The 288,358-nt window shown below is 33.7% G+C and overlaps 20 protein-coding genes across 27 annotated transcripts in view; 10 read left to right on the forward strand and 10 right to left on the reverse strand.

Moving 5' to 3' along the window:
• Nucleotides 1-4,074: 4,074 nt before the first annotated feature.
• LOC129798154 (uncharacterized) lies at nt 4,075-4,674 on the reverse strand. Its single transcript, XM_055841154.1, has 3 exons — nt 4,551-4,674; nt 4,372-4,481; nt 4,075-4,310 (listed from the first exon to the last, which is right to left on the reverse strand). The coding sequence occupies exons 1-3, from the start codon at nt 4,581-4,583 to the stop codon at nt 4,139-4,141; spliced, it is 315 nt and encodes a 104-aa protein (XP_055697129.1). The 5' UTR covers nt 4,584-4,674; the 3' UTR covers nt 4,075-4,138.
• A 3,415-nt stretch (nt 4,675-8,089) lies between these two features.
• On the forward strand, nt 8,090-15,205 carry LOC129798155 (protein FAM161A). The gene is made up of 4 exons (XM_055841155.1): nt 8,090-8,378; nt 8,464-9,521; nt 14,538-14,767; nt 14,831-15,205. Exons 1-4 carry the CDS (start codon nt 8,144-8,146, stop codon nt 15,150-15,152), a joined length of 1,845 nt encoding a protein of 614 aa, XP_055697130.1. The 5' UTR covers nt 8,090-8,143; the 3' UTR covers nt 15,153-15,205.
• On the reverse strand, nt 15,191-20,795 carry LOC129798158 (transmembrane protein 192). The gene is made up of 4 exons (XM_055841160.1): nt 20,615-20,795; nt 20,384-20,483; nt 20,189-20,321; nt 15,191-15,777 (listed from the first exon to the last, which is right to left on the reverse strand). The coding sequence occupies exons 2-4, from the start codon at nt 20,458-20,460 to the stop codon at nt 15,274-15,276; spliced, it is 714 nt and encodes a 237-aa protein (XP_055697135.1). The 5' UTR covers nt 20,461-20,483; nt 20,615-20,795; the 3' UTR covers nt 15,191-15,273.
• An 11-nt stretch (nt 20,796-20,806) lies between these two features.
• Nucleotides 20,807-21,628, forward strand: LOC129798159 (ADP-ribosylation factor-like protein 2). Its single transcript, XM_055841161.1, has 2 exons — nt 20,807-20,970; nt 21,042-21,628. The coding sequence occupies exons 1-2, from the start codon at nt 20,906-20,908 to the stop codon at nt 21,529-21,531; spliced, it is 555 nt and encodes a 184-aa protein (XP_055697136.1). The 5' UTR covers nt 20,807-20,905; the 3' UTR covers nt 21,532-21,628.
• Nucleotides 21,555-46,058, reverse strand: LOC129798157 (serine protease grass-like). Its single transcript, XM_055841159.1, has 4 exons — nt 45,560-46,058; nt 45,187-45,347; nt 28,290-29,069; nt 21,555-21,866 (listed from the first exon to the last, which is right to left on the reverse strand). The coding sequence occupies exons 1-4, from the start codon at nt 45,618-45,620 to the stop codon at nt 21,705-21,707; spliced, it is 1,164 nt and encodes a 387-aa protein (XP_055697134.1). The 5' UTR covers nt 45,621-46,058; the 3' UTR covers nt 21,555-21,704.
• Nucleotides 46,059-47,588: 1,530 nt separating this feature from the next.
• LOC129798156 (equilibrative nucleoside transporter 1) lies at nt 47,589-90,280 on the reverse strand. Of its 2 annotated transcripts, none has more exons than XM_055841158.1 (10): nt 83,454-83,590; nt 79,517-79,711; nt 71,219-71,329; nt 70,934-71,064; nt 68,035-68,174; nt 64,074-64,219; nt 63,761-63,993; nt 63,387-63,689; nt 54,368-54,543; nt 47,589-54,288 (listed from the first exon to the last, which is right to left on the reverse strand). In XM_055841158.1, the coding sequence occupies exons 2-10, from the start codon at nt 79,593-79,595 to the stop codon at nt 54,135-54,137; spliced, it is 1,473 nt and encodes a 490-aa protein (XP_055697133.1). In that variant the 5' UTR covers nt 79,596-79,711; nt 83,454-83,590; the 3' UTR covers nt 47,589-54,134. The 2 variants fall into 2 exon arrangements, with proteins under 2 accessions (XP_055697133.1, XP_055697132.1); XM_055841157.1 differs by lacking the exon at nt 83,454-83,590 and adding an exon at nt 89,731-90,280 and having other exon boundaries at nt 53,392-54,288.
• Nucleotides 90,281-90,417: 137 nt separating this feature from the next.
• Nucleotides 90,418-91,532, forward strand: LOC129798160 (THO complex subunit 3). The gene is made up of 2 exons (XM_055841162.1): nt 90,418-90,643; nt 90,706-91,532. The coding sequence occupies exons 1-2, from the start codon at nt 90,464-90,466 to the stop codon at nt 91,483-91,485; spliced, it is 960 nt and encodes a 319-aa protein (XP_055697137.1). The 5' UTR covers nt 90,418-90,463; the 3' UTR covers nt 91,486-91,532.
• A 4,964-nt stretch (nt 91,533-96,496) lies between these two features.
• LOC129798161 (NADPH-dependent diflavin oxidoreductase 1) lies at nt 96,497-105,642 on the reverse strand. The gene is made up of 4 exons (XM_055841163.1): nt 105,206-105,642; nt 104,658-105,140; nt 97,059-97,776; nt 96,497-96,998 (listed from the first exon to the last, which is right to left on the reverse strand). Exons 1-4 carry the CDS (start codon nt 105,582-105,584, stop codon nt 96,800-96,802), a joined length of 1,779 nt encoding a protein of 592 aa, XP_055697138.1. The 5' UTR covers nt 105,585-105,642; the 3' UTR covers nt 96,497-96,799.
• LOC129798162 (U3 small nucleolar ribonucleoprotein protein IMP4) lies at nt 103,532-104,586 on the reverse strand. Its single transcript, XM_055841165.1, has one exon. The coding sequence runs from the start codon at nt 104,523-104,525 to the stop codon at nt 103,572-103,574; it is 954 nt and encodes a 317-aa protein (XP_055697140.1). The 5' UTR covers nt 104,526-104,586; the 3' UTR covers nt 103,532-103,571.
• Nucleotides 105,643-109,497: 3,855 nt separating the features above from the next.
• LOC129798163 (nucleolysin TIAR-like) lies at nt 109,498-137,609 on the reverse strand. 2 transcript variants are annotated; one of them, XM_055841166.1, is made up of 3 exons: nt 136,145-137,609; nt 124,941-125,028; nt 109,498-116,051 (listed from the first exon to the last, which is right to left on the reverse strand). In XM_055841166.1, exons 1-3 carry the CDS (start codon nt 137,087-137,089, stop codon nt 115,903-115,905), a joined length of 1,182 nt encoding a protein of 393 aa, XP_055697141.1. In that variant the 5' UTR covers nt 137,090-137,609; the 3' UTR covers nt 109,498-115,902. The 2 variants fall into 2 exon arrangements, with proteins under 2 accessions (XP_055697141.1, XP_055697142.1); XM_055841167.1 differs by having other exon boundaries at nt 109,498-116,039; nt 136,145-137,593.
• Nucleotides 137,610-141,433: 3,824 nt separating this feature from the next.
• Nucleotides 141,434-149,246, forward strand: LOC129798164 (DNA polymerase iota). Of its 3 annotated transcripts, none has more exons than XM_055841170.1 (4): nt 141,434-141,629; nt 141,771-143,428; nt 147,953-148,110; nt 148,718-149,246. In XM_055841170.1, the coding sequence occupies exons 1-3, from the start codon at nt 141,608-141,610 to the stop codon at nt 148,097-148,099; spliced, it is 1,827 nt and encodes a 608-aa protein (XP_055697145.1). In that variant the 5' UTR covers nt 141,434-141,607; the 3' UTR covers nt 148,100-148,110; nt 148,718-149,246. The 3 variants fall into 3 exon arrangements, with proteins under 3 accessions (XP_055697145.1, XP_055697144.1, XP_055697143.1); XM_055841169.1 differs by having other exon boundaries at nt 141,451-141,629; nt 141,768-143,428; XM_055841168.1 differs by having other exon boundaries at nt 141,451-141,629; nt 141,768-143,428; nt 147,953-149,246.
• LOC129798167 (WD repeat-containing protein 37) lies at nt 148,179-155,763 on the reverse strand. Its single transcript, XM_055841173.1, has 3 exons — nt 155,414-155,763; nt 154,235-155,343; nt 148,179-148,887 (listed from the first exon to the last, which is right to left on the reverse strand). Exons 1-3 carry the CDS (start codon nt 155,586-155,588, stop codon nt 148,756-148,758), a joined length of 1,416 nt encoding a protein of 471 aa, XP_055697148.1. The 5' UTR covers nt 155,589-155,763; the 3' UTR covers nt 148,179-148,755.
• A 58-nt stretch (nt 155,764-155,821) lies between these two features.
• LOC129798165 (transcriptional adapter 2B) lies at nt 155,822-161,759 on the forward strand. Of its 2 annotated transcripts, none has more exons than XM_055841172.1 (5): nt 155,822-155,901; nt 155,981-156,078; nt 158,551-159,417; nt 160,905-161,033; nt 161,114-161,759. In XM_055841172.1, exons 1-5 carry the CDS (start codon nt 155,895-155,897, stop codon nt 161,222-161,224), a joined length of 1,212 nt encoding a protein of 403 aa, XP_055697147.1. In that variant the 5' UTR covers nt 155,822-155,894; the 3' UTR covers nt 161,225-161,759. The 2 variants fall into 2 exon arrangements, with proteins under 2 accessions (XP_055697147.1, XP_055697146.1); XM_055841171.1 differs by having other exon boundaries at nt 155,868-155,901; nt 160,969-161,033.
• A 2,610-nt stretch (nt 161,760-164,369) lies between these two features.
• Nucleotides 164,370-165,080, forward strand: LOC129798168 (vesicle transport through interaction with t-SNAREs homolog 1B). The gene is made up of 2 exons (XM_055841174.1): nt 164,370-164,593; nt 164,658-165,080. The coding sequence occupies exons 1-2, from the start codon at nt 164,462-164,464 to the stop codon at nt 164,859-164,861; spliced, it is 336 nt and encodes a 111-aa protein (XP_055697149.1). The 5' UTR covers nt 164,370-164,461; the 3' UTR covers nt 164,862-165,080.
• Nucleotides 165,081-165,143: 63 nt separating this feature from the next.
• Nucleotides 165,144-176,440, forward strand: LOC129798169 (protein suppressor of hairy wing). The gene is made up of 6 exons (XM_055841175.1): nt 165,144-165,211; nt 165,624-166,200; nt 170,589-171,146; nt 171,215-171,411; nt 175,029-175,153; nt 175,261-176,440. Exons 2-6 carry the CDS (start codon nt 165,646-165,648, stop codon nt 176,085-176,087), a joined length of 2,262 nt encoding a protein of 753 aa, XP_055697150.1. The 5' UTR covers nt 165,144-165,211; nt 165,624-165,645; the 3' UTR covers nt 176,088-176,440.
• Nucleotides 176,441-182,637: 6,197 nt separating this feature from the next.
• LOC129798170 (TRAF3-interacting protein 1) lies at nt 182,638-186,113 on the forward strand. The gene is made up of 3 exons (XM_055841177.1): nt 182,638-182,972; nt 183,192-183,309; nt 183,389-186,113. Exons 1-3 carry the CDS (start codon nt 182,841-182,843, stop codon nt 185,047-185,049), a joined length of 1,911 nt encoding a protein of 636 aa, XP_055697152.1. The 5' UTR covers nt 182,638-182,840; the 3' UTR covers nt 185,050-186,113.
• Nucleotides 186,114-191,826: 5,713 nt separating this feature from the next.
• On the reverse strand, nt 191,827-202,404 carry LOC129798171 (lysM and putative peptidoglycan-binding domain-containing protein 2). The gene is made up of 4 exons (XM_055841178.1): nt 202,237-202,404; nt 197,959-198,150; nt 197,572-197,891; nt 191,827-192,956 (listed from the first exon to the last, which is right to left on the reverse strand). The coding sequence occupies exons 1-4, from the start codon at nt 202,288-202,290 to the stop codon at nt 192,734-192,736; spliced, it is 789 nt and encodes a 262-aa protein (XP_055697153.1). The 5' UTR covers nt 202,291-202,404; the 3' UTR covers nt 191,827-192,733.
• Nucleotides 202,405-202,677: 273 nt separating this feature from the next.
• Nucleotides 202,678-204,468, forward strand: LOC129798172 (transcription initiation factor IIA subunit 2). 2 transcript variants are annotated; one of them, XM_055841179.1, is made up of 3 exons: nt 202,678-203,600; nt 203,820-204,054; nt 204,130-204,468. In XM_055841179.1, the coding sequence occupies exons 1-3, from the start codon at nt 203,529-203,531 to the stop codon at nt 204,165-204,167; spliced, it is 345 nt and encodes a 114-aa protein (XP_055697154.1). In that variant the 5' UTR covers nt 202,678-203,528; the 3' UTR covers nt 204,168-204,468. The 2 variants fall into 2 exon arrangements, with proteins under 2 accessions (XP_055697154.1, XP_055697155.1); XM_055841180.1 differs by having other exon boundaries at nt 202,725-203,164.
• Nucleotides 204,469-217,839: 13,371 nt separating this feature from the next.
• The window catches only part of LOC129798174 (uncharacterized), a 237,517-nt gene continuing 166,998 nt past the window's right edge, over nt 217,840-288,358 (forward strand). Inside the window, exons 1-4 of one of the 2 annotated variants that reach the window (XM_055841183.1) lie at nt 217,840-218,057; nt 232,444-234,053; nt 274,893-275,107; nt 278,600-278,735. In XM_055841183.1, coding sequence (XP_055697158.1) covers nt 233,969-234,053; nt 274,893-275,107; nt 278,600-278,735 — 436 coding nt within the window. In that variant the 5' untranslated portion in view covers nt 217,840-218,057; nt 232,444-233,968. Of the gene's footprint in view, nt 218,096-232,443; nt 234,054-274,892; nt 275,108-278,599; nt 278,736-288,358 lie in introns of both variants that reach the window. The other variant, XM_055841182.1, reaches the window with a different exon arrangement.
• LOC129798173 (nose resistant to fluoxetine protein 6-like) overlaps nt 278,416-288,358 on the reverse strand; it is a 25,942-nt gene continuing 15,999 nt past the window's right edge. Inside the window, exons 2-8 of the mRNA XM_055841181.1 lie at nt 283,538-283,958; nt 282,912-283,478; nt 282,786-282,846; nt 279,741-279,811; nt 279,569-279,664; nt 279,059-279,503; nt 278,416-278,986 (exon numbers count right to left, since the gene is read on the reverse strand). Of these exons, the coding sequence (XP_055697156.1) occupies nt 278,810-278,986; nt 279,059-279,503; nt 279,569-279,664; nt 279,741-279,811; nt 282,786-282,846; nt 282,912-283,478; nt 283,538-283,958 (1,838 nt within the window). The 3' untranslated portion in view covers nt 278,416-278,809. The remainder of the gene's footprint in view (nt 278,987-279,058; nt 279,504-279,568; nt 279,665-279,740; nt 279,812-282,785; nt 282,847-282,911; nt 283,479-283,537; nt 283,959-288,358) is intronic.

Raw genomic sequence — 288,358 nt, forward strand, 5'->3', positions numbered from 1 at the left:
TGGCTGAAGTATATCCTGTTCGAATTTCGAAGTTCTCAAGTGTCAAAATGAGTTTTGGTTTCCACTTTGTTATGAGAAAAAAAAACATAAAGCAACGTCACGCTTCTTGTTCCTGTCCCATTATTTAATCACTCTATAATCACTGAATAAATCTTTTGCAGCATTTTAGTAAAATATTTCACAAATATTCCCCACCTTGTGCGAAAAGTTTGTATGAAATTTCGAAACTGAGTTTGAATTCTATCGAACATCAACGACAATTTTTAAATGACTTTCTTATTCTTAGTAAAATTTGTCTATCAATTTATGAAAATTTCAATTTCAATCTGTCAAACTTCTGGCACACCTTTTAGATCAAGATAATTTCATGTAATCAAAATTCACAACCTTTTCTCAAACGTTTTTCATATATCGATCCCATTCCTTCGAACTCTTCTTCTTATTTTGAACATTACATAAAATTAAATTTAATAAATCGAATTTTGAGTACAAGAGTGAGTTGGTTACTTGCAAAACGTTTAAGAATGTAACTGTGTTATCACACTTGCACATTAAAATTTTAATATGATTCACATTAATTGTCGCTGGTGAGAGTCCAAATGTGTAATTTGTGTGTTTGAATCATTTTATATTCAAAATTTGATCTATTTGTTGATAGGTAGACTTGGCCCGCAAAATTTGATATAAATTGATTTATAGCATTAATGCGAAAAATTAATGCGATTTTCTCTTTAATTTTTTAATGTGAAAAATATTTATGCTTTAGGTAAATTTAAACTTATTTTTGCAGGCCAAGTCCACTTCTTTATCAATAAATAGAAAAACCCCAAATATTAAGTAACTCAAAGACACAAATAACATATTTGGACGCTCACAAGCGACAATTAATGTGAATCACATTAAAATTTTAATGTGCAAGTGTGATAACGCCGTAAGGGAAGTTCATTTTGATTTCATGAAATATTCCTGATCTAAGTGATACGGAATACATACATTATCATATGTGTTTATTTAAAAATATGTTGCTTTAGAAAAATTATGCATTGTAAAAACAAGTAATTAAAAGTTTTATTTAATCAGCGAAAGATTCAAATTTAAGCAATATTCAAAATAGAGTATTAAAAGCAAGGAAATTAATTATCACGCAAGTTTTGGCAAAAGGAAAAATGGTTTTCATCTGATTTTAATTAGAAAATTTGACTCATTTTTTTTTGTCATTTTTATACTGAGCAGAATTTAATATTTGGCTGACCAATTTTTTTTGCTGATCAAATTTTATACCTAGCTGACCAAATTCAATTTTTTACTGCTAATTTCATTTCTTTGTCGAAAAAATCCAAAATAAGAATTTGTATTAAAGTTAACTTAACAAGTTGCATGCAACTAGTTGCTATTTCACATTGCTAAGGTACTTATACCATCAGCATAAGGTTATCTTGCCACCTTTCAGAGAAAGAGCCCTTGGCCTTTACCCACATTGCACCTGTTTGTGCTGCGCTAGCACAGGAAGATAGCACAATCGTTAAATCGATGGGCAAGAAAGAAGGATCACGGCATTGCTTTTGTTTATAAGCATGTCAGAAGAGTAGTTGAAAAATACACACGAGACACACGAACAGCCTTGAATTGAGAATCCTTCCCCATCTCACATGAATATTGATTGACCCCGGAAAATGTGACGTGTACTTAGCGGAAAGGACGAAAAGCCAAACTGCATCAACAGTCTTGGCGGGAAAATGACTGAAACACAAATCATGTTGCACTTGAAACATAATTTATTGTGATGAATTTGTGATAATAATTCCAATAGAAATTGCGTAATAAAATATTATATAAAATGGGGAAATTAGGACAGTGCTGCACACTTTTGAAGGAAGAGGATTTTCTTGAATATTCCAAGAAGATCAGGAGTTTTAGGAAAATGTTGCTTAGCTCATATTACAGCCTTGAGTAAGGCTACACGTGAACGCAAATAAGGATGTTGTGTACAGAATTTGTAAAAACTCATACTTAAATTACATTTCCTCATTATTTTGTATCGATTTCCTCCTCATTCTAGTTTTCATGTCTATTCTGATTCTGATTATTTTCTTTTTTTATAAATTGTTGTATATAGTCATAGTCCCTTTAATGTAAAATTGTTTGCTTGGAGAATTAATAAAAGTTTTATTATTATTATTATTATTATAAGGTTTATAAAAGAACAAAAAAATGCTTGTCAAGTGATCAAATACGAAGAATGTTTGTGAGAAAAGTACTGGATTATTGCATAATCCAATTGACTCTCACTCAATCGGCTCTTTTTCAATCGGGCGACCAATTTTGTTGACAATTTTCACGTTTAATTATGAAGCTAATTCGCTCAAATTCGCTGTAGTTCTTCCTATTTTATCGTGATTCTTTATAATTAAGTGCTTTTCGTGGAATTTACAAAGATTTTGACGCTCAATTCTATCGCTAAATCGGATGACATTTCGCCCCATATTCCCGATTGAAAGAGAGCCTACTGTATACTTGACATTAGAGAGATATAAGAGACCAGGGGGGTGACATTAGCTCTGAACAATGCGACCAGTTTTAGTGTAAATTTTTTCCCGTTTTCGTACAAATTTCACGAGATATCTCCGAAACTATACAGGTTGCCAATTTGGGATTTTCGGTTGCATATTCTACATTAAATTGACTTTTATTTTGTATTTGTATTATTTGCTAATTCATTCTGCAGTGACAGAAAACAGCTAATAAATTCCAAAAGTTTTTTCGGCACGCTAGAAACATATGGGAAACATAGGAAACATCATACGCCTGTAAGAGACTATAATCTTCCCAGTACAAGTAAAAATTTAAACATGAATGGTGGAGGTAAGCTACGTGATACTCTCCTTGACGGCCTGTGTGAAAAAGTCCCACGAACTTATGCAATCATCCAATACAAATATTTATACGAACTTTTTAATATGTAATACGGTTTACAAATCGTCGGTTGCCTCCGCAACTGTGCTAACTGCATCTGCTTTGTGTCTGCATTCATTGCAAACGCCGCGCAGCGATGCGTTGCTTACAACGAATGCTGACACAAAGCAAATGCAGTTAGCACAGTTGCTGAGGCAACCGACGAAATATTTCGTAAGCCTCCAGAAGGAGTTTACAAACATTTACAAATAATTTGAAGAAATATTAGCTGATATTCTTTGCGATCTAAATCTAAAGCCTACAATCTTTCCGTACAGAAGTAGATCTTGAAAAATTCGAAAATCTTTTTGAAGATCCAAAAAAAAGACTTTCTTACTTCTTAATACTTTCGCAAGGTGGCGGAAGTTACATTCTGTTCGAATCTCGAAGTGCTCAAGTGTCAAAATGTGACGGTCTTCACATTGTTGTGCGGAAAAAAACTGAACAACGACGTTTACTGTTCTCGCTCCAGTATTTAATCACTCCATAATCACTGAGTAACTCTTTTGCGAGCTTTTTAGTGTGATATTTGATAAATTTTCCCCAACTTGTTCGAAAATTTAGTATGAAAATTCGAAATTGAATTTGAATTCTTCGAACTTAAACGACTTTTTGTGCAAATAGAGTTCCATTTACCTTTCATCCAAGACACCATTGGAGAATAAAAATCTACTTGTGATCGGGCTCAATAGGTTCCTGCATCCGAAAATCTATAAATTTTTTAATACAAAAACAATAAAAAATTAGCGGGAATCACTACAATTTCCAAGAGAAAAACTCTTCAAATGTTATAAATGCTTCTAGAATAATTATTCGTTTTTTTACACGTTTCAGAAATTAAATAATATGTATTTCTATAACTTTCCGTAAATCACATTACTACAAATCAAAGAGTTTAAATGCAATTTTTAAATATTCATATAGAAGCCAATCAACAAAATGTAAAATCAGCAATCCGTCGTTGTTAATTTATGTTTATGACCCATTTATTGAAAAACCTCTAGGCTAATTCAAATGATTTTAATTACAGCATGTAAATATTTACAGCACGTAATAAATCATTTGTGGCAGGGTGTCTTGGCTAAGCTGATGGAGGGAATAGAAAAAACCTTACAATGTGTAAACTGTTGGTAGGTTTTTATTGTATTGTCATCAAAAAATATAAAAAATTGTCCAAAAATGCAAATTATTCGACTTTCTTATGATCAAAGACGCGTTTTTCCGGCTTATCCCATGGTCTGTCGATCAATTTGAAGGAATACTTGGCAATCTGGCTGCTGTCATCCTCAAATTCCGCCGTAATGTGGTAAAGAATACCAGCAACGACTTGCTTTGTGCAATGAACAATTTTCTTGAGCCTAGAAAATGGGATATTGAGTGGAAAATTTTTCATTGATGACTCATGGACAAATATCTTACTTCAAATTCCCTCCAACAAGACTGTTAATATTCTCTCTTTCTTCCTCAATCAAGGCCAAGAATTGAGAATTGGACTCATGCTGAAACTGCTGATGTCCTCCAGGGACTCCCTTTTAGAAAATTCACAATAATTCAATTAGAAAAGATTGTCAATAATTGCATAATAAAAAATAACTCACTATATTGCCTGGCTGTGGATTTTCTTGTGCCATATCTGAGATTCAAAACTTTTAAGACTGAGAAAAATTATCACAAAGCCAACACTGAATCACTTTGTTGTTTTCCTTCTTCACTGCAGTTTTGCTGTCATGCCATCAACTAATTTACACTTACATGATTTATTTATACAATTTATTACCGTATAATAATATTTTTTTTCGAGTAATTTAATCCGTTTTTCTATAAATTTTTCACTTGGAAACCCGAGGCAAATACTCACGCACATTTCGCTTTTCAATTTTTTTTCCTAAAATTTAAACATAAAATTCGACAACCAAGAACTAGAAAAATAAGAAATTTCTGCCTTTCCTTTTCCTTACCAGTGTTCCACAATAATTCTAAGTCTTATATTAAATCATTTTCCTTCATTTGTGATTTTTCAACCAATTTCCATGCGACGAAACCTACTAAATCTTGATTTTTGAAGTAAAAGCTATTCAAATGCCGTACTTTCATTTTACTCCCAATTTGATATTCCACGCCCATTTTCTGATTTTACTCGATCCTTATATCCTGCTTGTTCTTTTCTTTTTTCATTGAATAACATGGTCGATTGATGAAAAGTTTATGGTGAAAAGATATACTATAAATCTTTGTGAAAAATTTATAAAAAATAATTCGGAGCACAAGGAACTTAAATAATGCAATTGTGATGTAGAAATAAAAATTCAGTACCGTATTTTTCTTGGAAAAAATGATATTTCCAGAAGGAGTAGTGAAAAATTTCCATTTAGAACAGGTTTCAAATTTGCTTAATTTATTCTGAATAAAATTGTGAAAAGTATTTTTAACCCAATACAGCAAATTATTTTTCAGGACATGTCTGAAAATTTATTAAATTCTATATGCACTATTGAAACATTTAGTGTAAAAGTTTAGTGAGAAAAATTATAGAAAAAAATGCTTTTCAACATTTTTCTTTTTACAGATAAGTTCCCTGTAATCCGTAGATATTATTTATATTTTTAGCTTTTTCCGAATGTACTCATACCTCTTTACCATAAATTTTAAATATTTTCTGTATACACTGACACGATTTTCCATAAAATTTGACGACTGACGACGCAAATTCATTCTAATAGTATCTCTGGACAATTTCCCACCTTTTAACTTTTTTGTAATTTGCCATTTCAACCTAAATTATGAATTATAAAAAACAAATTATTTCTTGTTATTTATAATCATTCTTAGAATAGAATAGAATATTTATTTGGTTAATGCCCCGGTTGAATGCAACAAGTTGGGACTATACAATATTATACATTTTAATATAAAAGACAGATATGTTTACAACAAAAAGTATACAATCAGATGCTTAACAAGACGAAAAAAAAATGGAAGTGCTACAGAGTTGTGATAAAAATTAATTAAATATTTAAATTTTAATATCATTAATTTAGCGTTTGATTGGCAGATGATATCATTAAGTGTTGAATAAAGTTTCTTTCATCTATTTGTGGATTTATTGCTACGAATTCATTGAATGCTTTAATGGAAGAGTACGTCAATCCACGGGTGCCAAATTTTGTCGTATTAGGTTTAGCGTATTCTAATAGATATTGACGCCTAGTTTTCTGCAATGTGGATTTGTTTTTTAATTTGAAATTAGAGTGGGTTAGGCTATGGTATATTTTAAATATGTGAAGAACTTTTTGGAACTTGATTGAGATTGTAATTTTCGTAACTTTGCTATTATAAATTTCTTTTGTGCTGCATCTAGAATGAAGTCCAAGAATAACCCTCAAGAACCTGTTCTGGGCTACTTGAACCTTTTTCAGGAGGTCTTTCCTTGCTGCTCCCCACACCAGCGCTGCATAACTCATCACTGACTCGAACAGTCCATGGTACACCAAGATCCGGACCCCTACAGGCGAACCACGTCCCCCATCGCGACGCATAACCCCTGTAAGGGCCGAAAGACGCGCCAAGAGCATCTCAATGTGAGGCTCAAAACTCAAGCTGTGGTCAATAATGACGCCCAGATATTTAAATTGAAAAACCCTTTCCAGCGTCGAGTTATTCATTGCCAGGTCACACCCGTCACCAGTCCCGCCGAAAATCATGAATTTCGTTTTTTCAGCGTTCACAGTGACCTTGCTTTGGTTGGCCCAATCATCAATTCTCTGAAGATCCCTTTGAGCAGCGTCTCTGAGAAGCAGTAGATCATTTCCAGAGTATATAAGGCATAGGTCATCAGCGTACATAAACAAATGCCCCTCGAGCCCGATCACTTCTATGTCATTGATAAAAAGGACAGAGGACGGGTCCCAGGCGGCTGCCCTGGGGGACTCCTGCCTCACAGTCAACCACGTCTGACTGAATTCCATTGTGAGTAACCATCTTATATCTTATACACATATATTTACCATTGACAACTTTAAAAATGCATAAATCCACCATTTGCCTCTCAAATGACATAAACTCAAAATGTAACCGGTTTACATTAAGTTGGTTGCATGTTTTGACTATTTTAAATTAGTTTTTTAAATGACGCAACACACTTTTGATTTTTCAAAAATGACCAACTTTTGGAAAACAATTATTTTTGATATGAAATAAAATTAATTTTTTTTTGAAAAATATAAATAATATCTACGGATTACAGGGAACTCATCTGCAAAAAGAAAAATTTTGAGAAGTATTTTTTTCTGTCATTTTTTTTTTACTTGATTTCTCAAACATGCATTAGGCAACAAACTATTGACACCCACTGTATATGCATTTTCGTATAATAGCCTACTTTTACTCTGAGTGACGTAAATCACCAAAAATGGGAAAAATCTAGTTAAATTTTATTACGCGTAGAATAGAACCTTCACTGCCATGCAAGCCGATTCCATCTAGCATGATAGTTTTCCTACTTTAAATGGTTTCTCTGAATATTCAAACTTCTCTTAATGTAACGAACATCAACATGCTTTTCACTATGATCCTTAAAAAATATAAAAATTACATCACGATATTTTTGTTTATCCTCGGAATATTTTCTAAAATATTTAACAAATAGTTATAGTATTTTTACTGTTTAGGGTATTCATTGTTTATTTTACTATACAAATGCGTTTTTGGTCAAATTTAAAAGCAAATCTTGATTCAAAAAATACGTTGCAATTTATTAAAAAATATGCATTGAAGGCACTGTATGCCGTCAATGCATATTTAACACTCAATTGAGAGTCCTGCAAAATGCCCATTTCCCCGCCAACCAGCCAAATCGAACAATGAAGTGGCAGTGAGATGAAATCGATCGAAAAACCACAAAAATTAATGAGTTGGGAAATTGGTTTGGGAGCGTGAAATCGACACCCTCCTCTATTGTTCTGCATAAATTGAAAAATACTTTCATAGCCAGCAACACGTTCCCATGCACAAAATCCCTGCCATTGGCGCCAAAAATAGGGATGGGGGTGGCAAACAAAGACTTGTGGTCTCTCCCGAGGCGATGTTTGGCTTTTCTTATCACCATGACGATGTCTTAGCAACTGCCAATAAACGCACAAATATTTTTCACATCGATGTGAGAAAATCCAGAGCTTTTTCTATATCGTGACAAATGGCTCACAAGTGTTCAGTGTACAAAAATTCCTGTATTCGTCCACCAGTTAATCCGACCAATCGAAGACCTACGCCACACTATGAGAGATCCTCAAGTGCCGAAATGGCCAGGGAAGGTCACAAAGATGAGATTTCTGGTAGGGGAGGAAGTGAAAAAATTGCTCTATGCGAGGAGATTATCAAGGAAAACAGTGCCTTTCAGTCCCTCATGGATTTCTACTCAAACATTCCAGGTGAGGTAGATTTCTTTTTAGCCAAAAATTCCAGGAGATCGTCAAGGATTTTCTGTGCTTAACTTGATCCTTAAATATTTATCAGACTACCGGGATATGAATCACCTGTCCGAGGAGGAATTCTATCGTCAACTCGAACGGCTAAAGATTCGTCAGGACGAACTTAGGAAAACCTGCGGTGTAGATGTGAGATGCTCAGCAAGAGATTCTCCAGCACAAGGAACATGTCTTCCGGATAAAACTCCCAAAACCAACGATCATCCAGATGAAAATTTCGAACCCAATCCCAGGGACTGCGACAATGACTCCCTCTACTCATCCACACAACGCCTCTCCAGTCACAATCCCAGCAAAAAATCAGGGAAATCCGTGAGGATCAACAGTGGCCTGAGTACCCTCAGATCCGACACCACTCACCTGTCTGAGGAAGAAAAAAGTGGCCGAAGATCGAAGATGAGAAGCAAATCTGCCAGTCCCTTCCGCAGCCAAGTCACAGTACCCCGACCCTTTCGAATGACCCAACGGGAGGAAGAAGAGAGAATGCTGGAGGATCTCATGATGTCCACCAAATGCTTCACTCCCAATGAAGAGCGAAAACCCAATCCTACACCTACATTCAAAGCTAATCCTGTTCCCCTTACATCCAGAATTCCCCTCTATAACTCCATCCGGGCTGACCAGGAACACAAGAGTCAGCTGGCCAAGCTCAATTCTTCCATCGAGCTGCAGTCTCAGATGAAACCCTTTCACTTCAGCGAAAAAGAAGATCGACCACGGAGTCGATGCTTGAGCCGAAGTGTCTCCTCCACAAATCTCACAACTCCTGACACATCAAAGTCCTCATCGAAGCACTTTCGCGCCAAACCCTGTCCCAAGAATCTCTTCAGTAACTACTTCTACAACAAAATGTGGGAGGATGAGTACTTCAGGAATCTCAACAAGAAGATCAGAGCTGAAGAGCTACTGAAGATGGCTTCACTGCCACCTTCAATGGCACGGAGGGAATCAAAGACAAGGGGCGATACCCAGAGAAATGGACACACAAGAAGAAGTCGAAGGCGAACTAAGAAAAAAGGCGCCAAGAGAGAAATGCACCAACCAATCTGTGATGATCGGAAAGATTCCAAAGGAAATCCAGGAAAAGTGAGTTACTTTTTGAGCTGTAGGGGAAAGTGTCCATGCTTTACACGGTTCCAAGCTTCATAATGACTAATTTTTTCCTATGTTACTGAATAAATGTGACTCTGCAATATATTTTAAAAACAGGAGACTCTCCCCCAGTTTTTGAATTTTGAGTGCGATGAGTCACATTTATTGAGAAACATAGGAAAAATTCAGGCATTATGAAGCTTGGGACAGTGTAAAGCATGGGCACTTTCCCCTAATTTTTTTTAGAATGTATAGTACTGAATCGTGGAATGATAACTGTCTAATTGTCCCATCGCTAGTGTCGAGTGTTGATTATGGGCGATCGAGATGATAACTTGCATTTTTTGTCGCTAGTGTCGATAATTATCGCCATTAATTTATCGACAGCTCTGAAGCTGTCGATTTGTACCCTCAAAGTGAAATTTATTGAAAGTTTAAGGTTTTTTTCGGCAGTAAAAATCTTTTTTACACTCTTTTAATTTATCTTTATGAAATGTTAATAATGATAATATAAAATATAAATAGTATTTATTCTGTGCCCATCGTAAAACACGGTGTAACATGGAAATAATATTGGCCAAATCGGATGCGAAATATTTAATACTATTAATTATATTCAATTACAAAAATATCTTTACACTACACGGACCGGGAAATGCTTATGAGTGGAAACAGCTACTAAAAGTGATTGAAGTTGCATCCTTTGACACTACTGTCCAGAAAGTAGATTAGGAGTTTTTTCATGGATTCCTTGTGGTGAAATTGAACGCCACAAACAGGAGATCAAAAGCTAAAAAGTTATCGAAGGTGACCACAGTTTTGTCTGCTTCCTTCGAATCTTCTGCTCTTCTTTGTGAACTGTAAAACACCAGAGGCTAACAGGAATTTAGTAGTCCTCGTCCAAAATGAAAGTTGTAGTCCCTCAGTATATTACAATTTTCTTAAAAACGTTTCTCCGGGGTCATCTTTTTTTAATTAAAATCACTAAAATCATTGGAAAAACTTTGTTTGCAAATCAAAATAAGCAACTAGTGAGGTTATATTGCACTGTCCCAAAGTGTCACAATAACGAGTCGACAATACGAGAAGAGCCGACACTCATTTCATCTCATCATTTGGATTTAACGATACTAGAGATTCGATAGTATCGAGTCGATACTAGCGAGAGCTAAAGTTATCATTTCACCCCTGATGATCCTGATTACAGTATACTCTGGCTCAATCGGCTCTTTTTCAATCGGGCGAGAAATTTTGTTGACAATTTTCACGTTTAATTATGAAGTAAATTTGCTCAAATTCTCTGTAAGTTCCTCTTATTTTATTTATTTTTTATTTATTTACTTCCCAAATGTGTGCCAAAGTTGCGTCTGCCGCCGACTTACCATTACCGGCCTCCCCAGGTAAACGGCAGAAACCCTGGTTCACTGACCGTTTAAGCCAACTCATACAATCGAGTTAAGCTGAAAAAGTCAGCTCAATAAATTACAGATTAATTGTTCACAAGACTTAGTTTAATTGGACACATTAGGCATGGTAAGGAAAGTGGGGAAGGAGCAAAGCACAAGGTATGGGATTAAGTGACAACGGACTTCATAGAAGTACGTGTTGTTGCCACTGAATTCAGTTACACAGTAAAAAATCGTGTAAAAAAATAACGTGTAATTTCCGAATTACCACTAAAAAAATACTGTCAACACTTAAAAACTTGAAACACCATTTAAAAAAAATATATGAGATAACCTCTTCTTCCGAGCAAGATCAAACATAACCTCAAATCACAGAATAACGTCTTTACAAAAAAGGAAAATAAGATCCATTGAATAGTTTCCTCAAGATAATTATCTTCTAAATTTTTATCGTACTTTAACAAAATCGAACATTTAAATATAATTTTATATTCAAAACTTCATGAAACTCAGAAATATGCAAAAATATAACCTCCAAAATCCTTTCTGTTTTTGGTTAGAATCAAATACAGTTTCAAATGGAAGAAAATCTTTGAAGTCGTTATTGCTGTAAGAATAATGCAAATAATTTTATATATTTAATAATTCTTATTTGAAAAAATAAGAATTTTGAGAATTTTCGTTATGATAATCATTATTCGGAAATATTTTAGGTTAACCACATAACCACAAATTACATACAGTAGACTCTCTCAAGTTCGGGAATATGGTACCAAAATGTCACCCGAATTAGAGAGAAATTCGGGCGACAAACTTTTTGAAATGCAACGATTTTTTATTCATCTGCATACACATATTGAGTTTACATACTATAAATTTCATGAAAATCCCTTAATAATGCAAAATCACATCAAAACTAAGACAAACCATGCCAAATTTGAGCATATTTGCTTCATTTTATAAACATAATCAAACTTTAAAAATGACAACAAACTTTCTTCAAATGTAACTGCTGCCCGAATTAAAAAGTAGCCCGATCTTAAAAGAGCCGAATTAGCGAGAGTCTACTGTAATAAGTTTTTCTTCATTAAATAAAAGAATTCAGCTAATATATTTAAGTTTAATTACCATAAAAATCAATTTTGCAAACCATTTATAGCAAAATTTGAATTTTTGACCGATTTTAACGATTTTGTGGTAATATAGAATTGTTTTTTCATGTCCTGAAATAACTTTAGTTCCTTTAGTTAATGTGAAAAGTCCGTTACGGTCTCGCTATTGCGCTAAAATCTTAAGATGCATAGGTTTTGTCATTGCGACTTCAGCGCCACAAGTGCTTTTTTTTATGAACCTTTCATATTCTAGAACAGACCTGTGCTCGATAAAAGTCCTGTAATATCGGAAATTTTGAGATAGAGACACAAATAACTCACTTGACAAATGTCTGGCGGCGCTGCGGTTACAAAAATCTCTAAAGTGCCTAAAGTGCCACAAAATATTTTCTTCTCTAATTTATACTTATTAGCAGGTCGTGTCCCTTCTTATAATACGTACTTTTACACTAACGGCCAAAACATTAAATACACCCTTCGTAAGCTTAAATACACGTGATTTGTACCGGGAAAACGCTGTAATATTCAGTTCTATTGACTGAAATATTTTCATATATAAACCTAAGAACAGTTTTAAACAAGATTTGAGAAAATATATGAGCTACAAAATTTATAATTTGAGGATCAGTCAAAAATTAGCTTTTTGGAAAAAAATACAAAAGTAGCCTCACATTCTAAAACTGATCTAATCTTTTAATAATCATTTAATATAAGCTAAATACTATTAGTAAATATTATTAAGAGTCAGAAAAACTGAAAATAATACCGAGGGAATATTTTTGGTACGAATTGTGGTCGGTTTCCGGTGTGATGTGTTCTGAAAGGGGTTTCTTCTTTGAATATTGAAATTTTCAGCCCAAATTCTACTTTTTCATATATTTTTTATTATTTTTCAAATTACTATTTATTATTGTTGCAATTTCATTTCTTTTACTTCATTATTTTATTTTAAAAAACATGAATAAAATCATCAAATTCAGTTTTCCTCGAAGAATTTTTCTTTAGCTTTGATAAGCGCCTCACAAATTCGGGACATCCTGTTGATCAATTTCTACAAAATGTCTGAAGGAACTTTGCCCACACATCCTGAATTGTTTCCACCAATATTGTAATTCTCTTCAGAAAAAATATAAACTTAATGTGTTAAATCTTCTGTCAAAGTTAAAGCGTCTGGAAATGGTTTTAAATTAAGACATTTACCCTAAAGCCAATTTATCTTCTAAATTTTTATCATATTTTAACAAAATTGAGAATTTATACATAATTTTAGTCTCAAAACTACATGAAACGCGGAAATCTGAAAAATACAACCTACAAAACCCTTTTTTTGTTAGAATGTAATATAGATTCTAATACAAGAAAACCTTTAAAGTCGTTCTTTCTGTAATAATTTAAATAATTTTATTTATTTTTAAAATTTCTATATTAAAAAAAAAAACAAGAATTTTGAGAACTTTCGCTATGGTAATCATTATTCGATAATATTTTTGGTTAACCACATAACCACAAATTACATAATTACTTCTTTATTAAATAAAAGAATTCAGCTATATATTTAAGTTTAATTACCATAAAAATCAGTTTTGCAAACCATTTATAGCAAAATTTGAATTTTCCGACCGATTTTAATGATTTTGAGGAAATATAGAATTGTTTTTCATGTCCTGAAATAACTTTAGTTCTTATAGTTAATGTGAAAAGTCCGTTACGGTCTCGCTAACGCGCTAAAATCCTAAGATGCATAGGTTTTGTCATTGCGACTTCAGCGCCACAAGTGCTTTTTTAATGAACTTTCCATATTCTAGAACAGACCTGCACTCGTTAAAAGTCCTGTAATATCGGAAATTTTGAGATAGAGACACAAATAATTCACTTTGACAAATGTCTGGCGGCGCTGCGGTTACAAAAAAATCTGTAAAGTGCCACAAAATATTTTCTTCTCTAATTTATACTTATTAGCAGGTCGTGTCCCTTATTATAATATGTACTTTTGCATTCCTTATTAACCAAAATAGTGTTGTACAAAAGGATTTTTCTCAAACTTATCCTGAATTTTGGGACAGCTCAAAAGAATATGAGTCTTCCAGCTCAAAATTTCTTCCCAATGTTTTCGTTGTAATATCGATAATTATTCACAATTAACCCGAATAGCTGTATTCAACTAAATTATTAAAAGCACTTTCTTGTGAAAATGACTTAACTCTAAGAAATTAAACAATTTTCACATTAAAAAACCTCTCATAGAAAACTATACGTTAATTTTCGCGGCACTTCGAAGAATCTCAACAGACACTACCAAATTCACTTCGGCTTTTATTTTAGCTCAGGTCTGTTCTAGAAAGTTTCAAAGTATAAGATTATCAGATTACTTTACCGATTATTGCAAAATAAGATCGCTCAAAAAACTCAATTTTGATCATTTAGGCTATTTTGAGGACTATTTTCACGAATTCTTCAATCTTTAATATGGTTTTTTTTTTAATTTATTTCAGTGCACATCTCATTCTGGGAATAGTTCAAATAGCTCCTCATCGTTCAGCTCCCCAATGCCAATTTACCCCATAAATCGTCCTAATTTGGCAGCTACGCTGCGATTCCAGCATTCTCAGAAGAAGCTACGAGAACTCGCCAAACCCTCCAGTCCACCTGAACACCTATCCCGGCAGCGTCACGTGGACTGGGGCATTCGGAAAAATCCTGCCTGGAAAGCCATCTACTACGAGTAAGTTGGTAAAGTATAATTTTATTGTTCGTGCAGAAAATTGAGAAGTATTCTCCTTTGCAGTGGAACAAATCTCGAGGACATTGCTGTACGAGTGGCCACGAGAAGAGCTGAGCAGAAACTTTTGGTGGAAGATCACAAGATCAGCATGGAACTGATGAAGCAGCGAGTTCGTGCTGCTCCGCTCTTGCTCGAAGGTGCTACCTATTGGGGCCCTAAAGTCGGACAACTCTCCCATACGTGTGCTAGCAAAGTAGACCCTGGAATGCGAAGGAGTCGCCGGCCACACTCCACAGGACCTCAATCGCGCAATCCCAGCAAAATGAGCTACTACTCCGACACGAGGAAACCATCCAGAAAGTGTCCTCATGAGGACTTGCTGTAGTATAAATTCAAGGGGGGCTTTCTTAGGCAATAAAAGACTTTTTTTTTGGTCAATAGGAATCTTATTATACTGGTGATTAATATACAAAGTATAAGAAAGATGATGATGGTATGGAAGTGATTTAAGATGGTGGAAGTGTGATAGTCCTCACTTCAGAGTTCATCTGCATGAGGCGCTGATTGAGCCGGAGATTGTGATCTTGCAGGAAGGAGATGAGATCAGCCTGCTTTTCCAGCAATTCCGCCACATCGGCATTTCGTTGTGTCAGCCCCACAGAGCTGCCACTCTCGAAAGAGCCCCTCATGGCGTCCGGAAGTGGTCTGGCCCTATTGAACCGAACCACCCGGGCAATGTAGAATCCATGGATAACAGCCAAGATGCCTGTTTCCAGTGCTGAGAAAGCACTGATGTAGACAATTGGCGAGAAAAAGCTCTGAATGCAATGCTCGCCAAAGTCTTCACCATAATAGTGCTGCATCAGCGTCTGGATGGTCATAATGGCCGTATTCCAGAGAGAGACCAAGTAGAAAGGCACAGACTTATGGACAGCTGTGGCTCGATGGAAATCATGAAAACCATTCATTCGCAGCTTATCGTGGTGATACTTTATCACATGATCAAATAGCTGGAAAAAATGGCGTAAGTTAACTCATGGAAAACCTCCAAGGAAGGTTTTCACGGGAAAACTGAACCGAAAAGGAAACGACGAAGAAAGCTACCGACCGTGCGCTAAAATCTCAAAAACGCCAAAACCGAAAAGAACGCACAAAAGCGATCAAAATTATCCTTTTCAGAAAAAAAAATCAACAATCAACTTTATTTTAACGTAGGAATAGATGAGGCTACTTTAAACTATGGGGCTACATTGATACAGTGGCGTATCTAGACACTTATGCGGGGGGTGCTGTTGTACGCGAAGGCACCCTTACCACAGTAAAAATTGTTCGAGCGAGGTGGAGGGCTGGAAGCGTCACCAAAAAACACATATTTAACTCTTTCTGGACCGCAGCATATGCTGCAAGCCAATTTCACCATTTTTTAATCAAAAATATCTAAGCTCAGGAATTAATTGAGGTCCTACAAGAAATATCTTACATTTGGATATCCTTATAGTTTGTAATCATCTACAAGAATAGGATTTTTATCAATTCTGAATAATTAAAAAACAGAGAATATTCATATGCTGCTTTGGGTACTCAGAGTCTTAATATCAATTCCGTATATACACATTTTTTTTCCTTTTTGCCAAAAAAAAAAATCCTGGCCCAGATAAAGGATATCAAAGATGGCGTCCCGTGCTTTATAACTTGTAAGTTTTAATGAAAAATTTAAAGTGCTCTATCTCGGGAACGGGTTCAGAGTTTTTTCTTACTCTGTTTTTAATTGAAAGGTAATTTTGTTATGTTTAAAACTATTTACTCAACTCTGGATTATATGTTCAAGTCTTTTTTTTTGTAATAGTCTTAACATTTTGTTTTGAAAAAATATGAAAATGGTTTTTCAGAAAAACCCCATTCTTAAAAAAAAATATTTTTTTTACTATTTATTAGTAACATTGAGTACCATATTCCTTGAAAAATTTAACTTTTAATTTTGAGTTTAACAGGTTTAATTGTAAAAATTCAGTGAAATTTTAATTATTTTTAATAAAAGTTAAACAGAAAAGTGGAAATTCTCCTTTTCAAGGAATGTAGTACTCAATGTTGATCAACAGTAAAAAATCAAAATTTTGAAGAATGGTATTTTTAATAAAATTATTTCGAAAACATGCACAGCTTAAGCATGAAATGGTTAAGATTGTACTGAAAACATGCACAGCGGTTAGACTTCTTAAAACAGATGGTGCTCATCAAAACCGGTACAGCCGCGCACAGCTCAAAAATAAAATGGTTAAAATTGAGCATAAGTCCTGCATAGCTCAAACAAAATTGAATCTAAATTTTTAACAGTTTTCTTAATCTTAATCGTTTTATGTTTAAGAGCTGTGCGAGTTTTCAGCACAATATAAGCCATTTTATGCTTGAGCTATGCAGGTTTTATGCACAATATCTGAGAAGTACGAGTTTTATAAACAATCTGAACCATCATATACTTGAGCTATGCGTATTTAAGTATTTTTTTTTTATTTTGACTCGAAATTTTGAAAGAATATAAGAACAAAATGCGTCTCAGGGGCCAAGAGGAGCGCCAAGAAAGCTCTGCAACAAATTAGGCGCCCCCAAAAAGCACCTGAAGGAATTTAAAGTGTCCCTCTTTATTTCAACACGAAATCTTGCAAAAATATAAGGGCCAAATGCTTTTTTAGAGCTTTATGGACGCCAAGAAAGCCTTTAGAACAATTGTACGGGGTAGAAAGTCAGGGAATGAAAAAAGCTTTTTCTTCAACGCGAAATTTTGATAGATAAGGACAAAATGCATTTTAGGAGCAAGAGGAGCGCCATAGAAAGTCTCGTGAAGAAATTAAAAGTTTTTTTTTATTTATTTCAACACGAAATTTTGAAGAATTATAAGGACAAAATGCATTTTAAGAACTAGAAAGGCGCCCCAGAAAGTCTCTGAGAAAATTAAAATTGTTAACGCAAATTTTGGTAGATTATAAGGACAAAAGGCATTGTAAGAACTAGAGGGGCACTCCAGAAAGACTCGGAGTCTTTATTAAAATCTTTTTTACTTCAATATTTAACGACAAATTACAGCAAATACCGAGAATATTTTGGACTATTTTGTGTTGCAATGCACTACAAAGCTTGGCTATATGCAATTATTCTACAAATGCCACAAATTTTTGGTGTATAAAATCAGGGAAGTACGTATCAACCCTGAGAGTTAGAGCATTAACCCAAAATATAATGATTTTTTGAAAATTATTCGTTGCTTTTAACTAAGTTTTTTGCAAAATGTCTTACATTAATTACCAGGGACAAATGTTGTAAAAGATAATTCGTTAAAGGCGAGGACCCGGTCAAAATTCCGTAAGCCAAAATCCTAAACGTCAAAATCCTGAAATGGTTAAGATCCTGAACATCCATATGCCGAATGGATCGAAATCCCGAAAAGCCAAGATTCTGAACGCCAAAATTCCGAATGAACCGAAATCCCGAAAACCAAAATCCCGACAGCCAAAATTACGAAAAACCAAAATAGCGAAAAGTCAAGATTCTGAACGCCAAAATCCCGAATGGACCGAAATCCCGAATGGACCGAAATCCCGAAAGCCAAATTACGACAAGCCAAAATACCGAAAACTAGAATCCTGACTGCCAAAATCTAGAAAGCAAAAAACCCGAATGGATCAAAATCCCGAATGAATCAAAGTTCGGAAAAGCCAAAATCCCGAAAAGGCGAAAATCCTGAAAAGCTAAAATCCCGAATGAGCCAAAATTGCGAATGAGTCGAAATCTTGAATGGGTCAAATTCCCGAAAAGCCAAAATCCCGAATGGGTCAAAATTCCAAAAGCCAAAATCTCTAATGAGTCAAAGTCCAGAAAAGCTAAAACCCCAATGAGGTCAAAATCACGACTGCCAAAATAGCGAATGAGTCGAAATCTTAAATGGACCAAAGTCCGGAATGCCAAAATCCCGATAGGGCCAAACCCTCGCAAAGGCCAAAATTCTAAAAATCAAAAATCCTGAAAGTCAAAATCCCGAATGGTTCAAAGTGACGAGCTCCAAAATTCCGAAAAGGCCAAATTCCGAATAGACAAAAATTCCGAAAAGCCTAAAATCTTAAAAATCCAAAATCCAGAAAAGCCAAAATCGTGAATTCGAAGTGTCAAGATTTGGCTATTCGGGATTTGGGCCGGCACCGATTGGTAATGTATTGTGAATATATATTTTGCAAATATTCTTTCAACGTATCTCAACAACATTTGACGATGCGAATATTGACTTTGTGAATATCGTATGTAACATTTAATATTTTGTACTCTGCGGATTTCGTCTAATTGCGAATATTATAAATTTGGGAATATCACCATCTGCAAGTATTGCGAATATCAAGAATATTTTGGAATTACTTTGTGAATTACATTGAAATATTCAACGAATGCCGCAAATATTTGAAATTTGGTATGAACTGGGAAAATATAGCTAATATCATTAATATTTTGCGAATATCTTTGGTATATTTCGTCAAATTCGCGAATATTACGAATATTTTGTGAATACATGACGCCATATTGGAATATTGCAAGTATCCCAAGAGGTAACTCATTCCCATTTTTTTTCTGACAAGGGTTTCTGATTTCTCGGGTTTCGCGATGCAGAAATTGGGTTTCTCGGGTTTCGCGATGCAGAAATTGAGTTTCTCGGGTTTCTCGATGCAGAAATTGGGTTTCTCGGGTTTCGCGATGCAGAAATTGGATTTCTCGGGTTTCGCGATGCAGAAATTGGGTTTCTCGGGTTTCGCGATGCAATTTTTGGGTTTCTCGGGTTTCGCGATGCAATTTTTGGGTTTCTCGGGTTTCGCGATGTAAAAAGTGGGTTTCTCGGATTTTGCGATGCAATTCTTGGGTTTCTAGGGTTTCGCGAAGCGTTTCTCGGACAATTGACGAGGGTTTTTCAATATGATTTACCCCTTGAAGTATCCATATCCATAATACAGAATATTTTTGAATATCGCAAAGATTTGCCAAATATTCGAAAGACTTTGTGAGTATATTAAATATTTTGTAAATCAAAATAAGTTGTAATTGAAATGATCGTAAATACAAAGGGTAAAAAGGAAATGCAGATAGCACAGTTGTTGATCCAACCAAAGATATGTCTATCCCGAATCCCGATATCTGTTCTTATTATTTTGCGAATATTCAGCAAATATTCAGTGAATATTAGGAATACTCGGCGAAGAATTAGAGAATATTTTTCAATATTTTACAAATATCACTAATTTAGGGAAATCCCTTAAGCTTAAATATTCAAATTAAATAATGGTGTGTCTAATATCCCTGTTCTCCCCTACGCTCTTTTCTACGGACTTTAGGAATCAGGTCTAAGGACGTCTTAAAGGGAGTTGGGTCAGGAGTAAATTCACTTACCAAAGTCACAACCCAGAATATTGCTCTTAAGTACAGCATCAAAAAGTAGGCTTCGCATCGTTTGTTCTCCGGGAAGACAATAGCCATGCCCACCCCGATGAAGGAGATCATCGTGGACACGAGCAAATGGAAGCTAGAAATGCATAAAAGGTCAGAAAATCCCGGAAAAACAGAACAAAAGGCCTGGAAACTAACCTAAAAACCGGGATGGTTTTCAATGGCCTGAAATTATCATTGCCATTCTCTTCCCCCAACACAGGTTCCAAATCCATTGCTTCTGTTTTTGTCTTTGTCTCTGAAATTGGAGAAAAAAGTTAATTTTAAGATAGGAAAATCCCCAACTAATCCACTTTTCTCTTGACCCATCAGTCATCACTTTTTTCGCAGGGAGGAGTCTCTGGGTTTCTGCCTCCGGAAAACACTCACCAAGTTATTGACAGCGACAGACTTGTAGATTTTCTCGAAATGTAAACTTAAACCAGCCAAAATATGGTTTTTGTGTTGTTTTTGCGATGCGACGGAGAAAATTATGAATCACTTTGCAAATTGAAAATAAAATTCCACTGACGGGGAACGCCGGGGGGCGAGTCAAAACAATGGAAACTGGCTTGCTAGTCTTTCCAATTTCTGGAAAGTTTGTTTTGACAGCTTTCCAGTGGCTGTCTTTGTAGGCAGATGCATAGTTTTTCTTGAAAATCAGGGTGTTTTTCTGAGAAAATGGGCTTTCTGACTGTTTTGAAGAAGATGAGGCAGAAGGAGAAAGAGATGAGGATACTTCTGCTGTAAGTATTTTGCCGAAATAGCCAAGACAGTTGAAAACATAACCTAACTTTTACTTCCCGGACGTCCACAGAGGGCTCGATAATGCTGGAAAAACCACAATTCTGAAGAGATTCAACGGAGAACCCATTGATACGATATCCCCAACTCTGGGATTCAACATAAAGACACTAGAGCACAATGGATACACCCTAAATATGTGGGATGTAGGTGGGCAGAAATCCCTACGATCCTACTGGAGGAACTACTTCGAGTGCACAGACGGGCTGGTTTGGGTGGTTGACAGTGCTGACAGGATGCGCCTGGAGACCTGCCGGGAGGAACTCAACATCCTCCTAACCGAAGAAAGACTCGCAGGAGCCACTCTTCTAGTCCTAGCCAACAAACAAGATCTTCCCGGAGCTCTGACGGCGCACGAGATCAAAGAGACCCTGCAGCTGGACAATATCGTGACCCATCACTGGAGTGTGGTGGGAGTGAGTGCTGTGACAGGTGACAAACTCCTAGGGGCGATTGATTGGCTAATCAGCGACATCGCCAAGCGGATATTCACTCTGGAGTAGACTCATTTGCAATGCAAAATATCTTTTATTTATACATATTTTTTATTAAAAAAAAATCTAATACATCCATTAAAAAAATGCATAAATGCGCAAAAATGTTTGATTTTCGCAATGTCACTAAGAGTAATATCACAAGAGGTAGTTCTGTGAAGGATGAAGAAACTGGCAGGGATTTAGGGACGCATCGTGTCCAGGATCCATTTCATATAGTTACCTACGCGGACGTAGACGGCGGGGGTGCCATTGGAGACGCCGCAGGAATTGACTCCGGCCGACACAATTCCGAACTGGACGTAGCGCTGACCACGGATGTTTCCTGGATAGACAAGGGGGCCCTGGAAGGCAAGAAATAGATAGATTAACTCTTTCGTCTCTTTTGGGACTAGAGTACCCAAAGAAGCATATGATTATTCTATGAAAAACAATGTTTTTTTAATTATTCAGAATTGATAAAAATCCAATTTTTGTGGATGATTACAAACTATAAGGATGTCCAAATGTAAGATATTTTTTGTAGGACTTCAATTAATTCCTGAGCTTAGGGGAAACTGGGGCACCACCAAACACGGGGTAGCACCAAACACTAATTTTTATTTCTAAACTACTTGGACTATCTCGAACATTCCTTCAGTGGACCAGCATCCCTATAGTGCCTATAAATTCCTATCGGTCTTATCCTCTGATATCCAATATCCGATTAAAAAATCGCAGTGTTTGGTGGTACCCCGTGTTTGGTGGTGCCCCAGTTTCCCCTAGATATTTTTGATTAAAAATTGTGAAATTGGCTTGCAGCATATGCTGCGGTCCGGAAAGAGTTAAAAGGCCGAGGAAAAGATGCGCTTTATTTTTTAAAAGATCTCAATAAAAAGGTATCAAAGGTCTTAAAAAATAGTTTTTGCTAAGTAATTTTGCTGCAATTAAAGACAACTGGAACGTGTCCCGGCTTAATGGAAAAGGTGTAGTGTACGAGATAATTGGTATTATTCAAAGCTTAAATTCAGATTAATAAAAAAAATCGCCAGTGAATACACTGCAAAAAGGTTTTGCTCGGTTACGAATTTAATTTCTAGCATAGGGTAAGTGTGCCAAATTTCGGCATAGTTGCATGTAAGCACCGAAGTCCTAAGTTTGAAATGCAATATTTTTAATTCATATTGATATTTTTTGTTACTTCCTTTTCGGGAGGGTTGTGTGGAACCTTCAAGACTAGTTTATCATTTTTGTTTTCTTTAAATCACTTCCTAAAATATTGAAAAATTAATAAAAATATGGACATTGCTTTGGGTAGTATTTCGGCCACTTTGTGTGAAATTTCGGCCACCTTGTTTGTGACCACCTTTTGTGAAGCAATGGATAGAAAATTTCAAAAGGTCATACAGAACGAGTTTAATATTTAATTCAATACGTTTATATGACCCACAAGCCCTGAGATCTTCCGTGTAATTTGTCCTGAAGACCTGAAGAGTAGCATCTCAAATTTACGCGCAGATTCCCGTAGCAATTTGCACTTCCTGAACTCTTCCAAGGCCTTTTCCACATCATCTTTTTCATAGAAGCGATGGTTTTTTTCTCTGGACATTGTAGAATTCAGAAATTGAAAAAGGAAACATAAAATGAATAAGAAATTTAGGAAAGCAAAAGATGTGGCCGAAATAGGCAACACTACCTCACTGTAGAGACGCTCACAAAGTATATACTTTTTTACGCGAAATACAGGATCCAGCTGGGAAATTTCACCCGAAATTTAAAGATTGATTCACTATTAACATAAACAGAAACAATCTTTAATGAAAACTAATCAATTTTCATGAAAAACACCGAAGGAAAACCTTCTGCACTTCACCACAAATCGCAAGACTGCTAGAGACACAATCGATCTGTCACATTTTTTGTAAGACTCTTTCCACACTGAGTTTTTACAACACAATTTAAATTCAAATTATACCTATAATTTAACTGTCTTTGTGTTAATACATCCTAAAATGAATAAATATTTGAAAGCAAAATGAATTCATTGACTATTCGAAGATTACATACATAATTTTAATTAATTTATTTGCTTTGCCGAAATTATACTCAAAGTGGCCGAAATTAGAAGCTGGCCGAAATTTGGCACACTTACCCTATATTCAATTAGGGGATAAATATTCGCAATTCTGCAATAAATCTAGTTTAACCCTTTAACGACGAGACAGTTTTCGCGGACCATAAATCAGCGATAAAAATAAAACTGATAAAAAAAATTAATAAAAGGTCTTACATCGAACCTTAGAAAATTCATCAGAATCTGATTCGTTGTATTTTTTACCTCTATGACCGATAGGGACAAAAATAGCCCAAAAATTTAAGTAATTTTTCTGACAATACCAATGAATAATATTCTTCACTTTTTATTGCCAAAAGGGTTTTGCTTAAAAAAATTTTAAGTATAAAAAAAAAATAAAATCAATTATGAATTTGAGATTTTAAAAATTCGTCATTTTTTAGCTTAAAAATTTACTATATGGCAAATAACTGGAGACTTTCAAAAAATATCCAAGATTTCTTCAACCTTCTACCTTGCAATTACGTACAAACATAAGGAAAAAATAATTTCAGGTAGTCAGGAAAAATTATTTTCTTTATGGGACACCGGTGTTCCAATCGTCCTTAAAGGGTTAAAGAATAATTTTCATTTTTTTTATTGTTAACCAACGAGAGTAGGGAAGACTGAGGCAGAATTATTCAGCAAATAAAATTTTTCTTTGCCTATAATTTGTGAAAAACACGTTTGAATTAGATTGATAAATATTTAGTTTGCTCAATAATTCTTTTTACTTAAAAAAAAAAGGTTTTGTCAAATAAAGGGCTGACGTCAATAAAGGGATCAGCGACAAAGTGATTCTCACGAATTAAAAACACAAACGTATTTGAATTGGAAAGAAATTAATTAGGTAGTGATATTTTTAATAAAAAGAATTATTTTTAATGTAATTCCTTGTGGAAAAATGCATTAGATTTTTTTTTCAGTTAAAACTTTTTTCGGGCGCGTCGCTGTGATTAACGACAAATAACCAAGACAGCAACCTTATTTCGGCTCAGTCGCTGTGATCAGTGACAGAATTTTTCGGAAGTCGCTCAGATTGACGGAAAAATGATTTTTTTATGAAATAAAAATACTACCTGAAATAAAAATGCTACTTGAACTGTAAAGAAATTAATAGAATTGATATTTTTAATCAAAAGAATTTATATAAATGTAATTTCGTGTAGAAAAATGTATTAGAAATGAATATTTTCGGGTGAGTCGCTGAGATCAACGTCTGAAAGTTTTTGAGTGTCGCTGAGATTAACGGAAGTAGGTAGTGATATTTTTAATCAAAAGAATTATTTCTAATGTAATTCCTTGTGGAAAAATGTATTAGAATATTTTTTTTTCAGTTAAAAATTTTTTCGAGCGGGTCGCTGTGATTAACGACAGATAGCCAAGACAGCAACCTGTTTTCGGTCAGTCGCTGTGATCAGCGACAGAATTTTTCGGAAGTCGCTGGGATTAACGGAAAAATGATTTTTTATGAAATAAAAATGCTAGCGCACTTGAACTGTAAAGAAATTAATAGAAAAGTGATATTTTTAATCAAAAGAATTTATATAAATAGAATTTCGTGTAGAAAAATGTATTGGAAATGAATATTTTCGGGTGAGTCGCATGAGATCAACGCCTGAAAGTTATTGAGTGTCGCTGAGATTAACGGAAAAGTGAATTTTCATTAAATAAAAACGCAAATGCATTTGAATTGGAAAGCAATTAAATTAGATAAGTGATATTTTTATTCAAAGTAATTTTAAGGTAATTTTGTATAGAAGATCGCATTAGAATAATTTTTTCAGATGATATAATTTTTTTTCGGGTGTCGCTGTGAGCACAGATAGTGATTTCTAAACAAATAAAGTGAAAAAGAGATTGAATCAAAAGAAAATTAAAAAAAAAAAAACAAATAATAAAAAATATACTTATCAATAAATTTAGTTTCTTTGCGATTGGGGTTCTTTTGTATGAAAAAATAATGGACCAGACAAGACACCCACCATTTTTGGGTCATGTGTATTTTGGGCTAGCCAAGACACAAAGCATTTTTCGGCTTATAGCCTTTTGGGTGAGTCAAGGCACAAACCTTTTTTCGGGTGAATTTCGGCTAACCTCGACTGCGTAATCCACATTGTTTCAACGTTACCAGGCTAAAGTTCAAACGGTCAGAAATATTGGTTTCTGGTCTTCTGTGACTCCCTATAAAAAAACTTTTTTTATAGAAGATTTTCCTCAACAACCCCAACAATATATTACCAATCGGTGCCGGCCCAAATCCCGAATAGCAAAATCTTAACACTTCTAAGAATTCACGATTTTGGCTTTTCTGGATTTTAGATTTTGAATTTTTAGGATTTTAGGCTTTTCGGGATTTTTGTCTATTCGAAATTTGGCCTTTTCGGAATTTTTGTCTATTCGAAATTTGGCCTTTTCGGAATTTTGGAGCTCGTGACTTTGAACCATTCGGGATTTTGACGTTCAGGATTTTTTATTCTTAGAATTTTGGCCTTTGCGAGGGTTTGGCCCTATCGGGATTTTGGCATTCCGGACTCAATTTGGCCTCCGGCATTTTGGCCCATTCAAGATTTCGATTTATTCGCTATTTTGGCAATCGGGATTTTGACCTCATTAGGATTTTAGCTTTTCGGGACTTTGATTCAGGATTTTGGCTCTTTCGGGATTTTGGAGATAAGGAGTTTCACCCATTCGGGATTTTGGCTTTTAGGGAATTTCGCCTTTTCGAGATTTTGGCTTTTCCGAACTTTGATTCATTCGGGATTTTGACCTATTTAAAATTTCGACCCAATCGGGATTTTGATCCATTCGGGTTTTTGGCTTTCTAGATTTCGGCATTCAGGATTATAGTTTTCGGTATTTTGGCTTTTCGTAATTTTGGCCCAAGGGGATGGCAAGTTCCGGAATTTACAATGATTTTGATGCCCAAATCTCTCAATAATTTGGATGACATTTTGCCCCATATGCCCGATTGAGAGAGAGTCTACTGTATTTCTAAACCAATTCGATCATATTCGGATTTTTTGGAAAGGACTTAAAATTTCCCATCTGACTGTATCGATTATGAATCAGTAAAGCATTCATAATTGATTAATCTTTCACAAATTAATATATCTTTTTTTTATTTTCTTGTTGTTTTTTTTTTCAAAGCATTCTAAAATGCACTCTTCCAATTTCCTGGCTTCTGAATGGGTAGCAAATACGGTAAACACAAAAAATTTTGAGAAGAACTAATTCACGGAGAGCTCTATCTAGTAAATCCAAAAATATCTTCCAAAATATATCCTCAAAAAAAAAAAAATTCAAATTTGAAAAAGATAACATAGAGGAGGCATTTAAAAACCAATTTAGAGTTTCATTATTATTATTTTTTTTAATATTCATTTCCAAATTTCAATTTTAATTTTCGATATATTTTAAAGTGCGTCTTTTCAAGCATTGGTAATTCAAAATGATTAAAACCGAATTAATTAACTGAGAAAATGAGATTTAAATTTATTGTTTTTATGATCATAGCGATTTCGACTAAAGCGCCTCTAGCGGAAGTCGGACAAACTTTGAATATTCTGAAGAATTGTTTGAAATTAAATTGCGACCCAAATTATACTCAATTAAGTTCAGAATATAAAAATTAGTTGATTATCTCTTGAAATATTATGATATTTATTTATTTTATTCGATTTCTTTTAGTTTTAGCTTTCGTGTTTTTAAAATAGGTTTAATACAATATTGTCTCTAAAATGAGCTACATTGTCATCTTATCCCTTCACTGAGAAAATAAGAGGGTGCGATTAACTTTTTTTCCTCATAACTTTAACACTTTTTGGATATAAAAATATATCAACATTTTTTAATGTTAATTTTACACCCTTTTAAGTGTAAAATTAATCCATAATACACCTAAAAGGCATAATATTTACACCGATTTCGGATCAATAATGCAGGGAAAAATTAACATTTCCGGAATGTTATTATAACTTTTTCGGATTTCTCTGTCAGTGTTCAAAATTAGAATTAACTAAACTAGATCAAAGAACCTTAGATTTTTCATACTTCAAATCCAAATATTAAAATTTACTGTTATTCATTGCATTTAAATTGAGTAGATTATCGACCTGAAACATGTATTTATACAAAAAATCCCCACGGAAGACAAAAGAAAAACTATGAAGCTTCTCGGTAGTATCATGTATTCCAGTGAGCACCATTCACTGTGATATTTTCTGAATAAATCACCTTATTTGCATAAAATTGATTGCTGTTTTCTTATTTTTATACAAAATCGGAATATTTTATAAAAGATGCGTATGCAAAAAGGGGAACAACCGGCAAAATATCACGGCGACTCGGCGACCAATTTTGTGGTTTGCATGACTCAGACTTGGCAAAAAATGTCTCCGAAATTGTGGAAAAATTCTAACAATTTCCCGAAAAACAGGCAATTAAATCATTTTAAAGTCTTATTAATGTCTTTCCGGAACACAGTAATTTGCCTCTTGATCTTATCTCAATAAACACTGATGGAACTCATTGAGCCAATCACTGGAGATTCCACGGAATTTAGAAGGAGTGGAAGGTTTTCTATACAATAATTCATTCTGAAGAATACATTCAAAGTTCTGAAATCCACCCACATGGGAGAGGTTTTCTTGGAAAAATCTCTGAATCAACTCACCCCGGAATCTCCCTTGCATGTGTCCACGTTGTTCTCTCCGCCGGCACAGAATTGATTGGGCGTCCACTTGAGACTGAGATAAACTCTCTGGCACCGGGAATTGTCCACCACGGGCAAGCTGACCTTCAGAAGATCATTGGATGTCGTCATGTTCTCCGTGGTGCCCCATCCCGTGGCCACGAGACGTCGCAGTTGCATTCTCTGAAGCTGCTGCGTGTACGGAAGACAAACTGGCTTGATGTTGTCCCTGTTGGTATCTGCTCGATCCCTCAGCCTAATCAGTCCAATGTCATTTGCGAATTTGGGCGTATTGTACTTTGGATGTGGCAATAGAAGATCTTTCAGGATCTCCTGAGTCGGTGGGGAGCAGATTGTTTCATCCCCGATTGTCTGACAGTCTTCATCGTAGCGCACATCGTATTCGCCCAGAACCACTGAATACACGTCAATCCCACTCCTCAGACGAGCGATACAGTGAGCAGCAGTGAGGACGTAGCGATCAGTGATCAGGGAACCTCCACATCTGAAGGAAAACCCATCAGAGTCTCTGTATCTGAGCAGAGCCATCCAGGGATACTCAAAGAGAGCAGTCTTCTCACCATAAGCTACTTTGTCGCCCAAAATTGGGCCACAAATTGTGCTGGGCAAGAGTGAGAGATTGGGATGGTTAGAGACATCCGTGGGTCCTGTCGGGACCTCATCGGATACTTCATTTGTAGTTGATCCTACTGAGGAAATTGGAGTAGAACCTGAAGATGGTCGGCGACAACAAACTGCGGCCTGAAAAGGCAACAGCCCAAGAAACAATTTTTTCTTAATATAGTCTTGTAGAATTCCCCAAGTAAGGCATTATAGAACAAAAATCTTTTTATTTGCTTATAAAGTTCTTGGTTCCTTCACTGAGATTACTATAAGTGGCGCACTCTTAAGGATCTTAAGAGCTTCTACAGGAATTTCAACAGAAATTTCTCACTTTAAGTCTTTTAAAAGTGCACTAAAAGGACTAAAAGACTTGTCTAATACTTGGTTTTATAAGGCAGCTATTTTGCTTCTTGGGAGATAATCTATTTTCTGGCCAATAACTTTCCAACTTAGGGCAAAATCACATTGACAGTAAAATGCTCGCCTCAGCCGCACCGTATTTCGTTGATTTACGCATTTTCATTGCTATTCTTACGCAAATTTTCAATTACGGTATTACCTTATGTCATACTCGGTGGCACTAGGTGAAAATAGTATAAAAAATTGAATAAATAAAACGAAAATGTGATAAACGGTAAGCAAAAAAAAAATATAGGATTTTTTTGCTAAAGTTTTTCGTACAGTTTTTTTGCTCACCGTTTATCGTATTTTCGTTTTATTTCTTCAATTTTCTTATATTATTTTCACCTAGTGCCACCGATTATGAGATAATGTAACACGGTAATTGAGAATTTGCGTAAAAATTACAATGAAAATGCGTAAATTAACGAAATACGGTGAGGGCTTTGACGGTGACGGTAAGCATTTTACTGTCCATATGTTTCTGATCTTAATCTGATACACAAATCATCTAAAAACCATCTTAAAGTCTGGAAAACTGAGTAAGGAAAAGTGGGGTACCTTTGGAATTTGGATTTTTCTCCTATTTTTAAATAAAATTGAGCCTTATCGTGATATGATTTAGCTGCACAAACTAAAAGATTGAGACTTGACTGACCGTTTTGTTTTATCATTAATATAGCAATATTTACTTTGCACTGTAATATACTCCTAATATGAATATTTAACTCAAGTCAAGACTCAAGTAGCGTTTTAAAAGCTCATTTACGCGTTTGCTGATTTTATTTATTTTTTTTTTTTAAGAAATAGAAATTAAGAATTCATCCTCATATGGTCTTATTTCTCCTAGATATACACTTCCCCATTGTTATCGCTTAATTCGATTAGAACTGAATTATTGTATTTTTTAAGATGTATAATAAGTTGATGAGACTAAGAACAAGGCAATTCTTTGACCTACCAGGTCCTTTACAATTAAGAAAGTTCATTAAACATTAAAAATAACAAATAAAAAGTAAAGACAAAAATTAATAGTTGCTTTTTTGATAAATTGTAGAAAAATCGTTGTTCTGTCAACGGTCAATGTGTCTTATTTCTCACTAAATAAAGTTGCAGAATTATTGATTAAAAACAACTATTTGTCAAGAACCCATTTTTGAACCAAATAATCTTAATTTCATTTACTTTTTTACTTGAAATTTTTAATAATTACTCTTTATTAAGATTCAACCGTTTTCCGGGTCAATGTTTTCTTGATAACTTAGAGGTCAAAAATTAACTAAGGTCAATAAAATTGTGATTAATAAAGTTCCTAGAATTGCAATGTTATACAGAAATAATTCAATAAAAAATACACAAAGAAATCTTTATTTTTTAATAGTACCAAATTTCTTTAATGTAAAAATCAATGATGATTCACGCTGCACGTTCTTAGACTCTGAACACGTCATCGAATGCTCCAGATCGCGCACGAGACTAACATTACATCTTCGCCTAAACAAAAGTTTACACTATCGACATTTAATCTTGTTGAAGTAACATTTATTCAGAGAAATAAAATCACGTGAATGAAAATTTAAAAAGAAATACCACACGCTTATCATTTAGCTACGTCATGAATACATTATTTATCGAAATGTTTTGGAGTTGTATACAATAAACGTATTTGGAAACAGGTATTATTGGACGCAATATCGTCTTAAAGCCATTCACCAAATTTATAAGATAAAATAAGAAAGTTTTGACCACATCGAATGTGTCAAGAGTGCAAGAAAAACGTGATAAAAAAATATTTGTCGTCATCATTGACCGCACAAAGTCTTTTTTTGGCATCACGTGCTACCAGAGACAGAAGATATTCCTGGCCCCTGGCATTTACCAAATGTTGTGCTTGATGGATGAAAATGTGGATCTACGCATCAATTACATTTGTGCTAATTGGATATCTTTTCTTAGAAATGAGAACAATGATAAAAGGCCAAAAAAACTGATGCTAATTTAAATAGAGTTATGCTTTTTGGGTACTTGATTGTTTTTTTTTTATCAATTTTGTAATATGAAAGACAAACAAATGGATGATCAAGCACTTACTCACGAAACCATAACTTGGACAAAAAATATCAAGCAATTTGTAATGAATGTAACCGCAATAAATAGCAATATTACAATTCATTTATAATACTTATACTTTTAAAACATTATTTTTTCGATAAGGGAAGACTTTCAGTCTTCGCACACACTCTGGTTTCGAACACTTCATGTTTTTTTCCCATAGGGTAAGATGGGGTAATTTGGAATGATATCTAATTTGGAACTTTGAGATTTGATAACAGTTTTAGATAGCAAAAGGAAAAAAAAACAACGAAGAAATCCTCTCGATTGTAAAGTCTTGTACTTCTTCGTGGTTTTCTTTATCTTTTTGGCCATTTGAAACAGTGAGGAAATCCTAAAATTCCAAAATAGACATGATTCCGAATTACCCCAACTTACCCTAATCCCTTACTGCATCAACCTAATTGCCATAGATAGGTCAAATTCAGTAAAGAAACATAGGAAAAACATATAAAGGTTTTAGAAGCCAAAATGTGTGCGAAGCCTGAAAAATCGTCGAAGTTTCAGCAGTTAGGGGAATGTAGGCATGGTTCGCACAGAGTGAACCTTCAAACGATGCGAATTTTTTCTTTGTTTGCAAAGAGCTGACCTACCATTTCTCATCTCATTTCATGAGCTTAATAATGATCTATCTTATGGCTAAGAAATGACGAACTAGCTCTTTGCAACCAAAGAGAAAATTTGCGTTGTTTGAAGGTTCACTCTGTTCGAACCATGCCAACATTCTCCTACAAATTTTGACCAAAAAATTGCACCTAGCTTTGTAATTAACTATTTTATCACATTGAATATTTCAATTCTGTTGTTTTCTCTGATTGGCTAGGCTAGACTTTTATATGCTTCGTTTCAAATGAGATAATGCTATGGCAATAAAAAATTTAATGGTCAATTAATATTCAATATCAATTAAATATTGATTAATTAACCAATAATTTATTTTTATTGCATTGAAAATATTTGTAAATAGAAATTAAATATTAAGAGAGCGGTAACATATTTAGCACAGGCATGTACTAAAAAGAAGTTAAATAAAAGTCTAATTTTCCATTAAATAGTGAACCAACAAAAAACTAATAAATATGAATTAGGAACAGGAGGTACTCATTAAAATTACACATTTAATGTCAAAAACGGTAACTTGAAAAAAAAAATAATTTATCACATGGTACTTTGCAAGTAAAGTTTTGTACTAAATATTTAAGATGATCAGAAAATTTAGTATTAGTCGAACATCTAAAAAATGAAGATGAATGATATGGTTTAAAATTTGTTACTGAATTGTTATTTAGCTTTTTTTTGGTTATAAATTTAGAAAAAATATCAGCGATGAAATATATATTTAGCACACGCATGTATTAAATCAATTTGTGATATAATTAGTTATATTAATGCAATTGAAGCGTCTTGCCTAGAGGAAATTGCCTTAATGATCACGGTAATCCCTACAAGTAATTATACACAAATCATTTGTTTCTCTCACTATTTTATTAACACATGCATGTGCTAAATTCATTTTCATTCCCTTTCCTTATTTATTTATTTATTTTAATGAAAGAATTTCAAAGAAAGTTAGACCTTTAGTACAAATCAAGTGAGATGTTTGAAATAACTTATTTTTATAACGATTTCATTTAGTACATCCATGTGCTAAATCGAGATCTCATCCAAAAAAAAAATTATACTTCATGTTTTAGAACAAGTAAATTGAAATTTAAACTATCTAAAACTAATCAAAAATTAAAAAGGGAAATTATTGTATAATATTTTTGGTTATTTTGTTTAATTATTTTTATAAAGCCTTGCTGCCTTGAAAATTCAAAAAAGGTCTTTAGATCATTTCAAATCCTGCCTTTCCCGTTTTTATGATAAATTTCTAGTGTTCTTTAATTCTACACAATTGTTTTCTTCACAGAAATGAATAAAAGTGATAAAAGTCATTGATTAAATTGATGCTGTTTAACAACATTCTTCGGATATTTTACAGAAGTCATTCAGCAAGTGATATTATCCAGAGAAAGATAAAAAAAAATATGTACATAAAACAGAAGAGTCATTACTATAGAAAATTTATGTCCTAGTTTTTTTTTTTGTAGACACTTTGGGGCTTAGTAAATAAAATAATTACTTTTTTCTGAATGTTCCTTCAAAACTCAACCCAAAATACACGAATTACTTCTTTAATTACATATTGTGAACACACTTAAGCCAAACAAACAGTCTTGAATTTCAATATTGACTATCTCATTCAGAAGCAAATAAAGCAAATAAAATAATTTGAAGAGTTCTTCAAACAGAAGCATCTCTTCAAATTAATAATGTCAATGGAAGTTCAGTTTGTTGCAAAAATAAATGCATAACTGAGGGAACAAAAGTTCATTAACTTTTCTCAGTCCTTTTGACCACGATAAACTTTCTTATTCGCATTCTTGCTATTTATAGAATATGGGAAATTTTCCAGCTTCCAGATTAGAGGCAGAAGTTGGTTTTTCCCACATGAAACAGGAAAAACTCTTTTAAAACTGTCTTAAATCTTTGTGGCACTACAAAAAAAACTCATAGTTCATTTTCTTGGAAGTCAATGGAAAGAATAAATATTGTCAAGTGCCGATGAAAAAAATGCCACTTCAATGGATTTTATTAAATATCGAGAGAGGAGATGGAAAAAACTGTAATCGCGATGTGAGAAATGTGGCCAACCTTGAGCCATCTTCACTTTACGCATTTTTAACTGCGAGGGATTCTCTCATAATCAGGGCCCATTTATAGCTATGTAATACAATTTTGAACTTGGAATACAACGTAGAAATTGTATTACATCGTAGAAGTTGGAATACATCGTAGAAATTGTATTACATATTTGAAGTTGGAATATCATCATCATCATCAATCATCATCATCATTTCAACCACTTATCACTATTGGGGGGCGGGGAAGTTGGAATCCAACGTAGAAATTGTAATACAATTTTGAAGTTGGAATACAACGTAGAAATTGTATTACAATTTTGAACTTGGAATACAACGTAGAAATTGTATTACATCGTAGAAGTTGGAATACAACTTTCAAAATATCATGTCAGTGGATTTCCTATCTCCTCTCTAGGAAATCCCAGATCCTCTGGGATTTTCTTGCATATTATGCCCAAGACTCTTCAGATACCTTCCGTGGTCAGAGGATTTCTGGAGCTTCCTCCAAGAAATCCCAGATCTATTGGGATTTTCTTGCATATTATGCCCAAGACTCTTCAGATACCTTCCGTGGTCAGAGGATTTCTGGAGCTTCCTCCAAGAAATCCCAGATCTTTTGGGATTTTCTTGCATATTATGCCCAAGACTCTTCAGATACCTTCCGTGGTCAGAGAATTTCTGGAGCTTCCTCCAAGAAATCCTAGATCTTTTGGGATTTTCTTGCATATTATGCCCAAGACTCTTCAGATACCTTCCGTGGTCAGAGGATTTCTGGAGCTTCCTCCAAGAAATCCTAGATCTTTTGGGATTTTCTTGCATATTATGCCCAAGACTCTTCAGATACCTTCCGTGGTCAGAGGATTTCTGGAGCTTCCTCCAAGAAATCCTAAATCTTTTGGGATTTTCTTGCATATTATGCCCAAGACTCTTCAGATACCTTCCGTGGTCAGAGGATTTCTGGAGCTTCCTCCAAGAAATCCTAGATCTTTTGGGATTTTCTTGCATATTATGCCCAAGACTCTTCAGATACCTTCCGTGGTCAGAGAATTTCTGGAGCTTCCTCCAAGAAATCCCAGATCTTTTGGGATTTTCTTGCATATTATGCCCAAGACTCTTCAGATACCTTCCGTGGTCAGAGGATTTCTGGAGCTTCCTCCAAGAAATCCTAGATCTTTTGGGATTTTCTTGCATATTATGCCCAAGACTCTTCAGATACCTTCCGTGGTCAGAGGATTTCTGGAGCTTCCTCCAAGAAATCCTAGATCTTTTGGGATTTTCTTGCATATTATGCCCAAGACTCTTCAGATACCTTCCGTGGTCAGAGGATTTCTGGAGCTTCCTCCAAGAAATCCTAGATCTTTTGGGATTTTCTTGCATATTATGCCCAAGACTATTCAGATACCTTCCGTGGTCAGAGGATTTCTGGAGCTTCCTCCAAGAAATCCTAGATCTTTTGGGATTTTCTTGCATATTATGCCCAAGACTCTTCAGATACCTTCCGTGGTCAGAGAATTTTTGGAGCTTCCTCCAAGAAATCCCAGATCTTTTGGGATTTTCTTGCATATTATGCCCAAGACTCTTCAGATACCTTCCGTGGTCAGAGGATTTCTGGAGCTTCCTCCAAGAAATCCTAGATCTTTTGGGATTTTCTTGCATATTATGCCCAAGACTCTTCAGATACCTTCCGTGGTCAGAGGATTTCTGGAGCTTCCTCCAAGAAATCCCAGATCTTTTGGGATTTTCTTGCATATTATGCCCAAGACTCTTCAGATACCTTCCGTGGTCAGAGGATTTCTGGAGCTTCCTCCAAGAAATCCTAGATCTTTTGGGATTTTCTTGCATATTATGCCCAAGACTCTTCAGATACCTTCCGTGGTCAGAGGATTTCTGGAGCTTCCTCCAAGAAATCCTAGATCTTTTGGGATTTTCTTGCATATTATGCCCAAGACTCTTCAGATACCTTCCGTGGTCAGAGGATTTCTGGAGCCTCCTCCAAGAAATCCTAGATCTTTTGGGATTTTCTTGCATATTATGCCCAAGACTCTTCAGATACCTTCCGTGGTCAGAGGATTTCTGGAGCTTCCTCCAAGAAATCCCAGATCTTTTGGGATTTTCTTGCATATTATGCCCAAGACTCTTCAGATACCTTCCGTGGTCAGAGGATTTCTGGAGCTTCCTCCAAGAAATCCCAGATCTTTTGGGATTTTCTTGCATATTATGCCCAAGACTCTTCAGATACCTTCCGTGGTCAGAGGATTTCTGGAGCTTTCTCCAGGAAATCCCAGATCTTTTGGGATTTTCTTGCATATTATGCCCAAAACTCTTCAGATACCTTCCGTAGTCAGAGGATTCCTGGAGCTTCCTCCAGGAAATCCCAGATCTTTTGGGATTTTCTTGCATATTATGCCCAAGACTCTTCAGATACCTTCTGTGGTCAGAGGATTCCTGGAGCTTCCTCCAGGAAATACCAGATCTTTTCGGATTTTCTTGCATAGTATGACCAAGACTCTTCAGATACCTTCTGTGGTCAGAGGATTCCTGGAGATTTCTCCAGTAAATCCCAGTCTTCCGTGATTTTCTTGCATATTATGCCCGAGACTCTTCAGATCCCTTCTGTGGTCAGAGGATTTCTGGAGTTTCCTCCAGCAAATCCCAGATCTTCTGGGATTTTCTTGCATATTATGCCCAAGACTCTTCAGATACCTTCCGTGGTCAGAGGATTCCTGGAGCTTCCTACAGAAATCCCAGATATTTTGGGATTGCTTTTCTCTTCCAATTTTACTCATTTCCAAGTGAAATTTTGCACATCTCAAGCTTGAAGGAGGCTCTAAACAGATGTGAAGTTTGAGGTCCCTATCTCTCATAGTTTCCGAGATAATCGACTTTAAAGATTTTCTGACACTTGTATGCATTTCTCGCCCAATTTTCCTCATTTCCAAGTGAAATTTTGCACATCTCAAGCTTGAAGGAGGCTCTAAACAGATGTAAAGTTTAAGGTCCCTATCTCTCATAGTTTCCGAGATAATCGACTTTAAAGATTTTCTGACACTTGTATGCATTTCGCGCCCAATTTTCCTCATTTCCAAGTGAAATTTTGCACATCTCAAGCTTGAAGGAGGCTCTAAACAGATGTAAAGTTTGAGGTCCCTATCTCTCATAGTTTCCGAGATAATCGACTTTATCGACTTTAAAGATTTTTAAGTGAAATTTCACTTGAAAATTAAGAAAATTGGACGAGAAATGCATAAAAGTGTCTGAAAATCTTTAAAGTCGATTATCTCGGAAACTATGAGAGATAGAGGCCTCAAACTTTACATCTGTTTAGAGCCTCTTTCAAGCTTGAGATGTGCAAAATTTCACTTGAAAATGAAGAAAATTGGACGAGAAATGCATAAAAGTGTCTGAAAATCTTTAAAGTCGATTATCTCGGAAACTATGAGAGATAGAGGACCTTAAACTTTACATCCATTTAGAGCCTCTTTCAAGCTTGATATGTGCAAAATTTCACTTGAAAATTAAGAAAATTGGACGAGAAATGCATAAAAGTGTCTGAAAATCTTTAAAGTCGATTATCTCGGAAACTATGAGAGATAGGGCCTCAAACTTTACATCCATTTAGAGCCTCTTTCAGGCTTGATATGTGCAAAATTTCACTTGGAAAATGAGGAAAATTGGACGAGAAATGCATAAAAGTGTCTGAAAATCTTTAAAGTCGATTATCTCGGAAACTATGAGAGATAGAGGATCTCAAACTTTACATCCATTTAGAGCCTCTTTCAAGCTTGAGATGTGCAAAATTTCACTTGGAAATGAGGAAAATTGGGCGAGAAATGCATGCAAGTGTCTGGAAATCTTTAAAGTCGATTATCTCGGAAACTATGAGAGATAGGGACCTCAAACTTTACATCTATTTAGAGCCTCTTTCAAGCTTGAGATGTGCAAAATTTCACTTGGAAATGAGGAAAATTGGGCGAGAAATGCATACAAGTGTCAGAAAATCTTTAAAATTCATTATCTCGGAAACTATGAGAGATATGGACCTCAAACTTTGCATATGTTTAGAGCCTCCTTCAAGCTTGAGATGTGCAAAATTTCACTTGGAAATGAGGAAAATTGGAAGAGAAATGCATACAAGTGTCAGAAAATCTTTAAAGTCGATTATCTCGGAAACTATGAGAGATAGGGACCTTAAACTTTACATCTGTTTAGAGCCTCCTTCAAGCTTGAGATGTGCAAAATTTCACTTGGAAATGAGGAAAATTGGGCGACAAATGCATACAAGTGTCAGAAAATCTTTAAAGTCGATTATCTCGGAAACTATGAGAGATAGGGACCTCAAACTTTACATCTATTTAGAGCCTCCTTCAAGCTTGAGATGTGCAAAATTTCTCTTGGAAATGAGGAAAATTGGAAGAGAAATGCATACAAGTGTCAGAAAATCTTTAAAGTCGATTATCTCGGAAACTATGAGAGATAGGGACCTCAAACTTTACATCTATTTAGAGCCTCCTTCAAGCTTGAGATGTGCAAAATTTCACTTAGAAATGAGGAAAATTGGAAGAGAAATGCATACAAGTGTCAGAAAATCTTTAAAGTCGATTATCTCGGAAACTATGAGAGATAGGGATCTCAAACTTTACATCTGTTTAGAGCCTCCTTCAAGCTTGAGATGTGCAAAATTTCACTTGGAAATGAGGAAAATTGGGCGAGAAATGCATACAAGTGTCAGAAAATCTTTAAAATTCATTATCTCGGAAACTATGAGAGATATGGACCTCAAACTTTGCATATGTTTAGAGCCTCCTTCAAGCTTGAGATGTGCAAAATTTCACTTGGAAATGAGGAAAATTGGAAGAGAAATGCATAAAATAAATGCATCTGGGAAAGAAGATCTGGGATTTCCTGGAGGAAGCTCCAGGAATCCTCTGACCACAGAAGGTATCTGAAGAGTCTTGGGCATAATATGCAAGAAAACCCAAAAGATCTGGTATTTCCTAGAGGAAGCTCCAGGAATCCTCTGACCACAGAAGGTATCTGAAGAGTCTTGGGCATAATATGCAAGAAAATCCCAAAAGATCTGGGATTTCCTGGAGGAAGCTCCAGGAATCCTCTGACCACAGAAGGTATCTGAAGAGTCTTGGGCATGATATGCAAGAAAATCCCAAAAGATCTGGGATTTCCTGGAGGAAGCTCCAGGAATCCTCTGACTACGGAAGGTATCTGAAGAATCTTGGGCATAATATGCAAGAAAATCCCAAAAGATCTGGGATTTCCTGGAGGATGCTCCAGGAATCCTCTGACCACAGAAGGTATCTGAAGAGTCTTGGGCATAATATGCAAGAAAACCCAAAAGATCTGGGATTTCCTGGAGGAAGCTCCAGGAATCCTCTGACCACGGAAGGTATCTGAAGAGTCTTGGGCATGATATGCAAGAAAATCCCAAAAGATCTGGGATTTCCTGGAGGAAGCTCCAGGAATCCTCTGACCAAGGAAGGTATCTGAAGAATCTTGGGCATAATATGCAAGAAAATCCCAAAAGGTCTGGGATTTCCTGGAGGATGCTCCAGGAATCCTCTGACCACGGAAGGTATCTGCAGAGTCTCGGGCATAATATGCAAGAAAATCCCAAAAGATCTGGGATTTCCTGGAGGAAGATCCAGGAATCCTCTGACCACAGAAGGTATCTGAAGAGTCTTGGGCATAATATGCAAGAAAATCCCAAAAGATCTGGTATTTCCTGGAGGAAGCTCCAGGAATCCTCTGACCACAGAAGGTCTCTGAAGAGTCTTGAGCATAATATGCAAGAAAATCCCAAAAGATCTGGGATTTCCTGGAGAAAGCTCCAGGAATCCTCTGACCACGGAAGGTATCTGAAGAGTCTTGGGCATAATATGCAAGAAAATCGCAAAAGATCTGGGATTTCTTGGAGGAAGCTCCAGAAATCCTCTGACCACGGAAGGTATCTGAAGAGTCTTGGGCATAATATGCAAGAAAATCCCAAAAGATCTAGGATTTCCTGGAGAAAGCTCCAGGAATCCTCTGACCACAGAAGGTATCTGAAGAGTCTTGGGCATAATATGCAAGAAAATCCGAAAAGATCTGGGATTTCTTGGAGAAAGCTCCAGAAATCCTCTGACCACGGAAGGTATCTGAAGAGTCTTGGGGATAATATGCAAGAAAATCCCAAAAGATCTGGGATTTCCTGGAGAAAGCTCCAGGAATCCTCTGACCACAGAAGGTATCTGAAGAGTCTTGGGCATAATATGCAAGAAAATCCCAAAAGATCTGGGATTTCCTGGAGAAAGCTCCAGGAATCCTCTGACCACAGAAGGTATCTGAAGAGTCTTGGGCATAATATGCAAGAAAATCCCAAAAGATCTGGGATTTCTTGGAGGAAGCTCCAGAAATCCTCTGACCACGGAAGGTATCTGAAGAGTCTTGGGCATAATATGCAAGAAAATCCCAAAAGATCTGGGATTTCCTGGAGAAAGCTACAGGAATTCTCTGACCACAGAAGGTATCTGAAGAGTCTTGGGCATAATATGCAAGAAAATCCCAAAAGATCTGGGATTTCTTGGAGGAAGCTCCAGGAATCCTCTGACCACAGAAGGTATCTGAAGAGTCTTGGGCATAATATGCAAGAAAATCCCAAAAGATCTGGGATTTCCTGGAGGATGCTCCAGAAATCCTCTGACCACAGAAGGTATCTGAAGAGTCTTGGGCATAATATGCAAGAAAATCCCAAAAGATCTGGGATTTCTTGGAGGAAGCTCCAGAAATCCTCTGACCACGGAAGGTATCTGAAGAGTCTTGGGCATAATATGCAAGAAAATCCCAAAAGATCTAGGATTTCTTGGAGGATGCTCCAGAAATCCTCTGACCACGGAAGGTATCTGAAGAGTCTTGGGCATAATATGCAAGAAAATCCCAAAAGATCTGGGATTTCTTGGAGGAAGCTCCAGAAATCCTCTGACCACGGAAGGTATCTGAAGAGTCTTGGGCATAATATGCAAGAAAATCCCAAAAGATCTGGGATTTCTTGGAGAAAGCTCCAGGAATCCTCTGACCACGGAAGGTATCTGAAGAGTCTTGGGCATAATATGCAAGAAAATCCCAAAAGATCTAGGATTTCTTGGAGGAAGCTCCAGAAATTCTCTGACCACGGAAGGTATCTGAAGAGTCTTGGGCATAATATGCAAGAAAATCCCAAAAGATCTGGGATTTCTTGGAGGAAGCTCCAGAAATCCTCTGACCACGGAAGGTATCTGAAGAGTCTTGGGCATAATATGCAAGAAAATCCCAGAGGATCTGGGATTTCCTAGAGAGGAGATAGGGAATCCACTGACATGATATTTTGAAAGTTGTATTCCGACTTCTACGATGTAATACAATTTCTACGTTGTATTCCAAGTTCAAAATTGTAATACAATTTCTACGTTGTATTCCAACTTCAAAATTGTATTACAATTTCTACGTTGGATTCCAACTTCCCCGCCCCCCAATAGTGATAAGTGGTTGAAATGATGATGATGATTGATGATGATGATGATATTCCAACTTCAAATATGTAATACAATTTCTACGATGTATTCCAACTTCTACGATGTAATACAATTTCTACGTTGTATTCCAAGTTCAAAATTGTAATACAATTTCTACGTTGTATTCCAACTTCAAAATTGTATTACAATTTCTACGTTGGATTCCAACTTCCCCGCCCCCCCAATAGTGATAAGTGGTTGAAATGATGATGATGATTGATGATGATGATGATATTCCAACTTCAAAGATGTAATACAATTTCTACGATGTATTCCAACTTCTACGATGTAATACAATTTCTACGTTGTATTCCAAGTTCAAAATTGTATTACATAGCTATAAATGGGTACTCACAGCTACAGTGATGCTGCGATATACAGCTGATCATATTCGATCCAGCTTATGTTTACAGGGGAAGTTGTGTTGAACCGGCCGAGATCGGTATAGTCAACCGTATAATATTTAAAAAATAGTAGACTTCCAACTTTCTTTTAAAGAATTTTTGATAAGTTCCAAACCTTTTTGAGAACGTTCCAAAACGGTCATACTTCAAAATCGAACGAGCCATATTCGAACTACGATATTATAAACTTTACTTTTTAGATGGTAAAGCTATATCCTAGATAGGCTTACAAAGAGGTACCCTTTATACTTTTTAATTCCCATATACATTTTACAAGTTTTTTGGGCGAGCATTTTGTCCACACAGAAAAAAAAAACTATTTTGTAAAAATGTTCGTAAATGTTTGTGAATTCCTATGGGGGGAGTTACAAAATGCTCGTGAATCGTATAACCCACAAACAAGTTCGTAAATGTTTGTACTTTTGTCACAAACATTGTTAGTAACATGATGACTTGACGAACATTTTTGTACTTTTACAAACATTTGTTCGTAAATGTTCGTAAACACACAAAAAATGTTCGTAAAATTTCGTCATTTGTTCGTAAATTTTTGTGTGTTTGGCAAAAATTTACGAACAAATACGAACAAATGACGACATTTTACGAACATTTTTTTGTGTGTTTACTAACATTTACGAACAAATGTTTGTAGAAGTACAAAGAATGTTCGTCAAAGATCATTTTACGAACAATGTTTGTGAAAAAAATACAAACTTTTACGAACTTGTTTGTGGGTTATACAATTCACGAGCATTTCGTAACTCCTCTATAGGATTTCACAAACATTCACGAACAAATGACAAAATTTTCGCTTTATTTGGAGCAAAATTAACTAAATAATGAAACTGTGGTATACAAAATTAATAAATATAATAATTTAGTACTGTATTTATCATGAAAACAGTGACGTTTCCATTTGGAGTAGCGAAAAATTTCCATTTAGAGCAGGTTTTGAATTAGCTTAATTTACGCTATCACCAGTAATTCCTTAAGTTCGCTTCGGATTAGGGAATAAACGAAATTTTAGTAGCAAATTCGATTTCGAGTTGGTGGAGTTTCTTTGTAAGTGTAAAAAGCACTGGCTTTGTAACGTAAAGTTCGTAAAGTTCCTAGACTCAATTCTAACTTGAAATCCAAGTGTGGAAAAAATGTGAACAATTCAGGATATAATGTCCTTAAGGCGAGCTTCGTGTTTTAAGTTCAATCCAAAATTAAAAATCTCGGTGTTTCTAGCCAGATAAACTTTCAATATTGTATCCTGTTTTCTTGATTGGGTCTTGGTCAGTCTTTTATTTAGGATTAGATTGGAATTTTATCTGATTCTGAGAAAACAGTTAAGTACTCTATTTTGTTCATCAAATGAACATTCTGTCCTGAAGAAATAAAGTTAAATAGTTCACTGCTTACTGAGTAACACAACTGAATAAATCATATCACTATCCATTAGTAGGCCGATTCTGTAATCGTATGATATTATCATATGACAAATTTAAATTTTCTTATATCGTAAATTTAAAAATGCCATTCATATTAATTACTCAGAACTTTATAAAGCTTCTTGTAATGGCCATTCGGTGCTCACTGGCCTACAATGTTCTTCTGCTCTCGAATTTACTACGCAAATTTGACGGGATCGGGAATCTTTGTTTTTTTCCATTTTGTTTCTTACACTTTTGTTTTCCCCAGTTTGTCTTTGGAATCTTTGCCTTAGGTAATTTTTGTTTTTTGGAAACTTTGACTTTGGAAATCTTGTCTTTCATACATTTTGTACAAGTATCGAAAATTTTGTCTGTCATACAGAAAATTTCCCTTTGCCCTAAAGGACGAAACCAAAAACTTTCCAAAACACAGGAAATTTCCCTTTGTCCCAAATGACGAAACCAAAAACTACCCAAAAGATAATTTCCCTTTGCCCCAAAGGACGAAAATAAAAACTTCCCAAAACACTGTTGTAATTTCATTATTTAGTAAAATGTACTTGTTTAAAATATATGAAAGACAAGATTTCCAAAGATAAAGTTTCCAAAAAACAAAGATTACCGAAGACAAAGATTCCAAGGACAAACTGGAAAAAACAAAAGTGTAAAAAACAAAATAGAAAAAACAAAGATTCCGCAAACTAATTTTGACATATGACGTTGTCATATTATTACAGAATATTCTGTTCATATGGGGATCGATGACAGTTTTTCAGACTGGATGAAATTCTTCAAAGAAATAAAATTAAGAGAGAGGGTTCGTGGTGCAATCGGTAAGAGCGTGCGGCTCTTGAACGGTGTGATCATCGGCTCGACTGTCACTGTTGTGAGTTCGAGTCTCGCCCGGTGCAAACGATTTGAGTAATTCTATCAACGATGAACTAGCGCAATTGACTTTAGAGGGATGTCTCCGGTGATTGCCAGTGAAAATGTGAGTCACCCTAAGATGAAAACACTTTTTTGCAGGGGTCCATCAAGGCTAATAAAAAGTGAAGCTATTTTTCACTTTTCCTTGTAAAAATTTTGCAGATATTGCACCGCGACTTAAACAAATTTGCTCGTAGTTTTTGTATTATTTCGGCGAGCATTATGAAATATGTATTTTTAGATAGATTTTAGTGCACGATTTCGAAATATATCAGTCTGATAAGTCAATTCTCTTTAGGAAAAAACTTGCCAATAGTCTTCAGTGCCACTATGCAAAAACGTATGGAAAAATGAAATGTTGAGAGGCCCCTGCTTTTTTGGTTTTGCCCAGAGCTTTCGATCCTGATGGGGATCTTCTTCAGTGGCTGGAAAGCTCTGGGCAAAACCAAAAAATTGTTTTCATCTTAGGGTGACTAACATTTCACTGGCAATTACCGGAGACATCCCTCTAAAGATTTAAGTCATTTTTCACGAAACACTGTAAACCGAATAATACATTTGTAAACTAAACAATGTACAAAATGGCAGAAATAGTCCAGTACATCAAAATAAATATAAATAAGATAAAAATAGTAAATTAAGAAGAGGTTTTCAAATTCAAGAATCACAGCTCTCACAAGCTAACCCAAGCCTATCACTGATTTTATTATCTCCGGCCTCTTCGGTCGTCTGGGTAGGATTGTAATGAATTGTAATGACAGACTTACCTCGCCACTGGGATGGAAACACTGGAGTCTCTGAAGGTAGCTCACGATATTTGGTGGCAGCGGTCTTGGAGCGTTATTGAAGATTCCCAAAATTGCTGGACACTGCTTAACAGGTGTACAAGTGGCTTGAAACCCTTCTGGCGTGGTGCAAATTACACTTTCTACAATTTAGGAAGAAGACAATACCAAAAAATAATCCTCTTGAATAGAAGACACACTCCAAAATATTAGAAATCGTAAAATTTGGATGGAAAAAAAAGTGCGAGAGACACAATATGAAACCAGTTTGGACTTCTTCACAAATTAAGTTGAACCAGTCTCCCTCAGGGAGGACGAGAAAAAAAAGTATTAACACTTAATAAATCACACTTACGGGAGTGACTTTGGTGAATAGTGGCAGAGATAAAAGCGAGAACAGTGAATTTTAGCAACATTTTCGCGCACTTTTCTTTCAAGAAATAATAACTTTAAAAAAAAATTGCGATTGAATCTCACGACGATTGCGAGTCTACTGACAACTTCGGACGCTGGACAACGAAATGATTCAATCCCGAAGAGACGGGCTTACTTTTAAGCTCGTTGGCAGTCTCGGTGGGGATTAGCCGACTGTCCACAGTTTGAGAGAGACAAACAGAGTGTTGCTGACTGATCCAAACCTGGAAGAGAGATGCTACTGGAAAGAGATTAATAGACATCTCACCATCGTGCGTGGGTAATTCCCAGATTCGCGAAAGAATCAGCCGTTGGAGTGCATCAACAATTCTTCATTTTTTGCTCCTGTGCATATCTTTAACTCTCTCCAGGGGAAATTCCCGTTCAGAACTCTCGACACAGACTTTTTTTTCACATTTCAGCAAACACTTCCACACCTCTTTTTCTTGTACATTTAATCGAGGAAAACACACAAAAAGTTTAATAACAAAAACACACCTTCACTTACACTTGCAGTTTATCAATTAACCCAGGAGATTCCCAATCGATCAAAATGATCATAAAAAGATTCCTTCTTAATTTTTCTTCATTTATTTCTTCTTCTCTTCATCATGATCTCCAGTAATAAATTATGCGCCTTTTTAGTGGACTTTCTTCATCATATTTTTCTCAAAAATATTTTTTGAAAAAAAAATTGTATCATTAAAAATCAATTGTAGTCTCTTATGGTAATAAAAACCAATAAGTATTCCAAAGAGAGATCATCTATCATCTAAAAATGAAATTAAAAACATTCAACTAATTCTACACGTTAACTTATTGATTTCCCGCCAATTAATCTCCTAATGGGCCACGCACAATTGCTTTTATTTTGAAAAAATGCATTTGAAAGTTACTGTGAGAGCGAGATGGCTATTGATTGTGATGGCAACCGGAATCGCACAGTGGGGTCACGGGTTTGAATCCCACTCAAATCACATTTTTTTTTTCTATTTTTTCCGAAATATTCGGAAATATTTTTTTCAGTTTACGAGGAAGTCAATAGAATTGATACTTTTTTACTAAAAAAAAACATGACAGAAAAAACAAGTTTTCCTCAAAGTCTTCAGGAAAATCTCACCAATCGATAAGACCACCGGTAGTGCAGTGCGCAAACGAATGGACTCGCACTGTAAAATCACGGGTTTGAATCCCACTCGAGGCACATTTTTTCTATTTTTTCCGAAATATTCGAAATACACTTTTTTCAGTTTAATAGGAAATCAATAGAATTGATACTTTTTTTTATAAAACAAAAACATGACAGAAAAAAACACGTTTTCCTCAAAGTCTTCAGGTAAATCTGACTAATCGATAAGACCACCGGTAGTGCAGTGCGCAAACGAATGGACTCGCACTGCAAAATCACGGGTTTGAATCCCACTCGAGTCACATTTTTTCTATTTTTTTTTTCGAAATATTCGGAATACACTTTTTTCAGTTTAAGCGGAAATCAATAGAATTGATACTTTTTATAAAAAAAAAACATGACAGAAAAACATGTTTTCCTCAAAGTCTTCAGGAAAATCTCACTAATCGATAAGACCACCGGTAGTGCAGTGCGCAAACGAATGGACTCGCACTGTAAAATCACAGGTTTGAATCCCACTCGAGTCACATTTTTTCTCTTTTTTTTTGTAGAAATGTTCGGAATACACCTTTTTCAGTTTAAGAGGAAATCAATTGAATTGATAATTTTTTTATAAAAAAAAACATGACAGAAAAAACACGTTTTCCTCAAAGTCTTCAGGAAAATCTCACTAATCGATAAGACCATCGGTAGTGCAGTGCGCAAACGAATGGACTCGCACTGTAAAATCACGGGTTTGAATCCCACTCAAATCACATTTTTTCAATTTTTTTTTTCGAAATATTCGGAATACACTTTTTTCAGTTTAAGCGGAAATCAATAGAATTGATACTTTTTTATAAAAAAAAACATGACAGAAAAAACATGTTTTCCTCAAAGTCTTCAGGAAAATCTCACTAATCGATAAGACCACCGGTAGTGCAGTGCGCAAACGAATGGACTCGCACTGTAAAATCACGGGTTTGAATCCCACTCGAGTCACATTTTTTCTCTTTTTTTCACTTTTAATTTAATTTATTTTAATAAAAGTCAATATTGTAGTACCGAAAAATTTCTCCATCCGCTTTCCTCAGGCTTTGATTGCCTTGAGTTAGTGTAAAAAAAACAAAACACTAAATAATGATGCGAAATGGTTTGATCGTGCATCACTGATGATAACCTCCGCTCATCTTAATCGCTGCCCAAGCATCATTTATAGTGAGTTAACGAGATCTTATTTATCATAAATTATTATTCAATTTATCATAAATTGTTCTTCACGTGGTTATTTATGCCGGTTCAAATCTCGGTAGTTGCCAATAAGTTTTTTTTTACATTTTCATTAAAGGGGCACTCAATGGATAAAGTGGTAGAGCACTTGCTCTATGATGCAAGTGTCCCGAGTTCGAATCCTCATTAGGTCATCGGAAATTTTTCTGCCGTTAAAGGTGTTCGAATTGCAGTGAGCTTCACTGCACTTGATTTTAAGCGGCATGGACTTAATAATCCCGTATAAAAAAAATAATAATAAGGTATGTTCCGAACTCCCCTTGGGGAAAGGCCTAGTTTGGCCTAGGTCCTCTATCGAATGTTGTGTCAGCATTATTATTATTATTATAGTAATACTTTTATTAAAGCCGCAATGTTGTAACGTTAGAAATATTTTCCTTTTAGTCCTTATTACCCATTTTAGCTTATATTTGGCACACTTACGTATACATGGTGACAATTCAATTTTCAATAAAAATTGAACATTGACGTAGAAAGCGAAAAACATGAAAATAGACACAATATTGTTCGGAAAGCTCAAAGACAAAACGATTATAGATAGTAATTTTAGGTATTCCAGAGATTATTAGAACGAATCAAATTATCATAGTCAAGAACTTTATATTATGAACACTAGTTTCTTCCCAAAGGTTAACCCCATGTAGATATTTTAATTGCTATTATAAATATCTCTAGAAGCGGTGCCGATTCCTCGTAAGATCGTTCCTAGTGGTCGATAACGACTTAGGATTAGTGAATATTATGCAGATCATGTCGGATCGCAGTAAGGATAAGACGTGTTAGGAGAAACGCTAAAGGTTCTAGTCAACCAAAGCTCTTATTCTAACTAAATATTCTAGAAGGAAATTTCGCATATACGCAAAAGTATTCGAATACCAAATTACTAATAAATTGGCGGACTGCAAAATATAAGGCAGTATGTGCACTTTTTGGGCTTGTATCAGACAGTGAATTTTATCTCAGCCGAAGTATATCTCTTAATGGTAAAACTCGTTTTGCACCAACCTAATTTGTTTTAGATAATTTATTGAAAGCAATATTTGCGTAAAAAATTCTCTTGACTATCTTCAAAGAAAAAAAAATCTTTAAAAAAAACGGATTTTATCGGTCTTGAACCCTAGTCCTTTCAGTCTAAAAACAAGCACTTTTCGTTTTCTCGTACAAACCCATAGGAAACACAGTTTAAGCCAAATAAAATATCCTTAAAATTACTCATATTTCATGGCTTATTCAGGTGGAAATTTCGTTACGATACGCCAATATCCCTTATTATTTCTTTATGTTTTTTAAATTAAAAGTTGAAAGTCTTAAAACCGCAAAATTCTTTACCGATTTTGACGAGATTTCCTGAGTTTTGCAGAGTATTGGACTTTCTAATTAAAACATTATACATTTCATCCTGATAAATCAATCAATTTTAGAATGTTTCAAGAATTCTGCAAAATTTTCTTTGCTATTGCATTGGATAAATGTGCTCTATCTCTTTCTCTCATTAACTGTGCATTTAACTGAATGAGATCGATTCCTGTGCCATACATTTTTTTAAAAATATTTTTTGCAATCATAAAGCAAGTTTTCAAATTTTCTTTTCACTCTCTCTAAACCCTAAATTTCATGTTTGAAAAACAAAAGCAATTGTGCGATGGGCTTAATTTAATTTTTAACATTTTTCCTCTCTACTGCATTTTATTTTATCTACGAAAAATCGCCAAAAAATGTTGTAAGCAACTTTCAATGTTCCAAAAAATGCCTCCTTTGCCGAACATCTCAAATCTCCATCTCATTAAGCATAGAAAAATTTTGATGTGAGTATAAAATTAACCGCCTCATCATCTGCCCATTTCTCATCCAATTACTAGTACAAATATTATTGTTATACAATTATTGTCGTTATACGAATTTTATGCAATCTTTCCATTCTCTGCACATCTTTTTTTTTCTTTTCATTCTATTCTATGTCAAATGCCATTTTGAAAATTTTTATTTTTAAAAATCGGTAGAAAAAGTTCAATTCTCAGCAGTACAAAGGGAGAGGTATTCATTGATATTCCCGGAATTACACTTTGGAATAATATGTTGAGGTTTTTAAAATCTACTTTTTCTGGTATCAAAAAAAAATAAGAAAGGTAAAAACTTGTAAGAAGCTTTGAGATGTGTGAAAAATCTTTTACTATTTTTAATATTAGTTTTTTTTGTACGTGTTATTCATTTCAAATTGAAATGACACGCTTGAATAACAAGGTAATATTTTTGCTTTTTTTATTCATAAGAAGAAATTTACTTTTTCTCTGATATTATTGAAAGCAGTTTGAAGAAGTCTTCAGTTTATTCACAGTTACAGTGGCTGACAGAAATGTAGAAACAATTGCTATTGTTTTGTAACCTTGTTTCGGAACGGAAAAAAAATTTCCGCCACATTTCCCTTTTTGAAATTTATTTGTTTTATAATATTATCAATTAAATTGTAAAACTTCACTTATGACAAGAAGTTATATGACCATTTAAGAATTTTCCACAAAGTAAAACCTGAAAAAAATAACTGCAATATTTAAGCCACGCCCCTATAAGAAAACGATATTTAGTCAATAATTGAATACTGTAAAAATATAATTTTCAGAGTAATTGCATTGCAAACTAATGTTAAATCAATTAAGCAACAGAATAAAGAGGTATAAATTTTCCAGTTCGCTTTCACAAAAAAAAACAGAAACAAAGGATATTAAATTCCGAGATTAGATTATTCCCATTTAAGGTTCCCAAAATTCCTGATTTTTTTTTTAATAGCATCGGGAACTAGGAATCCTGGAATTCTGATTGTTTTAGAATCCCAGTTTTCGAGTTGTTTAGGATATTTAAAATCCCACAACTATTAAAGTCCCAGGATTTTCAGAGGATTCTGGAAATTTTCAAGTTTCGGGGTTTTCTGAATTCCGAGATGTTCAGGATCCTAGAATATTCAGTATCCCAGAATTTTTGGGGTCCTGGGATATTCGAGATCCCAGCATTTTCAGGATTTCGGAATTTTCAGGGTTCTAAAAATATCTGAGTTTCGGGATTTTAAGAATTCCGAGATGTTCAGGATCCTGGGATATTTGGTATCCTAGAATTTTCGGGGTCCTGGAATATTCAAGATCCCAGAATTTTTAGGGCCTCGGAATTTTCAGGGTTCTAGGAATTTCTGAGTTTCGGGATTTTGTGAATGCCGAGTTGTTCAGGATCCTGAATTATTCGATATCCCAGGATTTTCGGGATCTTCTGATATTCGAGATCCCAGCATTTTCAGGATTTCGGAATTTTTAGGGCTCTAGGAATTTCTGAGTTTCGGGATTTTAAGAGATGTTCAGGATCCTGGGATATTTGGTATCCTAGAATTTTCGGGGTCCTGGAATATTCAAGATCCAAGAATTTTTAGGGCCTCGGAATTTTCAGGGTTCTAGGAATTTCTGAGTTTCGGGATTTTGTGAATGCCGAGTTGTTCAGGATCCTGAATTATTCGATATCCCAGGATTTTCGGGATCTTCTGATATTCGAGATCCCAGCATTTTCAGGATTTCGGAATTTTTAGGGCTCTAGGAATTTCTGAGTTTCGGGATTTTAAGAATTCCGAGATGTTCGGGATCCTGGGATATTCGGTATCCCAGGATTTTTGGGATCCTGGGATATTCCAGATGCCAGAATTTTTAGGGCCTCGGAATTTTCAGGGCTCTAAGAATATCTGAGTCTCAAGATTTTGTAAATGCCAAGATGTTCAGGATCCTGAATTATTCGGCATCCCAGTATTTTCGGGATCTTCTGATATTCTAGATCCCAGAATTTTTAGGGTCTCGAAATTTTCAGGGCTCTGTTAATTTCCTAGTTTCAGTATTTTTGGAATTCTGGTATTTTTAAGGTCCGGAGATATTACGGATCCCGGGATTTCAGGATCTAATTTTATTCAAAGCAAATTTAAAAAAAAAATACACAATTGATCCCATCTATTATAAGTTTTGTTGAATGTTTTTCTTTTTTCGGACAAAATTTTGATTTTTTATTAAGCAAAGATTCCTACTTCCATTCTATTTTCATATTTCCGCAGACTGATTGCCATTTTTCACAATATCTTTTTTTTCTAACAAGGAACTCTTCGACTTTTCAATTAGAAAAAAAGAACTGAAACCTTAGACTGGTCTGGACTTAGAAAAGTCCTCAAAAGTAAAAGCCCAGCGTTTAAGCCTGTATTTGAGCATTGCAATTCATTTTTACGAACAAAGTTTCAGATATTTTTGAAATTTATGCCTCAATGAATTTCTTTGTAAGAATTTTGAAAATATACGTCACTTCAAGAAGGAAATGGCGGAGGCTTGACTTAAAGCGCTCTACTGCAAGATCCTTTGATTCAGTCATCTTGTCCTGGGTCTGCCCAGGGGTCCACGTTCTTCCACAATGACTTGCATAGCTTTTCATGGGAATCTTTCGCGTGGTTGGGTTGGAGTACTCATGAGTATGTTCGATGCATCGAACGCGTCCCATATGGCAGATAGGGAAATGCTGAAATTGGTTCTAAAGCTGGCTAGTTTTTTTTTTTTTTTTTTTTTAGAAAGATCTACAGGTACGTATCGACATTCTTGCGACTACAAGTCTTTAGTGTAAACTGAACCACGACCCCAATACCCGTATCTCCCAGGCCTTTCACATAAAAAGAGGCTCGAATGACAGATGGATTGTACCGGAAACGACCCATGCGAGATGGAATGATGTGACGGAAGAGGGCTCTTAAATATTAGATTTAAAGATAAAAGGATTTACGCATCTTTCTTTCCTATATTTCTTTAATAAAGGTTTCGAAGGCTTGTTTCTTGCTTCCTCATTGTCTTTAAGACAATAAAGGAGATAAACAAGATTGATACAGCTTTTCTAAGGCTCAACAAATGTGTTGAAGAAGTGGATCGTTTTTTGTGGGCGTGGGCATTCTTTTAATAATGAATTGATCGTATCTTCACTGAGACAAAAAAGAGGGTGCAATTAACTTTTTCTCCTCATAACTTTAACACTTTTTAGGTGTAAAAATATATCAACATTTTTTAATGTTAATTTTACAGCAGGAAATAGACGGAGACACTGAACCTTTCTTGATTTTCACAATTTTCTTCTACAGAAAAGAATAATCTTGCTTAAAAGGCATATGTCCTTACAATTTCTCTAGAAGAACGGCCTCAAATTGAAATTATTTTAATATTGAGACCTTAAACAAAAATTTTAGAAAAAGAGCACTACTTTTTATAGAACTCCTAATTCTGCACTAGAAGCTATAAAAAATATTTTTTAAGCATTCGCTCGCAAGAAAAAATGTAGCATTTGTCTCTAAATTTTTGCCTGCCACTGTACCTGCTCTATTATTTATATTAATATAATTAAAGACTGTTTTATTATTTTATGTACAAAATGTTGATAAATATGATTGTATAGTTTGCATAATAGACTCCATATTGTAGTATTTATGTAGCAACTATTGTTTATTAAATATTGGTCAAATTATTTATCTTATCAACTTTATCTTTTGAGTTATTACTATGTGAAAATTGTACTGATTTTCGAGCCTTTGTTTTTGCATTATGTTTATAAAAAAAAGAAATAAAAGATAAAAGGTAAATAAAAGAATAAAACAAAAATTTAATTCACAAATTAAAAAATAACATGATTAAAAACTTTTAAAGACGAATATTCTAAAATATTTAAAAATAAAACCAAAATAAAATGATTTTTTATAAAATTTGCGCGGTTTTATACAATATACATTTTATCTATCTAAAATTCTGTATTAGATATCTTTTTTTCTTGAGTTTGTAGTGAGAAAAATCTGTTTAAAAAACTTTCATCAACTTTGCCTATAGCAAATGACCTCTTTAGTATTTAAATTAATAATAACCTTTTAGTTAAAGGTTACTCAACAATTTCTTTTTTTTTTTCAATTTCCTGCTTTAATTCTTGAATAATTTATGTTTAAAAGTCTATTTGAGATTGTAGCGCAAATGGGATAATTCCTGGCATTAATTTTGCTTAAATATGATTTTTGTTCTCTTATAAAAAATGATGAAGATAAAATTTTCATGTTCAACTTACAGTAATTTAGCCTGGAAAATTACCATGTGATTCTCTCAACCAGTATAGGAAATACCATTGAAAAGAGAATCCCCGAGAAAATTCCTGTTATCAGCATTGCAGCGGCAAACATACCAGCTGTTACCGCATATCTTGGCTCAACGTATTTTGATGTGTACATCATCGCCAGGGAACTTAAATATTACCAGCACAAAAATATGATTAATATTATTAAAAGGAAATTGAGGTCAAGACATTTGAGATTTCTTTTACCTCAAGTATCCAGAACTGAAAGACATTACAATGGCAATAGCCCAATAAGCCCAGTCATTTGTAATGTAAACAGGCAAGATTCGCTCAATACCAAGAGGCTTATAGTTGCAGAAGAGGAACAGAGGCAGGAAGGCAGCTCGCAAAATCACTGGGAACCACAGATACTTGGGACTTGGCTGAAAATTTTATGTTATCAGTATGCTTCAATTCCTTAAAGGATATTTCTAATTCGATTTTAAGATAATAAGAAAAACCCAAGAAGTAGCTATAAAACCGATAAGAAATGCGCAAAAAAACCGATAACTTACTCATTCAGAGTTCAGTATTTCAGTCCGTAAACAGACAAATTTCTTTGATATAACAGATACAACAATTGCATATTGGTTGATTACATTTGTTCTTATGAATCTACTAAAATTGATATTTCCTCGTTATCTCTTGAAAAACTCAAAAAAATCAAATAATAAAGCAATAAAAGTAAGCAGCCTTGATGAAACTTGAGTTTTTCTCACTTTTTTCTAGATCATGTTTTATTGGTTTGGTCACTTGATTTTTTTAATTCACTTCAGTTTTCTCAAAGCACAATTGATTTCTGATAAACCATTTTATTAACTATTGAAATTTTATTTAAACAAGCAGAACATTTTGGAGGTATACCCTATCTCGGGAATTCACAAATTCTTGGTCAAAGTTCAATAAAATGAATTTAAAATGAATTTGTATACTTGATAACTGCCCGAGGTGAGAAGTCGAAAGACAGCTCCCCTGACCGAGAAGCACAACTTGCTTCCCTAGACGATCTCTCTGCTCGACGAGGTTTAACGAGAAAGCCAGAGGCCACCTTTCCGAACTACGAAATCAGAGAGATAACGAGTTTTGCACCTTGATTCCAACAAATTCGCCCGTAATTCTTGTTGCAGTTCTAATGCAGAATTTCGAAATAAATATCAAAATGATAAGTCAATTCTCTTTGTGGAAGAACTTGTCATTAGGTTTATTTTAACTCTGTAAAAGGGGTGTCAAAGCGTCCCAGGCTTTGCGAAATGCTCGAACTTGAGATTTGGTTTTCAAACGATTTGAACCGATTCATCACTCAAAAGATTCCCAGTATTGTTTTAAAAGTAAAAGAAATTGATTTTCAGATAAAAATTAGTTATCAGCTATGAATCGGTTCATTATACCGATTCAAACCCGATTGGAACCGGTTCAATTTTGTCGGAAATTCCAAGACCTTTCCAACAAGCACAAACACGATACCATTCTGTTGAAAAATGCGCTCTCTAGTGTCTTTTAAACTTTTGACCTTGAAAAATCGTTATTAGAAATGATTCAACCTCTGATAAAAAACGCTCGTAAAAGTTTTGTAAAATCTCGTTGCCCCATATAGAAAAGTAACGAGATGTTTGGCTACCCCTGTCGCCATAGGGATTTTTGTAAAATCTTTTCATTTTCAACAAGATATCTTGTTGATACAGGATATTGCACATTTTTTACTAATAATATACAAAATCTTGTAAAAGTTTTGTCAGTATTCTTTTTTTTATTCACCAAAAATCACGATTTCGTAGTCGGAAATGGTCTCTAAAGTCCTATTTAACCATTTCCTGCAGACAGCATACCCGCGTATAATTGCTAACAAAAAGCATGAAAATCGTGATTATTATATCCACGAAATTGATAAACAATTTCACAGAAAATATTCCAAGATCATTTTGAGAGAAAGGGATAAAAATGAAAGAGAAAACGATATATTTTGCAACGCCATCTATTGAAAAATTCCCATGAAAACCAGATTTTGTGTAAACTTTTACAAGAATTTTGTTAATTAATTTTGGTGGGTTCGGTTTTAACAAGAAATCTTGTTGAAAATGAAAAGATTTTACGAGAATCCCTATGGCGACAGGGGTAGCCAAACATCTTGTTACTATTCCATATAAATTGACTTTTTTTACAAATTTTTTACGAGATTATTTACGAGATATTTTTTTCAGAGACGGTATTTTCGTCTAAGGACGAAATGTCCGCCTGGATAATCCCTTAAAAAAATCGCACGACGCGTTTTTGAGCAATCCGAAAAAATATGGTTTTGGAGGGGAAGGGGAGGTGTGGGGGGAAAATGAGAGGTATGTTAACGATCCTTGGGTCGACTTATGTGGGGGCCCCTTAGGTCCTAAGTTGCTATCTCTAACCGTTTGGCCTCTAGAGCTCAGTCGGGCTCAGGGCGACTGTCAGACAGACAGACGGACAAACAGCGTGGCGCGAAAAAACTCGAAACTTCAGATTTCCAAAATTCTACCGAAATACGACCCTTTGGAGTGCAAGAAGTCGAAATATACATATAACTCAAAATCGAGGGATTATATATTCTGCTCTCCTAAAGAGATTCCAAAGTGCCCGTAAATTTTCTCATTTCCATCCATCTTGCAATCCATGGAGTACGAGGCCACTGTACTGTGAAACACCTCAAGAATACACAGATGGATTAACTTCCGGCAATTTCTGGAGGAAAATCACAGGAAATGTTCCTTCAAAGGCTGGGTTGGATTCCACCAGGAACGACATCTCCAGAAAACACTATTCCCTTGCATATTTAGAAGATTTTCTTCAGAAATTCACTAAATACTATCCCAAGGAACTTCACCAAACGCTTTTCTCACTTTTTCCAGTAGTGAAACAACAAATTTTCGTGAAAAACAGTCAGAAGAGCAAGAGAGTTGGAAATGATGGCAATCTGTCAAAAATTTTTTGATGGAAAATAAAAAAAAACCCAGTGTGGAGGCATTTTTTTCAAAAATTCCTTCAAAAATGTGAATTTTCCTTTAAAAAATTTTTGAAATAATTCTTGATGAAATCAGCTCCAATGTGAAGACACCTTTAGATGTTAGTGCTTAAAAGTATACTTTCGCATCATTTACCGTTCACCGGTTCTCAACCGATTAAAACCGATTTGTAAATCACCCAAAAGATCCCTTACTTACTTACTTTTAAAAATAAACTTAAAAGTATCAAAATCGATTTTTGGACAAAAATTACTTATCGGTTCAAAACCGATTTATTACCGGTTTACAACTGATTTGAACGGATTTATAAATCACTTAAAACATTTCCCAAAATAGATAGATAGATAGATTGTATAGGGAGCATGGTACGATCTGTGGGCTGCAGACACCTAGGCTCTATTTGAGCCCCTTATGTCTACCCAACAAACCTTACTCCAATTCTTTTAAAACGTGGCTGAACTGCAGAATATCCTGAGCTGTCGCTCTTTTGATATCCTCCAGTGTCAGCACTTCTTTCTTAAAGATCTGAATTCTCTGGCTTGAAATGCCTTGTCAATTTTTTCGTCCAAATGTTTATTCCAAATAAGCTTCTTGTCAAGGATCAAGCCTAAATATTTGACTTCATCCTTAAGATCATTGCCCAAAATAACTTAGGATTAAAATTATTGAATTTCGAATAAAACTTAGTTATCGGTACTGAACCGGTTCATTACCGGTTCTAAACCGATTGAAATCGGTTCAGTTTTATCGGAGATTCCAAGACCTTTCCAACGCGCCCAAACATGACCCCATTCGCCAGATAAATGCGCTCTCTAGAGTAGAGCCCTGCGAACGGCTGCGCGCATGTAATGCGCGCAGCGCGCAAGCTGATTTTTCACGCCGCAGCAGCACAATTTTTTTGTGCGCGCAGAATGCGCGCAGCAGCGAAAGTTTTCATGCGCGCAGCATTTAACTTTTATCATTATTTATATTTTTTACATTCTTTTTTCTTGAGGAAAAAGTCTCTCATTTGGAATCACTTTTGTTATTTTCATATTATATTCAGAGTTATACGTGAAATTACAAATATATTACTATAATTCAAATTTGAGTAATGCTATGACTAAAATTGGACGCAAATAGTGGAAAGTGATCATACTATGGAATGAAGTCTTAGATTTGCAATCCTTTCATGATTTACACACAAATCAAAGCTATTTTCTACTACAGCAAAAAATGTCTTGCTTATTAGGTTCATAAACCTACCACAAGCAATTCTTGGAAAACCTTAGATTTTCCTCAGGAGGATAATAAAAATTCCGTGACGATTTTTATAACATAATGGTTGGGTGAGGTCCCAAACTTATTCATACCACAATTTAAGTGAATTGAAACGGTACTCAAGAAACAACTGGTTTGCGGAATCTTCGTTTTTTTCCTTTTTCTTTTTACGCTTTTGTATTTCCCAGTTTCTCTTTTAAATCTTTGTCTTGGGTAATTTTTGTTTTTTGGAAATCTTGTCTTTCATATATTTTAAACAAGCATATTTTATTAAATTAAATAATGAAATCACATTGTTTTTTTTTAAGATTTTAGTTTTGTACTTCAGGGCAACGGGAAATTTACTGTTTTGGGAAATTATCAGTATCATCTATCGGGGTAAAAGGAAATTTTCTGTGTTTTGGGAAGTTTTTAGTTACGTCCTTTGGGGCAAAGGGAAATTTTCTGTGTTCTGGGATTTTTTTTAGTTTCGTCCTTTGGGGTAAAGGGAAATTCTTTGTGTTTTGCGAAGTTTTTAATTTCGTCCTTTGGGGCAAAGGGAAATTTTCTGAGAAAGTGGAAATTTTTGGAAAGTTATAAAATATACTTGTGCAAAATGTATGACAAACAAAATTTCCGATAATTGTGGAAAATATATGAAAAACAAGATTTCCAAAGACAAAGTTTCCAAAAAAAAGCAAAGATTACCAAAGACAAAGATTCCAAAGACAAACTGCGAAAAACAAAAATGTAAAAAACAAAATAGAAAAAAACAAAGATTCCGCAAACCGACTTCTTCTTTGCAAATTGTATTGTGGAAAACACGGACGATATTTTATACATGAATAACGCAAAATCTCGTTTAATAATTCTTGAACTGTACGTTAGTTATTATCATTATTAATGAGGAAAAATGGATGAGAAATGCATAAAAGTGTCTGAAAATCTTTAAAGTCGATTATCTCGGAAACTATGAGAGATAGAGGCCTCAAACTTTGCATTCGTTTAGAACCTTGTTTAGGCTTGAGATATTCCAAATTTCAATTGAAAATGGGGTAATTGAATGAGAAACGATCAAAAATGTCTGAAAAGCTTTGAAGTTGATTATCGCGGAAACGAGATCAGGAATCTTTGTTTTTTTCTATTTTGTTTTTTACACATCAGAGTTTGTCTTTGAAATCTTTGCATTCGGTATATTTTGTTTTTTTTTGGAAACTTTGTCTTTGGAAATCTTGTCTTTCATACATTTTATTTTGTACAAGTATCGGAAATTTTGTCTGTCATACATTTTGCACAAGTATATTTTATAACTTCCCAAAAATTTCTTTTTTCTCAGAATACTTACCTTTGCCCCAACGGACGATACTGATAACTTCCCAAAACGCATTTCCCTTTGCCGCAAAGAACAAAACTAAAAACTTCCCAAAACAGAAAATTTCACTTTGCCCCAAAGGACGAAAAAAAACTTCAAAAATCGTTGTAATTTAATTATTTTATTCAATAAAATATAGTAGTGTAAAATGTATGAAAGACAATATTTCCAAAGACAAAGTTTCCAAAAAACAAAGATTACCGAAAACTGATTCCAAAGACAAATTCTAAAAAAAAAACAAAATGGAATAAAAAAAAACAAAGATTCCGCAAACTCTTGGAAACTATCAGAGATAGAGGCGTCATGCTTTACACCCTATTAAAGTCTTCTTTAGGCTCAAGATGTGCGAAATTTCACTTGAAAATTAAGAAAATTACTGCTCATTTTTAATTTTTTACTGACAACTTTTTATTTTTTATTGTCCATTTTTTATTTTTTCTGCCCACATTTTATTTTTTACTGCTCATTTTGAATTTTTGCTGAACAATATTTTTACTATTTTCAATTTTTTGTTGACCACTTCTTGTTTTTTATTGAACTTTTCACTGACCATTTTATTTTCTCAGAGAATTCAGAAAGTTTTTCGTTCAACAAATTCACGTATTTCCTAAATTTTACTTCATATCTACAAAATTAATAAAAATAAAATCCTTAAAATAGACGAACTTTATGTATGAAAATAGCAACAATTTTTTAAATGAATTTTATACATAGTTTAGAGAATATAATTGAAAATCAATACATTATCGTTGTGATAATTATTATAGCCTGTTTCTTAACAATTCCTCTTGTATTACAAAATAATAGCAGTACGACCATTAATGTGTAAGGTTCCCGTCTTAAATATTTATTGTTTTTCCTCAGTATTTGTGAGATATTTTAATTTTATAGATTGATGATTTTGGTATATATTTTTGTGGATGTTTTTGGTTTTTAAAGGATTTTCAACACAGGATACTGGTCAAAATAGGCCTAAAGACCTAAAATCTTGGTAAGGGGGGAAACAAAAAAAAAACAAAAACAAAATAATAGGTGAGATTGTTAAGAATCTCACCTAATATAATCATTGTAATATATTTTGAAAAAAGTTGATTAATATAGTCATTACCACAATATAAAGAAAATTTTCTTAGATTCGTTTATATTTATTAAACAACTTATTAAAAAATCACACTTTAATAAAATTTATTGAGAGAATGACGTTTTTGAGAAGTACTTTAGACCTTGAAAAATACAATCAAGGAATGTGTCAAGATATTGGCATGTTATACACGAAATAACGGAGTAATAATTTTAATAGGCCTATTTTGCATCGTACCACATTGCTACAAGTTTTAAGACTTGAATAATTTGCAGTAGTTTTCGAAAAAATAAAAAATAAAAAAGATTTTAGTTTACACCGTTTCTTCATAGTGATTCTTTTCCAAACGTACGACATTTTTGGAACAGGAATTTTTCTCAAACTTACGATTTTTTTTTTTGGAACAGGGGGAGTATGAAATTAACATCGCTGTATTATTATAAAAGAAAGGGATACCATGAAATGAATAGTAATAACTACAGGGTAATGTCAGATAGAAATCCAGCTTATGCCGAGAGACGACTCAGTGGGAAACTGGTGGGAATGTAGTCTAATCAATATTTTGATTATAATTACGTTAAGTTGTCTCTCGGCTTAACCCGTAGGAATGTCCAGCACATAAGACAGAACGATGAATATTTTATTAAATTTTGGTAAGTAAGTATAAAATTTTAACCGTAAAAAACAAATAAAAAATAACGCCAATTTTAATCTTTAGAAGAAATTAAATCATTATGAGAATTTTAGTATAAAGAATATAACTGAATTTTATTGTTTCAACAATTACCTTATATTGTAATTGATTAAAATGAGACTCATTTTTAAAACATTCAAGTTTAGTACGACTTCAATAGAGTCAACATATTTGTGTTTTATATAGCTGCTTAAGTTATTAATTGTTGTAATTACTATTTCACTAGTAATAAATTGTCTCTAATTCTTACCAAACAAAAGTACTTTAAAAGTTTTATATTAAACCTGGAATTTTATATATTTCTTCATGGTGTTTAAAATTTTGATCAAACTTTTTTTTATTGAATGAAATGTAAAGACCTGGGCTAATATTTTTGACTTAAGTATGAAACAAAAATCAAAATTCAAAAGTTTTTTATATTATTTATTATATTGTTAATATGTCACATCTATTGTGTGAAGAATGTCTAACATGCAAAGAAATTACATACGTTTTTCAGTGAACCGGGAACTAGAGTTTCATTGCCTGGTATTATCTTTTCAATCTCTAGAAAACAATATTTTCATTAAAAAACAGCTTGCGTGTAAAAAAAAATATTGCGCGCAAAAAAAATCTTGCGCGCAAAAACTGAATTTTGCGCGCAAAAGTTGAAAAATTTTTTTGCGCGCTTACGCGCGCAAATTGCCTTCCCCCTCTCCGCGCACGCAGCAAGAACTTTCCGTGCGCAGGGCTCTACTCTAGAGCCTTTTTGGCCTTTGACCTTGAAAAACCGTTATTAGTAATGATTCAGCGGGAGTTTCACACATGATCAATTTGCCGCCTGGGTGATCTCTAAAATATATCCAAAAATGAAAAAAAACCGCACTACGCATTTTCCAACAATGGGTCGACTTATAGAGAGGGCCTCCCTTAGATCCCAAGTCACTATCTCTAACCGTTTGGCCTCTAGAGCTGGCGATAGCCAGACGGACAGACGGACAAACCGTGACGACATTTCTCAGAAATCGTCTGAAACGTGAAGATTTGCTGAGAAAAATGGTCTCCTAGGTATGAATTCTGAGATGCGTGAGTTTTTCACGTGAGAAACTCACGGCTTTTAGATTGTTTTCTGTAAGCGTTTCGTGAAGCTTTCACAAAGTGTCACGTGAAACACTTACAGCATCTAAGAATTCACATGAAAGCTTTTATGAAAGCTTGACAAAATGTTTACTGAAGGTGATTTTAGAGCTGTGAATTTCTCACGTGAAAAACTCAACATCTCTCTCCGTGGAGTTCGAGCAGTAAAAACAATCAATTTAATTGATTCTCCAGGTCCCAGTAATGGATTTCATTGTTCTTTCAGTACACAGGAAAAATATTTTGTAAAATTGTTCGTAAATATTTGTGAATTCCCACTGGGGACTTATAAATGTTCATGAATCATATAATCCACCAACAAGTTTGTAAAAGTTTGTACTTTTCCACAAACTTTGTTCGTAATAATGATCACTTGACGAGCATTTTTTTTATATTTTTTCAAACATTTGTTTGTAATTATTCGTAAACACATAAAATATGTTCGTAAAATTTTGTTAATTGTTCGTAAAGTTTTGTCAAACAAACAAAAATGTGGAAGAACGAAAAATGCTCAAAAAAATCAAACTTTTCTTTGATCAAAACTACAATTTGAAATCAAGTGATTAAGAACGAATAAAAGTGAATATTACAGAACTTTTGCATAAACTCCCTTAATCAATTTTTTTGTGACATTCCTGCAAATCAAATGAACGAGTTCATGAGACGTCATTTTACGAATCCCATCTGAATGAGTAAAAAAAAGGCCTTGGAGTTATCAAAAAAAAAGCAAAACTCACCCAATTAATCCATGAGGTTATCAGACTTCCCAGCATGGCGCAGAGATTGAATGTGAGAAAGCATGTTACGCTCACAAAGTATTTGTTGGGAATGATAAAATCATCTCCGACCATCTTGATGTCCGAATGGACAGCCGGAAAGACAGCCAGTGTAACGAAAAAGACGAAAAAGACATTGAAGAGCTGCGGAAAGCATTGTCGGAAGATTCTAAAATACGGTGGCCTGGCATTGACATCAACCCCAGAAGACTTGCTCTTCTCAACTTCCTTTTCTTTAATCATCTCATGGTATCTGTAGAATTTCTGCAAGAAATTCACATTTGTATCATCAAATTTCACGCTGGTAAAATTTCTCTCTGTCCCGGGTGACTTACATTCAGTGGCAGTGCAAAATACGTGTCGAAACATATCAAAAGGATAAACATTGCAGCAATGAAGTAGTAAATGGCTGCTGTTCGAACTGATGATGCAAAATTTTCACTCAATATTGATATAATAGCGGTAAATGTACCACTGATATTTGATCCAAGAACAACAGCTCCAGTGTATTTAATGGGAAGTTTAGCAGCAATACCATAAATGGTATTTTGATAGACACCACCAGCCACTGCAGAATAAATTTAATTTTAATCAAATGGAGAAACTTTAGGAAAGGAAAACACTTTTCTTTTTTTTTGGAACACTAACTATTGAGAATAACAACAGACACCATTGTAATCCAGAAGAAGGCACCAGGCCATGCTGAAGAGTCTATCATGGCAAGAGCAACAGTAAGAACAAAAATGATCACCTCAATGAAGAGACTCCAAACAATTCGACTTGTTAAGTTACCCCTAAAAAAAGTATCAATAAAAATTTTATATCATTTCTCTGTTGAATTATTTTGCTTGAGATTGTCAATCAACATCAGAGAAAAACATCATTTGGAAATTGATAGTGTTTTTAATAGCTAAAACTGATGATAACACAATTTAGTTTAAGGCAACATTTCAATCAAACTGAAAGCAAATATTATCAAATAATTTACAGAAGTTAGCAAAGCAGCGTTGTCTAATATTTAACTGTAATTAAACCGTTTTGAATCAACAAATACCATTTTTCTTATGATTCTGTCTCTTACTTAATGTTTCATGGAAAAGATCAATACATTAGTGCCATTGATTCATATAGTTTTACGATAAATAGATCCTATCAGATTTTTTATTGAATTTTTCCTATCTAGGGATTGATTTTATACCATTTTGGTGTTGATTTCAACCCATTTGACAATTGATTCTAACGCATTTTGTAGTTATCTTAACCCCGTTTTTCGTTTCACTTTGTCACAATTCAGTATTGATTCAAAACCATTTCGAATTGGATTTTACCTCATTTTAAGATCAATTCTATTATCTTTATTGTAGTGTGCTAAAAAACACCCACAGCTTAAGCCAAAAAACGGTTTAACGTAATTATAATCAAAATAATAAAATACATTCCCACCAATTTCCTACTAAACCGTCTCTCGGTTTCAGCCGTAAGTATGTCTAGGGCATAATTTAGTTAACCCAATTTTGGTATTGACTTTACCCTTTTTCGTGACTGATTTAACCCCACTTCACTATAGATTCTATCCCATTCAACCAAAGAAATTCCGGACCAAAGGAAAACGGTCAAATCCGGTCCCGGAATCGCCACGAACGGGACCTATGTCAATGTATAGATATTGATGTAGGTAACAACTTTTGTTCTGGGACCATCTAAATTATGGAAGAAAAATTCTAGAGTATAAAAACTATTTCTTAGAAGGAAGAATGGTCAAAAGTATATATGGGCACCGGTTCATCTTTATCCAGAAATGAGAGTAGGTGCAGGATGATAAATGCCGGGAGTCCTTGTAAAAAAGCCTCTATCTTTCCGATATATCACTATTTTGACAACAAATTACACAAGACCTGCTAAAGCGATCTTGATGAAATTCGGTATAGGGTCAGTGTATTACTTAAACTTTTTATCCATGCATACCACTCCCTTCCTTCACCCTCCATTCTGATAGCCCCCATACAAAATGAGGCCATTTTATCTTACGACTCCTTTCTGAGAAGAGGTATTTTCAACAATCTTCACGAAGAACTTTGTGATCGAGCTTGATTGAATGAATAAAAATGAGTAAGTAATATGGTTAACAATCATTTTCCAGATTTTTTATATTTCATTTTTCGCCTCATTAAAATCTGTTGGTACGTGAAAGATAGAAACATATCCTCATATAAACTAATTGGCATTAGTGGCGATTTTTTTTGACATTGAAATCAGGGTTTTGAAGTTGCTTCTCGATTTATTGTCTACAGAAGTTGTACTAATATGTAATTCAGTGGATTAATAACAATTTGTGCGAAGGAATTCTTTCTATATTGGGAGATTGGGACTATCAGACAGGTGGGTGTTGGGGTGGTATGCTAGTTAAAGAGTCTTCCTTAAGCTTTCTTCCCATGTCGAATTTCAGCTTTTTACTTCCTTTCAGAAAGGAATTATAAAGTAAAATGCTCTCATTTTGTATGGGGGCTACCAAAAGGGATGATGGAAGAAGGTTTCGGTATGTATGGTTAAAAATTTTTCTTTAAGCCTTGTTCGCATGCCGTATTTCAGCATTGCACCTCTTCTCAGAAAGAAGTCGTAAGATAAAATGGCCTTATTTTGTATGGGGGCTACAAGAATAGAGGGTCGGGGGAGGGGGCGGTATGCATGGATAAAAAGTTTAAGTAATGCACTAACCCTATACCGAATTTCATAAAGATCGCTTTAGTCGTTCATTAGTAATTCTTTGTGAAAACAGCGATATTTCGGAAGAATAAACGCTTTTTTACAAGGACTCCCAGCGTTTATCGTCCTGGGTTCCGGCAATTTTTTAATCTTATATCAGTAAACCTACAAAATGCGCCTACTCTCGTTTGTGGCGATTCCGGGACCAGCGCCCATATAGTTTTGACGGTTTTGACCATTCTCCTTTTTACCCTATAATCTTTAGTGGCTCTAGCTCTTTTTCTAAGGAAAATATTTTAATGAAGTACACAAATTGTTCCACGCAATCCTTTCGTGAATTTAAAGGATATTTAAGAATTTATAAAGAAAACTGGAAAATCTTTGGGAAAATGAAAAGATAAGGAAATTGTTTGTTCTAGGATAATGAGACCTCCTTTACAGATTATTCTTATTCATATTTGACCTCTTTATTTTACTTGTTAACTTAAGTATAGTTCCCTTCAATCGTGTCATCAACATTCTTGTTGATTACACACGTGGTTATTTTTGCTGATTCAAATTTCGGTAGTTGCCAATATATTTTTTTAACATTTTCATTAAAGAAGCACTCAGTGGTTCAAGTGGTAGAACACTCGCTCTAATTATCCTTTTGACAAACTTTTCTTGTTAAAGTGAGATTTTTCTTAACATAGTTCAGCCTCTTGAAAAATTCAAAAACCTCTCCAACGAATCCAAACTTGTGTCAAATTGATTTATAAATAAGCCCTGCGGAGCAGTTTTACTTTTAACCTTGGAAAACTCGTGAAAAATAACGTTGAAACATTAAGAATTTAAATTTATAAATGCGGGACCCAAATAACTTAAATTAAATTAACTTTGGATGGATTGAGTAGGGCTCGAGATTTCACAATGCGTTATTTAATCAATAGTACCACTTATCAACGTTCAAATACAATATTCATATTGTCAGATGGATCCCTTAATTATGGGGGCATAATTAATATACCATACCAATATCATTCAAGAATACGCTTCCTAAAATTATGCTGAATTCTGGGATAGAAGTAACAGCGAAATGTTATAAGGGTGAAAACCTCCAATTCAAGAAAATTTTTCTATCTTCATTATCTTGAAAAATATCTAAAATTTGATATGTTCGATATGTCACATTTTTCTTAAATTTCCCATACTCCTAATATTTTTCTTAATTAACTACGGGTTAAACCCTAAAAAACCAGAAGTCTGTTTGAAAATTTTCTCTATTGGAAACTTTATTGTCGCGAGAATCATTCTGGTCCGAATTCTTAAATAAGTTTACTGTTGGAAAATCCGGTTTTAAGCATTCCTCAAAATCTTTTTTATCAGAACGCTTTGGGAAATTCCCTAAACTAAATGATAAAAAAAATTTCCTTCTATAAGATATTGACCTCATAACCATAAATAAGAAGTTTGGGTCACCTTTCTCTCAGATTTTTCAATTAAAATAATATATTCTTATTCTTGTTGTCAAGACCCCATTTTACAGCCTAAATTTTTGGGTTTTTGCCATTCTGAGAAAAAAAAAACCCAGTTGTGACATCAAAACCGCAATGATTATACATCAATTGAGAGCACTTTAGGCTATCCCCAACTTATGACTTGAAGAAAAAATCACAGTCAATGAAAATACTATACTTTATTTAATTGCCAAGCATTGTTACCTCAGAAATGTATTTAATATTGTTCATATCGCGTGTTGTGCAAACTCTGTGTTTTGAATGTAACCTATTAAGAATTTATGGGACAACATTTACTCTAGCAGCATCTTGTTTCATCAGCAAACAATACATTAGAACATTAGATAAATACAGGAAGATATATTGTCAACTTGAGAATGAAGTAAATAGATTAAATCTAAATAACTCACCCAACTCTGATGAAGATATTAATCCAGTTGAATAGTAAATTAGGAATTTGAGCTGCAAATCCCAAATATGCTAAGAAATTTGAAGCATAATCTGACTGAATTCCCGTATATTCTTCTGACATTTTATAAGACACAAAATACTGGAAAAAAGTTTAATTGAAAATTAATATAATTAGGTATTTTGTTGAAAATGCAACATGTTTGTGTTGCTGCTGTAACTTTAGATGAGCATAGTTTTTCTTTTAAATAATATCATACTTTGCAGGAACTGTTTAACTTCGTTGTTGTATCAGCAATTGTTGTAACTGCTTTAAGAAATACCCGTGGATTTTTTTTTTAAATTATCGAATTAAAATCCATTTTAATAGAATTTTCTTGCATGAAATCGCATCTAGGTAATCAATGAAGTAACTTGCAGTTACAAGAGATGGCATTCTTAGTTCAACTTCCAAAAGATTTTAGGCCACGCCTCTCTCAAAAAAAAAACGGACACATAAAATTTAAATTTCTGCAATGCGTTGTTTTACCACGCTCTTAGATAGCCAAGATATTAGTAAGAAAGGAATCAAATGAGAAAATATATTAGCTAGTATTTTAAGCATTTTAAAAGAGTATTTTTGAGGAATTATCCCCCAAAGAAAAGCATTTCAAATGAAGACTTTTCTCGGAAAATCCCAAAAATCCAATTTTAATCCAGTCTTAAAAATTTTAGTTTACATAGAAAAAAATCGTTAAATTGCTATTAAGGGTTTCTGAATTCCTTCTAAGGACTCACGAAACGCTCGTAAATTGTACAACTGACAAAATAAGTTAGTAAAAGTTTGTACTGTTTCACAAACTTTGTTCGTGGCAGCGAACATGACTTGTTGAGCGTTTTAGTTGTTTTACAAACGTTTTTTTGTACATTTTTGTTTGTCTGGCAAAAGTTTTATTAACAAATAACAAAATTTTACTAACATTTTTTGTGTTTACAAATATTTACGAACAAATGTTTGTAAAATTACTAGAAATGCTCATCAAGTGATCATGTTACGAACAATGTTTATGAAAAGGGGTGGCAAAGCGTCCCAGGCTTTGCGAAATGCTCGAACTCGTGACTTAGATGCTATACTTCAAAAGTACTTTCGCATCATTTACCGTTTACCGGTTCTCAACTGATTTGAACCGATACATAAATATCTCAAAAGATCCCCCAAAATAGTTTTAAAAGTAATAGGATTGATTTTCACATAAAAATTTTTTATCGGTTATAAACCGATTCATTACCGATTCAAAACCGATTAGAACCGGTTCAGTTTTATACGAAATTCCAAGACCTTTCCAGAGACCCCAAACACGAACCCATTTGCTTGATAAATGCCCTCTCTAGTGTCTTTTAAACCTTTAACCTTGAAAAACCGTTATTAGGAATGATTCAACGGTATTTTCGTCTATGGACGAAATGCTCGGCTGCGTAATCTCTAAAACATATCTAAAAATGAAAAAAATCGCACAACGCGTTTTCGAGCAATACCAAAAAAAACATAGTTTTAGAGAGGTAGGGGAGGGGTGGAGGGAAAATGAGGGGCATGTTAACGATCCTTGGGTCGACTTATGGGGGGGTTTCCCGAAGGTCCCAAGTCTCTATCTCTAACCGTTTGGCCTCTAGAGCTGGCGACAGCCGGCCGGACAGACGAACAAACAACGTGACGACATTTCTCAGAAATCGTCTGAAACGTGAAGATTTGTTGAGAAAAATGGTCTCCGGGGTGTGGAAATTTGGAGGGGAGGGGGTGAAAAAATTGAGGGATTATAATACTGCTCTCTCCGTAGAGTTCGAGCAGTAAAAAAGTAAAAACTTTTACGAACTTGTTGGTCGATTATATGATTTACGAACATTTTGTAAGTCCCAAGTAAGAATTCACAAACATTTACGAACAATTTTACGAAATATTTTTTATCTGTATTAAATATTAAATGAATAATAAAATCCTTTACCATGACCTTTTGGCAAGAAATCCACTTAAGAACTGCTTTTGAGAAAATTCTGTTATTTGTCGTATTTTTGCTCCGATAGGTAAAGATACAAAAACGTTCTTATGAATATTCGAGTGGTAACTAACGTTATGTAGAATTTTAAAGACTTAGGGAGATCACCTCCTTCCGGGTGCGTCAGTGGTGTTACTCTTTTCAGGGACATGAAAAACAAATTTGAATCAATCCCAGAGTGGGATAGAATCAATATTAAAGTGGGATAGAATTAATCCCAGATTGGGATAGAATCAATCCCAGAGTGGGATAGAATCAATCCCAGAGTGGGATAGAATCAATACCAAAATGGGATAGAATCAATACCAAAATAGAATAGAATCAATACCAGAATGGGATAGAATTAATACTGTTTCCTAATAAATAATGACTTTCAAAAATCAATGCTGCAATGGGATTAAATTAATCCCACGAATTCTAAAATTCAATCTCAAATTGAGATAGAAACAATACCATTTCCTCCTCAAAAAATTAATTTCATAAATTTAATACCAATATGTCCTAAAAGTAATCCCAATATTTCTTAACTTTGTTCTAGAAATTAAAATCAATCCCAATATGCACCTATTTTCAAGAAAATTTGGGATAATTTTGGTATTGAAATGGTGGGATTAAAATCAATACCATGGGTATTGCATCTGGATACTTGAAAAACTTTCTCTGTGCATTTAAATTTATGAAAGAAGCTTCTGTATTTTTGAAATGTTTTCTTATTGAACACAGTTAATTCAAAAAATTCAACTTTTGTTGGCTATTATAATCTTTGAAAGGGGGCGTGACCTATATATTTAATAGAGCCCAATATTATCTCCCTGCAAAATATGAGATTTGTAAAAAAAAAAAACATATGCTTATCGTAGTGCTAATTTACCGATTTGGCAGTGATAAACATATTCCAAGGCATTAAGGTACCAATACCATGAAGCACGAGTGTTAGAAATACTAAATAACATCTGTCTCTTGGTGGATTAATCTCCATTGTGGCTCGTTCCATTGTCATTCCTGTTTTTATAGAGTAAATAAATCAAATTGATTCTGTTTAGATTCTCGAGCGTCACCCATATATTTCATCATCATCAACACTTTTCTAAATTGATTTTACTATTCACTACGAGACAAACAATGAACATAAATCAAATTTTTCCCACATCCTCACCTTTAAAATTTAATTCATCGTTTGGCAAATTACTCTCCTCCCAGGCCGGTGTTAAACGGACTGGCTCATTATGCGTGATGAATGGTGTTCTCTCAACTTCCGAATTGCCATCTAAAAATATTTCACGCAAAGAAATAAAATAGACAAGTGATCAGAATACCAGTATCCCAAATGTTTCGCATTAAACACATGATCAACTATTTAATTTTCAAGACAAATAAATTTGATCAGAGTGAAATATGGGAAGAAAAAAATGGCTTTTTTTCTCTTCATAAAATCAACGCACTTGAGATGGAAGAAAACATAAAAGACGCAGACAGAGAGACATCAATAGAAAAAAAAAAGATGTTTACAAAATAATTAAACATTCTTCGACGATCTCTCGTGAAAGTGTTATTAATAGAATCCACTATAATGAATTTTTATGGCTGCTTTTTTTTACAGATTCCTCCTCCGCAGCATCACTTTCTTCAACCCTCTTCGAAAGTACACAAAATTAACAACTTTTCTTCTGTAAATTCTTCACTCTCATTTCGTCAACTTCCTCAAAATTTACCATCAATTTTTAATCACTCTCTTCTAAACAATTCACCGTTGACGAAAGTACAACTTTAACTTTTATCTTTGGATATGTTTTTCTCCACTCAACTCAAACATTCCTCTCGAAGAGGCGTCTAAAGAGTGAGAAAAAAAATTGTTAATAGTTCAACAGCGTTCATCTGAGAAATTTCCAAGGAAGAAAATCACGCCTCAACACTGTAAATATTATATATATATTGAGTCTTATAAAAAATTCATTTAAGAAATACTCGCTTCAGTAATTATTCATAGATATAATTGTATATAAGAAGCTAAAATTAGTCATACAGTATATTTCATGTTATAGATAAAATTACTATAGTCAAACAGAGATAACTCAATAATTAAAAGAAGAATCTCGCGATGCTCGAACTCATTCATATATACGACTTTGGGTTCTCATGATGCCATTGGTTTTGCATATGGATTGATATAAACCGATTTACAACTATTAATAAAAAAAAATCAACGCTTTATCAAATTAACGTAAATTTAATTACAGATTCTGAACTCAATTATAACCGATTGAAAACGATTCAAAATTATTGAGAAATCGGAAACCTTCCAAATCAAGACAAACTTGGCCAAAATCGGTAAATAAATAAACCCCGTAGAAGGGTTTTAACCCAGACCTTGAGAAATTCTTAATAACAAATTTATAAGGATCGTTGAAATACAAGGACGTAATATTACTTGTAGAACTCATTTATTTGTGAAATATCGATTTCTAAAATCCTGAATTTGAACTGTAACCCCTGTAACCTGTAACACCTTTCAGCCGTTTGGTCCTAAATTCACGTATAATATAATTAAGAACACGGAATTGCATTTTTTTATTACCAAATTTTGCCTTAGAAAGATTATATTTTTTTTTTCAATAAAATCCTCTTCTGGAAAAAACGTATTCTCCTAAGATTCCGGTCTAAAACCCGAAAGTAAAAAGTTAGAATTGATTAAAATACCAGAGAATCAAATTAAGAATGGATTTAAAATCCTGAAAAGCTAAAATCCCGAATGCGTCAAAAGCCTGAAGAAAATTCCAAATGGATCAAAATCCCGAATGGGTCGAAATTCCGAAGAGTTAAAATACCAAATAACTGAAACCCGAATATGAATAATGAAAATAAACTCCCGAATGAAATAAATCTCAAATGAGTCAAAATCCCGAAAAGACAATCCCCGAATGGATCAAAATCCCAAAGAAACAAAATCCCAAATGGATCAAAATCCAGAAGAACCGAGATTTCAAATATGTTGATATCCCGAAAAAACCGAAATTCAGAACGAACTCTTGAAGATCTAAAATCGAAAATTCCGAATGGGCCAAATTCAGAAAAACCAAAATTCCGAATGGGTCAAAAGCCTAAAGAACCAAAATCCCGAATGGATCAAACTCCTGACTGGGTTGAAATTTCAAACACTCAAAATCCAGACTGGGTCAAAATTCTAAGAACCGAAATCCCGAATGAATATTAACCAATTTAATCCTGATTGGGTCGATCGATTTTAATCCCGAATGAGTTGAAATCCCGAAGAGAAAATATCTCAAATGGATCCAAACTCCAAGGAATCAAAATCCCGAACACGTTAAAAGCCAGAAGAACCAAAAATCCCGAATGGGTTGAAAATCCAAAATCCAGAAGAACAGTATAATCCCGAATTAGTTGAAATTCTGAATGGTTCAAAATTCCGAAAACCCGTATCGATCAAAAATCTGAAGACGCAAAATCAAGAATATAGGGGAATGTAGGCAGCCTTCGCACATTTTTTCGTGCTTCATATTCAGGACTTTTTTCTGACTAAACTATAAAATGGGCAGTGAATTGCACTACACCAAAAAGTTCTCTGATCTTTTAAGTTTCTATACATGACAAATTCACTATCATAGAATTGTTGGTTTTTCTTGGACAGGAAAATGAAAAAAAAATATGACGATTTTTGCGATTCTTGTCCCCGGGGGCAGCGTTCACACGATGGGGGGTTTGGGTTCGTCATTGCTTTTTTACTCGAAATAAATTTTATACACAATTAAAAATTATTTTCCGATTGTTATACTGTACTCCCGTGAACCCGTGGAAGCTATCACTGCACTAAAAGAAGATCCTTAAAACACATTTTTTCACATTTTCTGTAGCACTGTTTTTTCTTCCGAATGAATATCGCAAAATCGACTATGAACATGTTCACGCTGTTCACACTGTCAATAACCGTCGTCTCATGGAGATGGGAAGGATACTATACGCCTGTCGAAGAGGAAATGACCACGAATGTCTCACTGTGGCTTATGAAGCTTTAGTGAGGTTATGATTTTCCAGCTGGAGTTGTTTGATGGATATGCGAACTCTCACACATTTAGTGTTTGAAACCACACACAGTGTAGTACTTGCGAATTTTCCGCTACCGTGAAAATAATTTCCCTCCGATGCAAAAAATTATTACGTAAATATCATCTCAAGTATACTCTTCATCCACTGTGTAAGTGATTTTTTTTTTTTAGAAATGAGTTTAACTATGGGAAATCAAATGGGATGTGCGTCATCAAAATTACCCATTTTGGGACAATTTTGTATTTGTGATCCTAGCACATAGAAAAGAAGGGCTCGGCTGCCTATTTTTACAATGAAGATAAGGCTCATAAATACTTAACTTATGGCTAAGAAATGCGGAATCAACTCTTTGGAAATAAAGAGAAAATTCGCATCGTTCGAAAGCTCACACGTACAAAGCCTGCCTACTAATATAAATAAAGATTATTTTAACTCTTTCGGATTTTCTTTTTATTTTGACCCTTTGAGACTTCCATCCATTCTGGATTTTTACCCTTTTGTGAGTTTTTAGCTATTCAGGATTTCGACTCATTTCAACTTTGAATGTTTCGAGATTTTGGCTTTCCGAATTTTGATTGCCGCCGATTTTCCTAAGTAAAAATATAAGGAAGAGGTAAAAATAATATCTTATCAGCGTTATAATACTCAGTTTACGTTCGTCGATGTTATTATAAGTCACAAGGTGTCCATGTCCAGGCTGAAATGAAAACCTTCTGAAAAATATATTTCTTTGCTTTTGAGCATGTCCTTAAAATCACCCGGATGACCTCTTTCAATACTATAACTCAAGATTAGGAAATATATATCATACTGAATCAAAGGAATATCTTTGTAAGCGAATTGAACTGATTTCAAGTTCATCAAATAAAAAAGTCTATTGTTCAGTACAATTTGTAAAGGCTCTTTAAGTATTTTTCTATATTTGACCTTCAAAATTCCAAGAAGGAATAATTCAAGGGCATTAAAATCTATGGACAAATTTTCGACTAAATATACAGCAAAATACATTCAAAAATGATTGATAGTCCTTAAAATAAACCCAATATAGGTTTCCAAAGCTGAGGATGGAATTCACAAAAAAATTGAAGGTCAAGTAAATGATTTCAAAGTTTACTTATGAGGAATCCTCCTCCAGATAAGCTAAAAACGCTATCTTTAACGTTTTGGCCTTTAGGTCTAGTAACGAACTAATAGATAAACAACAACATGACATCTTTATCAGAAAATTATGTCACATTCTGACCACAAGAGAGTAGAAAGTCCATATGTAGTAGGTGTCAGAAAATCATGGGGTTATAAATTGCCCTTTCTCGATAATGATTCATTGTGTTTACAGAATCTTGTTACAAAGTAATAGGCGATTATTCAGTTTAACAGTACATAAATTGCACCATTATAAAACGATAATTGAATATGCATGTCATTAATTCTATAAATATTTCTACTAGGCCATCATTCGCAATTTACTCCAATGAAATGTTAACGAGTTTACTCTTAATTTTATTTTACTAATTAATATGGTGATTATAGTAAATGACTCTATAATATTGAACAATACTATAAAAAGTTATTACAATCTTGTTAATATACATTACAAACTTTTGTTAGTACATTTTTTAATCTTTTTAATTAAAAAAATTACTTTTATCAATCCTATGAGAGATGTTATTTTATATCCTAAAATTTGAATCTTCGTTAGAACTAGACTTACTTTATTAGAATTACAAAAATATGTTTAATTACTAAAGGAAAGTTATTTCCTATCCATTTCTATAATAAAACAAAATCTCTTATTAACCATTTATCAAACGGAATAATTCTTTAATAGAAAAATGCAAATGCATTTAACGTTCTTGGAAATCCAGAATCAATAGCTTCCCAAAAATTACTAACATTTTCTTTAGTGCATTATAATACTGAAATAAAAATTTATTTACAATTTCAGTCCTGTATGGAATGCAACGAAGAATTGAGTTATAAAGAAAATTTTATTGATTTAGTTGTAGCTTAGTTGTGAATATAGGACATTGAACATCTGGCGCATATTATCACAACAATCTTCAATGATAAATTGCTCGAGTTTTCAAAATATTCTTGTTTTACAAATTACTTTTGATTTCTTTCAAAGTAATAGCTAGACAGCACGTGATATAGAAAAAATAAGATAGGGGAGGACGGGGCATTTGGTCATTTTGAAGTAAGATATGTTAATCAGTTTTAAAGAAACATTCTAAAATTTTGCGACAAAAATAAAGATGTGTTCTTGATATTTTACAAGCTCAAACGGTAAGGTCAAAAACCCTTTCAACCTTACCGTATTTTTCCTTAAAAACCACTTATAAAAAATTAAAATTCTAATATACAAAATATTGTAAGTAAAAATAATATTTTAAGGTCGATATAAAAATATAAAAACTTTTTAAAATATTACAAAAACTTATTAGCAAAAAAAGTCATTCACCGATTGAAACGAATTAAAACTTATTTTCTTGTAAATTAAAGCTTTAAGTTGAACTTAAATGTTTTTTGAAAAAAAAAAGTTCTATTTCACAGCATTTTAAAATCAAATTCTTGCCTTTAAAACTGCATTAAAAAATTTTAAAAACCACTAAAAATGTTCCAGTTCGAGGATTATCGCTGTAGGGGAATTCTGTATTAGTATGACAATGTCATATGACATATTTTTCGTGATAAACCAGACAACGTGAAAGCCCAGTCAGAATCGAATGGTCATTGCAAGAAGCTCTATGAAGCTCTTAGTAATTGATATGAATCGAATTTTCGATTAGTTCTTCCGAATTTACCACATGTAAACTTTTAAATTTGTCATATGACATTGTCATACTTTACAGAATTCCCCTACAGGTTTTTCGTGGTTAAAAAAATTGGGCAATTTATCTTTAGATATTTTTCATACAAAAATTACGAACTGTAGACGTCCGCCAATTGAAAAGTGTTGTGTCATTAGTTTGTCATTTTGTAATATTTTTTTTCGAAAAAAATTATTTAAGCACTTTAAATATATATAAACATAGACTAAAAACTCAAAAGAGTTCAGTCGTTTCCTGTACTTAAAAAACGCGAGAAACAGTTAATGTGTTGGCTTCTGGCTTCTAATTCAGGCTAACCCCATAAAGTAAAACACCGCAAAATGTGTATTAGAGGAGAGCCGGTATGTTTAAGGCACTTTTTATGATTTGACTTTAAGTCACTATTTCCAAAACTCAGAAAATTATCTTGAAATTTGGTATAGCGCTTAGTATACTTGCTATAGATTTTATTTTTTATAAAGTATAGATTTTATTAAAATAACTCAATAATTAGTGTCATTTTATATTTATTTAAGGAGCTACGTGGATCTCACAGACTAAAATATATTTCCTTGACATCTTTTTTCGATAAAATGCAAATTATTTAATTCCAACTTTTAAGCATATATAAAAGCACATTTTAACTATTTTCTGAAATTTTCATTTCCCCTTTTCATAATTTTAAAAATTCAGCCGTTTGGACCGGAATTTTGGAGACGGTTTTTTGAAAAAAAAAAAAACTTTTTGGTGGACAAGATTTCTCAGTGTATTCATCTGACAAAAAAAAACTAAATATTACCTGTTAGATGAAGAGTTAAACACGTATTTGACATGGTAGAATTTCTTTTTACCTCGATCACAACTTATTTTACAAGACAAAACACGGTGCAAAAAACGCTAAAAATTGCATTTTATTTATAGAATTATGCCAAAAGTTCTGTTAAATTTTTTTTTGACGTCAGAATATACTCTGAAAAATCTTGTCTACGGATAAGTAGGATAAAGTGGTACGAGTTGGACAGGGCTTTTTTCTTGATAAATTTAGTACTTAATTTTTATTTGCATATTTTTAATGCTTTAGTTTTATAATTTGAATCCTAGTGCTTAAAAACAAATTTTGTGGTGTATTTATCAAGAAAAAACCCATGTCCAATTTGTAACTTCGAATTGTATAACTTGTAACACTATGTCCAACTTATATCACTTTCCAAAAATCAGGTTCCAAAGGCTGAATTTTTAAGATTTTGAAAAGAAAATTCCAAAAAATATAGCTAAAATGTTGTACTTTTATATGCCTAAAAAAACTGAACTAAAATAAAATATTATTATTTTGAAAAAAATTGAGAAAATATAGTGTTTTCCAGTCTTTTATTAAACTATTTAACAACCTTTCGGAATACTTTCTCAAAATAGAAAAAAAAGTATTCCACTTGCCCCGTTCTCCTCTATAATTCATTTCACATTTGCAGAATTTTTCTCAGAAAAACAAAGCCCAAAAATTAAATCGTTTCTTCAATCCAGAAAACAACGATAATGGATATTTGAGATAAATTTAGACACAGTATACATGGTTAGTAATTTCGGCCGGAGGCAAACTAAAATATGATTCTCTCTCTCTCGGTTCAATAACAATCCTCAGCATCATATACATATTTACAGATTCACGAGCATGTTCCTGTTTACAACTCAATCTCACGTATTAGTAAATCACAATTTGATACATTTGATTCAATTTTTCCTCGCACAACTTCCAAGTAAAAATGTTCATTACTTAAAACACAAAATTTTCCAGGAAAAAAGATGAAATAAAAAAATCAGCAATAGATTTAGAGGAGAATATCAACTAATCTACAAATTACTCTATAAATGAATTAATAAAAAAGAAATCTAGATGATAAACTAAAATATAATAAAAAACACTTGATGGACATTTAAAAATGTTTTAAGAATAATTTTTCCTTACTTAATTCGCGCACAATAAAATATCCAATTTCCCTGACGGTATGGTCTGCAATCAAAGAAAGACGAATAGAAAAAAGGGAAGAACGTATACCAATAATGAACAATTTATTGATGAGTGTGAACTTTTTTCTTTCACAAAATTTCACTGACTAATTCCTAGTGAAGAAATTTCATGAAAATAACCACTGACTTTTCCCTCTCATTTTGAGCTCAATATCATTTGCTTTTCACATTCTTTTTTTTTCTTCTTCAATATTCAGCACTTTTTCGGTCCTTCTTCAGTTCTTGGGCAAACATTTCTTTTAGAATGTTTGTAAGCAGCAAATGCGCTGATACAAAAATTCTTTTTCTTTTTTTTTTGCAAAGCCCAGAAGTCTCTCTTTTTTTTCCTCAGTGGTCGCCTTTTAAGCTTCTTTGGTAATTTTTTCTACTATCACCAAAGCAAAACATACATATTTTTGTCGATAGAGCTCACTTCAATTTCACTAATGCACCTTCTGCTTACAAAGTCTTTTCATCCCAAAAAAAAAAACTGGGACTTATCAGAAATATTATAGCAAGGGAGAGGATGTTTGAAAAGATATAACACAGAAGAAATAAAATGCAATTTTTCTACTCACTTGGAACAATTGTTGCGCCTCCATTTGTTCTCTGTCCCGCCAACAGAGATTGTTCCTCCTTCCGTGACATTTTCTGCATTTTAATAGATTTTTCCCCCCTTATTTGTAAAATTTCTTCTTTTTACTGCTTTTAACACAACCAACTCTCAGCTGAATATTCAGACTTTTCATACAATGTTGCTAACTTTTTACTTTCTGAAACATACAAAAAAAAACGAAAAACATATATTTTATATTGCATTAGAACAAGTTTAACTAAAAGAAATGACAAAAAAAGTGATAGGCACAAATATAGAGGAAACCAGAGTAGATTAGTCAACAATTGAAATTTCCTTTGTACACGGTAAAAACTTTTGGACACTGACCCAAAATATTGGAACAAGTTATCCTTGGAACAATTTTTTTTTGGAATCGATTTGCACCTAGAAAAGATATTTTTTGTTCCAAAGTTTTCTTTATAGGGTAAATGTCCTAATTAAAAACCATTTCCAGACACTTTAACTTTGACAGAAGATTTAACACATTAAGTTCATATTTTTTCGCAAGAGAATTACATAAATTTGCTCCTTGACTCTTTTAGAATGTTACAGTTTAGTGAAAATTCTTTAAATATAATTTGAAAACTTCTTAAATACAAGAAAAATACGCGAGCGTAAAATGCTTCTAATGGAAACATATTAATCCAAATGGAGACAAGGGAAAGTTTCTAATTGGAGACAAACAGTGTATAAGTGATACGGCGACGAAAGGCTTCCAAAACCTTGTTGAGTTGCTCTTGAGTGCAGGATTTGTTCTTATTCTTGGTCTTTTCTCTTTTCCCATCTAAAACAATAACAAAATCTCTCCAAAAAAATCATATTTCCAGGGTTTCCTATTAAAGCATTTATAGGCACTTCAGAAAAAACACTTTTTGTTCACGAAATAGGTAATTATTTCATTTGAAAACTTCACGTACCGTTAACAATAAAGATTAGCATTTAACTAAAATTAGCCAGGAATATGACATAAATATTAAACAAAACGAATAAACAACAGTCACCTCATTGTGTTTTTCATTGGAAAACATGGTCGATCGATGAAAAATTCGAGGGTGAAAAGGTATATTTTTAATTTTTCTCCGAAATTTATAAATTAAAATTTGTGAATATGAATGAATTTTCGCTTTATTTGGAGCAAAATTAACTAAATAATGAAACTGTGGTATGGAAAATATATAAATATAATAATTTAGTACTGTATTTATCGTGAAAACAATGATGTTTCCATTTGGAGTAGCGAAAAATTTCCATTTGGAGCAGGTTTTGAATTAGCTTAATTTACACAAATTTTGTTATGAAATGCAGTTACAATTTTGTTAGAGTTTTCTTTTGAAACCGTTTTGATACAGTGGAATATCTGCAAATTTGAGTTGATTTCGTTTTATACAAATTTGTTCCTGAAATTTGGAACAGAATTTGTTGCACTCGGCTCTTTTGTTCCCATTGTCAGGAACAAATTGGTACATATTTTTTTATAACTATATTATTCCTACATCTGGAACATATTTGTTCCAGATATATAAATATATATAATATATATAATTGGTGAAAGGTCGTGTAGCAAGTCAAGCAGAACATGTGGCCTCTAATAGCTCAGTTGGTAGAGCACTCGTCTAGTTAACGAGAGGTCTCCAGTTCGATTCTGGGTGGAGGCAGGAATTTTTCCTATCTCCACAAAGAAAAAATTGGATGATTTTGAGTGTAATTTGTTCTGATTGACGATTTCTCTGTACACAAATACAATTAACATTAAACTAAAGTTCGTAAAATTCTCACTATAAAAAATCGTTCTAGGACATCAATAAAAGAGATGGCAATGCGTCTGAGACATTGCGAGCTGCTCGAACTTCCGAGAAGGAGCTCTACTTTATATTCCTTTTCGCAAATCTTTCTGGTGCATATAAAATTATTGTCGAATTAAATTTGTCTATAAATCACCACAAAACCATCTTGAGGATAAAAATTGTTCAAGAGGGTTTCAAAAAATCATGAACATTTTAATTAATTAATTGACCAAATTTGGTGAAAATTAGACCCTCTATGTTAATTAAATTTTGACCTTGAATAATCCAAGATAACGATTTTTCTGGCGATGGGAGTCGACATGTTCAGCTAGACTACCTCCTAAGTATATCCAAAAATATGAATGAAATATCCAGGACCACTTTTGAGAAAAACCAAAAAAAAACATGCTTTTGGACGGGATAGAAAGGGTGGGGAATAATTTGGGAAAGTTAGTTCGCTAGAGAACATTGACTTGTGGGAGGGGGTCATCGAAGACCGAAAGTCAATATCTCTTACCCTTTGGCAGCGAGAATGGTTAGAAATTGAAAAAAAAAATGGATTCTGGAAACTGCTCTCTCGTGGAGTTCGAGCAGTTAAAAAGCTATTCAGCAGAAGCATGAGAACGTTTTTGTACCCCTTTATCTAAATTCGTGGAAAGCGGCGAAAAATAGAACAAAAAACAAAATTTCCTAAAAAAAAAACAGTTGTCGATATCTTTTTGCTAAATGTCCTAATCAGAATTTTATTGATTTTTAAAAAAGATCAAGTTCATATAGAAATTGAATTCTTTTTCAAATTTTCGAGAAAACTCGATGCGTTCTTTGTGTTCGAAAAACGATTTCTTTTGGGGATAATCCTCCAATGTGGTCCCCTTCTTACTAAAATCTTGGCTACGTCCTTGACACTGATTAGACGCAGAGGTGTGCAAGAAACCGTTGAAACCGAATTAACGTCAAATGAAACATGTACGTCAATGGTCAAAACGCTACTATAACAAACTTAGTTTGACGTTAATTCGGTTTCAACGGTTTCTTGCACACCTCTGGATTAGAGCCTCATATAAATCCTGAATCTATGTAACCGCAATCTATATATGCAATACTGAATATTTGTTCTTGGTATCCGAGCTCCCCCCCCCCCCTTAACCATTTGCTAACTGAGCCTTTCGCCGTGTCTCCACTACTTCTTGTGGCCTTTTGCTGCTGTCTAGGCGAATTCTCTAACCACTGAGCTATGAGGGCACCGGCTCTAATTGCTTTTGCCACTGATCTTAACCAATTGCTATGTGCACTTCAATTCGAAATGAGTTATTTTCGTATATGGACGAAATGTCTACCTAGGCATCATCTAACATATTTCCAACGTGGTTTTGAAGGGGAGCTGGGATTGCTGCTCTAGTTAGTCGCAGCAACGGCCGCACAGACGGACAGACAGCACAACGTCAAAAAAATCGAAGCTGCAGATTTACAAAACTCTAAATACGACCTCTTAGGAGGTAGGGAGTCGAAATATTTGTAGTTCAAACATCTTTTTGACATTTCAGAAAAAGTAATAAATGAAATCTAGATCTAGTCATCTCGCTCTCTTTTACACAGGCTTCAGACGTCAGGCTTAGCCATGTTGCTTAACTTCTTTAAACTCCTATCAATCAGAATTTTTTGGAATTTTTTGATTTAGGATTGGATATTAAGGAAAGGATATTATCAATGTAAATTGCTTGTTGTTAAGGATTTCGAGAGCTAGACCTCTAGTCTGAAGATCGCTTTAGACAGTTTTTGAAACATGTTTACAAAACAAAAGTTATCTTGCGCTAGGCAAAAGCATTACGACTTCGCTCAAATTTTACAAATGTAATTTAATTTAATTTAACACACAATGAATCTTTGAAAACATATTTCTGTTATTAATATTAACACTATTGAAGTTCCAATACACCTAAATTACTGCAGATTTAATATTTATATGACTGTAGTCTCATTCTATCACTTCACAGTCTATCGAGAACTTTGTGTAAAATACTTTAAAAATTAAAGTTCATTTTTTGACAAACGCTACTTCGAGAAAATATATATAAGACACTCTGCTATAATTACATAAAATTGCTTTTAACTCACAAGAAATGCACGATAGAAGAAATTAACATTTGTCTTTTAATTGAATAAAATTAGAGGAAAAATCCATTGTCTTTCTGTAGGCGGGAAAAGCTCTCTTGTAGTATATGTCAGTTTCAGTGGCACAGAGAGACTATTGCAAATTGCGATTTGAACAACATGCCCAAGTCCCTCTCAATAAGTATAACTTCAATGATAATATATATAGAGAGATTCTCTCATACTTTGACACAAATAACTCCAGAGGGTGAATTATTGAACGCGCACACATAAACTTCTCAAAAGTTTAACAAGATACAACCTTATATCACACTCTTAAATCTCTTCGTAACTTTACTTGAAATTATTTGACAAATATTATTTTATTGAATGTTAAAGTGTCGAGAAAATCTTTTGATACCCGCCAAGAAAAAAATCTCTGATTTGATAGCACTTTGCAAAGTAATTGGTCTAGCAATTGATAGTCGGGAACTTTAATCAGTTCACAACCAATAATTCAATTGATCGCATTGAGCATTGAGACACGATGTCATCAAAATGATTTAAACAGAAGAAAGAGCACTGTCCTAGCAATTTGCATAAATGTGTTCCAATTAATTTGCATTTTGTCTTCACGCCACACTGTCTGATGTGCAGATATTTTTGTTTGTGCCTTCTTTGGAGCTCGGAGCTCACTTCTGTTCCCACCCATTGTTCCATCGTCCCACAGAATACATCATACAGACTACAGACCATTTTCTTCATTGACAAAGGCACCAGACTTCATGCAATCTTGTTGGAAAATTTGGAATATTTCCGGCAAATTAAACATTCTCGGAAATCTCAGCTTTATCACTTCTTTTTTTTTTACTTTTTAAATGTGCAAAATTATCAAGAATTCTGTAAAATGTGCTTCTGAATCCGGCTGTTGAAAAGTTGTGTTACGAATGCTATCAAGAAGGGTGTGATTTATTGGAATATTTAGATAAGATTTTAGATTAAGTATATACCGTACATGAGACTTGTTATGAGTATTCCCACACTATACAATTGCTGTGCAATAATTTAGCTTAAAAACACGTGAAAAGAATCTAACCTAAATATATAGACCATACATTTCAATACAAAATTTGAAAAAGTCTCAATTCTTTTTATGAATTCTTTTAAACTTCATACAATTTTTTGTCAAGCCACAAAACTCAAAAATAATACGAAACCATTCCATCGCCGTTTTAGCATTGATACTATCCCCAGGCATTTAACGCATTATACATTTATTTGTTTAATTTGGAATTAAGTTTTATATTTTAAATATTATAGTTTAATGCAAAACTTTAACTTATCAATACAATGCTATCTCTCTATATGCACAGTTTGGGTACTTTTTTTGACAGTTCTCTCTCTGAATATGCACCACTTTTTTCGAAATTCCCAACGGTTTTTTTTTCTTCCTTTTAATAAATTATCATTTTTTTATTGTTTTAGAATTCCCCGTGTTATTTTAAATATAATATAAGACAGAAAAAATAAAATTAAGAAAATTAAAAACAAGAAAAATTAGTTACCAAGAAAATAATTTTCTGTATTACTTTGTCAAAATGTAAACAAATTGATTGTGAATGCAACCGACACAAAAGCTGTGCATATAGAGAGTGTGCATATAAGAGAGACAGCACTGTATTGCATATTAGGTGAGATTTTTAATAATCTCACCTACTATAACACTATGCAACACGATTTTTGGCACACGGATCTCACATGGTACGTTTGGCAGAGTTGAGTCCCCTGATCAAGAATCTGTTCTTGATTTTTCTCCTATTACTGCACAATTTTCTTTAATTGTTTTTTTTTTGTTTTTGCTGTTTTGTCACATATTATCAATTATTCCTGCGGTTCTAGTGTATAGAACTTAATAAATGGACATTCGTTGGAAAGGTAAGTAGTTGTGCTTCAACTTGAAAATTATGTGATATTTTTTCAAAAAATCCTTGGGGGCGGAAAAACAAAATCAAACTAAAATTTCCCAAAAATTACCTAAGAAAGCAACTTTTGAAAAATCATATAAACTCAACTAAACTAAATATTAATGTACTCTCTTTAGCACACAATAGATTTCACATTGGGCTATATTTTCGCCATAGAAGACATTCAGCTCCGATACCTCTAAATGCCTTATTTTTTAATTTTTACCAGAAAATTTTCCAGAAGAAATGCTCCTTTTTTTGACCAGATTGTTACCAAGTAGGGGAAGGAGAGGTGGGCCGTCTTTGGAATGTATGGATGAAATTTAGAATTTAGAAAACTCTCGTTAAATGTTACAACTATTTGAACATAGAATTATCATCCGATTTAATCAAAGGTCCGATTAATCAAAAAATCCATTTTCGAATCTTCGATGTCGAATATCTCGGAACTTCCATTTTCAATTTTGATGAAATTTTAGTATGTTATAGCTGAGGTCAAAAGATTTCCAACGATGGGTCGCACTTTGCCCTAGCTCTACCCTGACCCGAGCTATAAAGGAAAATAACCTGACCGGACCATATCTTCAGTGTTTATGAAACGATTTCGATGAAATTTTATTACTTTGTATCTGAGATAGAGACTGTTCTGACGATAGGTCGCAACCGTCCCTACCCCACCCCACTCTACCCTGACTCTTACTATATCGAAATTGATCGGACTCTATCTCTAATGTTTATTAACCGATTTCAATGAACTTTTTCTTCTTTTGTTGGCCTTCCTCGCTCAGAATATTTTAACCATTTAACAGTGTTTTCTTTAATATCCAAAAAAAGTAGTTAAATAATTTGTCTACGGTAATTAATGGTCTACTGAACTGAAAAAAACCATCCATTCTTCATTATCTCTTTCTGTTTGGGCGCCAGGTGAAAAAAGGTAAAGAACGCCTCCAGGCGGTCATATCGGTTCTTAAGGCATAAAAGACTGAATTTTTTTTATTGAAAAATAGTGAACAAATAATAAAATCAAATGAATTTTAAACGTTTTTTATGGATGAATGTTCTATGATTCTCTAAGAAATGATAATTTTTAGGAAAAAAACGTTTATAATTTTTATAATTAGACATTAATGAAGCTCAATGAGTTTCAATGAGACTGATTTTATTTCACGATCTTTCACGATCTATCACGAACCAGCTCATCTTCTGGTTTTATTTCACGATCTGTGACATTAAAGGACGAATTAGGGAATTAATCATCACTGTTGAAGTCTGCTTCTTTATCAATTTCGCTTAATTCGCAGAAATCGACCATTTTACTCATTCTGAACAGTCTTCGTGTAATCTGAATTGTTTTCCATGATTAATATCTTGCAAAATAATAATATATTTTACTAGAACAACCAAAAAAATTAAATAAAAAAATAGATAATTTTTGAAAATTGTACCCTTGAACGGATAAGACCGCCCACAGGCGATCTTCCTTTTTTTCTTCTTAAACTCATACTTTTAGTTTTTTCACACTTATGAATTGAAATATACAAACTAGAAGAACATATCTTTCAGGAAATAAGATTCTTACTACAGTTGGATTACTTTAAAACAATCTTTTTTGCATTTGAAAACGAAAAATGTCGCGAACGACATTTTGTTGTTTTATCTCTGACCTGTCACACAAAACTGAAGATGGTAAGCAGACGAAAGGTCAAAATGAGTTCAGCTTCAGAAAATAAGTTAGTAAGACTATAACTGAGGACACTGTATATATTTCAACTTCAAATAAGTAATATTACCGCAGTAAATACGATCTATAGAATGACCGCCTGGAGGCGGTCTTACACATGAGAGGGTTAATATCCTTGAAACATAGAAAAATGATATTTGCTCTTGTATACCATAGATTTAAAAATTTTGTTCGAGAGGAGACATACACAGCGTTTCACCTCGAAAAAATGTTAAACAAATTCAATTTCATCATAAAAAATGATTCTTTTATGATTAACTTCATTCCAGACATGGTATTTATTGGAAAATTTTAACCTCTTTTCGTTTTTCCAAGTATAACCCTGTTGTTCAAAATCTATTTCTAACTTAGTCAGGACTCATCTGAGAAACTTTTTAACCAAAACTTTCCTATAGAATACCTTAGGATGACGTGCTAGATTGATTTCGACACATTGAACTATTTGAAAATCCTGAATTGTTGTTGTTTTCTTAATACTATTGGCCCGTGGAACCAATGACCACCAAAATTCCGAGTCTTATGTTTACGTAAACACCATATTGTGTTATGGATTTTTGATTTTCGTAATTTAATGTAGTCAGCTATGATATTTACAATCATTCCATGTGCTTTCGTAGCTTCAAAAACCTAATAGAGCCTCTAACAAGAAATTTCTATATTTGCTCCATTTTCTCATAGTTTTCTTTATCCAAAATTTGAAAATTAATTGTCAAGACACTAAATAATTATTGACATTACACTAAATTTTGTTATTTTTTAAATAATTGATATAAATTTGAGTTTATTACAGTGGTTCTATTTTATTGTCCGAACACATTATCACTATTCACGTCAGGAGCGTGACATTAGCTCTAAAAAATGCGACCAGTTTTAGTGTAAATTATTTCCCGTTTTCGCACAAATTTCACGAGATATCTCCGAAACTATGTAGGTTGCCAATTTAGGGTTTTTGGTTGCCTATTCTATATTAAATTGGCATTTATTTTGTATTTGTATTATTTGCTAATTCATTCTACACTGACAGAAATCAGCTAATAAACTCAAGTTTTTTTCAGCACGCTAGAAACATATGGCAAACATAGGAAAAGTCAAGCCCCTGATTCACGTACTATATGTCAAAATAGGGATCTCTAATGGCCAAAACAACACTTATTCGACGTATGGATATCACTTGAACATTTCTACATCAAAATTATTTCAACGCATTGTGTTCTTGACAAATTCTTCCATCGGAAATTATTTCTTTATTCTCTTCAAGTATAACCGTATCAAACTATTAGAATTGGCGATCGGCACTGATTTAAGGTCTGAAACAAAAAATGGGGGTCAGCCATGAGAGCTTCTAAACCTAACCTTAAATTTTACCTGAGCCTTGAAATCTTGCCCTCTTAAAATCTTCCCCAATTCTGGCTTTCTTTCCTTGTTTATCCTATAAATAGAATCCTTTTAAGTCCTCTAATTCTGTCTTTCTTTAGTTTCCTACTTACAGGTATTTTCTAACTTTTAGTTCAAAATCTTCCTCGTAGACGTCCTTCAGAAATTCTGTCATAAATCCTATAAATAAATCTTCTGTGACACGTCTAGCCAAATTTTCTCTTGGTTTTTTACTTACAAAGCTTATAAATTTCCAGCAAATTATCAGTTCTATAATTTTTCGTCCGTCATGATCGAATTCCCACCAAAAACTAGCATCTCTACGTTTTCACCTACATGGAAATACTAAAACTACAAAATGGCTGCCCACTTACAATTCTATCAATTTGAATTTGAATCTGCAACACATTTGGAATAAAAAATTACAAAAGAGAGGTTATTAGAGGTGGTCCTATTATTTTGCCCACCACTGTAGGTATGTTTGGAATTCATGACATTAAATTTTAAATTTGTCACATGACATTATCGTACTATTACAGAACTCGTGAACTAAGTAGGGCATTTGATTTTGTAGGGGTCTCTCAAGACTCCAAGCCTCTATTTACAATCACGTAGGCTATAATAGCGTCTGTCCTGAATATCTATAGAATTCTGGGCACTTTTTTGAGCATGCTGTGAGGGTGGTTTAGTTGTGAACAACATAACGATGAAAATCCATTAGATATTTTCCCATTTTTGCCCCCCTTCACCCAGCTTATTTAAACAGCTGTCTCCACCATATTTCCCCATACTTCCTTAAGATAAGCTTAGCCTGGGAATATTGATAGTAATTCAGTTGGAAAAAATCCATAATTGCGTGATTGAAATTACAATTATGTGAATGACGAAAGAAATGCACAATGGCAAAGTGAAAAGGTCAATGATTGTTGACAATAACTCTACTCTCTTTCACATTTTATTGCACCGGTTCCATGAATGAAATATCTCCGGGGAGGGAGAAATCGAGTGTCCCGGAACTAGGAAAAATTGTGAGAAAAAATATTCGTGCAATGTTTTGAGGTTAGAAGCCTTTTTGATGGTTTTTTTAGGTTTTCCGGCAAATATCTTCACAATATTAGTTTGGAATAATTCAGTAGTGTTGTAGATATGAACACTGGGGGATTTTTCTTGTAATTTTGTGGTATTTTGGGGGTAAAATAATATTTTTCCATGGATTTCTCACCTCTGAACGAGTGACGTCGGGAAAATCTTCTTCGCACTGATAAAATTAATTGTACAGCAACCACGTTTTCTTGCCAATACTGAAGCACATGTTTCAATTTCACTAATTCAGAAGCTATTTTGGATCACGCAATGAACTCTTCATTTGCTCCCCGGACGTCTCTTTTCGCAACTTTTCAATTTACCATATTCTTACACAGGAAAAACCGCAGAACACATTTTTCACTTTTATCTTTCTACACAAATTCGTCGATCTACATACAAACAAGATAAACAGTAGTAACCTTGATACAATCGTGCCTTACAAAACTCATCAATTGAATTACTGTTTACAATATCTTATCAATTAAATTAATAAATAAATGCTGCATTTTGTAAACGAACTGGGTAGACATGTTTAGTTGATGACTCTGTCACAATTCACAGATATTGTATTTTTGGAGGGAAATCCATATAGACAATTTCTAACAAAATAAATATTTTCAAAATGCCAAATGCAGGAAATACCATTATCAAGTGTATCTGTATCATCTGTATCAAATATTGTCCTAGTTTTCTAATAAAAAATGCCAAAAACGTGAGGAAAACTTCAGCGGTTAACTTAAAAATCACAGAATTCTGTGATAACAAAATATATTCTAAGTCCACTTCCACTGGAATAATTTTGCAAATTTTCCGCAAGGGGCGCTGTAAGTCAAATTGGAAGGGAGCCGGTTTGTTTACATTTTGGCACAATGGTGACCAGCAAACTTGAGGAATTGCAAGATTTCTTCAAGAATCACAACAAAGTCCGGGAGCAGAAGGCTCATACGTCTAAAGTACATTCCGTGGGATGGAACTGCGATGGGAGGAAACTTGCTTCGGGGTCCTTTGACAAAACCGTGGCTATTTTTTCCCTCGACAGGGAACGTTTGGTAAGATTACCAATAGAAAAACCTTAATATCCTTATTTTAATCCCAGTAATTTGTCTTTCAGAGCAAGGATATCACCTATCGTGGCCACACGGGATCTGTGGACCAGCTCTGTTGGCATGCAGCCCTGCCGGATCTCCTCAGTACGGCAAGTGGTGATAAAACTGTCCGGATCTGGGATGTCCGTGCCGGAAAATGCGCAACTATCGTCAATACGAAGGGAGAGAATATCAATATAACCTGGTCACCAGATGGGAACACAATTGCAGTTGGGAATAAGGAGGACTTGGTGACTTTTATCGATACACGAACCCACAAAATCCGCGCAGAGGAGCAATTTGGTTTTGAGGTCAATGAAATCGCGTGGAACAATCGCAGTGATTTGTTCTTCCTGACAAATGGTCAGGGATGTGTTCACATACTAAATTACCCAAATCTCGAGGTCAAGGACATCCTAAAAGCTCACCCTGGGACGTGTATTTGCATTGAATTTGATCCCACGGGGAAGTATTTTGCAACGGGAAGTGCAGATGCTCTCGTGTCTCTCTGGGATGCCGAGGAGCTTTCCTGCATCCGTGTCTTCTCCCGGCTGGACTGGCCCGTCCGGACAATCTCTTTCAGTCACGATGGGCGACTCCTGGCGTCAGCTAGCGAGGATCTTCTAATAGACATCGGCGATACGGAAACTGGAGAGAAAGTTGCTGATATTTCTGTCGATGCAGCCACATTTACAGTAGCCTGGCATCCCAAACAGTACCTCCTGGCCTTTGCCTGTGACGACAAGGACTCCTGCGATCGCAGAAGAGATGCCGGAAGCCTCAAAGTCTGGGGATTCACTGATTAAAATGTTCTTTATTTCTCATTTAAATAAATTCGCTAAGCCCACTTAGAGATCAACGCCAGTCGAATTTTCCCAGGCGGCTTGGAGCGAGCCGCCGAGCTTTTTCTTAGCCGCAGCAGCCGAAAATATTTAAAACGCGCAGCGAGCCGTCGCAGGCAGCAATTTTTTCGCGCGTCGCGGCTTATTTTGTTCAGATTTATAATTCGTCAGTTAAATCAGCATTTATCGTAACTTCATTTTTGCGATTTTAAGATATATACATATTTGGAATCAGCGGTATTTTGTTTATTAAACGCACTTGTGAAAAAGAAACTTTTATAAGCCCAATAAAAATTATTTTAAATAAAAATTATCGTAAGTGCCCTTAATTAAGAAAAATTTATCAGAATTTGTCGTAACTTCCATTTTTGGAGAAGTTACGACAAATTTCCATACAAAATTTTCAATAATCAGCATTTCCCGTAACTTTTTTTTGCTCACTTGCGTGGCTTGTAATTTGCAACAGAATTGTAATATTTCTCAATAAAACGTTTATAAACTCTTCCAAATATCGAAAGACAGTGCGAATAGTGTAACATGAAATCATTTTAATTCAATATTTGCGAGAAAAAAGTGAGAAAAAATCCCTGCCCATCTGTCATTAATTCAAAACAAAACAAGCGACACGGCGCGCAAAATTTATTAAACAAAACTTATGAAATAAAAGCTTTTAGGGACAGGGATAACAGTATTATTGACTAATTTAGTCAAATAAAGGCGCTTATTATCACTAGAATAATTCAAATTGATATAATGCATTTTAGAAAATTGTCGTAACTTCCAGAATCTCCATACATTGGAAGTTACGGCTTTATAAACGGTGGAAGTTACGACAAAATATTATTGTTATTCTTCTAACATATTTCTCAATATTGCAGCTTTTAAATAATTTTATAAAGATTTTCTCGAGTTAACTTACAGTTTATTAGTGCCACTTTTATTATTTTGACTCAAAAGTATCGCATTCGGGGCTCATTTTTGAGAAAAATAATATTGAACTGAAAATTTCGTCTCCTGAAAAGTTGTCAAAAGGAAGTTACGACAAATGCTGATTTAACTGACGAATTATCGAAACGCAAAATTAGCTAGTGTGAATTTCTGTAGTAAGTAACTAATCAGATATCTTTTCTGGAACATTTATGTGTTCTGTTGACTTCAAATTTAGCTTCTTTGTCTCTATTTTGCTACTAATATAGGGAAAAGTACTCTCTTTTCGAACGTTCATGCCTTCGAATAATGTTAATTTTCTTTTATTTTCCTGAAAGAGTTACACAGATTTCTAACATAATTATCAGTAATTGGTAATAAGCTAACTAATATTATTCGAAGGCGTGAACGTTCGTTGTACTTTTTGCTATAACACAACGGTAATTGTTAATTATGAACATTCAGAATGTAATTTGTAATAAGTATCAAGTGATGACTGAATTACCGCAAAATCTTAACTTTTTAATACTTAAAAAATGTGGGCTTATTAATTTAAGAAACAAAAAGTGACATTTAAAATTCCCAGTAATGCATGGTTTTTACGACATGTTATTTGCCAATATACTTATTTTTTTGTAAAATTATTCCACTATTTTACTAAATTTAAACCTTTTTAGTACAGATTTAAGATTTTAGAATTAGAAATTTCTTACATTAGTAAAAACAGATAAATTTGCTCATCCGCAAAAAAGAAATCCTTTTTTGAATTAAAGTTTCTCTTTGTGTAGTAGGGTAGAAAAACGTAATTTGGAACATGATCCAAATGGAAATTCTTCACAACTTCATATAAAAATATAGAATTTTTCAATAATAAACACAGTACTAAATTTTCATTTACAATAATCTCTGTTGCAATCTTATTATCGGATTCTTCGTGCTCCAGATAAATCTAAATTCCATTCACATTAAAAAGTTTTAATGCAGGGGCATCTCGACATTAATTTTTCCATACGTTTTTGTATAAAGGCACTGAAATCTACAGAGAATTTACTTATCAATGTGATATATTTCGAAATTGTGCGTATAAAGCTATTTAAAAATACATATTTCATAATATTCACCGAAAAAAATACAAGAATTACGAGCAAATTTGTTTCAGATGCGATGCAATATGCAGTGAGTGTCAATAGTTTGTTGCCTAATGCATGTTTGAGAAAACAAGTGAAAAAACTGATAGAAAAAAAAATACTTTTTTAAATTTTCCTTTTTCAGATGAGTTCCCTGTAATCCGTAGATATTATTTATATTTTTCAAAAAAAATAATTAATTTTATTTCATATCAAAAATAATTGTTTTCCAAAAGTTGGTCATTTTTGAAAAATCAAAAGTTTGTTGCCTCATTTAAAAAAACTAATTTAAAATGGTCAAAACATGCAACCAACTTAATGTAAACCAGTTACATTTTGAGTTTATGTCATTTGAGAGGCAAATAGTGGATTTGTACATTTTTAAGGTTGTCAATGGCAAATATATGTGTATAACGGCGTTATCACACTTGCACATTAAAATTTTAATGTGATTCACATTAATTGTCGCTTGTGAGCGTCCAAATATCTTATTTGTGTCTTTGAGTCACTTAATATTTGGGGTTTTTCTATTTATTGATAAAGAAGTGGACTTGGCCTGCAAAAATAAGTTTAAATTTACCTAAAACATAAATATTTTTCACATTAAAAAATTAAAGAGAAAATCGCATTAATTTTTTGCATTAATGCTATAAATCAATTTATTTCAAATTTTGCGGGTCAAGTCTACCTTTTTATCAACAAATAGATCAAATTTGAATATAAAATGATTCAAACACACAAATTACACATTTGGACTATCACCAGCGACAATTAATGTGAATCATATTAAAATTTTAATGTGGCAAGTGTGATAACACAGTAAGAGTGATGATAAATAACAAGAAATAATCTGTTTTTTGATAATTCATAATTTAGTTGAAAATGGCAAATTACAAAAAGTTAAAAAGTTGGAAATTGTCCAGAAATACTATTAGAATGAATCTACGTCGTTAGTCGTCAAATTTTATGTTCCCATTTTTAGGTAAGGTTCTGAATTGGTTTATTTTAGGGTAGAGTAAGTACTTTTCGCCACCTTAAGGTTTGACACCCTTATAATTCTTACACTTTTTGTCGAAATAAAATGAAATTTTGTGTACAAGTGCTTTGAAGCATTGTCTATCTACTGAACCAGGAGACTTTCCGGGAACTTTTGAGTATCTGGTTGAAAAAGTACATTTCCTGCAACAATGCACGTTTCAGTACTTTTCGCCACCTTGTAAACACTTTTTCGCCACTGTGTAAGCACTTTTTCGCCACTTGTTTTCAATTGATTTTTAAGAAACAACAGCATTCGAAAACCCCCAAAAGTACAAGGCACAGTACTTTTCTTATTTAACACCGATATTATACAATTATTAAAGTATTTCGAATGATTTTTTGCACATTTTTTATTTGCGACAAAAATCAATTGAAAATTACGCCTGTTTCAACTAAATTCCGCGAGGAGCGCCACTTGTAAAATGCTTGGAAAAATGAGTGGCGAAAAGTACTTACACAACTGAAAAAAGTAAGCCCTATTTCACCACATCCGTATTTCTTTATTTTTTTGGAAAACATTATTAAAAAGTGATATTAGAACAAAGCTCAATTAATACAGGATTGACTTTCAGTGGAAAAATATCGAATACTGTACTGCAAAAACATAAAATATTGCAAGACAATTTGTCTGAGCGTTGACAAGTTTATTAAGAACTCCATATTTTTTTGGTGACTGTTCACCTTGTCGACAATTTCTTTAATTAACTTGCAAATAATCTAGTCGGTGGAGCATCTGATATGGTTTTCTGATTCATTTGGCTAGAGGTCACGAAATAACACTCATTTCGTAGTTCCACGAACTCATAATTTCTTTAAAAAGCGATTTTAATTTAGGTGGCGAAAAAGGGCTTACTGGCGAAAAAGTACTGACTCTACCCTACCCTGTCATGATTCTTTTGCATAATAAGTCTGCTTTTACTATTAAAATCTGATATTCTGACCAACCGTTACTACAAAAATACTAACCACAAATTATGAGGGATTTTAAGAATGAGTAAACTTGTTTTTAGATTGACTCTGAGAAGCTTATAAAAATCAAATTGAAAACTTCTAAAATCAAGCGTATTTGTAATTAGTGGTCACATCCCAGTGTTTTCTAATTGATTCAAGAGAACCTCTAAAACCAATCATAGAATTTCCAAAGTTAGGTGAAGTGCTTCTACAATCAACTCAGATGGTTTCTATAGTATTGATCTTACAAAAGTTCTGAAGTAAATCCTAAATATATTAAATATTAAGGCTAGTGCTCTAATAATTTACATTATGAGGAGATAAAATCAAATATTAATTACTAAAAATTGTCACTAAGTATTTCTATCTTCAGATTTTCAATAAATCTACCACCATATTCTATTGAAATTAATTCGATCCTATTTAGAAGACATTTTGGGTAGATCAAATCCTAAATATTTAATGATTCAAATTTGCAAATTACCCCTTAGTATATTTTATTAGTGATCATAAATGTTAATCGCATTAAAATTCTAAAGTAGAGGAATAGCTCGAAATTGTAAAATATGTATTTTCTGTAAAATTATATCAATTAAACATTTTGTCAAGAGAAAAATGTATAATAAGTTACCCATCTCAACAATATTTTCCCCAGTACATTTGAGAATCGATATAAAATGGCTCAAAAATCATATTTTCGAAAGTTGTAAAGCAGTAAATTTTCTATGCTAAGTGTAAAATTAAATGTCAGTTTTGATAAGTTTTGTCCATTGTTTACTGATTACAAATATTTTGGAGTAAGTAAAAATGAATTTTTTGTTCTCTTCTAAAATAATTTCAGTTTTGTTTCAACTTGCCCCTTTTTGAGAAATTTTCGGCATTCTGTCATTCAGATAAAATTATTTTCCTTATCACATGCCAATGAAATTCACATTTTACTTTATTGTGCGTTTTTTTTATTATTAATAGGCAAATGTTATGCTTAATTCTGAAATTGATAGCTTTTCCTTTAAAAGTTTTTATTGGAACTAAACGTTTTCCATGAATATTTTTGTAATTCTAGCAAAAAATATTCTAATTTTGAGGACAATCGGTGTATAATAGTGGTTGTAATCGAAAGATATGAAAAAAAAACGCCGGCGCGCCTGGCTGAGCCGCAGCCGACATCCTCGGCTGGTGCGCCGGCGCGCAGCGAGCCGCAGCCGCCGAAAAATTTTCGGCGTCGATCTCTGCGACTATGACCAAGTCTCTTCTTGATACCGTCCATTTGAGAGCATTTCCTGCACATTCTCCTGCCCAATCACCTCACCCAAAGCTTCCTTGACAGCTTGAGGCATGTTCTTGGAACTTCCAGCCACGAAAAAGTATCCTCCCTGGTCGTTTAAGCAACTCCGGAGAAGTTCTCCATTCTCCCTGATCCTCTGCTGAACATATCTGCAAGAAAACCTTCATAAATCCTGAAAATATCTCCCCCCTTTCACCCAAACAACTCACATTTTCTCTTCCTGATCCCTGGAAAAAGCCGTAATGACTTTTAGCAGCCCCTTCCCTTCCATTCTCTTCAATTCTTCCTCGCAGTGAAAATCTCCCTGACGATTCCGACATCCAAAGAACAAGACATTCCTCCCACATCTCCCATCCACAAACTTAGCCTCCTTCTGCAGCAAAACACTCCGGAAGGGAGCCAATCCCGTTCCTGGACCCACCATCACCAAAGGCTTTGCAGGGTCTCCCGGTATTTTCAAGGTTCCCTTCTTCAGCCATCCAACTATTTTCGCTCCCACTGGCAAATTCTTCAGCCACGTGGAGCACAATCCCTGCCTGGGAGTGGACAAAATACTTCGGTATTCCACCACAGCCACCAGAATCTGAAGTTTCCCAACTTCCGGACACGAAGCTATTGAGAATGATCGAGGTTTTATTGGCTGAAAGACTTCCATGAGGATTTCCAGGGTTAATCTCGACGTGGCATGGGGGAAGTCTCTTAAAACCTCGACAATTGTCCTCCGTGGACGATTAGCATAGGCACAGAGATCCTCCTGACCAATTGGCAATGAGAACTCTAAGAGTTTTTCACGTTCAAGCTCATTGAGGCAGTTTCTGGCCAGAAGAGCAAAGGCACGTGGTCGTGGAATGGCATTCAAGTCCCAATACTGTGTAGCCAGAGATCTCAGTGAGATTGGGGCTTTCAGGAAGTCAGGAACTGGCATTTCTGAAAAGTATCCATTGAATTTTTGTTTGAAGAAATCCCAGGAGTTTGTATTTTATTTGTTCGATTTGTGAAAATTCCTGGTTAAAGTTTATTTGCTGATGCAGGGATAAGCCCGATAAGCTTCTTTCTCAACTGGATTCCAAGATCATGTACATGTTCAGGAAATTACACATAGAACTCCCAAACATTACATCCCTGATCACGAGTTTATGTCATTCAACTTTCAATAAATCTCCCGTGGCACCAGAACCAAAGAAGAACGACCCAATGCAGATGGAAGAAATAGAAGGACCTCTAACTCCTAAAAAATGTGGTGATTGTTTTTGGGAGAGTTTAGAAATGCTGAAGAAAGTCCTATCCAATGAAGATGTTATCTTTTTCCTCATGATTGGCACATTCATCTTTTCAATCGCCCTCTGGACAGTCGCAAAATGGTCAATAACTCGCCAGGAAAAGGCTCAAAAACAGAAAAGAATGAAGAGATTACAGGATCGACTTCGAAGGACCAAAAATCTATCTTCAATTTTGCAAGATTTGAGTTCAGGAGAAGAGATTGTGGCTAAAGAAAACAAAGAGGAAGATTGCGATGAGGAAGTTCAAGAAGTAGGACACTTTGAGGTTATGGGAGATCATCCTGATCCTGTGCCATCCCGAGAAAATATCCCAGAATTTTCCGATTCTGCTCGGACTTATACCCCTTCCACCTTAACCCCTCGAAGCGAAATAGAGCCTACGACTAATCCCATAACTCCTCCTGCAGAAATTTCCACTCCCAGTCCTTTCACTCCGAACGAAGTTCAGACTGTTAGAAAGAAATCTCCAGCACCGGAAGTTCCATCATCCCCAAAAGTACCCAAGACAACCGAAGACACCGAGAGATCCTCTGTGAAGAGCAGAATTTCCAAGTACAGCAAACTTCGAGTGGATCCTCTAGAATTCCGCTATAAACGAATGAAAAAGTCCCCACAGGATCTCAACGTAGCCTTTGGATCTCGACTGGCAACACCTAGAATAGGCAACTTCCCCTGCGACACCTTCCCCAAATCCCTTAGCAATCAAGTTTCCCCGACTCTCTCAATGTCAAGAAGTTCATTGGTACGTTCCCAAACCAATTTGTCTTTTGTATTGAAAGGAAATCCTCCTGAAAGCATCCCAAGGAAGATCCCAAAAGGACCAGAACCGCAAACAAAAAGTCCAGAAATTTTAAGTACAAGTTCATCAGAAGCTTCAAATAGCATCAAATCCTAAGTTTAAATTATTCATTTGCTGAGAAAAAAAGCTATTTTAATGGAATATTTTGAGAATTAAAACTCTTGTATTGAATATCATTATTCCGTGTTTTAAATTGTTGTTAAATTTAGTGTTTAATTCTTTCGCGTCCATAGGGTCATATATGACCCGGGGAAAAAAGTTTCTTTTTGGCTATTTACATTAACCCTCTAACGGTGTTTTCTTTAATATGCGAAAAAAAAAGTTCTAAAACAATGTTTTCTAGGATAATTATGATCCAATAAAGTCGAAAAAACCATCCATTCTTCATTATCTATTTTAGTTTAGGCGCTACGTGAGAAAATATAAATTTTTTTTGAAACTCTTTTTGCTTCTAAAATTCACATTTTTAGTTTTTTCAAATTTTTTAAATAAAATATACAAAGTAGAATGACATATCTTTCAATAAAAAATAAATTTATTTTAGTCAGATAACTTTAAATCGGTATTTTTATGGAAATTGGAAATGAGTTTCTTTGCACAAATATTTTTTGTTGCTTTTTCTCTGACCTGTCACACAAAACTGGGAATAGCAACCAAACTAAGGGTCAAAATGAATTCAAACTTTCAAGAGATGTTTATATATAAGACTATTACCGAGGACACTATAGCACTTTTAAATAAATAAAACCTTTATTGTCGCTGTAAATGTGATTTTTGTGAAGACCGCCTGGAGGCGGTCTTACCCGTTAGAGGGTTAATTGAAATCTAACTGGAGTCTTGAGAAAATGAGCCAAGAATCTTACATCCTTCTTTTATGATGTCGTGCACGAACAGATAGATTTCAATTAACGTAAATACCCAAAAAAACTTTTTTCCCCGAGTCATGACATTACCCTATGGACGCGAAAGAGTTAAGAAGGGTACTTCTATATTAAAAGTTTGCTGAACTTGAGAAGTTCGTAAAACTACCTCTAGAGGCACTTATATGGGCTTCAGACCCAGGGCCGGATTTAGAAATCTGGAGGCCCAATGCCCATTTGTGGGGGCCCCAAAAATTTTACGTTTTCCAACAGTGCGACAGCTTTAAAATTTTATACAATATAATGCTTTTCAATCCTACAGGTAAATTTGAACAACTTTAAGTTTACCTAAAAGCTGAGACTTTAATTTTACTACTCGAACTACAGGATGGCTGAAAAAAATGCAACAAGTTTCGAGCGCATAGCTGTCAAACCGCTGGTGACAGCGGTTTCATATTTTGTATAGTGATAGTTCATTTATATTGACCAAAAGCCTACAAAAGCATTTTCGATAATATTTTGTAAAAGTTTTTTTAAACCGTAATGGAGCTTAAGCATGACAATTTAATGTCGCGGTATATTTTTCAGGATCGTTAGGGCTCTTCAAAACCTGAATGTAATTAAACTTTTCGTTTTTCGAAAACATAACTTGGTACAGGGGTACTAGTAGCATTTTAAAATGCTTTGGTGGAGGTCTAAAAAAAATGCTTCATCGCTATTCATTGTCCCTAAAGTGAAGTAACAAATTGAACGAAATTTGCGTCACATCGGCAAGCAAATGCTCTCTGAGACGTATTATTTTAAAAAAGCTAAACATAAAAAAAGAAAATAATATAGCTCTTTAGTCTGTTGCATTTTATTTTCAGCCACCCTGTATACCAAGAAAACAGTAGAATTCCTAGATTTTTTGCCTATAAATTAGAGATAATAAATTAGGATAATAAAATAATAAATTAGATTATGAGCCGTTACCCTAAGTGCTCTAACCGCTAATAGCAATTTAATTTAGAGTTTTTCTGTCAATAATTTTTATTTTCTCACGATTATAACTATGGTACACTTCTTAAATGTGGAGACCCCTAAAATGTGGAGGCCCGGTGCCGTGGCCTCAGGGAACCCGCCTAAATCCGACACTGTTCAGACCTAAGACCGTCTTCAGACTAGAGGTTTAGCCCAGTTCCCGAGGGTCTCAAAACTTTAACCAAACGTGGAATTTCTCAAAATTTCTTCACATTTTTAATACAATTTCCACCAAGAAGAGCCAGAAAAGCACATTTGGAAATGTTTAAGACATTAAAGAATTTTTGAACCGATGTGGAAATGGATTATTGGCGAATTTTAAATAAAAAACAAAACGTATGCGAAGGGAGCTTTAAAGAAGAATTAAAGCTATCTTCTCACTCTTTTCCTTAACCCTTTAGGGACGAGAGGATATCCGCTGAACGAAATTCAATGAAATCAAGTTTCTTTTAATATTTTGGCTTAAATAAGCAATTCGTGGTTAGAAAAAAATTTTTCAGTACCTAGGAGGAGTCTTGGAAAACTATGGAACATATATGTTCCAATCGTTCATAAAGGTAAAAAACACACCAAATTTTCCGGGTGGTTAAATTATTCTTTTGCTTTATTATTTTTGTGAGGTAAACGGAATAAACAATTTATTGAAAATGTTATCGATTGTGAAAATGAGCATTACTGTACAAGTTCAAAAATCAGGCGATGAAACGCTGAATTCCAAAGGAAAAAAATATATAATATATATCGTAGGGTAGAGTCAGACCATTTTGGCCATGTAAGCACTTTTGGCCACCTAAAGTAAAATCACATTGTAAGGCAATTATGAGTTTATTTAGAACAGGAAAATGGGTCTTATTTCGTGATATCTAATCTAACGAATCAGAAAACCATATTTGATTTTGTATCGACTTGATTAATTCTAAGTTATTGAAAGAAATTCTCGACAATGTAAACAATCACTAAAAAAACATGAGAGTCTTAAGAAACTTGTTAATGTTAAGAGAAATTGTTTTGCATTATTTCACATATTTGATGAAAATATTTTATGTTATTCAGTGATAGTCTATTTCTTAATTAACTAAATTTTATTGTGATATCATCCTTAATAAGATTTTCTAACAAATTAAATGAAAATAAGATGTGGCTAAAAGAGCTTACTTTTTTCGGCTGTTTAAGTACTTTTGGCCATTCATTTTCCCATACATTTTACACGTGGTGCACCTCGCGGATTTCAGTAAAAACAATCTGACTTTTTGACTGATTTTTACATCAAATAGAAAATGTGCAAAAAGACGTTTAAAATACTCTAATTAATCACATAAAATTGGTGTTAAATAAGAATAGGACTTGTGCTGTGTATTTGTGAAAGTTTTCGAAAGCTATTTCTTCTGTTATTTTATTAAAATTCTATTGGAAACAAGTGGCCAAAAGTGCTTACACAATGGCCAAAAGTGCATACAAAGTGGCCGAAAGTACTGAAACATGCATAGTTGCATAAAATGCATTTTTCACTAAAATATCCAAAAAAATTGGAAATTCGCTTGGATTATTAGGAAGAAACGGCTTTAAGGTATCTTTGTACAAAATTTCATTTTATTTAAATAAAGATTATAAAAATTACAAGCACATGAAACCTTAAAATGGCCAAAAGTACTTACTCCACCCTTATCACACAAGTTTTCACAAATAATTGAATATTTTATGCACAAATAACCAAAACAAAGAGATATTCCAACCTCAAACCTTGAAAAATCCAACAGAGACGGATTCGGTGTTTTTTACCTCTATGGACGATTGGAACATATATGTCCCATGAAATTCAAGAAGCTTTCCTGAAAATACCAATTCATGATAATTTTCACTCTGAATAAAAATATTATGTGCAGTTATTGTAGTTTATAGATCTGAAAGGGTTTTGCTTAAAAAAATTGTAAATATAAAAAAATCTAAAATTCATTAACCAATTCGAGAACTTAAAATTCCACATATTTGTGCTTAAATATTTAATATATACCTAATAGCTAGAGATTTGCAAAAAATATACTAGATTCCTACATCCTTCTACTTTATGATTATGTATAAATATTAGAAATAAATATCCGTAAATTGTCAGGAAAAATAATTTCTTCTGTGGGACACCGGTGTTCCAATCGTCTTTAAAGGGTTAAAAAAAAAACAAAATTTATCAACTATCTGAACTACTTAAAATCATCAAAATCGGTTTAAAAGGGTTTATGACGATTTTTTAAGTAAACTAAAAAATCTTTTTAATATAAATTTTCTAGAACACCTTTAGAATATTGTTAGAACGTTTCTAGAAACGTAATCTGAGGCAATAATATTATCGTTAAGAGTTATAAAATAAGCAAAAATTTAATCTTATTTTAGTAAATCGTAGGAATCATACGAAAAATGTGCTATAAAAAAATGGATATACCGAAACTTTTGTAGAATTGCGAAAACTCATTTACGAAAAACAAAAAGTGTACTAAGAATAATGTACGATCTCGATTTCAATCATTTCTGAGTTTTCTGAGTTTTCTGAGAATGAAGCGGGAAAAAATAACCATTTTTACCCGTGTTTCTAGAAACAGGAACTCCATGTCACTTTTTCTCTAAATGAATGACCTCTCGGCATGACCAATTTAAAACACGCACGGAGATAAAAAAAACAGTGAATCTCCAAGTAGAAATCTCGTACTGTTCAGTTTAAATCGACAAAATAATTTTATTTTTCAATTGAAATTTTTATTTTTGATAAATTTTTCAGGAATTTGAATTAAGAATATCATCGTCGTCCTGCTCCCATCCGTCGTCATCTGAGAGAAATCTCCTCTTGGCCGTAGTGTTCATGTATCTATGCAGTGTCCATTCGGTTTCTGTGGCATCCAGCTCATCCAGAGTTCCCAGCTGAATCCGATAGAGACTCAGCTGAAACCTAGGACCACATTCCGTCAGCTCAACCTTCCCATTCACCCTCTGGAACGTATGATGCCGGAAACAGATGAAGTCATCGTGATTGGCAAAAGTCATGATCCTCCTGGAGTCTTCCTTTGGCACCGGGAACAGATATTTCAAGATAGACATTGTCCGGATTCCCAGAGGAGTCTTGAAGTTATGGAAAATCAACTGAGGCTTCTGTTCACTCATTGGCCCAATATCTGGGATGTCATGCCTCATCACCACTCCTGAGATGTTGAAGAAGGCCGTGGGACCATGTGGGAGATGGCACACGACCAAATTGTCCGGAACTCCCCTTGTCTCGTGCACCACAATGAAATCTGTGACATCATTGGCCCGGCAAGCATGTACCATTTGCTTAACCTCGTAATTCCCTCGATTCATCCGCTGGGCATTTGGGAAGAGCAACCGAAGTTCCTTGACAAACATCTTGAGCCTCACAGAGGGATCCCTTGAAGTTGTGATCATGATTTTGGGATCTTCGCAGCCAGCATAGCGATATTCATCATCTTGGGAATTTGCCGTATTGGCTCCACCACTCACCCCACCAATTTCTGCTGCAGCAGATGGTCCAGAATCGTTCCACTTGAGTTTTTCCTGGAGCGACAGAGCTTCCCTTCGAAGGTCTCCGTGAATTGGGATGTTTTCCTCGAGACTACGCTTTATTCGGTCTTTTTTCTCCTGCAGCGCTTTATGTTTCCCCTCCACGGACTTCCTGTACAGGTATTCACGTCGCAATCTGGCCTGTCTTCTCAGCATTTTGCTGATAATCCTCTTCACAAAATCACTTTGTTTATTTTCACAATCCACAAAAACACGTGCAAAAATTGACACTTTGAGCTAGCAAAAAAATCCGCGAGATGGCGTTTTAGTATGAAAATTTGAATTTACCTGAATCTATTTCCCGGATTTCAACCACAGTCTCCGGATGAAGAGGCACATTGTGCTCGTGGAGAAGGTTGAAAAGTTCCACCACGCGATCCTCAGCATTGCAAGGACGCAGAACTAGAACATCTCCAGGTTGCCAGATGATTGCATTGGTCATTTTGAAGCTAATGAGGCGAACATCTTGAAAATGAAGCTCATGAGTTGTTCTCCTGTTCTCTTCAAGAGTTAGCCTCACGGCAGGATTCTGGGAGTTCAGGAGCGCATAGCTAGTCGCGTAGATGTTTTCTGTCTCCCTACGCACACTAGAATTATTTTCCTTATCCTCATCGATAGCTTGCACGTCCCAACGGAACTGCCGGGGACTTTCTTCAAGAGCACTTTGGGCATTGGGAAGTGGATGAAGCTGAAGAATCTTCTCCCACAATTGCTCCAGCCAAGGCAGGTATGTGGCACTTGGTCCTAAATCATGTTGATCATCACAGAGTCCTGCGACAAACAAAATTATGTCCCTAAACCCCCTGAAAATTGCCCAAAATCTCTATTCTTCTCACCTGCTCCCATAAGAGCAATTCCACCGAGTTGCAGCAATCTTTTGTGGAGTTTTTTGGCCACAAAATTGTACTTCAAGTAGCCAGAATCACCAAATCCCAGTACGGCAAACTTAAGATTTTGCAGGGAGTCACAGGGAAGTTTCTTCCGGAGCAGAAACTTCCAGAAATTCCGCATATTCTCAGGCTCATCGCCCTGTCCGGTGGTTGCACAAACAAACACAACAAGTTCCTCATCCACCAAGTTTCTCACGTCATACGAGTCCATGGGAAGCACTGGTCCGGAGAAATAGAATCTCTTGGACTCCCGCCATACCTGCTCGGCAAAATCCTGAGCAGTTCCTGTCTCACTTCCGTACAAAATCAACAATTTTCGGGACATTGGATTCACTTTCACAGCTCACTTTTGCGTAAATCTAACCTCACTTTATTCTTCTTCTTATTCGTCAAAGATTCGTATTTCAGGTGTTGAAATCCTTTTATCTACGGGCCATTTTTTTGGCGCGAAAATATTTCCAAGTTTTTTTTCTAAAAAAAATAGTTCTAAAATGTTGTAGCTCCAAAACCAAGTACAGTACTCCACTTTTACTTTTTATGACTCACACTATTTGTTGCTTCGGTTGCTTCTTGGCTATTTTATGATTTTTTCAGAAATTAGAGCAGCTGAGCTAAAAGAAAAGCCGAAGAGAATTGATGGTGGTGCCTGCTGGCATTCTTCGAAATGCCGCGAAAATTCACGTAGAGAAAATCAGTTTTTTTTTAATGTGAAAATTGTTTAATTCAGAGTTAAGTCATTTTCACAAGAAAATCCTTTTAATAATTTAGTTGAATACAGTTATTTGGGTTAATTGTGAATAATTGTCGATATTACAACAAAAACACTGGGATGAAATTTTGAGCTGTAAGACTCATATTCTTTTGAACTGTCCCAAAATTCAGGATAAGTTTGAGAAAAACCCTTTTGTACAACACTATTTTGGTTAATAAGGAATACAAAAGTTCGTATTACAAGAAGGGACACGACCTCCTAATAAGCATAAAATAAAGAAGAAAATATTTTGTCGTATTTCAGAGATTTTTTGCAACTGCAGCACCGCCAGACGTTTGTCAAGTGAGTTATTTGTGTTTCTATCTCTCTCTCACAGTTGACTTGCGCGCGATTTAAGAACTTTCCATTTGTAGTGATATTTGCATTTAATTTCTTTATATTTCTGCAAGATTCAAGTAAAAGGATGTGTAGTGAACAGCTATCTGTCTTCCGACAAAGATATCAAGAAGACAATTCTATATGAGTTTTTATTTCTGTTATGCCTTTTTGGCGCAAAAATATTTATTATGGCACCGTGAATGAGCGGGATTAGTGTTACCAGTATGACTGTAATTTCCGTAATTTCCATTAAAATTATCAACATAAAATTTCCGATATTACACGACTTTTAACGAGCACAGGTCTGAATTAGAGGTTAGAGTGCCCCTATTTGGGATTTAGACGAATTTTTCATGTTCTGTAAAGTTGTAAGACAGAGGCGTGCAAGAACCGTTGAAACCGAATAAAAATCAAATGAAACATATACGTTAATGGTTAAAACAAAACGCTACCAGAACAAACTTATTTTGACGTTAATACGGATTGTAAGATTTAAAGAAAACCCAGAAAACCTCTTTATTTCGCATTAAAAGATTATTTGTAAATAATTTAATCCTTTTATTCATAGATACACTTCCAGAAATAAAATTCTAACCTTTTATAATTAAACGAATTAAACTTTTTTATTATTAGGAATCGTTCTCTTTTGAAAATTTCGGTTTTATAAAAAAAAAAGATCGCGACATGAATAAATTTGCTGATTTTGAAAAAAAAATTATAAAAAATAATAATAACCAATATTTGATTGATGAAGTCTTAATTACCCATTTTTCAAGAAAGACTTTTAGAAATTGGTCACAATTTACAAACGCAATCTCAAATACTAATTTCATAAATTAATATTATAAGCAGTTTACTTTTAAATAAAACTTCCAAATTGAGTAACTATTTTTTTCTATTTCTCAAATTTTGGAGTAACAAAATAAAATTAATAGAAAATTGGATCTTCAAATTCACTTAACTTAAAACATGATACCTGCCTCTCGTTTATGTTTGGAATTAAAGAGATTTTATAGGTCTTATGATCAGAATTTTAAGAAATTGAAATCAGGAATATAATTCTATTATGTAATCCAAATTGGGTAATTCGAAAAGTTTTAGATATTTGCATTAAGCCTAACCTTAAAATCAGGGGCATTATTTATTTATTTTTTTAATAACCATGCTTTTGAGCTAGTGCTCTTGAAAGCAGAAGAAAAGGGATACATTTATTAAGATATGTAAATGTATAAAGATTTGTCATTAAGCAATTCTTGCATCCACCGCCGTCTTAGCGTTGGTAACCAACCTCCAGAGCCAAACGATGGAAATGCTCTTTCTCAGGTTGTTATAAGTCATCTGCATCATTTGAAAAAAAAAAAATAATGGAGTCATAAGAAGAAAAACCAATTAATGAATTCTTTATAATTTTTTAGTGAACCAAATCCTAACCTAAAAAATCACGGCTATTTATTGTTTAATGAGCTGCTGTTTTGTCAAATTAATATGAGAATTAAAAACCTCATCCTAATCCTTTTATTTGGCTATTAAGTCAATACGAAAAAGAATTTAAGGTTCTATTAAGTCTAACCATAAAAATTGAGCACAAGCTTTTTGAGTAAGCACAATATATAGAATTCTCAAAATTTTCAGAAATTGAACTTATACTTGAACTTATACTTTAAGTACGAAAAGGTCAAAAATCGAGGGTTAGAATTTTTTTTTTTTACTTTTTAGAACAAAATACAGCTTAAGGCCGTAGGAAAAAATTTCATTTTTGGGTCACGGATGATCCAATCGTCCTTAATGGGATAAGCCACACACAACATCAAATTGCAAAAGAACCCGTTTAGAAATTGATAGAACAAGGTCTACCCAAAAAATGTCGCGTAAAATTATTATTTTTTCGATGTTAGGCACGTAACCTGCATTCGAGAATAATTGATTTAGCAAATATGAATATAAAGATCTATTTAAAAGATTTCTCTGTAAATTAAAGTTATTTTAGAAATTGAATCATATACAGAACAAGAGAAATTTCTGAAATTAGGATAAACCATTTAGAAAATTAGATCCATTGTTAAAAAATTTTCTTTTTCCAGGATCCATCTTACATAACCTCAAATTACAAATTAATTCGATTAGAAGATGAGAAAACTGAGAAAATAAGGTTTACTTAGGAAATTTTCTTTATCAAGGTTATGTCGTATGCACCCTCAACTCAAATAATAGAAGAATTTGTTTAGTAAATTAATAGAATAAGGTCTACATAATAAATTTCATGTAAAATAAATTTATTTTCAAGGTTAGATCATACATAACCTCAAATACAAGAATAATACTTTTAGGAAATAGGTGTGATTATGAATAAATCACACTTAATAACGTCCATTTTAGTAAATTCCACCTGAAATTACAGAATAATCCGTTTAGAAAATAAAAAAATACAGTAGATTCTCACTCAATTGGCTCTTTTTCAATTGGGCTACTGTCTTATTCGGATGGCTGGTGCATTTTAAAAAGTTTGTTCATAATTTTTGCGTTTGGTCAAATTTGGCTATTAAAGCAAATATTTTAAAATTTGCTATGATTTTATTTATTATATTTTTTATCGATATTCTTTATCACTGAGGTTTTATGTGGGATTTTTAATGAATTATGAGAATTATGATGTAAATTTTTTATAGGTTATGTTGTTCACGTCAGAAATTCTCGATAAATCGGATGACATTTTTTGCCCCAAATGCTCAATTGGGAGAGAGGGTAGTGTCTACTGAATGCAGACGGTGGCTCATATCTCAAAACTGACGATGAGGATGGTGTTCGTGGATATAGAGGTTAGTTGGTGTTTGATCGAGCAAGTGGAAGCATGGTGCTCCGATTACGGGACCCTTGGGAATGAATAATCAAATATTTCAGAGCTCTTAACAAGAAAAAATACCCACCTCAAAAATTTCACGTATTATGCGATCCTTTTTCAAGGTTAGGTCATACATAACCTCAAATTGCGGAATAATTCGTTAAAAAGATGAGCATATGTGGTTCATTGGGTTTATTTAGAAAATTACGCGTCAAATTGAACATGAAGTTCTTTTACGACATTCTCTTTGAGGTTAGGCCATACCTAACCTCAAATAACCACAATTATCAACCTTATTGAAACAACATCTTTTTGGGCTTTTCCAAATTTTTATTTTATTTCTTTCTTATATCAATGTGCTCTTATTACATTTCATATTTGTATCCTATCTAAAATGTAACTATCATTAATATTCTTACAGTTACTTTTTCATCATCAACTTACTTGCTACAATTCCATCTTCCTTTCAGCACATCTTCACCAAACCTCCTTAGAATCCATATTTATTTCAAAATTCAACTTCCCCAAGCCAATATTTCTCTCTTTATCCATTCTCAATTCATTTCTCAAATATTGTTTTCCTCACGTCCGTCGGGCATTTTATTCATTCATAATTAATTAAAGTTGTATATTGTTTATTATATAAAACATACTTCGACTTACTAAACCACTTCTTCCAAGGTTCTTTTTTTTTAATCTTCTTCCTATATTCATTTGCAAAAAAGATGAGGCAATTGAATATTATTGGTTTTTCTTTCGATCTTTCTATAAAATAAATATTTTTTTCTTCTTTTTTTTATTACTTTCCGTTGATCGACATTCAGTGTTTTCAAGATGATTTTTTTTTAAAAATGTTGTCGAATTGATAGATGCTAAGGACACGTTTTTTTAGGAGTTTCAGAGATTATTTTATCGCGATTAAATGATTTATAGAAAATTAAATATTTTTTTAAAGTGATCAATCCCAAAAGATTTTTTCAATTTTTTTCAAAAAACGTATTTTGAACAAATATTTCTCGTTGTCTGCAGTTGATATGCTATTGGAATGTGACTTAATTTTTTTCTCTATTTTGTTATTAAATCGAATTTATTTTGTGTCCTTTCAACCGATCATCTGAAAGAAAAAAATCACCAAATTCCAAGTTAAAAAAAAAATGACGATAAAGGATCTACCATTTCGTGACTATCAACGGGATCAAAAGCATATATCGTATAAAAATATATCTTCACCCTCAACATATTTTTTTTCTGCAGTCGATTAATTGTTTTCTGCACTAAAATCATGTTTTTCTTCCTTCTTCATCTCGTTAATTAATAAATTATGCAGCGCTTTTTTTAGTGATAATATTCCTCTTCTATCTTTCTCTAATTTCAGCCCACAATTCACTCTCTTCAATAGAATTATTTTTTTCATTTTACTTTATTTTTTTTTTATATTTTGTTTCCCACAACAATCACCCCTAAATATTTTCTTCTGCGGTATTTTTTTTACACAATATCCTCTTGTTTTATTCTCTGTATTTACATAATTCAGTGTTTTTTTGGAAACAGTTAATGATTTTCTTTTTCATAAAATGGAGAATATTTTTTTTGCTTTGATTTGCTTGATTTCACGATTTTTTTTGTCTTCATAATTAATTCCTTTATTTGCTTTCTTCTCTCAACTCTCTATCCTTTTCAATATTTACAAAGATTTTCAGACACTATAAATATTTTTGTCTGATTGATTATATATTTTTTCTCCTTCACTCTTAAACTTAAAATCCATTTTCAATCTTATACGCTTCTTTTTTATTGATTTCCAATCATTTATCTCTTTGAGGGGGAAATTACTAATCAATGAATTTTCAGGTCTTTCATTTTCACTTAAATTTTTCTCTTAATTCAATTGAGATAGAATTATTGTGGAAACACAGCAACATAGAACTTTTTTTTGTGAAAAAAAGAAACTTCCTGCAAACATTGTGGTGGAATTTTCTAAAATCGAGAAGAGCTCTACATTGAGGTTATGTTGAATGTGACATAACCTGCAAGTTTGTGCCATTAAAACTAGAAGTAAACTTATTCCAGTGAAGATTCCCTGCAAATTATTGCTTCAGCCCAAGATCAGTTTTTTTTTGGTTATGTTTCATCTCATAGATAACCACAATTCCAAGGATTTTATTCATGCAAAAACCTATCCCAATTTGCCATAAACCACTCGGGATTATTTATTAATTTCCGTGGCAGCAAACTTGGAGAAAAGAATCCGTTCGGAAAGGATATTAACAATTCTACCAACCAAGAGTGGCCACATTTTTTAGGTTATGAGAGACTAGTATCTTTTAGATTGTTTTCAATTTTGTATTACTGCAATTCATAGTAGAAGGAATCAATTTTCAATTCAAGCAGGATAAATTTTCCTTGGACGTAAGATATTTTGGTTACCATAACCTCAAATACGATGAGAAAATTATTTAAATATACAAGAGATTGTATAGCTAAAAGAAGCGTAAATTCGCAACATAACCTCTTGTACATATTTCTCAACATATTTGAGGCTATGTTATCTTGTATCTTCAAACAGGATCAATTTTCCTTGGACGTAAGATACTTTGGTTACCATAACCTCAAATATGTTGAGGAATTATTTAAATATACAAGAGATTGTATAGCTAAAAGAAGCGTAAGTTCGCAACATAACCTCTCGTACATATTTCTCAACATTTGAGGCTATGTTATCTTGTATCTTTTAGTTTATTTTCAATTTTCCTTTTCCGTTAATAATTATGGCTAACACAGCCTCAAATATGTTGTGGCGTTATTTTACACGGTAAATGTTGCAAAGTCAATTTTACTTTTACAACATAACCTTCCATAGAACTAACTCTCTCAACTTATTTGAGGCTACGGTGGCTCGTAACTCCTAGGTTATTTGTAATTGCCCTTTTCCGGATTATTGTGGCAAACATAACCTTAGATATGTTGTGGAATTTTATATACACGAGAAATGTTGTAAAATAAGATTTATCTTAGCAACATCACCTTTCGTATATTTAATAAAGTTTCTAAACTTATTTGATGTTACCGTAGCTCTTATCTTCTAGTTTGTTTTCATTTTTCATTTTCCGTAAATAATTGTGACAAACATAACCTCAAAAACACCCAACGAAATTCAATTAAGACGGTAGCGTGAAGTGGATAAAATAAGTGATGTATATCTCCGTTCAGCTAAGAATTTCTTTTTGTATAAGAACAATTTCTATTAGGTAGACCTATTTAAAACAGAAATATTCTAGGCTGATCGGATATACATTACATACATTTCTTGCTACTTCTAGTTTATTTTCAAATTTTTAAAAGTCTTTTTTTTAATAAATATAACCTCAATTAGATGAAGAAGTAACCTAAGACGAGAGGTTACAACTTTTTATAAAACACTTTTAAGCAGATAATTGTTAAATTTGAAGAGTGAAATTAAATTTAGAAGCAAAAATATCACTTTTGACCTGAAAATAAGGTAAAAATCGATGTGATATTTTCAAAAATCCGTATTTTTTTGCTTAATATAAAGCTCAAATTTAGGTAGATCTTAAAATATTTTTCCTGAAATCTCCAAAATATTCGAAATCTTCTAATGAAGAAAACTCCAAAAATATGAGGTGACATTTCAAAGTGAGGTTAAGCTGAAAGTCACTTAACCTAAATGAACAATTTAATAAAAGCTCGGACCCTTAGGATTCCCTATTTTACAGCCACTGAAAGAAATCCGAAAAAGTTAAAATAACATTCCGGAAATGTTTTATTTTACCCTGCAGTATTGATCTGAAATCAGAGTAAATATTATGCTTTTAAGGTGTATTAGGGGTTAAAGCTACCCTTTTCCATGTTCATTTTACCCTTAAAAAGTTGTAAAATTAACATTAAAAAATTTTGATATATTTTTACACCAAAAAAGTGTTAAAGTTATGAGGAAAAAAAGTTAATCGCACCCTCGTTTTTTTCTTAGTGTCCAAATTTCAGCATTTGGAAATATAATACAACTATTTAATATATTTCGATGAACATTTCAAAACTCTTTTGGCTGCCAAAATCTATTTTTCTAGGTTATGCTTATTTGTGCTGTTTACTTTTCCCATAACCACAAAATGGTGCAAAAATTCCAGGATTTTTAATATGCAAAATCTCCCACAGAAACATACGAAATCATTTTATAAAGTTTTTTTTAGAATTGTGTTTAGTATGATGCAAAGACTGCATTTTTTAGGTTATGTAATTTCTATACCAATTTATACAAAATAATTTTGTTCTCTATTTTTTAATATTCACAAAAAAATCTATGATAATGAGCCTGATCTATTTATTAACCTAAGAAGTTTCTTAATAATATGTAAGGTTATGCGAAACATAACCATAAAAAAGGTTATGCTTATCGAAAGCATCTCACTCGAAATTTCTGAGAATAGAAGAAATTATTTTTACTAATTTGTTCGTTTCAGAGACTAAGTAAGGTAATCATGAACTCAATAATCATGAAGATATTAGATCCTCTCCATTCTAACCTTACTAAATTTTAAAATATTTTGGATGAATCAGAGAATGACAAGTATTCAGTCACATTCTCTAAATTCCCCGAATAATAAGAAAGTTTTAAAAGTTCCAGATTATCTAATTTAATTCAAATCCCTCAATTATGAATAGAATTTTTAATTTTTAGTTCTTAAATTAGTTCCCAACTGTTCTAAATTACTGATGCAATCGATTGAATTTTTAATTGTCAAATTTATTAGGAAATCTAAGTTGATTTGGAGTGTGGCTCATAGAAAAACGTGACTAATTTTACAATTCAATTTGAAACAGTTGGAAACTGTTTTGGGAATTACACTGGGCTCTTCGATATTTGGGGGATTACGACCGAAAATGTCAGATAGAAACCCATGCGAGGAGGATTTTTTGGCTTTTTTGACAGCTATCACTCGAATATCGGGGAACTCAGCGTACTTTGAGTTCTCAAATTAGTTCCCAACTGTTCTAAATTACTGATGCAGGCGATCGAATTTTTAACTGTCAAATTTATTAGGAAATCTATTAATAGACTTGGTGTGTATTTCATGGAAAGAGGTGCCTAATTTCACAATTCAATTTGGAACAGTTGGAAACTGTTTTAGAAATTACACTGAGCTCTGCGATACTTGGGAGATTGGGTGTATTGTCAAATACTCGTGTATTTGACAGCTGTCAGTCGAATATCTCAGAGCATTGCATGAAATGTAAAAATGCTATCCAATTAACAAAATAGTCAAAATTTAATTGCATTCAGAAAATTTCGCGGTTTTTTATACTCAAAAGCCCGAAAGCATTTTTTGAGGTTAGGATCAACATAACCTCACTTTCCTTTTTTTTTAAGCTAAATAACGAATTACGCCCAATATGTCAGCTTTCTAGCAACTGCCTCATAGTAAACTTTTCTCTGACTGTATTCTATGTCACTATGTTTCCATCATTTACTTGTTAAATACCTTCCAAACTCAATTTTCCTCCAAAATTTGTCCCAAAAAACAAATTATTTTCACACAAAACCACAAAAAAATTGAGTTAATTTAAAAATGTTTAAACTAGGAAAAAAAATTGGGAAATAAATAAAATATTAGCATTGCTGTATTGCCAAAAGGTTTATCATAAATTTTTCTCTGAAATTTCTAAAATAGGAAAAGTTTATTACGCTCGGATTTTTCTTTTTTGCAAAAATAAAAATGCTTGAATATTTTAGCAAAAAAAAAACACACATCCGTTAAATAAAAAATAAAAAGTTCTGACGCGAGAAAAAAAGTGTTTCGAGTGTAATTTTTCTATTTTTAATATATTTCTCCGCTATCTTTAGTTTATTTTTCCTTTTCTTTTTAACATATATCACACATTTCTCAATACCCATTCTCTTTAAAAATCAATGCGCATTTTCCCCCCATGATATTTAGATTTTCTCTTCACACTTTTCTTACCTTTTTTTTTAATTAATTCTTTTGCTTTTTTTGTTAATCCTACGTCTCTCACGTTGAATGTTTGTTTTTTATTTCAATTTTCATTCTATATGCAAAATTATTATTTTTTTCTTTTTATTTTTTAGTTGATTAAATCCAATGTTCCTTATAACATTACAAATGGGAATATTTTCAGTTTTTTTACATACACATTTTGTCCAGTTACGCGCGATTTTTTTTTTTGTAGTTTTTTTTCACCCACAATGGATATTTTCAATAGAACAGCAAAATAAAATTTACTATTTTTTTTAAAAAGAATTTCTGTTTTAGAAATCCTTTTTGCGAGACAAGAAAAAAATGTTGCCTCACCACAAACAACCTGGGAAGAGCATTTTTTTTGACTGAAAAAAATTTTTAGTCATGATTTTTAAAAATAAAAAAAATAAAGGAAATTTTCTTTAAATTTTTTAAAAAAAAAAAATCTGAAATAGAAAAGGATTTTTTGTAATCAAAATGTGTCTTTTTCATTTGGGATATTTCGGCAAAATTCATTAAAAAAAGATACTTTTCATGAGAAAATACTTTTTTTTTCTTCTTCAAAAAGTATAAGTAGCAATAATTGTACAAGTTTTTTTGTTTTTTTAATATCTTTTGCTTTTTGATAGCTTTTGTGGACAGAGTGAGAGCCCTAAAATGAAAATTTCTATCTCTTAATCCTCTTGGTTGTTTGTGCTGTATCCTCAGTGTTGAGTTCGTCTCATTGTGTCTGATACTGTGGCATCGCCGTATACATGATTTGAGGCTGATTGGCAGCGGCCCCATTGGTGGCCGTCACACTCTGTACCGTGGGGACTCCCATATACATCGTATTGGCCGGCTGGACCATGCGATATGCTGAAAACATATCTGCAAGTGTTAGCACATTTTTAACCATGCATCCACAATTATTTTCTTCTTTATATTTTCTTTTCTACAAAAAATCATATTGCTACTTCTTTTATTTTCTTCATCACTCCTCCCCATCTCAACACTTCAGACTCTTCAAATCTTCATCTTTTGCTCTTCTTCTTCTTCCTACATCTACAGAGCACTTTAGCACAAGAAGTCAAATCCGGTTGATTCTCAAACCTCTCCCCAATGTAGGTCACAAGGTCGCAAACATATCTTCTTTTATTTTATTTTATTCTTTTTTTTATTTAAAATACATTTACTCCAAATTCAACAAATACGTATACACATATTCCTTCTATCGCATTCTCTTTTACAACTATTTGCTCTACAACTTTATTAGTATTTTATTTGGTCAATAAAATACTAATTCACTTTTATTTGCATGTGATTTGAACAGAAGGGAGTTATACAGACAGAAAACCAACTTTGTCGCACAGTCCACACTAAAGTCAGCAGATTCCCTGTTCGGACTTCAAATAACAACAACAAAAAACTAATAGAGCGAAATTCGATCGTCCAGACTCTTTGATAGTTATATACTTTCTTGTAGATTAATTAAACCCGCGAGTAAGTATTTTATGCTTCATTGGCGTTATTTCAAGCGGCAAATATTCTTTGAAGATGCTTTTGTTTTAGTAACTGGAGATTTTTTTTTCGATCTTCAGTGGCTTCAGTAGCGTCTTAAGGATGTTCTTTTTTTGCTTATTCATTTGCGTCATTCAACGTGATCTTTAAATTTCAATTATACCGTCGTTGGTAAGTTCCATTGAATCTTCCTAATTCAAGAAATTATTTTCGAAATTCTCAAGTCGAATATCTTGGAAATCTGGATCACGAATAGAAGGAGGTAGGGCTAAATATATTGAAAACGCAATTTTTCGCATACTTCTAGGATAGCTGGGCTTTGACGTAGGAGTTAATGGAATACTTTCACGCATGCATTACTTTCAAAAACAAAAATTTTCAGTATGAAACATAATTATTTAGGAATTGTCCTGTATATTTTCAGTTAATCAATCCTCAAGGGAAACTAAAGCTGTCTTCAGACTAGAGGTTTAGCCTAGTTCTCGAAGGCCTCAAAATAATAAATAGCAATCAATTTTGTTTGTTTTTACAGAATCTAATAGGTCATTTGTCCCTAATAATCCAATTCTAAGTTAACTTTTTTCATAAAAACTTGATTAATAATAAATTAGAGAACTTAAGCCATATGACTAAGTCTGAGGTCTGAAGCCCGTATAACGGAACATAGTTGTTTTGAATAAAATTCATATTCGTTTGGCAAATGCCTCCTGAAAGAAAGTTCAGCTTCGTGATACTGCTCCAACCTCTCTTACCGCAGATGAGGGTAACTTGGCCTCCGAAGGTGAATTTGCCCCTGCTGCTTGTATTTAATTCTAGCACTGAAGGATGGTCTTCATCGATTCGATTTTCCACATCCGATCATTGAAGACCATTCCTAAGAAGTGCTAGAATTAGAGAAAAACTTACGAACGGAAGGGGTCAATGTCACTCTCGGAAGCCAAAGCTACCCATATCTAAAGTACCGTCGTTGCAGGTGACTTTCCGCTTGTAGGGTGTCTTTACAATCTGCTGTCTGTATTCTAGGACTTATTGATGATCTTCGCCGATCCGGTCTACCATGGCAAAGTATATAGGCATATCTCATCTACTAAGAAACGTACAAGGATCCGCAAAAAAGATACTTGAATGACGTTTCTATATCTGGCATTTTGAATAACTTTCAAAACCAAAAATTCGGTCGATTGAGCTAAAATTTTAGTATGTTGTAGATGATACCAAGACCTTTTCAAAATATATTTATAATCCGACCTAGGCCAAGGGATTGTCTGGAAACAGAGACTCCAAGTTCTAAATTTTGACACTCTTATGAATACAGAACTACGGGGCGCTTCCCTTAAGGCATCTACAGACTAGGAGAAATTTCTTTAAAAAATGCACTTTTAAAGATAATTTTCCTTATCCTTGTAGACAGACGCGTCAGAATTTTTTAAAAAAGGCAATTTTTTACGAAAATTGCTTCTAGTGTGTAGACACCATTATTCAAGCCATCACAATAAAGACAGCGCTATTGTTAGGTGATAGGACTAATAAACAAAAAAAAAACAAAAAAATTTATGTTTTTGCTTATGACATCATATTATTTGAGGATCTGAAAAACAGTTGTTGCAAGGATTAAAAAATAAAATAATAAATATATGATTTTTCCGTTTATATATTTTTAATTATGTAAAAGTAAATAAATATATAAAATAAAAGCCTCAAAAAGTTTAGCGCTTACTGAAACATTTCGTTTAGGTCTTAAATATTCAAGATTAAAAGTATGGATATTTCAAAATTTTAAACTTTAACTCTCTGTATCTAGGTAAATACTTGATGTATATTGGAACATAAATACGATCTGAAAAGGCCTTGACATCAGCTACAACATACTAAAATTTCAGCCCAATGAGACCAGTTTTAGGTTTTGACAGTTATTCTCTCTCTCTCTCTCTTGTTTTACGTTTTGGCTGTCAGACTCAATCAGGTCCATATAGCCATTTCGCTCACTCTTATTTACATATGAGTTCCATCTGTTTCTTTTTTTTCCCATATGTTTATTCCGCTCATCTCTCCCTATCATTGTTCTTTTTTTGCTCCCTTATCTGTTATCATACTTCCTTCTTGATATTTTTGCGTTCAGTTTGTAGCTTTTAAGGACGGTGAAAAACTGTTTTCCAATTATTCACCGGACGCGCTTCGATCAAGGATCGAACCGAGGGCCTCTGCGTCACAAAGCCAACACTTTGCCCATTGAGCTACCGAGGCCCCTTGACAGTTATTCAAAATCGCGGACAGAAACGTCAAATCAAGATGGTGACCACGTCACCCGTAGTTCCAGAGTTTGGTCACCAACGCTAAGGCGGTAGTGGACACAATATAAAGAAAAGAAATTTCCGTTTTTAGGAATTATTGCGCTTTTAAAAGATTTGTCGATGAATAAAATATTTTTCCATCTCTCTTTATGCGAAAAAATAGCATTTTCAATATAATGCCAGGCCAATGTAGCCCCACATCCCCCCAACCGCCCGAAATTCATTTTAAACCTAAAGGAAGAGTTTCAAAAGTTTTAAATTAAAGTTTTGGTAAGTTTTCATCAAGAAGTCGTTCGAACTTTAAATTGATTTGTTTCGCGTTGTACGAAATTTCAAATTTTAACCTATATCCGAAAACCGATGATTACGATATTTGCCCAAAATTAATTTTATTGGACGTCAAAATACAACCGACGACACGATGCAAATTAAAAGTATCGTAAAATGGTAAAGCTTTTTAGAAGTTTAGTAAATTTGCAACTTAGTACACGAAAACTTTGAATTGCAAAAAGACTAAGAAACGATTTTCGAAATTCCTCAGACGAATATATTCGATAGTAATCACAAATATAATAGCCATGCGTAAATCGTTTCACTGACCGTCCAACTATCGATAACATTTTGTTGTAAAATTCTTTATATAAATATCGCGATCACAAATGCGATAACTGGACAGTAATTTAAAACTAACATTTTCACGGTGAATAAACAGCCTGATAACTTAGCGAGGGTTGTCACTATTTTTCATACAATAAATGAATATGATTTTTATTTTATTTTGAGGTTGGATAATTTTTAAAAGGAATATCACAAAAATTTTTGAGGTTAAGTTGATTAAATCAAATTAAATCTTTTCTCATACTTTTTCTGTAATAAAATAAATAGCCACAATTCTATCATAAAAATGTGTTTGAACAGAAGAGGTTTTATATAAAGCATTATTAAGTAGAAGACACTGAAATAACATAACCTATTCTGAGGAACTAGGTTTATAACGCTATTTGTTAAATGATTGCGATTGACGAATGACCTCGATTATTCTAATTTAACGAAACTTTTTGATATATATTAATTGAAAGAATATAATTAAAACAAAATTTTAACAAACAGCAGTACAAATATTTTCCTTAAAAGTAGGTTATGTTATTTTGAGGTTATTATTTTGAACAATTCTCCAAACATAACCTCTTCTGTCCAAGTTTGTTTTGCAATGAAATTGTAATTATTTATTTAATAATTTTGTAACAAAAATTAAATTCCTCTTGAGATATCTGCGTATGCCGCCGTCTTTATCACTCACTTTACCGAAAAAAAAATCGTAAAGTAAATCGTGATAAATCGAGGTAAATAAACATAACCTCCAAGAGCTCATTTTCTATTTATGTTTAAAAAAAAATAAGTAAATTCAAGTTGAAACTTTCATTGGACTTTAGAATGGCATGTGCGCTAAAGGGCTAAATTCAATAACTTCAAACTATCATAAATAGACTAATGATAGTAAATTAATCAATATTTCCACGCAAAGGACTCAAATAATATCCGCACATCGCAATAAAGTATAATCCGCATTTTTTACTATGAAAATATGAATACAAAAAAATTATGTTCAAATTGCACGACACAATAAAATCAATCATTTGCAGTGCAACAGTGTTACAATGCTGCTAAAAATATTTATGGGAGAAATTGTGAAGAGAATGCAAATGACTTCCTCCTCCCCAAAGACCCCAAATGGACAATGGACTCAGCAGCAGAGGTGTGAGAATCCCAGATGCGACTCCTACATAATTTTCTATAAATACGTCATTTCAATTTTCCTTTTTTTTTCTACTTCTTCTTGCTCTCAAATTAAAAGACCATTTGTCTCACGAATTTTCCACACAAGTTGAAGAAATTCATTTCAGAGACCAATATGTGAAAGTATTTTCGTGGAATTTTCCTTCTTTGTCTGCTAATTTTATCTTAACCTTGCACAAAAGGGTTCATCAAGTTGCAGAAACTTGTACCGGTAAACACTGGAACTTCAACTAATTTTGTTTATCTTCATGCGTTTATAATGAATGTAGAAAACACAATTACTTCTTTTATTGAGCAAGTGTTTAACACATTAGCATATTCAAGCGAAATTCCATTTATAGTCGTCTCACTCGCTCTCAAATGCAATTTTGAAAACATATTTTTAAAACAAAACTAATGCGCTACGCCTCATTGCAGTCCTTTTATTTATTTAAGATTTATGTATTCTTACCTCTCCATTCAATTACATTAAAATGAAGTCTTTACACTTTCATTTTTATATTATTACGGCGTTGTCACACTTGCGCATTAAAATTTTAATGTGATTCACATTAATTGTCGCTTGTGAGCGTCCAAATATGTTATTTGTGTCTTTGAGTCACTTAATATTTGGGATTTTTCTATTTATTGATAAAGAAGTGGACTTAGCCTGCAAAAATAAGTTTAAATTTTCCTAAAGCATAAATATTTTTCACATTAAAAAATTAAAGAGAAAATCGCATTAATTTTTCGCATTAATGCTATAAATCAATTTATTTCAAATTTTGCGGGTTAAGTCTACCTTTTTATCAACAAATAGATCAATTTTTGAATATGAAATGATACAAACACACAAATTACACATTTGGACTCTCACCAACGACAATTAAAGTAAATCATATTAAAATTTTAATGTGCAAGTGTGATAACACAGTTAAACAAGAAATCTCTATTCTGATGTGAGGTTATGTTGTTAAAATTTAGGAATTTGTGGAATAAACATTAAAAAAAATAAAAAAATAGTAGGGTAAGTGTGCTAAATTCCGGCCAGCTTGCAATTCCGGCCACATTTTTTTGTTTTTCGAATATCAATGAAGTTTTAGTTTTTGCATACTCATTGTCAGTTCGACGAGTAAGATGATCTGAAAGAGACATTGGAAGAATTCCGGAAGGGCAAGGAACTATGAAAATGAAAGTGGCCGAAATAGGCCACAAATGCATTGTCTACATTTTTATTCATTTTAAAAAGTATTAAAAATGATTTTAGAGAAAATAAAGGCGATACCCTGTCTACAAGGTTCCAAGAAACACCCCTTATAAAAATGTAACAAATAAATTCAATTTATATTAAAAATAATTCCATTTCCAACTTGAGACTTTGGAGCTTGCATGTAACTATGCCGAAATTTTGCACACTTACCCTAAAAATCATAGCTTCTCTTTCAATTTGGCATTATTTGGGATATTTTTGAACATTAGAAGAATTGTGAAGTTTATTTAATTTGAAATTTGTAGGTTATATTTAGCATAACCTCACATTTCGAAATAACTTTTTAGGTGAATAAAATAATAAAACCTTCTATGGAGAGGAAAAAATCCAAAATTGTGAATCTGGATTTATTATGGAAAATATAGCCGTGGGATAATTAAACAAGTTTTTGAGGTTAGAATTTTAGGCATATCGATAATAAAATAAAAAAAAAAAACAATATTTTAAAATTGTTTCTCGTAATAAAAATAATCAATTAAATCCATTTTTCACATTGTATTAAAAATTTTCAGTGAAGAACATTGCAAAAAAGAAAAATAGGGTTATTTTGAAAATTGAGGTTAAGTACGATACATAACCTCAAAAAAGAAAATTTCAAAGTTTAATTTGAAGCGTAAAATTCGTAATAATTAAAAATCTCAGAGCCAATTTTTTAAACGCGCACCCGCGCGCCGTTTATAGTGGCCGTAGAGAAATCAACTCACACAACCCGTAGATTAAATTCGTTCTGTACCGACTCCGTTATAACATAAAGTAATCGTTGCACGTACTGAAGAATCTTCAAGGTTTGCAAATCGATTTATGTCGGCCACTAAAGAGCTGACGTGTGCAAGGGCGAGTTTCAAAAATTAGCCCTCTTATGTTTCGTGAATCTTACATAATTTAAAATTCGTGTTTTGAGGTTAGAACTTTATTAACCTAATCAATAACTGTTGCAAAAAGGTTTTTAGATTTTTAGGGTTAAGTTCAGTCGTAATTTAAAACTATAAACAAACTACAAATAATTCCGCTGCGGCACAAGGAAATTGGTCGATTTTTTTATTTAACTTTAAAATGAATTAAATTCTAACCTCAAAAACTTATAATTCTCGCCATTTAAAATGTTTGTGACATTTTTTTTGGAAGAATTCCCTAATGTTGTCTACACACTAGAAGCAATTTTCGTCAATAATGTCCCTTTTTTTAAATTCTAATGTTTCTGCCTACAAGGATAGGGAAAATTTTCTTTAAAAAGGCATTTTTTTTTAAAGAAATTTCTCCTAATGTGTAGAGACCAAGAACGAGACACGAGACACAAATTTATGATTCATAGAGGAAATTGCATTTTCTTAACATCAAATTCTAGACCAACTCTTCATAGCGTCTAATTTTTTTTTTTCAACTAAGAAATTAATTAGCAAAGTGAGGTTATATTGCACGCAACCTAAAAGTAAGCTTTACAAAATTCGAGTAGAGTGAACTTTAGAATTCCCTCAAGTAAAAAAAATTACTTTTAAAATTTATTTGAAGAATAATTTAAATTATTTAAAATATTTGAAGAGTTTTCAATTTATTTTGACATGTTTTTTATTCTAACCTTACTATATTTTAGTGTATTAATAAAATTAGGTTATGTTAGAAGTGACATAACCTAGAAAGGCTCAGATTTAGTGATCGAAACTTTGAAAATTCTTGTTGTTCTTTTAAGTGTTTTTCACAATTATTTTATAGAGCTAAATTATATTACGTTAATGCCCAGTTTCCTTTAGAAATATACGAAAACCGTAAACCAAGGTAGCCTCATAGCTCAAAGTAGCCCGAACTTCTCCTCTTTAAGATTTTGGACTGGAAAATGTATATTTCGCTGTTTAAAAAATGCCCAGCCCTTACCTTCTCTGCCACTTGTGTTAAAATATCAATTTCCCATCCACTCCTCTTAGCAGAATGTTTTATTTGAGGTTATGTGGAAAATATTCTCAATTATCATATAAATTATTGCCTAAATTAAAAACTTGAGAACTATTTTGTTCAATAGGAAAGAAAACAGCGTCATGATATCAAAATATTATGACGTAACTTTTATAACCTCACTTTTCCTTGATAAAAAGCTAATTAGAATACTCTTTTTCTGTTGATTTTTTGTAACAATCTGTCCCTATTTATTACTGCTATTTTTTTTTAGTCAGTTATTTTAGAATAATCCTTCTGTCAGTCTCGTAAAGATTGTTTTATAAATTGAAATGTTCAAAATTGAGGTTATGTCATTTTCAAAAATTCCAATTCCGATATTTTAACGATGCAAATGAGGTTACCGGGTAATTTAAAAAGAAAAAAAATACTTCCAGTGTAAAAATTTAGAAACTGAATTTCAAATAAAAATATAATAATAAAAGTACATCGTTTGCTGTTTTGATGAACCCCTTGACAATTTACTATTTTGACTCCTCGCAAGCCCACTGTAAAACTTGCATTTGAGCAAAATGCAATTAAATATAAATTTCTCGACTTTTCCATCAAATTTCTGGTGTTCAACTTGCATGTTTTAATCGACAAGCTACCAATGTTTTTTTTCTCTCACTCCTGCCTCTACTTCTCACTCAAAAACAGATAAATTTTCTGTAAATTCTCTCCATTAGTTCATCATGCAAATCAAATTAACTAATGTAAGAAAAACAAAAATCAAACATTGTTAGGAGCATGCAAAAGTGTGAACAAAATACTTCATCTCAATTAAATTATGATAAAAATTGAAAATTCAGTAATTATGTATCATTTCCGCGTCTGATTCTTGTAAGAAAAATTATGTGAACGAAATAAAAGGGAAAAAAATATCTACCACTTTTTTTTCAGAGACAAGAAAATTCGCTTTTTTTTCTCTCAAAATAAAAATCCGGAAATCATAAAGAGATAGAAAATATTACTGAGGTGGATAGTAATAAGTACCTCCGGCTCCTTGCTGTGGACTCGTGTAGGCATAGGGATAGTAGCCCTGTTGCATGTACTGCGCTGGCATCTGTGCCGCAGGATATCCCTGAAAAACAAAAAACAAAAAACAAGAAAAAACCTTTAGAAAATGGACATTGCAAAAGAATTGTTTTCTTTATTACAATCACACATTCTGACGACAATTTAAAAGGCTCATTTATCAATTAGTGCAATTAGGCGAGTTGGGAAAAACTTGACCATTTCTGCTTACACTACTCTCAAAGTTTATTGTTCTTCTTCTCACCCAAAAACTGATTTATCGTAAATGCAAAGAAAAGTTTTGAACTGGGAAAGTAAAGAGTCAAAAGAGCGAGAGAGAGACAAAGAAAGAGCGAGATGTTAATAACAAAGTTTGATATTTTTCATTTAATCTCTTCCAGATTTGCTCGTACTCTAAAGATAATGCATGATATGGACGGCTCAAAATAAGACTCGAACAATTCGAATTTTCGTAAAATAAAATCGGTTTTTCGCTTTTTGGGTAGGGTAGCGGCATTAAGTTTTGCAGCTTCGTAATATTGCAGCTTCGTAAAAGTTGATTTTTCTCCAAGTTACTAAATGAATTTCATCCATGGTCATATATTCTCATAGCTAGTCAAACATTTCACATTTCTTGACAAACTTGGGAGCCTAGACTTTTTTTCTTTGGACAGAAAGGTAGAAATAAAAAGTAGGCCTAAAATCATAATTCTGATGTGTAATATTTTATGCATTTTTCCACAAGACACTTGACTTTTCGCAAAAAAAAAACAACTATTCCAAGTTATAGAGGGTTTATCAGGGTTAACCCATTCCTTACCATGGTATTATACATCATACACAAATTGAGTGATTTTAGATTTTTTATTCTTGGGCAATTTTTTCCGAATTGCTGTCGGGAATGGTTTTTTAGTGATTTTAGTTCTTCAATCACTTGGGAAAAATAGTCCGACAGAGATGAAAATACATTTTGTTATTGTTTTCTTGCTTCGCGGAAGGTCATGCAAAATTTTTGCTCAAAATGTGGCGAACGGAAAATACGACATCCCGTCGAATTTGTTGAATTGGCCTTCATTCTTTTTCCTGATTTGAATTCTGATTGTCAATTTGTTTTCTTGGATAGTTACTTTATCTAAAGCAATAGAGTTTGTAATGAATTAATGTACAGAATTTAAATTCAGTGACCGTTAAGACGTGTGTTTGACAGGAGCTTCCCGCGCCCCTTAATAGGTAATTTTTTTTTCTTTTCAAAAAAAAACATCTATTAATCTGTAGGAAACTAATCCCAAAATATGAACATTCTATCTCAAGTATTTCTGGTATATTGACTGAATGGGTTAAAAAAAATCAGTAAAAAATTAAATTTGTCGGTAAAGTCAAATTTGGTCAGTAAAAAATTAAATATGGTTAGTAAAAAATTTAAAAAAAAAATCGGAAAAAATGAATTTTGGTCAGTAAAAAGTCAAATTTGGTCAGTACATTTTTTTAAAGCAGTAAAATGTGAAATTTAATCAGTGGAAAATTAAATATGATCAGTGAATAATAATAGTCAATAAAAAACTAAAAGGAAATCAATAAAAGTTAAAACTTTGCATATCCGGATAAAAAGTATTGCACGTTTTGTATTGTGGAAACTTCGTATTTTAGTACATTTCGTATTTTACCATTTCGTATTTCATATTTCGTCTTTCCTAAATTTTGTACAAAAAATTAAACAGGTGCTACTGATAACTTTCCAAAGCACAGAAAATTTCATTTTTACTGATCAATTTTGATTTTTCATGGCCAAATTTGATTTTTGACTGACCAAATTTGACTTTTTACCGACCAAATTTGACTTTTCTCCTATCGAATTTGATTTTTTAAGGCTCCGGCACACCTTTTAGATCTGTCAAATTTCATGAAATCAAAATTCACTTCTTTTTCTTTCTTAAAAGACTTGCATAAGTCTACCCCACTCTTTCGGTCTCTAAATTGGACTGAACCAAATTTAATTTGGTGTAATGTTTAAAAGAAGAAGGAGAACAGTGCGAAAGAATAGGACACACATATGCTAAACTTTTAAGAAAGAAAGGGATGTGAATTTTGATTTTATGAAATTTGACCGATTTAAAAGGTGTGCCAGAGCCATTACTGACCAAATTTAATTTTTTACCGATTTTTTTAAAGTTTTTTACTGACCATATTTTATTTTTTACTGACCATATTTTATTTTTAACTAACCACATTTTATTTTTTATGGCTCGGGTACACCTTTTAGAACAGGAAAATTTTATGAAGTCGAAATTCGAAACCCTTTCTTTCTCACATATTTTGGATATGACTATCTCATTCTTTCACATACCAAATTCGATTAAGCTAAATTGAATTTGGAGTGATGTTTTAGAGAAGAAGAAGAGTACGAGAGAATGAGATAGACATATGCAAAACATGCGAGAAAGAAAGGGATCCGAATTTCAACTTCATGAAATTTTCCTCATCTAAAAGGTGTGCCAGAGCCATTACTGACTAAATTTAATTTTTTACTGACCAAAAAGTCGGAGCCCTTTTTTTCCTGGGACCAAAAGGAAAAATAAAAAATAGTCCTAAAACCGTAATTCTGCGGATGTGTAATATTTTATGTATTTTTTCACACTTCAAGTGTCTTTTCGAAGAAAAACAGCATTCCAAGTTATAGAGGGTTTATCATGGTTAATGTTTTTCTGTGAAAATCTTTTGCTCGAAGTGGGTCATTTTTGTGGGTGGAAGAAAATTCACAAAAAGGGGACAGATAATCCTATAGATAAGCGTAACGGACGGACGAACAGACGGAAAAACAGCGTGACATCTCTCTCAAAAATTGTCTGAAATGCGAAGATATGTTGTGAAAAATGGCCCTCGGAAAGTGGAAATTTTGGAGGATGAAAAAGTCGAGGGATTGCAGCAGACTCTCGCTCAATCGAGCGAAAAATTTTGTTGACAATTTTCACATTTGATTTTTAAGCAAATTTGCTCAAATTAGCTGTAGTTCCTTTTGTTTTATCATGATTTTTCATAATTAAGCGTTTTTTTTTGTAGAATTTGCAATGACTTTGACGCCCGAATCTCTCGATAAATCAGATGACATTTTGCCCCAAATGTCCGATTGAGAGAGAATCTACTGTACACGGTAAAAACTTTTAGACACTGACCAAAATATGGGAACAAGTTTTCCTTGTAACAATTTTTTTTGGAATCGATTTACACCTAGAAAAGATATGTTTTTGTTCCAAAAAGTTTTCTTTATAGTTTTGTTATGAAATGCAGTTACAATTTAGTTAGAGTTTCCTTTTGGAACCGTTTTGATACAGTGGAATGTCTGCAAATTTGAGTTGATTTCGTTTTATACAAATTTGTTTCTGAAATTTGGAACAGAATTTGTTGCACTCGGCTCTTTTGTTCCCATTGTCAGGAACAAATTGGTACATATTTTTTATAACAATATTATTCCTACATCTGTAACATATTTGTTCCAAAAATTTTCGGTGTCCGTGGACGAGGTAATTTTTGGAACAAAATTGTTACACATATGGGGAATCTTTTTGTTCCCATTGTCGGGAACAAATCCGTGTAAGTGATTTCGTTTTACAGTTAAGGCCTATACTTCAGTCGAGATGGATTTCGGTGGCGAAAGTTCATAAAGAACATCAAATAAAAACCAACTTAAAGGTGTCTACACATTGGGAGCAATTTTCGTCAAAAATTGCGTTTTTGACAGAAATTTGACGTTTCCCCCTACAACGCTGCAGGGAATTTCCTTCAAAAAAGCAATTTTTGACAAAAATTGCTCCCAATGTGTAGAGGCCAAAAGAGTGTTTCATAATCAGTTCCAATCAATTCGAGCATTCGGCGAATTACTCTTTGTCATTTCCATTTTATTTTATTTTGCTTTCAAAGGGGTAGTTGTTCCATTTTTCCTGAACCATGCGTTGTACAACTAATTTTCCTTTCATTAGAAAATATATACGTAGTCAGCTCAAAATTATCGCTATCTCACTCACGAAAGAAAGTAAATTCACTCAGCAAAAATTATATCGTTCCGTTAGAAGAAACTCCAAAAGGCAGAGGAGAAAACTAATAAATGACGCTTCTTACGACACATAATTGTAGCGAAGACAGCGAAAAACCCTTAAGAAAGCTTTTGCTTATCAGCTGTCGACTAACAGCGGCACATATACAACAATTCCCAACAAGTCAAATACTTCACCTCAAGATTAATCCCAAAACATGGCTAATCGTTGGAATAAGCTAAATGAAAGAAAAAATTGAGAAGAGAAGAAAAAAAAACAATACTCCGCGATGTGGAAAAACGCTCCAAAAATTACTGTACATTTCGGCAATCATCAAGATGAGAATAAAATATTCTAAGGTCATTCGCGTGCATGAATAACTTTGTTTTGTCACCGGGATCATTTTACCCAAAAAAAGATATCGATGGATGAGAATTAATTTTTTTGGGACGAGTTCTCTCTAATTTTTATTTCACTCCCCGAAAAGCCGAATTCTCTCTTTCTCACCAACTTTTAAAATTCAACTCAAATCTATGTAGAGCAAATACAAGTTTTTCGTCGAATTGATTTATATCTGACAGGTAGAAGAGAAGAAAAATATATAAACACGCAATTATACATAATTAAAGAATGTTCAAAATTCTCAACAGAGAGAGCAACAACAACTAAAATTATTTTATACCTCTTTCTCTACCTGTTTGTTTCTCATCTTTCTTTGGCATCTTGCAACATTGCTAAACACGAGTCTCGGATGAAATATTTCACTGTGACACTTTCCATCAAATTTTTTTTATGATTGTTTTTTTTTATTGGTCAAATTTCTCTAAATTGGATATTCATTCTTTTAAAACACTTCAAATTTCTCAGTGATTCTCTATTCTCTCAGTCAGAGTATTTGATAAAGCACTGAAAAATCTTTGTTCTCAACATCGTTTTAGTGTGAGTCAAATGCCGGATATAGATACAATTTTACCACTTAGATTACAAGTAGATTCGATTTTGATGATAAGAACTCATTACAAGTCTCTTTCGTCGCTTCAAAACAATACAAAGTTTGCATATCAGTTCAAGTTTTCATAGTTTCAAAGTTCTAGGCGCTAAATCAATTACAAACAGTTAATTTTTCTTTCAATCCTGAATAAATAATTTAAATTTTAAATATTCAATTAATAATTTAATGATAAAGAGGATAAAAGGATCATGATGAATTCCTGTATGAAATTTCTGGAATTTTTCAACTGATTTTCGCAAAAACTGTTTTAATCGTTTTAATATTAAAGACCCTTAATATTGCAGGATACATAAAATACCCATAATTCCCATTTATGATGGAAAAATTTATGAGACACTTTTAGCACAAAAATACCCTTTGTTTTTAAATGGTAAATGAAAGGTAATAAAAAGTTTGATTGAGACATCTGAATATTATTATTCCAATTTTAAATTAACAAAATACACCCAAATTTATTATATTTCAGAATATGTATTTTGTTGTCAATAAAATAGAACTAAAAATTTAATAGTGATGGTAAAGTGTCACTTCCTTTGCAAAATGCTCGAACTCGTAACTCAGATGATCTCGTCTCAAATATCTCAAAAGTATTTTGGCATCATTTACCGTTTACTGGTTCTCTACCGATTTAAACCGATTCATAAACCACTAAAAATATTCCCCGAATACCACTAAAAAATAATTTTCAGACAAAAATTACTTATCGCTTTATAACCGGTTTACAACCGATTTGACCCAATGGGTTATTCATAAGCAAATATAGGTTCGAGTTTCCAATCCCGATTCCCTGAAAAAAAAATGTATGGGTTCCCTGAGTTCCCCGCGAGTTCTCTATACAAAAATACATGAGTTCCTCTGGTTCTCTGAAAAATGTATGGGTTCCCCAGATTCCCTGAAAACGTATATGGATTCTCCGTGGGTTCCCTGCTCCGATTGGCTCGAGAATTCCCCTAAATGAATTACCTCTGGATTTAAACTGATCTAAATCACTCAAAATACTGTGCAAAATACACTTAAGGAGTAATACAATTGAATTTCGGATAAAAATTAGTTATCGGTTATAAACCGGTTCATGGCCGTTTCATAACCGGATCAGATTTCACACGAACTCTAAGGGCCTTGACAGACATGAGGATTAGCCGAGAGACAGCATAGCGTAAATATATTATAAATAATGGTTAAAGTGCATTTCCATCATTTGTAAATATGTCTAGGGCATAAGACTTTTCCAACGAGCCTAATAACGTCTTCACTGAGAAAAAAAAGAGGGTGCGATTAACTTTTTTTCCTCATAACTTTAACACTTTTTAGGTGTAAAAATATATAAACATTTTTTAATGTTAATTTTACACCTTTTTAAGGGTAAAATTAACATGAAAAAGGGTTAATTTAACCCCTAATACACCTAAAAAGGGTAATATTTACACCGATTTCGGATCAATAATGCAGGGTAAATTAACATTTCCGGAATGTTATTTTAACTTTTTCGGATTTCTCTCAGTGTTCAGACCTAAGGCTTAGCTATAATTGCTCTAATTTCTTATCAATCACATTTTTTTTTTGGAAAAATTTAACTTTGGATTGGATTATTAAAGATAAATGACCCATTAAGTTTTCATAAAGCAATGAAATTGCTCGCTGTTTAGGATTTCCAGGCCTTCGGGAACTGGGCTAAACCTCTAGTCTGAAAACCGCTTATCCTGATAACTTTTAGTCGAGAAATATACTCTCTAGAGCCTTTCAAACCTTGAAAAATCGTTATTATAGGAATGATCCAACGGTATTTACGTTCGAGCAAAGGTATTTTAATAAAAAAAACAAAATCCAAATGGATTTATTCTATCCAGATAAGTTTAGAAAAGATTTAGACAAATTATTACTCAAAAACCGTTTTTGGAATTAGACCTTCAGATGAATTTTTCACAGAATCGTTTTTTGGCAAAATACTTATATTTGCATTTTATTGATTATTACGGAAATTACAAGTATCCTTTTGAGGATCTTTGGACTTTACTTGGTAAATGATATATCCCTGTATACTTTGACATGCTAAACAGGACTAGCGAAGATCATCAATAAATGGTAAAATTAATGAAAGTCTTATGGACAGAAAAATGCAAAGTCATCCCCTGAGTGCAAAGTCACCCACAACGATGGTACTCATAGTTATATGATAGTTTAAGTTCAAGTTAAGAAAGTTGAAATAAATAAATCCAAATGATCCAAACCAAGCACATAATATGTATTTAAATCTTCATCAATAAAGTGATCGAACACAAAATTCGAACTAAAAATAAGTAAACAAAAGCTAAAACTAAAATTGATTTTAATCTACTTTGTTATAACGAAATTATATGCGCTATTATATTCCAGCTCAAAGCCTTAAAACCTGTTGATCTCCTTTAATCCAAAAAATCTTTTTTTTTTTTGTTTTTTTTTAGTTGAAATTGAGGGAGTTAGCTAAGATCATAAGGATGTCATATGACAATTTTTTAAACTTCTTGTATGATTTTTTTGGGTATGAAAAAAATGTTAGCAAAACAGCTGCCGCGTTTCTCACTTTAGACCAAAACCGAAAAACCAAAACTGGAGCAAAATTGTATGAAATTGGGTTTTAAATATAGTCCTTCAACCACCATATCCGGAAGACTAGGATACAACACACGCTAGAAAGTCTTACCCGGAGAGATGACTAGCCGACTAGCAATTTTACTCCAAGGATGGACTAAAATCTGAAATTATGGTCTATTTTGGAGTTTTCGAAAGTCTCCTTATTAGACGGGATAAAAAAAAAATTGGACAACGCAGAAAACGCAATAATCGACTTTTATCGGAGTTTTCTTGGTAATAAAATCGAATTTTTCTAATAACATTTTTTTTCTTACTCATCCCACTGAGTTATTTGTTAAATTATCAAAAATGTTTCTATAGAACTAGATAGGTAATTAATATAAATTGATATAGCCTGCTCGTATTTTTTTAAACAACTGAGACAAGGTCATGTTTTTTCTTTATTTTTTTTTATTTTTTTTTACTTTTATCTTCTCGGTGAATTTTTCTTATTAAACTCAGACAATAAATGAACGACCTAAACTTGCAATTTCAATGCGCTGACATCACAGTCTATGCAACTTTTGAGAAAAATAAAAACAAACTAGAGTTTTCGTAAATATAATTTTGAAATTATATTTTTTCTAGATTTCTGCTATGTTCATTAACATTTTTTTGGCTCTTTTGATGGCAATTGATAGGTCTTAAAAATGTCTGCAATATTTTTTTTAATACAAAAGAGAGCAGATTTAACAATTTAAGGTCCTTGACACACTTAGGACTTAAGCCGAGAGACGGCTTAGTGGAAAATGATAGAAATGTGGTTTAACCATTATTTCGATTATAATTACGCTAAACCGTCTCTCGGCTAATCTTCAAGTCTGTCAAGGCCCTATAATGCTGTCTACACACTACAAGCAATTTTCGTAAAAAATTGCCTTTTTAAAAAAAATCTGACTTTTCTGTCTACAATGATAGGGAAAATTTTCTTTAAAAAGGCATTTTTTAAAGAAATTTCTACTAGTGTGTAGAGGTCATGGACAGATGATGATATGATGAATATTAACAGAAAGTAGGGGAAACAAAATATCTCCAGTCTCTAGTTTGCAAAAGGCGTCTTTTAATTTGATTCAAAGTCCAGAAAATCTGCAAGTGATTGTGATCAAACCTAAAAATCCGTTTTTGATTTTTTTTACATAAAGGCGTCTACACATTGGGAGCAATTTTCGTCAAAAATTGCGTTTTTGACAGAAATTTGACGTTTCCCCCTACAATGCTGCAGGGAATTTCCTTCAAAAAAGCAATTTTTGACAAAAATTGCTCCCAATGTGTAGAGGTCATAAGGAAGATTTCGTTAAAGGTGTAGGGGTCATTAGACACCTTTTATGTTAAAAAAAATTCATGAAATCAAAATTCACACACCTTTCTTCTTTGAACGTTTTGCTAAAGTCTAATCCCTCTTTTTATGGCTCGAACGCATCTTTTAGATCAGGAAAATTTCATGAAGTCGAAATTCGAATCTCTTTCTCACACGCGTTGCATATGTCTATCTCGTTCTTTCACAATCACTCTTCTTCTTTTTTTAGACATCAAAACAAATTCAATTATATCAATTGAATTTAAAGAGCAAATGAATAAGATAAACTTATGCAGAATGTGAGCAAGAAAGGAATGTGATTTCATGAAATTTTCCTGATCTAAAAAGTGTGCCAGGGCCATTACTACCTTCAGAACATTCCAAATTCGTAAGATTTTCCTCTTTACGACAAGAAGCGCTGTCATGCAATATCATTCAAATAATTATATTATTTTGAAATATAATATTTCTGATTTCATCTAATAGATTTTGATGATAATAAAGGCTCAAATGGGAAATCTGTCAAAATACTGAAACAGGAAATCTGTCTTCTCCTTCTTTTTCACTTCAACATTTAGCGATTTTATGATTTTTTTTTTGTTTCCCTCTTAGCTATCCCTTTATCCAAGAACTTAGGCTGTCTAAAGGCCTATTTTTATCGATATCGTATGTTTAAAATCCATAAAAAAATTAATACATCCATAGAAAAGAGTAACTATCAAATTTTAGCCCGCTTGCAATTTCGGCCATAAAATTTCGGCCAATTTTGGCCTTTGTTTCTCAAATATACATGAACTTTAAGATTTTGCGCACACTAGAGGTCATACAATGCAAAAAAAAGTAGCTTCGATGAACGAGATGATGTCAAAAAGACTGGAACAATTCCAGAAGAGAAGGAAACTATGAGAAACTAGATGTCCGAAATATTATCCAAAACTATGTCTATATATTATTTTTTATTAATTTTTACATATATTAAGAATGATTTCAGAGAAAACAAAAACGATAAACTATTTACAAAGTTCCAAGAACCACTTTAGAAAATATAAAAAAAGACAATTGTATTAAATATATTGCATTTCAAACTTAAGGCTTTGGGGCTTGCATGCGAGTATGCCGAAATTTGGTACACTTACCCTATCAAAATCATTAATCAGTAAAATCTTTTTTTTTGTCGATTAGTCAGATAAAAAACAATAAAAAACAAAAGTTTTCTCTGTGATACTCTAAAGGACTTCTATGGATTTTAAGGTAACTACTCCACTGCTGCTAATTTGTCTCACTTCATTTTTTTAATTTGTTTTATTATCCTTTAAAATTAGTAAAAGTTATAGGGTAAGGGCTTATAATTTTGGACAGTCTGCTTAAAAGCATCGATGTTCCAAGTTTGAAATGCGATATTTTCAATAGTAAACTATCCAAAAATTATGAGCCTTTCCTCTATTTTACTTCTTTTCAGTAAATTTAAAGAGCTACTTTAACATTTATCAACCTATTTGACCAACTTTGACCGTTCTTGACAGGTTTTAGGATTATCTACTACTTCTCAAAACTTTGCGAGTTAGACATTTGACCACCAGGGGTCGTTGCTGCCGTATTTAGCCTGCCTAAGGGCGTTTTTTTCGCGGCGAAAATAATTTTCAATTCCTTGATTCCTAATCAACCGATAAAGATAATTTCTCCTGTCAGAATTTTGACTTTGAATTTAGGTCATCGACTTCGAAAACTACAAGTGAAACAAGTTACTGGATAACTTTTTTTTCTCTGCAAAAAACATGTGAACGAGGGTTGTTTGAATTCAATTCACAAACTACTCGGTATGAATACTAAATACTAATAATTCAAAATCAATGAATTATATTGCAATTTCCAGTGTTTTGGAGATAGCACCCTCTCACAGTCACTATTTTGTTTATCATTCTGGTCTTGATCTCTGTTGAGAGTCCACGAAATAAAAAAGCATAAACACAATCATGCATCAAAGTGAGGTTTTTAATCATCGACGCGATGCTGTTTTTTTTGGACATCATCAGCCGATGCGAGCGAAAGAGCAAGAGCAAGAGTTCGATGACACCTTTTCCTCTAATATACACCAACATAATGCTTTTTGGTGTTTATATATATATATATTTATTGGGGGATACTGAGTGAGAGAGAACGGTAAATTGGTCCAATTTTTGGGCATGGATTTTTTTAGCATGCGGAAAAAGGGGGAAGAAGAAAAGAGATTACTCACCGGTTGGTACCAGTAGCCCATTTGCTGATAGGAATAGGGATACTGTGCTCCCTGTGGCTGCACCGGTTGACTCTGATTTGATGGCTGGGCATTGCTGGTGGTATCTCCACCATTCTCCTTGCCCCAGAAACACTTGACGGGCTGTCCGTTGATGTCGGTGTTGTGAGTGGCTTCGATGGCATGCGTTGCGGCTTCCTTTGTGGTGAATTTGATGAAGGCATAGCCCTTATCCTTGAACACCCTCACATCCTGAATGGCGCCAAATTGGCCAAAGTGCTTGTGCACCAGCTCCTCGCTGATCACATTGGCTGCAAAGCCTCCACAGTACACCGTGGCATTTGTTGGACTGGTCTGATTGTAAATCTCTTCGTACGATGGCTTACCACCCTTGATACCCTTGCTCGTTTCACGCGGTGGTGGTGGTTTACGGGTGCTCCAATTGGTACGAATTGACCTAGAGCCCAGCCACTGTCCATTCATCGACTGAATGGCATTCTCCGCTTCAGCCTTCTTCACGAACGACACAAAGGCATATCCCTTGGATTTCAGTGTTTGCGGATCGCGCACAATGCGACAATTGGAGATTTCTCCAAAGGGTGCAAAAGCCTCCCTCAGGGTCTCTGTCTCAATTTCCGGACTCAAATCCCCAACGAAAATATGATGATGGGAACTAGTGTCAGCTTTTGGCTGATTTCCCGGACTCGTGGCCCAATTAACTTTCATCTCCTTGTCCAGGAAGAGTCTCTTATTCATGGCGGTCAGTGCTGTGGACGCTGATTGGTGATTGGTAAATTCAATGAATGCATAGGGATCATTGCCAGGTTCCCTAATTATCTTGCAATTCTTCACCATGCCAATCTGTGCAAAGAGCGACCATAGCAATTCCTCAGACACAGAATTGTCCAAGTTGCCCACATACAGGGTCTTGGGCTGTGACTCGTCCATCTTCCTTTTCCACGCGAACACCAACAGAAAAAAAAAAACCTCCAAAGCTCACTCACTCACCCAAAAAAAAAGCTTCTCCACTCTGGGCTGCAGAGATGCACCAGCTGCAGTACCACCACTTTGGGGCGGGAGGGATGACACAGAGTTCCGGGATGGGGGAGGATATCACCAATTTAGCACGAGAAATGCGTGAGGAAATGGCAAAAAAAAAAGTACGCCCGTGCTTTCGCCGACCCCAACACACACATACACTGTCTCACTCTCCACTGGAGAAGCGCACCCAAAAAGTGTCCAGAAAGATCTTCTCACAGCGCACAGGGAATTGTCTCTGACCCACAAATAACTATACCACGCACTTGTTCAACACCTTGGGCATCCAATTGAGCACTTTTCAGCACCTATTTACACCTATTTTTGCAAGAAATTCCCACATAAAGATCACTAGGCGTCTATGACATGACATCTGACATTGCCAAGTTTAGTAATGGCGGACACGATGCTAGCGCCACCACCCCAGCCGCACACATATTCAGCGCGTCTCCCGGCTGGCCAACTCTGCAATTCAGCACAATTTTTTTCAAAGATCTTTCTGTTGAAAACGATTAGGGTTGATAGAACACCTGTTCGGCAAGGAACACTTGTTGGCATTTTCAAAAAAATAGGTGAGATTATTAAGAATCTCACCTAATATTTAACACTTTACAACCCGAGCCAAAAAATCACGTAAAATACCACACTAGCTTAAAATGCCAGTGCAGATATTCTCAACAAAAAAGCATTTTTACAATAGTTTTTGGTTCCGTAAGACTTCTACAGCGGTTCTAGGACTCATAAATTCATTTTCCAATAAATATGTTTCCATTTTCTTGTAATTTTTATATAAATTTTATGAAAATTGACAAAAGAATGCCAAAGTAAATTTTTATAGATTCTCGTAGCTTGCAAATTTCATTTTAATTTCATTTTTCCTAGTAATTTGGCAAGGATTTTAGGACCAATATCAATATATTTTCCTGTAAAATTTTCAATAGTTTGCGTTTCTTTAAAAGAGCCGAATTAGCGAGAGTCTACTGTATCGAAATTTATTTAACTTATCTAATGGGGTCTACACACTAGTAGAATTTTTTTTAAAAAATGCCTTTTTAAAGAAAATTTAAAGAAACGTCAGAATTTTTTAAAAAAGGCATTTTTTAAAAAAAATTCTACTACAGTGCTGTCTCGCTATATGCACAGTTTGGGTACTTTTTTTGACAGTTCTTTCTCTGAATATGCACAACTTTTTTTGAAATTCTCAACGGTTTTTTTCTTTCTTTTAATAAATTATCATTTTTTTATTGTTCTAGAATTTCCCGTGTTATTTTAAATAAAATATGAGACAGAAAAAATAAAATTAAGAAAATTAAAAACAAGAAAAATTAGTTACGAAGAAAATAATTTTCTTTAGTACTTTGTCAAAATGTAAACAAATTGGTTTTGAATGCAACCGACACAAAAGCTGTGCATATAGAGAGTGTGCATATAGAGAGACAGCACTGTAATGTGTAGACGACATAACGGAGTTATCACACTAGAAAATTTCACATTAAAGTTAAAGTGAAAAGTTGCTCATTAACTCTTCTAGAACCACTGGAAATCGCTGATTTAGTCAGGACACATTGTTAGAATTGCTCAATGTCATGATGGCACACGGGTTGTCAGATGAGTGTTTTTGTTTTTGAAGCATTTCAGTCGTTTGAGCGAAAATGTGAGATTTTAGTGAAAAAGAGGAAGTTTCCCTCCTGTACGCTACTTTTATGTCGTGCAAAAGGACCCGCTAAGAGAGAAGAAGGATGATGTGAGCGAGAGATTGGCTCGTAACGTGACCTTCACATGGTGTCATTGAAATTCTCTGGATCGATTTTTTTTTGGATATAATAATTTTCTCCGGATGACTTTGGAGGAATTTAAAGAGCTGCTTCAAATCGTAGGGCTTTATTTTCAAAAAAAAAAAAGACTATGAAAATAAGGGAACCAATATCACACAAATCCCGACTGAGGTGTGAGTTCTGGCGATTGATGACTCAATTTGTCGCAAACGGTCTGAAAACCATCAGATCGGCTGCCTCTATTTTTGTATTCCCGGCAGTTGTAGTCCCAAATGATGGATTCCTGATGCACAGCCTCAATTAATTCGGCCACCATCTCATTTGACCACGAAATCCTAGATGTTTATGAAGGAATATAAAATGTAGATCGAACACATTTTTGTTTAGCTTTTTTTTTGTTACTTATCCTCTTCACCGATCTTTTTCAATGTCTTTTGTCCTTTCTCCACCTAGTGCGCGATAAATAGTAGGTATTACCGTGGTATCACACTAGAGAATTTCACATTAAATTTTTAATGTGATTCACATTTATTTTTGCTGATATGTGTCCTAATGTGCTGATTAAATCTCACAATACGAATTATAACAACGGATTTCCTATTTAAAGAATATTTATTATTGTATTGATTAGAACAGACATAGACATATGCTTATTAAAAGTCGTGTAGTATCGGAAATTTTGTGATGATAGTTCTAATGGAAATTGCAGATAGACGTGCTGGTAACACTAATCCCGCTTATTCACGGTGCCATGATGAATACTTTTGCGCCAAAAACACATAATAGAAAGAAAAACTCTTATAAAAATAAATTGTCTTCTTGATATCTTTCTCGAAAGACGGATATCTGTGCACTAAACACCCTTTTACTTGAATCTTGCGGAAATATGAAGAAATTTAAAGAAAATATCATTTCAAATGACAAGCTTCCTAAATCACGCACAATTCAACTCGAGAGAGAGATAGAGACACAAATAAATTTTTTTTCTATTTTATCCTTATTATCAGGTCTTGTATCTTCTCGTAATACTTACTTTAGCATTCCTTATTAATCAAAATAGTTTTGTAGAAAAGGGTTCTTCTCAAACATATCCTGAATTTTGGGATAAGATACTTCTAACCACATTTTATACCTCTCTTTAACTTACCTCCTTTTTTCTCCATGGTGTTTTCATACTAGAAGCAATTTTCGTCAAAAATTGCCTTTTTTAAATCTGACATTTCTGCCTACAAAGATAGGGAAAACTTTCTTTAAAAAGGCATTTTTTAAAGAAATTTCTCATAGTGTGTAGAGGCCATTATAGTAAATTCTCGCTAATTGGGTTTTTTTTTAGATCGAGTTACTTTCTAATTCTGGCAGCAGTTACATTTGAAAAAAGTTTGTTTTCATTTTTCATGTTTGATTTTGATTACCAAAATAAAGCAAATATACTTAAATTTGCCATGGTTTGTCTTACTCATGATGTGATTTTATTTATTATTTTATTATTCAGTAATTTAAAGCACTTCATTTATTCTAAGAGATATTTTAGAACAGCTATAAATAAATGAACTTTAAAAAAGTTTTATATAATCACGCTCTTTAATTTAATTGGATTCTCCAATGGTATCACTGTGTTCAGTTCCCCTGTTTCTGTAGTTTTCTAAGTTAATATTAATTGTTAATAGTTCTTTTGTAATTGTAATTAGTCATTGTGTAGATTGTTATTTAACAATCTCAATCTATATATGTATTTATACCACAAAAAGTTCTTAAAAGTCGGATATTTGTTTATTTATTCCGAAATTTTGCATATTTGTTTTCAATATTGTTTGAAACTTTCATGTGATGCCACTATTGGAATCGTTTTCCCTCAAATTAAATACCTTTGTTAAAGGATATGAATCCAATAAAACTGACCTAATCGATCTAATAGGAGAAATCTGTTCATTTTTTACACATTCCTTCACATCTTTTCTGCAAATACTTCTAAAACTGCGAACGTTGAGAAAGTCAAAAATCTCTCATCAACCAAAAAAGAAAAAAATCAATATCTTATTAATTACAGATTAAAATATCATATTAAAACATTTATTTTAATCCTTTTTATCAGTAATTGTGTGAATAAAGTTATTATTTTAATACCCAAAATACCGGTATAAAACAACAATTCGTACCGTATATGAATTGCGAAAATGAGTAATCACATTTCCTTGTACATATCGTCCGCTGGGTTGTTTATTCAGCGCGTCAAAATGGCTGTCATGGAGAATCCCTGTAAAGAACCTGTTAATGTGTGGAGCATTATTGGATATGTCTGTACTTGATGCAAAGATTTCCATGATTATTTCACAATTTTCTTCAATAAACATAGTAAGATATGAAAAGAAAATTGCTTAATTTGGCTAAATTTGCGACTTTTGTTGCATTTATTGCGCTGACATGAAGGAGGGAAGAAAAATAGGTACGGGGGTTGGATATTGTCTATGGATTGAGGGGACATGTCTGAAGAGAATTCTTTGGGAAGGGAGTGTAGTTTGCTTTGTTGGGTGATTTCGACGTATTGTTTGTGGCTCTGTTTCGTATTTCATCATAGCCATTTCTTCCTGCTGCAGATTTTCCTGGGCAGTTGGCAAGCGAGGACGGCGATTATGTTGATCAGCTTGGCGTCCCAATGGTGATTTCACACACTCGAGGTAAGGTTGGATTTGGTGTCGTCATGAGGGATTTCCCCCTTTGGCACGCACACAAACGCGCGGTAGACAAAAGAAAGTTTCGCGTTGGGAGTTGGGACTTGGGATGTTTTCCCTGACGTTGTGTTTGTTTTGTGGCAGCAGCAATGGACAGGATGGAAGTGACTGAGACACATGCCAGAGTCATCATTCACATCGACATTGACTGCTTCTATGCACAAGTGGAGGAGCTTCGACAGCCAGAACTCAAGGGGAAGCCACTGGGCATCCAGCAGAAGAACATCGTCGTGACGTGCAATTATCCGGCCAGGGAGTTTGGCGTGGACAAGTTGATGCTGGTGACGGATGCCCTGAAACGCTGTCCGGACTTGGTTCTGGTGCGCGGGGAAGATCTTACGCCGTACAGACAGATGAGCACGAGGATCTTTGAGGTTCTGCAGAGATTTACACCGTGCGTGGAGAAGTTGGGCATGGATGAGAATTACATGGATGTGACGCGTCAGATTGAGTACAGATTGGGCAGTATGACGATGGCTGATGATCCGGAAGTTGTGGGCTGTGTTTGTCCCGAGGGTGAATTGCTGCCCTCGTGTCCATGTGGCTGTGATAGGCGCCTTGCGGCGGGCAGTGCGATGGCCAAGGAGATCCGTGATGCCCTCTACACGGAATTGGGCATCACCAGCTGCGCAGGAATTGCTCATAACAAACTCCTGGCCAAATTGGTGGGCAGTGTCAATAAGCCAAACAATCAGACAGTATTGGTGCCCCACTGTGCCCCCACATTCCTCGGGGATCTGCAAACGGTTCGAAAAGTGACAGGAGTTGGGCAGAAAACCGAATCTTTGCTGGCAGAAATTGGCATCCGGACAGTGAGAGATCTCCAGGATGCCGAAATGGAACGATTGCAGAGAAAATTTGGCCAGGAGACAGCCAGTAAATTGAAAGATTTGAGCCTGGGCCGAGACAATATGCCCGTAAGGCCGTCCGGAAAGCCCAAATCGATCGGCCTGGAGGATTCCTGTCGGTCCATTTCGGTGAAGCAAGATGTCGAGGAGAAGTTCAGTGTCTTGCTGGTCAGGCTAGTGAATCAGGTGATGGACGACGGACGTATTCCCATCGCCATCAAGATGACCCTGAGGAAATTTGATCCGGCCAAGAAGACCAGTCACAGGGAAACCAAGCAAGCCAACATCCTTCCATCCCTCTTCAAGCTCCGCCCCGATGGGAAGCTCCATCTCATCGAGGGTGGCCACGATAAACTCCTGAGGATCATCATGAGACTCTTTGAGCGACTAATCGATCTCCGGCAACCATTCAATATCACCCTCCTGGGCCTGGCCTTCTCAAAGTTCCAGGAACGCAAATTCGGCTCATGTTCCATTGCCAATTTTCTCATCAAAAAGTCCGACCTGGAGGTGCAATCTGTGACGAGTTTGACCAGCGACGGGGTCACAATTTCGCCACCGAGTCGAGACACATTCCCGCGCTATGTCAATGCATCGCCCGTGGCGATGGAAAATGACGCCTTCTCGGACACTTCTGTGGCTTCGGATGTGTCGTCGGAGCCGGAATTGGAGCCATCGCCCAAGAAGACACGCATTGGCTTGTTGATTCCCAAGAGGCCTTGCCATCCCCGGCACGAATCAATGGACACGTCGTCGCCCAGCAAACTGAGAGTGGCCGATCTGAGGCTGAATTCCCTCGACTCTCCACCGAGCTCTCTTGCGGACACCAATCTTCCGGCCAGTCCCAGTACCCCGGATGTTGAGCAGCAGCCACTTCCCAATTGCGTCGATCCACAGGTGAGTCACTATTTTAATTTTTGTGCATTCCCCACGCCTACTTGATTATTCCAATTACAATGCACATTTGTCGCTTGCATCAACAAACATCATAACATCACAATTTAAGATTTTATGAAGTGAATGTTAAAAAGGTTTTTTTTCGATAAAAGTTTATTTATTAATTTTAAAATTCATTATATTATTTAAAGTAGACTCTCGCGAATTCGGCTCTTTTAAGAACGGGCTACTTTCTAATTCGTGCAGCAGTTAAATTCGAAAAAAATTTGTTGACATTTTTCAAGTTTGATTATGATTATCGAATGAAGCAAATATGCATAAATTTGCCATGGTTTGTCTTAGTTATGACGTGTTTTGCATTTTTAAAAGGTGTTCATGAAATTTACAATAAACATGAGTATGTTAAATTAATTTGAGTATGCAGATGAAAAAACAATCGTTGCATTTCAAACAGTTTGATGCCCGAATTTCCGTTTAATTCGGGTGACATTTCGGTCTCAAATGCCGGAATTTAAGAGAGTCTACTGTATTATTTTTAAAATTAAATTAAAAATTTGAGGTTAAAGTTATGGTTTACAATTCGATGCCAATTGCGTCAATCTTTTTGATAAAATGCACAAGAATTCATCAAAAAGAGATGACAAAGCGTCCCAGCTTTGCGGAATGCTCGAACTCGTGAAATAGAGCTACCGGTTTACAGTAGAACTCCGCTATAGGCCATCGCTCTATAGTCCACAATTTATCGACCGTTGATTCCAAAACACTGATTTTAACCCTTTAACGGCGAGACACTTTTTACGGATTGAAAATCAAAAATAAAAATTAAACTGAAAAACATAATCAATGATAAGCCTTACATTTAACATCGGAAAGTCCAACAGAGTCTGATTCGGTGTATTTTGTGCTTCTATGAACGATAGGGACAAAAATAGCCGAAAAATTTATGTAATTTTTTTGACAATACCAATGAATATTATTTTTCGCTTTAATGAAAAATATTACGTATGAGTAGGGGGAGGTTTTGTACTTTCGAACACAAAAATGATGTTCAAGTACAGTGATTTTTTCTGACTTCCATGCAAACCGTATGGATTCTCCAACTATGCCAAAAAAATGTCTTACTTATAAGGTTCATAATCCCATCAAACAAAATCCCAGGAAATCCTTAGATTTTCCTCCAAAGGAAAATGAAAATTTATTGGCGATTTGTGCGATAGATCAATCAAGCTTCCATCTGCACACACGATTCACGCCATGTGCGATCGATGAATCTGAGTCAAGTTTGTGAATTTTGTTCCACCCACAAAAAGTGCCTGTTCAGCCTAAAAGATTTTTACATAAATCTAATTCCTAATAACCCTTCTACCCTCTGTGATAGTAGTTTTTCAGAAAAGTGATATTAATTCTGCACAATCGTATGAAATAATGCACAGCAAAATTACAGTTTTGGACCTGTTTTTATTTTTTGTTTCCTGAAACTAGGAAAAAAGGATTAGACTCTCAATTTTTTCAGGAAAGATGGGATTTCAGTCTAGCTATTACAATATATAGCCATATGTGAGATTCATAAAGGAATATGGGAGAAATATGAAGTGTCTGAAGGTAGCGTATGTGCGAACGATCAAAGCCTCCCCCTATAAGGGGTCAAAAACATAATTTTCAAAGGCCATATCTGCGATTCTAATTGTCAGAATTTGAAAAAAATAGTGTTTTAGAAATCTCTCGTTAAATACAGTAGACTCTCTCAAATTCGGCCATTTGGGACCGAAATGTCATCCGAATTAGAGAGAAATTCGGGCAACAAAGTTTTTGAAATGCAACGATTTTTCTATTCATCTTCACACTCATTAGGTTAACTTACTCATATTTATCGTAAATGTCATAAAAATCTCTTAATAATGCAAAATCACTTCATAACTAAGTCAAACAAATGCAAATTTAAGCATATTTCCTTCATTTAATTGCCAAGATCAAACTTGAAAAATGTCAACAAACTTTTTTCAAATTTAACTGCTGCCCGAATCAAAAAGTATCCCGATCTTAAAAGAGCCGAATTAGCGAGAGTCTACTGTACTACAATTCTTTTGACATCCCAATTTCATTCCATTTAATCGAAGTCTTTTTGAAAATTCAATTACGAATATTTCGAAAACTAGGCGATGCTTTTTCTTTAAATTTTAGTATGTTGTAGCTAGCGTCGAAACCTATTCAATGGTGGGTCACACTACTCCCTCGATGTTCTCTGACCTGGCTATGAATTCTACGATGCGTGAGTTTTTCACGTAATTTTTACATCGTTTTCTGTAAGCGTTTGGTGAAGCTTTCACAAAAAGTGTCTCGTGAAACACTTACAGCAGAACATACCCACTGAGCTATAATCGTAAACCTGACTGCCATTTCGCTTACTCTTATTCACATATGAGCTCCATCTCTTTTTCGTTTTCAGCTCTTACTATGTTTGCTCCTTCCGTCTTTCTCTATCACAAATTTTTCGTTATATTTACTTATACTTGCTTCTTGATATTTTTGCGTTCAATTTGTAGCCTTACAACAGAGGTGCGCAAGAATCGTTTAAAACCAAACAAACGTCAAATGAATTGTGTAAGTCAATGGTCAAAACGCTACCAGAGCAAACTTATTTGGACGTTTATTCGGTTTCAAACGGTTCTTGCACACCTCTGCTTTACAAGACGGTGAAAAACTATTTCTCAATTACTAACAGGAGGCGCTTCGATCAAGGATCGAACCGAGGGCCTCTGCGTCACAAAGTCAACACTTTGCCCATTGAGTTACCGAGCTCCCTGTTCCTGTTCTCCAATAGCGTCTTGGCTAAATGAAAACTGACACATTTTAGCATTCGAAGGCACTTTAAAATTTGAACGGGAATATTTTAACCACCAAACGGACGATAGCTGTAGATTTTGTTTTAGCTTTGCAACCGATTTTTGAATATCCTTTCTCTTGGGCAAACGCCAGCTGTGAACGCTCGGCTTAAATTTAGAACATGAAATCTTCAATTTTGATATTTAAATTCGGTCTCAGAAATAAGGAGTTTAAATCTGTGACTTTTTGAAATCGATCATCTCGATACATACTTACCAACGCTGCGAATAAATTAAAACGTAGTGTTTATATAATTATCGTTCTATTTTAAACTCAAACGGTTTTTTTTTTATTTTCTTTAATGCCCAATGCACAATAATTTTGTTTTGTAAATATGTTTTTGAAACTGCCTCTGAAAGTGAGCGAGATGACTAGATCTAGTTCTCACTGAAATGTGAAAAACATGTTTACAAAACAAAAGTTATTATTCGTTGGAAATAGTCCGTATAATGTCCAACGCACATAACTTTTGTTTTATGAAGATATTTTTGACATTTCAGTGAGAGTAATGACCAGCGCACAATAACTTTTGTCTGTAAGCATGTTTTCAAAATTTCCCATGAGAATGAGCGAGAAGACTAGATCTAGATTTCACTCACTCTCATTGAAATGTCAAAAACATGTTTACTAAACAAAAGTTATTTTGCGTTGTGCATAATGCCAAACGCACAATAATCTGTGTTTTGTAAACATTGTTTTGACATTTCAATGAGAATGAATGAAACAGAGATCTAGTCATCTCGCTCTCTCTCACACGAAAATTTGAAAACACGTTTACAAACAAAATTTATTGTGCGTTGGGAATAATACCTAGCCCACAATAACTTTTGTTTGTAAATATGTTTCTAAAATTTTCTATGAGAGTAAGTGAGATGACTAGATTTAGATCTCACTCACTCTTATTGAAATGTCAAAAACATATTTACAAAACAAAAATTATTGTGCGTTGGGCATAAATGAAATGCAGATCTAGTTATCTCGCTCTCTCTCACAGGAAAATTTGAAAACATGTTTACAAACAAGTGCACTGGTCATTAGGATTAATGTATACATGTATAGGTGCTTTTACTAGCCTCTGTTAATAATAATAAATATTCCAAATTTAATTTAAGAAAAATAAAAATGCCCGACTGTGGCATCCTAAGTTCAAGATTTTTTTAAGGAAATCCTGAAACAGAAATTAGGGTTTCCAATACGGGATCCCGGGATTCCGAAAATCCCGGAACTCTGAAAATCCCGGGATCCCGAAAATGCCGAGCCTTCGCAAATCCCGGGATTCTGAAAATCTCGGGATACCGAAAATTCCGGGATCTCGAAAATCCCAGAACTCAGAAAATAGAAAATTCCAAGATCCCGAAAATCCCGGGATCCCGAAAATCTCGGGACCTCAAAAATCCCGGGATCCCGAAGATCCCGGGATCGCGAATGGTTGTTAATACCGGGATTCCGAAAACCGGGATTCTAAAATCCAAGATTTTCGGGATCCCGGGATCCCGAAATTCGGGATTAGTGAAATATTTAAATCCCGGGATCCCAAAATTTAAAAAATCCCGGGATTTTGGAAATCCTAACAGAAACCTGAAATAAAATTGCGTCGCGCTGTTTAGGAAAAGTCATTGAAATCAATTTGTTGTTCAATAGGTTTTCAAGGCACTTCCACCGGACGTTCAGGGTGAATTAATTGCAACATGGACTAATCCCGCCGCAGCTCCAGCGACATCCTCCTCCACCAAAAGCACCTGCAGCACCGGAAATACCCTCCATAGATACTTTATCACCAACAAATAGGAGTCTCACACGTACGACACTTTTTGTACCACTTTTCTTTTTAATGTATTTCAATCGAGCTCTCCACATCCTTCATCTATTTCTTTCTTACATTCCTGGGGAACCCTGGAGACTTTCCATTCCAAGAGTTTTCCCACCAAATAAAATTTCCTTCCTTTTCACTGCTAAAGTATTTTTTTTAGACATTGATTTCTCTTTTTTTGGATTTTCTTTTAATAGTTAATACTTAAAATGTAGGGAGGATTCTTATTCTTTTTTTTCTTGTTCAACAGTAACATTTTGCATTTTAAATAGATAAAAATTCTTGAAGTATAACAACAATAAAAACCTTTTTTTTTTTGTTAGAAAGTCGAAAGAGTAGAAAAAGAAAACAAAAAAATGTACAATGAATTATCCCCTTTTTCCCTACCAATTCACCACTTTCATTCTTTTTTTCACTACACTAATTTTTCTTTTTTTTTTACTAATATGTAATTCTCTTTGTGTTTTGAATATTTGTTGTTTTTTTTGTAATTATTTGAGACGAGAAAAAGACATGAAGGCAGAAAAAGTGAGATTTCTCTTGTTTTTTTTTCTCCTGTTCATTTTTGCCAACAACTCCCTTCAAAAATGATCTAGAATTGATTTTTTTTGGGGAGTTTTGAGCATCATCCTCTCTACGTGCTCTCCTTGGGCAGACTGATGGCCCAGCCAAGGACACGGCGATCGAAGCCACAGGAGTAGAGATTGCAACTCGTATTTGGTTCCTCAGGTGCCCAGCAAACGGATGACACCATTCGCCGATGACCCTGCAAAAGGGAACAGAAAGGATACCAAAAGGGCACAATCATCATTTGCGGGATCAACTAGGAGATTCGGCACGTTGCACAGCCAGCAAAAATCTCACGGCATTCACACGTTACAAAAAAAAAGCCACAAAAACCAGATGGTATCATCAACTTTATGCATTTCATTCTGTTTTTAATCTCACAACATTTTTTTCTCCTTTTTTTATGTTGTTTAATTTTTTGATAATTGATTTTTTTTAAGATGTAGGTTTCACAATTTTTTACATTGTAGAATAATATATATATCAACAATTGTAGATGTGTTGTAAAGAGCAAGAAGATTAATATAAAATCGAAATAAAGGTAATTGGTTTCAAAAATTCAATGATTTTTTAATTAATTTATAAATTTTTACTGAATTGATAAATCAACGACGAAGAACGGAAAGAGCAGGGAGGTATCGTTGCTCCCTCACAGGATAATTTGGCAGGGGGTAAATAAATCTGCCCCTCACGGTTCACTTTGGGTGACGATCAGCGCGATCTTGGAGGCTGATCGTCGCGATCAGCGCGGTCTTGCAAATTGATTGTCGAGATCAGTGCATCCTGGAGACTGATCGTCGCGATCAGTGCGACCTTTAAGACTGATCGTCACGATCAGTGAGACCTTTAAGACTGATCGTCGCGATCAGTGTGATCCTGGAGAGTGATTACGCGATCAGCGCGGTCTTAGTTAGAGACTGATCGTCGCTATCAGTGCAATTTTGGAGACTGATTGCCCGATCAGCACGGTCTTGGAGACTGGTCGTCGCGATCAGTGCGATCCTGGAGACTGATTGTGCGATCAATACGATTTTCTAGACTGATTGCGGAATCAGTGCGGTCTTGGAGATTGATTGCACGATCTTGGAGACTTTTCGTCAAGATCTTCGTGACTGATTTTTGCGATCAGTGCGATTCTGGAGACTGATTGCGCGATCAACACGATTTTCTAGACTGATTTCGAAATCAGTGCGGTCTTGGAGACTGATTGCACGATCTTGGAGACATTTCGTCAAGATCTTCGTGACTGATTTTTGCGATCAGTGCAATCTTGGAGACTGATTGCGCGATCAGTGCGATTCTGGAGATTGATCGTCGAAATCAGTGCGATCCTGGAGACTGATTGCGCGATCAACACAATTTTCTAGACTAGACTGATTGCGAAATCTACACGATCTTGGAGACTGATCTGCAAACAGCGCAATCTTGGAGACTGATCGCGTGATCTTGGAGGCAGATCGGCGCGAAATACCGATCTGCCACTCACGGTTCACTCGCTAGCCATACTTGTTCACCCCTTGTACTTTGGGCTTTTCAAAAAACGCAAATCTAATAATAACTTTAAATGGATTTTTGGAAGAACTCTAAAAGAAACCTTTTGATAAATTTTCCTTGAAGAAACCTACCAAGAGCATTCAGGCAGGACACTTATAAAGTTCCTCACTCACATTCATTAAAAAAAATTGAAAACCGTTTTAGCATTGAGTTTTTGAAAGAAACTTTGCAGAAACGACTTTAACCCAGTTCTTACCATGGTATTATACATCATACGGAAATTGAGTAATTTTAGATGTTTCATTGCTGGGCAATTTTTATCCGAATTGCTGTCGGGAATAGATTTTTAGTAGCTTTATTTCTTCAATTACTTGGGAAAAATAGTGCGACAGAGATGAAAATACATTTTGTTATTGTTTTCTTGCTTCGCGGAGTCATGCAAAATTTTTGCTCAAAATGGCGGACGAAAAATTCGATATCCCGTTGAGTTTGTTAAAATTGGCCTCTTTCCTCTTTCCTGATTTCAATTCTAGTTGCCAATTTATTTTCTTGGATAGTTACTCTATCAAAAGTAATAGAGTTTGTAATGGCTCCGGCACACCTTTTAGATCAGGAAAATTTCATAAATTCGAATTTAGAATCTTTTCTTTTCTTACATGCTTTGCATAAGTATACAGTACTGTCTCTCTATATGCACAGCTTTTGTGGCGGTTGCATTCAAAATCAATTTGTTTACATTTTGGAAAAGTAATAAAAAAAATTATATTCTTTGTAACTAATTTTTCTTGTTTTTAATTTTCTTAATTTTATTTTTTCTGTCTCATATTATTTTAAAATAACACGGGAAATTCTAGAACAATAAAAAGATGATAATTTATTAAAAGAAAGAAAAAAAAACCGTTGGGAATTTCAAAAAAAGTTGTGCATATTCAGAGAGAGAACTGTCAAAAAAAGTGCCCAAACTGTGCATATAGAGAGACAGCACTATGTATTTCATTCTTTCGCACTCCAAATTCGATTGAGGTAAATTGAATTTGTTGTGATGTTAAAAAGAAGAAGAAGAGTGTGAAGGAATGAGATAGTCACATGCAAAACGTGTGAGAAGGAAGAATATTCGAATTTCGACTTGATGAAATTTTCCCGACCTAAAAGCTGTGCCAGAGCCATTATGAATTAAATCACAGAATTTAAATTCAGTGACCGTAAAGACGTGTGTTTGACAGGGGCTCTCCGCGCCCCCATAATTGGGTAAAAAAAATTTCTTTTCAAAAAATTCATCTACTAATCTGTAGAAAACTAATCCCAAAATATGAACATTCTATCTCAAGTATTTTTGGTGCACTGACTGAATGGGTTAAAGCTCTCTAAAAAGCATTCTCTATTCAATTTTTGATCCAATTTCCGGCATTTTTTTTTTTCAAGAAAAAGCCTTTGACCAGTTGAGTTCGAATCTCAGGAGAGCTTTTTCGAAAAAGTGATTCTAGTGATATTGCCAGTAAATTCTGGCAATATCCGGAATTCTGTAATTTTCGGGGCATTGTCACGCGTGAGTTCGAAACCTGACAATACCATTCGAGCTTTTTTTGTCATATCATATGAGTTCGAAAATGCAATTTATTGATTTTTTAATGAAATCCCTTTACTTGATGATTTTATGAAAATACAGCACGTCTTGGTTGATTTATTTAACTAAATTTATTATCATTTGAATTACCAGAAATCTCAAATATGTGATTTCTGACAATGCCACGTGAGTTGAAATGGCAATGTCACGCCTAGAGAATCGCATTTTCGAAAAAGCTCTCCTAAGATTCGAACCCAATTTGTCATATGGCATTGCCAGAGCGTTACAGAATTCCTTACCAGTAGGGGAATTCTGTAACAGTATGGCAATGTCATATGGCAAATTTAATTTTTTTTGTGCAGTTAATTCAAACGAATTTATCGAAAGTCCAATGAATATCAATTACAAAGAGCTTCATAGAACTCCATGGAATGGTCATTTGATGCTTATTTAGCCTTAATGTTGTCCTGTAGGGGAATTCTGTAATTTTCATGGCATTGTCAAGCGTGAGTTCGAAACCTGACAAGGCCATTCGAGCTTTTTTTTGTCATATCATATGAGTTCGAAAATGCAATTTATTGAATTTTTAATGAAATCCCTTTACTTATGATTTTATGAAAATACAGTACGTCTTGATTGATTTATTTAACTAAATTCATTGTCATATGAATTGCCAGAAATCTCAAATAGGGTAAGTATGCCAAATTTCGGCATAGTTGCATGCAAGCGTCAAAGTCTCAAGTTTGAAATGTAATATTTTAAATACAAATTAAGTTTTTTATTCTTTCTTTTGTAAGATTGTTGCTTGGAATATTGTAAAGAGTTTACCATCTTTATTTACTTTAAAATCATTTTTAATACATTTTAAAATGAAGAAAAATATAAACATAATTTTGGTGCCCTATCTCGACCACCTTCATTCTCATAGTTCCTTGCCCTTTGGGAATTCTTCCAATATCTTTTTCACATCATCTCGTTTGTCGAAGCTACATTTTTTGTTATTCATTTGCATTGTATAATCTCTGGAGTATGTAAAATCTAAAAGTTCATGAAAATTCGAGGAAGAAAAAAGGTGGCCGAAATTGCAAGCTGGCCGGAATTTGGCACACTTACCCTATGTGACTTCTGACAATGCCACGTGAGTTGAAATGGCAATGTCACGACTACAGAATCGCATCTTCGAAAAAGCTCTCATAAGATTCGAACCCAATTTGTCATATGGCATAGCCAGAGCGTTACAGAATTCCCCTCCTGCTCTCGAATTTAACCTCGAAAATTTGTCATATGACATTGTCATTTGATTAGAGAATTCCCTTACAGGACATTGTCAGAAATCACATATTTGTGTGCCAAATTCAAATGACAAATTCTTTCCGTACAGAAGTAGATCTTGAAAAATTCGAAAATCTATTTGAAGATCCAAAAAAGAGACTTTCTTACTTTCGCAAAGTGGCGGAAGTTACATCCTGTTCGAATTTCGAAGTGCTCAAGTGTCAAAATGTGACGGTCTTCTTATTGTTGTGAGGAAAAAACAGAACAACGACGTTTACTGTTCTTGTCTCAGTATTTAATTACTCCATAATCACTCAGTTACTCTTTTTCCAGCTTTTTAGCGTGATATTTGATAAATTTTCTCCACCTTGTTCGAAAATTTAGTATGAAAATTCGAAATTGAATTTGAATTCTTCGAACTTCAACGATTTTTTGTGCAAATAGAGTTCCATTTACCTTTCATCCAAGACACTATTGGAGAATCAAAATCTACTTGTGTTGGGCTGTTTTTGGATCTTCAAATAGATTTTCGAATTTTTCAAGATTTACTTCTGTACGGAAAGAATACAGTGCTGTCTCTCTATATGCACACTCTCTATGCACAGCTTTTGTGTCGGTTTTGTGTCAATTTGTTTACATTTTGACAAAGTAATAAAGAAATTATTTTCTTGGTAACTCATTTTTCTTGTTTTTAATTTTCTTAATTTTATTTTTTTCTGTCTCATATTATATTTAAAATAACACGGAAAATTCTAGAACAATAAAAAATGATAATCTATTAAAAGAAAGAAAAAAAACCGTTGGGAATTTCAAAAAAAGTTGTGCATAATTCAGAGAGAACTGTCAAAAAAGTACCCAAACTGTGCATATGTGACTTATTCTGACAATGTCACGTGAGCTGAAATGGCAATGTCACGGCTACAGAATCGCATCTTCGAAAAAGCTCTCCTGATTCGAACCCAAGACATTGTCATTTTATTAGAGAATTCCCTTACAGGACATTGTCAGAAATCATATATTTGTGATTTCTGCCAAATTCAAATGACAAATTGGCAAGATGTTCTCCATATGAGTCATCCCTTGTTTTGGATTTTTAAAGTTCAATCTTATCAAAAGTCTTTTAATGCAGACAAAGATAAGGAAATAAAATCCGTGATTTTTGCATTTACTGTGCGCTTGGGGCAAAGGGTGAGGAAGGAAAGAAGGGATTACTAACCTGTCGACTAGTTCTGGGCAATCTGGCCACTCGCTGCCCATTGAGATCAAAGAGACGGATGTGGCGATTGTCGTGGGGAATGGCAATGACCCCGGTGGGCGAAACACCCAACCTGTTGACTGCCGAATCGGTCCTGATGGTCGTCAGGGCTGATCTCATGTTACGCAACTCCCAAACCTTCACGGTACGATCGTCTGACCCGGAGACTACTTTGTCGTCTCGCGTGAAGACGGTCGACGTGACACTCTCCGTGTGCCCCTGGAATACAGAAACTGCCGGAATCTGCTCCCGGAAGTCCCACAGCCGGAATGTGCTGTCCCTGGAGGCAGTGACCACCAGCCTCTGAGTCTGATGGGCACACGCATGAGTGAGTTCATGATCGTGTCCAGTGAGTGGCTGCAAGGGTTCCCGTGTCTCTACATCCCAGAGAATTGCGCTCCTATCCCAACTGGCTGTGATAATCTGATCTCCACCTGGGAGCCAGTCAGCAGCCACAATGACCGAGGTGTGACCACCTGGTCCGGAAAATTCACAAACCGGCGTTCTAAGTACATCAACCCTATCCCTTTCCTCTACTGGCTCCTCGTCTTCCTCCAATTCCTCCTCCGAGGAATGTCCCTTGCGCGTGGGAACTTCCCAATTGACAGCAGCCTGCCAGATATGGGCTGTCCCATCTCCACTGCCCGTGAGGACCAAATCTCTGTTCTGGTGGAATTTCAGGGAGTTGACTGAGCCCCCATGACCCTGATACTGCAAGAGGCATCGACCACTGTCTACGCCCCAGATGCAGGCAGTATGGTCAGCTGATGCTGTACCAATGATGGGCTGCCCAGTCTTTGCCCCAACCTGCCATACACCATCCTTGTGCCCACAGTAATCCCTCACGATGCTACAAACGACACTTTGAGCCTTGAAACTCGACACAATCCGACTGGTCTGAGCCCGCAGCTTGTGACTGGCTTTGACCTTCCCACCTGCCACAACCCCAAACTTTGCCTTGAGACTCTTCCCCGTGGCCAATTCACTGTCCATCATCTCACCCGCTGGACTCCGTTCAGCTCCCACGACATCCCCACCCCTGGCCCCCATTGCATCCAATTTCTCCTGCACTGCAAGGCAAGACAATCAATCATGACCCTCCTCATCAATAAACCAATGCGGTCCCCCAAGGACACTCACAGCTCAGGTTCTCCAGGTACAGCCCCTCGAACTCCTTCTCGATCTGCGAGAAGAGTTGATGCAGTCGTGCCCTGAAGGGGGCATCGTCTGTGGGTAGGATGTCTTCAGCCAGACTCGACAGCCTGGGACTCCGTTTGGCCTTCACGCCAGTCTTACTTGTATTTTCAAAGGGCATTTTTCCACACTTTTTTCACTCACTCTCAAATTACTTTTTCACTTCTACAAGATTTTTCCCACAACTTTTCCACTTTCACACTGCATTCTCCATGGAATTTTTCACCTTCCACACAATTCACTTCACACAATCACTTTTTCCTCTTTTACCACACCAAAAAATTGGTGAAAATTGCAAATTTTCCTTAGAATTTGTTTTTTCGTCACTCTTCGTCCATTTTTTCCTGACAGCTGAGAAAGTTCGAAAACCCTATGTCATCATAGTAGTCTCTATGCCAAATGTGGTTTCGCTGTTTGGTAGTCCAAGATGGCGGGTGAGTGACAAAATTGCTGTGGAAATTTTCAGGAAAAACTCCAGGATTTTCCGCATTTTACCACATTTTCTTGTTGTAGAACTGTTCGACAAGTACGTGTGCACAAACTGCCAAGAAGATATACAGGGAATTCGTGTCCACTGTGCAGAATGTACGGATTTTGAGTTGTGTCTGCAGGTAAGATAGCCCAGATGGCCTTGCAATAAAATCTCATTCGCCAATCGATTTTCGAAGTGCTTATGCGTAAGGAATAGAGTACCCAAATAATTTTAATTCCCACAGATGGAATTTTAAGGAGATTTTTCCCGTGATAATTTGAATTTATTTTTTTTTTAATTTTAAATTTTTCACTCAAAGGATTTACTTAGGGGATTGTAGGCATGGTTCGCACAGAGTGAACCTTCAAACGATGCGAATTTTCTCTTTTTTTTTTTGCAAAGAGCTAGGTCGTCACATCTTATCCATACGATATTTGATTATTAACCTTACAAGACGAGATGAGAACTGGTAAAGCAGCTTTTTGCAAATAAAGAGGATATTCTCATCGTTTGAAGGTTCACTCTGTGCGAACCATGCCCAAATTCCCCTACTTTCCATAAAAAAATCTTTTAGAAAAGACGCAAACTACAATTTTCTTTCTGTGACTGACTTTTTTCAATTTTCTTTCCAATTTGAACATAATCCCAAAGTGTACCAATTAGGGGAAGTTAAGGATGCTTCGCACGCGCGAGCCTTCGAACAATCCGAATTTTGTCTTTGTTTGAAAAGTGCTGGTTCCTCATTTCTTAGGCATTAGATAGGTAATCATAAACCTCATCTTCACTGCACAAATAGGCAGCCTAGCCCTTCTTTCCTAGGATCTAGAATCACAAATGCAAAATGACCTTAAATGGGAAATTTTGATGGCTCACATTTCGTGTGATTTCTCTCAGTTAAATTGATTTTCAGAAATAATCACTTACATCAATAGATGAAGGGTTAATGTGGGTTTTGATATTTACGTAATATTTTGTTGCATCGGAGGAAAATTATTTTCCGAGTGGCGAAAAATCGTAAATACTACACTGCGTATTGGTTCAATCATTGAAAGTGTTATGGTTCGCCAACTCATCAGGTAACTCCAGCAGCTTAAAAATCACAACCTAACCTCAAAGAGGGAAACAAAGGGGTAGGAAGATGAAGAAAGGAAAGTGAGGGATCGTTCGCACGCTTTCTGGGGGTCAATATTCAGGATTTTTTTCTGGCTGAACGGTAAAATGGACAATCAATTGTGTTATACCACAAAAATCTTTGGTCTTTTAAGTTTCTATGCGTGCCTCGTTCACTACTGTAAAATCTGTGGCTTTTCTGGACAGGAAAATGAAAAAAGTTTAATGATTTGTGCGAACTTTGCCTTTTGAGGCAAGATTCGCACGATGGGTGGTTAAGGTTCGTCATTGCATTTTTTCCTGGAATAACTTTTGCTCACAATTAAAAATTATTTACCGATTATTAGATTCCAGATCCATGAATCCACGGAAACCATAATTTCACTAAAAGAAGGTCTATAAAACACTTTTCTTCTAATTTTTCTGAAGCACTGTTTTTCTTGCAAATTTATGTCGAAAAATCGACTGAAATGTGAAAATTTCTAATATGACAACCCTAAAAATATCAGCTGACATTGTCAAGTAAAAAGTATACAGTAGACTCTCTCAAATTCGGGCATATGGGGCCGAAATATCAGCCGAATTAGACAGAAATTCGGGCGACAAACTTTTTGAAATGAAACGATTTTTTATTCATGTGCATATAGATATTGAGTTTACACACTCATATATAACGTAAATTGCATGAAAATCCATCAATAATGCAAAATCACATCAAAACTAAGACAAACCATGCCAAATTTGAGCATATTTGATAATCATAATCAAATTTGAAAAATGACAACAAACTTTTCAAATGTAACCGCTGCCCGAATTTAAAAGTACAGTAGACTCTCGCTTATTCGTGGACTCTTTTTCCGGGTGACATAAAAAAATCCGTCAGGCAGTTGAATTTTCAAAATTTTGATGACACATTGTTCCCGTTTTGGGCTTTTTTGTTAAGCAAATGTGTTCTATCTACTGTAATTCTTACTTACTGTAACTTTTGGGACAGTACGCATGTTTAGAGAGACTGTCGGATTCAGTCAGGTCAGGATTCACTCCATAAATTTTCAACGTAAACAAAAAAAATCGTTGGATTTCAAACAATTTAATGGGTATCACTCTCAAAATCCGGGTGACGTTTCGGTCCCGCTCTCACGGATTAGCGAGAGTCTACTGTAGCCCGATCTTAAAAGAGCCGAATTAGCGAGAGGCTACTGTATTATCGTATTATATTAACTTCCGCAACAAATTTCATTTATTTCACTATAAATTACATTGATATATTCTCTAAAGTTATTTATCTTAATTTAGGGAAAGTGCATTGCACATGAATTCTGTTACGTTTTTGAAAATATTGTTCAAATTTGAGGAACTCTACTGTATATTTTTTAACACATCTAGGATTTTAACGCTAAATTATTTGAGAAAAACTTCTTCCCCAATTTCAAATTTAATATAGAATTTTCAGTTGGCTTGAGAAAAAGCTATAAAAGAAGATCGTCAATGGTTTTTGCAGTGTTTTGCGGCTGGTGTTGAGATCGGAGCTCATCGGAATGATCACAATTATCAGTTCATGGACACGGGCATTCTGTCCATCTTCCGGGGCAAGGGAGGGTGGTCCGCGAGAGAAGAATTGCACCTCCTGAATGCCATTGAGCAATTTGGGTTTGGGAATTGGGAGGATATTAGCAAACACATTGAGACTCGTAGTCCAGAGGAGGCCAAGGAGGAATATGTCAATCATTTCCTTTTGGGAACAATTGGACGACATACGTGGCAACCAACGGTTGAAACCATGAGGCCCCATCTAACAGATCACACTGTGTACGAGGACAATGGGCCACTCAGTCAGTTGATCACCCAGCGTCTGCCGCCAATTGATGTATTGCCCGATGAAGCTACCCAGTTGTGTTATATGCCCAACCGGGATGACTTCGAGCGGGAATACGATACGGCGGCCGAACAGCTGGTGTCCTCCTTGTCTCTCAGTGTGGACGACGAAGAGACTGATATTGTGCTGAAATTGGCCCAGGTGGACATTTACACCAGACGCCTCCGGGAACGGGCTCGGAGGAAGCGTCTGGTGCGTGACTACCAGCTCGTGGCAAATTTCTTCCGGGGCACCCTCCGGAGAACACGATACTCGCGCGAACAGAGGGAGATGCGCGATCGTTTTCGGGTATTTGCTCAATTTTACACAGCTCATGAATTTGAGCGACTTCTGAGTTCTCTGGATCGGGAAAAGGCCCTTAGGATTCGCCTCAGTGAACTCCATAGATACCGCTGGAATGGACTTACCAGCATGGATGAGTGTGTGCATTTTGAACAACATGCAGCTGTAGCGCCCCACAGAAACACCGGCCCGTATGGACATGGACGCACGGTGAGTTCCATTTTTTCCGTACCACTTACACTTTTTCTTAGCAGTAGCGATTCCATAAGGCATTCAATGTACTACATACGAAAATTGAGTGTTCCTTTTGAAATTTTAACATTTCTTCGCGAAATTAACTTTTTAGGGATAAAAGTGATTTTTTCTTAAAAAGTTAATGCGCGATGTAATCAGTATTTGTCACTTTTCTGTTCAACTTTTCGTGTCACTGCAAATCTTATGTGTCATCATGGAAATTTGTGCATCTCAAAACACTTTCATCTTAAACTTTAGTTAGATTGCTTCTCATACACCTTGTATATTCTGTTTAGGGTAAAAATACTGTCTTGTGTGGAATTACTTTGGATTAGCGTATCAGCGATGATCAAGTCAAGTTGTCAGTGAAGTTATTAATTATGTACCCTTGCATTATCTTGTTTTTCCATTGTTTTCAAATTCGATCAAGGCATTTAAACTTTCCAGATTAATGATTTATAGAAAACTTGCAAAATCGTTTTTTTTGACAAGATTTTCTGTTTTCTACTTATTACTAATTAACTTGGCATTTCAGATTAATCTCTGGGTTAAATTAGGTAATCTAAATGGATGAAAAATACTTAAAACCACTTATTTTTTCTCAAATATCTAAAAATGCTGCAAAATTGCAAAAAAATGAGGAATTTCAAAAGTTTTTGCCGGACAAAATTGGTCTAATCTAAGTTCAACGGCGTTATCACACTTGCACATTAAAATTTTAATGTGATTCACATTAATTGTCGCTTGTGGGCGTCCAAATATATTATTTGTGTCTTTGAGTAACTTAATATTTGGGTTTTTTTTCTATTTATTGATAAAGAAGTAGACTTGGCCTGCAAAAATAAGTTTAAAGTTACCTAAAGCATAAATATTTTTCACATTAAAAAATTAAAGAGAAAATCGCATTAATTTTTCGCATTAATGCTATAATCAATTTATATCAAATTTTGCGGGCCAAGTCTACCTTGTTATCAACAAATAGATCAAATTTTGAATATAAGATGATTCAAACACACAAATTACACATTTGGACTCTCACCAACGACAATTAATGTGAATCATATTTAAATTTTAATGTGCAAGTGTGATAACACAGTAAGACAATTTTAATAGAATTGTTGTGCATTTTTATCCGCTCAAAATTACTTTTTTTTTACTATTCCAAATCAATTTATCATTAAAAAAAATGATAAAATAAAATGTTTAATATCTACACAAGATTGTATTTTTGGAAGTATAATCACACAAATTATTTATAGTGAAAAATGATAAAATTTCAACTAATAATTCATGATTTGGGAGAAAATATCAACAATTTGATTACGTCAATCACGAAAAGTTGAATAGATTTAATAGAAGAAGCAAATAAGATCCGCAATTTCTTTTATGAACAAAAATAAAGAAATTGCATTAGAATTAATTGTTGGCTAATATTGTGATTTTTCTCCCGAATCTGATTATAGTTGGCGTGCATTATTGGACCAAATGGTCAGAGAATTCCCGGATGTATAAGACAATGTCTTACAGGACAACCGGCAAACTTCCGAGCGTCAACAGGCATTGTCGTCGCACTTGCAGCAAATAAGAAAAGGGTATTTATCTTTCCTGTGATATAGAGTTTTAGTTTTAGGATGAGTGTTTGACTTTGTGAGGTAATTTTTTTTATTAACAGAGAAAGCGCCGCACCCGTAAATTCAAGTTCCACCGTCCAAAAGTCCATGCACCACACCGTCGACCAGGTCTCCTCCGAAGGCTCATCGCTCAACAGAAACTCCTTGGATAGCTGTCGGGGAGCGGCGGGGCCCGCCAGCGGCAACCGTCAGAGTCAGCAATCGGTGGTGACGACAGCGACGACGACAACGGAGCCACTGAGCTCACAACCGGGCGGCAATCTCCTGTCGACGAATGAACTCAAACTCTGCGCAACACTCAATCTCCCGCCCACCCGTTATATAACACTCAAGACTGTGCTACTGAGTGGGGCGCGAAGCGCCATTGACACAAAAATCTCTCCGCTCGAAAATTGCGTCCGGGAATATCTTATGAAGGCCGGATGGCTTTCGAATGGGGGCCAGTGATGGGCATATCTCACTGTGTACATTGCTTTTTTTCCAATACACTATTTTTATATGTGTATGCTGAATTATTAAGAGGATTCCGGGACTTTGTGAGAGATAAGAACTGTATTTTATTGATGTATCGACTGCAAATTTAGATAGTTTCCGTGCTGCATTACAACACAATGAAATATAACCGAATTCATCTTAGAAATAAAGACACAAATAAAGTGATTCATTGACATAAGGATTAAGATAAAAGTGGCTTTTTTGTTCAACGAATTCCAGTTTCTGGAAGAAGTTTTTCTTTTGCCTCTTCTTTCTGGTTTAAATTAGGACTTGGCATAGTTCACATTTGCCGTGCCATTGAGGTACAATGGTACAACCAGCAATGGATAATATTCCTGAATGAACGAGAACCGGGCCTTTTGGATCCCGTTTCAACGCTGAAGTATCAGACCACCTTCAGAATTCGACGTCCACAGAGAAAAAACGGTCTTCGAAGCGGTCTGTGTTATAAGTTATAGTTCTGACAAAAAGTTTTTATTCTAAATTTCAGACAAAAAGATATTAAAATCAGGTTGAAATTCGAAGATTTTAAGAAAGGAATTGTCTTTCAGAGTTGACTGACCTTTAAATTTGAGAATCCTAAGAATGGATGCTTAGAAATATTAGAAGGGAAAGTGATTGAAGGAGAGATAGGTATTAAAAAAATAGAAGGAGCTGTAAATTCTCTCAAATTGCTTAGATTCCTTACAGTCTCAGCTTTTGTGGTCAGAGGTGAAATTCGACCTCGTCAGTGACTGAAAGTGAAACTGTTCTAAGTGTGCATTTGCTTTCTATCAGCATTTTTTGTTAACGACACATCATTAAACTTCGATTCTATGATTGCTGATCCACAGCAAATATAGAATACTTTATTTTTGAAGAGACGAATTGAAAAAATCTGCCATTAGGTGGTTCAGTTTCTCTCTAATGATAAAAAATGAAGGTCGATAGATTCTTGAGATAAGTGGTTTATGAAAATTATTTTAAGTAATATCCGTAATACAACATATTTTTTGGAGTTGTTTCGGCTCCAAACAGCTGAAAAGCCGAAGATAGAGGAAGATAATAATCCGAATCACGTCTGATTATTCGCTTGCTCTAGTGAGAATTTCCTGGGGAATTCTTCCACTGTTTTGGACTGACTTTCGGCTGTTCTCGATTCCAGAAATAATTCTCAAATCCTGCCCTAGGTATTAAGGCTTCTTGAAGAGAAGCCGCTATTTCCTAGCAGTAGGGAGCCAATTGGCCGCTGGTAATCCTTAGGCAATAGGATGCCGCTAGTCTTGGGCCAAAAGGGAGATGCGATTTCTCTGGAACAAGCATTCTCGTGCTGTTAGAAGTGAAACTCAGGAATATCTATCCAAATCTGATTTATTTAACAAAAATTAACCCTATTTATACAAAATCATTTTTACCCCACTTAATTACTTAGGTGAACTCCGTGAACCGTGATTTTTTGAATTCGTTCAACGTCTCGAAAATATAATATAGGATTTTTTTGTAGAATTAGAATAAAACTTTTAAAGAAGATTAAAAAGACATAATTGGAGAAGTCTATTCTATTATACTTCATTAAATAAACAAAAAACATCACAGGATAATTCATTTTCATTGCTGAACACACATTCATACATGACCTCAAAATGATTTTAAATGTAACCGTCAATAACTCGTTCGGATTGAGGCGATCCGGATTAAAGAGCGGGCACTGTATAATAATTATTATTTAATAATACAGCGGCAAATTGCCATATGCATATAAAAACCCGGTACATTGGAAGACTACAATTCAATAACAATTCTAGCTATACCTGTGTAGAAAAAAAATAACTTAAACGTCTAAATAGATATAACGGATATAACAATTTGTACGTGATAACGTGATAATTAAATAAAAAAAAAGAGAAAATAAAGAGAAGAGAACAAAATTTTAACTTAATGAAACATTGCAAAAAGACCAACGTTGCTTACCAATGAGATTTTAAATTAAATCGTTAAATTTCTAGCTCTTATGAAAAGAGCTACTTTAGCGAGATTGACTGGATTGACTATATTGTTTCCGAGCAACTGTTTCAAATCCATGTCAGTGATACCTATGCTATTTCTGAGTTGGGAGTATTCGGGACAGGTGATAAGTATATGTTGTACTGTGAGTGGAACGCTGCAGATGGGACAGGTAGGGGAATCAGTTTGGTTCATTAAGTAGGAGTGTGTTGCGTACGTATGGTCGGTTCGAAGTCTGGTGATAATACAAGTATTTCTACGGTTCATACCAGGGATAACGATTTTATCTGAATTTTTGAAAATGTTTCTTCAAGTCCGAGTCCTTCCAGTCTTTCCGTCTGTTTTGCTTTAAAATAGAGGACATATGATGAATATCCTGTTGATTTAACTATTCAAAAGTACTTCGATATGAATTAAAATTAAAATCCATTTATATCTCTCAAAGATAAAAAAAATCCTTATTTGAAAATTATTTGTATGAACGTGCATGTTCATCTTGAACAGGAGTTTATTCACAATCAAAAATTTCACGCATCCTTCGAATTGATTAAATTTCTTACAAATGTGTCCTGGCTATGATAAATTTCAAGCAGTTTTATATTTTTTAATGATCTGTTTTCCTCTTGAAAAATTAATGATCAATTCGCATTCTGATAGCACAAGAAATTTTTATTTTACAATAAAATAAAAAGTTTCAAATTTTGTGAAAATTTCTATTAAAGAAATATGTAAAAAGTTTTCCTTTTTATCGAGCACTCGATAAGGAATATGCATGGTCAATCGGGGTCGGGAAGGTTCTGCTATGTCAGCTGGGTTTTGAGTCAGCTGTCAGAGTTTGCGAAACGAAGTGTTCGTGAAACATATTAAAAAATGTTGTTTTGACGCCTTTTCTCTGAAATTTTGTGATAAAAATGGCAAATTACGATTGGGAGGAACACAACAGGCGCACCATCCTAGAAGGACGAGCTGCCCTGGAGCGGACATCAGCCAGTTTGGCCAGATCAAATATTGTGGCCATTGAAACAGAACAAATTGGCACAGAGGTGAGGATTTTGCCCAGAAATCGCACAATTGAGGGCTGTCTTATCTACTTGCTATCTTCTTTAGATTGTGTCGGAGTTGGGTGAACAAAGGGAGAGTTTATTGAGGAGTCAGCGAGGTCTCCAGAATGCCAATGAAGGACTCTCCAAGTCCCGGACCGTGCTGAGAGCGATGCAACGGAATGTCTTGTACAACAAGCTCACGCTCATTTTGATAATTCTGCTGGAAATTTTTATTTTGGGTGGATTGTTGTTTCTGAAGTTTAAGTAGAGAAAAGGAGGGAATCGAGAAATCCCAATTGGAACTGTGAGATCTTCAGGAGGAAACGCCCAAAAGTATACTGAGGATTTTTGAGGATTCATCATATTGGGCCATGAGATAAATTTTTCTCTACTTTTTTTCCATTTCCAAACAGCATTAATTTTACCATCTTTCTACTGTGTAAATTTGTTAAGATTTGTGAGAATAAAAAGGCGAATTTTAGGAAAATTGCTTTTTGGGTTAAGAAGCGCGCGCCTTTTGGTTGATTATTTGGTTAATTGACCGTCGTGAGGCGCTTCAGTCGATTTCATGTGAAAGTGGATCGTGCATTTAGGGGCGCAATTTTTCACCAAAATACGGTAAGAAAATCACATTTTCTTGCACAATTTTCATACCTTCCTCTTCGGTCAGTCCTTCAGTGGGATTTGCAATTGCTATTTACGCATAAATCGCACTTTTTTCGGTGCAAAACGCCCGAAACATGCAACAAGTTGATCGTGACATTTCAAGTGAAGGAACGCCATTACGATAGGTGCTGCGTTTACAATGAAGCATCGATCGGCGACCAATCCGGAAGAAATTGGGCCAATTTTGTGAGAAAACCCGCACATCGATGCTTCAGTGTAAACGCTTTTCTGTAAATTTGCTCCTAAATTCCACGTCAGAAAATTGTGGATAAATTTTTGACCTCAAAAGAAGGCAACAATTTGCCCCTGAATTTGGATGAATTTGGGAAGAAGTCCCCGAATGATTGCTAAATACTGCTCCCAGGTTGAACACAAGGAGCATCGGGATGAGTACGAGGGAACGCAAGAGAGGCCGAAAGGCAACATCGGTGATCAGTGTTCAGATCAATGAGAACAATGAGATTGAATGCATGGAAATGGATGAGAATTCCCAAGATACTCAAGATTCGCAGTATCTGGACATGTCAGAGGCTTCGAGTCCTCCTCAAGTGACCATCAATGTCCAGGAGGAGACTGTCGTTGAGCATGTTTGTGGGAAATGTGGGAAGGTTTACCGGTCACTTGGGGCTCTCAAGAGGCATCTGGAACTCTGCCGATCAGTCGATTACGACTCCGCAGAATTTGACGGGGAGGGGGTGCCCCAGGAGGATGAAATGCAAGGGATTGAGGTGATCCACGTGAAGAAGGAAGAGAATGAAGTGAGTGAAATCACAATGGAAAACTACAAGGTATCTGAAGATTCTTCGGATACCTTCAAGAAACCCCTTCCCAAGAAAGTCAGCCCTAAAAAAGTCTCTCCCAAAAAAGTGCCAAAGGAGAAAGGGACGAAATCTCCCAAGAGATTGTGCTACTGCTGCGATGAAGATCTGGCTTCAGCTCATGTAAGTCCCTTGTCCTTTACAACTTTCTTTCTTCAAACTCAGCAAATCCCAAATTTAAGTCAAATGGTTAAAACGGTTAAAGATATTAACCTAAAGTGGTTTTCAGACTACACTGAGAAAAAAGAGGGTGCGATTAACATTTTTTCCTCAGAAATTTAACACTTTTTAGGTGTAAAAATATATCAACATTTTTTAGTGTTAATTTTACACCTTATTAAGGGTAAAAATTAATATGAATAAGGGTACCTTTAATCCCTAATACACCTAAAAAGGGTAATATTTACACCGATTATGGGTCAATACTGCAGGGTAAAATTAACATTTCCAGAATGTTATTTTGACTTTTTCGGGTTTCTCTCAGTGTAGTGGCTAACCCCAGTTCCCAAAAGATTTAAAATCTAAAACAATAATAAATTTTATTGTGTTTTCGGAATTTAGTGGATCATTTGCCCTTAAAAACCCAATTCTTTAAAAATAAATTTGTCCAAAAAACTTGAATGATAACAAATTAGAGCAGATAAGCCATAGGCTAAGATTGAGGCTCCCATTAAGCGGTCATCAGAATAGAGGTTTAACCCTTTAAGGACGATTGGAACACCGGTGTCCCATAAAGAAAATAATTTTTCCTGACTACCTAAAGTTATTTTTTCTTATGTCTGTACATAATTGTAAAGTAGAAGATTGAAGGAATCTAGAATATTTTTTACAAGTCTCTAGCTATTTGCTACGTAGTAAATATTTAAGCTCAAAAATGGCGAATTTTTAAATTCTCAATCATAATTGATTTTATTTATTTTTTATACTTCCAATTTTTTTTAAGCAAAACCCTTTTGGCAATAAAAAACTACAATACTCATACGTAATATTTTTCATTAAAGCGAAAAATATTATTCATTGGTATTGTCAGAAAAATTACTTAAATTTTTGGGCTATTTTTGTCCCTATCGTTCAAAGAGGCAAAAAATACACTGAATCAGACTGTTGGACTTTCCAAGGTCAGATGTAAGACTTATCATTGAATATGTTTCCCAGTTTCATTTTTATTGTTGATTTTCAGTCCGTAAAAAGTGTTTCATCGTTAATGGGTTAACTCAGTTCTTGAAGGTCTCAAAATCTTAAATAACGGGCAATTTCATTACTTTTTGATGGCCTAATAGGTCACTTATCTTTAATAATCCAATCCTAAGTTAAATTTTCCCAAAAAATCATGATTGATAAGAAATCAGAGCAGTTAAGCCGTATGGCTAAGCCTAGGTCTGAAGTCAGTATAAGGGTCTTAACAGACCTGAGGATTAGTCGAGAGACGGATTAGCGTAATTATATTCGAAATAATGGTTAAACAAAATCGTCTGTCTCTCAGCTTAAGTCGAAAGTCCGTCAAGGACCTAATTGAAAATTAAAATAAATTAATTAATTCTCAAAAATTAAAAAAAAAATTCTATAAAACGAATTTAAAAAAAAAAAATAGATACAGCCATATCCGTTATGTTTAATGCCTTTAATAGAAAGTATCAGCAGATCTAGTAAAAATTGCTAAATTTACTATTTTTTTTAAAGTATAAATTAGCAAAACATTACATTTTGTTGATATTACGAAATTTTTTAGTCTGGACCAGATTGGGAAATCAGATAATTTTTTGCTTCCATAAGGCTTGGGATACATCTATCTAGTCTAGTGCATTACTCTATCGGCTTCTTAGGCTTCTGCCCTAAGGTCGGCTACAGGCCTGAGGCTCATGCTATAGACAAGAAAAGTTTAGAAATTAAAAAAATTTCAATTTAGATTCTTATCAAAATTGTCCGATTGTATCCTAAAGTACAAATGATGAAAAAATATCATCGTTTTTTAAAAAAGTTGATCAAAATTCACATCTCTTAAAATGAAAAGATCCTACAAAATTATTTTAAAAGTAATAGAATTGATTTTTGAATAAAAATAGTTATCGGCTATGAATCGTAGGGCGTTTCAACTAGGAAAAATTTTTTTTGGCACTATTCCGAGGGTGCTCTAATGAGACAAGAAAGTTTTTCTTCTACGACCATATGGTCAGACGCTGTTTAGAGGTGGCTGAACGACCCTCTCTGTAATGTAAAATCCGGTAAAATCAGAAATTTGTTCTACAGAGAGGGTCGTTCAGCCACCTCTAAACAGCGTCTGATCATATGGTCGTAGAAGAAAAACTTTCTTGTCTCATCATGTAGAGCACCCTCAGAATAGTGCAAAAAATTTTTTTCCTAGTTGAAACGCCCTAATAAACCGGTTCATTACCGGTTTACAGAACCGATTGGAACCGGTTCAGTTTTATAGCAAATTCCAAAACCTTTCCAACGAGCCCAAACATGACCCCATTCGCTTGATAAATGCGCTCTCTAGTGTCTTTTTAATCTTTGACCTTGAAAAACTGTTATTAGAAATGATTCAACGGTATAAGGACGAAATATCCGCCAGGATAATCTCTAAAACGTATCCAAAAATGAAAAAAAAATCGCACGACGCGTTTTCGAGCAGTCCCAAAAAACGTGGTTTTGGAGGAGAAGGGGAGGGGTGGGGGAAAACGAGGGGCATGTTAACGATCCTCGGGTCGACTTATGGGGGGTCCCCCGAAGGTCCCAAGTCGCTATCTCTAACCGTTTGGCCTCTAGAACTGGCGGCAGTCGGACGAACAGACGGACAGACTTTAATTAACCGATTAGAGATTTCTATGAATGACATGTTCAGCTTGACTACTTGCAAAACATCAAAAAATAAACGAAATCACCAAGGCTAGTTTTGAGAAAAATCAGTAAAACCTCATTTTTGACATATTTTTCGGGAAAGGGAACTCATGAGGGGGAAGGAGGAAAAAAGAAAGATTCCTTTCGAGTAGTGAGAAGTTGAAAAAAAAAAGATTGTGGAACTGCTCTCTTGTGGAGTGCTTACACTTAAAATTTGTACACTGAGAAAAAAAAGAGGGTGCGATTAACTTTTTTTCCTCAGAAATTTAATACTTTTTAGGTGTAAAAATATATCAACATTTTTAGCGTTAATTTTACACCTTATTAAGGGTAAAAATTAACATGAATAAGGATAACTTTTACCTCCAATACCCCTAAAAAGCGTAATATTTACACCGATTTTGGATCAATACTGCAGGGTAAAATTAAGATTTTCGGAAAGTTATTTTAACTTTTTCGGATTTCTCAGTGTAGCCTTTTTTGGATTGAATTTGAAATTTTCGACTTGGCACATATTGCCTAAAGATTACCATCTACTGGATCTTAGGAAGACCTAGTAGTAGGGCTGCAAAATTTACGAGATTTATAGCTACTTTTCTGATGCCAAAAAATTCGAAGAAAGTTTAGGTTATGATATGGCCTAACCTTAAAAATTTGAATCATATTTTAAGTTAAAGAATTTTAAGACTGATTTTAGAGGAATTTTTGATCAGTAATTGAGCACCAATTTTGGATATTGATTGAAACTAAAAATTCTTCAAATTTTAAATTAATTAAATTCTAACCTCAAAAGCTTTTCAGAGCAATTTTTCGTTTTTCTAGGTTATGTGGCAACATTTAAAAAAATATCGCAGTTTATATAATTAATTAATTAATTAATTAATTTATTTATGTATTTATAATTGAGTTTTATTTCCTTACTATCCGTCCAGATATTTACCTTAGATGTGAGGTTATGTTGTATTTATCCTCAAAAAACAAACAATAATTTTGGAAAATATTTTTTTCTAATTTTTTTTTGATTGGGAAAATTTGAGATATAAAATTGAGCATATTAGCGATTGCGTTAACGGTAGACCTTCTTCAAAATTAGGGATTTATAGTAAAGATCTTCAAATTTTTATTAGATGTCTTAATTTATTTTAGATTATTAAATATTGCTATACACCAGGGGGTGACATTAGCTCTGAAAAATGCGACCAGTTTTAGTTTAAATTTTTTCCTGTTTTCGTACACATTTCACGAGATATCTCCAAAACAACGTAGGTTGCCAATTTGGGGTTTTCGGTTGCCTATTCTATATTAAATTGGCTTTTATTTTATATTTGTATTATTTGCTAATTCATTCTACAATGACAGAAAATACCTAATAAACTCAAAAGTTTTTTCGGCACTCTAGAAACATATGGGAAACATAGGAAATGTCATGCCCCTGGCTATATATTTAATTATTTTTATAAATGTTTTTCGTATTTTGAGTAGATCTAGTATTCTTTTATTAAGTAAATTTTATTTAAATATTTTTTTAATCCAAATTTATTGTTGATCTTTAATTCTTTTGTCTCTTTTGGGACCTGTTTCATAATCTTTCTACTAAAATTCCTTGATTTTTTTTGTGCTAAAATATACTGGGTTTACTGATAAATTCCTATTTGATGTTGAATGCTCAACAGATGGGCCATATAAAGTGCAAGCAGTGCCCAAAGTCCTTCAAAGGTCACAAGAATCTGTCCAAGCACATTTCAATGCTCCATTCGCCCATCACCTACTTCCCGTGTAACCTCTGCAAAGCCACCTGTCCGAGTCAGGAGGTGCTTGACCTTCACCTCGACGCCCACAAAACGGGCAAACCCTATTCGTGCCAGAAGTGTGGCAAAGACTTCACCCGAAAGTACCATCTGGAGCGCCATTTGGCGCACACCGGATGCGATCGTGAACGCCCAAAGGTCGAGCTTCCGTGTGAGGTCTGTGGGAAGGTATTTTCTCGCATTGATAACCTACGGGAGCACCTCCGTGGTCACATGGGGCAGACACTTCGCAAGAAGGACTATCAGTGTCCTCATTGCGAAAAGGCCTTCTATGGCCTGTCTCTGCTCAATATTCACATTCGTACGCACACGGGCGAGAAGCCTTTTGCCTGTGATCTTTGCCCAAAGGCTTTTCCATCAAATGGGGCCCTCAGGAAGCACAGGAGGATGCACACGGGGGAGAAGCCCTACGAGTGCAAAACGGTGAGAAAGAATCTTTGATGATTTTTCTCATTGGAGGAAATTGACGGTTATTTATTTGGTTTTTGCAGTGTTCTGCACGATTCTCAGCTAAAGAAACTCTCAATCGTCACGTGAAGATTCACACGGGAGATAGACCTCATAAGTGCAATATTTGTGGCAATTCATTCATTCAGGCCACTCAATTGCGTGCTCATATGTTCCATCATACGGGAGAGCATGGTTTTCAGTGTAAATACTGCAAGAAGTCCTTCAACAGAAAGGCAAGGTAAGTGTCTATTTTCTTCACTGATTTATTTATTAAAAGATTATTAATACTCGCGGTCAATGTTGAAGTATTTAGTATTAAATATTGAATAAAGTTCCATGACAAATTTGCATAAAAAACAGCTTTTTAAAAAATAATCCATTTTTGAAACTATTATTTATTCAAAAAAGAAAAAAAATTAAAACCGGAAAAATACACCATCTATTTTAAAAAATTATTTATATTTTCCTAGAAATATTTTTTAATGTAATCAATTAAACAGATTTTCATTAAAATTTATTATTTTAAAGCACAGCAGAGCAGTTACGATAATTTCATATTATTCCCAATTTAAAAAAAACTATATTATTTGTGATTTTTTTCAGTCAGAAAATAAACTTATCGATTTATTTAAAATATTCAAAACCGCGAGGAAAGTATTTATTTCGAAGAATTTCCCTCTTGAAAAGTTGTCAAAGAAAATTGAGACATCTGTCGATGGAAGTATGATAATATTCAAAGTAAAATTACAAAATATTCAATCTAGTAAAATCTAGTAAAAATTTAGTTATAACCCGGTAAAAAATAGTCATATCAGAAAATTATCTCTATTCAATTATCTGATTAATGTGTCCGTCAATTCGTTCGAGCCTGAGCAAGCTTATTGGCCAAACGATCAGAGATATTGCCTTACGATCTTCGGGGAACCCCTTATAAGTCAATATAGTGTAGCAATATATGCTACTGACCCACATAAAATGTGGCCTCCATCGCCAGGCATTCCCGGGAAGCCACGATTTGAGCTTCCTCTCAGTTTCACAGTTGAAGACTGAGGAACCGATTCATAACTCCATCTATCGGCGATATAGTACACTCTGAAGTCAGCCGTTGTAGTACCCCTTAGAATCACCACCCCAACTGAACAGTAATTGGTACCGTTGGTTTAGATGAGTCTTCGTTAGGACAGGCTTTCTCCCTCCAACTCCTCTACGCTCAACAGTCCTACTACATCAACATAACTTTAGTTTTTTTTTCTACCCTTTTCTTACCCACAAATCCCATTTTCCTTTAAGATATCTCGAAAACGCGTCTAGCAATTTCTTATACGAGAATGTTTCTTAAATTTAATAATTTGCGGAATGTTTAAACTCATAGTCTGACAATTTGCAAATTGTCACGACAATTGCTAATCCAAGTGACGAAATATCCTTTCAAGGTTCATTTAGTTTTGACTGTCATAATCGATGTAGAATATTTTTTTCAGTCATCGGTAGGGGTTCTTATTTATCGGCAACTATTAAATAAAATTGGAATTCCGGCCAATCCAATTTAGATTTCGGACAACTATTAAATTTATTATTATACAGATTATCGTAGTTGAAACTTCGAAATTTGTTTGTCGGGAATTCTAAATTTTACTTCACGAAATATTCAATTCAATTTATCTAATTCAAAACAGGACAAACTGTCCCTTAGGGTAAAATAGGTAAAATAGGACAATTGAGAATCGTGTATTCTTCGCTGCCTATTTGTCCATTTGAAAGAGTGAGGAAATATAAAAGTTCAGGACGTTTAGGATTAGATTCGGTTCACAATTATTAGTCTGTTCCTCTTGGTATAAAATGTGTGGAATGGGCCTGTACGATAAAAGGATCCCGGTAAAAATCCCGAGTACCAAAATTGTGAACGTCAAAAATCTGAAAAGCCAAAATCCCAAAAATCGAAAATCCCGAAAAGTCAAAATTCCAGAAGCCAAAATATCTAAAATTAAAATCCCAAAAGCCAATATCCTGAAAAACTAAAATCCCGAAAAGCTAAAATTCTGAAAACCAAAATCCTTAAAGCCAAAATCGAGAATGCCAATATCCTGAAATCCAAAATCCCGAAAAGCCAAAATCCTTCAAAGTTAAAAAATCCCGAAAAGCTAAACTCACGAAATCCAAAATCAAGAACTCTAATATCCCGAAAGCCAAAATTCCGAAGGCCAAAGTGCTGAAAGCCAAAATCCACAACGTCAAAATTCCAAAAAACCAAAAACTCTGAAAAGCCAAAATTGCGAAAGCCAAAGTCTCGGAAGTCAAATTCCCAAAAATGCAAAATCCAAAACGCCAAATTCTGAAAAGCTAAAATTCTGGAAGTTAAAATCCCATAAGTCAAAATCCCGAAAGCCAAAATTCCGGAGAGCCAAAATCCAGAAAAACTAAAATTCCGAAAGTCAAAATTCCAAAAATGCAAAATCGAGAACGCCAAAATCTCGAAAACTAAAATAATCGAAGTTATAATAAAGTATGTTAAAATCCCAAAAGCCAAAATTCCGGAAAGCCCAAATCCCAAAAAGCAAAAATTCCGATAGCCAAAATTCCGAAAGCCAAAATCTCGATAAGCCAAATTCAAGAAAAACCAAAATTCTGAAAGCCAAATTCCCGAAAAATCAAAATTCCGATAAGCCAAAAATACCGAAAGCCAAAATTCCGGAAAACCCAAATCCCGAAAAGCAAAAATTCCGATAGCCAAAATTCCGAAAGCCAAAATCTCGATAAGCTAAATTCAAGAAAAACCAAAATTCTGAAAGCCAAATTCCCGAAAAATCAAAATTCCGATAAGCCAAAAATACCGAAAGCCAAAATTCCGGAAAACCCAAATCCCGAAAAGCAAAAATTCCGATAGCCAAAATTCCGAAAGCCAAAATCTCGATAAGCTAAATTCAAGAAAAACCAAAATTCTGAAAGCCAAATTCCCGAAAAATCAGAATTCCGATAAGCCAAAATACCGAAAGCCTAAATTCAGAACGCTAAAATCCCGTATTCTTAAAAGTGCCATAGCTATTCTCAGGATTTGCACCCGGACTTGCTGGACGCAAAGGGAAATTTTCTGTGTTTTAGGATATTACAAAATATTCTCCGTATAATTTTAATTTAACAGATTCAGGATTTTGTTTTTCGAGATTTTGGATTTCGGTATTTTGGCTTTCGGGATTTTGTCTTTCGAGACTTTGCCACATGACTTAAACGGATAAGCCTATTCTTTCGCTCTCTAAGCAAAGTATTTCAAAGTATAATTGTTCTGTTGCACCAATTCTAAAACATATCGAAAAATTAAAATATATTCCTGTGGCAGATTTTTTTTTAAATTTTTAAATGTTTGAAGGGGGGAATGTGTTTCTAGAACAATGACTTATGTGGGGGGTCATCGAAGACAATAAATCGATATCTCCTATCGTTTGGCCGCGAAACAATATTTTTTTTCTAATAATTCAAGTAATCTCAAAACTACTAAATTCTTAGTAAAAGAAACAAGAATACAATAATTCTGGAGAAAATGAATTTCTTCAAGAAATGCAAGAAACTTTGAACGCCTAGTTAGTAATATTTCTGTAAATTACTTAGTGAAAACGTAATAAAAATGTTAATAGCTTTCACAAGAAAATCAATCATAAGTAAAGTATAGAAGAATTTTCTTATTAATTCATCAATTAATCTTGATATCTCAATGTGAGATCTCAGATTAATTTGTTTCAATTCTTTCTCCGGATAATCCATTATAGCATTTCTTTTCTAAAAATAATTTTCGTCCAGTGTTTTTCCATGACTAATAATTTTTTTTGCTGTCTACGTCCACTTTCTTTTTTTTTGGTAAAGACTCGTGTCTCATATTAAATACACGCATGAAGGTGAAAAGCCATTGGAATGTGCCGAATGTGGACGAACGTATTTGAGAAAGGAAGAACTCATTCGTCACATGGAGATGCACAATGGGATTAAGAGTGAGTTTAATATGGTCAATTATTTAATTTGTCGCGTCATCGCACTTGGTGGAAAATTTTCCATTGATGGGGGCATTTGTTGTTTTTTTTTTCATTTGATAATATAGATTACATTTGTGAGACATGCAACAAGAAATTCTCCACAAGAACTGCCCTCAATTCTCACTTGCACATTCATCAGCCGGTCGATCCGTCGGCCTGCAGTGAATGTGGAAAGGTATTTATTCGTGTTGATTGTTTGTTGCGTCACATGAAGGCAAAGCATAGGAGTGCAGTTGAGGAGATTCTCATAAATGCGGAGAAGAAGAAGATTAATGATCGTATTCGCGAACTTGGTGCAGTTATTGAGAATGCTCCAATTGTTTTTGCCAATGACGGAGATAGTAATGCCTTTGAAGGGACAACGTATATCATTGAGGAATTTGAGCCAGAGCCAGAGCCTGAGCCTCAAAATGAGGAATATACTGAAGTTATTCCTTACAATGAGGAAGATGATATGCTCGTTGAGGGAGAAGAAGAGGTTCCAGTTAAAATTGAGGAATCGCCCAAGAGAAGGGCAAGAGGAGTGTCGAAGGTTGCAGTGAAGGAGGAATATGTTAAGGAAGAACTTGGGGATGATAGTATCTTTATGAGTGATGAAGCACTGAAGAAGAGCATTACTAAATTACTCAGTACACTCATTGACGATGAGACACTGACGAATCTTGGATGGCCAGATGAGCCAGTTGAAAATGTTCTAAGTGCCCTGATTAAGCAATGTGGTCATACTCCATCGGACTACACCGATTGTGTTGACTATACTTCCAAGATGCGAGAAAATGCAAAAATCCTCTTTACTGTCGTCATTGAGAATGACGTCATTAAATCAATGCTCAATAATCATACAGTAGATGAAGTAATCGTAAAAGTTCTCAAAATGGCCAAAAACAACTAGAACTACAACTCAGAAGTGGGATATTTCAACATCTCAGTGGGTAAGTTTCATTGAATAATTTTTCATTTTATTTTATTTCCAATTGAAAAATATTGAAAAAACAAATTGATTTTTAGAAAGTTATCAAAATTTTTTAAATTTTTCCAAATAGAAGAAAAGCTTAGAGTTTTATAGTATTTCATTTTTTTGTCTTTTTTTTTAATAAATAAAAATACAGGAAATTGTTAAATTCAGGTTAAGGTATACTAAGATTTTTAGAAACATATTGATATTCTTTTTGACAATAATCACATTTTTATTGTTACATAAATATTTTATAGGAAAAAATATGCAATAAATATTCTTTTAAATTTTGGAATTTACCATTTTTGTGGTATAATTTTAATAGAGACAAGAGACCCCTGAAGATGGGGTAATTCGGAATCATGTCTATTTTGGAATTTTCAGATTTTTTTAACTGTTTCAAATGGTCAAAGAGAAAAGGAAAACCACGAAGAAGTATAAGATTTTACATTCGAGAGTATTTCTTTGATGTTTTTTTCCCCTTTTGCCATCTTAAAACTCTAAGAAAATCTCAGAGTTCTGAATTAGACATGCTTCCAAATAACCCAACCTACCCTATGCCATTTTGATATGATAGAGCATCCGCTGTCTATTGTAAGTGTAGTGGAAAGTGCTCTCCCTTCGAACGTTAATGCCTTCAAATAATGTGGATTTCTTTTGTTTTTCATAAGAGATTTACACTAAATTATCACAGAATTATCAACAATTGATGATAAGCCAACTAATATTTAATAGAAATATGTAAAGTCTCTTAGCAAAAACAAAAGAAAATTCACATTATTCGAAGGCATGAACGTTCGAAGGGAGAGTACTTTCCCCTATACTAGGTTCGATCCTCATTTAAATCGCAAGATCTTATTTTTTGAGAAAGGGAAAAAAGAGGCTGCGATTGACTTTTTTCGTCATTTACCACCTTTTGGGCGTTAAATGTTTTTTTTTTTGTGTTTTAATGTTAATTTTACACCTTTTTAAGGGTAAAATTAACACGAGGAAGGGTAACTTTAACCCCTAATACACCTAAAAAGGGTAATATTTACACCGATTTTGGATCAATACTGCAGGGTAAAATTAACATTTCCGGAATGTTATTTTGACTTTTTCGGATTTCTTCCGGTGAACTTAACGGAATGCTCGAGTAGATCTCTCTGTAAATTATACTTTCGAGATGTTTTTAGGGTCCATAATGAGTTAATACTGATTCAAACTGGTTCATAAACTATAAAAAAAACATCCCAAAATTGAAAAATTGATAATGAAGTGCAATTGTTTTCTCATATTTTGAATTTGATGAAACATTAATTTTGCTATGAAGTCTTTGCCTGAAAATTAAAAAAAAATCACTGGAGCCGTTTTCGAAATCAAGTCCAAATTTAAGTGGCTAAATTTTGACCTCAGAAAATTCGATATTTACGGTTATAGAAATCCATGAACGAAATGCTCCTTGGATATCCTATGGGTTACTTCCAAAGCGTATCCGAACATAAAAGAATTTGTTAGTAACATTTTCGAAGGAAAACATGGTTTTGGAGAGAAACCTATGTCTAGAAATAATGGCTCCGTTCAGTAATAAACTTTCGAAGAAATAAAGCCACTCCAAAGCCAAGCCAATCGTATTCGAAAATCTACCAGAAGCCTAAAGTGCATAATACTTCAATCGTCAACGTTTTTGTGTAACTCATCGGTTGAAATATTCGAACTTCGAACGGGTTTTCAGGTAAGTTCTCTCAGATATACCTTCGAGTTGGTACAGAAAAAACCTCAACTGAAGAGATCTCTCAAATCGGGAAGGTTATTACTGAACGAGAGTAATATCGATTAATGTGAAGGGGGGAGGGGTAACCAACGACTAGAAGTCGATATCTATTACCGTTTGTCCTCTCGGTAACAAACTTTCGGATAAAAGAAAAACAAATTATACACTGCGAAAAAAAGAGGGTACGATTAACTTTTTTTCCTCATAACTTTAACAGTTTTTAGGTGTAAAAATATATCAACATTTTTTAATGTTAATTTTACACCTTTTTAAGGGTAAAATCAACATGAAAAAAGGGTAACTTTAACTCATAATACACCTAAAAGGGTAATATTTACACCGATTTCGGATCAATACTGCAGGGTAAAATAAACATTTTTCTGGAATGTTATTTTAACTTTTTCGGATTTCTCTCAGTGTAGGATTACAGTAGTATTCATATTAAACAAAGATATACGAAAACTACCGAATCGTTACCGAATGAAATCAATGCAGCCGATTTGGAAAATTCAAGAACTGTTCCAAAAATCCAATTTTTCAAATTTTTTGAATTTTGGCTTTCGAAAATGTGATTTCGAACATTTTTTCGGCCATAGGTGTTTGGAGACGAAATGTTAATTTGGACTACCCTAAAAATTATATCCAAAAATAAGAAAAAAAGTCCTTGGAGCCATTTTCGAAATGAAAATGGTTTTGGGGGGGGGGGGGGGAAGCAGGGGATGGAGGGATAAACATCAACGTTTTGAACCTGGGGGATCACCTAAGACTGGAAGTCGATATTTCTTTCCATTTGACTTCTTAGCCCGGTAAAAAACTTTTTAAGATAAATAAAAAACCAAGTAAACAAAGTGTTAGTTAGATGGTGCTTTAATGTGACACAAATGCAAAAATGTGAAAAATGCAATTTAGGTAATTGGAACTGAAATGTACGAAGTGAACTAAGTGAAGTAAATTAATCAAGTGAATTATCTAGTCTATAAAAATCAAAAGAATAGTGATTTACTGACAATTAAAATCAGTGAAGTGAAATTTAAAAAGAAAAAGTGCATAGTAATAATCTCCAAAAAGGCCGACTTACTGAAGCCGCAATACGACGACAAAGAGAGTTTAATTCTTTTCCTCATACATTCTAGGTGAGTCTTTCCTCAAACTAAATTAGAAAGATAAATCAATTATGAGTAATTTACCGATTCATTTATCGATTGGAACCTATGCAACCGTATCGGGCGAAAAATTTTGTTGACAATTTTCACGTTTATTTATGAAGCTAATTCGCTCAAATTCGCTGTAGTTCTTCCTATTTTATCGTAATTCTCTATAATTAGGCGCTTTTTGTGGAATTTACATTTTGCCCCAAATGTCCAGAGAGTCTACTGTACATCACCACAGCTAAATAAGACTGAAGTAAACACAAAGTTCTGTCATATTTCTCGTAAGCAATTGCTCACACTGAATTTTCAACAAAGCAATTTCAACTCAAATCATATTCAAAATTTAACGTATTTAGTGTTAAAATCTTCCAAAAAGAACAAATATTTAGATAGAATTCATTATTCATCAAATATTGGAATAAAAATCCATAATTTTAATCAATTTATTTTTAGTGTCCAATTTTATCCTCAAAGTATCCAAAATAAGAAACTGGACAAAATTATAAGCCTTTACCCTACTAGTGCACTTTTTTGTACTCTTCTTTACATTATTTTTTTCTCATTTCTCAAACAATTTTCTAAGTAAACTTTTCTATTTTTCAACACTGAATTAGACAGGTATAGATAGATACTTGTAATAGAACTGTAGCTCTATTATGTACTTGATATTTTTTTTTGCATGTATATGGCGTTTTTGGCGATACATTACAATAAATAATAATAATTATTATTTTCTCTAAAATCATTCTTAATACATTTTAAAATGAATAAAATTATAGGCATAGGTTTGTGTAATATTTCAGATACAGTGAGTGTCAATAGTTTGTTGCCTAATGGATGTTTGAGAAATCAAGTGAAAAAAATGATAGAAAAAAATACTTTTCCAAATTTTTCTTTTTGCAGATGAGTTCCTTGTAATCCGTAGATATTATTTATAGTTTTCAAAAAAAATAATTAATTTTATTTCATATCAAAAATAATTGTTTTCCAAAAGTTGGTCATTTTTGAAAAATCAAAAGTTTGTTGCCTCATTAAAAAAACTAATTCAAAATAGTGAAAACGTGCAACCAACTTTATGTAAACCGGTTACATTTTGAGCTTATGTCATTTTATAGGCAAATGGTAGATTTGTACATTTTTAAGGCTGTCAATGTTAAATATATAGGTGTAAGTGTGATGATAAATAACAAGAAATAATCAGTTTTTTGATAATTCATAATTTAGGTTATAATGGCAAATTACAAAAAGTTGAAAGGTGGGATATTGTCCAGAGATACTGCTGGAAGGAATCGGCGTCGCTTAATTGCCAAATTTTATGGAAATTCATGAAAAGTTATACATAAAATGGTCAAATATTATAGTTATGAGGCACGAGTACATCTGAAAAACGCTACTGGTGGACCCAGGGTTTCGACTCAGAAAGTCGATAACTGCATTCTAGGTATCTCTGATGGTAACCCCATGATGTTTGCTTCAAAAATTCAGAGTCGGCTGGTTACAGAAGGCATACAGGCTTCAAATGCTTCGAAAATCAAACTCAAAATGAAAGAAAATATAAGAATAAGTACTTGGCTCGCAAGATTCCATTGGTAAGCAAAACCAAACTGCGTAAGAGGTTGTATTTTTACGTTTTTAGCATGCTCCAAGTGAATTTACAACCTTTTAACCAGATTGGTTTTGTTTACCAATATAAACCTGCAAACCAAGTAATTATTCTTACCACTTTCATTAAATTGCGGTTGGTTTTGAAGCCTGTATGCCTTCTGTAACCAGCCGACTCTGAATTTTTGAAGCAAACATCATGGGGTTACTATCAGAGATACCTAGAATGCGGTTATCGACTTTCTGAGTCGAAACCCTGGGTCCACCAGTAGCGTTTTTCAGATGTACTCGTGCCTCATAACTATAATATTTGACCATTTTATGTATAACTTTTCATGAATTTCCATAAAATTTGGCAATTAAGCGACGCCGATTCCTTCCAGCAGTATCTCTGGACAATATCCCACCTTTCAACTTTTTGTAATTTGCCATTATAACCTAAATTATGAATTATCAAAAAACTGATTATTTCTTGTTATTTAACATCACTCTTACACCTATATATTTAACATTGACAGCCTTAAAAATGTACAAATCCACCATTTGCCTATCAAATGACATAAGCTCAAAATGTAACCGGTTTACATAAAGTTGGTTGCACGTTTTCACCATTTTGAATTAGTTTTTTTAATGAGGCAACAAACTTTTGATTTTTCAAAAATGACCAACTTTTGGAAAACAATTATTTTTGATATGAAATAAAATTAATTATTTTTTTTGAAAACTATAAATAATATCTACGGATTACAAGGAACTCATCTGCAAAAAGAAAAATTTGGAAAAGTATTTTTTTCTATCATTTTTTTCACTTGATTTCTCAAACATCTATTAGGCAACAAACTATTGACACTCACTGTACCTTGATTCTCATAGTTTCTGGCTCTTCCGATATTCTTCCAAAGTCTCTTTTATATTAATCTCATTTATCGAAGCGACATTTCTTTAAAAATTCATGGGAATATGAAGATGAAAAGAAGTGGCCGAAATTTCGTACACTTACTGTGTTATCACACTTGCACATTAAAATTTTAATATGATTCACATTATTTGTCGCGGGTGAGAGTCCAAATGTCTAATTTGTGTGTTTGAATCATTTTATATTCAAAATTTGATCTATTTGTTGATAAAAACAAAAAGGTAGACTTGGCCCGCAAAATTTGATATAAATTGATTTATAGCATTAATGCGAAAAATGAATGCGATTTTCTCTTTAATTTTTTAATGTGAAAAATATTTATGCTTTAGGTAAATTTAAACTTATTTTTGCAGGCCAAGTCCACTTCTTTATCAATAAATAGAAAAACCCCAAATATTAAGTGACTCAAAGGCACAAATAACATATTTGGACGCTCACAAGCGACAATTAATGTGAATCACATTAAAATTTTAATGTGCAAGTGTGATAACGCCGTTTTACACTATTTACACTAAATCTAAAAATTTTCTGCCGCCCAATGTTGCAGTTTAAATTTAATCTTGATGTTTTTAAATTGAAATTTATTCATTGGTAAAAATAAAAGGATCAAATTAATCCAAATTTCATCCTTTTGCCCAGAATGGATCAAATTAACGTGTTCTATTATGATAAATGTGCATTCAAAGTCCTTTCATTTGATCCTTTTATTTTTAGCAGTGTTGTTTCCTTGCCTGGGGGTTGTGGGGTCATCTGAAAACAGTAATTCGCTGTCTCAAACCGTTTGGCTTATTACTCTAATGAATGCACTCAAGAATCTTCTAGAGCAAACTTCGAATTTATTTCTGCAGTAAAATACCTTACGTAGAAGAATATTGATAAAATTTGTCTACCCTTTTCTGTGGGTCAATGGGAGACCTAAGAACTTGGTGTGAAATAATTTTTGGTGTCAATGTTAATCGAATATGAGGTATTTGGAGTGAAGTGAAGTGCGGTGTCCTGCGCTAACTTGGCCACTTTGTTGGTGTAATGATGTGATATAATGGCCAGAATTGACCGTGTTTTTTTTTCTTACTGCCCGCGTCGTCACGACAACCGTTGATATCAACAAAGTCGCGCAGTGAATTTTTCTCCGGAGGAGGCAAAATGACGAGAAGTGCGACGTGGTTTTGAATGTGCGAAGGAGAGTTAGTGCTGGAGTGACTTGTGAAAGTGGAACATGTAATAATGTGGTGCTAGAGAAAAAATCGTGTGAGATTCTGTGCATAGTAATGGGTGAAGTGAATGAAGCTGTGATCAAGAAGACCCAGGAGACTCTGGGGAAGTTTGTCAAGAGGCCTCCATTGACGGATAAATTGCTAATGAAGCCACCGTTTCGATTTCTCCATGATGTCATCAATGTGGTAAGGTTTTATTTCAACCACAACCCCCCACGCGAAAATTCCTATCGTGTTGACCATCTCTCTGGGGGAGTAGGATTTGGAAATGGAAGTGGAGGTGGAACAGTCTACCATTCCCTCTGAATTTTTAGTCTAACTGACCCAATCGATCTTCTGTGGGAAATACTTTGACCCAATTCCGTCAGTCTGAGCGCCAATTAAGTGAGGAATTTGACTTTGCAGGTGATCAAGGAGACGGGTTTTCTCAAGGGATTGTACACCGTGGAAGAGCTCAATTCTGAGAATGTCCGAGATCGAGATGCCAAAATTAAATTTCTAGAGAAATTAATCAATATTGTCGGTATGGAGAAGAGTTTTATCGATTCCCGTATTTCTCCCGAATGAATTTTTTACTCAAGCACGGGTTATCTTTCCCACAGAAATGGTTACCAAGGCGGACTTGAAGGTGCGTCCATCGAAGATTGTTGCTGGGCAGGAAGTCGAAAAGACTAATGAACTCCTTCAGGCCATTGGTATGGCTATTGAGAAGAAACTCGACAGTCGAGCGGCAATTGAGTCTTCCAGGGCGGAAAATGTGCCCAAGAAGACAACAAAGGCTGCTCCTGTTGTGACCCAGAAAACAAAACCATCACCCACAACAACAGCACCTGCCACGAAGGGGCAGAAACCAGGTGGGAAGGTGGAAAAGACTGCTGAGAAGAAGGTGAAGGGGACTGTTGAGAAAAAGGGGCGCGAGAAGCCCAAGAATGAGGTGAAAGAGAAGCCAAAAGTTGAGGCAAAAGTCACGAAGAATGTGATGAAAAAGGAAAGTGTTTTGGCTAAAAATGAGAAGAACAAGAAGGATCAGGACAAAAAAAGGATAGACAGTGGAATTAAATTGGAGGATTCGCCGAATGAGCAGGAGACAAATCGTGAGGATTCTCCGAAAGGGATTCAGTTGACGCTTGAAGCAACGCCTAAAAATGATCCTGTGCAGACGAAAACGACAGAAAGGATCCCAGAGGAGCCACCAAAAGAGGTGCTTAAGGAAGTAACCAAGGTTTCTGAAGAGAAACCAGAGGTAAAGGCAGAACCTGTCCAGGAAGTAAGGACAGAACGTGATGAACTTGTCGATGTGATTGATGAGGAGGCAGAACGTCGTAGGAAGGAGAAACGCCCACCGAAAACACCTGCAGCAGAAGAAAATGTTCCAGAAGATCCTCCGCCTGAACAACCGGAATCCCGTCCGGAAAGTCATCAGCGAAGGAGGACAAAGTCATCGGAGAAAAAGGGGAAGAAACTCAAAGATGTGAAGGAAGAGAAGGAAGTTGTTCAGAAGCCTGAAAAGAAATCCTTCATCAAGCAATCAAGCGTCGATGGAAGTGGAAAAATTCAGAATGTTCCTCGTCCTAGGACTTCCCTGAGGCCACCAAGTGTTCGACCAGCTTCAGCACGTCCAGGAGCTCCGAGGAGGCGGGATCGCAACGTTGAGATTGTCCTGCAGCCAGAGGAGACGATCAAAATTGGAGATATCAGCGTGAAGATGGAGAATTTTTCTGTTGATCTTGAAGATGATGGGGAAAATCTGATAATTATTGAGGATTCAACGAATCGAGAGGATCCTCTGTTAAGTTCAGTGTCTCAAATTGAGAATGGCGATGCTGGTCAGGAGCATGGACATCTCGTGCAGCAGATCCTGGAGACACAAAAGGGGCTCACGGGAGGAAAATCCGTGGCTGATGAGGACAAGAAAATCGATGATTGGAGTGATCGACGCACGAGGCAGGCTTCAACGCAGCAGATGGATGCTCTCAGGGAGTCAATCCAAAAACTGACGAGAGCTGTCAATCCGCTGGGAAAATTGATGAATTTCCTGCAGGAGGATATCGATTCCATGCAGAGGGAATTCAATATGTGGCGTGAGATGCATCAAATGGCTCTCAGTGAACTCAATCGCGAGAGGTCTCATTCGCAACCAGCTACGGAAGCTCTCAAGCTACTAGAATCTTCAATTCAGGAGCATACAGAGCTCATAGACATCAGTCGAGCCAATATTCTGCAGAATGAGCAGAAAATTGCAAAAATCCTCACAGACACCTAAAAATCACGAAGATTCATCGCCTCATTAACATATTCCCGCAGGGCGATTCCGTAAAAATATGACAAAGTCATAAGACAAATTTAAAAAATGTTATGTGGTAAATTCGGGAAAATAATCGAAAATTAGATATCAGGTACTAGGGTAAGTGTACCAAATTCCGGCCAGCTTGCAATTCCGGCAACATTTTTTAGGTGTGATTCCTTCTAATCACACCTATTGTAATCTTCGGATTTTCTCAAAGTGCTCCGATCGAGCTGAAATTCACGGGGTATATGTTTTGAACATCCTTGATGCCGAAAATCATAAGCCGGCAATTTCGGGTCCGGCCGGCCGTCTGGCCGTCCGTAGTACGCAATACCTCTGGTTTGGATAGATATCTTCATAATTTTTTTTTTAAATATATCTACGCGCGCGTACGACGATTTCTGTGCTATTAGTTTTTTGAAAAACGGTTCTAAACCGGTTAAAAATCACGTTTTGTAGTTTATCTCGAAATCTAGGTATGCGATTTTAAATTTTTTATGTTTATGTTGTAGTCCAGAGAATTTAGACCAATTAAAAAAAAATTAAGACATTCGTGGAACGGTTCTCGAGATATTTCACTTTAAAGATTTCAATTTTAAGAAAATTTGCTTGGCGTGAATATAGTGCTTCGAATATAGTGAGTCTATATTCGAAGATTTGTAATGTGGCATATACAATGCACGATCCGCGATGTCTTTCGCGGATCTTCGCGAGGCGCGAATTTTTCGCGGATTTTCGCGGGGCGTGAAATTTTTCGCGGCTTTTCGCGGAGCGTGAGATTTTTCGCAGATTTGCGCGGGACGCGTATTTTTTCGCGGATTTTCGCGGAGCGTGAGATTTTTCACAGATTTGCGCGCGTCGCGTATTTTTTCACGAATTTTCGCGGGGCGCGAATTTTTTCGCGGATTTTCGCGGAGCGCGATTTTCTCGGGTCGCTGACAGAGGTTCTCAATGAATGTAAAGTTGAGGCCTCTATCTTTTCATAGTCTCTGAGATAATCGACTTCAAAGCTTTTCAGACACTTTTATGCTTTTCTCATCCAATTTTCTTAATTTTTAAGTGAAATTTTGCACATATCAAACCTGAAAGAGGCTCTACATGGACGTACAGTTTGAGGCCTCTATCTCTCATAGTTTCCGAGATAATCAACTTTAAAGATTTTCAGACACTTTTATGCATTTCTTGTCCAATTTTCTTAATTTTCCAGTGAAATTTTGCACATATCAATCCTGAAAGAGGCTCTAAATAGGTGTAAAGTTTGAGGCCTCTATCTCTCATAGTTTCCGAGATAATCGACTTTGAAGATTTTCAGACACTTTTATGCTTTTCTCATTCAATTTTCTTAATTTTCAAGTGAAATTTTGCACATAACAAGTCTGAAAGTGGCTCTAAATGGATGTAAAGTTTGAGGCCTCTATCTCTCATAATTTCCGAGATAAACGACTTTAAAGATTTTCAGACACTTATGCATTTCCCATCTAATTTTTCTCATTAATAACGATAATAAGTTACATACAATTTAAATGAAATTTTGCACTATTCATGTATAAATATCGTTCAAGTTTGCCACAATCCGAATTTTCAACGAAGGAATCACACCTCTATAAGCTGATCTAGGCTTATCACTGGCTTATTCCTCAAATTTCCATGAATTTTTAGTTTTTACATGCTCTAGATATTATACAATGCAAAAAATAATAAAAATATCGCTTCGACGAGGAAGATAATCTGAAAAAGACATTGGAAGAATTCCGAAAGGGCAAGAAACTATGAGAATGAAGGTGGCCGGAATAAGCCGCCAATGCTATGTCTACATTTTTATTCGTTTTAAAATAGGGTAAGTGTGCCAAATGCCGGCCAGCTTGCAATTTCGGACACCTTTTTTGTTTCTCGAATTTCCATGAACTTTTAGATTTTACGTACTCTAGAGATTATACAATGCAAAAGAATAACAAAAAATGTAGCTTCGACAAACGAGATGACGTGAAAAATATATTGGAAGAATTCCCGAAGGGCAAGGAACTATGAGAATGAAGGTGGCCGGAATAAGCCACCAATGCTATGTCTACATTTTTATTCGTTTTAAAATATATAAAGAATGATTTTAGAGTAAATAAAAACGATAAACTGTCTACAAGGTTCCATGCAACACTCCTTATAAAAAAAGTAACAAAAAGATTCAATTTGTATTAAAAATATTACATTTCAAACTTGAGGCTTTGGCGCTTGCATGCAACTATGCCGAGATTTGGCACACTTACCTGCTTCTGAATTTACCAAGAATATTTGTCATATGACATTGTCATACTGTTACAGAATTTCCTGGACAGAGCACACAATTTTCATCAGTGGAAAAATGCCAGAATTTTCTCTGCCTCAATTTGCACTCGATTGCAAATTGATACTCCCACCACCTCTCTCAATAGATACACCAAATTTTTTCTGTATCATCTTCTATTATCAGGTATATATTTTTTATACAATATCTTCATTTTTTTTTTAATTTCTTATAGACGTAAACACAACATTAAAATTTTTCTTTTTGGTTAAATTTTCATAATCAGATTCTCCAATATATAGAATTTTATTCTCCATTTTCTTTTTTTTATATAATTGTCTTGTCAATTGGTGTTTTAACACGCACTATCTCATCATATGTACAAATTATGTACAATTGTGTGTTCAATATGAATATTTTATTTGCAATAAACTTGAAGAAGAAGAATAAAATGTTGTATTAATTTAATCGCTTGATTTTTACAGTGGTGGAAATAATTTTAGGGACATTGGATTTAGATTAAAATACAATTTTCCTCAACGTGTTTTTTTGATAGATGTCATTGCAAATATCCTACAAGTTATGTAGAAAAGTGAGGTTATAGAAAAATATTCCTACCTTAAATGAAAGTGAACTCGAAGTGCGAACGAAGTTTTATAAACTTGCATCACTTCATTTAACATTTAACTTTAAGTCGAAATCATAGCAAACATTTTTATACTTAAAATTATTTAAATTTCTATCCCTAAATTTGGTGTGGTACTTTATGATTTTTGCTTTCTTTTTATTGCAAACTCACTCAGTAAATTAATGTTCTTGAAAACGAAGAAAGTAGCTCAGAGAAAAATTTAATTTAGATACTCAAAAATCAAATTTAATCAGTATTCTCGAATCAAAATTTTAGGTATCTGGTATACCTCTAATCTCAGTAATTTTTATGAAATTATTATTTAAAAGTCACATTTTTTTCTTTCTCAAACATATTGTTCATTCCTATTCCTTTTTTTCGCACTCGAATCTAAATTGAATTTGTTGTGACACTCAAAAGAAAAAGAAGAAAATTGGGATAAATATGAAATACATTTGAGAAAGAAAGTAAATGTCATTTGGACTTTGTAAATTTTTCATGATCTGCAAGGTGTACCGAAAGAATTCACAACAATCTTGAACGATTTTTGAGGGATAATAAACTTTTGCGTTCTCTCTCCAATCCAGTCTGCAATGATTTAAGTTTGGTTTGGTAATACATATTTAATATTTTACTGACAAATCATCTCAATATTTTTGATACTCTTCATTAAATCTTTAAATGGGTTTCACGAATAGGTTTTAAATTAAATAATATCAATAAGTTTGACATTTCCACAAAAAGTTAGGTTAACTGCGCTTCATTATGATGACTTAAAGAAATTTGGCACTTTAAAATTAAAGACTAGGCAAAATATCTATAAAGACCTATTTAATTTCAAGCACATTTTTTTAATGAATCCTTAGGATATGTCAAAATGTGTTGAAAAATATGGTAAAATTCGTACTTTTTTACAAAAAACTTTTGCCAAAAATCAAACTTTTTTCAAAAATCCTTCGCGCATCCACCGGTCCAACTAATCCTCTAACAGAGTGTATTCGGTTTTTTGATTTTAGATGAACATACTGGGAGAAATCCTACCTACCGCAAGGTCTGTTTCTTCGAGGAATGGTTCTGAAAATCAGCTACCAACGGTCGAATTTTCAAAATTTTTCTAAAGTTTTTTGTTTAATTTTGTTCTAAAGTTACTCTTTCATATCCCAAGTTGGAATTTCTAAAATATTTTCTACAAAATTATTATCAGAAAAAAGGCCTATTTTTGACCTGAGAGACCCATGTCCCTTAAGTATTTCGTAGAGGCTAGTCGTTCTTTGATAGCCATACAGCCCGAAATTTAGACATAGTTTTTCGTATTTTGTCGGTATTGTTTCGGAACCTTTGAGAGAAATTTCAGACAATTTTTGACAGACGACAGACGATAAAGAACCCCTGTCTAATTTTTTTTAAATCGGTTTTAACCATGATAAAAAATAAAATTTCTTCAAATTTTAAATAACTTAAGCGGTCTTCAGACTAGAGGTTTAGCCCAGTTCCCGAAAGTTTCAAAATCCTATATAGCAATCAATTTTTTTTGGTTATTTTCAGAATTTATATATCATTTGCCCTAAATAATCTAATCCTAAGTTAAATTTCTTCAAAAAATCTTGACTGTTAAGAAATTATAGCAGTTAAGCCATATTGCTAAGCCTTAGGTCTGAAGCCCGTATTAAGGCAAGTGTACTAAATTTCGGCTAGCTCGCAATTTCGACCACGTCATTTGTTCTTAAAATTTCCATAAATTTTTAGTTTTTGCGTGCTCTAGAGATTATTAAAAAAAAAAAACACAAAAAATATCGCTTCGACGAACAAGATGATGTGAAAAAGACTGTAAGAATTTCGGAAGGGCAAGGAACTATGAGAATCAATGTGGCCGAAATATTACCTAAAGCTATTTCCATATTTTTATTACATTGCGGAACAAGTTGTGATCCAAGTCCAAGTGCAGTGTAACAATTCCCACATGTACGTAATTTTCCCTGCCATATTCGATACCTGATGAAGAGGAAATCCATCCTCGAAACGTAGTAGAGAATAAAATTGCGAAAATCAAGAAAGGTTCAGTGTTTCCGTCTATCTCCTCTTACATTTCAAACTTAAGACTTGGGCTCTTGCATGCGAGTATGCCAAATATTGATAATATACAATTACAGTAGACTTTCAAATTCGGACTTTTGGGACCGAAATGTCAACCGAATTAGAGCGAAATTCGGGTGTCAAATTATTTGAAATACAACGATTTTTTGTTTATCTGCATTTCTCATATTGAGTTTGCATGCTCACTGCTATTATCAATTTCATGAAAACTTCTTAATAATGCAAAATAACATGAAAACTAAGACAAATCATGAAAAATTTAAGCATATTTGCTTCAATTCATAATAATAATCGAACTTGGAAAATGTCAACAAACTTTTTTTGAATTTAACTGCCGCCCGAATTAAAATGTAGCCCGATCTTAAAAGAGCTGAATTAGCGACAGTCTACTGTAGTTTTATGCTCGAGAAAAAAGTGTGAAATTCTATTCTATATAACCTCAAAAAATGGAGATATCAGTTTCGCAATTGGAAAGATCTCCGGTCTTGGACGGTGAGATCTCTCTGTCTAGAATCTCACACTTGTGAGTTCGGGTCCCGCTCAGCGCAAGTAACACAATACTATGAAACGTAATAAGGTACAGTGCCTCTGCCCACAAAAATCCGGAGGCATAGAAGAAACATTCACAGTCCTGAGAAGATGCTCGAATTTTCCAAGAAGGGGAATATTGTAATGATTACATTGTACAGTATAGACTCTCTCTCTCAATCGGGAATATGGGGCGAAATGTCATCCGGTTTAGCGATAGAATAGCGTCAAAGCCTTTGTAAATTCCACAAAAAGCGCTCAATTATAAAGAATCACGACAAAATAGGAAGAACTACAGCGAATTTAAGCAAATTAGCTTCCTAATTAAACGTGAAAATTGTCAACAAAATTTATCGCCCGATTGAGAAAGAGCCGATTGAGCGAGAGTCTACTGTAATATCAAATAAAGTGTCTCGATACAATTAAAAATAATCTCAAAAATCAGGCAATATTTTTAGGAAAAAAAAACAAAGTTTTTAAACATATTTTTGACAATTTAAGAAACAAATTGATAATTTCAATACGATTTTGTATTTAAGATTTTAATTAAATTCAGATATCTAAGATAATTCAACCTCAAAAAAACTTTAAGGTTGGAACTTAATGCAGTCCTAACCTACAAATGCAAAAGCTCAAGAGAGAAGTCAGCAAAATCGTTCAATTTGCTTTTGATCCGCCTAAATTAGAGGAAAATCACAAGCATTCAAGAAACAAGCATCCAAATCATGTTTTGCAAATATTTTAACTTTAAGGTTAGGATGAACATAACCTCAATTTCCATCATAACCTCTTTACTGAATATGACAATAAGAGCCATTTGAATTTATTTTTGATAAAAATATTTGAAAATATTATATTAGCCTCAAATGCAAAATAACCCAAAATCAAAATATTTGTTGACTGTCGTGAATATCAATAGTTTCAGTGGAATTTAGTCATTCCTAAGAGAAACATTTGTGCAGACTATTTGTTGTTTTGCTTCATTGTTGATTCACAAGGGAAGTTCAATACACCCATTTATTATTATCTCGGGGCTTTTGGGGAGTTAAAGTTCATTGGTTGACTTAGAGGAGGATGAATCAATTGTTTATTAATTTTTAGGGAGAGAGAGTACCTAAGATTATTTCCTCCACTGTATCATATAAACCAATAAGCACGAATACTTGAAGTTTTTTACGTGTGTGAATTTCTCTTTTTTCATTGCACCTATTTACAAGTAATATCATGTGATTCAATAATTTTTTTTTCTTTATTTCTCTTCTTTCTCTTTCAAAACTTATAACAATATTTCACATCAAATATTTATTAATCTAATATTACAGCGTGGAAATGGAATAAGGGAAAAAGTAAAGTCTTACAATTTTCATAAATTCTCTCGCTCTACTTTAAAAAAAATATATATAATATTTTACAAAATTTTAATGCGCAAAAAACAATTTTTTAAGAGTGTTTTACGTCGCTTTTCAAAGTTCTTTTTTTTATATAATTTAATTCATTCAATAAGGCAATTTTTTCTATACCCAAAAAAAAGTCTCTCAAGGAGAGAGAAAGCAAAAAAAAAGAAGAATGTTTCGCTTTAAGAAAATTTACTCTCATTTGCATATTTTTTTCTCTCTATATTTATCCTTTTTAGCATTTCTCCATGGCAAAAAAAAATTGTGAATTTTATTTATAAAGGGATTTTATGTAGTCAAAAAGTGGGATTGCATATCAAAATAAATCGATATTGTGTTAGTTTTGTTGTTGTTAAGGTTTTGCTGAGAAATGGGAGCCCGTGATTAAAATATTGATTTGCTTTAATTAACATTTAATATATTTGGAGGGTTAACTTGTCGCTTTCTTCCAATCGACTTTGTCCTTTCTCTTCTTTTTTTTCTATTTTATTGTAACAAAATTGTCGCTGGGAGGATATGTTTTTCCTTTCAATATAAATTACCTTTTGGTTTTCGGTCCTCGTAGACTTCACTGTTTTCTTCAGAAGTCGAAATCTCTGTTCAGAATTGTGCTCTCTTCACCAGACATTTGTTCTCATCGCTCCCATTTCGCAGCATCCGACTGACCTGTCCACGTAAATTGGGCAAATTGATGCAGTAGAGCTTGTAGTAGAATTTAGGCAGAGCATTCACCGAATGCTACAACTCGAACAGCTCATCTTGCTGCCGTTCCAATCGCTGCAGAGAATTCTGCACATGGCGTCCCTGCGTCATGACAATCAAATGACTCGAATCACTGCCCGATGAGCTGTTTCTGTGATGCGATGAGGAACACGGATGCCCAGAGTAGGACGTTGAATTTGACCTCTTACTCGTGGGCGAAAATATTCCATCACCATCGACACAGTCCGGAGACAGGAAACTGTGATTTTATTGGTAAAGCCCGAACCAAGAGGAAAGAAGAAGCACAGAGAGAAAAGTAATATCCATTAGTGATGGGCAACTTTAATGGAAATTTATCTACAAAGCATGAGTTGATAATTTTCTCTTCCTCCTCTCTTTTCATTATTTAGTTCAGAAGAGGTCTTCTCCGTGGAAAACTTTTTTACTTCACAAACTAATTTTCCACTAACTGCAATTGTACATTTGTCTAAAAATACTTTCAATGAAGCTAAAATTAAACAAATTGTAGAACAAAATTGTGTCTTAAGAGACACAGAACTGTTCAATGCATAACGATGCAAATGGAAATGTTCTGGGCACAAAAACATCAGTTTTTCTATTTTTACTAACTCAGAGGATAAACGGTAAGAGATAGAGACTTCTGGTTTTCGCTGACCCCCCTTCCATTTAAGGAAGAATATGATATGCACTGAAACTATTTTTTAAATACCATATTTTTCAAGGAGTTAATTTTGGACTTCTTTAGATTTACCCATAAAAAATTTAGACCACGCCCCTTGAGGAGGCCTGACAGATTCAACTTGAGATTTAGGCATTTTCAAAAATTAAGTATTGAAATATACCAAATGCCTTCCAAAGTAATCAAGTTAATTATTTTCATTCTAGCTTATTCTATTAAGAAAAAGTTTTGTCAAACTAAAAGGAAAAGTTTGTCTAATGGCCTCTACACAGAATTTTATGTCCATATTGAAGCAAATTCCCTACACTTGTGTAAGAAAAACTCTTCAATATGGACATAATTATCTCTTGTGTGTAGAGGCCATAAAAAGGATGTTCTTCCATATGAAAAGTTTTGTCAAATTTATAAACAACGTCCTTTTAACAAAATTTTAACAAGATCGTTTTGTGACTTAGGGGAAACTGGGGCACCACTAAACACGGGGTAGCACCAAACACTAATTTTCATTGTTAAACTATTTGGAGTATCTCAACCATTTTTTCAGTGGACAGGTATCTTTATAGTGCCTATAAATGACTATAGGTCTTGTCTTCAGAAGACGATTATCTGATTAAAAATCGCAGTGTTTAATGCTACCCCATGTTTGGTGATGCCCCAGTTTCCCCTAAGTGTTTTTTGTGTAGCAATCCTGCACAAAACCGCATTTTTTTTTATCAAAAGAGGTGGCAAAGTGTCCCAGGCGTTCGAGGTTTTGCGAAGTGCTCGAACTCGTGACATAGATGCTATCCTTCGAAAGTATTTTCTCATCATTTACCGTTTACCGATTCTGAACCGATTTAAACCGATTTGTAAATCACTCAAAAGATCCCACAAAATAATTTTAAGAGTAGTAAAATTGGTTTTCAGACAAAAATTACTTATCGGTTTATAACCGGTTTACAACCGATTTGAATGGATTTATACATCACTCAAAACATTTCCCAAAATAACTTAGGACTAATATAATTTAATTTCGAATAAAAATTAGTTATCGGTTATGAACCGGTTCATTATCTGTTCAAAATCGATTGAAACCGGTTCAGTTTTGTCGGAAATTCAAGATCTTTCCAATAAGCCCAAACATAAGTCCATTTGCTTGATAAATGCGCTTTTTAGAACGCGTTTTTTGACCACAGCGTGCACTACAGCAATATCAAAGAATTTTTAAATTTTATAAGAATTTTCTTTTAAACTTTTAAATAACGCAGTTTAGTAAAAAAAAGATCATCAAAAAAGAGTGTTTATTGTGGGAAATTTATTTATTTTTACATTAAAACGACAAAATCGGACAAATGGCATAATCTGAGCAAAAAATGATGTTTGGACGAAATATAGATATAAATGTCCTCTGCAATTATGCGAAAGTAATCATCAAAATTTGAGCAATAATTGAGTTTATGTAATATGAAAAATGCCTTTTCGAATGTGGCGCTCCTAGCGTTGGTCTTGTGAAGTTCAAATTTTCTAGAAAGTTGTAGCGTCTTGCGAGATCTTTCATTTACACTCTCATTTGTCAAATTCGGTTAAACAGAACCAGGGACATGGCGTTGTTAATTTCGCAAATTTTGACCTCTCATATCTCATATATTGCAATAACGGCGAACCTAGGCTACAACACTCTAAAATTTGATTAACTTGCACAATGGCGTTTTTGAGAAAAATGAATTTGAATTTTGATGAATTTTAACGCTATCGCAGCGCCACCTGTGGTGACTTTTTGAACTTTCATCTGCCAGTGCTCATCGAGACGAAACCAAAAATCCAAAATTTAGGTCAAAATGTTAATTATAACCGGAGATATAGGCCGGTTAATTTTCAAACTTTGACCCCTTATAGCTCGGGTCAGGGGTTATGGATCGACTTAAGTATTTCTTTGTTTGTGAGGTATAATCAGCGGCTACAACATACTAAAATTTGAACCCCATGCACAGTGGAGTTTCTGTATTATTTAACTTAAAAAATTGAAAATTTTTCTTTTCAATAATAGCGCTCCTAGCGGTGGCTTTATAAACTTGTGATGTTAGAAGGGGAAGAGGAATTTCACGAGAGCTTTCTAAAACGCTGTCACTTTTTAAATTCTGACCGTGGTATCAGATATAAGATTAATATTAATATTAAGAAAAGCCGGAGAGAGAGAGGTTAGAATTCAAAATTCAAATGGAATATCATGTGTGTTAGAAACTACCCAGCGAGCACCAAATGCTAACCGAATGCAATTCAGCTGAAAACATATGTATTTTCAGCTGAATTCTGCTAACCTTGAAACAAAATTGGCGATTCAGTGCCATTTCCATATATTTGGTTAGCACTTTTTGTTCGACAACTGCTGATCAGTCAGCAAATTTTTGCTAGTCGATTCAGCAAAAATATGCTGAAAACGCTACTTTTTTCAGCTAAGTGTGCTCGCTGGGTAGTCCCCGGCGAGTGGCCTTCAAAGTTGAAGGCAATTTCTTACTTTCACATACAAATGCGTATGGGAATTTTTCTGCACTCGTGATCGCCATGCTAAATATTTAAAAAGTGAGAAGTTTTTCCGTATTATAAGATACATTTCTGTATGGAGCGATAAATATACTAAATTTTTGTTTAAATAAATTTTTTCCTTGGAGCACTGTGAGCTGAGTCCGAGATCAATTTAGGAATTGGCTTCAAATAGCTCCATATAAAAAGGCCAACTTGCCAGGCGCTTGGTGTTAAATAAGAATAGGACTTGTGCTGTGTATTTGTGAAAGTTTTCGAAAGCTTCTTCTGTTACTTTTTTAAAATTCTATTGGAAACAAGTGGCCAAAAGTACAGAAACATGCATAGTTCCATAAAATGCATTTTTCACTAAAATACCCAAAAAAAAATTTGGGAATTCTCTTGGATTATTAGGAAGAAACGGCTTTAAGGTATCTTTGTACAAAATTTCATTTTATTTAAATAAAAATTATAAAAATTACAAGCACATGAAACCTTAAAGTGGCCAAAAGTACTTACTCCACCCTATATTCGTGATCGGGAAGTGGCGAAACACATTTTAGCAAAGGTTGAGCCCGATCGAAGGACATGAAATTTTAGTAGGATTTACAGGTTAGATTGTTAAAAATCAAGATCATTAAGAATTTAAAATCTTGATATCCACACGGTTTGTGTCTTGGATATCCAAAGGTTCACAGGCGTTCCACAAATTTGACATCTTGATCTTAAATTTTTGATTTCCGACAGGCAAAACATAAGAAGATTTCTCTGGATTTCAGAAAACCAAAATCTTGAAATTTCCTTGATCTTAGTCTCAAAATTAAGATTAGAATAAAAAATCCTTAAAAATATTTTGTAAAATTACAGTTCAATGGATTTGTTGTACTTAATTTGGGCATTTATTTTTTGTTTAATTCAATTTGGTCTAGTTCAACGATTTTAGGTAGGATAGTGGAATTTGTATTCTAATGCTCAACTTTTCAGAACAGTAGAAATTCGTCGGATCACTGCTAGTGGCGCTGCAATCGCATTACGATCTTGATCTCAACAAATTAGGGTATATGCATGAAGCATATGCTTCATAGCAATTAAATAATTATCTCAGCGCGAATAATTGATTAGCAAATATTTTCTGCGATTCTAATTCAAGGCTTTCACCAATTTACTCATTTAGCACGCAACTTTTATTTAAGAAAAACGTGCTTTACTATTTTTGTCATGATTCTGTGCGGAACTATTTCCAGCAAAGACAATTTTTGCTGCAAAACATTTCACAGTCCTCTTGAAGGAGGAGGAGGAGGAAGAAAAAGTAGCTCTTAATTTTAGCTAAAGCTACGCGAAGAAAGCAAAAGCGTGACCTAAACACTTTCGAAAGTAAGACAACGTTCGGCGAATATTTAAAGAAAAGTAGATTTGTATTTGTTTTCAAAATTATGCTCTTTTTTTTGTTGCGCGGGATTTCGCAAAGAGTCTTTTTGAAGTCGAGAGAGAGGAAAATGAGAAAAATATTCAACTAAAGACGTAATTCTGAATGGCAAAATATGGCTTTTGGAGTGTGACCGATAAATGGTGTCTGGGAGATTATTAGGAATTTTTAATCTAATCTCTTTTGAAAATCTCAATTGGATTTTGATATGGAGAGGCTTTTATAAGTGGCTTCAATTGATTTACTTACTCAATACTATTTTGGGACTTTTTGACGTATTTCCGGGACTCGGCAATGGTGCTGTCGATTTTTCCCAGGAACTCATCGACACTCCGTCGATTCTCCTCGTCCGGCGAGAGGGGCATATGATCCAGGGATCGTGTGGTGTTTGCATTGGGATCGGAGGAGCAACTGCCGGCAAAGGAAGTGGCTCTCTGGGGAGGCAGGGAGTGAGGGCGTTCATCTTTGGGTGCATACGGAGAATTCCTGTCCACAGGCACCATTAAGTACTGCCGCAGGAACAGGCTGTCCGAGGCATACAGGCGATTAGCCCTACGAATCTGTTCGGTCTGGAAAGGACAGGAAGAATGGGATGATTATTGAACCATCTGGGAAGGTTATGGCTAAAATTCTTACCGAGCAGCCATATTTCAGGGCAATTCCCTGCAATGTATCAGTTTTCTCCACCTCATGCCGAACTAGAACATCAGTATTTCTCACGTGATTGCATGTGCTGCCGTATTTCTTGAGAGATCTCGCTGATTCTCGAATTGATTGCTTCTCCGTGAAGAATGAGTCCTCCTCCATTTGTGTCACTATTTCTGTGAACTGTTTTTACACCAATTTACCATTAAAACACCTTCAGGTCAATCACCCCAATTGATAGATCAATGTAGTAGGATGAGATTTAGCAAGATCTTTTGCTAGATTACTGAACAATTTTGTTAATTATCGATACTCTTTTTTACTGAAGAAAAACACAAAAATTTCCATGAATTGACAGTCGGACGTGTGAGTTGAAACTGAATTCAATGGGCGAGAAATTTTCAGGCTCACACCAAAACAATGCTGCCAACTTCGACAATTAATGCCTACTCTTAATTTTAAAAACAATCTCTTACCTCATCTCTTAAAAAATTGCCTCCAAAATTTTAAAGAAAAATCAAGGAAAAATTAATTCACATTGAAAATTTGCAATTCAAACCCGTATTTCGTGCAAGATTTCATGGATTGAGTGATAAGGAAATGATTGAGAGGTAAATGCTCTAATAAAAGGAATTATAGGTAATTTCGTTTCGACACCTAAAGTTCTAAATGTTTTTTTTTATAAAGTTTGTTCAAGTGGTTATAGCATTTTTGGAGAGTGTGCTAATAAAAGCCATATGATTGAGAAATCATCAAAATAAGTCACACTAACCGCTGAATTCTAGTATAAAACAATTTAACAAAGAATGACTGACGTCTTAACTTATTAACCCTGAATTGTCAAAAGCATAGATACTAAATAGAGGAAAACATGGCTATTTACAACAATTATTCATTCTAATTTTTTTTTTAATTTTGCATTTAATTATTTCGAGAAGTTTTATTGTGCTAATTCAATGAAAAATGGAAAGTTAAGTATTGTATTGGTTGGTGTCACGACTGTTTGGTCGTTTTAGAACACGGCGAGAACTGGGGAAAACAGTCGCGAGAGGAATCAATACAAAAGAGAAGTCGATAATGCAGAGCACTTGAGAACAGTAAAGTACTAAAACTCGCGTCCATCAGGGGAAATTCTATAATTTTTGTAGCATTGTTACACTGAGTTCGAAATCTGACAATGCTAGTCGAGTTTTTTCTCATATCACATGTGTTCGAAAATGCGATTAATTGATTTGTTAATGTATTTTTTTACTTAATGATATTAATCAAATACAGTTAGTTGATTTGTTTAACAAAAATTATTTTTATTGAATTTCCAGAAATCTCAAACATCTTCTGATAGATAATGTCACGTGAACTGAAATGGCAATGTCGCGGCTACAGAATCGCATTTTCGAAAAAGCTCTCCTGAGATTCAAACGCGATTTGTCATGTCATATGGCGTTGTCAGACCAAAATTAACCTAGAGGAGAAAGATTTTTTCTTCATTTTTCATTGGAATGGAGTAAACTTTCGCTTATCCGTGAAAGTGGGATCAAAATGTCACATGGATTAGAGAGATTGATACTCTCAATATCAATTGGGCTCTTTTTCAATTAAACTGTTTCTCAATGGGGCAACCTCTTATTCGGATGGATTTTCTGTCACGAAATATTTTGTTGACAACTTTCACATTTGATTAAGTTTGTCTATTGATGCAAATATGCTCAGTTCGCTGTAGTTCCTCTCGTTTTATCATGATTCTTTATAATTGAGCGTTTTTTTTTGTGAAATTTACAATGATTTTGGCGCCTGAAGAATCTCTCAATAATTCAGATGATATTTTGCACCATATGTCTAATTGAGAGAGAGTCTAATGTAAATCCAATCGTTTAAAATTTAACAATTCTTCACGTAAGCAACTCGTGGAGTGAATCCTGAATCCTGACCTTATCGAATAGACATTTTCCCTGAGTTCTAAAAAATCACAGGAGATGAGAGCACAATTACTTTAACAAAACTTCCAAATCATGAACAATATGTCAATAAAACTTAATTCAATTGTCTCACGGATTATTTTATGTCACCCGGACAAAGAGTTCACGGATAAACGAGAGTCTACTGAAAAACCATTAGGTTATATTAGACTTAACCTAAAAAAAAAATCAAATCTTTTGCTAGATTGCTCCTAATTTTGTAAATTTTTTTGTTTTGCTAAACTGTTTTTAAGATCCTTAAATTCTTAATTCTTAATGTAACAAAATCCAACCTCAAAAACTTTACGGATCATGGCATTCTAAAATATATCTTGCATTAAATAAAACAGAGAATTTAATTACTAGAATCTAGACATGAAATTGAACGAGTATTGTGCATAGAAAATACGCTTCTTTATGTTATCACCACACATCCTGTAAGGTAAAATGGGGTAATTTGGAACCATTTCCAATTTAGGAAATTTGAGGTTTCCTCACTGTTTCAGGTGGGAAAAGAGGAGAAGAATATCACGAAGTAGGAAAAAAGACGAATAAGATGAAAGGAACAACTTTTCTTCGTACTTTTTACTTTTTCCCTCTAGGGCAGAGTTGAGCTATAGAACCGAACAAATGTCATAAGATAATTTCTACGTCAATGTTCAAAACGCTACTTGGAAAAATTTATTTGGACTTCTATTCGGTTTCAAACGGTCCTTGATCACCCCTGTTTTAGGGTAAGATAGGGTAATTTGGAAACATGTCTAATTTGGAACTTTGAGATTTCCTTACAGCTTTAAGATGGCAAAAAGAAGAAAACAACGAAGAAGCACTCTCAAATGTAAAGTCTTGTACTTCTTCGTGGTTTTCTCTCTTTGAGCATCTGAAATGTCTGAAACAGTAAGATAATCTCAAAATTCCAAAATAGTTATCGTTCCAAATTACCTCATCTTAGCCTAATACACATATTGAGAAAATTTCAAAATTGCTAATTGAAAATGGTGGCCCAAATTACCCCATTTTGCCTTATATTCTTACTTTGCGTACTTAGCAATTTAACCTGTTTATGATGGAATTTGTAGCGACATGATAACTTTTGTTTATAAGATATAAACAAGAAAGATAATGTTTTCACCAAAAAGTATCCATAAAACTTTATAAATCGCTTTTTCAAAACAGTATACTAAAAAATTAATTTCAAAGAATACAATGATTGAGAATAGAATTTATTAAGATTCAAGATTAGTTTAGGAGAGTATTTCACTTATTTTATATGGTTTTTAGACTAGAATAAAAGAAACTGTTTATTGCGGCAAAAATTAACTAAAAAGTCTATTTTGTGTGAAAGGTTATTATAGAATTTGAGTTTATGAATGACTTAACCTCAATGGTTCGTTTAATTTTCTTCAAAATAATGCAAAATTCTACAATGTTTCAATTCGAGAATATAATTTATCATTTCAGTTAATTTTTAAATGTCCGGGATCAGTTATGTTTTTGAGGTTATAAGGATAGAATTTGCACTGAGGATATATTTGCAATAAAATGTTAAGTTAGTGTTAAAAAATCATTAATATGGTTATAAAAGTGGTTGATTTTCTATCAGGAAACTTTTATTTCCGACTAAAAGTAACATGTTTTGCATATAAAATTCAATATTTCTATGTTATATTCATAAACTAAATTGGATTTAGATTTTCCTTAAACTTTGGTATAATACCAGTTTTTTTTAAAGACAATTCAGGGTTATGCAAAGTTTATTAACACCCAGAACTTTACAATCATATTATAAATTATAACCGTATTTTAAATTTTGTTCCTCGATTCGTTTTGTGGATTAAAAAAATGATTCAGTCGTCATAAATCCTATTGTTTTGGAGATTAGCAAGAAAGCTTATTGGAATTTTTTTCAAAGATACTGATAACATGTAAAGCTGAAGGTCGGCAATATTAATTGCTTCAATAACAGTCCAAATTACACGAAGCACATTAATTGAATTTGAATCCCAAATCGCAGTCTTTGTTGTATGAAAACGATACTTTTTTCTGTATGAATTTTTAAGAAATTACAGATTAAGAAGTTTGAGCACTTAACACATGAAAATTTTTCTGTTTAACACATATTTTCCGGAGTTTATGTACACAATTGATTTCTCTTTGCATGAATTACGAATGGTTTAGTAGTAAATTAATTCACACGTCGGAATAATTAGAAAAAAATAACACGTGATGGACGTGATGGATATGAATATTACACAAGTTTTCTGTAGATTTTGTGAAAAATTAGCAAAAATTTATTCGAGTTTTTATCACTTACGCCTGAATGCGTTCTCCAGATTTTGTATGCACCCACGATAAAGTCAAAAGCCATCTTCAAGCTCGCACTTTAATTGGAGATATACGATCCAATTGCAAGAGGAAAAATTGTAAAACAGAAGCCACTGATAACACAAGCTCTAATCAATAAATTAGTCAATATTAGATTACTATTGATAATGATTTTAATAGTACTCAATCTCATGCAATATAAATGTGATTTTCGGACAGAGTAGTGATTTGTCCGTGTCTTCAATAAATCACCACTCGAGATTAGGCGAACGACTGAGAGAATTCTGCTATGTGCTGTAAAAAGTCTTATCAACTTCTGACCCGATACTGTGTGCGTTTCTCCCTGAACAACAGCCCGATTTGATACTGTTATCTAAATACATTCGTCACTCCAGTCAGCTCTGGGGAATTGAGTTGAGATTTTCCTGGGGCAGAAAGAGAGACTGCGGTAAATATGAGTGAATTACACATGCAAATAAGACGGAAACAACACAAAAGATCAGTTTTTGGGTTCAATTGAGTCATTGTGCAATGTCTTTTGGATTTTTTTTTCTCATCTTGTAACTTTTTCAATCGCCTATTTTATCATTTTTCTGTATCCGAGGCAAATATTGAAGCGACTTTTCTTCCATTTGTCGTTGTTGCATCACGACATCACGATCTGTGAAAAACTTTTGTGCATTTTATTGGTTTCTGAGTGCTCAACTGGAGTTTTTAGTTTTTTTTTTCATGGATTTTGTGCTAGTTGTGAGAGAATTTTTGCCCAAAGAACGTCGCAATTGCGAGTTTTTGTTATCACACGGGGGGCAATTTGTGAAAATCTTGAAAAATTGAAGTATTAAGTGATGTCTTATCAGTTGTACCGGCAGACAACAGTTGGACTCGCACTGCAGGAGTCTCTGGATGAGCTTTTTAAGGTAATTTAGGTAATTTTATGGGATTTACATCAAAATTTTACATTGAGATTGAAGAAAATTTGGAAAATACTACAAATTTTCAGTGAAAAATGCATTTTTGTGATTAAATTTTGAAATTTGGCAGTTTCTGATGAAATATATTTAGGCATAATTTTTTGAAATAACGGTTTTGGGCATTTATCACTCTTATTTTAAGAGAATGTGGAGTTTATTTCTTAGCACTTTGTAGAAGAAGAAGAAGAAAGTGTTAGATTTTTTCTGTGTGTTGTGTTGAATCCAGAAAAAGCAGGAAATTCTCATCATATTCCTGCTGATCTGGAGTATTTTGGGTAGTGAATCTGCTTGGTAAAGTGAACCAGACAAAATGTCCTACCAATTGTACAGAAATACAACCCTGGGGAATACTTTGCAAGAAAGTTTGGATGAATTGATTCAGGTAGACAAGAACTTGTTGCATTTTTTGCGTTTTCCTCAATTTTAATTGATTTTCTGCATAAATTTTCTTCAATTCTCCAAATTAGGATAGTAGTTTATTAAAAAAAATATCCTTTATATTATTTAAGAAGGCTTTCAGTCCATTTTCCTTGAATATTTGCAAAATTCAGGTGAACCTAACCTCACTTCTGGATTGATTGATCTCTTATCTCTTTTGCAGTATGGACAAATTACGCCACAATTGGCCCTCAAGGTGATCCTGCAATTTGACAAATCCATCAATGCAGCCCTCTCAAACCGCGTTAAAGCCCGCGTGACGTTCAAAGCGGCAAAACTGAATACTTACCGTTTCTGCGATAACGTCTGGACGCTAATGCTCAATGACGTTGAGTTCCGGGAAGTTCATGAATTTGCCAAAGTGGACAAGGTGAAGATTGTGGCATGCGACGGAAAGAGTGAGTCATATCGGAGCCTAAAATCTCAGCAAACAATCTTCTTTTGACCTGAAACCTTTTTCTCCCCAATTTCAGATGCAATTATTTCAGACATGGAAAATGATAAGCGATAATTGGAAATCCTCTACGGCAGGGATCACATTCCACACAGGAATAATCTAATTGCACTGTAAACATGTTTATAATCTGGTCTTGATCTTCTTGTGTGTGTCTGCAGCAAGAGGGAAGAGAGTTAAGTTATAATGAATGTGAAAGCACTACAACAAAGTTGATTTGTAGGTGGGAAATGGTATAAATTATGAAAAAATTTTCTCAGTCCTGGACAGAAGATGCCCATCAGGAGCCCCTTTAGCCGTTTATTACATAATAAATTATGAATTGAATTGCCTAAAAAAAATATATTCGTAAAATGCATTTGTGTTTTTATTAAATAGCTTTTAGAAGACTAAAGGTTTCTACACATTGTGAAAAATTTTCGTCAAAATGAAGCATTTTGAAGTAAATCCGTCAAAAAATTGTCGGTTGCATCGACAGTTGTCGTATTGCATTTGAACGACGTCATATTGGTCGTTTTTGAAGAGGCTTTGCCCTGGATAGATTCATGGTTTAAGCCGAGAGGTGACTAAGCTCATTCAGAGCCAAATCAGTTCCGTTCACAGTTCACTCACACCACAAATGGGGCTTAGGGAAAAGTGTTTTTTTAATGCGGTAGCGTGTGAATATTTCAAACTAGTATTAGGGGTATTAAAGAAAGTGCTTATAATTTGGGACAGCTTATAATTTCGGACACTGAGGGTAATTTTGGACACCAATAAACTGATTAAAATTATGTAATTTTCTTGGAATATTTAATGAATAAAGAACTCTGTCTAAATTCTTTTTAGAAGATGTTAACACTATATTTCTTTACATTTCGAATATAATTTGTACATTTTGAATATGATCTGGAATATTGAAAGGATAATGCATTCAAAAGCATGCCTTCCTCCAACACTCACTGGTTACTTCAGAACATTACTTTCTTCGAATTTATGTTTAGGGAATGAAATGATTTTGTATTCAAAACAACTAGCAGAATTCACCTACCAAGACCCGATCAAATTGACCGGTTCAAAATTAACACATATTTAATCGGTGTAATGTCACTATCAAACTTTATGAATGTCCTTAAATACGCATGTACAGTAGACTCTCTCTCAGATGGACATTTGGGGCGATATGTCATCTGATTTATCGATAGATTTGGGCGTCAGCCTTTGTAAATTCCACAAAAAAAGCGCTCAATTATAAAGGATCACGATAAAAAAGGAAGAACTACAGCGAATTTTAGCAAATTAGCTTCATAATTAAATGTCAACAAAATTTTTCCTCCGATTGAAAAAGAGCCGATTGAGCGAGAATATTACTAAATTTATCAATACAAAAAGCCCTGTCCAAATTGTACCATTGTCCAACTTGTACCACTTTACCTTAGATGATTTTTTCAAATTCGGGCATTTGGGACCAAAATGTCTCTTGAATTATGGTGTCTACACACTAGAAGCAATTTTCGTCAAAAATTGACATTTTTAAAAAAAATCTGACGTTTCTGTCTACAAAGGATAGGGGAAATTTTCTTTAAAAGGCATTTTTTAAAGAAATTTCTACTAGTGTGTAGAGGCCATAGAGAGAAATTCGGGCGACATTTTTTTTTAAATGCAACGATTTTTTATTCATCTGCATACACATATTGAGCTTACATACTCATATTTATTGTAAATTTCATTAAAATCCGTTAATAATGGAAAATCGGGAAAATCACATAAAAACTAAGACAAACTGTGGAAAATTTGAGCATATTTGCTTCATTATTTGATAATTGTAATCAAATTTGAAAAATGACAAATGTTTTCAAATGTAACTGCTGTCCGAATAAAAAAGTAGCCCGATCTTAAAAGAGCCGAATTAGCGAGAGTCTACTGTATAATATAATAGACCTTATAATGTTAGACCGGTTAGACCATATTATAGGAAATCTAAGTAAATTGAATAAATAAATAAATAATAACACCACTGGTCGAGTTGAGGAACCGGCCGACTACAAGACACATTTCCTTAACATTTCAGCCTACATTTTTTTTAACAATATTGTTTGTGCATTCGTCTCGATAAGCACATTCAGATGATAGTTCAAAACTTCTCCAAATTAGGTTCAGATTTTCCAAACATAAAGTCTTGATTAATTTCAAATTACAGAAGTTAGGCGATATGGTGAAGCCTTAACTCTTTCGTTTCCTTTGGGACTCTGGGTACCCATGGAAAAAATAATTTTTTTAGACTATTTAGAATCGATAAAATTCCGATTCTTGTGGATGATTACAAACTATAAGGATGTCCAAATCTAGGATATTTTTTGCAGCATCCCAATTAACTCCTGAGCTAAGATATTCTTGGTCAAAAATCGTGAATTTTCGATTTTCTGCTTCCTTGCACATATTGTGACTTTTTTCATATTTCTAGACCCGAATAAGGAAAAACCTCTCGGGGCCAATAAGTATGATAACTAACAATTACAGATTACATAAATTCGAAAAACAATTTTTTCATAAATTTTCAAAAAACTTGTTCAAAGTTGATGGGTACTCTCGTCCCCAAAAATCTTGAGGTCAAATGTAAGGTTATCCCGCCAGTGCCCGCCATTTGCTTTTTGACACCAACCTTGTAAGAAAATTCAAGCGGGAGCGAAATTTTTGTCAATATGGCCGATAATTTTGACATTTGGCAGCGAAAAAGATTGCTTTCGGGGAACTTTTTCCTATTCTTCCAGATTTTGGTGAATTCTGATTGTCCAGGAAGTGTTTTTTTGGCTCTTGAGAAAGCTTAATGTGTCTGCAATAACATCCTGTTGAGAGAAATGTGTGTTAAAGTGCTATTCTGTGAAATATTTTGAGGAATCTGTTGGCAAGCAGGAGCTGGGTGTCCTTTTCAGCACTTCCTGGACATCCCACAAGATACTGGTCAATAATTCTTCTTGTTTTAGTGATCAACATTGTAAAGGAGTCATTTGACATGCAAAAATAATTCACAAAATTGATATTATTGGCTTTTGGAAAATTGAAGTTTGTCCAAGTTTCTATCTTTTGCGTTCTGTAGGGGACGAGAGTTCCCATGAGTTTTCCAATTTCCCAGAGGCGGAGAAAATTCTTTCTCTACAAAAGTATTATATTTGACCACTAAGAGTTACAATAAAGTGAGTTTTACTGAAAATCGTTCGCTGGATATGTTGTGGTCCGGAAAGAGTTAAGCGCCGAGAGGTGACTAAGCTCATTCAGAGCCAAATCAGTTCCGTTCACAGTTCACACCACAAATGGGGCTTAGGGAAAAGTGTTTTTTTAATGCGGTAGCGTGTGAATATTTCAAACTAGTATTAGGGGTATTAAAGAAAGTGCTTATAATTTGGGACAGCTTATAATTTCGGACACTGAGGGTAATTTTGGACACCAATAAACTGATTAAAATTATGTAATTTTCTTGGAATATTTAATGAATAAAGAACTCTGTCTAAATTCTTTTTAGAAGATGTTAACACTATATTTCTTTACATTTCGAATATAATTTGTACATTTTGAATATGATCTGGAATATTGAAAGGATAATGCATTCAAAAGCATGCCTTCCTCCAACACTCACTGGTTACTTCAGAACATTACTTTCTTCGAATTTATGTTTAGGGAATGAAATGATTTTGTATTCAAAACAACTAGCAGAATTCACCTACCAAGACCCGATCAAATTGACCGGTTCAAAATTAACACATATTTAATCGGTGTAATGTCACTATCAAACTTTATGAATTTCCTTAAATACGCATGTACAGTAGACTCTCTCTCAGATGGACATTTGGGGCGATATGTCATCTGATTTATCGATAGATTTGGGCGTCAGCCTTTGTAAATTCCACAAAAAAAGCGCTCAATTTTAAAGAATCACAATAAAAAAGGAAGAACTGCAGTGAATTTTAGCAAATTAGCTTCATAATTAAATGTCAACAAAATTTTTCCTCCGATTGAAAAAGAGCCGATTGAGCGAGAATATTACTAAATTTATCAATACAAAAAGCCCTGTCCAAATTGTACCATTGTCCAACTTGTACCACTTTACCTTAGATGATTTTTTCAAATTCGGGCATTTGGGACCAAAATGTCTCTTGAATTATGGTGTCTACACACTAGAAGCAATTTTCGTCAAAAATTGACATTTTTAAAAAAAATCTGACGTTTCTGTCTACAAAGGATAGGGGAAATTTTCTTTAAAAGGCATTTTTTAAAGAAATTTCTACTAGTGTGTAGAGGCCATAGAGAGAAATTCGGGCGACATTTTTTTTTAAATGCAACGATTTTTTATTCATCTGCATACACATATTGAGCTTACATACTCATATTTATTGTAAATTTCATTAAAATCCGTTAATAATGGAAAATCGGGAAAATCACATAAAAACTAAGACAAACTGTGGAAAATTTGAGCATATTTGCTTCATTATTTGATAATTGTAATCAAATTTGAAAAATGACAAATGTTTTCAAATGTAACTGCTGTCCGAATAAAAAAGTAGCCCGATCTTAAAAGAGCCGAATTAGCGAGAGTCTACTGTATAATATAATAGACCTTATAATGTTAGACCGGTTAGACCATATTATAGGAAATCTAAGTAAATTGAATAAATAAATAAATAATAACACCACTGGTCGAGTTGAGGAACCGGCCGACTACAAGACACATTTCCTTAACATTTCAGCCTACATTTTTTTTAACAATATTGTTTGTGCATTCGTCTCGATAAGCACATTCAGATGATAGTTCAAAACTTCTCCAAATTAGGTTCAAATTTTCCAAACATAAAGTCTTGATTAATTTCAAATTACAGAAGTTAGGCGACATGGTGAAGCCTTAAGTCTGAAACCTGTATTAAATGCTGTAATGTCCTGGACACACTTACGACTAAAGTCCAGAGATGACTAAGCTCGTTCACAGCCAAGTCAGTTCCTGACACACTACAAACGAGGCTTAACATTTTCTGGCACTCACAAAACATAACTTTCGTGGGTTTTTATACAGATATTTCTACTGAAATACACTAGTAGTCCTTTGAAAATGAAGCTACTTTTAAATTTACTTCACAATTCACGTATAACAACAAGAATTATTCACTAGAATAGCTAAAATTGGCTTAAGTCGCGAGTTAGCTTCCACCTCACAAATAATTGTAATTAACAATAATTATTGGACGTGTACTGAGACACGATATTACAAATAGTTTCATTTTCAGAAGAGTATTAGTGCATTTCAGTAGAAATAACTGCATAAAAACCCAGGGAAGTTATGTTTTGTGGTGCTAAGCCTCATTTGCAGTGTGTCAGGAACTGACTTGACTATGAACTAGCTTAGTCGTCTCTGGACTTTAGTCGTAAGTGTGTCCAGGGCATAATGTTTTTAATTTACTATTTTCTGGAAAATTTTTATTGAACTATCAAATTTTGAAAAATCTCTGCAATTGCCATTTTTTTTTGGAAATTTAAGGCCGGAAATGGGCTAAACCTTATATCGTTTATCGTATTATATTAACTTCCGCAACAAATTCCATTTATTTCACAATAAATTACATTGATATTATATATTCCCAATTCCCTAAAGTTATTTTTCTCAATTTAGGGAAGGTGCATTTCAAATGAATTCCCTTACGTTTTTGAAAATATTCAAATTTGAGGAGTGAGAAATGTCATCTTTACCCCCCAATTGTTCAAATTTGAGGAACTCTACTGTATTCACACGGTTTGTGTCTTGGATTTCAAGATTCTAAGATAGATTTGACATCTTGATCCTGATTTTTTGATTTCAGAATACCAAAATCTTGGAATTTTTTTTGATCTTGATTTTGGTCTCAAAATTGAGACCATTGTTCACAATATGATCATGCTACGAGCGTTTTTTGTTCTTTAGCAAACCATTGTTTGTAAATGTTCGTAAACACACAAAAAATGTTCTGTAAAATTTCGTCACTGTGTCACCTTTTTTTGTGGATTATGCGATTCACGAGGATTTCGTAAGTCCCCAGTTCACAAAGATTCACAAAATTCACAAACATTTTCGAAATTTTTTTTCTGTGTTGGGATTGATTTGAATATAGTCAAAGGATTCATTAGATTTTCAAAAACTAATAATGTTGCATGTTATTTAGGATTTTGAGTATTTTTTGAAATGGGTTGAGCCTCCAGTTTGAAATGTGTTTAAGGAAGGACTTTCTGGCCTAAAACTGTTGAGGTTAATATTTCGTGATTAAGTATTGTGCGAGTAGATCAGAGGTATGCAAGAACCGTTTGAAACTGAACAAACGTCAAATGAAACTTTTACGTCAATTGTCAAAACGCTACCTGAACAAACTTATTTTGACGTTTATTCGGTTTCAACGGTTTTTGCACACCTCTGGAGTAGATGCCCAAGTAATTTCCATCTGGGTAAAGAAAAGTTTAAATCCGTTAATTTTCACAGGCCATTAACCTCTTAAACATTCTTTTTTTTATATCCATACACTGAATTATAATATTAATATTCTAACACTTTGGAGATTATTTAATTTTAATCAGATATAATTAAATTTTAATTCTTGATACCAGCAGCTATGTATGCGAATATTTTGTTTCAAAACTTTTGCAGGAAAAAAATGCATACGAGGCTGAACTTTACATTATACCGATTCCAAATCGAGCTATTAAAGTTATAGTTTATTAATTTCAATGGGATTTAGCCGAGGAATCATTTGAATAATTTTGCATTAATAGATATTTGCGGTCGAATAGATGAAAAAAGTTCTTCAAGTGGAAAAATACACCGTCATCTGTGGAAATTCCAAGAACTTTTCTCTCCTTTCTATCGAATCTTTGCAATCTTCCTGAATTTAAGAGCTTTTTTCTGCGAATGAGGAAAAAAATTGTAGGATATGATTTTTTTTGTGTGGCTTTTTAAGACTTTTAATCCAATGCAAAAATTAAAGAAGCTTTGAAGTTAAATGAGCTACGGATGAATAACTGAGTTTGAAATGGGTCAAATTGAGATACAAAAATAAACCAGCAGTAAACAAAGTTTGTGGTCAAAATAGGGCTTATTCTTCACAAAATTCAGAACTTCAATGGAATTCTAAATATTTTTACGAAATCTGAGAATTGAGTATCCCATAATAAACCTCATGGCAAAAGATTCTCAATCTTGTTGAAGTTTTGGTGGGATGGCGCAAAAGGAGAGAAGAATTCGGGGAATCCTAATGTCTCAAAATGGAAAACAACAGGTGTGACTAGAAAATATCAAATACATAATTTTCTCCTGAATGGTGCGCCACATTTTTATTTATTATTTTTTGAGCTTCCACCAACATGAACAGGAGCCACATTCTTCGTTTATTTTTCACCAAAAAACTCCCGCTTTTCTTCTATGGTTCCCCAAGCATTTGCCAGTGAAAAACAGGAGATTCCACGTGTTTATTTTTTTACCTTGTTGAAAAGACATTAATAATCTCGAAGGAGAGGATTCCTCAGTTTATCTGCTAATTGGCTTGTAAAGATGCCCTAAGTAATTTAATATCACAATGAAGTATTAATTTATTAACATGTATGAGCATTTTTGCTTTCAATATTTCTTATTTTATTGCTATAATGGCTATAATAGTTTCGAAAGTTTTTACAATTTCTTTTTAAACAGAGATAAATTAATAGTCAGGCTAATCCGACTAAACTTATTTATAGATTGACTTGTACGAAATGTAGAAGAAAATTCAAATTTTCCAGCAGAGAGATTTTTTTTGCCGAGGCGCAACAAATTTATTAATTCATTGAACTGAAAAAGTCTAAAATTTTTTTTTATAAAAATAAATAGACTACCTGTTCAACCAACAAAAACATTTTTTTCAGGACTTTCACAAGTTGAAAAAATTTCCGTATCGAATAAAATTGCTTGCTCTTTGAATTCAAATAACAAAATAAATAATATTGAATACGTGTTTTTCGTGAATTGACCTTTTAAACTCGTTCTGAGTAGATTAAAAGTTTTTTAAAAACAACATTTTTTTAAAATATTTTTTTTCCAGCAGTATCAGATAATGAAAGCATGAAGGACATGTAGATTAGAAATGGTTGTAACTAAAAAAAAATATAATCAAGACATTGTTCGTCTTGTTCGTTGTAAATAATCTATCTCAGTCTCATGGTCCTTACACACTATAGAGAAATTTATGTCCATATTGAAACAAATTGCTTACGTTTATGCAGGAGAAACTCTTCAATATAAACACACTGAGAGAATTCCGAAAAAGTTAAAATAACATTCCGGAAATGTTAATTTTACCTTGCAGTATTGATCCGAAATCGGTGTAAATATTACCCTTTTTAGGTGTATTGGGGGTTAAAGTTACCATTATTCATGTTAATTTTACACTTAAAAAGGTGTAAAGTTAACATTAAAAAATGTTGATATATTTTTACACCTAAAAAGTGTTAAAGTTATGAGGAAAAAAAGTTAATCGCACCCTCTTTTTTTTCTCAGTGCATAAATTTATCTAATTTGTAGAGTCCATTATTAATTATTGATAAATGGAGCTACACGGAAAAATATTTCGTAAAATTATTGGTAAATGTTTGTGAACTTCTACTGGGTACTTATAAAATGCTCGTAACTCATATAATCCCCTAAAAGATTCGTAAATGTGTGTACCATGTTATTCATAACATGATAATTTGACGAGAATCTTTTGTTCCTTCTTCGTAAATGTTCGTAAGCACACAAAAAATATTCGTAAGATTTTGTCATTTGTTCGTAAAATTTTGTCAGACAAAAAAAAATGTAGAAATACATGTTTTTAAAAGAAAAAAATTGTCTTCAAACTTATGTTACGAACAATATTTATGAAAAAGTACAAACTTTTACTAACTTTTTTGTCAGTTGTATGATTTACGTGCATTTTGTAAGTACCCAGTAGAAATTCACAAACATTTACGAAGTGTTTGTAAATTTTTTCGGTGTATTGCTATTCAGACAATGTACTAGAGATAGAATGTTTATACTTTCAAACAGTTTTTTTTTACAGAAAAATAGATAGGGGCAAGTGGGGCACCTTTGAAATTGAGATTTTTCTCCTATGTTTAAGTGGATCTGAGCCATATCATAATGTAATTTAGCTTCTCAATCCGTTTGTGCAGCTAAATTACATCACGATTAGATTCAATTTTATTTAAAAATAGGTGAAAAATCGTAATTTCAAAGATGCCCCTCTTCCCCTAGAGAAAAAAATGTTTATTAAGGAAGTCTTTATGAAACACCAGTCTTAACGGTCAATGAATTTAAATTCTTTGCAATAAAATCTTTGAAAGACTATTTTTTTATTGTGTACCCATCTAAGAAAAGAATTTGTCACCCAGACTTCAAATCAGAAAAGATAATGAAGGAAAGTTTAATAAAAATCGACTCCATGCCAAAATTTATCAAAATTTAGTATATAAAATGCTAAAATTTTAAATACACCTTTAAGCTTATTTTCCCAATTTAATTCTATTGAAAATGTATCATTGGTAATCATAATACTTATCACATGGATGTACGAAAATTTTAATTTAGTGTTGCAGGTTATAAGTTTTCCTACTTTGTACTAGAGTGCTGTCAATTTTTTGACATATGAAATTTAGTACAAAATCAAAATATTGTTCCTACACATTCTTTTCTTCATGAAAAAGCAAAATGTCAAAAAGAAATAGTAATTACATACAATTCTAGGTTTTATTTACTCCTAGAAAAATTAAGACTTTTTAGAATTTTAAAGAAAAGAAAAAATCTATGAAGTATAAAAAAAGAGCTGTCAAATTTATTCAAATGTCTCAGCTAATAGGCTAGTTTTTAGTACATCTTAAAAAATAGTTTTTGTTTTGGATAATTCAATTTTCTATTAATATTAGCATCATCATTAAGTAATTATAAAAAGTTCATTGTGTCTATAATAAGATTTTAACGTGCAGCTGAATGACTAGTTTGTAACTAAAGATTTATTGCAAACTTTATTCAAACGATATAAAGACGAGGAAGGGTTTACAATTTAACAAAGTATAAGAATTTTATCAAACCAAGCGTAGGGTCGGAGGAACGTCTGTTTGACAGGGAACCCCTATTGACACTTTTGTCAAAATGTTGAAAATTATTTAATGTATCTAATAAAATATAAGTAATATAACGTTTTTTCTGTAATATACGTTTTACTATAAACAGAGATGTTCAATTTTCGTATCCCAAATAGTACAGAGTAGGGTGTCAATAGGTGCTGACACGAGTTCTTCTTAAAGTGTCAATAGACGTTCCTTTCACCCTAGTAGTAGTTTTGAAACCAAATTAGAAAAATATAGGTTTTGGTTTTTAGTAGAAGTTGTCTGGGTTGTGTAAGTGTTATTTTTTATGGCGCCTATATACATTATGAGAAATTTGCGTTAAATATTTAGTACTTTCAAATAAATTGCTAGTGAATCACCAATATATTTAAGGAATAGTATTAAATGAAGGTTTTGACGTAAATTTCTCACAATGTGTAACGTAAAATTTTAATTTCCGGACAAACTAATTTGAACAATTTTTTTTAAATTTATAAAAATCAATTAAATAGTGTAAAAAGTACTCCAGAATTGCTTAATTACCAATTTATTACTAAATTTTATTAAAGTCAAAGATTTTAATGAGCAAAATTTATATGGAAATAATGTGAAATGTTCTAAGCAAGAGTGTGTGCGAATTCTCTAAGCCTTCCACTAGTATATTTTACTACCTACTATATTCCCATATTAAAAATTATTTAAAAAAAATTGATATTGGAGATAAATGTCAGAAACAATATCACGATATAACCACAGAGGGAAGCGAGGAAGGCGTACAGTAGCGTTGAGCTTTTGCAAAACATCTTGTATTTTTTCCTATGAGGTACTATACCACTGATGCTTCCGGAAGGAGTTGGTCTTCCTGTTTTCGAAATGAGATCATTATTGGAAGTTTTATTTTAGGGAATATGCAGTGAATTTAATGAAACCACATTGATTAATAATTCAATAAATCATAATTTGTTCTGTAAACATTTAGGTTTTTATCATAACAAATTATAGTAGGTGAGACCGGGGCAGATTTAGACACGCATGGTATTAGACAGTGGGATGTTATAGGCTGCTATAGAAGGAATATTGAAGAAACCACTACTTATTCGAAGAAAACACATACCTTCCTATTTATTGAAATATTTATCAGCCTGTTTAAACATTTTCTTACAAATTATACGCAATGAAAAATTTCATTTGCTGGCTAATTCTGCCCCGGTCTCCCCTACCGTAGGTGCGGGTAACCGTTCTTCGTGGGGATGACTTTGTCCCCTCCTGTTCTTAAGCTTTTCTTTAATTCTAGCACTTAAGGAGGGTCTACCGATGCAGTCTACCATGTCTGATCGGTGAGGACCGTTCTTAAACAGTAGAATTAAAGAAAAGCTTACGAACAGTACAGGGCCAAAGTCAACCGCATCAACCGTTTGCTGGTTAAATTTGACCTTCTTCTTTTCAATTTTTTTCTGATAAAAATATGTAATTTGCATATTTATACTATTCTGAAAACCTCCTGATTTTGACCAAAATTTTTAGAACAGGCCTGTAGGGTAAATGTCCTAATTCAACACCATTTCTAGACGCTTCAACTTTGAGAGAAGATTCAACACAATAAGTACATATTTTTTCTGAAGAGAATTACATGAATTTGCTCCTTGACTCTTCTAGAATGTTACTGTTTAGTGAAAATTCTTTAGATATAATTTGAAAAGTTCTTAAATTCAAGAAAAATACGCGAGCGTAAAATTCTTCTATTGGAAACATATTAATCCAAATGGAGACAAGGGAAAGCTTCTAATTGGAGACAAACAGTGTAAGTGAAACCGCGACGAAAGGCTTCCAAAACTTTGTTGAGTTGCTCCTGAGTGCAGGATTTGTTTGTATTCCTGATCTTTTCTCCTTTCCCACCTAAAACAATAGAAAATCTCTCCAAAAAACAAAAAAATCATATTTTCGGGATTTTCTATTGAAGCATTTGCAAACATTTCATAAAAAACCTTATTATTCACGAAATAAGTAATTATTTTATTTGAAAACTTCACGTACCGTTAACAGTAAAGATTTGCTCTTAATTTAACTAAAATTAGCCAGAAATGTGACATGAAATGTTAAATAAAACGAATAAACAACAGTCACCTTTTTGTGTTTTTCATTGGAAAACATGGTCATTCGATGAAAAATTCGATGGTGAAAAGGTACACTATTAATTTTTCTGAGAAATTAACAAATTAAAATTTTGTGCATATGAATGGATTTTTGCTTTATTTGGAGCAAAATTAACTAAATAATGAAACTGTGGTAAGGGAAGAGTACCAGCGATCGGCAGTGTTTCTCGGATCGTCAGGTTATTTTTATATTGTTGCACTAATTCAAAGGAATTTTTAAAAATTATTAGTTATTTTTTACCATTTAACTCTCATAAGAATGCAGTGCGTTAGCTCAGATTTAAATTATAAAATCAATTTTCCTTGAGACACCTTATTAAATTCGTGTCGATCCAAGGTACAGAGTACGTAGTTGCAGTTACATCAATTTTTTATTAATTTATTGTAAAAATTTGAAATTTAAATGCACAGATTATAGTTAAATGGATCACTAATATACCAATTAGCATACATAAAACTACCAAAAAGTATTTTGAGACTTATATTTTCAACTAAATATCGACTTTATCTCTTAACATTCCGATCCGAGGTGCTCTTCCCTTATAGAAAATTATATTAATAATAATTTATACTGTATTTATCAGGGAAAAAATGACGTTTCCATTTGGAGTAGCGAAAAGTTTCCATTTGGAGCAGGTTTTGAATTAGCTTAATTTATCCTACAAAATTAATTAATAACATTTTATTTAAAGGTTTTAAAAATTTTAAAGTTTGTTTATTTGAATAAATGTTTGGGAAAAATTCAAACTTTTACAAACTTTTTAGTGGTTTCTACGATTTACGAGCATTTTGTAATTCTCCAGTAGTAATTCACAAAGATTTATAAACAATTTTATGATATTTTTTCCTGTGTATGATACAAATTTGAAACCTCAGACCCTTTTATTTTTGAGAAAATTGAATTTTGACATTTACAATTTGACAGTTTGCACCATGTCTCGCCTACTGTGTTTATTAAAGGAGAATTTGCATTTTGTGAAGAATTCTCATTTGGAACAGGTTCTAAATTCGGCTATTATACCCTAGATTGTATATTATTTATATTTATTTAGCAAATGAGTTTTAAATAAAGTTCCGCTGCGCGAAACTGCCCCCCTTCTTGCCTACTATGTTTAGAATGTTGTGGATTTTCCTTTGTTTTAGTACAAATCATTTGGGCTGCAAGTTGCATAAATACCAATAAAGATTAGGTATAAAATATTGAATTTCTCTTATTGAATTTCGTAATAGCTCTGGGATTTTTCATCATTTTCTTGGGTAATATTATTAATTTAGCGTTTGGGCCATAAAAATCACATTTTTTTCTTACTTAATGTGGAAGATGTTTTAAATTTGAATGCGATGAATCCGCGAGGGTTGCACAAAGACGGGGGATGGGTTGGATGGAAGGGGGTGCAATGGGGGGAAAAGCCGTAGAAAATCACCGAGTCTCTCCGCAGACGCACTCAGTGTGGGAAAATTGAAAACGATGGCAATTGGCAGTGCGTCGCGACGTTTGAACAGAGTGAGTGGCGTCGTTGGCTCCATATGATTTAGGTTGATGCTGGAGTTGAGCATATCAGAAGCGTTCGGAACGCCGGCAACATCAGTCGCATCCAGACTGTCGTGCGAGTTTGTCGAATTGTTAATCGCGTGCGCGTTTTCTTATACAAATTTTCCCACCATCCCCGAGGAAAAGTGTTGAGCCAAGGAGGTACACTGAAGAATTGTGATTTTCTGTGGCTTGTCAATGTAAAAAAAAGCATTTTTTTATCTCTTGCTTTAGTCCTCTTTTTGGTGGATTTGGCACGTGAAGAGAGAGTGAAAGAAGGATCGGTAGGATGAATAATTTTCCCATTATCGTGGATGATTTTTTTTCTCAACGCTGAAAATTGAGGTCGATTGAGGAGTGTGAATAAATAATGTGTGAGAGGAAATTAAGAGATGATTAAAATGGGATTACATCTTGCGTAAGGGGGAGGATGAGGAAAAATAAAGAGTTTTCCTTCAAGTTCAGTGTGATTGCGAGAAAAATGTTTTTTAGTGCAATGAAAATTGTATATTGAAATTGTTACAATTTTCCCACACTTATCACTGCGATATTTTCCCACGGATCAGCCCTTTAGGAAAGACCAAGGAGGTAAAATGAGTCGATGAAAGTCAATGACGTAGGTGATTTTCTTCTTGGGGTATTCCTCTTTTCCTCCCGAGCTCTTCCTTTGGTTTCCCCTTGGAAGAAACTCAATGGCTCAAGGGAGTTTCTCTTGAGGGGGATTTTCAGTGATAATTCGTCCTAACATCCCAGTATGTGGGTGATGCGTAAAATCTCTGGATATCTGTGCCAGTAGCAAAAGGAATATAAGAGAATAAAAAAAACTCTCTTTGATATTCCATTTTTATTCTTTTCCCAGCAATAAATTCAATTTCTACCCCCCCAACGAGATGAGTTCTGCCTTCGAGACTTCATTTCGGTGGGTTGGGAAGTTAATAAAATTTGCTAAACTCAAATTCGACGTCGATGCAAAACTTCCGTTTTTATGCTCGTGGAAAGAAAAGTAGAATAAGGAGCTTCAAATGCTCAATCATCAATCATTCGGCGAGAGTTTTATTGTCATCATTTTGCAATTTCTGAGGGGAGATCAAGTTCTTTCACCCATTTTCAACCCCTATATGCTAAAGTTCTATCATGAATATCCAGACTGAAGATATTCTATTTTTTTTGCACAATATCTCCGCAGACTTTTAATTGATTGGTTCACCCCCGAGACATTCCGTGTCTATTTTGGGGCATGTTTTTTCTGTTTTTTCCCAAGCAAGACGTCCAAGAGCTTTCCAAGAAGCTCATTTGAATTTATTTGCTATTCAATAAGATTCAGTTGTTTGAGCATTGCCCTGTCTTAAGGATCCCTAAAAGTCGGATGATGTCCAAGAGCTTAATGGAGGGTCCTTTTGGATGTTATTATTGTCCAATTCTCTGAAATCCACAGACGTGCAATTTAACCACAATCATAAATTCACAATTTCGAGATTGAAATAGTTTAACAAACCTTGATGTGGTTGCATAAATTCCCTTAATAAAGCCCATTGACTCATTCAATTATTGAGTTGGAGTTAATCGGGAAAACATATTAACATTGAATCAATATGAGAAAAATGTTCTATTGCTCAATGAAATATTTTCTGCAAAGGTTCTTGTGGTATTACACAGAAATAAAGCTTAACGAGAAACTTGCTGTAAATTTACATAAATGTGTAAGTTTTGTGTACCCTTTTTGTGTAATTGTTTCACGTTTTTTTTTTTTAATATAATTTTATACAAAATGTGCAATAAAGTGTACATAAAGGTGTATTCAGATTTCCATAAATGTGTGAAGTGTACATCTCTTTGTGTACTTTTTACACGTTTTTTTTTCTCTAAAATTTATAAAATTATACACGAAATGTGTATCAAAATGTGCACAGCTGTATATTCATATTTGTATAAATGTGTAACTTTTGTGTACTGCTTTTTGTGTAAACTTGACAGTTTTTCTAAAATTTATATCATATAATTTTATGCAAAATGTGTATCAAAATGTACAAAACTGTACATTTGGTTTATTATTTTTGCTGTCTGATTACACAATTTAGCCTTAAATAAGTTTAATATTACACATTTTCCTAAATTTACAACAAAGTAGAAACATAGAGTTGGTTAAGTGGTAAAGCGTTCGCTCTATGATACAAATATCAAGAGTTCGACATACTTTCAGTTATAAAATTTCTGATGGTTAACCTTTAAAGATAACAAAGAATCTAGAGACTTAGGCTGCTATTCTGCCATCTTTATAATTTTGTAAGATTTTGCGGAATTTGGAATTCTTGTTAGAGTCAATCTAAGATTGAGCAATTCTGCCGCCAAGAAATTTTATAGCAAAAATCAAACAAGATATAAAAAGTTTGGAGACTTGTCGTGCAGCGTCATCTGCGGAATTATTTGACTGTGTGCTTACAGTGGCTTGTTATTTTTCACGAAAAAGCATTAAAATATCTTTAAAGGTAATTATATTCAACTCAAACTTGACAAAACTTTCACTTTACAAAATTTAAAAGAACGTCTAAATCTAAAGTTTCATTGGATCGTACAAGAAAATATATGGAACTGTCAAAGAATTTTTGTATGAATTGAAAAAATTCTTGGATGTAGAGTATGGTAGTTTGAAAATTTTGTTGGAGACTTTATAACAAGGTCTAAAATATTTGGAGAGTACTAATATTTTAGAATTTTATATTTGTTCTGTGAGAATACCAATTTTCTTGGATCTTGCTCAGTTACAAAATTATAAAGATGGCAGAATAGCAGCTTTAATTATGGAAAGCAAACCGTTATTACCTTTTAAAATGTCATCTTAAGAATAAATGAAATATTTCTATCGTCATAACACAGAAAAAAATCGTGAAATTGTTCATAAGATGTCTGTGAATTCCTATTTGGGACTTACGAAATGTTTGTAAGTAGTATAACCCACTCAAAGATTCGTAAAAGTTTGTACTTTTTTTCACAAACATTGTTCATAACATGTTCACTGGACGAGCATTTTTTGTTCTTTTACAAACATTTTTTGTCTACCAAAATGTTACGAATAAATTACAAAATTTTACAAACATTTTTCTCTGTGTTAACGAACATTTACAAGCAAATGTTTGTAAAACAACAAAAAATGCTCGTCAAGATTACGAACAATGTTTGCAAAGAATTACAAAATTTACGAATAAGCTTACGAAATATTTTTCTGTGTAGGGGAGACCGAAGCAGAATTAGTCACGCATAGTATTAGACAGTGTGATATTATAGACCGCTTTAGAAGAAATATTGAAGAAACCACTACTTATTCGAAGAAAACACATCTCTTTCTATTTATTGAAATATTTATATATTTATCAGCCTGTTACAAACATTTTTTTTTAAATAATATACGCATTGAAAAATTTCATTTGCTGGCTAATTCTGCCCCGATCTCCCTTACATTTTTTAACATAAAAAATTACTAAAAGCTTTAGAAGGCTGGATCTTTGAAAAAAATAATAATGTTACATTTTTTCGACAATACCAAAACTCTTCACAATTAAACTTTTAAGAGAAAACCTTTCAGAAATAAATATTCAATAAAATTGAATTCTTTTATTTTAACTATGATGAGTATTTAAAATTAAATTTAAAAGTTTTCTTATATTTGTTGAATTATTTCCACTTAAACGGTTTTCAGATTTTAGGCAGTTATGGAACTATTTTAGTTATATCATTTTTAAGTGCCTTTCATAAGTCGACATTCTCTAAATGCGTCCATTCTTAATTTTTACCTTTATTTTTCCGGTAATTTTATCTGATTTTATTTTTTTTATTTATTAACAAAAAGACCTCTTCAAAATGCTTAGGGGTTTAGAATTTATAAGACGCAATAGTTTTGGCTTTAAGAAGAAAATCGATAAAAGGGATTTTACCAACTGATACCATTTTTAATGCTAAGCCCTCCCTTTGATTTTTATAGTACGATATTTTAGAAATGCATTAAAAATTGCTGATTCAATGATTTGCAACTTTCGAGTGCCAAAATCTAAAAGTAAACTATTAATTTATTGAGGGTGCGATTCCCAATAAACCGGTAATTGATTTTCTGCTATCTTGAGTTAGTTTTCAACTAATTTAACAGCCAGTTCAAATAAGTAATAAACTTCTACATAAACAAAAGAATACTGAAAATCACGTAGAGAAAGAACTCCTAGGGGATCGAAAAATCAATTAATTTGTTTTTTTTAGTATCTTCAACTATTCAATGTTAAAATATATGGTAAATTATATATCAAATGAAGTTTTATTGTGTTTTTATTATTTTGAAATACTTTCTTTCAAAAATAATATCGGGTGCGATCGAAAAGTTTTTATAGTCCCGCTTATGATTTACAATAAATTTAATTAATGAAAATATTTTGCATTAGTTAATTATAGGGTGGACTGAAAATTTCATTATATTCGTCACCACTTTGACTAAATTGTTTATTTTCCAAAAATATCGAACAATTACTATTCATTATATTTTTTCTTTTTTAATGTTATCCGCAAAAGTCAGTAAAGAACCAATTTAGGGGAATGTTGGCATGGTTCGCATAGAGTGAACCTTTAAACAACGCGAATTTTCTCTTTGTTTACAAAGAGCTAGTTCGTCATTTCTTAGCCATAAGATAGATAATTATTAATCTCATGAATCGATATGAGAAATGGTAAGTCAGCTCTTTGCAAACAAAGAGAAAATTCATATCGTTTGAAGGTTCACTCTGTGCGAACCATGCCTATATTCTCCTATATCATTCTACTTTGTAAATTTTAATTTAGGAAATCGTAAAATCTAAAAATGTGAATTTTAGGATCAAAGAGTTTCAATTTTTTTTTATTTTTGCATTTTGTGCTTGAATGAAAAGAGATAATGAAGAACGGATGGTATTTTTTGAATTTATTGGACCGTGATTAGTCTAGAAAAAATTATCTGACTAATTTTTTTTGCATATTTAAGAGTTTGACCTTAGAGGGTTAATGAATAAAGTTTGTTTTCACACTCATCGCATACCATATATTATATATTTTGTATTTAATGGAATTTGTGTAGGGGAAAGTGCTCTTCCTTCGAACGTTCATTCCTTCGAATAATAGTATAATAATGTGAATTTCTTTTATTTTTCGTAAAAGATTTACACTAAATTATCATGGGATTATCAACAATCATAAGTCAACTAATATTTAATGGAAATGTCTTAGTCTCGTAGGAAAACTAAAAGAAAATTCACATTATTCGAAGGCATGAACGTTCGAAGGGAGAGTACTTTCCCCTATGGGCGTAAAGTAGTTATTTCTCAAAATTCCTTCTCCACTCTTTCGCCAGACGTATTTACCGACGGGTTTTCTTAAAGAAAATAAAATTCTAACTAATTGTATTACTCAAACTCCTCAGAGAGAGCGGTATCATAATTCCTCAATTTATTCACCCTCCTAAATTTCCACCTTCCACCTCCTGGGAGCAACTTTTCTCAACATTTCTTCGTATTTCAGATGATTTCTGAGAAACGATAACACGCTGTTTGTCCGTCTGTCTGTCCGTTTGTCTGTCCATTACCACGCCTAGAGGCCTAACGGTTAGAGATAGATACTTGGGACCTTTGGGAGAACCCGTCATATTTAAATCGACTAGGATAAAGTGGTACAAGTTGGACAATGTTACAATTTGGACAGGGATTTTTGTCTTGATAAATTTAGTACTTCATTTTTATTTGTATATTTTTAATGTTTTAGTTTTATAATTTGGTTCCTTGTGCTTAAAAACAAATTTTGTACTGTATTTATCAAGAAAGAAACCATGTCCAACTTGTAACACTAATTCCAAATTATATCACTTTACCCTATAAAATGCTCAAAAACATGTTCATTGTTCAATGGAATAGCACCATTATTCGTTATTTTTTTGATTTTCTCTTGTTTTGAGAAAAATAGTAATTTCATTTATTGTTTATTTAATTTCATTTAATTGTAATAAAAGAACCTATGTGTCTTTAAGTCAGGCGCTTTGTTAATTTAGTTTTTGAGTTCCTTTATTTTGATTATGTTAATATCTTAATTTTCACTATAATTACATGCTCGTATAATTATCTTGCCACATATACCGTTCCCTGCTAATGTGTTTCCTCTGTAAGTACTTTAAGTCTCAAGATTATAAGTTATGTTATTCTAATCTTAAACATTCTTTTATTATTCTTTAAATTTTAAAAATCAGTATTTGTTAATAAACTAATTTAAAGAGATTTAAATTCAAAAGAAATAGTGTAAGGTACATGGGGTATGAGTAAAATAGTTTGTTCTTTTATTAAAGATTTTTTTTAAAGTCTTAAAGAAGCAGGATAAGGCACTTATTTTTCAAAGTGGTTTCAATTTCATTGAGAAACTTTTTGTTTATGAAAAAAGTTTGAATAGTTTTAGATTTTTCCTTTGAAAAATTAAATTCAGGAATTTTGTATGGAATGATTTAATACGGAATTTGATATAATTTAACTTTTTAATTATGTTTTTAATTATTGAACAAGTCAACTGATTCAGTTACCACATTGAAAAATAACGAATTTTAAAATCCTCATTAAATGAATTATGCAGAAAATCCAATAAAGCTAAAAATCACGCAACATTTCATTTGAATTATATTTTGAATTTACCTCTGTCAGAGCTCGTCTGCCAAAAGCACTATAATTCTATTAATTCTTCATCAAAGATAAATCCTATTATCGACCCTCAGTTTTGCAGTTTAATAAAATAAATGTTTGATCACACAATTTATTTGTTATTTATATTTTAAACCACGATAAAATTGCAATTTAGCACGCTCTATTTTGTCCCAAATGTTCTTTGTAACAACCCCTTTGCCCCATTTGCCCCCAAAGTGTGATTTTTATTTCAATTTTGCTCATTTGCTCGTGTCGTGTGATGTATTTTTGTGCAAATCCCAGCAGAAACAGATGTTTTAACTAGCAACCAAACGCCATAATTGAGCGGAAAGATCTCTCGAACGGTTGAAAAAGACTCTCTAAATTTAAATTAAAAACGATAACAAGATTCGGATGTTCCTTAACATTGTCTTTGGGGTTTATTTTATGCATTTTTTCCTTTTTGTGTGCTCTCAACTCATTTGAACTTCTTTTCTTTCATGTGCAAAAATCTAATTTTGCCAACACAAAAGTCTAGAAAATGAAAAGATTCAAGTGCATAGCAGAGTGGGAGTTTTTAAATTCGCAAGAACAAGCGAGACGAATTAATTAAAATTCAAACAAAGAACTTCATTCACATTTTTTTCCGGGCAAAAGAATTCGTTTGAAAAAGGGGAGAAAAATCTATTTTTCAATTTCTGGAAAGTTCAACACTTAAATGGACACATGGAAGAATTATTCTATGGCAGATTGTGTCTTAAGAGAAAACACTTCTATGTTTTAAACGTCCTTGCAATATTTTGAAAGTAAACATCATGTCAAAATATGTGATAATTTTGTCTGTAATGTTGTCTTTAGACTCTGGTTAAGATAACTGGGTCAATTTTAGCAAGAAACAGACCATTTTTTAGTGATTTGATTGCAACCGAAATATTGATGTGTTTACAGTGTCATGTCAAAAATAAATGAACACTCCCATGTTGTAACTAAAGTCACGATGCAACATTTCGAAAGAAATTTACATGTGGAAAGCTTGTTTCCCGCCTTCTGGCATGACGTAGTTACAAACAACATACCAGGTTTTCCGAATCAGAAATCCCAATGTCTCTCTTTCTCCTTTCATTTAGATATTTTATATATATCTTGATATGTACTAAAAATATTGGTCTAAATTTTTATTTAAAGACCATAAGTGCAATATAGAATTAGAAAACTATCACGAGAAAAATAATAAACACACCTATGTCTTGATAAAAGCTTTTAAAACGACGTCAACCATTTAGCACATGGCTGTACTAAATAGTTGTTAAACCTGTACGTCATTCTCCTCATTTGTTTCCTCAATTTGCTCTCAATTATCAGACAGAAATATTTCACAAATACTCCATTACACTTTATTTATACAAAGAACCAAGATCCTAACAACATTTTTAAAATTTAGTACTCATATAAATTCATGAACTTAGAACTTCAATTTTAATAGAGTAAGTGTGCCAAATTCCGGTCACCTAGCAATTCCGGCCACATTTTTTGTTCCCAGAATTTTCATGAATTTTTGGTTTTTACATACTCTAGAGATTATACAATGCAAAAGTATAACAAAAAATGTAGCTTCGACAAACGAGATGACGTGAAAAAGATATTGAAACAATTCCCGAAGGGCAAGGAACTAAGGTGGCCGAAATAGGGCATCAAAGCTATGTCTATATTTTTATTCATTTTAAAATGTATTAAGAATGATTTTCGAGTAAATAAAGACGGTAAACTCTTTACAAGGTTCCAAGCAACACTCTTTCAGAAAAAACAATAAAAAAAATCAGTTTATATTTAAAATATTACATTTCAAACTTGAGACTTTGGCGCTTGCATGTAACTATGCCGAAATTTGGCACACTTACCCTAATACAAAAAAAAAACTCACAGTAAAATAACAAACATAAGAAAATTTGAAAAATGAACTGGGAGCAATGTTTGTTTAGCACATGTTTGTATTAAATTACCATGCCATTTTCATTATTTGTTTTATTCGTTCTCATATAATAAACATAAATAATTGACAAATATTTCATTTCACTTTACTCTTATAAATATTATAAAAATTATTGACATTAATTTGAATATATTTGAGATTTAGTACTAACATTAATTTATGTGTCAAAATAATCATTTTCGCTTTTGAGTCAGCGGTTAATATTAAACATTGCAATGGTTTACCAGTTTTCGACATGATATTTTTTGTGGAATAGAAATAGGACTGTTAGGAGATTCATAATTGGCTTATAATGCGTATTTTATTTTTAAATGCTCATAGAAATTCATGAGCCATTAAGAGTGGTTGAGACCGTATTCGAGCTATAGAAGAAGGATATAATAATGCGTCTTAAAGATATGAAAAACAAAATGATTCTCGTTTGTTTTTACTTATCAGTTTTTTTGGGTTTTCTCAATTAAAAGGATTTTTTAAAATAAATTTTATTACAAGTTTTTTTTTAGTAATTCTATGTACTAAATATATAAGATTATTAAAAGTTTCACCTAATATATACTTGCACTTCCATCTTATACCACTCGAATGAAAATATTGGATTCCTATTACCTATACTTATTTTTGATCATGGAAAAAATTTAGTACAAATTTGAGGTTACGTTTGTAGATCAATAGATTCATGTGACTTTCTCACTTTTAAAAAAATATAAAATACGACAAAATAATGTCTCCTTTATAATATTCATTTTTTAGATTTCAATAATTTTTGGCGAATTTGATTTAGTACATGCATGTACTAAAAAATCATCTCCACTGAAAATATTTTCCTTCTTTGTTTCTCGATTTGTGCAATATTTTTCCAATGAAATAGCACGATAGGAACATTTAGAAACACTCACGAAAATTAATTTTCCCAGAAAATGATCATTTAATGGTGGCGATTAGAAATTTTCTTCCAAATTGAGCAAACTTTTTCTTCTGGGACATTTGAACAAAAAAAAATGTTCTGTGGAAAACAAAGACATTTTCTTGATTTATTTAAACCTTTTTGTTTCGTTTCGTGTCAAGAGCGGGTAAAATTGGAGGAAAGTGAGCAGAAGAAAATGATAAAATTGCCATTTGTCTCACAATTTTGCCTTTTGAGTTAACAAACACTCAATTCACTCCCTCATCGTTGGGTATCTTTTTTTTTCCTTATTCATTTCTATCTCATCTCTTTTTGTTTTTATCCACATCATTCACTTCTGTTGGGGACTCCTTTGGCTTCTTTCAAGATTGTTGAGGAGTTGTGGGAGCAGGGTAAAAAAAATACAGAGACTCTGAAGTGCACATAAAACTTCAAAGATTCCCCATTATTTTGATTTAAATCACCAATTGTGACTGCTTCTCCCACATTTTAATGTGCAATGAGTGCCAAAGGATGGAAGGAGTACTCAAGTGGAAGATGCACATCATTGAATAAATCCTTATGACAAGAAAATTTCAATGACTGTGAATTTGCACATTTTCAACACTTTCCCTCACAGCACAATATTCCTTTTGTACTTAATCTTGCGCTCTGGATATTAAGTGAAATTTTCTATTGAGACATGTGTCTTCCTTCTAGATGCATTTTTGAGCACTATTCATCTCATATTTAAGTTTCAATTCATTGTCAAATGCAATAATTTCTCCTTTCGTCCTTTCGAGGACTTAAAATTTCTGCACAGGACAATTGCAGTTATTTTATGGGGAAATGGGGTTGTTCACACAGGGATTTTGTATCATTCATTATATTTATTGTGGCACATATTCAACATTATTTATCTAATGTATCTCTCACAGCATCGATTCGAAAAGTATTCGTTTATACTCAAATTCATATCCTTTTGCGTAGGGATTTAAAAAGACTATGTGAAACAAAATGAAAGAAAATTAGCACAGACATGTACTAAATTGAATTTCAATAGAAATTTCATATAAAATCAAAAAAAGATAGACAGAAAAGAAGATAAAACAGTAAAAAACCCACAATAATGGTTTATGTTCAAAAACGAATTTACATACATAAATATTATGTACTAAATTTTAATCTTGTTTTTGAAAATTGAGTGATCATTGATTTAGTACAAGATATGTAACAAAGAAGATTATGTAAGTTGATGACGATGACAAAGCATATATTTGATGCTCATTATTGACCGCAATTACAAGTTATAACCAACGAAGTTATAAGTTAAGTTAATATCAGTTATATTTATCATTATAATATGTTTTAAAATTTTGATTTCATCAATTTTGTTTGATTTGGATTAGGACCTATATTCAGCATTTTAAATCTATTAGGCTTTTTATGGCTTTTTAAAGTTTCGCTCAATGATTGTAATTTTTTAGTACATATTTGTTCTAAATATGGCTAGTAATATTTGAGATCATTCTTTCGTTATTCGAATTTAAAGGAAACGGAATTTATACAATTTATTTTATTTATCTTGTTATTGGGCTGGAAATAAAACAGTAAGAGATAACTACTGCTGGTCATTGGCAACCTCCCATATTTTTTTAAATCTAGATCTAGAAAAATGAATTTTCTTCAAACTCTCGTCTTTCTCTTCACAGACATGATTTTAGATTTATTCAAAAATGGCTTCAATGTTTTCTTTTTACGATTTTCGGATAAGTTTCGTACGTAGGCCAGACGAACATTTAGTTCATATATTGTAGGAGTCAGTTCTTCTATTAACAACGGTCATAATTTGAAAGTTGTGAGTCACTTCTGCCCCAACAGGGTATTCGTGGTAAAAGAGAGTCAGTCTTGGTTTGACCGAGGAATAGGGAACAACAAGCTCTGGGTTCTTGGGCTACGGAGACTGGATAATTGGTTACTTCAGGGCTCAGTAGGGGAATTCTGTAATAGTATGACAATATCATATGACAAATTTAAAATGTTTATGTGGTAAATTCAGAAAAATTAATCGAAAATCACAGTCATATCAGCTACAAAGAGGTTCACAGAGCACCTAGCAATGGCTATTCGATTATCAATAGGCTTTAATGTCGCCCTATTTTCGATTTCACCACGAAAATTAGTCATATGACATTGTCATATCGTTACAGAATTTCTCTACAGGACATCAATATAGCAATTGATCCGAAAATTCGAAATTTTAAGTTTTTCTGTTTTCTTGAGTAAAAGTTAAACCACTCTACACAAGAGTGGGTTCATTTCTTAACCAAATTATGAAATTCGGATTTTTTTAAATGACTTCAACTTTCTGATCCGGATTCATTGGTCTCCATTAATTTTACAAATTCGGTTTCGTAAAAGTCCGTTAATATCGGATTTCTAATGTCTTAATTTAGTTTATATGAGAGATATGAGACCTGAGAAAGAGCTCTTGTACCATTTCGTTCTGTAGATTTTTACCACCGTTGAGATGGCAAAGGATCTTGAAAATATTTGCAAATTAAATAAAATATTTGTATGGAACACTGCACCAAAAAGAATTGATGACAACAGAACCTTTTTTAAAAGGTAATCCTAAAAAATATCTTGTTCGAAACGTAAAAAAAATTGAAATGAGCAAAATTGTTTCATAGAGACGTAGGGTAAAGTGATATAATTTGGAATTAGTGTAACAAGTTGGACAATTCGCCGGTACAAGTTGGACATGGCTTTTTTCTTGATAAATACAGTACAAAATTTGTTTTTAAGCACAAGGAACCAAATTATAAAACTAAAGCATTAAAAATATACAAATAAAAATGAAGTACTAAATTTATCAAGACAAAAAGCCCTGTCCAAATTGTACCATTGTCCAACTTGTACCACTTTACCCTAATGGGATGGTTTAACTTTAATCATTAACTACAGACGAGATTTTTATAAAGATTTTGACTTAGGATTGCAGATTGGAATTAGTTAGTCATCCAATCTAGATTCATAAAATGCTTTGGTTCAGCTGTTTTAGGGGCAAAATTCTATGTTCTGTAATATTTCTGACAAGGGTCGAAGGAACACGTGTTCGGTGGGGAACATTGACAATTTCGTGAAAATATTGAAATTTATTTAATGTATCTAATAAAATTCAAATAGTACGACGTTTTTTCATTAATCTACTATTCATTCATTCCAAGTGGAAGAGGAAACTGGGGCATCACCGAACAAGGGGTAGCGCCGAACACAGCGATTTCTTAATCATATATTAGACTACAGTTCAGAGAACCAGATCTGTATGAATTCATAGATACTATAAAGATGCTTGTCCTCTGAAGAAGTGGTCGTGATAGTCCAAGTAAATTAGAAATAAAAATAATGTTCGGTGCTACCCCATGTACGGTGGTGACTCAGTTTCCCCTACAAAATAGAGTGTAAAGAAGCCACGATACAAAAGATTCCCCAGAAAAGCTATGCAAACCATTGTGAGAAGGCGTCGACCTCGAGGCAGACCTAGGACAAGGTGGCTGAATTAAATTCAAAAACTTGCCTTGGAACGCCTTGGAATCGAACCCGAACATCTTCCTGAGGTGGCGGAGGATCGACAAACATGGGCTGCTAATTTGGATGTCATGGGCCCGCGACCCCAATAGGGATAAGCGGTTGAAAATGAATGAAATGAATGAGGCCACGATACGATTTCTTAAAGTATCAATAGGGGTTCTTTCGACCTTATTCAACAAGTCAATTTTTTTTTTTAAATTTTGTCTGTTAAAGGAGTTAAAGTAGTCAAGATGAATAAGTGTTACATGACTTTGAGAATGGTACTTTAGCCAAGTTCCTGAAGGTCTTGTAATTCTAAATAATATGTAATTTTAGTGACATTTCAAAATCTAATGAGTATTTTGTGATTTTGTCCTTAATATCTAATCTTAAGTCAAAAATTTTCCTAAAATCTTGCCTTGTATGAAATTAGAGAAGTTAAGCCATATGGCAAAGCCTTATAGGGGCGAAAATAGATTCAGGTGTATCTTTGAGAAAATTTAGCTAGTAAAAAAGCTTGTAAAAATTTAGCTAGGTAAAGGAAAACTATTTAATAGACCAAGGGGTAACTCATTACCATTTTTACTGGCAAGGGTTTCTGGTATCTCGACTTTCGCAATTGTTTTTGGGGTTCTCTGGCAATTGACAAGGGTTTCTAGATAAGAGTGACGCTTTAAAATGACCCCTAATCGATGATCCTGAGTATATGACAGATCAGCCTGAGTCTATTTGGACTCTTTAAGAGACTCTCTCTATCTCTGGATTAAGAAGCCCCTATGACCATTTTTGACAGAACGGTTATAGATATATTTTTTGTGTTTTTAGAAGTAATCTTCTCTAAAATAAACTTGATCTCACTCCATTTGCTCTTCCAAAAATCGAGGTGATCTTGAAAATGAAAGTGCTCAATATTTGATCTTTTTTTACATTCTCCTGTCAATAAACATTAGCTAATCATATCTGGAATGATGGACGACTCAACATAAATATGTGGTTGAACTAAACTTTCCGTGAGTTCCAGACACATCAACTTCGGATCTTGAAGGCTCTTTCAATAAATCATTTCGACCTGGGCTAATTTTAGACAAATACCCATGCGTATTAGCAAATTATTGGAATGTTTCTAGGCACTGTATAGTAACGGATATGAATCTGCAACAATTAATGCTGTGATTGATGAGAATCTCAACAGAATAGCATCCTTATGGTTCCCTTAGTTATTTCATTGGACGAAAAGTTGAATTTTTCCTCTTGATTAATGGGATTTTGGGTGCTCTAGGCAGTCACTATAGGAAAATGGTCCTGCTCTCACACTCATGGAACGTGCCAAATTTCCCAGCAATTATGCACTTGAACCACATATGAGACACATGAAATGTGATCTCATGGGGTGTACAAGTGAGAGAAATATTGTTGAAAATTATCTATTTTCAGTGTGTTTGTCCTATCTTTGTGGGTGGATTTTGCCAGTCCAGAAGAGTGCTTCTGGGTGTCTGGGAGGACGTCGACTTTGGGAGCAAAAAGTCGCTGGAGCATTTATGCCTTTTCTCAAATTACCAACACCCTGACATTAATGATGAGTGAAAGTGCACTAAAACTTATAATTGTCTCTTCGGTGAGGGAATAATTTTGCCATCTTGCGAGTTGCTGTTAGAAAATCAACAGTGTGCATTTTCGCGGGCAAAAGACACATTTAACAAGAAGGTTTTATTGGCATTTTCACACCATATCGTCAAAAGTTTTTTCTTTGATGTGATTGGACTTGAGAGTATTTTGTAGTTTGAAGAAGTGATGAAGAGTTTCAGTTGCGGAAAAATTGTAGAGGAAAAGTTTTCGTGTCCAATATGATTGGTAATTGAGATAATTGTGAAATCATTGAATCATCTCAATTTTTCTGCTTCTAACTTTACCCCCTTTTTACCGTTCTTACCACGAATTTATTGGATAAACAAGGAAAAAAAGTAGAGGATCCTCAGTCTATACAATTTATGTGCTGTGCATTCAGTGGTTTGACTGACCAAAAATAGACATTCACCATTTGTGCACATACGTTATTCAACATAAACAAGAAAAATACACAAGAATATATGGATGAATAGGAAGGAGTGAAGAATCTCTGAGACGCCAGAAGGGATTCCATTCTCAAATCTATACGTTCGCTTGAGCTTGAGGAAGGGATAGCAGAAAAAAAGGACGAAAAGAAAAATTGTGTTTTAAGTCCATCACAAAAGACTTCTCCTGCTTGTACTGAAGCAAGGTGAAACTCTGTGGTCTCAATTTTCCCGCTAAAAAGTGTGGTGAACGAGAGAGCTAAAAACCTCAGCTCCCAAAGTCCTGGAGAAAAAAAGCGGGAAAAGCAGAATACAGACGGGCGAAAAAGTGACAAAAACTACACCCATAAAATCATGCTGCGGAGATAGGAGGAAAAAGAAGTGAAATATAAAGTTTTTTTTTTCGTACCAAAAAAATAAAACCCGCACCAACCGCCAACATTGAATTACAAACTGTTTTATTTTGTGCTCAAGAGGAGTAAGGGGTTTCCAAGTCACACCAAAATCATGTCCCAGGAAAAGTGGAATTGAAAAAGAATAATAAAACGTGAATTGTTCAAGTATCTCTTGTTTAAACAACAATAATATCCTCGGTGAAAAAAAAAAGATTTCATATTATATCCCAGTCAGTGAGAGAGGGGCACAGTAAAAAAAAGACCTAAAAGATAAATATTTACATAACTTTTCAACCCCAAGGGTGTTCCCACTGGATCAGTGTTAGTGTGTGTATGTGTGTTTTTTTAACTATACATCTCTCAGTGTTCTAAACCCAACCCTCGAGGCAAATGAAAAACAATTAAACCACCGGAACAATCTCATCAGCATCATCCACATTGTTGGTGGTGGACCGCCTGGAAACTGCTGTTATATGTTTGAAACTCTCAGCATCCAACTCTTGAATCATTAAAATGTGGCACAACACTAAAATCAGTGCTTCTGCATGGAGGCGCTTCATTGGCGTCGGGGTGCTTCTGCAAATTATTGCTAATTGTGGTGAGTACTTTGGAGATGACTAATTCAATTTGCATACCAATACTCACCCCCTCTATACCCCTTTTGTCATCCACTGGGAAAATTTCCTTTAGTGACTGATCATCTTAAAAATACTTCTCGCGACTAGCAAAATATGAAAGATATCCAAAGGATATTTTCTCAGGAAATTGTAAAAGATAATATTTTTCACAAAACATGTGCGAATTCTCAGACAAATTGCTCAGTCGCCAAGAAAATCCTTGAGAGTTCCTTTTTCCCTATATACAACATTCTCGGTATTAGTTGCACCAAACTCTTTTCAAATTTGCCAAGAATGAAGCATTTTAGAATTTGAGCGATATTCGCACTGTAAGAAGATTACCTATATCCTCTTACAGGTATTACGTAATCCTAAGTATCCAAAGAAAATTTAATGGTTTACTAGGCTCTGCGCACCTAGGGCTTGTGCCATTGAGTACGCCGTTTGAAGTACATTTCAAGTAAAAAAATCGAGAAGTCAATATTGCAGATAAAGTGTTTATTATATATTTAATTAATATTGGTTTTGCATCTGATCCTGGAACCACAAAAAGATCAAATATGGATCATATGGATCATCATATTTGATCCTTTTCAAAAGGACAAATTATACATACAGTGACGACAAGATAAATAGCACACCTTAAGCGATTTTCGTATTTGATGTTTTATGATACAATATCAATCTTTATACCTGATCATGCTTTATTTTTTAGAAAATATAAAGCCCATTATAAATAAAAATGATAATTATTTAATATTTGTTTCTGTTAAAACCATGTGTTTTTGTCATTTTATGAGTTTATGTGTAATTCGAGCAGACAATTTAAATAGCACACTTTCATTTTCTCTGAAAATATTACCTAAAATTTACTTTTATTTTAAAATTCATTATACTCCTGTATCTTTGATAATTTGTAGGCAGTAATGCCACAAATTTTCGTAAAATAAAGTTAGGTGAACTGAAAAAAATCATGTAAATAAAGCCTTTGGTGCAGATGTACAAGCTTTACTTGAAAAAATTAAGGATAACTAAAATTTTTTTTTATAAATTGCATTGTTCAATGAAGTTAACCATTAATTCAATAATTTTTTATGATCAAACTTACAAATCACGCAGAGAACTCGAAAATTTCGAGAAATAATGACAATTTCTAGAGAAGATTCTGCCATTGTTCATAATAATAAAATTGAATTCTTTTACTGTTGTACCGAAAATAAAAAATAAATTGAACTAAATTTGAAGAAGTAACTCCTGTGAGCATTATTAAAAGTTAATCATGTAAAAATACCGGGTTTGGAAGTGTTTCCACACGTACGGAATTAGTATTCAAACAAAACCATACCTGTCGTTTGATTTTTGTTAAAGAGCATATGCAGAAGCACCTGTAATTCTGGAATAATATTCTTTGAACCGATGTATTTCTATTTAGTATCACTGGATATGACATAACAAAATATTAGATGTCTCAAAAGTCAAGAATTTGGTCCTTGATACAGAATTAAGAACGTAAAACTTAGCGGTGGTAATTTTATAGTACGGGGTTACTTTTTGCGAAGTGGCTTATGGCCTGTACTGTATATGGAATATCAGGCAATATAAATCAATTTGTTTACAAGGATATCTTTGGACAAGGCATGTACTTCAACATCGTAAAGAATTTGCTTTTGGTTTTCAAGTTTTAGCCAGGCTAATAATCCCAAATAATCCCAAGAGTTTTTAAAACTGGTTCAGTCAGAACAAAATTGACTTTTTTGATTAACCAAGACGGTCTAAGGACCTCAATCCTGTTGAATTTGAAGGAAAAGATTTACTACAAGATAAATCTCTCGAATGTAACTAATTTGGAATAGTTTTAAGTAGATATCCACACTACATGAAATACAATCACATTAGAATAGTGCCAAATCCTGATTTCCTTAATTATCCTTCGTTTTCAAGGCGCTAATTTTTCCAAAAGTTATTTATCTGAATACTAATTAATCTAAATTTAATTTTCAAATAGAATTAGTAAGTTGTTAATTGCAGTAGAAGCCGAAAATACATACACAAAATTAAGCATATTTTTGATATATGATAGAACATCATATTTCTTAATTTTGTGGTTTACTGGTAATAATAAAAGGATCATCGGGGATCCTTTGAAAGTATCGATTTTTTTGACATGTATAATAAACTAATAAAAACAACGAAAAAGTCACCTTGAAGTTCTCTCAGATAAGAGAAATATGTTGTGAGTAATTAGTTTATGATCAAACATATTTAAGCGCGATAAGCATACAAAATTTCAAGAGATACTGATCCTTCTTTCAAAGGATCAAATTAATATGGTTCATATGATCCTTTTTGTCTTTCCAAAGATCTTTCAAAATCATTTTGTGACAAAAATTGAAGATCTCTGCGAAAAGGCCATAAGACGGACAGGCCATAAGGAATACCGTAACCGTACCCCTAGCTCTTGTAGTAATGAAGAAAAATTTACTAAAACATTCAGATCTTCGATATCTAAATAATTGGGAATAAATTGACAGAGAAAAACCCATAAGTCAGTTGAGTTTATGTGGTATCACTGATTGTAGTCGAAAGAGTTCAGTTGAGAAGGAGACAGGGCCTACTCCCCGGCGAGTGGCTTTCAAAGTTGAAGGCATTTTCATTATTCACATACAGATTAGAGTGAGTCTTTTGGCACTAATCTTAAGGTGGTCTACATGATGATGTAAGACAGTTTTTCTTCGACGACCATATCAGACCAGGAGCCTCTCGACATACCTTTTCTCATACTTTTTGAGTAGAGGCACTGAAACCTAATGGCAAGTTTTTTTCTAAAGTGAAAGTTTTTTTCGAAATTGTGCATTAAATGCTATCCTAAAAATACATATTTCATAATGTTTCATAAAGCTGACTATCTTCCCGTATACTAATTTATTATGCCGAAATTTTATATTTAAAAGATTTTAATTTAGAGCAGATTTCCGTATCTTAGAAGTTGTAAAAGACAATGTAGAAAGGCATAGGAAGGATGAATAATTACAGTTTAGGACATTAGATACGGAGGTTCTTTAGACTAGATACAATTGCAAATGCAAAGTTTTGCTTAATCTGAAATATGATGACTGATATTCAAGCTTATATCTTATTTAAAAACGGCGTTTTTGAACTTCACAGATCATAACTGATAAAGAGATATAGCCTTATAATTTACAAATCCGAAAGATACAACTTTGTTCAATTTGTAATCTGCTTTATGATTTTGATAATAAAAAATGATTTTTTAAATATATTACTATATACTGAAATAGGTGTTAATATTACTATGTGCCTAATACAGTGTAGGCTAATTAAAACCATTTTTAGTTAAATGGTATAATACTTCTATCAGCTTGAAATGTTTTTCCTTACTCTGATCCTTAAATTCATACAATTAGGGTCATATCATATAGATATGTCTTAAGATGTATCTTATAGAACATATTCTTTGTCTATTTAGAAATCAGAACACGAACAAACGTTACTAATATCACATACTAAATTCATTATTGATATTCCCAACAATCAGTAATGTTTAAATACAGGAACAAAACTTTTCTTACATTGTGTTGACATACGTAAAAAAATATATATGTTATGTATATAACATGTGATAAATCAAAAAAATTGTAATGTCTATCCCTTGGAAAAAGAATTGGGATTAAGAAATGATTTCTAGGAAATCTTTTATTATTGGTAAATATCTTAAATATATATATAATAATAAAAAAAAAACTTCTCGGAATAAAATATTTTCGCAAACGTACGACTTTATAGGGTAGAGTCAGCCCTTTTCGCCATGTAAGCACTTTTTCGCCACCTAATATAAAACAACTAGTCTAAGGCATTTAAGAATAAGTAGCATTTCAACACTCATAATATGTTCTGTTCTAATATCTCAATACGTTATTACGTCTCTTAATTAATTGAAATTCGTTTTAAAACAGGTGGCGAAAAGTACTGAAACAAGCATAATTGGGGAAAATTTATATTTTTCAATGAGATTCTCTAAAATTCTCGAGACGTATCTTAGATATATAGATAGATATTGCTTCAAAGTATCTTTATACAAAAATTCATTTTAGTCTGACAAAAATATCACACCTTACGAGGTCCCTAAAGCTTAATGGTGGCGAAAAGTACTGACTCTACCCTATACTCGATATTGAGGTATTCTCCTTAGGTTTATCCAATTAAATTTAACTTCAATAACTTCTTAAAAGCACGAATTTTCGGAATTTTTGATTTAGGAATAAAGAATAAGGCCACTTTTCCATACAGGATCTTTATGGAAACTAGGTTAAACCTTTAGTGCTTTGGATGAAAATCCATAAAATAGAAAACCAATGCAAGATTAAATTTTTGTAAAGATCCAGAATAACATATTAAGCTAGTTGTTAAAATAGACATTAGAAAAAGTTCTTCAGCTTTTCGTTCTATCTACAGATGCCATCATCTTACCTACATTATTTCTGTCTTATGATAATAATTTTGAAATTTAATTTTGAGCTTATAGAGGGAAGTGGGGCACTTGAAAATTGATTTTTTTTTCACCTAGGCTAAATTACATTATGATATGGTTTAGTGCCACTTAAACGTAGGGGAAAAATCTCAATTTCAAAGGTGCCTCACTTTCAAAGGTACCCTGCTTCCTTCTACTTCGTGTTCGGTTTTGTTCGTTATGAAAATTTAAGCATTTAAATGATTCCTTAATTAACCTTGCAAAATTCGGATATAATTCTGGATTTAGATAAAGATATAATTTCTCTTACAAGAAAATTATAAGAGAAAATTCCGAATGTTTGTCAAAATGAAATAAATTTCTAGTGAAAAATTATAAAATTTTGGTAAATTGAAGCGCCTACTAAGTTATTTACCAAAATGAGTTCAATTTTAGCAAACAAATTTCTTATTTTTCAAAATACAAAAGCTTCGACTAAAAGTTTTACAAAGGTTTATCAAGATTCGACGGCTCCATTCCATACCATTCTAAGTCGACTTAGAATTATATTACTCCGAGAGATATGTTGTCCCTGGGACCGAGATCTACAACTGGTGAAAATTTGGTGGTCATCCGACGTTCGGGTAACGAGATATTCAATTGAAATGGCTCTCCTGAAATGTTGTCATTCTGAGATAGAATAATATGGAATGGAACCGTCGTTATGATGCCTTAAAAATTCTATATCTTTTCTGGACAAAATATTTTATTAAAAAAATAAATGGGCGGGAAGTATTAGGGTAAAGTGATATAATTTGGAATTAGTGTTACAAGTTGGACAATTCTCCGGTACAAGTTGGACATGGCTTTTTTTTTGATAAATACAGTACAAAATTTGTTTTTAAGCACAAGGAACCAAATTATAAAACTAAAGCATTAAAAATATACAAATAAAAATGAAGTACTAAATTTATCAAGACAAAAAGCCCTGTCCAAATTGTACCACTTTACCCTATTTAATTTTAGATTCTACTTTTTAAAATTAAGTTCTTTCCGTCAAAGTTTTCGAACTTTCATTTTCGGAATATGTAATTAAATGTGTATTATTACGGATGCTGTGTATGTATTTAAATATCACTGCTCCAAACGATTTCTATTGAATTCCGTATATGTTCTATGCTAAATGTTTCAACAGTGATCCTATGAAAAATTTAGAGTTTTCGAGTATTCCTCTTGCACTCAAGCCTTTCACTTCAATATATTAAATAAACTTCTCTAGTAGAAAAGGCATATAAGAGACGAATGAAAACGGCTTCCTCCAAATGTTTCTATATCTGAAGGTGAACGTGACTCGATTATGGTTTGTTGATTTATGTCAACAGCTTCTTTTGCCTCGTTTTTTTTCATGGGATATTGGATAGGAAATAAAATTTCCAATAAACAATCTGTGACATGGGAGTTGGTATCAATCGTAACTATAGGAGTGTGCTTTTGTGTTCAATAAACCCTTTGTTCTTCAGATTATTTCCTTCAAATAGTTGAAGAACTTTTGGGAAAAGGGAATTTTCAGTAAAATTCAGGATTACTATTGAACATTTCGAAGAGGGAATAGCTAGAATAAAAGAACTCCCTGTTAATTGGCAGCAATTTATTCGTTGACTTAGTGTTTGAAGACATGAAATTAAGCACATCCAATAAAGCCACGTTCTATTGCCAAAATTATTGTCTCACATTGTCGTTAAGTACCGTGGCAGTGTCTCAAGTCGCAGAACACACATTAAATGCTGAAGAGAAATAATCTCTGTCTGATACTGTTCCCAAGGCTCTTAGGGTCTTACCTTTCCATTTCGGCGCCTCTGCCAGGGTGCCTTTTGCAAGGACGAGAAAGGCGACACAGTGTGCAAATAACTTGGGGATTCTCTGGACTGTGACTCCCCAAAGTGTCATATTTTTTGAGGAGTGTGGTTCTCCATCCTAACCCCTGACCAAAGTCGTAAACTCAACTTGTACCAGAATGGCTATGCGTGTGATGGGAAAATTGCTTCATTTGTAATTCATTGGCATTTTCCATGTGTTTTTACAGCTCTGCGGGCGGAATTTGGTATGACAATGGAAGAGACAAAAGATGTGTAAAACATGACTGCAGGTGCTGTTTTCTTGTACACCTTCTACCCACTTGTCTCCCCTCCTCCCCCTGAATTACAAACAAGAGGAACGACACAATTTGTACTCTGTATGCGATATATGTACATAATATGAGATGAGTTTCCCTCAAATTTTAATCTTACATCAGTCGCGGAGCTAGTTTAATAAATTGACTTTCCTCATTGATGTTCATGACATGCGACAGAAAAGAGAGATAACTTGCATTCTTCACTGATATATCCTTCATGATAAAAGTCCTCTTAAAGTTTTATTCAAACTCTATCTATATTCAGAAAATTGTATATAAAGTATAGCAAAAGGCGGGGATGTTCTAAAAATTGATCGTCTGGATTAACAATATCATGAACACTAATTATGTAATATTTTTAAAAAAATGATTAAAAAAAAATAATAAAATAGGAGTGAGCGGGAACTTTTGCGACTTGCGTGGTTTTGAAGTACTCCGCAGCAAGAGTTAATAAATTTTAGTTTTTTTTTTAAATAGGAGATACTTAAGATATATAAAATGGGTATAATTTTCGAAATTGGTATTGCTTTTTAGTAAATGAACGTAACATTGAAGTGTCCCATCATTCCAATTCCCTTCTTAATTTTATAAAGCTAAAACTTATTATTATTAATCGTATCGAGACACTTTATTTGGTATTACAATGTAATCACTGTAATCATTACAATGTGCCGCGTGTTGGAAGAATCTGCTGATCGTAGTGAATGCTTCTTCCGTGCTCCTGAAGGTTTGTGGGTAGAGGCGGTGCATTTTATTACGTTTTTATCACGGTGAAAAATGTCTTCTTTTCGACATTCAGTTGTTTACACCGGTCGGGACTCGAACTCATAGCTGTGAGAGTCGAGTCAGAGATCTCACCGCCCGAGAGCCAATGGTTTTGCCTATTGCGCCACTGAGATCCCTAGCTAAAAACTAACAATCGTTTTCTAATTGTTTCATTATCGACTCAAAATCGTCTGAAACAGGATTTCCAATACGGGATCCTGAAATACCGAGATTTTGACTCTTTTTCGGATCAGAATTAATCCCATGATCGATATATTGATAAAACGGGTTTTCGGGATCCCAAAATTCTTAAATATTGCGATTCCGAATTTAGACTCTGTTCCGACGATTCCCGGTTTCAGACTCTGATATCGGTTAAAATTTATTGGCTCTGCTCAGTAACAATCTTTCCATAAGATAAAGTCATTCTAAAGCCAAGTCAAACCTATTCGAAAATCGATCTAAAGTTTAAAGTGCAAGATCACGTGTTTTTCGGTTTTAGCGTTGGATGCTGTTCTTCCATTTTGAAATTTCGGTATCCTTAATACTTCAATAGTTAACAAGAGTGCATAAACGTGTACTGCAAAAATTGAATTTTTGTGTAGTTTTGTGGAATTTTTATGGTGAACGAGCGGTGGAATTTCAATATCATTTGAATAATTTTTTTTAGTGAATTAATTTACTTGTGTGCAACTTGCTCTGAAATCGGAAAAATGAGGGCTCTCAAATCGGGAAAATTATTACCGAACGTAAGGATTAGGTACTCAAAAATCTGTTCAATGTATCCAAACTTGTATCAACCAACTCAACTCTGTTTGAGTCCTTTAGTCCTTCTTTAAAGTATCCTTACAAGGAATGATTCAAAGCTGTTTTAGCCTGTAAAGGCAGTCTGGTGCAGTCTGGTGGAGTGCAATATCTGGTGAAAACGGATTAAGACCTTTTTTCGCTTCTTGCAATTTTTATTTGCTACAACGTTTTGAGAATATGATGTCTCCTTCATCAGGTCTACAAAACGTTTTGAATAATTTGGTTACACTTATTTAAAAAAGATTTTTTTGTAACGAATAAAAATTGAAAAAAAAGCGTTAAAGGTCTTAATATGTTTTCACTAGAATCCCTTTTTGTTAGGTTTTCTCAAGGCTTATGGTTAGACGTGTCGTTGTTTTTTTGTATCGGTTTCATTTCTCATCATTGAATTTCGGTCAGTTGAACGGCTCTCGTTCTTAATCAGGACCAGAGGGTTAGTTAGGATAGGATAGGATACGATCCTAGGGCTAATCAGGATATATTTTCGATTTAAAGATATATTTTTGAATTTTTTAATTTAAACACTTTCCTGAAACATTGTATCTTTAAGTGTCCTGTCTGTTCAGAAAATTTTGTATTCCAAAATTTCTCATATGTAAATTGTACTATTTTACAATTTTTCGTTTCCTATTTTTTCATTCTCAGAGATTTCATTGGTTTTTCTTTGTCGTCTTTCATTTAACGGATTTGACTTGAAAGATACGATTTCATGGACAGAATTTTATTTATTTGGTCAGTAAAAAAAATATCTAATTTTGTCAATAAGAGCAAGGGGTAGTTCCAGGAATACCATCTCTTCTGAAAATTAAAACTTTGGAATAAAAAATTAATAACTGAGTCAATATCCAAGAGAAACTAGTCGAACTTAGATAGCTTGAATGTTAGTTCATAAACGGTAGACAAATGCATCTTAAAAAATTACTATAGCTGTCTGAAACTGCCTCATCGCCCTACGTCATCTTTTGGAACTCCAGTTAAATGAAGAACTGTGAGTGTTTTAAATTTATTTTACTAATTTTCCGTATGCGCTTGTTATAGAATTAGAGGGTAGACTGTAAGACACGTATCAACTTTCGGTTTTCGGCGACCAGCCCATAAGTTCATATTATCCGATAAGAAAACATAAAGAACTTTTTAAATACAAATACAGACCGAATTTGAACATCAGAATTTTTTACACTTTATATCCGATTTTTATTTTATATCCGAATCACAATTGTGGGAATTAAAAGCCTTCAGAAAAAAAGATTTTGCAATGATATTCATTTTGTTTCTTTTAATTAAATATTGTGAATTCCACGTTTTTTTATAATCCTTCAATGAAGATTTCAGCCCAATTTTATGTGAAGGAAAATTGTTTCATGTACAATTAACTTTATTGTGATTAATCTTTACTCGTGACTGAAAAATTTCCCCTCAAAAATGTGCTGTCCCTCGGAAATGTGCTCTTTTCCGGCGTGTCATGAAAAGTCGAAGTGACTAAACATGGCATACCCTCGTGTAAACATCAATTTCATGTCCCAACTTCTATATTCAAATGAATGTGCGTAATTTTGAGTTGTGGAGAAAAAATTCTTTGGGTGCTGTGGGGCTGTCCAATAAAAACCATCTAATCATCGTCAACGCGAAAGACTATAAAAATTCATTCACGCGACAACAATTTACGAGGTACACGAGGAAAAATCTTCCTATTGTCGCTACTGATTACCGAAATTAACAAATTTACCAATTAATTGGTTTAAAAATAGAACATATCCAGAAAATTTTCCCCTGAAATGTGTTACTTTCACCCAAACAAGATGTATAACTAAAATTAATTTCAGACTCTGATGGCTTTTCTTCAGCTCCAATTTCATTGCAGGGGTCTTTGCATTCAACATACTTTCATTGTCACTTTTGAGTTCTTTTTTTTATTCTTTATTTTTTCACTCAATCTTCTCATTTTTCTTGGCTCGTGGCACTTCCACTCTGTCCAAACAATTTGTGTACAGTCAGTTGTAGATTTCTCATATTGGAGTAAGGCTAAGCATAAGTTGATGATTGGTGGAATCATGTGAAAATTGACAAGTGAAAAATTGATTTTCATGAAATAAATCGTCCCAATAGGAAAGATCAAAATATTTTTTCATGTAAGCATTTGGGGAAAAGAATTTTCCAATTGGGTTGATTTATAGTGTCGTTACTTGGGATTAAAGAGAAGATTAAAGTCTCACAAATATTGCACAAATAACATCATTTAAAATATTTTATCCGCTTTCGTATTTTCGCCAAGAACGAAGTTGAACTACTTTAGGAACTTTAGATTAATAATAAAAATTTTTAAAGCTATCACACATCCTTATTGAAAATATATTGTGAAATTTAATCGAATAATATAAAGCAATGAAATTTTGCTTGATATTATTTCATTTTTCAGAAATACATTTGGAAGAAATAGATCAGAGAGGAAGTGAAGACAATTTTAGTCTTTTTCTCAATATCAGCCATAAACTATTAAAATGTTTATAGATCAAATGCTATCAATGCACTTTTTCTTATTGTCTGAAAACAAATGGATATTCTGCTTTTCAAGTGATTTAATTATAAATTCGGAAACTAATAATTAGACTTGAAAAAAAGACAGTTAAAGGGGTTAAAGGTATCAAATTAAAAATTTTGAAAAAATTTTTAATTTTAAAGGTATCAAATTAAAAATTTTGAAAAAATTTTAAGGAAAAATTATAAGTGTATTCCCATATATCCCATATAAATGAATGTTCCCTAAAACCGTTTTCTTTCAATTTTGAACAGTTTATTTTAACTGTTGAGAGCAAATGGATAATAAATAAAGAACCGGAAGGGAGTCTGGGGCAAAAAGTAACAAGCCGAACATTTCAAAACTCAATTTATTTCAAAATATAAGAAACAAAGATTCAAATTTTTAACGTTGTACCAAATTTGGTCTACAAACTTTGACAAGTTCGATAAAATCAACTTTAGGAATAGCTCGAAAAGCGCATTTCTCCTAGGACTTAGAGATTTTCGGCAAAATTTTAAAGCTCCAAATTTTCCATAAGAATTCGTTGGTAAGATTTTTTTTCATGTTTTATGGGAGCTTGTAAAAAATAAAATATCTGAATAGTCTGGTTCGGTTAAAATCACGAAAACCAAATCCCAAATGAGCCAAAATTCTGAATATCCCTAGGCTAAGGCAAACTTCTGTGTTTAGGAAGATTAATAGTTTGGCTTATAGGGGCACAGGTAAATTTCCTGAGTTTTGGGTAGAGAACGTAGGGACTATTAAAGATAATTCGAGAATTTGACAATTCGTGATTTTGACTCCCATTCGGGATTTTAGCTTATCAGGATGTTGACTTTCTGGATTTTTGGTTTTCCGGGAATATGACCCATTTGGAATTTTGACATTTGAGATTTTGACTTTTCGGTTTCTTAGGATTTCGACTTATTCGGGATTTCAACTGTTCCGGATTTTAGCTCTACGGGATTTTGGCTTTTGGATTTTTGGTTCTTCGAAATTTCGACGATTCCGGATTTTGACCGTTCGGGAGTTTAGTACTTCAAGATTTTTGGATTTTTGGGATTTCGACTCATTCGGGTTTATGATTGTTGGGGATATTAGCTTTCGAGAGGTTTTGGTTTTTGGGGATTTCGACCCATTCGGGGTTTTAGTTGTTCAGGATTTTAGCTCTTCGAGATTTTTGGTTTTCGGATTTTCGGGTTTTCAGAATTTTGACTCATTCAGGATTATGAATGTTCGGAATGTTAGTTTTTCGAAATTTTAGCTTGCGGGATTTTGAATTTTCGGGATTTCGACTCATTCGGTATTTTGACTGTTTAAGATTTTAGCTCCTCTGGTTTTGATTTTTTGGGATTTTGACCTATTCGGATTTTTCACTGTTCGAGGTTTTAGCCCTTCGAGATTTTTCGTTTTCGAACTTTTGTTTTTTCGGGATTTTGCCGGTTCGGGATTTTGGCTCTTCGAGATTTTGGTTTTTCTGGATTTTGACCTATTCGGGATTTTGACTGCTCGAGATTTTAGCCCTCAAGATTTTTGGCTTTCGGACTTTTGGTTTTTCGGGATTTTGACTGTTTGGAATTTTAGGACTGAGATTTTATACTTTCTTATTTTTGATTTTTTTGGGATTTTGACTGTTCGGGATTTTAGCTCTTCAAGATTTTGGTTTTTCGGGATTTTGACTGTTTGAGACTTTAACTCTTCGAGATTTTTTACCTATTCGGATTTTTGGTGTTTCGGGATTTCAACTTATTCGGGATTTTGACTGTTCGAGATTTTAGCTCTTCAAGATTTTGGTTTTTCGGGATTTTGATTGTTTGAGACTTTAGCTCTTCGAGATTTTTTTTACCTATTTGGATTTTTGGTGTTTCGGGATTTCGACTCATTCAGAATTTTGACTGTTCGAGATTTTAGCTTTTCGAGGTTTTGGTTTTACGTGATTTCGACTGTTCGAGATTTTAGCTCTTCGAGATTTTTTACTTTCGGATTTTTGGTATTTCGGGATTTTGACTCATTTCGGGATTTCGACTTTAGGGATTTTGATTTTCAGGATTTTGACCTTTTCGGGAATTTGTCATATCTTATCACTGCTTTAGTCATATCTTAACTTGACACTTTATAAATTTTCCAAAACATTTCTTGTATTTTTTGAGCAATGTATTTCTCATTTTTCTTCAATAGTATGTATCCCAATTGGAAGTGTTTGACCTGAAATTTGGGGCATCATACTTTGACATTATAACCTTTTGTTCATAGGGTATAGCACTTCACATCTTGTACCCCTGTAACCTTTTCTCTTTGGTCCTTAGTTACTTCTTGATAGATAGAATTCCATTAAGCAATAAAAAGTATAAGAAGTACGATGAGAAAAAAATTGTTTGAACGTGAATGAAAGCTGATTAAGAAATTAAACCAAATGCAATGTAAATAGTGTTGACAAAGAAGAGTTAAGAGTCTCTTCATTATTCATATTTTATGGCTTTTTCATTATTTTTCAGACGGATCTGCATGTTTGATTAACATGGTCAAAATGTTAGTTAAATAGTCGCAAATTAATTTTTATTATTTGCTCAAGATTGCATTGTTGAAAGTTGGTGAAAATGAGTGAAGTGAAAGTACTTTAATTTTATGGTCTCCCTTTATTCACTCTGCGGGAAAAGGTTGTCGAATACAGAAAATTGTTGCAGGGAAATTGAATCTCGTCATTGCGATAAATATTGCATGAATTTTGTGTGATTGCCTTATTGAAAATTCATTTAATTGGTAAGGTAAGCCAATGTAAACAATTTTCGAGGCGAGTTATAGGAAAAGAGTGACCCTAAAGCATACAAGAAAAGTTCTGCGCAGCTATATAATACACATCAGGAGCTTGCGGTAGTAATTAATTTGAAGGTGAAAAGAAATTCAATTAATATAATGAAATCACTTTCCGATGACTTTTTTTTTTAGAACTTTGAGAAATATGAAAACCTCTCGTGGACCTTTTCTTGGACGCAATCAATAATATTAATTGAACTTTTATACTTTTATTAATTTTTCCAATGCATCAAAAATGTGTATTTTCCTACTCTTGGGTGACCAATTTCATGGAAAAATTGAATTGAAATGGTTGAAGATTTCTCAATTATTTGATACGTTTCGAATTCAACGAGAGTGTGAGATCCTTTGTAAATGGATAAACTATTTTGAAACAAAAAAAAATGTATGTTGTAAGGGAATTTTCTATGAAATGGTGATATCTTGAGGCGTGGTAGAGAACGTGGGTTAATGAAAATGGAGACATCAAATGCAATCCCAGAGAAAAGTTTCATATTTTCCAACAATGATCCATTGTTGGGGAGTAAATAATTTTCTTTGGGGCTATTATACTTTTCTCCCCTTCATATATTTTTCTATCCTTATTAATACGGACAAAAATATGGTTGAGCGAATGCTAGAATAACAAAAGTCTTTTTCGATACATTTGCTTTGGCAAAAGAACACACCCAGGGAAAATTCAGCAGTGTGAGTTCTTTTTTCTCCTGGTCATCCATTTGATGGGATGGTTTTTTCTGGCACTCCATATACCATGAATGGGATGGTAAATATGAAAAGGAAATCCTCCCGAGGGATGAAGCTTAATTGTAGCATATAGAATTTATTGAATACATTTCGATTTTTCTCAGACTTTCATCGCCTTTTTCTTTGCAATCAAGCTGTGTGCGTGTGCTAGAGGAAAAATTCATCCTAATTAAGCTGTTTGTATCACATACTTCATGGGTAATCCTCCCAAGTATTTCTATCCATAATTCATCACAAGAAATAAAATTGATCCCTTTTTTTCCTGCCACTGAATTAATTCATTGATTGATGATTTTTATGGATAATTATGGGATTTCTTAAAATTAGGAAAAGTTTTAGTTTCATGATCTTAATGTCTAATCCTTAAGTCTAATACAAAAGTTTTCTTGTACCAAACTTTTTTGGGAAGTGATAATAAAATGAGCTGTTTTTACAAGACTCTTTTATTTCATGGAAAATTTGTTTATTTTTACGAGTTCCCAGAAGACTTGGAAGATACGTAATTATTAAAATTATTTTGTGTGAAATTTATATCTTTACAAGTTTTCAGCAAACTGGTTTCCTCTACTTACTATGAAAAAAAAATTGTCAAATTAACAAAAAAAGCTTGTCAAAAGAATGTTGTTCCATACAGAATATGAAAAGTTTTATCAAATCGGCGACCAACTGGATCTTAATGAAAGTTTATTAAAAATATTTTTTGAGTTTAAACGTGAGAAAAACTATTTTGAGAAATTGGTAAACAATATCCTTTTGACGGAATTTTAACAAAATCCATGTTCGTTTAATGAAACTTTTTTTCAGAAGGGAAAAGTGCTCATTGAGTCATTTACCTAAAAGTAGATTTTGTGAAAGTTCTAAAAATGCTGGTCGATATAATGGTATAAACATGGGGTAGGGTAAAGTGGTAAAAGTTGGACAGGGCTTTTTGTCTTAATAAATTTAGTACTTCATTTTTATTTGTATATTTTTAATACTCTAGTTTTATAATTTGGTTCCTTGCATTTAAAAACAAATTTTGTACTGTATTTATCAAGAAAATAGCCATGTCCAACTTGTACTGACAAATTGTCCAACTTGTAACACTAATTCCAAATTATATCACTTTACCCTATGGGAATGCTTTCAGGTTTCGCATATAGGGGAAAGTGCTCATGCTTTGCACGCTCCCAAGCTTTACAATGACTAAATTTTTTATATGTTTCTCAATAAATGTGACTCATTTCTTCTATATTTTAAAAATTAGGGGAGAGGTAGGATAGGAAAAAACTAGTCATTGTAAAGCATGGGACCGTGCAAAGCTTCGGCACTTTCCCCTACTCTGGCATGGAACTCTTCATATTTTTCTGAAAAGTTAACAAGAAAATTAATTCCGTAGATTGAATAGATAGATAGATAGATAGATAGAAAAAAGTTCGTTTTATCAGAGAAGACGATACGTCCTGCAAACCGGATGATCCGAACTGCACGGTCGATATGAGCTTCTTTTACCTTATTTTGTAGATCATTTTTCTCTATCTTAACGAGAAATGCGTTTTGCAAATCATTTTTCAAAAGTTATTTTTAGCAAGAACAGTCGCATTAATACAAAATAAGCTGACACTAGTGCAATGTTATAATTAAAAGCATTGTTAATAGTCTTAGAAAGGAGCTTTGTCCACGTGCAACAACTTTAATAAGAACTTGTTAAGTCCTTAATTAAAGCATTTTTAGGCGACATGCGACAGTAGAAATATCTGGTGATAAAAAGTGAAAACTGGAATAGAGACACATGATAACCATTGAATAAAAAGAGATGGAACAGTGTGACGGTTCAGAAAAAAAACAAAAGCACAATACAGTGCTGTCTCTCTATATGCACACTCTCTATATGCACAGCTTTTGTGTCGGTTGCATTCAAAATCAATTTGTTTACATTTTGACAAAGTAATAAAGAAAATTATTTTCTTGGTAACTAATTTTTCTTGTTTTTAATTTTCTTAATTTTATTTTTTCTGTCTCAAATTATATTTAAAATAACACAGAAAATTCTAGAACAATAAAAAATGATAATTTATTAAAAGAAAGAAAAAACCGTTGGGAATTTCAAAAAAAGTTGTGCATATTCAGAGAGAGAACTGTCAAAAAAAGTACCCAAACTGTGCATATAAAGAGATAGCACTGTATATTATTAAGTACGTTTATTGGCATTAGGGTAACTACTTAATAAATTCTTAGCCGAAAGTCCTTAAGTGAATACTTAGTGAACCAACTTTTCATGTCCTTAATACAAACTACTTAATTAAGCACTTGTATAAAATACTCAGTGATAAGTATAGTGTTATACCGTATTAGTTTCGGCATTAACCACAAGACTTTAACGATTTTTCTCGTTCTCATTATTTTTTTTAACACTAAACCTACCACGATCCGGTCAAATTGACCGGTTTAAAATTAACACATATTTATACGGTACAATGTCACTATCCAATTTTATGAATTTCTTAAAATATGCATGTGATATATTTTTTAATGTCTAAACTTTAATTTTTTGTTTTTTTCCAAGTCAAATTTGTTGAGTATCCTACCCTACTGTGGTTTGCTATTTGACCAAAAAATGACCAAAAACGGTTGGTAGGTTTAGTGTTAAGTATTTCAATGTTCTACAACTCCTTAAAATTATGCAATTGAGTAGGGGAAAGTGACCATGCTTGATACGATCCAAGCTTGATAATAACTATTTTTTTCCTATGTTAATTAATAGTTATGACTCATCGCAATATATTTCAATAGCTGGTGCTAAGCCTCACATTTCCTAAAAAAAATTAGGATCCTAGCTCTTTTTTCCTAGTTTCAGGAAGCAAAAATCAAAAATAGGCCCAAAACTGTAATTTCGATACATGATATTTCATAAGTATTTCTTAATTAATGTCGCTGTTCAGGAAAACTACTATCATAGGCACATAGAGGGGTCATCAGTACTAATATTTATGTAAAAATATTTTTACTTGGTGGACACTGTTTTTGTGGGTGGTAACAAATTCATAACTTCTACTTGTGTCCATCCTATATTTTTAGAAGGGTCCATGAATGATAATTTTAATGTGGCAACTATATCATTAGATGTGATTATTTCATAATTACACATATTGCAATCCGCCAATTTTATCGACAATTGACATAATCTTCAACCCTGTTGCCTGAATTTTAAGGTTGCAGAATGACATTTTCTTAGACGCAAAGTGAAAAAATGGTTTTCGCTAGCGCCCTAATGTCATAAAAACATGGCTTAGAAAAATTACAAAAAAGTGATATTAAAACTAATAACCAGTCGTACAAACGATTTAAGCAGATAGATTAGAGTTCCGTCTAAATATTGATGTGCAATTTTTTGTATTCGGTGAATTTTTTGCAGTGAAAATGGGCCTCCGAATTGTCGAATTAATTATTATACAGGAAGGCCTAGGACCCAACTTGTATAAAAATCGCTACTGAATTTCCATTTTCTTCTTGAGGAAAATCTAAGGATTTTCAGGAACTATTTGAGGTTGGATTATGAACCTAATAAGTGAGACATTTTTTTGTCATAGTGCAAGAATCGCTTCGGTTTGTGTGTTAATCAGAAAATAATCACAAACCTTGGACATCATTTTACAGTATCAAACATGGTCACTTTCCCCTATAGTTATTAAAATTAAATACTTAACGTATTAGCCGAGGTATTTTCCTGGTTTGTAAAAGGCAGCAAAGGCGAACTGGAGACGAAGTCGATAGAGCCAATGTCACTTTGTCACATTTTTAACACATTTAATACTGAATGGTTGGCTATTTTTGATAAAAGAATCATTATTTTTTATACACTATATTTTTAAATATATTTAATCCTGAAAAACTGATTAAGCATAGGGGGGTTCTCCAGCACTATTTGAGGTAAAAGCTTGAACTCCATTGTTATTTCGTTTTTATATATAATTTATTTTGAAATTGATATTGATATTTGTTTATCTCAAACAGATAGGGTCTGCCTCCGTCCCTCTTACATTTTTTGATATAGAAAAATCTGAAAAAGAGGGATAAGAACAAAAAAGAAAGATTTACAAGAACTCAAGAATGAACAAAAGAGAAAAAAGAACCATAGAAAAAATAGCAAAAAGAGAAATTCTCAAATTGTTCCTACAGCTGCCGCAAAATAAAAATAGACGCTTTAAAAAAATAAAAGAGATGCCGAAGAAAATAAAATTTAGTAAATATGATTATTTAAATCAATATCAAGAAATATTAATATTTGAAAAACTAATTGTAGTGATGAACGGAAGATAATCAGTCAAATGGGATTAAAAATCATAATCGAAAATCAAAAGAAGTATGCGACTGTAAATTTTATTTTATTTTTATTATTTGCAATAAAATTCTGTGAGTCTCTTTGCTGCAAAATTCAGTGTATTTCGATCAATAAATAAATGTCTCAATTAAGTGTTTCAATAAAAATATTCTTTAGTGTAAATTTTTAAATGTCTTTTGCGAGAAGTGGGTAAGTGAAAATAAAAAAAAAAGTACCCAAACTGTGCATATAAAGAGATAGCACTGTATATTATTAAGTACGTTTATTGGCATTAGGGTAACTACTTAATAAGTTCTTAGCCGAAAGTCCTTAAGTGAATACTTAGTGAACCAACTTTTCATGTCCTTAATACAAACTACTTAATTAAGCACTTGTATAAAATACTCAGTGATAAGTATAGTGTTATACCGTATTAGTTTCGGCATTAACCACAAGACTTTAACGATTTTTCTCGTTCTCATTTTTTTTTAACACTAAACCTACCACGATTCGGTCAAATTGACCGGTTTAAAATTAACACATATTTATACGGTACAATGTCACTATCCAATTTTATGAATTTCTTAAAATATGCATGTAATATATTTTTTAATGTCTAAACTTTAATTTTTTGTTTTTTTCCAAGTCAAATTTGTTGACTATCCTACCCTACTGTGGTTTGCTATTTGACCAAAAAATGACTAAAAACGGTTGGTAGGTTTAGTGTTAAGTATTTCAATGTTCTACAACTCCTTAAAATTATGCAATTGAGTAGGGGAAAGTGACCATGCTTGATACGATCCAAGCTTGATAATAACTATTTTTTTCCTATGTTAATTAATAGTTATGACTCATCGCAATATATTTCAATAGCTGGTGCTAAGCCTCACATTTCCTAAAAAAAATTAGGATCCTAGCTCTTTTTTCCTAGTTTCAGGAAGCAAAAATCAAAAATAGGCCCAAAACTGTAATTTCGATACATGATATTTCATAAGTATTTCTTAATTAATGTCGCTGTTCAGGAAAACTACTATCATAGGCACATAGAGGGGTCATCAGTACTAATATTTATGTAAAAATATTTTTACTTGGTGGACACTGTTTTTGTGGGTGGTAACAAATTCATAACTTCTACTTGTGTCCATCCTATATTTTTAGAAGGGTCCATGAATGATAATTTTAATGTGGCAACTATATCATTAGATGTGATTATTTCATAATTACACATATTGCAATCCGCCAATTTTATCGACAATTGACATAATCTTCAACCCTGTTGCCTGAATTTTAAGGTTGCAGAATGACATTTTCTTAGACGCAAAGTGAAAAAATGGTTTTCGCTAGCGCCCTAATGTCATAAAAACATGGCTTAGAAAAATTACAAAAAAGTGATATTAAAACTAATAACCAGTCGTACAAACGATTTAAGCAGATAGATTAGAGTTCCGTCTAAATATTGATGTGCAATTTTTTGTATTCGGTGAATTTTTTGCAGTGAAAATGGGCCTCCGAATTGTCGAATTAATTATTATACAGGAAGGCCTAGGACCCAACTTGTATAAAAATCGCTACTGAATTTCCATTTTCTTCTTGAGGAAAATCTAAGGATTTTCAGGAACTATTTGAGGTGGGATTATGAACCTAATAAGTGAGACATTTTTTTGTCATAGTGCAAGAATCGCTTCGGTTTGTGTGTTAATCAGAAAATAATCACAAACCTTGGACATCATTTTACAGTATCAAACATGGTCACTTTCCCCTATAGTTATTAAAATTAAATACTTAACGTATTAGCCGAGGTATTTTCCTGGTTTGTAAAAGGCAGCAAAGGCGAACTGGAGACGAAGTCGATAGAGCCAATGTCACTTTGTCACATTTTTAACACATTTAATACTGAATGGTTGGCTATTTTTGATAAAAGAATCATTATTTTTTATACACTATATTTTTAAATATATTTAATCCTGAAAAACTGATTAAGCATAGGGGGGTTCTCCAGCACTATTTGAGGTAAAAGCTTGAACTCCATTGTTATTTCGTTTTTATATATAATTTATTTTGAAATTGATATTGATATTTGTTTATCTCAAACAGATAGGGTCTGCCTCCGTCCCTCTTACATTTTTTGATATAGAAAAATCTGAAAAAGAGGGATAAGAACAAAAAAGAAAGATTTACAAGAACTCAAGAATGAACAAAAGAGAAAAAAGAACCATAGAAAAAATAGCAAAAAGAGAAATTCTCAAATTGTTCCTACAGCTGCCGCAAAATAAAAATAGACGCTTTAAAAAAATAAAAGAGATGCCGAAGAAAATAAAATTTAGTAAATATGATTATTTAAATCAATATCAAGAAATATTAATATTTGAAAAACTAATTGTAGTGATGAACGGAAGATAATCAGTCAAATGGGATTAAAAATCATAATCGAAAATCAAAAGAAGTATGCGACTGTAAATTTTATTTTATTTTTATTATTTGCAATAAAATTCTGTGAGTCTCTTTGCTGCAAAATTCAGTGTATTTCGATCAATAAATAAATGTCTCAATTAAGTGTTTCAATAAAAATATTCTTTAGTGTAAATTTTTAAATGTCTTTTGCGAGAAGTGGGTAAGTGAAAATAAAAAAAAATAATGAAAAGAAATTAAAATTATCTCGCTTCTGGATTCTCAGGCATATAAAGAAAAGTAAATTAATATTTAGAACACAAGATGAAAATTAATGTCGATTCTTAAAATTAATTGGACTGCAGGTTATTTTAGCATTAAATTTCCAGTTTGAAAATTGGCTTGGTGTAGTGAATGAACATCCTATTCATATTCGTTATATATTCCGAATATATTACTATCAATTTTACTAGGATAATTCAAAAAAAACCTGAAACTTTGATTGTACAAACGGTACAAACGGTTATTGCTTAAAGTATTTTGCAGTGTGGCAAATAACTTTTTTTTATAAACTTTACAACTACTTGATAGTCTAATCTCTGAAGTGTATGTTGATTCATTTCTGTCAATAAATTTCAAATATAAACTTTTTCTCCAATATTACTTTTTCAAGAGATATTCCATATTATATCTGGATCACTTTTCCAATGAAGCTTTTTCAACTTTAGAGGCTGAGTTGCCTAATTTCCTTCGTGCGCAAATAATTCTCAACATTAACAACCAAATGATGAACTTTTGAACTTTTAATGGGTTTCTGGTCTAATTTCGGACATATTAATTCATTGAAATTTGTGGGGGAGTGCTTGACGATGAGTCTTCCATGGATGGATAGATCACAAGATTTCAATGAATATAGTTGTATCGTAATTTAGATAACTATCTATGGTATTATTCCTTGCTCATTTTCATCATTATACATTTTACTCTAATTAAATTTTGAAATTTTGCAATGTATTTTGAACAACCTATTATACATGCCTCCTACGTAAATTTACACTATGTTGGGGTATATTATTGCTATTAAATTGGTGATGGAATAGTTGAAGCTTGTTGTGGGAAAATTTGCATTTCAAGAGAATCATAAAGTTCTTTAACACATTGTTTAAAAGCTTCAGATAACCCATCAATGAATAGTTCTCCGTATAGTTCTTTAACTATTTCTCTTACTGCCAAAACTTATTTATTATGTTTCTTTGATAAGGAACCTTTCATATTCAGGTAAATTTTGAGTTATTTGAAATCATTTTTAATTTGGAATTCTAAGATTTCTGTACTATTTCTGATGGGCAGAGAATACACTGAGAGAAATCCGAAAAAGTTAAAATAACATTCTGGAAATGTTAATTTTACCCTGCACTATTGATCCGAAATCGGTGTAAATATTACCCTTTTCAGGTGTATTTACCCTCAAAAGGTGTAAAATTAACATTAAAAAATGTTGATAATTTTTTTACACCCGAAAAGTGTTAAAGTTATGACGAAAAAAGTTAATCGTAGCCTCTTTTTTTTCTCAGTGTAAGAAGACCACGACAAAGAATAAATAGAAAGCAATGAAAAGTTAAAATAACATTCTGGAAATGCTAATTTTACCCTGCATTATTTGTCCGAAATCGGTGTAAATATTATGCTTTTTAGGTGTATTAGGGGTTAAAGTTACCCTTTTTCATGTTAACTTTACACTTAAAAAGATGTAAAATTAACATTAAAAAATGTTGATAGATTTTTACACCTTAAAAGTGTTAAAGTTCCGAGGAAAAAAAGTTAATCGCACCCTCTTTTTTTTCTCAGTGTATTGATTTATATTAAATCAATAAGATACTTTCCATAATGCAATTTTATGAATTTAAAGTATTTTAATAAGAGAATCTTAATCAATTAGTATTACTTTCATTTATTTAATAAACATGTCAAAAAGACTTTCCAAAAATTAGTATGGAAATCTTTTTCTTTTTTTTAACAAAATCCTAACAGCGCAACAAATAATGTTACACATTTTCTTAAACTATGGACTTTAAATAACACAAATTTAGTCATTACGAAGCTTGGAATTGTACCAAGCATGGGCACTTTTCCCTATTCATTTATGCTGCTATGGCATATAAATTATAACTTTTATTTTTATATTAAATATCTTCTATGAAAAGGAACCCATTCAATTCATATTAAAAACACCGAAAAATTGTGAAAATAATGAGAATAGTTATGATGTTGCATTAAAGCTTTCATTTATTTTTCGCAAATTTATAGCGCAGAATAAAATCAAACGCCACTAAAATAGGAATAAACATTTTTGGTCAGTTCAATTACCACATTCATGTGTGAAAAAAAAATTGATCAGTAAACGATTCAGAATGGTTAATAAAAAATACATTTTTGGTTAGCAAAGAATAAAAGGCGACTATAAATCCATTCGAATCAAACCGAACATTTTCGGTTTATTATAAACATTGCAGTATTTTTGGATTTTGGTAAATTGTAACTTCTGTTTTGTTTTGTATACTAACCGAATTTCATTTCGTTATCTTTTACCAAAATAATTATTAGGTGAGATTCTTAACAATCTCACCTACTATAATCCTAACAAAATTTCATGTCGTCCGATCGACCTCAAATTTGGCCAAAATGTGTTTCAGCACTTCCTGATCACGAATATATATGTGGCTATTTTACGTTCCCGGCCGGCCGGCCGGCCGGCCGCTCTTTGGAGCTTAATAGCTCCTAAACTAAAAAAGATATCGACTTGCGGTTTTCGGCAAAGGTTATATATCGGGTGAAAATTGCAACTTGGTGCATAGACCCCCCACCCCCCACCCCTCCTTCCGCCATTTTGAAGACCCCCCTTTTTTTGTTTTCTCAATAGCTCCGCCCCTATGGCATTCAGCGGGCTCAAATTTTAGTATGTTATAGCTGGGCCTTAGAGCTTTCCATCAATACCAAACTTAAGGTCCCCCGACCTCCCTGACCCGAGCTATAAGGGTCCAAAAAAAATTTCTTAAAATGGCCATAACTCCGGTTCTAATTGTCAGAATTTAAAAAGTGAGGGCTTTTTGGAAAGCTCTCGTGAAATGCCACTTCTCCTTCTAACATCGCAAGTTCATAAAACCACCGCTAGGGGCGCTTTTTTTAAAAAGAAAATTTTTAAATCTTAAAAGTTAAATAACTCAAAAATTCCATTGTGCATCGGGCTGAAAATTTAGTATGTTGTAGCCGTTGATTATACCTATCAAACAAAAAAAACCTTAAGTCGATCCATAACCCCTGACCCGAGCTATAAGGGGTCAAAGTTCGAACATTGACCGGCCTCTATCTCCGGTTCTAATTAACATAGCGACCTAAATTTTACCTTTTTGGTTTCGTCTCGATGAGCACTTTCAGATGGAAGTTCAAAAAGTCACCACAGGTGGCGCTGTGATAGCGTCAAAATTCATCGAAATTCAAAGTCACTTTTCTCAAAAACGGCATTGTGCAAGTTAATGAAATTTTAGTATGTTGTAGTCCAGTCTAGGACGTTTCCAAAATGGTGCGTATGTGCGCTGTGGTTTCAATAGAACCGGAGATATGAGGGGTCAAAGTTCACGAAATTCAAAAAATCATATCTCCGGTTCTATGTGACCGATTTTGATGAATGAGGGGTTAAACGAAAGATCTTACCAAATGCTACAACTTTCTAGAATGTTTGAACTTCGTGGGACCAACACCAGGGGCGCCACAGTCGAAAAACCAATTTCAATATCACATAACCTCAATTATCTCGACTGTCGCTGAACCGATTTTGATGATTACTTCAACATAATTGTAGAGCACATTTGTCTCTACATTTCGTCCATACATCATTTTCCGCTCAGACTACGCTATCACTCCGATTTTGCCGTTTAAGTGTGAAAAAATTGATTTTTCGCATAATAACGCTTTGAAATCACTCAGATGCCAATTTGACTGCCTCTACTCCACCAAGACACTTAAAATAGGGGTTTAAATGGAAAGTCCCGCAAAATACAACAATTCTTTGATTTAGTTGAAGTTCAACAAATGAACACTTGGGGCACTCTGGATGAAAAAACGAGTTAAGAAACAAAAAACCTCGCTTATCTTGGCTTCTGAGTAATCGATGAGGTCAAGTTCTACGGCAAAATTATAGAGAACATTCTGGTCTACATTTCACCCATATAACACTTTTGTGTCAGTTCATCCAAATCCTTGACATTTTGGTTCAAATACAAAACTTGTATAATTTCACGAATTTTATTCAAGATAACTGAATGGCGTCTCCCTACTTCAGCATCAAATCGAATTTGCATGTACTCCGAGTTAGCTAACGTTAAGAATCTCACCTACATAAGCCGGTTAGGATTATCTGTCCCTTTAAAATTAATTAATCGCACGACCCGTTTCCGAGCAATCCCAAAAAACTTCTGCACGCGAAAGGGAACTCTAGGGTAAAATCAAGTTATGTCAACGGTCCTTGAGTCGACTTATATAGGGTCTTCTTAGGATATCGGGTCTCTATTTCTAAACGTTTCTAGAGCTGACATTAGGCCAGGAAGACCAGACGGTCAAATAGCAAGACATAATTTTTTTTTTGGAAGCAACAGGTTTACAATTTAAAGTTATACTTATGATAAATGATGAAGTAAGTTAGTACAACATAGAGGAATTAGACATTTGCACAAGCAAATATTTTTGTTGTTTAGATGGAATTATCAGTCCTAGGGATCCTAAAACGCTCTTCAGACTAGAAGTTTAGCTCAGCTCCCGAAGGTCTCAAAATCTTATATACCAACCAATTTTATTGTTTTTTTTTTGAAAACTAATAGAAGATTTGCCTTTAATAATTCAATCTTAAGTAACTTTTTTCCAAGAAATCTCGACTGAAAAGAAATTATAGCAGTTAAGCCATATGGCTAAGCCTTAGGTCTGAAACCTGTATAAGGATCTGATGAAAATTAGAACACTTGCATTATAGAGCGAGTACTCAATTATTGGAGTAACGTTAAGTGTTTAGGAACTAAAAAAGTATTAAGGCAAAAAAATGAATTTTTATATAAGATACAGTGGGACCTCGATAGAGTCAACCCCCGATAGAGTCAATCTCCAATAGAGTCAACAACTGTTTTTTTACTCTACGGACTCCGATAGAGTCAACTTGGCCCAAAATTGACTCCGATAGAGTCAACTTTTCCTTTATTATTGATTTAACCAAGGGGGTGACATTAACTGTGAAAAATGCGACCGGTTTTAGTGTAATTTTTCCCTGCTTTCGTACACATTTCGCGAGATATCTCCAAAACTACGTAGGTTACCAATTTAGTGTTTTCGGTTGCCTCTTCGTTATTAAATTGGATTTTATACTGTAATAGTATTTTTTGCTAATTCATTCTACAATGACAGAAAACAGTTAATAAACTCAAAAGTTTTTTCGGCTTGCTAGAAACATATGTGAAATATAGGAAATGTCATGCCCCTGGATTTAACAATATTTTATGATTTTATTATGATTTCATCGAAATTAAAATCAGTGTTTTGGCGTATCAATGTAATGTTTTTAACACAAGAAAAACATGTATGTAAGTACATGGCAATATTATGATAAAATTCGTATATTAACCGTGTAATCATTTTCTATCATTTTCTAAAAATAATTTTCTCATCGTGATTTTAAGCGTAGTGCAGAAACTTTTTCTAAATTTATTCAAACTGTTTAAATAACTTACTTGTTTAAAAAAAATATACATGATAAACTATGATAAAAATTACCCTTTTAAAAGAAAATGTGTCAATTTATTTTAAGTTACATTTTAAATTTAAAAGTTTACAGCTGAATGTTGAATCGAAGTATAAAGATAATTCGAGGATGATCCACCGTTTTCTAATGTTTGAACGAGAAATAGAATAAATTTAAACAGTGGATTAACCTATAAGCCAAAAATTAGACCCCCGATTTCAGAGGTACAATTTTTGGCTTAAAGATGGAATAAACCTGTCCACACCTATCCGCAAATTCTTCCCGAAAATACTGTTAAATGATACAAAATTGATATAATCTGCACTTTAGTGGATTTATTGAAAAGAAATAAGGCTTTCACTCTATTTACAGCTTCTTAAAAAGCCAATTTTGCCTGAAATAAAAAGAAACATCCACCATATGCGACTTCAATGAGTCGCCACTGAAGTAAGAGTCGCGGGAGTTGCGCTTTTTTGCACCCAAAAAACATGCACATTCTTTCACATCCACAATATTGATTCCTATTTTATTTTAGAGAATTTTTAGCAAGTCTGGTGGTTCAAGATTAGCAAATAATGAGAAAAATCCGTGGAATCTTGCTAAATCGAACGAAAACATTGACGAATTGACATTTTCTTGCATGCCAGAAAAGCCAAGATATGGGGTTGCCGTATGACAAAAACAGCTTACGCCAAAGCACTATTCCACGTTTCTGCATACGAAAAAATATTTAAACCTAGCTTAATTTTAACTCTAGATTAACGCTAATCTGAGGTTCAACTGAAGTTATTCTTCGTTTCAACATTCAGCTGTTAGTGTCTCAAAAGAAAATTTGGTTCAAAAACAATAATAATAAGCAAAAGAAAATTAAAATTGGTAAGAAAAAACGAATAAAACTTCCTTTTTTGTACATTTAAAATTTATGTTCTGAATGGTTAAGGATATTGACTTGGAGTCTTCAGACAATCTCCCATAAGTCAACATAAAGATTATTGATTTAACCCTCATTTCCATCTCATCCCTCTCCTTTATCTTCTAAAAAATTCCATATGACGTGTTTTCTTGTAATCACAAAAAATGCGATTTTGGACGGTGAAGGGGGGGGGGGATGAGGACGAACTGAGAGTCATATTAATAATCATGCGGTTTACTTATTAGGGGGTCGTCTTAAGACTCTAACAGCTGAATGTTGAAACGAAGAATAACTTCAGTTGGACCTCAGATTAGCGTTAATCTAGAGTTAAAATTAAGCTAGGTTTAAATATTTTTTCGTATGCAGGAACGTGGAATAGTGCTTTGGCGTAAGCTGTTTTTCTCATACGGCAACCGTATATTTTGGCTTTTCTGGCATGCCAGAAAGTGTCAATTCGTCAATGTTTTCGTTCGATTTAGCAAGATTCCACGGCTTTTTCACGTTATTTGGTAATCTTGAACTACCAGACTTGCTAAAAATTCTCTAAAATAAAATAGGAATCAATATTGTGGATGTGAAAGAATGTGCATGTTTTCTGGGTGCAAATAAGCGAGACTCCCGTGACTCCTACTTCAGTGGCGACTCATTGAAGTTGCATATGGTGGATGCTTCTTTTTATTTCAGGCAAAATTGGCTTTTTAAGAAGCTGTAAATAGAGTGAAAGCCTTATTTCTTTTCATTAAATCCACTAAAGTGCAGATTATATGAATTTGGTATCATTTAACAGTATTTTCGAGAAGAATTTACGGATAGATGTGGACAGGTTTATTCCATCTTTAAGCCAAAAATTATACCTCCGAAATCGGGGGTCTAATTTTTGGCTTAAACGTTAATCCACTGTTTAAACTTATTCTATTTCTCTTTCAAACATTAGAAAACGGTGGATCATCCTCGAAATATCTTTATACTTCGATTCAACATTCAGCTGTAAGTCGATATCTCTAACCATTTAGCGCCCATATTACAGAATACGAAAAAATGAGTAAAATTGGTTTTATTGCTCTTTTTCTGAAGCTTAGAGCCATAGTTATGGCATAACGAAAAGAACTATCAATCTCTTCTTTTATATGCTAAAAGTTTAAAAGAAATTCTAGTTAATCAAGTTAATTGCATTATAATTTTCAATTTTCAACTGTTTTTGGGCCAGAGGGAGTAGAGTTTATGGGTTAAAGATAAAATATTTTATTATCGTGTTGGATTTATTAATTACGTAGTACAAACAAAAAATAATATCCCATTCTAATTGATTTCACATTTTAATTGATTTTTTTTGGACTCCGATTGAGTCAACAAATCCAATAGAGTCAACAGGCTTGGAAATAATTAGTAGACTCTATCGAGGTCCCACTGTATTATCTTTGTTCTAAAACTTTTATTAAGTTCCTGATATCTAACAACCAGCTGTTCAAAGAACTAGCCACGCGTTTTTGTGATCAAGAATATTTGTGAGAAATTATGACAAATTCCAATCTCCTCAGAAGGATATTAAATTGAGTACCGACAACAAGAACTGAACTTAAGAACCTTTTCAAATATTAATAGGGTTACGTATACCAAAAAGGGTGAATAAGCAATGCTTCCAGCATATAATAACGTGAATAATATCTATAAATCCATATACACCACTGAACTTTAATCTCTAAAACAATTATTAATTGTGCAAAATCACATTAATTTTATAAATTGTTAATTTAACTCCTTAATTCACGAATCTTTACACCCTCAAGATTAATCACATGTGATTTTATGTGAGTAATCCTTACATCGCATGCCAAGTCCTTAAGCACTTTCTGCTGATGATTCAGAACCATTTCACAAGTGACATACGTTATCTTCAAAATAAGGTGAATTGCTTAAGGAACAATTTGACCCAATTCCAACACTGATAGCGACTATAATAATAAAAGAGAAGTGAAATATGCGTTAAAATATCAACTTTCAAAATTATTTTCTCAACACAGAAATTCGTGCTAAATTTAATTGCTAGTTTTTTCCTGCTATAAAAATTATGATTAAGATCTACAACATGCACGAAGGTTTATTGTGTGAGCTTTAGGGACTTTGCACAGTTTTATAGGGGAGTATAAGGTATTGTTAATTTTATTAGAAGTTTGTGTAAGTTGAAAAGTCACGAAGATCATTAAGCAAATTGACGGATTTCCATTACAATATACATAGTTTCAAATGGTCCTTCAATGTGAGTGATTAAGTCAAAGGAATAAGAAATCTTTCACTGAAGATTCATTTCATGGAATAAATGAAATTGTCTCTTGGTGCAAAATCTCACTTAATCCTGTGCTTCAGGTTACAATGATTTATCCTCCAAAAGACTGGTGGGTGTTTCCTTCTCAAGCAAAATTCAACATTTGGATGGTTGTTTGTATGTTTGATGAATAAGAAGTTGACATTTTAGCGATTTATTGTGCTCTTATATAATACTCTAAAGAGACTCAAAATATATCACGACTTTTCACTTCCTCTGGGGAAATTTGAGAAATGTACGTGTGAAAGAACATAATGCACTTTTCACTGGGAGTACTCTTCGTTCTTACAGGATAACTAAATTCAACTCAAGCTATATACTTTTTCAACTGATGCGTGAGAACTTATGAAAAATATAATAATGTTTTGCATTTTGATTCCCCTGAATCAATTGTCATATAGGGGAAACTGGGGCACCACCAAACACGGGGTAGCACCAAACGCTAATTTTTATTTTTAAACTACTTGGACTATCTCGACCTAGCCCCTGGCAAGTTGCCTGAAATTTGAAGCCACTTTCTCATACTTCGATTTAAATTTATATGGGATTTTTTTTGCACTCGCGACCGTTACATTCGACACGTTATTCTTGTAGAAGAGAAAACAATTTTGGATATAATAAGTAGGGGAAGTCTATGAGGTTTCGCACAAACTGAAGCTTCGAACAATTCATATTTTTTCAATATTCTCTTAATGATACTGACTAAAAATTTTACATAGTAAATTTTTTTACATTTAACACGTAAAAAATATGTAAAATGTAAAAAAGGAAAATTACTCATTTTTGAATCTTTTGAACATTTCCTGTAAGCAATACCAATATTGTTATTGCTTATGAGAAATATCAAGGAAACATTTTTGGGAAAACCATGAACTAAATTTCGTTTTGAAAACCCATAAATGTGAAGTAATTGAACGATTTTGTATACACATAAAACATACAGCCTGTGGTAAAATAGCGTTACTTTTTTCTAATTAAAAAGAACTTCGTCCTTCTTTCATAGATGGATATTTCACAATGTTGTCCACATTAAATCCTCAAAATGTTGAATTTTTTATCGTTAACGAAAAATAGAATTAAAATTAATATTATTAGTAAATATGTAAAGCACTGAGACATAAAAATATGATTTTTTTCACTATTTGTAAATAGGAAAATGACATTACTTGATCAATCAATTTTTAAAATCTAAAAAACAACTTTTTATTCATTTTTTATAGTAATTACATGGATTATTTTTAAAGACTTTGACAAAACGATACCTAAAAGAATTTGCGATTTGGTATATTTGCAATAATTGCAATGCAAATATAATATACAGTAATATATTTTCTATATTTTTTATCATCATTTAACCGGAAATTAAAGCTAAAAGAAAGCGTTTCAAATAGAAGAGTTGATGAAGAATTATTTAGCTGTTTTTGTATATTTAGGAAGCCAATAAAAACTCCAGGATGGCAGGGAAAATTAAGGATTTTTGTTCTTAATACAAAGTGGTTAAACACAATACGCAAAGAAAAAGTCAAAATATATATTTTTAAATTAATTTTCTGTAAAAACGATCATAATTGTGCATAAAACCCGCACAGCTTAAGTTAAAAAAAAAGACTGTCACAGAACTGGCATTGGTTCAGCATAAAACGGTTAATATTGTGTTCAAATTGCGCGCAATTTAAGCTTAAAATGATTTGACTTGTATGTAAAGCACTCATAGCTTCAACACGAAAAGGATAAATTACAAATAAAAAGCGCACAGCTGCAGCATAAGACGGTTAAAATTGAATATAAAATCATCACAGCTTCCGAACGAAACCTTTAGCAATTTTGATCGCTCTATTCGGATTCTGTGCAGATTTTGTTAAAATCGATACAATATCGTAATATTTGTATAAATTTTTGTTTTACGTTAGTTTTAGTTCAATAACACAGCAACATTTAAACATTTACCTAGAACGTTTAAAAAAGGGACAGATAATCCTAACCGGCTTATGTAGGTGAGATTCTTAACGTGAGCTAACTCGGAGTGCATGCAAATTCGATTTAGAGCTGAAGTTGGGAGACGCCATTCAGTCATCTTGAATCAAATTCGTGAAATTATACAAATTTTGTATTTAAACCAAAATATCAAGGATTTGGATGAACTGACAGAAAAGTGTTATATGGGTGAAATGTAGACCAGAATGTTCTCTATAATTTTCCCATAGAACATGATCTCATCGATTACTCAGAAGCCAAGATAATCGAGGTTTTTTGTTTCTTAACTCGTTTTTTCATCCAGAGTGCCCCAAGTAGTCATTTGTTGAACTTCAACTATATCAAAGAATTGTTGTATTCTGTGGGATTTTCCATTTAAACCCTATTTTAAGTGTCTTGGTGGAGTAGAGGCAGTCAAATTGGCATCTGAGTGATTTCAAAGCGTTATTATTGGAAAAATCAATTTTTTCACACTTAAACGGCAAAATCGGAGTGATAGCGTAGTCTGAGCGGAAAATGATGTATGGACGAAATGTAGAGACAAATGTCCTCTACAATTATGTCGAAGTAATCATCAAAATCGGTTCAGCGACAGTCGAGATAATTGAGGTTATGTGATATTGAAATTGATTTTTCGACTGTGGCGCCCCTGGTGTTGGTCCCACGAAGTTCAAATATTCTAGAAAGTTGTAGCATTTGGTGAGATCTTTCGTTTAAGCCCTCATTCATCAAAATCGGTCACATAGAACCGGAGATATGATTTTTTGAATTTCGTGAACTTTGACCCCTCATATCTCCGGTTCTATTGAAACCACAGCGCACATACGCACCATTTTGGAAACGTCCTAGACTGGACTACAACATACTAAAATTTGATTAACTTGCACAATGCCGTTTTTGAGAAAAATGTCTTTGAATTTCGATGAATTTTGACGTTATCACAGCGCCACCTGTGGTGATTTTTTGAACTTCCATCTGAAAGTGCTCATCGAGACGAAACCAAAAAGGTAAAATTTATGTCGATATGTTAATTAGAACCGGAGATAGAGGCCGGTCAATGTTCGAACTTTGACCCCTTATAGCTCGGGTCAGGGGTTATGGATCGACTTAAGGTTTTTTTTGTTTGATAGGTATAATCAACGGCTACAACATACTAAAATTTCAGCCCGATCGCATAAGGAATTTTTGAGTTATTTAACTTTTAAGATTTAAAAATTTTCTTTTTAAAAAAAGCGCCCCTAGCGGTGGTTTTATGAACTTGCGATGTTAGAAGAGGAAGTGGCATTTCACGAGAGCTTTCCAAAAAGTCCTCATTTTTTAAATTCTGACAATTAGAACCGGAGTTATGGCCATTTTAAGAAATTTTTTTTGGACCCTTATAGCTCGGGTCAGGGGGGTCGGGGGACCTTAAGTTTGGTATTGATGGAAAGCTCTAAGGCCCAGCTATAACATACTAAAATTTGAGCCCGATCGATGCCATAGGGGCGGAGCTATTGAGAAAACAAAAAAAGGGGGGTCTTCAAAATGGCGGAAGGAGGGGTGGGGGGTGGGGGGTCAATGCACCAAGTTGCAATTTTCATGCGATATATAACCTTTGCCGAAAACCGCAAGTCGATATCTTTTTTAGTTTAGGAGCTATTAAGCTCCAAAGAGCGGCCGGACGGCCGGCCGGCCGGCCGGCCGGCCGGGAACGTAACTTAGCCCCCCATATATTCGTGATCAGGAAGTGGCGAAACACATTTTGGCCAAGTTTGAGCGCGATCGGAGGACATGAACTTTTGTTAGGATTATAGTAGGTGAGATTGTTAAGAATCTCACCTAATATTTTTGTAAACATTCATCACTACAGAATCAGTGTTAGCAAGAAGAGAATAATTCTCTTCATGAACATTGTTTTCTGGGATGTGATATCTTGTACAAGGTATATAGCAAAATCAAAAAAAAAATCGTTAAGAAGAAAGCCAGGAAATAAGTCTTAATTTAAATGATTTTCACAATTGATGATTAACGGAAGTCACAAAACAATTGGGAAACTCCCTGAGCATGTAGCTTAAAAAATTATGCGTCATTTATATGGTTTATATTTGTTCATCAACCGGGTAGAGGAAAATTTGAACTGGGGTTGCGAGTAAATTTCAGCATGAATTTTCGAGGACAAGTTTTATGGCAAAAAGCCGCAAAATATTTTACTTATTATAGAGAAATCTTTGATTAAGTGAAAAACAAAAAAAATTAATTTGAAATTTGATTCATATACAGTAGACTCTTCGATATCCGGCTGACTGGGGGACAAAATGACATTTAGGTTTTTTGAATGATCAACGGTTTTTCTATTTTGTGCAGTGTGAATTTATTTTCTGTCTGACAAAGAAAAAGAGAATTTTCTTCATGGTGTGCTTATGTTTCATTTTTTATCACAATTATGTATTAAAAACTTCGATACAATGTTAATAATACTTTAATTCACTATGGACAAACTTCATGTTTAGTGGAAATAATTTTGAATATATCAACCGCCAGTGTTTGGCAGCTATCACCCGGATATCGAAGTGCTGGATATCGAAGAGTCTACTGTAAATCAATTATATATTTTTTACATATCAACTTTACATGTTGTTGTAGCACATGTAGCACATGTTAAAAGTTTGTTTTACAATGTAAAAAATGATGTAAAATGAAAAAAATTCGCCCAACCCTGATCTTAAGTCACACATTTCCTGAGAATAAATTATGTATAATTAAAGGAATATACAAACAATATGAAATGTTGGAATCCAGGGTATATGCGAAGCTTGAAATCCTTCCTTTATTAAAAGTTTGAGGAAGTTTTGTTTAATTTTATGCAGTATCGGATTGTTTTACAGATTTTTACATACCATTATCGATTCTTAAGCTTGTATTTCAGTATTGTAAATATTCTTATTCTATCTATTACTTTTGGAAGTAATGATAATTATGTTTATTCAGAGTACGCAGGGATACAAAATAAATTCAGCAATCTTTTTTTAATGAATCTCTCAGGTTATATCAACTAGTATTAAGTTTCGAATTGAGGATATCGCAGAAACAAGAAGGACTTTCATTAAAATGTATTTCTCAACATTTCAAATGCTATTCAGGGTATATAAAAAATTATTACCTACTTAAAATCAGCTGAAGTCGTACTATATCACCCTTCATTCCCAGATTTTTTTTTGTACATCATAGCTTTTCCAAATTGTGATAAATTGTGTTTCTTTCTTATTTTCTCGTAATCCAGTGGAAAATGTTGTGGGTTTATGACCATAAGAAAGAGAAAATGAAAACAACAAAATTACCGTGTACAATGTGGCAATTTGTTTAACTAAATTCTTGTTCTTCCCCCTATTTAATGGAAAGAAAATTCTTGGAAAAATTGTTTGAAGATCCCTGAACTTGGGTGGAGTGCAAAAAAGGCGTCTGTGGGGTGTGACCGTGTGACCATTAATCGGCCAAGGTTCAAGAACTTTTCTGCTAATAGGGAAAAGTAGCAAAATTATTAAGGTGATATACAATAGGAGTTATTTGACTCATAGAAATGTTTGCTAAAATGAAGTAGATTCCTTTTTTGAGGGCTTGGATGAATTTATTCACGAAAAGGTGAGTCAAAGTTGTTTGTGTCACTATCTCAATGAGAATTTGTGACCGAAACGCCGCGCCCGCAATAACTGTCCATGATATATTGTTACGGCGAGATAGGTGTGCAGGAGCTAAGGTGAAATGATGTACTCTTTAGGCATGTTTTGTCATTAATGAGTATCATCACGCAAATTGAGCTTGTTGCAAAATTTTCCACCGAAACAGCTTTACTGTCCAACCCAACCCTTGGTCTAATAACCCTGGCTCACCTTTACGTTCATTGGGGTGTCATGATGGATATTACGGATCACATATTTGGCCACTGGAGAAATGGAAAATTTCCGGTGTATTCCCTGCCAACCACACGGGGGCAATTTTTGCGTCATTTTGGCCCACCAAGAGATTTTCTATGGTTGGAAAAATTCGTTTTTCATAGCTCATGGCGCGCCTCATGGGAAATTGATAATGATTTATTTCCACTTGCTGAACACCCAAACTATAGCATTTACATCCAGAAATCACATACTCTGAAGAATTTGCTCTCTCTCTTTTTTTTTAACCAACAGCATTGTATTCAAATCAATCTTCACCCTCACCTATTTTGCATTCGTTCACCGCCATCAATTAGGCAAATTGCCACAGGATAGAGATCAAGGGGATAATTATTGTCAAACAAATGTCCTCCATTGGGGATAATTTATAGAGTATAATTTTTCAAGGCTTCTGAAATCACCATCACGAAGCATTTTCAACCGGGAACACTAGGATTATTTCAGAACAAGTATTATGTATAAGTTTAGCAAACATGCAACAGCTTGAGGAAAAGATTAATGATAAATGACTGGATTTATTGGAAATCGATGCTTTTGGCTGAGCTCAAACGATGTATTCTCTGTTCTGTGGTAAAACTGTACTAAAGTAAAGCTGACGTAGACAGGATATAAAGCCAAAGAGGAGTTTAATGTGTAAATTTGCTAATAATCCAAGATGTTATTGAAGGGGAATTAAACTATTAAACTAAACTTGCATTTAATGAGCAAAGCCAAGTTGAGATGTTAAATGAAATTTACACACTTGCTGGAAATTATGTTGGGTAAATAGATGAAAGCGGAGCTACATCCGATAGGATTTTGAATCCGATTTTGGAAAAGTGCTTATTAAAACTAAATATTAAATATTTTTACAAATTAATATTCCTTGCTTGTACAGTAGACTTTCGCTAATTCGATTTTTTAGATCAGGATATTTTTTAATCCAGGCGGCAATTAAATTTGAAAAAAAAATGTTGTCGACATTTTTCAAGTTCTGATTGCTGAGTGAAGAAAATAATAACCTATTTTGCTATGTTGTGATTTTTCTTAATTGATGCTTTTTCATGAAATTTTCAATAATATGAACAGAGGAAACTGGGGCACCACCGAACGCAGGGTAGCACAGATCATTGCGACTTTTTAGTTAAAGCTATAGCTAAGGGGAAGTGGGGCATATTTGAATGTGGGGCAGCTTTGAAATTAGGATTTTTCTCCTAAGCTTAAGTGGAATTGAGCCATATCATAATGTAATTTATATTCTCAATCTGTTTGATAAATTATATCACGATAAGGATCAATTTTATTTCAAAATAGGTGAAAAATCCCAATTTCAAAGCTGCCTTGCATTCAAAGGTGTCCCACTTCCCCCTATAGAGTTCAAACTTTTATTTAAATGTTTTAAACTCTCCCCTTAATTTTGAGACAAATCTTTAAGCCTAAGGGCAGAATCACATTTACAGTAAAATGCTCACCGTCAAAGTCTCACCGTATTTCGTTAATTTACGCATTTTCATTGCAATTCTTACACAAATTCTCAATTACCGTATTACTTTATCTCATACTCCGTGGCCCTAGGTGAAAATAATATAAGAAAATTGAAGATATAAAACGAAAATGCGATAAACGATGAACAAAGAAAACTGTACGAGAAATTAATCGTACAGTTTTTTTGTTTACCGTTTATTGTGTTTTCGTTTTATTTATTTATTTTTCTTGTATTATTTTTACCTAGAGCCACCGAGTATGAGATAAGGTAGTACGGTAATCGAGAATTTGCGAAAGAATTGTCATGAAAATGCACAAAATTAATGAAATACGGTGAGTATTTTACTGTCAATGTGATTCTGCCCTAAATCCGTAAATAGGTTTTTGAAAGCTTATTCCTATTTTCCGATCTTGATCTTTAATTTTAAAGTGCCGTATTTCTTTAAACTTTTCAACTGAAGCGTTCAAACTACAAAATGAGGAGCCTGAAATAGATGAATCAGACATTTTTAAATTTTTCTTTATTTAAAAGTTAGCTGGTCGAGTAGACCTTTTAGACATTTAATTAGAAAAATTTGTGAAACAAGTTTAGAATTAACTAGGCGTTATTATCCTTGAACTCAGACTTGAATATTTTTGGTTTTGAGAATAAATATTTAATTCAAATCGTTAAGTTTATTGAAATTTAGAGAGAATATTGAGGATCTATTTTAATATTTTTAATAAGTTAATTTTCAAGTTTTAAAATAATTACATTTACACATTATTAATCGTATCGAGATACTTTATTTGGTATTACAACGTAATCATTACAATGTGCCTCATGTTGGAGGAATCTGTTGATCGTAGATCGCCCAGGAACGCCTTCCCAGTAGTGTATACTTCTTCCGTGCTCCTGAAGATTTTTGAGCAGAGACAATGTATTTTATTACGTTTTATCACAGTGAAAACTGTCTTCTTCTAAACATTCAGTTGCTTGCAACGGGCGGGACTCGAACTCACTACTGTAAGAGTCGAGTCAGAGATCTCGTCCGCCCAAGAACCAACGGTCTTGCCTATTGTGCCGCTGAGATCCCCACATTTACACAAGAGATATATGTAGGGTTATATAAAGAAAAGGACTATATTCTTTTCAATTTCAGTTTATGCTTTTGAAAGCAGACTTAACTAGATAAAGTTTTATTAAAGTCAGAAAGCAATACATGCGTCAATCCGACGTCTCAGAGTTAACCCTTTAAGGAAGATTGGGTCACCGGTGACCCATTGAGAAAATAATTTTTCCTGACTAACTTTTTTAGTTATTTTTTTTCTAATATTTGTATGTATTCGTAAAGTAGAAAGTTGAAAGAATATAGATTTTTTTTCAAATCTCCAGATATTTGCTATTAAGTAAATAAATAAACTCAGAAGTAACGAATTTTTAAATTACCGCATTGATGAAGACTTTTTATTTTATTTTTTTATATCATTTTCACACTAGATATAGATACTACAGGAACGTAAATAATCGTTCATTGGAATTTTCAGAAAAGCTCCTTAAAAGTAATGAGTTATAAGTTACAATTTTCGATCAGTAAAAAGCGTCTCGCCTTTAGAAGAATAACGGTCAATCTTCAAAGCCAGAGCGATGACATCTTTAAAAAAATAAATAGTAGTTAAAAATTTAAATGAATTAACAAACATTTCAGTATTCTGACATTCATACTACACTGGGCTTGACCTTAAGGATTTTTATTTTTAATTTGTCGGTATTAAAATGACTCTTATAACGAATTTAAGTTATTAAGATTATTTGATGTTATTGCTCTTTAAAAGACAGAAAAATAAGAAAAAAATACTATACCTTTATTAACTGAAGCAGCCAAAATCTCAAACGCCAAAATCCCGAAAGCCAAAATCCCGAAAGCTAAAATCCCGAATGTTCAAAATCTCGAAAGGGATGAAATTATGTGGAGCAAAATGTTTAGAATAATTTCCCAAGACACAGAGGATTTCCCTTTGCCTCCAACAAGCGCGGGTGCAATCGTCGGATTATCTATGACATTTTTTAAGAATTCGAGATTTTGGCTTTCAGGATTTTGGCCCATTTCGGATTTTGGCTTTCGGGATTTTGGCGTTCGAAATTCTGGCTTTCAGGATTTTGGCTTTCGGGATTTTGGTTTAAGCATTTTGGTTTTCGGGATTTTGACCGGTACCCCTTTATTAATATTTTCATAAAAAGTTGAAATGTGCATTTGTCCCAACCGATTTTGGCTAAATTTCAAATTTTGACAAATATTTTCAAGGACAAGTTTGAACTCATTGAGGTACTATGAATTTATAATGGTTTGGATGAAACATCGAAAATAAAGTTTAGTATTTGTAGTTTCGATTAACCGTCGTTTGGCTCATCAATTGTCGAATAGATTATATACATTATACATACACTACGAGAAGAACATTTTCCCTATTTGCGAACTATACATAATTTCTTATCAGTTTGTTATTTTTCGAAAGTTCACAAATATCTTTGGTTTTGATAATAAATTTCTAAAGCATTACTTGCGAGCCCCTACTATGCAATTCCGTTGAGATTAGCATGTTGGATATGTGAGGAAAAATCTGATGAAAACACACCCTTTCGGTTGACCATTTGAGTGACACATGAGCGATTTGTGATTGAATTTTGCGATCCATGCAAGAAAGTTAATTTGGAAGCTGTGGAAACCTTTGACGGTGTAATACAGGTTTACCTAATTGATTTATCCGTCCTGACTCTGATTATATGGATGTCCTGCAGATCGTTAAATTGTTTTGCTGAACCAATACTCTGTTTTTAGAGTAACATTTCACTTTTTTCCTCGTTGCTCAAATAATTTGTAATTGAATTTCAAATATGTGACCTACATATTGAAATTTGATTAGCCAGAGAATTCCAGAGGAATGTACTAAAGGGTGCAATGACATTTTTTAGGTACTTCAGTGAAATAATGTGAGAAAATGATTATGGTATTTCAATGACATCTTTTTGGATGTTTCTTGGGTGCAAGGGACATGCCAACAGCCTAGAATATGTGCCTTTTCGTGGCAATTCGTTAGATTTTTATCGCTTTCTGATCTCCTACTGACAGTTTTACGATAATCCACGGTCGTATCTGAGACTCCCAAAGACACATAAGAGTCATTTAAAAATTTATCACATTCCCAGTGGTGACTTTCACTGTCGCAATGTCCGTGCCATTCAATAAAGTCACGGAATTTTGCTCCAATGTCTCATATACTAAACTCTTTGTGGTTTTCAGTGGTACAAGCAGTTGAGTCGTAAATGATATTTTTATTGACACATTTTCCTTTCTCCCACCACTGATATTTGCCCTTAAGAGTGTCCCCCATCCACTCAAAAAAAACGACATAAACAGCATTTCTTTTAAGTGAAAATCAAATATTTTTATGATGTCCCTTTCTTTTCTTTGTTACAGGACTGGGTACACTTGCACTGCGCAATGTGACGCTAATTGTGGATCCACCAGCTGTTCGACGGTCACATAATGCCAAGCTTCTTTGTCTTTACGATCTCGAGGGAGCTCCTCTGTACTCTGTAAAATTCTACAGAGGTCTTCGTGAATTCTATAGATACTTACCAAGTGAGACACCGAAGAATACAATCTTCCCTTTTCCGGGAATCCATGTTGATGTAAGTATATTAAAAGACTATCTGCTAATAGAGCTATTCCCTATTGACCCTCGAAGAAACGTTTTCCATAAATTGACTTGATCCCGTTTGATGATACAGGCTTCAGACCTAAGACTTAGCCATATGGCTTAACTGGTCTAATTTCTTATTAGTTACAATTTTTTAGAAAAATTTAACTCTCGATTGGATTATTAAAGTGACCTATTAGTTTCTCAAAAAGCAGTAAAATTGCTCGTTCTTCATGATTTTTGAAACGTTCGGGAACTGGGCTAAACCTCTAGTCTGAAGACCGCTTTACCACCAAATTTTACGGGTAGGTTAAATATTCTCGAGGATCAGCCTTAGTGTATCTGGGCCTTTAGGGCAGAATCACATTGACAATAAAATGCTTGCCGTAGCCTCACCGTATTTCGTTAATTTACGCATTTCCATTGCAATTCTTACGCAAATTCTCAATTACCATATTACTTTATCTTATACTCGGTGGCGTTGGCACTAGGTGAAAATAGTATAAGAAAATTGAATAACTAAAACGAAAATGCGATAAATGGTGAGCAAAAAAGCTATACAATTAATCTCTTTTACAGTTTTTTTGCTCACCGTTTATCGAATTTTCTTCTTATTTCTTCAATTTTTCTTATATAATTTTCACCTAGTGCCACCGAGTATGAGATAAGGTAATACGGTAATGAAAAATTTGCGCAAGAATTGCAATGAAAATACGTAAATTAGCGAAATACGGTGAGGCTACGTCGAGCTTTTTTTTGTCAATGTGATTCTGCCCTTAATCTATTGAAACTACTTCAGCTTCGAAAGATTCCAGTAGGGAAGGATAAGGTAGTTTTTTTTCTTTTTCAAGATTTTATATTACCTATTTGAGAGACATCAGTAAAAACCTTAATTTTACTAAACAGTGTTTTACCCTTAAGTCGGCTAAAACCGTATATTTCGTACCCTAACTGGTTTTATAAAATTGTAAGAAATAATTTCCAAAATGTACAAAATATTAGTGTATCAGTTAAAGTTTTCCTTGAGGTGTTCTTTTATTGCAATGTAGTCTTTCCAAATTTTTTAATATAACCTGTTTGCAGTACCTTAGACTTGTACTAAAAATCTTGCCTTAAAGTCCGAGGATATTTAAGTCTTAGTATAGAATTTTTTACTGCTCGAACTCAAAGAGAGCTTTTTTTTAAATGAAAAAAAAAAAGAACAAAATCGACGTTTTTTTCCTCTCCCTACCCGCCCTCTATCCCCTCCAAAACTATGGTTTTTCGGATTTTCTCAAAAGTGGCCCGAGCTTTTTCAATGATTTTCGAATATATTTAAAGCTAGTCCAGACGAACATTTCGTTCAAACATACCTATGACCGGAAAATTAGCCATTTTGAATTGTTGAATTGTTGAATTGTTGAAGGTCAACTACTTTGGAGGGCTTATTTTTCAACCGATTTGGTTAAATTTGGATTTTTTGGAAAGGTATTGTAATTTTGAACCCGTCTGCATCGGTCTTCATCGGTAATGAACCGGTTAAGTACCGATTTTTAAATAATTTTACATCCCCTATAAGTAAAATTCCCTAAAAACAATGCTTTTTCGGTTTTTCTCAAAATTGGCCCAAGCTTTTTCAATGATTGTCGGATATGTTTTAGAGCTTGTCCAGGCGAACATTTCGTCCAAACATACTTATGACCGGAAAATTCGTTATTTTGAATTATTGAAGGTCAAAATTTTTAAGGACACATTTTTCAACCGACTTGGTTAAATTTGGATTTTTTTGGAAAGGCATTGAAATTTTGAAACCGGTTGCATCGGAATTTATCGGTAATGAATCGGTTAAGTACCGATTTTTGAATAATTTTTCATCCCCTATAAAATCCCCTAAATAATGTTTTTTTCAGTTTTTCTCAAAATTGGCTCAAGGTTTTTCAGTGATTTTTGGATATGTTTTAGAGCTAGTCCAGGCGAACATTTCGCCCCAAACATACCTATGACCGGAAAATTCGCCATTTTAAATTATTGAAGGTAATTTTTAAGGACACATTTTTCAATTGACTTGGTTAAATTTGGATTTTTTTGGAAAGGCATTGAAATTTTGAAACCGGTTGCATCGGTCTTTATCGGTAATGAATCGGTTAAGTACCGATTTTTGAATAATTTTTCATCCCCTAAAAACAATGCTTTATCGGTTTTTCTCATAATTGGTCCAAGTTTTTTCAATGATTTTTGGATATGTTTTAGAGCTGGTCCAGGCGAACATTTCGCCCAAACATACCTATGACCGGAAAATTCACTATTTTAAATTATTGAAGGTCAAAATTTTTAAGGACATATTTTTCAACCGACTTGGTTATATTTGGATTTTTTTGGAAAGGCATTGAAATTTTGAAACCGGTTGCATCGGAATTTATCGGTAATGAATCGGTTAAATACCCATTTTTGAATAATTTTTCATCCCCTATAAATAAAATCCCCTAAATAATGTTTTTTTCAGTTTTCCTCAAAATTGGCTCAAAATTTTTCAGTGATTTTTGGATATGTGTTAGAGCTAGTCCAGGCGAACATTTCGCCCAAACATACCTATGACCGGAAAATTCGCCATTTTGAATTATTGAAGGTCAGAGGTCAACCACTTTGGAGGGCCAATTTTTCATCCGATTTGGTTAAATTTGAATTTTTTGGAAAGGTATACAAATTTCGAACCCGGCTGCATCGGTCTTTATCGGTAATGAGTCGGTTAAGTACCGATTTTTTGATTTTCAAATGCTTTTGTGATTTATGAATCAATTTGATCTCTAGTAGATCAGTAATACCACAAGATCATGCAAAAAAAACTAATTCACGGTTAGCTCTATCTCGTGAGTTCGAGCATTCCGCAAAGCTGGGACGCTTTGCCATCTCTTTTAATTTAGTCATCCAACGTGCTCCAGATATAAACAGTTTTGCGTCAATTTAATATTAGTACATGCGTGTACTAAAAATTATTTTTCGAATTTTTAACTGTTCGAACTCCAAGAGAGAGCAGTTTTTTATTATGCAATTGGTCCATTATGCTTTTCAGTAATAACTTTTGGTTATATCAATTAAATGGTAAAGTCAATGCGACATATTCTTAATTATAGTCATTATAGTATAATTACACGTTTTACCAAAGGATAAGCCATAAAACTTTTGAGATCAAAATATGACACTACCCTGTGTGTATTATAATCCTGAATGGAAGATGTTCAGTCATTGAAATGTATCTAATCCAGCAATAATTGAGAGGGTTTTTCTGGTCCATCCCAACAGCAATTAAGAGTAAATCAGACCTTTTAAGAGTTACACCCTTTTTAATAGCGAATCCTAATTATTACATACAAATCCCAGGGCTATAATTGAGATGAGGACAAATGGTGATGTTACACTCTGCAAGCTTGTATTTTGTTTTTTTTTTTTAAAGGATATTTTGGGGAATATGTTGTTTCAATTTATATTTGTTTTTTTTTGTTTGCAGTACTCCCTCTCAAATGCCAGTCAAGTAGTGATTCGGAATGTTGGATTTGGATTGTCTGGCAATTTTTCGTGTGAAGTCTCAGCTGACGCACCATCCTTCTCCACAGCAATGGCTCACATCCAGATGCAAGTTGTGGGTAAGTTAAGTATTTGTATGTTATGTCTGTTAAGTTTTGCTTTATCACGATTTTGGTTTGTCTTGGGGTTTGATTTACTGAATCTTCTCACTCGTCACTTTACCACCGTTCTTGTGGGATTGGGTATCATGCTTCAATCGGCGCTTTAAGATAAATTCATCCGACAGTCTTATGTAGGGTAGTTCAAAGAGAATTGTTATCACATATGACAGATAGTAGGAAGCAATTGCAATTCCAAGACAGTCGAGAATCTGGTAGAAGATAAATTGGTGAAAATCTAAGGATATAATGTGAAGATTTATTTACGATAAACTAATACTCACTGTTTTAATGAAGGAAATATTGAGAACGTGGGCATCTGTCCCATATACAATCATTCCAATTGCCGGATGTATCAGGTATATGGTGTAGGAGAGCTTTGAGAATTGCCATATAAATCTTCGTGTGGAAATCCACTCAAACCACCTGCCGTAGCCCCATTGACAAATAACAATAATTCCACCCACGATAAGGCCATACACAATTCTACCGCCAGACATGAATAAGTATATGAGGATTTTCGGCTGATCAGGATGCATGACCACTGTATAAGTGAAAAATCCCAAAATAGCACTCCAAATGATTACTGTTTGTCGTCTTGTTAGATAAATCCTTCTGTCACGTGTGACATAGAGAATAAATCCCAATATCATGCCCGATTGGTAGGAGGATATCCTTGTCCAAGGTTTAGTGTACACAGCATCAGTATCACGATATGCGTCCAAGAACCTGCAGATGACATGTCCATTATTTTCATCAAAACCGAGGTCAGTTTTGTTACAAAAGACCTGTACCTCATTGAGGTGTTGCACATGTACATAATGATGAAAGTCACGGTTAGAGTGGATATCGTTGATACCACGAAAGAAATAATACCCCATTTGGGTGATCTGGGGACAAAAAAAGGGGAAAAATGATACTTTGTGAAAATTGCTGAATTGTTGTTGAGTGGTTAAAAGTACTAACTTTGAGTAGATGAAGAGAATTGCCAGACAGTAGATGTAGAATTGCATTTCACATGCCAGTGACCATGTCCACTTTGGGAGAAAAGATAAGAAATTGCTTTGAAAAGACTTTTTTTTACAATTTTTCTTGGAGCACTCAGAACTATGAGTTGAGATATAATTATTATTTTAAAAGGGAATGATGGGATAGGTCAATCTTAGTTTGCAAACTATTTTAATGTAATTTAATGAAGATATTCGAAGGGTGGATAGGGGAAAGGCTCATAATTTTGTCCAGTTTCTTATTTTGGACACTTTGAGGATAAAATTGGACACTAAAAATAAATTGATTAAAATGATGGATTTTTATTCCAATATTTGATAAATAATGAATTATATCTAAATATTTGTTCTTTTTGGAAGATTTTAACACTAAATACGTTAAATTTTGAATATGATTTGAGTTAAAATTGCTTTGTTGAAAATTCAGTGTGAGCAATTGCTTACGAGAAATATGACAGAACTTCGTGTTTACTTCAGTCTTATTTAGCTGTGAAGTACTAACATTGTTTCTTCGCTTTTTTTGAGTGATATTATTGAATATTCATTGAATATTGTGTTGATTCACGTTACTGATGATTTGTACATTTGACCTGAAGTGAGATTTGCCTTGTGAATTATATTTTTCGTGTGAAAAATGGGAAATTTTTTAAGACATTCACCTGTGAGGTGATGGTTCTTATTTTGGACAGGTGTTTTTCTCACGAAATTTAGTGAAGTTTTAGCTTTTGTGATGACTAGGTTGGACAAATGCCTGGGGAAACAAAGGAGCATCATCTCTACGAAAGAGATGTAGCGAGAAATGCCTTGAAAGGCTCCCGGAAGGTCAGGGAATGAGCGAATCCGCACGTACTTGGAGTATCGAAGTCAAGTCACTTTAGTGAATGATATGGAAAGTTTCCGGGCTTCTTGTAGCATTCTACGTTTCCCTTACATGAACAGGAAGAGGACTTGGTAAGATTGGTTCATGAAATGAAGAACAATGCGCATCCTGTTGAGGCGGATTAGCTGTCCAAATTTACAGCTAAGTTGTCCAAATTTACAACCAAGTTGTCCAAACTAGGAGTCAAATTCACCTCTACATATCAATTCATTTTTAAACGTATTAAAACTAATTTTAGTAAAAATAAGACGATAAAATAGCTTGTCAAGTTTTTAAATAACCCTTCTGAAAAGAGAGTAACAAAAAAAGTAAAGTAGTATTGAAAATATCGCACTTAAAACTTGGAACATCCATGCTTATAAGCAGACTGGTCAAAATTATGAGTTCTTACCCTACTAGTTTTTTTTAACTCTTTTTTATTTACGAAAACTATCACAGAATTTTCTTTTATTTTCAACATAAAAAGTACTTAACTGAAAAGAACTTGTTGAACGTGAAATAATATTTGAAATTCCAAATAAGTAGATATCTCTTTCCGTTTGGTTTTGTTTTATAAAGTAAATTACCGCAGATGTTAAATTAGCATCTATGGTAAACAAGTTATTCTACACTCAGAAAAATAATCGAGTAAAACTTACTCGAATCGATGTTGAATTGACCCTTTTTCTTTGTGATTTTCGATTAACTATATTTTAGAGTTGATTTTACTTCTGTTTATACACTACTGAGAGAAAAAAGAGGGTGCGATTAACTTTTTTTCCTCATAACTTTAATACTTTTTAGGTGTAAAAATATATCAACATTTAAAAATGTTAATTTTACAGCTTTTTAAGGGTAAAATTAAGATGAAAAGGGGTAACTTTAACTCCCAATACACCTAAAAAGAGTAATATTTACACCGATTTCGGATCAATAATGCAGGGTAAAATTAACATTTCCGGAATATTATTTTAACTTTTTCGGATTTCTCTCAGTGTAGGTGTAATATTCGGAAGAGTTGTTTTAACTTTTTTTCCTAAAATTTATATGACAAAAGAGTGTAAATAACTCTTTTTAAGACTGAAAATAACTCGTTTTAAGAGTTAAAGTAACTCGTTCCAAGAGTTAAAAAAATCTTTTTTTGGAGTTAAAATAACTCTTTCGAAACTCAAAATGGATAGATTTTGCAATTTTATATATTTTTTTATTTTATCGTTTTTTTTCATTAATATTTTCTTGATCTCAAGTTCCCTATATTCCGAGTGAAATATCACATATGATGCACGAACATGTCTTCATGAAACACTGTCAGGCATATTTCTAGTTGATGTTCCATATGAACTTTGTCACACGAAAATTTTCTTGATTGAAGTATATTCTTAAAACGAAAACACATAAGCATATACTTCAGTCGAGATGAAATTTTACATCGAAAAAGAGTAATAATTACATCGATACCCGACGAATTAATTCAACTTGCACGAAGAGTTGTTTCAACTATATTTACTAAAATTTACAACGAAAAAGAGTAACAATTACATCGATATTCGTAGAGATAATTCAACTCTGCCATAGAGTTGTTTTAACTTTTTAGGTTTTTCCTTAGTGTAGTTAATTTTTTAGGGATATGCTGTAACTGTATGAAAAAGTCATATGAAAGATTTAATTTTTTATGTGATAAATTCAGGAAAATTATTCAAAAATGCGAATTTATATTAATTACTGAGAGCTTCACAGAACTGTTTGAAAAAGCGATTCGATGCTTACAAAATTTCATGATGTCCTGATCTATAATTAAATCACGAAAATTTGTCATATGATTTTGCTATATTGTTATGTAGGGGAATTCTGTAACAGTATGACAATGTCATATGACAAATTTAAGAATTTTTATTTGGGAAATTCGGAAAAATTAATTGAAAATCAGATTCATACCATTTTGCTAAGAGCTTTACAGAGCTCCTAGCAATGGTTATTCGGTGCTCACTGGCCTTTAATATTGTTCTATTTTCAAATTCATCGCGACAATTTGTCATATGACATTGTCATATCGTTATAGAATTCCCTTCATGGAATCCCTATTCACTGGTTTGTTATACATTTTTTTTGTGTAAAAACCTATTAAAATTTCAACTATCAACTCACCACAAAAGCCATATCTTTGTATGAGAAGAAATTCTGGATATACAGTAAATTGTAGTGCCAACTGAAAAAGAGAAGCAAATTCAATATCAGTTGATGTTGGGACACAGTATCATGGAATTAACTCACTTTAATTTGTCAAAGCCGAAACAATGTTTAAAGTCTCGGAAGATGGTATCATTGTAGAACAGATAGGTAATACGGGCTATAAGCATGGCAATAAAGGCAACTGGAGTTAATCGAAGATATCGATGAGAGAAGTATTTCAGGAAGATACCACAATTCTTCCTGAATCCATTCAATCTAATTTCCTCCTTTAGTTGCTCATTCTTCAGGAAGTTGAAGGTACAGAGGAAGCCACCAATTATGAAGAAGATATCCACACAGAGAATTCCTCGCCACAGGAAGAGAAAGTGGGTCTTCATGACGGCAATTGAGGAGACAGTGAGACTATCCGAGAGCCAAAGTTGGAAGAACATTACATGTACTACAATCACCCAAATACAGGATACAGTCCTCAGTAAATGGAGTGACAAAATACTTTTTGAAGTCACTTCATTATTCATGAGAATTCTGTAGTTTTCTCGAATGGAAAAACATGAGATAATTCTGTGGTTAATACTCAGTGGATTGTGTCTCTTTGATTCGAGTTTGTGGGCGTAGAAGCAGATTGTGAGGGTTGCAAAGATGATACTCCTGCAAAATTATGCTTTTGAACACTATTGCTCTACTGGAGTTTATTGAAATTCACTCACCCGAGTATTAGCACCGTGGAATGGCCTAATAAGTTGCCATGGGGCTTAATCTCTTTGATTCCCTCCACAGTCACTTTGGTTTCAATGATTCCAAATGCGGGATTTTCGTCCAAATATTTCTGTGTGATTCTCATTAGAAATTCATTTGGACAGGACTCAGGTACACACAAACCAATGTGCATATAAGGTGTAAAGAGTAGTTTTAGAGCCACCTGAAGATCTCCCTCAATTGTCCCATATACCACACGATAATTCATTTTCACAGGTGAAATTGCATTAATAACTTTTGTCCCCTTCTCCATATCATCGGATGTGGCAATTGGAAGGGGAATATTGACTCCACGACATGCAATTTCGGATCCTAACCAAAAATTTGAACCCAACATAAAGGCTGGGTTTCTTCTTCCCGATGCATCTAGAACTAACAAGAAAAAATAATTGTTTATTTTTTTAGCACACTGGCAACTAATATTGGATGGACGTTAATTTTCAGAACACTCGTAAAAACAAAGGATCAAATTGATACAAATTTGATCCTTTTGCAAAGAAAAGATCAAATTAACATGTTCTATTATGATAAATGTGCATTCAGAGTTTAAAATTTGATCCATTCTTTGTAAAATGATTAAATTCGGATAAATTTGATCTTTTATTTTTACCAGTGAAGCAAGTATGACAATCTAATGAGAATATTTTATGAATTACAGTGCCCGCTTCGTAATCCGGATGATTGGGGGACAAAATGACAGATGTCCGCTTCGTAATCCGGATGATTTTTTTGAATTTCTTCAACGTCTCGAAAATATAATACAAGTTTTTTTTCTAGAATTAGAATAAACGTTTTAAAAAAGTTTAAAAAGACATAATTAGAGAATTCTATGCTATTATACTTCATTTATTAAACAAAAACATCACAGGATAATTCATTTTCATTGCTGAATACTCGTGCATACATAACCTCAAAATTATTTTAAATGTGACCGTCGATAACTCGTCCGGATTACGGCGATCCGGATTAGAGAGCGGGCACTGTATTAACATTGCTTATCATTTAAAGGTGTTAGATCAAACTTTTTCGTAAAATCACTGTACAAAAATTTAAATTTAAAGAAGAGTGTTGATAGGGCAACAGGGGTTGGGGTAGTACAACAGATTTTTCATGTTTACACTGGATTGTTTCTCAAAATAAAATAAATTATTGAAAGTCATTTGCTGATTTTTTAGATAAAATTTCTTGAAATATTTATTGCTATAGAATCATCAATTTTCCCTTCGAGTAACAAGGTGCACGTGGATTCAAGTATCAGTTGCAGTGTGTATGCTTGCAATTAAATGTATTTATCTATTTCTGTATAGGGGAAGTGCTTATAATTTTGGACAGTCTGCATATAAGCATCGATATCCTAAGTTTGAAGTGCCATATTTTCAATACTAATTGACTTTTCTTGTTACTCTCTTTTCAGAAGGATCGTTTAGAAACTTGGCAAGCTATTTATCATCTCATTTTTACTAAAATTAGTTTTAATACGTTTAAAAATGAATTGATATGTAGAGGTGAATTTGACTCTTATTTTGGACAACTTGGTTATTAATTTTTACAACTTGTCTGTAAATTTGGACAGATAATCCGCCTCAACAGGATGCCCATTGTTCTTCATTTCATGAACCAATCTTACCAAGTCCTCTTCCTGGTCATATAAGGGAAACGTAGAATGTCACAAGAAGCCCGGAAACTTTCCATATCATTCATTAAAGTGAGTTGACTTCGGTACTCCAAGTACGTGCGGATTCGCTCATTCCCTGCCGTTTCCGGGAGCCTTTCAAGGCATTTCTCACTGCATCTCTTTCGTAGAGATGATGCTCCTTTATTTCTCCAGGCATTTGTCCAACCTAGTCATCACAAAAGCTAAAACTTCACGAAATTTCGTGAGAAAAACACCTGTCCAAAATAAGAATCATCACCTCACTGGTGAATGTCTTAAAAAATTTCCCATTTTTCACACGAAAAATATAATTCACAAGGCAAATCTCACTTCAGGTCAAATGTACAAATCATCAGTAACGTGAATCAACACAATATTCAATGAATATTCAATAATATCACTCAAAAACAGCGAACAAACTTTGTTAGTACTTCACCAAAACTAAATAAGACTGAAGTAAGCCACGAAGTTCTGTCATATTTCTCGTAAGCAATTGCTCACACTGAATTTTCAACAAAGCAATTTCAACTCAAATCATATTCAAATTTTAACGTATTTAGTGGTAAAATATTCCAAAAAGAACAAATATTTAGATAGAATTCATTATTCATCAAATATTGGAATAAAAATCCATCATTTTAATCAATTTATTTTTAGTGTCCAATGTTATCCTCAAAGTGTCCAAAATAAGAAACTGGACAAAATTAGAAGCATTTCCCCTATAGGATTTAAATATGCTTTGTAAAATGTTCAAACTTGAAACATATTTAGATGTCATACCTCAAAAGTATTTACGCATTATTTACCATTTAGCGGTACATAACCGATTTGAACCGATTTTATAAATCACTCAGAAGATCAGTAAAAATAGCACAGTTCGTTACGTTACCGGTTTATAACAGATTGGGACCGGTTGACTGGTTAATAATTGTCAGAAATTTTAAGACCTTTCCATCAAGTGATACTATTTGGCTGAGAAATACGTTCTCTAGAACCTTTTTATTCTTTGACCTTGAAATAACGATATTAGGAATGATTTAACGGTATTTTCGTATATGGACCAAATGTTCGTCTAAGTAAGTTCTAAACCATATCCAAAAATGTAAATAATGGTACAACAAATGACAATGAAACAATGAGACAAATGAATTTACGGACGGAGAAGTCATATTAATGTCATATTTCGAAAATCGTCTGAAACGCGAAAATTTGTTGAGGCAAGTGGTTCCCGGGGGGTAGAAGGTGGAAATTTCAGAGTGTGAATAAATAAAGGAATTATATAATACGCTCTTTCTGTAAACTTAGTGCAGTAGAATTAAAATATGCAGATATATATCCAGGATACCAATTATCTTTTATACAAAAATTCTCAGTAGGGGTAAGTTGTCTCCCTTCAAACGTACTTGCATTCGAGTAATGTGATTTTTTTAAGTTTTTCCTGAGAGACATATATTTTTATTAAAATATATTAGTATTTTAATATCAATTGTTGATAATTTTGTGAGAATTATGTGTAAGTCTCTTAGAAAAAATAAAAGAAATTCACATTATTCGATGGCATTAACGTTCGAAGAGAGAGTACTTTCCCCTACTGTTTAGGGTTTATATATTCTAAACAAATTATGGAGCATTTTTGTTAATCCAAAGTTTTCTGTTGCTATTCCTTTATAATTATATTATATAAGATGTATTTTTTTACATCCACGTATTTCATAATTTTTTTATTATTTGGAATTTAAAAAAAAATGATATAAAGCAAATAACCATAAATTATTATTGAAGTTTAAGAGTTTAATATATATACTGATAGCTATGGCTAAATATTAGCCTATTAATTAAATAATTAAATTGCAAAGGAATCATACATGCAGCGGGATTGATTTGAAAAAGAACACCAAATTAATTTTTTTACGAATATTTGTTTTGCATAATGTTGTCTTTATATTTTGTGTATATGAATATATTTATTAATAACACGATTAAAGCGGATACAGTACATGAAAATGTTACCTCAATTAAATTTTTCATAAACGATTACTTCTTTAAATTTTCTTTTTCCTATTTAATAAGGAATATTTTATGCTTGATATACTTTATCATGCTGTAAGCAAAAGAATTAGCCAATATTGTAGAAATTGATCTATTAGCGATGGTAACATAGTATAAATTGCCTGATAATTTGTTTTAAATTTATCGTTAAAAAAATCTAACATAAATTATTCCTTGTGAATTTTAATAAATGTGTTTGCAAAATAATTTGTTTTTTACGATATTTCTATCGGTAAAATTTAGTGAAAATCCAGTCATTTTGATTGATTTTTTTTATTCTAAGAATGAGAAGATATTTTAATTAATTATAAAAGAGTGTGATTCAAACGACTGAATTTCAAACGTAGGGGAAACTGGGGTACAATTAGCCAGGGGTAGAATTAGATAGTGGATTTTTCTCTTTTCTCTTAAAATGAAGTAGTATAGTTCGCGCAAGTGCCTGTTGCTGACGTCAGCCACTGAGAGGTGCGCGCAAGTGCCTGACGATGACATCACGCTTTTGACGGTGTTATCGTGGACATGACTGTCACATCAGCACTGCAAGTTCATTGAACTTCACATTTGACACTACTTTTGAATGACGTCACACGTTTTTCACTGATTTATGATGACCCAACAACTATGCTGATGTTACATTTTTTTTAATCATGCAATATTGTGTTTTGATGACATGTGGAGAATTTTGAATTGAAATTTTCATAGGGCTTTTAATGCTCGCATATTAACTTTTTTTAGCATATTTAAATATTTTCTGATTTTTTTTTTAAATTTTGTTTACTTCTCTGCATCATCATCGCACTTTTTCCTAATCAATGTAATGTGAAAAAGATTTTCCATCCAGTGGAATCGAACTCTAGACCTTGTGATTAAGAGATCCGCACAATACCAACAGGCTATTATGGAATATACAAAACTCTGGTCGAAGGTGCCAAATATACATTTCTATGCGCTTGGGAATGATCGAAATATGATCTCTTGCATCGCGCGTTGGTTAAGTGTGAAGTGGAGTGAGAAGAATTGCAGAAGAATAGGAAAATTGTCAATGAATTAATTTTTTATGCACTGTGTA

Source organism: Phlebotomus papatasi, chromosome 1 (assembly GCF_024763615.1).
Source record: "Phlebotomus papatasi isolate M1 chromosome 1, Ppap_2.1, whole genome shotgun sequence".
NCBI lineage: Eukaryota > Metazoa > Arthropoda > Insecta > Diptera > Psychodidae > Phlebotomus > Phlebotomus papatasi.

Coding starts and splice junctions, on each gene's coding strand:
- LOC129798154 (XM_055841154.1), bottom strand. CDS start 4,583: ATGGCACAAGAAAATCCACAGCCAGGCAATATA. Junction 4,482..4,550: donor ATCCACAGCCAGGCAATATA/GTGAGTTATTTT, acceptor ATTTTCTAAAAG/GGAGTCCCTGGAGGACATCA. Junction 4,311..4,371: donor CTTGTTGGAGGGAATTTGAA/GTAAGATATTTG, acceptor CCCATTTTCTAG/GCTCAAGAAAATTGTTCATT.
- LOC129798155 (XM_055841155.1), top strand. CDS start 8,144: ATGGCTCACAAGTGTTCAGTGTACAAAAATTCCTGTATTCGTCCACCA. Junction 9,522..14,537: donor CCAAAGGAAATCCAGGAAAA/GTGAGTTACTTT, acceptor AATTTATTTCAG/TGCACATCTCATTCTGGGAA. Junction 14,768..14,830: donor TGGAAAGCCATCTACTACGA/GTAAGTTGGTAA, acceptor TCTCCTTTGCAG/TGGAACAAATCTCGAGGACA.
- LOC129798158 (XM_055841160.1), bottom strand. CDS start 20,460: ATGGATTTGGAACCTGTGTTGGGGGAAGAGAATGGCAATGATAATTTC. Junction 20,322..20,383: donor AAAACCATCCCGGTTTTTAG/GTTAGTTTCCAG, acceptor ATGCATTTCTAG/CTTCCATTTGCTCGTGTCCA. Junction 15,778..20,188: donor TATTCTGGGTTGTGACTTTG/GTAAGTGAATTT, acceptor CATTTTTTCCAG/CTATTTGATCATGTGATAAA.
- LOC129798159 (XM_055841161.1), top strand. CDS start 20,906: ATGGGCTTTCTGACTGTTTTGAAGAAGATGAGGCAGAAGGAGAAAGAG. Junction 20,971..21,041: donor GAGATGAGGATACTTCTGCT/GTAAGTATTTTG, acceptor GGACGTCCACAG/AGGGCTCGATAATGCTGGAA.
- LOC129798157 (XM_055841159.1), bottom strand. CDS start 45,620: ATGTTGCTAAAATTCACTGTTCTCGCTTTTATCTCTGCCACTATTCAC. Junction 45,348..45,559: donor TATTCACCAAAGTCACTCCC/GTAAGTGTGATT, acceptor CCTAAATTGTAG/AAAGTGTAATTTGCACCACG. Junction 21,867..28,289: donor CATGCAAGGGAGATTCCGGG/GTGAGTTGATTC, acceptor CTTGCCTTCCAG/GGCCCCCTTGTCTATCCAGG.
- LOC129798156 (XM_055841158.1), bottom strand. CDS start 79,595: ATGCAGAAAATGTCACGGAAGGAGGAACAATCTCTGTTGGCGGGACAG. Junction 54,544..63,386: donor TAACCTCATGGATTAATTGG/GTGAGTTTTGCT, acceptor TAAAATTTTCAG/CCAAGTCCCAAGTATCTGTG. Junction 54,289..54,367: donor TTCAGTTCTGGATACTTGAG/GTAAAAGAAATC, acceptor GTAATATTTAAG/TTCCCTGGCGATGATGTACA.
- LOC129798160 (XM_055841162.1), top strand. CDS start 90,464: ATGGTGACCAGCAAACTTGAGGAATTGCAAGATTTCTTCAAGAATCAC. Junction 90,644..90,705: donor CCCTCGACAGGGAACGTTTG/GTAAGATTACCA, acceptor TTTGTCTTTCAG/AGCAAGGATATCACCTATCG.
- LOC129798162 (XM_055841165.1), bottom strand. CDS start 104,525: ATGCTGAGAAGACAGGCCAGATTGCGACGTGAATACCTGTACAGGAAG.
- LOC129798161 (XM_055841163.1), bottom strand. CDS start 105,584: ATGTCCCGAAAATTGTTGATTTTGTACGGAAGTGAGACAGGAACTGCT. Junction 105,141..105,205: donor AATTGCTCTTATGGGAGCAG/GTGAGAAGAATA, acceptor TGTTTGTCGCAG/GACTCTGTGATGATCAACAT. Junction 97,777..104,657: donor AATCCGGGAAATAGATTCAG/GTAAATTCAAAT, acceptor GATACTTTTCAG/AAATGCCAGTTCCTGACTTC.
- LOC129798163 (XM_055841166.1), bottom strand. CDS start 137,089: ATGGACGAGTCACAGCCCAAGACCCTGTATGTGGGCAACTTGGACAAT. Junction 125,029..136,144: donor TGGGCTACTGGTACCAACCG/GTGAGTAATCTC, acceptor TTTGTTTTTCAG/GGATATCCTGCGGCACAGAT. Junction 116,052..124,940: donor TCCACAGCAAGGAGCCGGAG/GTACTTATTACT, acceptor TAACACTTGCAG/ATATGTTTTCAGCATATCGC.
- LOC129798164 (XM_055841168.1), top strand. CDS start 141,608: ATGGTGATTTCACACACTCGAG. Junction 141,630..141,767: donor GGTGATTTCACACACTCGAG/GTAAGGTTGGAT, acceptor GTTTTGTGGCAG/CAGCAATGGACAGGATGGAA. Junction 143,429..147,952: donor CCAATTGCGTCGATCCACAG/GTGAGTCACTAT, acceptor GTTGTTCAATAG/GTTTTCAAGGCACTTCCACC.
- LOC129798167 (XM_055841173.1), bottom strand. CDS start 155,588: ATGCCCTTTGAAAATACAAGTAAGACTGGCGTGAAGGCCAAACGGAGT. Junction 155,344..155,413: donor GTACCTGGAGAACCTGAGCT/GTGAGTGTCCTT, acceptor CTTGCCTTGCAG/TGCAGGAGAAATTGGATGCA. Junction 148,888..154,234: donor TGCCCAGAACTAGTCGACAG/GTTAGTAATCCC, acceptor TCCCTTTTGCAG/GGTCATCGGCGAATGGTGTC.
- LOC129798165 (XM_055841171.1), top strand. Junction 156,079..158,550: donor ATTTTGAGTTGTGTCTGCAG/GTAAGATAGCCC, acceptor TGGTTTTTGCAG/TGTTTTGCGGCTGGTGTTGA. Junction 161,034..161,113: donor TTGCAGCAAATAAGAAAAGG/GTATTTATCTTT, acceptor TTTTATTAACAG/AGAAAGCGCCGCACCCGTAA.
- LOC129798168 (XM_055841174.1), top strand. CDS start 164,462: ATGGCAAATTACGATTGGGAGGAACACAACAGGCGCACCATCCTAGAA. Junction 164,594..164,657: donor CAGAACAAATTGGCACAGAG/GTGAGGATTTTG, acceptor TATCTTCTTTAG/ATTGTGTCGGAGTTGGGTGA.
- LOC129798169 (XM_055841175.1), top strand. CDS start 165,646: ATGAGTACGAGGGAACGCAAGAGAGGCCGAAAGGCAACATCGGTGATC. Junction 166,201..170,588: donor AAGATCTGGCTTCAGCTCAT/GTAAGTCCCTTG, acceptor AATGCTCAACAG/ATGGGCCATATAAAGTGCAA. Junction 175,154..175,260: donor GATGCACAATGGGATTAAGA/GTGAGTTTAATA, acceptor TTGATAATATAG/ATTACATTTGTGAGACATGC.
- LOC129798170 (XM_055841177.1), top strand. CDS start 182,841: ATGGGTGAAGTGAATGAAGCTGTGATCAAGAAGACCCAGGAGACTCTG. Junction 182,973..183,191: donor TCCATGATGTCATCAATGTG/GTAAGGTTTTAT, acceptor TTGACTTTGCAG/GTGATCAAGGAGACGGGTTT. Junction 183,310..183,388: donor GAAATTAATCAATATTGTCG/GTATGGAGAAGA, acceptor TCTTTCCCACAG/AAATGGTTACCAAGGCGGAC.
- LOC129798171 (XM_055841178.1), bottom strand. CDS start 202,290: ATGGCTTTTGACTTTATCGTGGGTGCATACAAAATCTGGAGAACGCAT. Junction 198,151..202,236: donor TCTGGAGAACGCATTCAGGC/GTAAGTGATAAA, acceptor GTGTAAAAACAG/TTCACAGAAATAGTGACACA. Junction 197,892..197,958: donor CCCTGAAATATGGCTGCTCG/GTAAGAATTTTA, acceptor TGTCCTTTCCAG/ACCGAACAGATTCGTAGGGC.
- LOC129798172 (XM_055841179.1), top strand. CDS start 203,529: ATGTCCTACCAATTGTACAGAAATACAACCCTGGGGAATACTTTGCAA. Junction 203,601..203,819: donor GTTTGGATGAATTGATTCAG/GTAGACAAGAAC, acceptor TCTCTTTTGCAG/TATGGACAAATTACGCCACA. Junction 204,055..204,129: donor TGTGGCATGCGACGGAAAGA/GTGAGTCATATC, acceptor CCCCAATTTCAG/ATGCAATTATTTCAGACATG.